This window comes from Triturus cristatus, chromosome 4_1, assembly GCF_964204655.1.
Source record: "Triturus cristatus chromosome 4_1, aTriCri1.1, whole genome shotgun sequence".
NCBI lineage: Eukaryota > Metazoa > Chordata > Amphibia > Caudata > Salamandridae > Triturus > Triturus cristatus.
The window spans coordinates 299,492,235-299,736,480 of NC_140585.1; the positions used below are offsets into that span (position 1 = coordinate 299,492,235).

At 46.3% G+C, this 244,246-nt stretch overlaps 1 protein-coding gene and 1 non-coding gene across 2 annotated transcripts; one reads left to right on the forward strand and one right to left on the reverse strand.

The window, feature by feature from the left end:
* Positions 1–41,159: 41,159 nt before the first annotated feature.
* On the forward strand, positions 41,160–181,739 carry ATP6V1E1 (ATPase H+ transporting V1 subunit E1). Its single transcript, XM_085652168.1, has 9 exons — positions 41,160–41,375; positions 60,249–60,314; positions 75,917–76,026; positions 79,159–79,225; positions 87,991–88,080; positions 111,765–111,833; positions 113,862–113,956; positions 142,772–142,859; positions 181,146–181,739. Exons 1-9 carry the CDS (start codon positions 41,343–41,345, stop codon positions 181,206–181,208), a joined length of 681 nt encoding a protein of 226 aa, XP_085508294.1. The 5' UTR covers positions 41,160–41,342; the 3' UTR covers positions 181,209–181,739.
* Positions 43,971–44,079, reverse strand: LOC146854814 (U6 spliceosomal RNA). The gene has a single exon (XR_014958930.1). It is a non-coding gene; the product is annotated as a U6 spliceosomal RNA (small nuclear RNA).
* Positions 181,740–244,246: the final 62,507 nt, after the last annotated feature.

Genomic DNA, 244,246 nt, shown 5'->3' on the forward strand with positions numbered 1-244,246 from the left:
ATACAGCAATTTTAAAACTAAATAAGTACAATTTTTAAGACAAAATGTAATCTATTCTATTTGGCCATATTTCCTAAATAATGTTTGTTTACTTTCTATATTTCACTAAATAGCTCTAGGTTTGATGAGGTTTACTCTTACAGTGAGAGAACGCCCAGCTGATGATTCATGCATAGAAGCTGGAAAGCGTGTGGTCCTTCGGCTTCGAGCACCCAAAGCTGCATCACATACACATTTAGAAAATACATGCTGCCTGCTTGCCCCAAATAAGTTATTGTGTTATGTCATCAATATCAATTTGGACATCCACCCAGAGTTTAATGCATTCAAAATATACCACTTACAAGCACCCATCACTTGATAAACACCATATTTATACCCATACACACAGCACATAAGCACACTCCCACCAGCCTCAAACTAACGCTGCACACAGAAACACCTACACCAGACAGATCATGCCACATTCATGATGCACAAAAGTACCACAGGCATGGACACACATACAACACTCACTGAAAATGCACATGTACATATGTAGATCTCATATAGTACAGATACAGAAGCACAAACTTTCACTATTCACAAACAGGGTCTCAAACACTCTATGTCCCACACGCTCTCCGTGCTTCTCCCCCTGTAGCTGAATCTACCTAGAGTATATATATCACAATGAATGATGGATGAACTCCAACTGCCTGAAATTGAACATTGAGAAGACTGAAGTTGTGATCTTTGGGGAGAGCTCTTCTCTGTACGACTCCACTGGTGGCCAACAGAGCTCGGACTTACTCCCACCCCCATCACTCATGTCAAGAACCTCGGTTTCGTCACCGACTGCAAACTCAACATGACTGCCCAGGTCAGTGCTGCCACTACCTCATGCTTCCACACCCTGAAGACACATGGCTCACTTCACTTCAAGGAGCTACAATGGAGCAGATGTTGTCACCATCCGTGAACTTGTGCACGATCATGCTGAAGCTTTTTCAGTACTTTATGAAATGTGTGTATCTGCAGTTGTCAGGGATAACAACAAGAGACTGTGAGAGCACCTTTTCAGCACTATCTCCTGTCCCCTCACCTTCCAGTCACACAATGAGGGGAAACAGAATTTGACCATTTTAGCGCATGAGATGGAGCTCACAGCAAGCTTATGCATGAATGAGTTTGTAAGAGATTTTATAAATAACAACAGGGCCTGCATTACAAATAGGTAGCACTATCCTTGCTTGCGTCACTGCACACCTTCAAACATGTGGACTGGGTACAAACAGGGACTGTGCACTCTGTTAAAATTAATGAGCTGCCCTCAGGACAACGCCGAACCCACGCCTGCCCTGGGGGCACCAAATTCAATGAAATACGGAGCGGCTGTTTATAAGTATAGAAATCACTTGTTTCATAATGCAGGCGGCATGCTGCCTGCAAATTAAAGAGGGCAGAGAGAGCCCCTTGCAGGCAGGTGCAGTGAGTGACTGCCCATGCCTGCAAGGTGATGTCTGGGGGGTCCATGCTAGCCCCTTGGTACCCTCTAGAAGTCTGGTTTAATTAGGCACACAGACTGTACACTGTGTGCATTGTCAGTGTGCATCTTAAAGGTCTATTTGTCACTGCACCCACATCCATCATAATGTCAGGCACAGAGGCAAAGTCATTCCCTCATTTGCATGGGGCCATACTCCCATGAAAATGAGGGACTGCGCTCTGAAGATAGTGCTGGCTTTATATGTGCGCCAGCGCTATCAGTATTACAGAAGAAGCTGCACAAGCTGCCCCATTCTGTAATACCATAATGCCTGCGGCGCACAAATTGGGCCATTGCGCCCCCGGGGCTCTCTGTGTTATACACCACAGAACGTTACCTTTTTACTGCAATGACCAGTTTTACAATTGCCAGGCATGGAAATTGCTCTCAGGTATCAAGAATACTGCTTTCTTTTATTCCAAATGTGTTGCTGTTTATAAACCTTATCAATGAAAGCAAAAGAATTACATGAAAATAAACAGTTATAAAGATCACAGTGTGAAAAGAAATAAGTGTTGGACAAATTGCAGTGAGCAAATATCCAGTCTTCCTTGTGCAAAGATGCAAAGGCTTGGGTGTGGTCACAGGGACCTTCTTAAACATGAGCTATTAGGACAATCTGCTTGGTATCTATGTGCTTTAAATGAAGCCTGGCCTGCTGGAAATTATGAGGGTTGGGCCTGACAAGTATAAATGTAAATCTAGCGCTTCTAGACTACCTCCAGAATTGTAAAAAATTGGGCACACATTAACCCACCCGAACGCAACCTTGCCCATCCAGATAAAAATTCCTGGAACTGGGCCTGAGGTCACCAGAGCTTCACCTATCTGCAGGTGTGCACTGTGGACGCTCTTCTCACCCACCTGCGCCAAATGAAAGACTAAAGCGTTAAAGGACTGTCGCAGTGGAGGCCAGACTGGCGAGGTAGTAAAGCTTAAGGAACCCTGGGCCTCAAAAGGCCCTAAGCGGGAAGGGAATGGACTCTCTGGGCTCTGGAAGGCCAAATGGCAGGAAAGACAAAAACGATTGGGGATACTCAAAAGGGCAAACTAGACACTTGCAGCCCACATGGCGTAAGAGCCAGCAGTAGAAAAGAAGCCGTTGTTGGTAGCAAACCGAAGCCAGGAATCTGCATTGGGGCGCAAACTCCCACCCCTGCATATGGACAATTGAGCGAGGGCTGCCAAATGAGAATAATAAGTGAATGATAAATATTAATGATATTATTATTATAACTTAGAAGTATTTCCCACCTTTGCGCGGTGAGTAACTACTTTAAAGAATATACTGCGAAACTGCTCCATACCAATAACAAAGACACATGACCCACGCCCTTCGGCAACGCGGAGTTGGTTCAACAAAGACCCTGCCCCCAAGTCTCTTGGTAAAGACACAAGGAAGAAAAGTTGAAAACCTTCTTCAGTCCTGGGGAATGGGACAAGGCCGTGGAGATAAGCGCACCTTCATTCTTGGGTAAGGCAGAGATGAGGATAAAAATCACCTGCCCTAGGGTGAGGCAGGGGAGAAGGTGACAAAGACACCCTTCCACTCATGAGGAAATCTGAGAATGGGAATAAAGATACTGCCTGCCTATGAGCAAGGCATAGGTGCCAAAAACAATGTACCTCTCTATCCTAGCTAAGACAGAGGGTTAATGCCATCAAATTCCACCCCCCTGCCTTTGGGAAAGGCAGGAGGCTAAACACCTCTCCGCCCTTGGTCAAGGCAGGAGTGCCATCAACCAGTTCCAGCTTTTCGCTAAATCGGAGTGAAGGACACAACTTACATCCTGCCCTTGGCCAAGGCCATGATGTATCAAGGACACTTGTGGATTGGAAAAGGGCCCAGGTCAACTGTCCTTACTTCCTTTACCCTCTAAAACAGGAGGGTGAGGGTGACCCACCCAGATTCTCAGTGAAACGGTCTCATACACACAATACCACGTCACTTGATGCCCTATGACACAAATGACATACATAATCAAAACAAGGCACATCCACCTTTCCCACAACAAAACGTTATAACTACACAAAATAAGACAAATATATTCCCATATGCTAACATAATGTAAGAATATAGCATTACACGTCATGGAAAGAAATAGAAACTGGCCACACAGAAAAAAAACCTGCAAAGAACCCTTCAACTTTATCACATCTCATTTTCACCTTGCACCCGTGTTGGCGGGGTGGGAGTTAAGTTAAAGTGGGAGCTAGGATGAAGGTAGTAGTATGTACCTTAACTTTTCAGTGCCCTGCTTCTTTAGATATGAGAAAGTGTGAGCTGTCTTGCCAGCCTTATATAATTATATAAAACAAAAATAAATAATACAGTCATACCTATATGTATATAGAGGGGCTTTGGATCGGCCTTCTTTTTGTTTGTCTGTTTAACTGTCAATCAAATTCTGATTCCAAGCAAAACAGCATACAGCTTCGGGCAACAGGTCATCCACCTTTAGCAGTTAGCTCTCTTCACTGTAAGTGATGACATTTTCCCTGATCATATGTGAACATCCAGGCAACAAGAAGTCTCCTGCACTTCAGGTGCACTTGTGTGCCAAGTCTGCTGGAGCAATACTTTACTTGGCCTAAGCTTTGTTTTTTTGTATTTATTTATTGCATTTGTTTTTTAGTAATTCCTGGCCTGACTCAGCTCTGGGTCCTCTTAAACCCTCAAACCTAAAACGAGCCAAGCTTGCCCCTCCCTTATGATCAAGACATAACATGAGCCTTAATTCTAGCATTTGACATGCCAAAGCCTCACACCCCTTCTTTCCTCTTCCTCTTAATTCTCTTTTTATGATTTGTGCCCTCTCCTGTCCCACTGCTTGTGACAGTGATAGGATGAGGCATCAACGTCCCATTCAGGTAGAGTATTATAGGCCACTGGAATAGCGGCAAGTGTGGAGAAAACCAATTGCTGCTGATTCCTATTGTTAAACTTACCACAGGCTTATCATGACATTGGCAGCATCACAAGTACAAAGAATAGGTACTCGGCAAATGTCAGCAGTAGAAGGAGCAGCGCAAGGGCTCCGCAGGCCAACGGGAATCAAAACTGCACTCTAAGTCAGATTTCCATATATATATATATATATATATATATATATATATATATATATATATATATATATATATATATATATATATATATATATATATATATATATATATATATATATATATATATATATATATATATATATATATATATATATATATATATATATATATATATATATATATATATATATATATATATATATATATATATATATATATATATATATATAACCACCAAACGCTGACCTTTTTGAAAAATCAGCGGGACACATGCTCTGGGCACAAGAAGGGATTTATTCAGCACGCAAACCGTATTCCTGTAGTCTGTGAAATCTTCATGGCAGACGCGTTTCTGGCCGAAATGGCCGTCATCAGTGCCGGTCCCACAGGCTGTTGATTCCTCGTGGACTCAAGAGGCCACTCCCTTTGAAGTGGACTCTAAGCTCCTCCTCCCACAGGCAGGTGTGTTCATTACGTTAAGCATCCCAAGTCCAATGCATCATATATATGTCACACTCAATTCCTTGGGATCACTTTGTTGCCAGAATGTTCCACCTCAAGGCAGCTTCAAGTTCGTTTGGTTTTATAGCACAGACTATTGAAGTGGCCAGGTGGAGGAAAGGATGTTGGGGAGGGAACTGCTGGAAGGGAGACCTGACAGGAAAAGCCACAGATTACTTTTATTGTTGCTAACATCTGTCTTATTACTTTCATATTTGTAAATTGTTCTAAAATTTACCTGAACCTCCGTTGCAGTAAAGGATGTATTGGGATATTAATGAGAGAGTAGTTATTGTTAATATCAAGTTTCTCTAGAAGAAAGATCTACAACAACACATTGTAATCACATAAGCAAATATAGTAATCCCCTAAACATAATATATTCAGATTATTATTGTGTGCTTGTTGCACCTACCAGGTCTACTTCTGTAGATGTCTTTAACCTTCAGGGGTATAACTAGGAAGATGAAATGTCACGACAGTTAACTCACTATCCAGACGTTATACTTCTTCTTTGTTCAATCTCAAAAATATTTGAAAGCATTTTCTGCAAATAAAATTACACGGAGTGCAGGACCTGCCTAGCACATACATCAACTGTGAAGTCTTTCCAGAAAATGTCTTCCTAAAGCAATAATGTACAAGTGAGCCTTTGCGCTAAAACGCTCTTACCGCTCGAGACTTGGGCCATTCTTGTCTTTATTTCTAACCGAAGTAACGATTTCCTAAATATATTAAATTTTCCTTTCAGCGCGAAGTGGAGAAACCTCTGTCAGCCAGGATGGAAGGCGGGAGTCTGTTTCCAGGGATACACGGGTGATGGATAGAAGCTGGAGCACTTCCCAGAAGGCAGACAAGCGAATAGAGAGCACGCGGGCAAGGGCGAGGCTCTGTTTTATACACTCGAGCCACGCCCAGCCGCGCCCAACATGACCGCCGCGCGCCGGTGCCTCGTGATACACTGTGTTGTATCGAGGACATTCGCATCCTCAGATTCTGGCTGAGGAAGCAAAAATAATATAAAGACACCAATGGGGACAAAATGTAAAGGCAAAAAGATTACAGGCAATAAAAGATACATAGTGAAAATGAAGTGCAACGTCACCCTTACAGTTTGTGATGCGGAACATTAGGGCAATGTCACCAGTACTTACTTAACCCATAACAGGCATGGATCCTACCACACCTTTTATGTGGACACATGTGACTAAAGGCCATGGGTGACCGTAGAGTCCTAGAATCGCTAGTGAGGACCATGACAGTACTACCCCCTTTTAAGAGAGCCCTAGATGCTGGTTTGAGAAGATGTAAGGCATGAAACCAAACTACTAGGCATGGTGCATGGACATGGTCTGCTGGTTCCCATGAGTCATTTTCCGGTCCATAGCCTTTCCATGACACCAAATACCACAGCTTAGTTCCCCTAGTTTATGAATTGAGTATTTTTGTACTTCATATTCTTTTTGACCACTAACTATCACAGGAGGTGGTTGAGAACGTCATTTTTGTGTTACAGGTTTCAGTTAGGAGGTATGAAATCCAGGATGAATACAGAGTTGGCGTAATCGAGATGCCAGCGGTTCAATCGCTATAGCGAATAGTAATGGAGATAACGGGCACCCCTGCCGGGTGCCCCTCGATATGGAAAATGCAGGGGACATGTTTCCATTTATCAACACCTTAGCAGTGGGTTGATGATACAGCAATTGTATCCAGGAAATAAATAACTTGGGGAAGCCCATCCTCTGTAACACACCGAATAAATAGTCCCACTCCACAGAATCGAAGGCCTTGATGGTATCTAAAAATACGGCAGCTAGTGGGAATTCCGGTGCCACGGTCTGTATCAGGGAAAACAAAGTGCGTAAATTGTGGGTAGTGGACCTACCAGGGACGAAACCGGACTGATCAGTGAGAATAAGCTTGTCCATCAGAAGCGACAAGCGATTAGCCAAAACCTTGGCTAAGATCTTGGTATCGCAATTTATGAGCGACAAGGGCCTGAAGGAATCACAAGAGCTGTGGGGCTTACCTGGTTTCAAGAGGGATGTTATCAGTACTTCCCTCATCGAGGGCGGGAGTATCCCGACTTCCAGGGATTCCTCGAAGACTTCTTTAAGTACCGGCGCCATAATATCTATGTAACTTTTATAAAATTCAGCAGGATACAATAGGGCATAGTCAATCTGAGCTTGCCTCAGTTTTTGTTTTACTGCAGTAAATTTACGCCGCTCCTCCTGTACATGCGTGGTGAAATCAGGGAAACTAGTAAAGGACACACCATTATAGTTCAGTTGCTTTTTCTCCCTGGCCACACGTAAGACTGCATCTCTGTCTCTGTAATTTAGTAGTCGCGCAATGATGGGCCTGGGCGCGCTCCCAGGAGGAGGTCGTGGGCCAAGGGTGCGATGAGCTCTCTCCACAATGAAGTGGGGAGACAGGGATTCCGCACCAATCACCGCAGTGAGCAGCTGTTCAACGTATGCCTCCATCATCCCCGTATTCGTACTTTCTGGTATGCCCAATAAGCGAACGTTGTTACGTCTGCTTCGCGCTTCTATGTCCTCATTCTTTACAGCTATAAGCTTCAGCAACTTATCCATCTGATTAAGCGCGCTTTGCATGTGGGCCGTAGTATCTTCGGTCTCTGAAATTCTTTGTTCCGCTTCTTTTAGACGTGTTTCGTGACCATCAATCATGCGGGCAATGGCATCCATATGGGTAGAGAGTGTGTCCATCTTCTCCGCCATAGTTGCGAATCCCTGTCTCACTTCCGATAGGATCGATTTCACTTCACTGCTGGGTCCAGCGTGTGTATCTTGTGGCATCTCTTCTACTCCGTTCTCTGCCTCTGCTACCTGTTGACGAGTGCCCTTTTTTGCTTCAAAGGTGAGTCTCTGTTGGCGCACGTCTGACTTCCCCATCCTGTAGGAGGCAGCCGGAGACAGGAACAGTAGCAGGGTTGATACAGCTAGTAAGATGGCCTTGCGACCCGCACCCAGATTCACTCTGGCTTATAATCTCCCATTGTTGGAAATCAGAGACCATGCAGTTGTCGTTAGAGCTCCGCTGTGGATCTCCCCTTTTGTCCGCCCTAATGGCATCCAGTATATATGTTTAATGCAGCGTTACAAGGTCCGTCTTGTTCCGTGCACTATATCACCACCGCTGCCAACAAGGGTTCAAAGTTAATAAGGGTAGTATGCGCCTCACTGTGTGGACGGGGCACGCCAAGCCGCTAATGCCAGTTCGCCCAAGGCACCGTACCCTCCAGGTGACTTTCGCGCCAACCGCCAACCTCTGCCCACGGCCACCACCTGCCTCTCACCTATAAGCAGGATCCGATCGCGCGTGTCTCATGCGCTTTTCTGGTGGTGTATTGGCTGGATGGAAGTTCAACCAAGGCGAGCTGGAGAGCAGAGCAATGTAGGGCCCAACAAATGAATATACCAAAGCCCGTCAGCAATAGAGCCGATGCTGCACTACCGGCCTCACATTCACCAGTCAGTTTGCTGCGCCGTCCCTCTGCACGTATCCAGTATCCTTGCGATGTTTATGCACTAAATAGCGCCGTCAATACTTTTATCCACCGAGAAGACACTCATCAATGTAGACAGCATCCGCCGCCGCTTTCCACCTATGGCCGCCGCACTCTAATTATCAATAAGCAGCCTGATGCCTCGTTTCCCCCATCCAGCGCGCCAGTAGTGCATGCCCAAAATGCTGATCGTAGCAGCGGGGGGGAGGGGGCCTTGCGAGGCCGAATACCATGTATGGAGACTCACTGTTTCAGTAGCCGCGGGCGGTGATCCTCCGGCCTGCACACCACGCGTGGTGGAAGCCGCGACACTCGCGTGCCTCCCGCAGCCCAGTCACGGCACCAGGACTCTCCGAGGGAGCTCCCGCTCAACACATCACGACGGCCGCAGCCTCACCAGTTCACATCAGTACCCGCTGCGATTAGCACCGATCGTGCTTAAAACTCTCAGCTTCCTCATCATTCATGCAGCGAGTGCACAGCAATGGCAGGATCGAGGAGAATTGAAGGATTTTGTAGCCGGTGTGCGGGAGCCTCACCAAACGGCAGCCATTACGCTCGTGCGCCACCTAGCGCCCCTTCATTAAGGAAATCTTCAGTTGAAATGACATTAATAACCCTTACAGGGGAAATGATTGATCTTGGTGTGTCTGAGGGAGTAGAATTAGTGGAATCTTGTCTGGTCAAGTCATCAGCTTTTTTATTATCACATCCAGGTTGAAAGGTCACTATAAAATCAAATTCAGAGAAGAAGATCATCCAACGCAGATGTCAAGGAGTAAGAACTCGTGCTGTTTTCATGAATTGTAAGTTGCGGTGATCTGTGTACACAGTTACTATATGTCTGGCTCCCAACAAATAGTGTCTCCATTGTTGGAAGGCACCACAAATTGCTAACAATTTCTTCTCTGCAATGATGTAATTTTTTCTCAACAGAGGAGAGTTTTTACTCATATACTTCGACCTGGTGAAGTTGTCCAGAATCAGTGTTCCTTTGGGATAGTATAGCTCCAACCGCTATGTCAGAAGTGTCTGCTTCTACAATATAAGGCAATTGGGGGTTTGGATGGGAAATAATAGGTGCTGTAGTAAAGGCTTTTTTTAACAGATCAAAGGCTGAGTCTAGTTAAATTATACCCTTTATTGTAACAATTTTATGACGGTAAAAATTGGCAAAACCCAAAAAGCAATGCACGTGCGCAACTCTCCATTGGCTTTGGGCACAAAAAAATAATGGAGAAGCTGCAGGGGATTTAGATGGTCTGATGAAACCATTTGCTAGGTATTGATCTAAATAGGCTCGTAAATGATCGTTTTCTTTTTCAGACAGAGCTTATATTCGGAAATTAGGAATTACAGATCCCGGAAGCAAATCAATTTGACAGTCATAAGAACGATGTGGAGAAAGAGTGTTCGCCTGTTATTCATTAAAGACATCACCAAATGACTGATATTGTGCTGGTAGTTGGACGTTCTTTTCTTCTGCGGTTGCCACTGAATGTTGACAATGTTCTATTTGTTTTTGAAAACAGTGTAGTTCACAATATTAAGTCATACTGACGATAGATTTTGAAACCCAGTCTATAATAGGGTTGTGTAATTTAAGCCAAGGCATCCCAAGGATAATACCATATTGTGAGGCACTAATGAGATTGAAATGAATGCGGTATGTATGGATGTTGTTCTTAATTGCAAATTTTAAAGATATGGCCTCGGTTTGCATGGTGATTGGACCAGATGTCAATACACTCCCGTCCACTGTTTGCACTAGTTCTGGTCTTTTCTTCTTCTGATACGGAAAACTCAAGGTTTGTGCTAAAGCAGCATCCACAAAATTGCCAGTGGCTCCTGAGTCAATGAGCACTGTAATGGTACGTGTGAGTTCTAGAGGCACCACTAATGTAATTTTTAAAGTAAAACGTATTCCATGTTCATGCGTGGCTGAACTGATTGAAGGGATCTGCCACCACTCAAAAGAGTCCCCTCTCGATTTTTTGAGTTATCTAGTTTTCCGTCATGGAGTCAACAGTATTGATTATTTTTGTTTGTGGACTTCAGGGTTTTGGTTTGAGGAGACAATCTTTTACAAAGTGTCCTTTTTTGCCACAGTACAAGCATTGTCCGTTTTTACGTTGTGCTTCTTTCTCTTCTTTTGATAAGTAAGATCGAACTGTACCTATTTCCACAGGTTCACTCTAAGTTTCTTGTGTTTTTGAGCATCATCAAGGAGTTCACCCAACCCACCAGCGAGTCTACTGATATTCCTCCCTCACAAGACCTCTGCAACAAACTCAGCACCTTCTTCCACCACAAAATCAAGAACATTTACGACAACTTCAATGAAGACAACCAACACACTGAACCCTCTCAGCCACCCCCGACACCCTTAAGCCAACGGTCAACAGCTGGACAGCCCTCACCATCGAAGACACACTGAAGGCAATGAAGTCAACCCACTCCGCGGACCTCTGCCCCCACCACATCTTCAACAGAGCCACCGACACCATCACGGCACACCATCAACCGCTCCCTGGTGAACGTCTCCTTCCCCGACGACTGGAAACATGCCAAGATCAACCCCCTCCTGAAGAACCCTTCGGCAGACCCCACTGACCTCAAAAACAACAGACCCTGCTCCCGCACCCAGGGAAAGTCATCGAGAAAACCATCCACAGCCAACTCGCCACCTTCATCGAAGAGCACAACATCCTCGACTCATCCCAATCTGGCTTCAGAAAAAACCACAGCACAGAAACCACCCTCCTCGCCGTGACTGACGACATCCCCTCCCTCCTGGACAGAGGAGAAACAGTAGCCCTCATCCTCCTCGCCCTCTCAGTGGCCATCGACACAGTCTCCCACCGCACCCTAACACGCAAACTCCACGAAGCGGGGATCCGGGACAAGGCCCTTGACTGGATCCACTCCTTCCTCTCCGGCAGAACGCAGCGGGTCAGACTCCCTCCTTTCCTCTCAGACCCTACACCAAACACCTGCAGAGTCCCCCAGGGGTCCTCCCTCAGCCCCACGCTCTTCAACGTCTACATGGCACCGCTCGCCCCCATCATCAGAACCTACGGACTCAACATTGTTTCATACGCAGATGACACCCAACTCATCCTCTCCCTATCCAACAAAACCAACTCAGCTAAACACAACATTCAAGAAGGCATGGAAGCCGTCGCCAAATGGATGAAAAGCAGCTGCCTACAACTCAACACTGTCAAAACAGAAGTACTCATCATGGGCCCACACCCCGACGCCTGGAATGACACCTGGTTGCCCCCCGCCCTCGGAAGCCCACCCATCACCACAGACCACACACACAACCTTGGAATCATCCTGGACTTCGAGCTCAAAATGCACCACCAAATCAACTCCTTCGCATCCTCCTGCTTCCACACCCTCCCCCTGCTACGTAAGGCCTTCAAATGAATCCCCCTCGAGCGCCTTGAGACCCTTGCAGGTGAGTAGTCGCGCTTAAACAAACACTTGATTGATTGATTGATTGTTAGTGTTCTGGAAAATCCTAGAGCGTTCAAACTGTGGATTTCCCCGCTCAGGACGACGATGATCTCCTTTCCTTTCCATTAGACGGTGGTCTAAACGAAGGGTCAGATTAATTAACTCAGTACAATCTTGGGGCTGAGGATCGATTTGAGCTAGAATGTCCTTCAGCTCATCTTTGAGGCCTTGATAATAAATAGCTGCCCTTTTTTCTTCTGGCCATGCTGTTTCAGCCACTAGACGATTGAAATGTGTCAAGTAGGTGACCAAATCACGATTACCCTGCTTTAGTTCTAATAATTCTTTGTCCGCTGAGTGTGTAGTAGCCCTCCTATTAAATACATTTTCATATTTTCTCACAAAAACCTTCCAATTATACAAAATGGGATTGTCACCACGCACTGAAGGTACAGCCCAAGAGGCAGCGTCCCCAGCTAGATACAAAATCAGGAACGCTACTCGTGATTGAGCATCAGGAAATGAAGAAGGTCTACATGTAAAATGTACTTTAATCTGTGTTAGGAAAACCTGTGTTTTTTCGGGATCCCCAGAATATCGCTCTGGAGGTGCCAAAGGAATTTACGGCGGTACTGTGACTGCGATATTTGGTGTAACTGTACTTCCTTGACCTGCTGTGTGCACCACACTAGAATATTTTCCGTAGGGGACATCAAATGGATTTTTCTCAGGTGTTCCTCTGGTATCTACCTTGTGTTGCAACTGAGCGATCTTATCTGCAAGTGCTGCTGTGGTGGCCTTAGAGTCCGCTAATTCTCGCTGAATCTGACCTAGGACTTTCAATAAATAATCTAAAGAAGCCATTCTGACACCAAAGAGATCAGTAGGAATTTAATACCATGGGCTCTCTATTCTGTCACACTTGATTCCTCGGGATCACGTTGTTGCCAGAATGTTCCACCTCCAGGCAGCTTCAAGTCCGTTTGGTTTTATAGCACAGACTATTGAAGTAGCCAGGTGAGGAAGAGGGTGTTGGGAAGGGAACTGCTGTAAGGGAGACCTAAAAAGAAAAGCCACAGATTACCTTTAACGTTACTAACATCTGTCTTATTACTTTCATATTTGTAAATTCTTCTAGAATTTACCTGAACCTTTGTTGCAGTAAAGGATGTATTGGGATATTAATGAGAGAGTAGTTATTGTTAATATTAAGTTTCCCTAGAAGAAAGATATACAACAACACATTGTAATCACATAAGCAAATATAGTAATCCCCTAAACATAATATATTCCGATTATTATTGTGTGCTTGTTGCACCTACCAGGTCTACTTCTGTAGATGTCTCTAACCTTCAGGGGTATAACTAGGAAGATGAAATGTCACGACAGTTAACTCACTATCCAGACTTTATACTTCTTTGCTCAGTCTCAAAAATATTTGAAAGTATTTTCTGCAATAAAATGACACGGAGTGCAGGACCTGCCTAGCACATACATCAACTGTGAAGTCTTTCCAGAAAATTACTTCCTAAAGCAATAATGTACAAGAGGGTCTTTGCGCTAAAACGCTCTTACCGCCCAAGACTTGGGCCAATCGCGACTTTATTTCTAACCTTTCCTAAAGATATTCCCCTTTACTTTCAGCACAAAGTGAGAATTCTATTACAGGAACGGAGGCTTCAGATTATGCTTCTCTTTCATTTACTGCAAACAAACAGCAGCCAATGAGAATCATGATAACATATAACACAACATTCCCAGAATGCTTAGTGTAAGAGAAACAATAACCATATAGACTAGCTCTATATAACAGTCCTCAAACCGGGACACCTTCTCTTTCTTTGCTGCTCCTACACAGAGATAAGTGCTCGATTTTCCTATCTTGCTTTGTCTCTTGCTTTGTGCTTCAATGTAATGTTTGCAGCCTTTATTATGTAGTTATTATGTATTTAATGCCATTTTGCGTGATGGTTTGCATATCCAGCGCATCCCTTTGATTGTGGCTTTGAACTTCGGGCGCTCGTTCGCCTCCTGGCAGCGCACTGCGCTCACGCGCTTCAGCGGCCGATCGGAAGGTGGTGGTTCAGCTTATTAAGCGCTCCTCACCTTCCGATCGCCGTCTCCTCTGTGCCCGGTCCATTTCGCCGCGTTACTGGCGGCGGGCGGTGCTCTCCCTCATTCGAGTCCGCAGTGTGGTTGAGCCTCGCGTCGCGTAGCCCAATTGGGCTCCTATTGGGCTCCTTTTGGCCTACACGGCGCCTACTTTCGTTTTTTCTCCTCGCTCCACGCGATTCCCTCTCATGCGTTGGAGCTACAGGTTGCCTCAGGACAGTACCCTTGGATTGACGCCTTCCCAGGCTGGATAATAGTGGCAGGCCCCCAGCTGTGTGAAGACTGGTAGGACAATTGAGGCTCTCTGTGCCCTAAGGGTTCTTTGATTACAGCTTTGCCGAGGAGCATACTTATTCACTCTCTTTTAAAGTTTTTGCACTGGGGTGGCTCCCCCTTGACTGATCCCCTGGGATTCATATATACCTATATATATATACCTATATATATATTTTTTTTTTGGTCTTGATGTGCCGCCTTCCCCTCGGTGGACATGGAAGACTGGGCCTACTTTGAGGAGGATGAGTATGGGTACTATGAGGAGGAGCATGCCCCCCTCCTCAAGGACAACCTTGTGCAGGCTTTAGACGCCTCTGTCCAAGACTCTGTCACTAAGGCGGTGGAAGTGGCGGTCCCTAAGACTGTAAATAAGGCATTGGCTGTGGGATTAAAGCCTATTACAGCGCAGCTGGGGACTTTTGCCAAACGTCATGGCTTGTTGCAGCAAGATTCCGCACAGGCTTCTACTTCCTCGGGGGGTAAATCTAAGTCTTCCAAAGCTTCCAATTGGCCGCATGCCCAAACGATCACCACTCTTCCCCCCTCCCTCGGCCAGGGATCACCCATATTCGGGGGCTCCTAATCCTTTGCCTGCGGCACCCAGGGTGCCCGCGGATACGGATACCGACACGGACACGGACTCCACCAGTCACACTATGTCCCCCAAAAAGAAAAAAACCAAAAAGTCGGTGGTGCGCTCTCAGTCTCCCCCAGTCTATCAGCCTTCTGCCCCCTTTGACTTCAATCCACAAGATATTGTGCATCCTAGATCTTCGGTTAGGGCTCCTCCGCCGGAGGTGGCGGACTACATCCATCAGAATTTGCGTCGTAGTTTCGACAGAGATGTCAGGAATCACCTAAGATCGGAATGCCCCCGGACAGATGTTCTGGACAAGGTCGCAGAGACCCTAACATGTTAGCTTTCTTGAAAAAGTTCCAGAAAGATCCTAAGAAGGGCATCGATCGCGCTTGGCATGGATGCCAAGATAAGTTGTTGGACACCATTGGCCCGTTGTCTAAGATCTTGGAGATGGCTCTGAAAGCCAAAGAGTCTGGAGCATTGATTGACCCTGACCTACTTGCAGGTTGGACCCAACGCGCTATCTGCTTTTTAAGCAATGCAAATTGCATCATTTCAGCCAAGCGCAGGAAATCCCTCCTTATGCGCATGGATACTAACCTGACTGAATTGGCTAGGGCTGAACCGGGTCCCCTGGTGGACGGATTGCTCTTCGGGGACCGGTTTGTGAAAGACGTCTCCAAATACGTAGGGACTTTCACTAGTTTAGACAAAGCCCAATCAAATATCAAAAGGGTTTTCACTACTGGCCTTTTTGGAAGGGCCGGGCGAGGCAGGGGCCGCTCACTAGGCTGCCAGTACCACCAGGGTCCCGCGAGAGGTGGATATGGCCGAGGCCACGGCCACTTTCAGGATTCAACCAGAGGTGGAACCTTCTACCCCACGAGACGATCCAACCGCCGTGGGTTCCACCGCGGGGGCCACAGAGGAAACTCCCGTCCTCAAATTACAGCAGGTAAGCCCAATGCCCAATGCCTTTGTCTGTTAATCCTCTGGGGGGTCGGATTTGCCATTTTCTTCACAATCGGCAGGCCCTTACTCAGGACGCTTGGGTTCTTCAAACAGTGCAAGGCTTTCACATAGACTTTTATCAAACTCCTTTTCAAGAGTCGCTTCCCACCCCTCTATTTTTTTCCCAACAAGACGTGCATTTTATAGATCAAGAATTAGACGAGCTGCTGCAGAAACGCGCGGTGACCTATTGCGAGGACGACGGTCCCGTGGGTTTCTGCAGCACCGTTTTTCTCGTACAGAAGAGGGGTGGAGGGTTTCGGCTGGTTCTCAACCTGAAGGGGTTCAATTCCTTTGTTCTTTACCGTCACTTCAAGATGGAGGGTATCCATCTTCTGGCGGATCTCTTGAGGCAGACGGACTGGCTAGTCTGCCTCGATCTCAAGGACGCCTACCTTACGGTGCCCATTTTTCCTCCCCATCACAGATTTCTACAATTTCAGTGGCGCGGCAGGCACCTGGAATATTTATTCCTACCTTTTGGTCTTTCCTCGGCTCTGTGGTGGTTCACCAAACTCCTGAAGCCGGTGGTAGCGCATCTCCGGGAGCAGGGTATACGTCTCATGATTATGGCTCCCTCAGTGCACATAGCATCCCTTCACCTGCAGCTAGCGATGTCACTATTAGAGAATCTGGGCTTTGTAGTCAACAGAGAGAAGTCGGTTCTCACTCCGACGCAATCCCTGGAATTCCTGGGATTTGTGATCAATACACAGTCAGCACAATTGCTTCTGCCCAAACAGAAGATCAGGGACCTGAAGAAGGAATCGAGAAAGACTCTGGGCAGACAGGTGATGTCACTGAGGGAGATCGCTCATCTGGTGGGCCTATTAGCATTCTCCATACAAGCGATATTCCCGGGCCCTCTATACTATCGCGCCTTGCAGCGCCTGAAGATCAGACATCTCCAGAAGGGCCTCTCTTATTCAGACCTCGTCCCACTCACGGAGGAAGCCCGAGTGGAAATCCAATGGTGGTTGACCCATGTGGAGGCTTGGAATGGTCGGGCGATCTTCGAATCTCACCCCGAGGTGATCACAGAATCGAATGCCAGCAGGTCAGGCTGGGGAGCCCGCTGCGGGGAGGTCACTACGGGGGACAGGTGGTCTCGCCAGGAGTTGGAACTTCATATCAATTGTCTCGAGCTCCTGGCGGGCTCGTTTGCGATTCGAACCCTCTTCCCCAGAAAGGTTTCATGCTGTATTCTGTTGCGAATGGACAACATTTCAGCTGTACGCTATATCAACAAGCTGGGGGGTACCAGATCCCCGATGTTGGTGGAGATCACCAAAGACTTTTGGCATTATTGCCTAGCGCATCAGATATCGGTGATTGCGGAATACCTTCTGGGGCGAGACAATGCGGTGGCGGATTGGCAATCACGCCATTTGAAGGATTACAGCGATTAGAAACTGCATCCATCTCTGTTCCATCAGATCCAATCTCTATGGGGCCCCTTCCACACGGATCTTTTTGCCTCCAGACTGAACCGTCAGTTGGAGGCGTTCTTCAGCTGGAGGCCGGATCCCTTGGCGAGAGAGACGGATGCATTCACTCAGGATTGGTCCCTGAATCTTCAGTACGCATTTCCCTCCTTTCTTCTGATACCCAAGGTGGCGAATCATGTTTCTTGGCAGGGAGCGGAGATTGTGCTGGTTACTCCAATTTGGAAATCGCAGCCGTGGTTCCCAGTTCTCCTGGAGATGGCGTGCGACTGCCTGCTTCGCCTCCCTTGCTTCCCTCGGATGCTCCAGGGCCCCCAGGGAGAACTCCACCCGCTAGTTCTAGCGGGACAGCTGTGCCTGATGGCCTGGAGGCTTTCCGGCAACAGTGGTCGTTGCCAGGAATTTCAGAGCAAGCTTCCAACTTTATTCAACAGGCTTGGGCCCCTTCTACCAGAAAGAGATACGGATCGGCCTGGAAGGCCTGGTTGGGTTGGTGCTTGGAGAAGCACCTGGATCCCGTGGAAGCAGATATCTCTCACATATTGAATTTTCTATCTCAAAAGGCCGCCAAAGGTTTATCTTACAGATCAGTGAATAATTTTCGTTCCGCCATTTCAGCAGGGCATTCGCAACTGGATGGCATGCCGGTGGGCATGCATCCGGTGGTGTGCAAGCTTTTGAAAGGAATTTGTGTCTCCAATCCACCTAAGGCTAAGTATACTTCTTTGTGGGATGTTTCAAAGGTTTTGAATCTGTTTGATGCATGGCCTAATAATGAATTATTATCTCGTAAACAATTGTCAGCTAAGCTAGCCATGCTGTTATGTTTATCCTCCTGCCGCAGGGTGTCGGATATTAAAGTGCTTGATTTGGAGGGTAGGATTTTTTCTCCTGAAGGCGTGTCCTTTGTTATCACTGCTCGTACCAAAACTTTTTCCAGGTCTATAGATTACAATGCATTTCCTTTGAATGACAAGCTTTGTGTGGTCAAATGTCTTAAGGCATATGAGGATTGTACACGATCACTTCGCCCTTCTGGTTGTTCCAGGTTACTTATTGCCTTACAGAAACCGTTTAAACCTGTGACTTCCGGTACTATTGCTAGATGGCTGAGATTTGTTATGTCAGAAGCAGGCATTGATGGTAATTTGTTTGGTGCACATTCACTGAGAGGTGCTATGGCCTCCAAGTCATTCATGCTGGGTTCCAGTATACATGATATCATGAAAGCTGCCGACTGGTCTTACAGTTCTACTTTCAAGCAGTTTTATTATAAACCTGTAGGCGATGTAGCCTCTGTGGTGTTACATAAGCGTTAAGATAGCATAATCTGAAGCCTCCGGTCCTGTAATAGAATAAAAAATTAGCTAGCAATCGCGCCAAGAATTTTTTATTCTATTAAGGACACGGAAGCGAGGATTATTCCGCCCAGGGACAACAGAATAATTGTGATGATTCGTAATGCCATGTCACCCACCCTGATTTATCAGTCGATGACAATTATAATGAGTATGATATTTCTGTTTCAGGTGCTGATCAGAAAGGAGATTAGACCAGGGTGTGGTCCTCGGAGGAGTTGGTTCCATGATCTTCACATTCCAGTTCTATGTTTCCTGTGGTTCCAGCCTCCAGGAGTGGTTTGGATGTTTTGCTGTTGTTTTTCGGACTTATGCTAATAGACTTGGACTCTGCTCGTTGGGCAAAGAAAGAGGAGGTGTTCCGGTTTGAGGACTGTTATATAGAGCTAGTCTCTATGGTTATTGTTTCTCTTACACCAAGCATTCTGGGAATGTTGTGATATATGTTATCATGATTCTCATTGGCTGATGTTTGTTTGTAGTAAATGAAAGAGAAGCATAATCCTCGCCTTCGTGTCCTTAATAGAATTGAAAATTCTTGGCGCGAATGCTAGCTAATTTTTTATCCTCTGTCAGCCAGGATGGAAGGCGGAAGTCCGTTTCTAGGGATACACGGGTGATGGATAGAAGCTGGAGCACTTCCCAGACGGCAGACAAGCGAATAGAGAGCACGCAGGCAAGGGCGAGGCTCCGTTTTATACACTCGAGCCACGCACAGCAATGCCTAACATGACCGCCGCGTGTCGGTGCCTCGTGATACACTGTGTTGTAACGAGGACATCCAATATATAAAGCGCGTGCACAGCTGGGTGTGTATTGAGGTTGTAACGAGGACATCTACATCCTCAGATCCAGGCTGAGGAAGCAAAAATAATTTAGAGATACCAATGGGGACAAAATTTAAAGGCAAAAAGATTACAGGCAATAAAAGATACATAGTGAAAATGAAGTGCAACGTTACCCTTACAGTTTGTGATGCGGAACATTAGGGCAATGTCACCAGTATTTACTTAATGCATAAAAGGCATGGATCCTGCCACACCTTTTATGGGGACACGTGATGAAAGGCCATAGGTGACATTAGAGTCCTAGAGTCGCTAGTGAGGACCATGACAATATATTATGGTGTCACTGCAGAAAAAACAGTAAAACAGACTGACTTTCCCTATGAGTGCCCACTAATATCATAAGGCCTACCCCAGGACAATAGCTAACCTTGCAGAGTTTCCTCTGCACCAGGCTACCTGTGCGCAGTTACTGCAAATGTAGCTTCTCTCGCATGTGCAGCCTGCACACGTGTGCACATACGTTCACGTGTTACCAGCCAAATTTCCCTTACCCTTTCTGCGTCGCAGTATCTTAAAATGCAGGTACTGGCGGTAGGCACTGGTAGTTCATTTACAGTGTGGGGAAAACATCTATTCCAACACAGGCATTACATTGTAGTGCCTTTACGACACAGTCAGTACCGCGACTGGGACGTTAGCATGAGTTCCATTACAACGCAAGTCATTACAACGACTTGCTTTAGGGAATGCGGTGTTGGACTGGGGATAGATTTTAAGTCCAACACCTTCCCTACTGAGACACTGACTGGAGTTGGAATAGTAATTTAAATTATTCCACGGTCCAGGGCTTCCCTAAAGCAAGTTGTTGTAATGACTTGCATTGTAATGGAACTCGTGGTAATGATACAGTCGTAGTATTGACTGCGTTGTTAAGCCACGTGTGATTTTGGCATGTGTGGTAACAGATGCTATTCCAGTGTGGTTACCATGGGTGAGACACCAGTTGTGTGTCTCACCCACAGTAAAAAGTCCAAAACCAAGTGATCCAAATGTGAACAACCCAGGCGGATTAAATGGGCAGAACCCATTTTGTTGCAGGGTTATGTGTGTAGAGGTGTTCTATCGAGTATCTTGCCAATTAATCATATTTTCCTCAAAAGCTTTGTGTATGAGGTTCAAATTAAAATCTCCTGTTTCCAGCCAATAGTCTTCAAAGAAATCTAATTTTAGTAGGTTGAAGGCGAATTGTAGCCCATCCACAAGTTTATTTTCCTTTTATGAAGGGTTAATGTAAAAATTGAGTATAAATAAGGGTTTTTACAATTTCCATGATTTCATTTTTTTTTATTAAACTAGAACAGATGTACCTCCTTTCTGTAATCTTTTTATTTGTCAATAAAAACTAAAAGAAATACAAGTCGCTAAGCCACCTCTTGCGTGCCCATTGTTGGACAACCTGTGGGTCAGTGTATGATATTCTGTAAAACGTGTTAATGATAACACCTATTTATACCAGGTTTCTTAAAGTAAACTTAAATCAAATTATTTCAAAAACAAAGGCTATTAAACAGAGGAGGTACAAAAAGCACAGCAATTGTAACAGCTTCCCTGCTTAACAGGCAGAAGACTACATCCTCAGCAGAAACGTGTGTGTCTCTCATGGGACAGATACAGATGGGTCACTTGAAAGTCAATTGTGCGCTGCCTGAAATTACATTAAAGTTTCTCAATTTGTGCCGTGCTCCTGGGTATAGCTCCCTGCTTAGGAGTGTGAGAGTAATCCAAATGGTAGCAGCCGAACTTTCATGGGGTGTCTCCCTGGGCACTGGTCAATGGCTAAATTAGCTTTTCACTTGATTATGAATAACGCAATGTGCTTCTCAATCAGTTGCTGAATATTCAAGATTGTTTTATTTTCACAATCACATCTTTGTATTCCACAAAAACTTCATTTCCCAGGATGCAATGTTTATGTATGCTTCAATGCAACATCTTATTTAGCGTTCTAATGCATTTCGGCGAATCGCATTCATCAGGGAACATCTATAAAAATCACAATTCATCTGTGTATAATACAAGGAAATTGTACCTGAATCACTATTGTTGTCGCATCATGTCATTATCTTAAGAAAAATTTAAAATGTTTTCTAGTTGTGCGATTTTGTAACAAATTATCCGTAATGAACGAAACTGAAATGTGTGATAATAACGTGCCTTTAATCAAGGTGCGTTAGTCTTTTTTTCTCATACACGGTGTGACTCTAACGTGAATAAACGTGTTGGTGATTACTAATGATGTTGTCTACCAGTTAGTGGTGTTAGCGCTAGGAGCGTGCATGGGTTTTTAGTGTGAAATTAACCTTTAATGCCCAACTGATTGATTGCCTAATCTTTCTGAATCTTACCGGTGCTGCGTGATAACGTGCCTCTCTGCTCGGGACCTGCCGTCTGTGTGATGATAATCCCTGACCACCCGTTGCGTGGTTTATAACGTGAATAGTGTGCTTGCGTGTTTTAACTAAATATGAAAAGAGGACTGATCTTGATGTGTTGGGACCATTGTATGTGTTAATAAAGTAATTCAAGAGCGAAAAAAATGCTGAAGTGTATGAGGTATCGACATTAGCATATAATTAGCACGACTATAATACAGTTATTTTCAAAGTTCATATATAGATATTTGAATAGCATATACATACGGCTATACATTCATATGTATGTGTGAATTCACAACGTATAATGTAATGATGTTAACACAACGATGTCTCGCTGGCAGTTCGATATGATACCCAAAGTAAACAAATGGGTTAATGTCTTAGTGTTGTAGCCAATTACTACAATTTATGCGAGTGTCTATACACTGTAAGTGGTTTAAAGATAACATGAAAATTCCTCTCTGTCGTTCATTCCGTGAGGCTGTAGTGTATTCAAATGGTATATCCAAAAGTTTTCTCTTTGAAGTAATAAAATGTGTTTGTCTTTCCCTTCTTGTTTTTCTACTATCTCAAGTACACAAGCTTTTAGTTGACTGATGTGATGCTGTGCTTCAATGAAATGGTTGGCTACCATTGATTTCATTTGTTTGGTTCTAATGTTACTTTTATGTTCATTCATCCGAACTTTTAGTTTCCGTTCTGTTTGACCAACGTAGGCTTTCCCACAAGGACATTTCAACAGGTATATTATGTTGGATGTATTGCATGTAGCCGTAACATGCAATTTGATTTTGTGACCTTTCATGGGGTGCGTGATGTAGGTGCCCTTAATTATGTTGTTACAGTTGCTGCAGTTCCAACACGGGATGGTGCCTTTATGTGTAACCTGAGACTTCTCCGTGTGAGGGTGTTTAATTAGTTCACCTATGTTTTTGCCACGAGTGTAAGCGAACATTGGTTCCTGGATGAAAATGTTTTTAAAATCTTGTTCTAATTGTAACAACGTCCAGTGTTTTCTAATGATTCTCTTGAAATGTTGACTCATGGTTGAATATTTGCTTACGCATGTTATTCTTTCTGCCTTAGTTTTGGGTTGCATAGATAGTAATTGTTGTCTGGTTGTGTTTTTAACACGATCTTTAGCTCGTGTTAGTATGTGTTCCGGATATCCTCTCGTTCTGAATCTTTGTAGCATTTCTTCTTGTCGTTCTGTGTCTTTCGTGGAGTCTGAGATGATCCTTTTAACCCTCAATAATTGAGAATATGGTAAATGTTGTTTAAGGGGTTGAGGATGGGCAACTGTGCCGCGCCCACGTATGCCAATATTTTCATGAACGCCTATGAGGAAGAACATATTCTAAACGTTCAACCTTGGAAGAATCAAATATTATTATACTTGAGATTTATTGATGACATTTTTTTGATATGGATAGGTTCAGAAAAAGAACTAGAGGACCAAATCCGCTTACTCAATCTAATAGACGACAGAATACAATTTACGCATGAGATAAATGAACACACCATGAATTTTTTGGATGTAAAAATCACTAAAACTCCCACAGGTTTTGAATCGAATCTTTACAGAAAAACTACAGACAGAAACAACATTTTGGCATATGACAGCTTCCATCCTCAACCCCTTAAACAACATTTACCATATTCTCAATTATTGAGGGTTAAAAAGATCGTCTCAGACTCCACGAAAGACACAGAACAACAAGAAGAAATGCTACAAAGATTCAGAACGAGAGGATATCCGGAACACATACTAACACGAGCTAAAGATCGTGTTAAAAACACAACCAGACAACAATTACTATCTATGCAACCCAAAACTAAGGCAGACAGAATAACATGCGTAAGCAAATATTCAACCATGAGTCAACATTTCAAGAGAATCATTAGAAAACACTGGACGTTGTTACAATTAGAACAAGATTTTAAAAACATTTTCATCCAGGAACCAATGTTCGCTTACACTCGTGGCAAAAACATAGGTGAACTAATTAAACACCCTCACACGGAGAAGTCTCAGGTAACACATAAAGGCACCATCCCGTGTTGGAACTGCAGCAACTGTAACAACATAATTAAGGGCACCTACATCACGCACCCCATGAAAGGTCACAAAATCAAATTGCATGTTACGGCTACATGCGATACATCCAACATAATATACCTGTTGAAATGTCCTTGTGGGAAAGCCTACGTTGGTCAAACAGAACGGAAACTAAAAGTTCGGATGAATGAACATAAAAGTAACATTAGAACCAAACAAATGAAATCAATGGTAGCCAACCATTTCATTGAAGCACAGCATCACATCAGTCAACTAAAAGCTCGTGTACTTGAAATAGTAGAAAAACAAGAAGGGAAAGACAAACACATTTCATTACTTCAAAGAGAAAACTGTTGGATATACCATTTGAATACACTACAGCCTCACGGAATGAACGACAGAGTGGAATTTTCATGTTATCTTTAAACCACTTACAGTGTATAGACACTCGCATAAATTGTAGTAATTGGCTACAACACTAAGACATTAACCCATTTGTTTACTTTGGGTATCATATCGAACTGCCAGCGAGACATCGTTGTGTTAACATCATTACATTATACGTTGTGAATTCACACATACATATGAATGTATAGCCGTATGTATATGCTATTCAAATATCTATATATGAACTTTGAAAATAACTGTATTATAGTCGTGCTAATTATATGCTAATGTCGATACCTCATACACTTCAGCATTTTTTTCGCTCTTGAATTACTTTATTAACACATACAATGGGTCCCAACACATCAAGATCAGTCCTCTTTTCATATTTAGTTAAAACACGCAAGCACGCTATTCACGTTATAAACCACGCAACGGGTAGTCAGGGATTATCATCACACAGACGGCAGGTCCGAGCAGTGAGGCACGTTATCACGCAGCACCGGTAAGATTCAGAAAGATTAGGCAATCAATCAGTTGGGCATTAAAGGTTAATTTCACACTAAAAACCCATGCACGCTCCTAGCGCTAACACCACTAACTGGTAGACAACATCATTAGTAATCACCAACACGTTTATTCACGTTAGATTCACACCGTGTATGAGAAAAAAAGACTAACGCACCTTGATTAAAGGCACGTTATTATCACACATTTCAGTTTTGTTCATTACGGATAATTTATTACAAAATCGCACAACTAGAAAACATTGTAAATTTTTCTTAAGATAATAACATGATGCGACAACAATAGTGATTCAGGTAAAATTTCCTTGTAATATACACAGATGAATTTTGATTTTTATAGATGTTCCCTGATGAAGGCGATTCGCCGAAATGCATTGGAACGCTAAATAAGATGTTGCATTGAAGCATACATAAACATTGCATCCTGGGAAATGAAGTTTTTTTGGAATACAAAGATGTGATTGTGAAAAAAAAAAAAACTTGAATATTCAGCAACTGATTGAGAAGCACATTGCGTTATTCATAATCAAGTGAAAAGCTAATTTAGCCATTGACCAGTGCCCAGGGAGACACCCCATGAAAGTGGGGCTGCTACCATACAGATACAGATGGGACAGCACCAGGGCAAGCTTTGCTTCCTTACAGAACAGATGCAATTTTGTTACAGAAGAGGTATGTCCTGGACATAAGCAATATAGGCTTCACTACATAACAGGACACTACAATGCAAGTTTTTTTTCACACAACACAGGTACTCCTTGACAGCATCAAACAAGCTTCCCTTGCTCACAGTAGGTAGCAGTAATGCAAGCTCAACATCTATTTAAAACAGACCCATGGCAGCTGTAGTGAAAACTTTTATCGCTGACAGAACACGTACTCCACAGCATGTGGCGCTCTTTGGAGAGGGTGCAAAATCCATTGAAATAGGTATATTGGTGAAATGGTGAGTGCTACTACGACTCTTACTTTGGTGGCATTCTGACAGTCTGTGTGTGTAGTCATACTCCTGTACTTAGGATACTGTTAGAGATGCTTCTAACATATCCTGAAACTTCTGATGATGTCGTATTGAGTCCTGCTGTTACCTAAAGTTCTAATTTTTCATATCCTAGAGCTTTGCTGCTGTCACTAAGTCTTGCTTCTAGTGCCTGCAGGTCTTAATGCTGCCATGCCCTGCAACTCATGCTCTTGTCATTGCAAGCGTGTGCTGTTGCTATCACATACTGCCAGGTCCTGTTGCTGTCATGCCAAATACTGCTGTCAATGGATATAACTCATGCCAGTGGCCGGCTTCTTCAGGCTATCATGCACGATGCTGTCATCCACTGGTGATCCAATTGTCAGTCCTTCTGCTATCACCTCTCGCGGCTTTATTGCAGCAGGCAAACCCGAAATTGAGTAGATGGATGTGTGAAGCATAAAGCCTGTGAGAGGAGGTAAACTTCAAGGTTACAAGAGGAGGGGTTTCCTTCAGCAGGCTCCAATCATGGTTCCCTTACAAGACAGCTATCTATTCCTTCCATCTTCCTACGAGTGATCATTAGGCATCTGTTCAGGTGGAGTAACATGAGCACCTCACTGGCTGGTAGTGCACGTGTTGTCCATCAGCTGGGGATACAGGATCCCAGTGTGAGGGGCCAGCAGGTTCATGTGCCTGCTCAAACCTTCCAACATATGTGGGTCTATGCCCAGGTTTCTAGATGTCTATCCTCATATCTTTCAATCCACTGGTGTAAAGCAAAAGGATGGGCCCTTCCTGCAGAATATGTCAGAATTTTAGACAGCTTTAATCCTTCATAAACATGGCTGACTACATTACTTAACATAATGAATTTCTGGTGCAGCATGTGCACAATACATTTTTGGCATCTGTAGCCAACCTTCTTTCATTCACACAAAAAGAAAATGTGATTGAGTGCAAGTCTGGCCAAGGTATATGTCGGTATTTTTGAAAGATATTGAACCTGTTGCTCACAAACAGAAACTGTCTTTATAGTTGTACTATGAAATATTGGCACTTTCCTGTAACAGCAGCACATTGTCACTTCAACAAAGGATTTCAGAGCTAAAGGCTGAAACAAAAGGTACATCAACCCTTAGTGTACCAGTTTAAATGATAGGAAATACCACGAAAACACCAAAAATAATAAAGGTACTCTTCATCTGGACCATGATCTCTGTCCCACCCTGAAGGGTACACTGGAAATACATCAATATTAATAAATCATTACATCATTGAAAAAAACATAAATATTTATGTCATGTATCATGTTACACTTTATCCCATAGTGCAAATGCGCATAGACAAACTTGAACCTTAAACGAGCGTCAATGTGATTAAGGGGCAACCCCTGTATAATACCTACATACCACAATAAATTGCATTCAGTCTACTCACTGGACTGCATGTGGTACACAGCATAATGCCTAAGGGAATATATCAAAAGAGTGTTCACAAGGATTGGTGAAGGTGAACGTTTGGAGACTTTTCAACTCAAACTTTTTGGGAAACTTTTTATTACATCGACTAAGGAAGACGTTGTGGTGAAGTGGCTAAGTAAACCTGGGGACCTGGTTTTGAATCCAGCTTGGCCCTTGACTGAAAATTGTGTAGTTCTGGCCAAATCACTTAATCTGCGATGATGGTGTGATTGTGTGTATCTGTGTGTAATTCAAAGATTTAGGCCCCCACTTGATGTATACAGTCTTGCTTCGTCTTACATCACTTCCCATAACAGACAACACTCCGTTGCTCCTCAGCTAAGTCTGATACTTTAATAATATAAACACATATTTTTTTTATATTGTGAAGTTATATCGCTTATTCCGCTCTATAAATGCCCTTTCCTTTTGAGGTTTTTGTGACCACCACGACCCCCATTCTGGGACATTCACATATAAGCCCCATATCATTTTCTTTATCCCAGTACACATGTCACCTAGAGCTGGGCGAGCCAACAGTATTACAGAGAAAGCCCAGCCAGAGCCATGCCAAGAGTCTGGCTTGGTTCTTAGAGCCCAGTCCTGAAAATGTTTGCTGTGTAAATCACATAACAACCACCATGTAAAATGTGATAAAGCTGCTTCAAATTCAAGAACGTGTATTTCCTTACCTTAACATGTGAAGCTTTTCCATTAACAAATCAAATTACAGCACTGCACTGAGACGTACTTATTAACAGTGAAAGTTTTTAATCATGAACAATTAGTGCACCAAGATGCAAGACAACTGTCATGTAAACACTATAGGTGACCCAGAATATTAAAAAGCAACATTACAGTCTATTAAATAAAGCACAATATGGTTTTGTACAACTGGTATTTGAACAAGGTTGATTGAGCTTTCACATGTGATAATGAAGAAAAAGTGTTTTGGTGAAATAAAATATTTGTTTAAGATCGCACAATTTAAGCAAGAAAGTTGTGATTTATCCAGGTTTCTGGTTTAACTTTATACAGATCAGCCAGGAAATGGGTATCTATTTGTCTTTCCTCATGTTAAGGCTTTAATTTTACCTCTTTATGCATTTCTGAACATTTTTATATAGTGGGAACCCGACCCAAACTTATTTGGAGCGCTTTACATGAGCCTTAGTTTTTTTATATTTTATTTTTTATCCAACCAGCATTTACATTTTTTTTTTTTTTTGTTAAAATTTTTTTATTAGGGTTTTTGCATGTATCTTACCACATTGAACTTCCACAGGTATACAGGTTAAACATTTTAGCACATCGTCATGAACCTTAGTTCAGCCTGCAGTGGGTGGGTACCTTAGTCAAGTGGCCATTAGATCCTCCTGATACGCCCAGAGGAGCATATCTCCCACAGGTGTGTTCTGGTAGACCCGCATGTGTATCATTGCAGTAGTGCCTACGTGTCCGATTTCGTCCAGGGTCAACTCTGTCTCCCCTATTTTGTCTGTGTATCGTTCCCTTCTCTCCCAATATATTTGTCTGGGTCATGCAGCTAGTACAACGGCGTTTGAACTGCCGACGGGATCAACTGCCGGCTGCGGGGTGGCTTGGGGAGATCATCGGGAGGGGGGGAAACCTGAAACTCGAAAGGAGGGGAGGTAATGGGTGAATCATGAAGGGGGGGAAAGGGTGCGGGGCTGGCGAAGAGAAAGTGTCCGTGGTGTATTGTGCATGGACTGAAGGTAAGTGCGTTTGACGTGTTCTGAGGTGAGCTAGGGAGGGAGGGGGCGGGTCTACCGGCGGGCTCGCTGTAGGAGACGGGGTCCGCACTCGCCCCTCGTGACTGGGTGTTCTAGCTGTCCATCGAGCCATCTGTGCCTACTATCGGTCCCGGGTGATTGGGGGGAGCAGGAGAAGCGCAGGGGGTGGGCTGTGTTGTGTCCTGTGTGTCTCTTTCTGCGTACTTCTGTTTAAAAAGAATGAGGAGTTGTGCCCATTCCATAGATATCGGATGTTTGCGGGCGCGCTTCGCCTCTTCCTCTCGCAGCAGCTCTTCCTCTGCCGCTCCCCATTTGAGCATTGCACCCGCCCAAGCCGGTCCCGAGGGTCCCGCTGGAGCCCTCCAATGCATCGCAATGTTCCGCTTCACGAGGAGAATGGCCAATGACATGAACTTCCATTGCACTCTTGCGGTTTTCTTTCTCGGGGATATCCCCAGTGCACATTCCTTCCAAGTGGAGGCGGTCGGGAGATCGGTTGTAGATCAAACGGTCTGATGTACCCCATCCCAGTAACGTTGTATGGATGGACAGGTCCAGAACATATGTTTGAGGTCGGCGTCTACAAATTGACAACGGGGGCATTCGAACTGCGTGTCGGGGTAGAACCGGTGGAGCTTGTCCGGAGTGAGATACGCCCGGTGCAGGATATTGAATTGAATATTTTTGAATCGCGCGTTCCTGGACACCTTTTTTGGGAATTCCAGAGCTTTGCGCCACTCTGCGTCATGGAATGCTCGGCCTGCGTCGTCTTCCCACGCTCCCCAGAGCCTGTCCAGGGACACGTCCGTTAGCTCCCGGATCGCTTTATACAGCCAGGTGATTAGGTGCCTGCCTGCTCCCATTCGCAGCACCGTGTGCAACACAGGATGCGTCTGGGGTTCTCCGTCTCGTAGTTTCCAGAAGTGACTACCACTTTCCAGTAGTTGCCTGTGTCGCAGGAACTGTCCCTGGGGGAGGTCATGCCACTCCACCAGCTGTGCGTACGTCCTCAATTGCCCCTCCTGGAACAACGCCTCCACCTCTGTGATGTTGTGGTCCGTCCATACTTGGCGGGCCCTCGCGGTGTAGTACCCGCTCCGCTGGGGGAATCCCACCAGGGGAAGCAGAGGGGAATATAGCGGCTGGCCCCTGTACATGCGGTGTATCCGCATCATACATCTGCGGGCTATGACGACCTGTAGCGGGTGTGTGCGTGCCGGTTTAGTACCCGGCAAGAGCATTCGTCGGATCGGGAAGAGGCAGTCTGCCTCTCTCGGTGGTCGTCTCCTCCACGTGCTGCTCCGCCGTCCAATGGGACAACCACTGGAGCTGCGCTGCGAGGAAGTATGATTCGAAGGACGGTGCTCCCAGGCCTCCACTCGTTGTGGGCAGATACAATGTGCGCAACGCCACTCGATGCCGGCCACCTCCCCAGATCAAGGTTGCTAACAGCGTGTCTAATTCCCGGAAGAAGGAGCGCCGCGGGATTATAGGGAGGTTTGCAAAGTAATAGGCGACACGCCCAATGGGTGCCAATGGCAGCGTTTTCCAGAATCCCACCGCCGACCGCAGACTAGTCAGCGCCCTTCTGTGATTTCCCTCGAAGAGGTCTTTGGGTTAGTGGTAGAGGCGCACTCCCAATTATCTGGGGGCCGCCTCATCCCACATCAGCGTCTGAGTGCCCAGCGTTATTGCTAGGGGCCCTGTGTGGGCACCCAAAGGAAAAATGGACGACTTCTCCCAGTTGACTTTAAGTCCCGAGGTCTCTCCGAACTCCTGCAGCGTTCTCCAGATTGACGTAAGGTCGGCCGATATGTCACGGACATATATCAGGAGATCGTCCGCGTACAGCGACACACAATGGGTGACGTCCGCAATGGGAATCCCCCACGCCTACCCCACCTGTCGCAACCGTATGGCCAGGGGCTCCATTGCTAGGGCGAAGAGGAGAGGAGAGAGGGGGCATCCTTGTCTGGTCCCTCGGGTCACCGTGAATGGAGCCGATATGAGTTTGCTGAGTCGCTTTGGGGTTTTAAGAGTGGGGTGTTCTTTTGGGTTTATAGGCTTGTTTGGAAAAGCAGATGACGGACAGCGGGTCCTCCGGGCCAGCCTCGACATCCTCCGGAGCCCCCATTGAATTTCGCCGCCCGACCCTAGGGTTGTGGGCTGAATGGCTGTGTAAGTGACTTACGGTGGGGGGACGGAGGGTTGTATCTCATTGAACGAGCTCGATATATAATGGTGGCCGATTATGTAACGATTTACTGATTCCTGCAATAAAAATATTTTAAACAAAAAAAAAAATGAGTTTGCTGAGTCGCATCCTGGAAGTGAGGCCCCCGTACAGAAGCTGGGTGTAGGCCAATAGCACGGGTCCGACACCCACGCACCGCAAGACCTCGAATAGGTAGGGCCACAACAGGGTGTTGAACGCCTTCTCCAGGTCCAAAACCAGACACGCCGCCCGAGGATATCGTTCTTTCGTCTGATCCTGGACATGAAAAAGGCGACGCAGATTATGTGAGGTGATACGTCGGGGAATGAATCCACACTGGTCGGGGTGCACCAATGTGGGGAGGATTTGGCTGTATCGTTCCGCTAAGATTTTCCCTAGGATCTTGCAGTCGGTGTTCAGGAGCGTTATCGGCCGGTAGGAAGCCGGAAGCGCGGGGTTTCTGTGTGGCTTCAAGAAAGTCACCAAAATCGATGTCCACATCGAGTCTGGGAGTATTTTGCGGGCGAACGCCTCCTCGTATATGGAGGCCAGATGTGGCGCTAATTGTGTCGCAAACGTGTGGTAGTACTCGATCGGGAATCCGTCCATACCCGGTGCCTTCCCGCGCACCGGGAAACTGACGAGGTCCCCCAATGTCCCGACCCGCGGGGACCGGTATAAGGCCGCGTAGTAGCCGTGGAAGATGTGCAGGATATCGGCCTGGGAGTGTTTGAGCTGCCCGTCTGAGGCCATGAGTTCTGTAACTGGGTGTGGTGTTGTGTCTTGTTTAGCTAGCCAAGCTATTCCCCTCCCGGTGCGCCCTCGCCGAGTATGCCATAAAATTGTATTTGCGCAGGTCTCGCAGCGTTTCTGCGTGGGAGGATTTGGCTGCCGACAATTGCGCTGGTGTGGCGTTCCCCTGATCTACACTCCTCGATATTTCCGCGAGCTGGGTCTCCGCCCTTTGCAGGGCCTTGCCCAGCACTCTCCTGACCCCCACCACCTGCTGGATGCAGTGCCCTCTGGCGCTCACCTTAAATGCGTCCCACTCTAACGATCTCGTGGTGGCCGTGTTGTCATTCTGCCGGAAGTGTCCCTGCATGTATTCCTCATGGGCTTGGCGGAATACCGGGTCTGTGAGGCACTCTCGGGGCATCCTCCATGTCGGGATCGGGGGTGCGGCGGTTTCCATCTGAGGACCACAGTGTGTGCGTCGTGATCCGACACTATTCTACCTAGGTAATCTGTGTCTTGTACTTTGGGTAAGAGCGACGTGGAGCCTAGGAACCTGTCTAAACGGACCCGCAAGTCGTGCGGGATCGAATGAAAGGAATAAATCTTTGTGGTGGGGTGGCGAGTCCTCCAGATGTCTGCCAACCCCCATCTGTCTGCCCAGCTACGGAGGCCTGCCGCTTGTTTGTACGATGATGAGTGTGCCTGCGGGGGGTGTGATCTGTCTAGGCGTGGGTCTAGGGTGCAGTTGTAATCCCCTCCCAAAAGCCATGGTACCGACGTGTGGTGTGCCAGTGTGTTTGTGAGTCTGCCCCAGTATCGCTCCTGTTCCATGTTGGGGGCGTATATGCTCCCTATCAGTAGTTGCTGGCCCTCCAGCAGCCCCGTTAGCATTGCGTAACGGCCTTCCTTGTCAATGAGTCTGCTTTGCTCTCTAAATGGTACCCCCGGTCTGATCCATACTAGCGCGCCCCTAGCAAATGCGGAGTATGTCGTGGCACATATGATGCCTCGCCACTTTCTCTGTAACCGGTCCACCTCCCCCTCTGTCAGATGCGTCTCTTGTAAGAGTGCTACTTGGGCCTTCTGTCTCTTGATGTAGGCATAAATAGAGTACCTCTTGATGGCGGTATGCATTCCCCAGACATTCAATGTCAATAATTTTATGTCTGTATTAGGATTGCCGTGGGACATGTTGTGATAAGTCAGGGGTATGCGTCCCTGTTATATTGTGGGCCCCACAGCCGCTGTGCCCGTCCCATCGTCCGCCACCTACCGTCCATCTGTGCACTGTACCGTCCATGAATGTCGCCTTGCCCATTCAGGAATATGTGGGGGAGGACGAAATAGGGTAGGGGGTAAACTGCAACAACAATGGGGAACAGTCCCAATACTGGGGGCGTATCGTGCGAGGCGATGTGCCCAAACTGGATTTCATGTTGAAACTTTAGTTCGTAACTGAGGGGGTGGCGACTCTGGTAGCTTCCATCTCTCGCTCTGGTGGCTGCCCGTGTATTGTTGATGTCGATAAAGGTCCTGCCCGTTGTCGGGCTTGTGAGAAGTTGGCCTGATGTATGATGTCACTAGTTCTAGTGTACACCTTATATCAGTCCAAACAACCCTTATGGTGATTGGTTGTAAAGTCAACCTTATAGACCAGCTATCCTAGTGGTAGCATGGACAAGAGCAGTCTTAGGCTAAACTCTGAATGGCATGTGAAGCCAGCTGTGATACCATATATAATCCCTTGAATACCAAATGAAAGGACACCACAACAGATATATATATAAAATAAAGTGTATTTATTCTAGTCAGACCCTCAGCACTCTTTATGAGATTCGAGGTAAGTACAACACAGTCTTATTCAAGCATACATTAAGTCACACAGGTAAGTAATACAGTTAGGCCCTAGGGGCCACGCAAACCATATACTAAAGAAGTGGTATAAGGACCACTGTCACGGAAATAGGATAGGCCTAGGCCTAGGGAATCGCTGGGGCTACACTACACTACCAACAGTTAGGAAGTGGGAGGCCCACGGGATTCAGGTGCAGAGTGGAAACACTCACGCGTAATGCGTATAGTCGTTAGAAATAGTACAGTTTTGAATTAAGCAGTTTAAGGACACGTCTGAAACAGCTAGAGAGTCGAGACTCAGAAACTAGACCCTAGGATAGTCACTACCCTTGTAAGCACCGAAGTACCCAAGTTACCTAGCCCACGGGCTGCGGGTGCATAGGTGTGAACTTGCGTCGGGTTTCGTCGTGGACTTGAATGGATGCCTGAAGGACAGTTGCTGACAGGCAGTCAGTGAAGAGTGTCCGGTGGATCCCAAGGCCGGGATCAAGAAGGAAGGGCACCCGCAAGCAGAAGGGACAGAGTCAAGGTCACTAGCCAGTGACCACGTGGAACCAGGAAGGAACCAGGCGATGTCGTGAAGATTGCAGGTGAAGGGTGAAGCTTGTCGCTGCAGCCACGGGTACCAGGAGACATCGAGGACGACCAGGACCAGGAGGCGAGCTGTCCCACGAAGGCTCTTGCTGTCGGCGGCGTCGAAGTCGAACTAGGACTCACCAAGCCTTGGCAAGCGGAGCCCACGAAGAACGGAGGACTTGCTTCTGGTGCAGACCAGGAAGGTCTGGGGTGCTTCTCTTTTGCAAAGAAGCGGGAGCCAGTCTGGAGGAGCCAAACCAGCGGTGAAGATTTCAAGGTGTGTCGTCACAAAGGCCGCTAGCCAACGGGCAAGCAACCGGACAGAAGCGGCAAGCAGGAAAATACAGAAGGGCCCCACGCAGGACTCGTGGAGTGTGGGGGGCTGATCTTCGGTGCAGATGGTGCTTGGGGTTGGGGCTTCTCAATCCCCGGTGCACAACTTCGAAGGTACCTCAGAAGCTGCGCTGGAAGATACTCGCCACTTTTCCCAGGTAGCCGGTCCCACGTCTCTCGTCGCCTCCACGGATCTCAGCTCGGCTGTGGATGTGGATCAGGGTCGGAGAAGTCTGGAAGTCAAGGCTCTGGTCGGGCTCTGCAGTCGGTCCCTCGTAGAACTTCAGCAAAGCAAAGGGTAGTCTCTTGATGGTGCCTGTTTGCACAGGGTAGCCACTCCTTGGCCACAAGGGAGATTCTTCAGTCTTCTTCTTTCGTCGAATGTCGAAGGTCCAGAGTTTCTGTTCAAGTTGCGGGTTCAGGATAATCTAATCTCCTGGGGCCCAGCTACCACTCTTATACTAATCTGGGGGGCTGGGTTGCCTGCTAGGAACGCCTTATGGGTGGGACCTGGGAGGGGGGTGGTTACACCCCCTTCCCTTTGTCCAGTTTCGTGCCAGGACTGGGGCTGGAGTGCCCCAGCACCGGTTTGAACTGGACTATGCATGGAGCACCTTGTGTGCCCCAGGCAGTGTCTCGTTTCATTCATCCCACCCTGCCCCAATACACCAAGGCCTGTCTGGGGTGGTGCTCGCACCTCCCAAGGCAGGAAACCTATTGTCCAAGCCTCCCTTGCCGGGATCACTCCCAGCAGCAGGAGGTCAGACTTGTGTCGTGGCAGCAGTATCCATTTTGTGATGCTGGGGCTCTGGTTAACTTTAACCGGGTAAGTAGGTTACAACATGTCTTCTCCCTCTAGAAGGGAGGGATAATATCCTCATCCCCAGAAATGGGATGGGGGTATTATTCCCAAGTGTTAGACACCTTACACGACATGTTTTGATAAAGCCAAACCATAGTTACCATAACCGTTTAAGATTATAAGGCACTTTAAGAGTATATGGTAGGCTATATCATAGAACAGCTATAAGGACATGGTTCCGAAAGCTGCAGACAGGCTCAGCTCATGCTAGAGCACCATCTCACATGTTACCAAGCACTCTGCCTCCAGGATTGTTAAGGCCTGCCATAGGAGTGGCTGATAGGTACACATGTGTCTATATATAAGTTAGGTATAGGAATACTACACCTAAGCAAGGAGTGATTACACAACCTTGCCCCAGCTGAGTGATCAGCCAGTTGTGTCATAATGGAAGGCCAGGCCAGGGGTGGCATAATACATGCTGCAGCCCCTGGTAGGCCTAGGGTACACCTATGCCCTGGGTACCTAAGGTACACTGTACAGGGGCCAATAAGGTGATCCTATCCAAATGGGTTATGCACCTAAAGTACATAGTATCAATTTAGAGAGAGAACAGCAGGGCTGTGGGTCTGATTAGCAGGCCCACAGCCACATCTAAGTCGAAAACCAGTAAAGCAAAAGCAAAAAGTGGGGGTGAACATAGAAAGCAGACCCTACTCTCCTACAGAGCTCTCAGACTGATCTGCTCATTCTTGTCCGTAGGGCCGTGTGTATCCGCTCTCCGGGTGACCTGATCTGTTGATGACTTGTCATATGAGTGTGTCCGCAGTCTGGGGGGTCACCACGGGGGGTGTCATCGAGCCCTCCCGAGACCTGGGTGTAGCGCTCCTCTCGTCATCCGAGCTGAAGAGGTGCGGACCCCGTTCCGTATCCGATCCTCTTTCTTGGGGACTCAGAGTGGCCACCGCCTGGAGAGCGTTCCGACGTTCCGCGATGATCTGCGCGAGGTCTGGGGAGCTGGCAGTGGTAGTGCCGGTCCGTACACTGTTTTGCGTGAAGGAGGCCCTCCGGGGCCTGCGTCCCGAGCGTCCGGGTGTCTTATACGGTCGTGGGCTGGGGCTGTCTCTGGGACGCCCTGCGTGCTGTTCCACCCAAGTTTCCGCTTCCTTCGGGTCCGTGAAAAAGTGCGTCTCACCGTCAGAGATGATCTTGAGGCGGGCCGGAAAGAGGTGAGCGTATTGTATGTTCTTCATACGCATGGCGCGTTTCACTGCCAGGAAGGTGGCCCGTTGCTGTTGGACCGCACGGGAGTAGTCCGGGAACAGCATGACCTGTTTGTCCTCTATCTGCAGCCGCCCCTGCTGCCTGGCTGCTCGTAGGATAGTGTCTCGATCTTGATAATGGAGGAGCTTTAGCAAGAAAGGGCAAGGAGGCATGCCAGGCTGCGGTCTACGAGTTGGTACCCTGTGGGCCCTTTCCACTGAGAAAAACGCGGTGAGAGCTTGTGCCGGCGTGAATGTTGCTATCCAGTCGGTGATGTATTTAATCGGGTTAGACCCTTCTATTCCTTCGGGCAAATTCATGATGCGGATGTTGCTCCGTCGGGAGCGTCCTTCTAAGTCGTCCGTCTTGTTTTCCAACGCCTTTATCCGTGCTTGAAGGTCCTGTGGTGTGTTGCGGTGCTGGTGTACCTGCGGTTCCAGCGTCTGGATAGTTTGTGCGCTGTGCGCGACTTTGTCCGCTAGTTTTCTGTGGTCGTCGCGAAGGAGACCCAGGTCGGACGCCAGCTCGCCGAACTTCCTCTCCAGTACCACTCTAGATTGTTCGATGGCCGCTAGGACCTGGTCTAGTTTCCTAGACGTGGGGTCTTCCTGGATGGGCTCTGATACGAGTGGGTGCCCCGCCGCCGTCGATGAGTTCGTTCTCTGCCGGTGCGATGCCGGCGGCACCCCCGCCGCTCTCTGGTGACCCATGGTGGGGGGGGAGGCACCCTCCCCACGTCGATAGTTGTTGCCGTTCACTGGTTCCCTCCCTCGGGTTGGCCGGCGATTCTTTTCCCTCGCCCAGCGGGCCCGCTGTGAGGCGTTCTCTCTCCGGCCTGGTCCTGCCTCCCCGGGGGTGAACGCGCCACCTGCGCCCCCCCCCAGACCACCGTCTCAGCGGCGCTCCAGGCCCAAAGAGCAATCCCCAGCCCCAGGTGGAGCTTTCGCGGTAGGCTGAGTCCGCTGCCACCGAGTATCGCCGGGACAGCCCTGCCCTCCGTGTGGGGGATGAGCCCTCCACTATCGCTGGTCCCAGGGAGGTGGGGTCGGTCCCATTCCGTGAAGCGTGGGGCTCTCCGGGGGCGTCCCTCGTGCCGGGCGAGTCCTCTGCGGTCCGTCTATGGTCGCGTGGTCAGCGCTGTGGGCCCCACACTCCCGTCGTTCTCCTTAATCTGACTGCCCCCGAAGCACGGTTGGGTATGTATGGCCGGGCTCCCTCTGCTTTACTCTCCACACTCCCCCGCCGTTCCTGCCGCCGGTCAGATCATGCAGTTGTGCGTGGCGCTGGGCTCACCTCATTCCTCCGCTGGTGACCTGGTTCAAAGCTCCGTTCGCTCTCCACTGGGTGTCCGTTGGCGCCCGCCTGGATCGTCACCACGGTCCCTCGACCCGGTCTGTCCTTGAAGGCAGCGAGCCTCTATCCCAGTTACTGCCGAACAGTCGGCATCCCATTTCCTCCTGGACTGCATGCAAGGCAAGGGTCCCCCGTCGCCTCCACACGTCGGTCGGCCGGGTCGGGGCTCACTTGCAGTTGGAGACGCGCTGCCTGGTTGCTTGCGCCCCTGCACGGGTCTGGCTGGGCATCTACGGGCCACCACTCGTCCGCGGGGGGGGGGAGGGGGAAGTGGCTGTCGATCTCCCACCTCTCCGCTCACCTCATCTCTCGGACCGTCCGGGTCACTTCCCCGGGTCCGACCTTGGCCCCACAGCTACGAGACTCCGGTGCGGGTTGCCACGAACTGCGGCGGGGTCGACTGTCTCCCAGAGCCGCCGCAGCCCCCTCGCCTCTCTGCCGTTCCTCAGGAGCCGATCACCAGGCCGCCATCTTGTCTGCTGCCGGCGGGCGGGCACCCGCGCGGAGCCTCCGGCGCTCTCACAGCCACAATCCCGGGGACTCGAAGCCTACCAGAGGTGCCACCTCTGTTTCTGGGCACAATCCGACTAGTCCCAGAGTCGGTGAGAGCCCGGGGCAGGTAGCACTCTCTTGTGCACGGGCAGCCGAGCGGGAGCCTCAGAAAGAGGAGTCCGCCATCTTGGCTGGCTCGGCCACGCCCCCATCCAACCAGCATTTACATGACTGAGAACCATTATATACTTATCACAGTATTTTCTCTATGCACTGGAGAGTACAATCAACATCCAATACTATACATTTGTCCCTGTACAGTTTCATTTTTCGACCAGTGACACCCTGTTTCGTTTATTAACAAAACGGTTAAATGTCCTCCTCCCTAGTTCACATGCTTTTACTCTTATGCATGTCCCCACACTTTGCCCCTTGTTTTACAACCAATCCCGTGCTGTTCTAGTGTGTACATTTAGGTCAAGTTGTGGCATCAGGTTCCGCAGTCCTCTGCAGATATTGAACAAGTGGTTCCCAAAAATCTCTAGGTCTCGAGTCTTGGGGGAGTTCATCTGCATAGGTTTCTAATGTTGATTTACAATATGTCATGTCTGTGATCCAGTCCTTAAGCCTTGGTGGCCTCTTACTCCCCCACCGCATGGCTATTCTTCTTTTAGCAAGTAATAGTGCAACCGCTAAGAACTTCCTACGTCTTGCATATTTAAGCTTCCTGACTCCCAACAAACACACCAGGGGTGTGTTGGAAATCTGCTCCACCAGCATTTCAGTGAGTACGGTGGTGACTTCTCGCCAATATGTCTGCAACTGTTGGCATGACCAGGACATATGCAAGAAATTTGCACCTTCAGCCTTGTATCTCTGACATCTATCTGTATCCCGAAGACCAAAACTATGTAATTTAGTCGGCGTGTAATATAACTGATGAAGAAACTTAAAGTGGATGATGCGCAAGTTGCAGTTTGACGTGAGTAGTGTGAGTTGCGTGCAGCTATATTGCCAATCTTGCTCATCTATCTTTTCATCTAGCGCTGCTTCCCAACATGAGCCTTAGTTACATTGCACTTATACACTTATTGATTATAGGCAGGGAAGATTACGTAATTTGCCCATCAACACAGAATTTTGAGCTGATGCCGAGACTTGAACCTGTTTGCAAGCTCTGGTCCTAACACCACATCCTGGAGAAAGGGACTGAGGCAGGCAGAAGCCACATGAAAACTCTGGCCTTTATGGGCTCAATGTTAGAACAGGAACGAGAGCTAGGCCAGAGCCCGGGTTCAGGCAAAGGGTAATGTGCGAGGCCCCTCTTATTTACATAAGTGACACCTTCAGGGCTCCGGAAGATGCTTTGTGCAGACTCCTCCTTGGCCGTAGCTTCCCTCTTTGCCACCTACAAGCACCTTTCACAGCTCATATCCGGCTGAAGGTGAGAGAATAGCTTGGGGGATGAGAGTTAAAACTGTGCAGATGGTAAAGTGCTGACAAAGGGAGTCCCACAGTGTCTCTCAATGGGCAGCAAGGCAGGAGGCCTAATTGCAGGACAAAATGCGCGTCTCCTTGCAACTGGAACAAGATGAAGTATCTCCCTCCCCTAGGCCTCCCTAAACCATAGCGATAGGCCCAGGGAGAGGGCCCCTCCTGTTAGCCCAGTTGCTAACAGACACAGACACCTTTCTTGCCAGGATCAGCAGAGGTACAAGAGGTTCGGTGGTGTGTTGCACTGGTACAGGGGCCCCATGCTGGTGGGGGAGCGAGGCCCTAGGCAGCTGCCCATGCCTAGCGCCGGCCCTGGCTATGTTTTATGCCATAGTGTTATTTGCATATTGCCTAACTTGGTTAGTCCCCCAACTTCTTTTTCTGGGACATGAGCCCAGTTTACAGGCATGCACATTGCTGAGTACATTAAAACAAGACACGTTGGAAATGTGTGCTACTTGCTCTGAGAATGTCTCTGCCCTCATTGCGCGTGAAGCGGTAGCCCCGCCACTGCCGCTTAAAGTACCGCAACACCCCGACCCCCCCAGTGTTCAGGTCTAGTTGCGTCCTTGATAACAAAGAGTTCAGCAAGTCAGAATTCAAGCTCCAGGCTCCGATGCCCTAAACGGAACTAAGACACTATCTACGTGAGTCGGGGCGGGGCGGGGGTAATTGGAGCAGTCCTTCTTCTAGCTTTAGTAGCGCATACGTCTTGGTGACTGGGGGATCACGTGACACGGTGCATACGCAAGAGAACGACGTACAGTCAGCTGACTTTTGCTCAGTCTAGTGTCAGACTGAGGAGGCAGCGAAGAGGAACCTGTCGCGAGCCCTCTGCATCCATCGGGACAAACCTACAACCGTCTCTTGTCAGCACTGCTGCACCAGTCACCCCGGCAGTGCCATTTCCAGCGGTCTCCCAGCTCTCTTTCTCACCTCAGTAATATCTCCAGCCCGAGTGCACAGCCACCATGGCCCTCAGCGATGCCGACGTCCAGAAGCAGGTACAGTATTAGTGACACTGACATCGTCACAGCCTTCCATCCGCTAGCCCAGCTTGTCATACTTTGGAAGCAGGATTAGCAGACTCCCCTCTTGCCGTGTCCCATTCCCCCTCCCTCCCGGGATGAATACCTCTTCCTGGGGAAAGCCCCGGCGTCCTATGTGTCCTATGTCTTGTTGATAGATGTATTTCTCATTCTGTGTTTCTTCTTTTTGTATAGACGCCTCCCTTTCTTTGCAAATTATTAGAACACGCCCGTTCAGCGGGATGTTATTTGTAATTTCTGAGTATGTACACCCAAAATTCCCTCTTTGCAGACCCATGACAGCGACATGCAGGACGGACGTTTTGACCATACCCCACCCTTTACGATCGCTTGTGTTTTGTAGGGTCGGGTAGATGCGAGCTGTCTTGATTTCCAAAAGAGGAACCAGAGTGTGTAGGGCGTAGACACAATTCTAGCAGTGCAATCGAAGAGTCAACCCCTGCCGGTGTTCTTATCAACCCTGAAACTCATATCCAAACGCAGTGCATGCTAAAATAATGAAGGGGTACAGTTTGATTCCTAAATCCTCCAGTTGTGCAGGTTGCAGTGATCATCCTGACCTGGCGAGGAAGCAAAGCCTACGGTTATCTTCTGAAGGACATATCGTTCCTCCGAGGGAGAATGTCAAAGAGGCATCATGTGATGCAAAAGGAATTTCCTGTGATTTGCAATGCTTACATCCTTCTACAGTTACTGCACTTGCATCTCTGATCCCCTTTAAAGTCTAAACTGATTAAGCTGTTTAACATTTCTTTTTTGATAGAAACCATTCGCTATAATTTGAGTTTTGTGATGAGAAGATTGAGTGTAAAATGTGTTCGCGATTAAAATAATCCCTAATCTGAAGTACTTTAACTACATCTATAAATAAACACTCTTGTCCAAAATATGAAATAGATCTAACAGGTTTTGAACCCTGGAGATATTCACGAAAAGTTAGTGTTACCCTTTAAATGACCTTGAGAACTAGTGCAAAAGTTCAATCATAGAAGTTCCGTGTTTTAATTCAAGCATCCATGATCGTTCAGGTTAAATACAGTGTTTTAGAATAGTTTTAATAATCTTCAATTGCAGTGCGCTTATTATGTGTTTAATAAGAATAGCTCCGTGAACAGTCGCGTTCCCCTGATTTACATGTTATGTGCGGATCTTAATTTCATAGGTTTACGAATAGGTGCCTGCTTCCTGGCACATCTGTAGCTAGAACTGGGTGGTTCCTAATTAGTTCCAGTAGTACATAGTGCACAATATACCCACCCATTGGATCAATTTAAGTGGTTCGGAGTCTAGAAAATGAAATGGGATGGTGTTTACAGTTGGTGTCTATCTGGTAGAGGAAAACGGGAAGAAAAAAAAAGGATGGTTTTAAACGAGGGGAATAAAAGTTCGAGGTATAAAACCGAGGAGGTAGCAACTAGATTTGTCTTCTCAATCACGTGTTTAGAGGTTGATAATATGCAAAGTCTGTAAATGTCATCCATTTAAAATTATGAGTACAGGTGGCATTGCTTAATCTGCCGGGGTCTTACCATCCATTGTTTTAGATGTGTGCCTCTCTTAGTTGTTTGGTATTCAGACTATATATGGTTGCAGCTCCTTTGTAACTCCTTGTACATTTGTATGCCCTTTACGACTTTTGTCCTAATGGAAACCTCCAGGGCCCCTTATCGGGCCCTTTTGCTTCTACAGTTACCAGCGTCTCTGAGTTAGAGGACACAGAGGCCTTGTTGACAGTAAATAGTAGCTTTGCAGTAGATGCGCCCCACGCTGGTTAAGGATGGAGCGCAGTGCTGCGAACCGTGAGCTTCCGGCTTAAACTGGTATTACAAGGTCCGGCATCTGCTGTGAAGCTGATGCTGCAGGTTAGAGCCAGGTGATATTGTTGGAGGCTAAACAAGATCTGCGAAACACAAATATACTCTTTACTTACTAGTTTGGCAACTCTGGAAAAACTACCAACAACTTTCATTATATGTTGGTAGAATTAATTTTCCTAAACACAAATATTGTTTTGTAGTTTGTGTTCATTTTAATTGGAAAAACTTGTAGAATATGGATAAAAGCTTGAATATTATTGTTAAGCGTTCAAAAGTAATTGCAGTATATGGTTATCTGTGTACAGCATTTATTTACTCAATAGATGAGATGCTCTTCGTCTTGCTTGTCATTACTGTATGCCGAAATATTAATTTCATAAAATATCTGCTCCTTTCTGAAGTGCTGGAAGTTTTTGATTTTTGAGACTGATGGCTTGGTTTAGCAACAGACTGATGATGATGTCTATGTATGCCCTTTCCACCCGTTAGATTCTGTGCTTGGTAGGACATTTCCCAAACCAAACTGATTTTTCTTTAGTTCCACTGTAATATAAAAGAATCTGTACCTCCGAGTACAATGCGACCAAATGTTAAATCATATGTAAACCACTTTTCACTGTTATTCTAATTTGGGTCAATTGATACGATCAGATCTATTGGCCCATTAAGTGCTACCAGGACTCACTTGCTAAAGCAGGTGTGAAACAGGGGTTAACTGAGGTTATATATAAAAAAAAAAAACTTTTTTTTTTTAAGTAAGTGCTTCATCCTTTCAAAAGGGCACTACTAATACTTTTTGTGTTGTTCTAGGGTTAGTACAAGTGCTTCTGAAACTAGAACACACCAGCAGTTGAGGACAGACGTGTAGGACTGCGGTTCAGTTTGAGAGCATTGATCCCTGTAGGATAAATTCTCACATTTAAGTTTCATACTGTACTTTTTTGTGCTCGGACAAGTGCATGTTCTTTAGTGTATTTGTCCATAGAACTTGTCATATTCATTCTGAAGGATTGGTCACTCGCTCAATTTGGCTTCCTATGTCTATTTTCATGCTTTTTTTGGTAGTTGAAAGAGCAACTGTATTTCAGTCTAAATTGTAGCAAGAACAGCACCGTGAGCCTTTAGGTCCAACCTAGCATCAACAACGTAATGTAATTAGCTCCATGTTCTCGGAAGGGCAGAGCATTTTTAGGTCTTGTCTACCAGACAGCTTTTAGATTTCTGTTTATGAAAGAAATCTTGTAGACCATATCAAAAGCTTGCATTGGGCTAAGAGCCCCCAGTTGCTTATCATTGATTAGATTTATTGACATTTTAATTTGTCTGCTGCTTAGTCCATGGCTTTCCTTCTGCTTCTGGTATTTCTGTTAGCACTCCTTGAGAATGCATATGCTTTCTAGCTCTCTCCCTCATGTGCCACTTACTCTACATCTCCTAGTCTCCCGCTCTCTCCATGTTGCCACCTCATCCTTACTTAGAGCTCGCTCATTGGTTCCCCCACACCATCCCCTGCTTCTATTTTTGTCTATTCTAGTTTTTATTTTTTATATTGGCTTTCTTGGTGCCCAGCCTTCCGTGCTTTTGTTTCTCCCTTACACCCACCCACTACTTGTTGCTCCCCCCCCCCCCCATCTTGCTCCTCCTTTGCGGTCATTTACATATTTTTTAATTGTATTGTTTTTTTAGAGGGGCCTGCAGCTGATTTGCTGGTGTGCCACTATACTGAAAGCACTTTCGCGCAACTAAAATGATTTTTTTTAATTTACTGGTCCCACTTGCGTCCCTCCCCCCTATTGGCTTTGTGAATCATTGTTATTTCAGTGCCTTTCAAAGACAAGCAATGCATATGAGCAAACGTGTCCGACTCCAGAAAAAAAAATGTCTCTTTGTATTTAAAACCTACGCTGTTTAAACTAGGTTCCCATGATGCTGTAATGCATGAGCTCTGGTTTTTGGGCATTCCCTCGACTGTCTTCGCAGAGTCATACATTGCAGCATGTATTGCAGGATATCATTGTAAGAACTGCAGAACAGTTCCTCTTCCTTTTTTTTCTCTTTATGGGATTCGATACGAAAAGCGGGACTATGACTAATAGCACTTAGTGCGTACTTATATTTTCCATGATTAAGTTTGGGCTTGAATTTTTAAGTCCCAACAGTTATTGTGTGGTGGGCACTTTCTGAAGTGGTCCAGAACACTTCCCTCAAGCTATATCTCCACTGCTCTAAGCCACGTTTTAGTGCAGTTTTTTGTAATACATCGTATATATGACACATGCAGCTGTAGCGTATACGGTTTGCTAGCATTTTAGTACTATTGAAGCAAGCGTGCTGGTAATTTGCTGTCATTTGACTGATTTGAAATCTTAGACTTTGAAGCTTAATAGTTCCATGTGTTCTATTGCCCCTGGTCACAGTAAACTGCATCTTGCTACTGTAGGCTGTTAATCATCTTTCGGCATCTACTTCTAACTATATTCTCATTGTTTTACTGTAGTATCGGAAGGGGTGGCATGGATTGCTATATATTCCGCTCTCACTGTGCCATAGAACTGTTTTCAATAGGGCTGCACTTCTGTTTTCTAGATGCCATTAAAGCTTTATATTGAGGTTAGTCCCTTCAAATCGTTTGTGTCAATTAAAGCTGCTTCCTATTACACTGGTCGTAACATATTTTTTCATATGTTGAACTCAGCTGTAGTTCCATATGTAAGTTTAAGAATACTCTGTTCCACCATCATCTGGACCGAATGTGTCAATCTTCCACCTCACTTTTAAGCTTTTTTCTTTACTTCTTTTTAAAAGCATAAATATTTTACTCCCATAAGATGCTAACTGTGTTGAAGCAAGGTTCAGAGATGGACGAATGGCCATGATTTAGGAAGCCAAAAGCATACATTTTGCAAGAAAATCCTCCATTTCAAAACTGCACTTATTAGTTATGCAGGGAGTTAGAATAACTCCAGCTTTGTTATCACCTCTTGAGATCGACCTCTTCTGATTCAAAGATCTCACAAATTTAATTCCAGCCAAACTTGTAATCACTTCACTGACATAAACATGTTTTCAGGGATACAAGTAAGCATTACAAAAAGACCTTGTCCATTTTTCCAAAGCAGATTTTTCAGAAACCTTCAAAATGAGAACAGAACATTCCCTTGAACAAGTCATAGTTCACCCATTTTAAACATGTCTCTATAAATGTGTGAGCATGCACTTTGCATGGCTTTGAACAAGAGTTGTATGGGTCTGTATGTGAAATCACGCAAGTGCTTGCTGGACTCTACAGTTGATATTTTGCACTTTGGATTACAAAGATGTTCCTTCTTTCTTACTCGTGCATGAAATATACAAGTAGATCTGAAGATTTAAAATTATGTAATATAAAAAAACACAGGGTGTAGTCGAATGGTCAAGATGGCGGACGCTAACTAACTTTGCAGCGTGCTCTCGCAGGCCTAAAAAAATCACAACAATATTACCAGATCTGAAGGTCTAGTGACTTGAATAATCTACTTGACCTTACTGTAATGCTTCTTGACTCATAAGCTGGCATCAAATTGTGTAATGCTTGGCAAATATTTTATTACACAGAGATGCTTTTTTTCTTCATGATCACATAAGAGCACCTTTAAATGTGTGTGTTCAGCATACTTGCTTTACAATAAACTATTTTTCTAGTTAATAGAATAAACCGTTGCTCTATGTATAATAAAAATCTAGCGCACATGTAGAGCACACTTAATCCCTGACCACTCACAGCATCACCATCAGCAGTGGGGCAGAAATGTTTTTCAGTTCATATTAAAACTCTAAATTTAATGCGTATATTACTAAAGCATGTTGTGGTAGCACATTGTCATTTACAGACAGCACATTTTCCATTGCAGTGGCCACAAATGTTCCCACTGACCTGCAGTTTTACTGATAAAACTATGCAGCACACACATGATAATATTTAGAAATCATGTTTTAGCAAATGTTTATCATTTGCACATCATCAAGTAAACTGTTCGATTTGTTTTGAACCTATTAAAATCTTTGTCGCCATTAGCAATTCTGAATTACAAAAAAGTGCTTTCCTAGCTGATGATTTATTTTGAAATATGTGTACTGTTTATTTAAAAGCTATTTAAATGTGTGTTAGAAAAGAAACTGACTTCCTACTGCCTTTTATTTCAAACTTCCTGTACCCCAGCAAGATTGTCAGACAGTTCACTTTATGAAATCCTCTAACTTTGCAGTCAGAGAAAGAAAAGTAAACACCAATTTCTAGGGTAAAATAAGCAACAATATTTGACCCCTGTCTTCAAACACACAGCAAATGTGACAAGATAAAAACAAGATTTAAAGGCCTCTTTATTGCTCTTTCACTTATTGAAGGAACAGAACGTCTCCTCTTTACCAGCTCAAACTGTCTCTCCAGAACAGACTATTGGGCCCTAAAAATAGCTCCCCGTGATAAAATGTAACTCGCCATAGTGAGTGGGTGTGTGTATTTTTCAAGCCTGTCTATCATAATCCATATACATTCACGCTGACTACCTCTGTTATGTTGTCAGTACAGTTGGAACAGTGTTGTAGTGGGAAACAGCACCTACTAGGTCTCTTTTTGGAGGCGAAGTGAGACTCTGAAGATTCCCCCGATCCTTGTCAGATCTGCATCTCCCAGTATGACTGTGGAGAAACACCTGAGCAGAGGGACGGCTCTGGGTCACGGTTGGAAGAAGCACAAAGCTTCAAAACAGATAAAAGACTTGGTCCTGACTTGCTCTTACTGCAGTAGACCCATTTACCATGTAATAAATGCCCCTTTGAGGCATCATATAATTTCTCTTAAGTGTGCACTGTGTGTTATGTCCAGAGATCAAGGGGTGCAACTATATTAATTCACAATCATTTGCATGACAAGATAACATTAACATGGCACGCCATATGGGGAGATATGTGTAGTCTTGAGGATACTTTATGGGGAGCATTCATCTGTTCTGAGAGTTTGTGCCCCCTCCACCTCTGACTACGACCTTATTGGAATGTATCTGCACTGTCCTAACAGATTCCATCCAGTGATTGGAATCTAGGGGCCTACGGATGGAGTTGCTGACTGGGTCTCGATTATACTGTAAGTTCTGGATCCACACAACAAGGACCCACCATACTTTCAAGGTTACCGGGCGCCTTCTGTATTACTGATGTTTGAGGTAGAGTCCACCTCAGTGAACGTGGTTTCACGTTGTTTTATTCCGATGCCCATGAAACCCATTCAAGAATAGAGTAGCTTTTTTGTACCAAATGTCAATCTAGTCAGGGTGTCCAATACTTGTATTCTGGCTCATGGCCTCTTGGATCAGACACCTGTTGAACTGCTCTTGGAGCTGGGCCCACAGGAGGAGAAAGCCAGCTGGCACCTTAACGCATGGTGGTTAACCGATTCTAGAATGTAGATTTCATGTTGTGGAGGTTGCAGATAAATGTTTTGAACTCCATCATGGCACGATGAAATAGTCTTTGTTCATTTGAAGCCAAACCACTTAGATTTCAGGGTCCATTATGTGGAGACTCCTGCCAACAGCATTCAACATATTAAAACTGTGCTCCAGCAAACCCTCATCAGTAAGGCACGCTCGTCATAGCGCACAACCCAAAGCTGTATATACCAATGTGGAAACATAGCAGTTAAAATTCTCTGTTAGCTGTGTTGGAACTCTGACAACTGAGTTCATGTTGCCCAAGCGATGGACGAGTGTGGTCTCCTGGTCACAGAAAATAGCAACATAGCAGAAAACTTGTCTTTCTATTTCACAACTTGATATGCATACACGAGAGCCCCCGCTGCTGCAGCACTAAGAGGTTTCATGAGAACTTTCGGTAAGGTGCATTATTGAAGTTGCGTGCAAGCTCTTAGAGGCAGACATTACTGGAGAAGCACTGGCGACGGTGCAGAGTCTTCTCCAGCCTGACAAGACAGTGGGCCCGCAGGGTTCTCTGCTAAACTCTTTAGACAGATCTCACATAATATAACTGAATATATCAAAAACATGCTGGAGGAAGCTGTCATTAGTGGTGCACTTCTGTCAGATCTGAGGGTGGCGGAAATCAGTGTGATCCCAAGCCTTCTAAATCCCTGAGAAATGCTCCTTCCATCACTCAATTTCTCTCTGGAAAGTGGAGGTTACAATCCAAGCCATGACCCTAGGTAACTGTCTATTGAGTGATCCACTTGCTGGTCTATCTTTTGTTTTCATGCCAGGAAGGGCTACTAGACATAATATAAGGCACCTCCAGAATGCTTACGCAATGGTGGATAGATTAGACAGTTCCCTGGTGCTTCTGGCTGATTTTGAGAAGGCCTGCAATTCAGTCAAATGGAGTTACTTATTTACTCTGTTGGAGAAGGAAAACCTTGTCCCCTGATTTCATAGACATGCACACTTGCTTTACACGAAGCCTGTGGCATGAAAGAGTGTTGGGTGTGAGTTATCTGGTCCATTTTCTATGCAACGGGGCACAAGGCAGGGATATCTGCTCTCTCTCTCCCATGCCATTCACTACTGTGATAGAATCACTTGTAAAATGGATCAGCATAGATAGTCTCTTGAGCGAATTAGAGTGAACACTAGATGTTATTGACTGAATATTCTTGTATTCAGATGTTGGTGTTTCTACAAGACCCAAACTTATAAGGGCCAAGAGCACTCTGTATCGTCCGCATATTTGGGGAATTCCCCTGTCTAACACTTAGTAAGGCTAAGTCTGCAGTATATTCAGTTTCCACTAAAGCGCAGGATCTTACCTGGGTTCAGAGTCTCTCTTGTTTTCAGGGGAGGCTTTAAATATTTAAGGGGTTTTATTACATTGGAAGAGGTAGTTGCATGGGGAAAAATATACAAACCCAAATTGATAAAACAATACAGCAATATTTATTTTGGTCTCCATTCCCTTTATTGGGAATGGATAGGTTGGCCATAATCAAAATGTCCACTTTGCCTCTTCTACTCCACTAGTTACATGATTTCCCATTTGTGATCCCATGCATCATTTTTGCAAGTCTTTAATCCCTGATATGTAGCTTGCCATTGTAGATTGCCCAAAATAGCTCTCGTGAAATGTCTCAAGACGCTGATGAAATTGCAGCAGCAGATATTACTTCTTACAGGACGAGTCACTAAATTATTAATGAAGAGCTGTACAATACACAAGATGACCCTGTCTTTACAACTGAAAAGTGAGCTTTGCAGGAGCCTCATATCCTACACCTACTGTATAGGAGTGGGCATTGCCACCCTCTTCCTCCGGCTGCTCAGATGGTGTTTGAAAATGTAAGAGGACACATTGCAGGATCTGGGTTGGGAAAACTAATTTACTAAAGATACCCATTATGGGTGGGGCACAGACTAAAGCAGGTCTCAGTGCTCCAAGGTTTTAAGGAATGGGATACTAATGGTATTTCCAGTTTGGGGGAAGGTGCTCCTCGGGACAGTAATAGCTGATTTAGGCAAGCATTCAGATTTTTCTTGTGGGGGGATTAAAAGAGTGCAAAATATTGCAAGTATTGCTCATTAGTTATTAATATTCTAGGCACCTTTATTGAGCTGTTGCAAGCCTTCGAGAAAGAGGTGTAAAAACGAGACAGGAGAACTTTTTCCATTCTGTATGACGTTTTCAAAATCAGAACTTCTTGGAAGAGAGTCCTTAACACCTTAGGCCGAGTTCAGGGAGGGAATCTGCCCGATGACCCTAAATTCACCTTGCTTCATGTTAATGTCGATCTAGACTCCCAACAGATACAAAATGGCTTCATTGTGGTATTGTGGCAGGGATTGGTAATGGAAGAATGCGACCTATCTTAATGCGGACAGGTGGAACCCCTCTCCAGATTGCTGGAAAGGGGTGGACCGCTGTATTACCCTTGAGCAATCGATTTATCAAGCCAGGGTTTCCTCAGAAAAGTATTAGAAAATATGGTGAGTTTGCTATCAATACCGATGTATCCCTTTTTTCAAGCCGGTCGAACATGGATAAGCATTGGAGAAGAGATGTATTGCCCAGTCATCCAATAGTGAACTCTACTGAACCGATGGGCCCTGTGGCGATTTATTTCTACTCTTGTCTGACCTTTTGTTGTATGATTTGTTTCATTTTCTTTCAAAAACCATATTAATGTATTCCCAAAAACAATTAAAAAAAAAAAAAAAAAAAGTGCAGCAGAGTATATAATTTATATGTCTGACTGGAAAAATCTGTGCATAATGTTAGTTTCAATTCTTGACCAAATTTTTGAAAGCGGGAGCCCTGCTTCAAGCATCACTGATTATTTCCTCCTTTTGTGCTCCTTCCATTGAAACTTGAGCCTGATACCATGCGACATTGGTATAGATAGTTATGTAATGCAAATGGGTAAGGGCGAACTGCCATTTAGCCAGACACAGATATGAGGCTTAAATGGTGAATTGTCTGAGCCAGGAGACTGTCATCAGGGTCCGGTGATGGAGATGGAAATGGCCTGTATATGTAGGACAGAAATTAAAGCGTCATTAAATTAAAATCAAAGTATTGAATTGTCACTCGCAAAAAATTGTGTCAGAAAGCAATGAAAACAAACCTTTGAACCAGTTTCTGATAATGCACAAAAGACTTGATGAATGTACCTGCTTTTTACCTTAAAATATTAGAAGTCAGTCCAGTGTCTATTCTTAATAAGGCATGTCTTCTTGCATACCTTTAGTAACATACTACAGGTGTTAAATGATATGGCACACAATAATATACGATCGCCCAAAATTAGACACTTCATTTCAATTACATAGCAATTTGACATTTTTAATTGAATTAAACTTTGGGTAATTTTCCATGAACGTGTTTCCCCCAAGGGCCCTAGATTATCCCACGATCTTGAGTGCATCTTCGATTTATTTTATATGGTTTCTTCAGGTCTAGCTCTGTAGCCTATTCCTTTAAGCAATTCTCGGAAGGGGAGCTCTACCCGATTTCCAGTGTCATTTCATGCCTCACTTAGCTATGAATGCGCCCATTGCAATCTGTATGTGAGAAAGTCAAATCCCTCAGTGATCCAGTGTTGCCACTTTAGGATCTAATTCTACGGGTCTTCTGTCATCTCTGCTAATCTCCGGTATATTTATGTCCAATGTCTTTTGATGCTGGGCATTACCATGTTGGGTGTATAGAGTAGCCTACTGTTCTACTGTATCGCAGACGGTGGGGGGGGGGGGGGGGGGGGTCTCCACTCTTGTGCATTTTCCAGAGTCTCTCTGAATTGTTGTAGACCATACTTAAAGTATTTAAATTGAACGAGTTGGAGGTGAGATGGTATTGCAAATGTCTGTGAGGCCATTTTAGCCATATTCCATCCATCTTACCGTGTACCTAAGTCTGCCTCCCATCAGGTGCGCACATCTGTTAATGGATCGAGGATTTTTTGTGTTTATGATCTGTAAACTGAGGAAATCCCTTTATTGTCCAGCCTCTCAATTGCCCATTTTGGTTTTAGTGGATTGAACTCCTGTATTGCCAGCTGGGCCTCTAGATGCTTTTCCAGTGCCTGTCTCAATTGTATGTAGCGGTAGATTTGAATCTCGTGGAGAGTAAAATCCAATGCTGTTTGTACATAGGATTTCATATGATTTCCCTTTTGAAATATCTCCCAATTTTGGAATATCCATTTAATCCCTGGGTCTGAAATGCAAGTTTTATTTCTTGATGACAAAAAGCATTTCAGTCGCAGAAGTAGTTTTATTAGAAGTGCAACGAAAAAGATGAATACATTTTGCAAAGTGCTTAATATTGCACTTCTGCTGTTTCTAATTGCAACAAACCTTTTATTACAACCATTTTGAGGATTAAAAGCGGGACCATGAGTTATTCCTTCTGGGTGGTTCTATGCTAGCATCATTGTTGCATACAGCACATACCTATGGTGTTGCACAGAGGAACCAACCTGGTAGTGCATCTGCTGGGCACAGCAAAAGCCTCCAGTGACACGCACTGGGGGCGTAACAGGGACCCGCACTGCACAGGGTTGATGCTCTCAGTGCTTGGCAGGGGTCCATGCACGAATCTTGATCTCAGGGAGGTGATCTGGCAGAGAAGAATGTTGCGGTGTTAGAGGGGGAACAAGGAGATGGTTAGAGGCAGTACCATTACAGCCAGAAACTGCAGACTGAACCACTCTAATAGGTGCAGGCAGTGACAGACTCTCCAAGACCACTGTAAGACGTATAGGCAGTGAAAACCACTTTGAGCTGGGTATCGACAGATCCATTTAGAAATGGGTACATAGAGGACCAATGAGAGATTGTGTCATATGGTGAAAATTGCTATGATGTGGTCACTATGAAATGGGTGCGGGCATTGAAAACAGCTGTGTGACAAGGTGAAAGACCTCTAATATGATATTGGTGCATGTTATGGCTTTTTGGTATCCACAAGGGCATGACATCTGAGAAATATGAGGTGACATGGGGGAAGAAAGACAACCACTTGAAAAAACAGAAATCAACCAAGCAGGAGAATCAGAAGGGATCCCTGAAATGGAAATGCAGCAGACTCCTCCTGGTACAAAAACACTCTGGCACTAAATCTGCTAGGCACAGCTAAAGCCTCCACTGACGCGCCCAAGGGCTGCAACAGCGATTCACACTGACAGTAGAGCTGGAGGAGTGGGGGACCAACACAGAGAGCACAGGGCAGGGATTTGAGTTGAAAAGCAGTACATGAGGGAGAGATCAAGAAAACACATGCATTCCTTTTGAGTACCTAAAGTTGTTCTCTAAATGTAATCAGGGGAGTGCTAAAATTCATCCAGTCAAAGTAATGATCTGCTCCAGGGGAGGGACAGATGCAAGTAAAGGAAGGAATGCCATCGAATTAGAAGGAAGCAATGAAATGGCAGTGACATGAAAGCTACTCGTTGGTACGCAATGTTCTGGTCCTCAAGAGGTCTTTTGATAAACAGCTTAAAGCTGTCTGTAGGTGAGACCTAAAACTGACCCATTTGGTGTTATAATTGATCTTTTTCAAATGAGAGCCATCAAGACCCTCTTGCAAAGTCTTTCAATCTAGAGCCAGGGGGAATTAACTGCTTAAAAGCTGTCAATACTCTGGCTCGTTGTTACCCGCAATCTGCGGCTGTCTTTGAAGAATTATTTAAATGGGTCATGAGCAGGATGGTGATCTAGGCCATGCACCCACAATTTCTGTTCAACTCCTGGGACTTGTTAACTTTCCTATATGCTACACAAAGAAGCTAACTTGTATAGGAAATTAATTGGTGGTGTTGATAGAATTCTCTGGAATGGAGATTTACTATGCTCAAAAATACTGTAAAGATAACTGTGACTACTAAAAGTTGAAAAGTACACAACCATTAAAGCACTGCTATCTTGTTAGGGCTAGTGATGGCTTACTAGGGCCCCTTGATTGTTCAGAAGTAATGAAAGTACTGAGAAATTCATAGCTACTAATTAAATTCCATGAGTTTGACCATACCTTCTTCCTGGGTATTCTCTTCCAGCTACAATAAGGAGTTTCTGAATGAATTGTTCAAAATGATACAGTAATTATCTCAAAAATACTACTGTTAGGAGGCCTGAATCTCTAGGTGTAACCAATGGGGGGATGATGAACGGAGTGCTTGAGCAAATCAAACACTCACCCCCAGTCAACTGATCTGGATTTAATCCATCATCATTCTTTAGCTCACTCCACTACCCCAGTTCAGACATGGCCACATGCAAATCAGTCTCACCCTGTGCCTCATGGGAACAGTCCAGCCTGAACTGCCAAGCCATGTCTTCCCTGGAACGGAAACAAGCATCCTGGGACCGGTTTCGGGTTCATAACCCTCATCAGCCAGGCTATCTTGAATCCAGTGGCAAAGTGAGCAAGGGACCCATGTCTGGGCATAACCTGCCAACTTGGGGCTTAGGGCGAACAAAGCGATACCAAAGGGGATGATGGACGGAGCGCAACAGCCAGGCACAATGTAAAAATTATTTTCAGTTTCTCCTCTACTGTTAAGCTCAAAGACATGAAGATCACACCTTTTTACTGGTCAGATTGAAGACATGATCATATCTTCCTTCTGGTCGGATTATTCACTGCATCTGTCAACTGTGAAACCTAGGTTGCAAACCTAAATCACTCCTGCCTCTGTTTACTGGAACACAGCATTGTAGCTCCGAAAAACAAGTCCTCAAACATTTTAGGACTTAGTCAAGCTTACCTTCCACAGAACTCAGTTAATGATACAACATTGCAAGTTCCAGACTAGCTTTCACACACCTATGTTAAGAAGCTTGAACATTGGAGCCCCTCTCCAACAGAGCAAAACCAAGTCTGAATGCAAAGCTGTGAATAAAGGGTTAAGTAAACCTATGGTAATCATAAAAATGCAATCTAAAGCGCGGGCACTCCTGTGGACAAAATTTGACGTGTGGAAAGGCAAACTGGTCTGCGGGTTCTATGTTGAGTACTGTCAGAAGGTGGTAATTTGCTCGAAAAAGAGCCTGGATAGAGTATGCCAGCATCTAAACAGACTCTTCGGATTGTCAAAGAAATCACCATCCCAAATTAAATGAAGACAATGGTTCTTCTACCATATGCGCAATGTTTGCCAATACCTTTCAAGTTTTGTGTCCTTGTCTGAAAGGCCATATACAACAACAGACCTCCTTATTCATCAGAATTGCTGACTGTCTCTGGAGGATCCAGAGGCCTAAGGTGCAAAAACAGTTGTTCTCAATTCCCAGATTTAAATGTTTGTTAGCAAGGAAGCCATCTTTTTCCATGGCAGCACTTCTGCATGGAAGTCTCTGCCCACCAGGCTCAGATAATACGCACTTCCCCATGCTTTTGAGAGAGAGCTCAAAATCTAACTGTTCAGGCAAATTATGAGCTGATGCTAATCCTACCTCACACAATATCTGCCTACCCAATACAGTGTCTAGCTTGTTACAACTTTACTGTCTAGGTTACCTAATTGATACCGGATTGATAATCATTTAATTGTCCATGAAAGTCTTTATCTTGCTGGAGTCTGTGTGATCCCTAAAGTCAAAATGTATTATTTATGTCACCTTTCTATACTTTCATGTATCTTTTGGTGCCAGTGAACTTTTTTTATGTCGGGCGCCTTGGTCCTATTTACTCTATATAAATGAATAAACTGAATTTACATTTCCCATCTTCATGATAGTGATTGCCAACTCTAACAAAAACTATGAGCAAAATCAAGGCATCATATTTTAGACATTGCCATGCTCGGCCAAGTGCTTCAAAGAGAAAATGGGCTTCTTGTTCCTGTTACTGGCCTAAATTATAGACTTGTTTTACTTCCATTTCTTGGCCCAAAAGCTTCCCAATTGCCCTTTTCCACATAAAGAAACCAATTGCAGATTTTAATAATCTATCCAGCTACCACCCAATTTCAAACCTTCAAATTGAACTAGAAGTAATGGGAAGAGAAGCAGCTTGTCAACTCCACTGCTGTTATGCGGAAAGGCACCTCTGACATGACCGCCAATCAAGCTTTTCCCCCAGTTAGCTATCCGAAACCTGTATATGGGAAGAGCCATTAAAAGCCCTAGATGACAAATATCAGGAGGGCCTACCACTTCTGGACCTGTCATTGACATATGACTCTCTATACCACAGCATCCTTTGTCAGTGTGTCCAAGAACATACAGGCATAAACGAAAGGGAACTGGCATAAATGCATTACCTCATTCATATAGGTAGGTATTCATCAAGTAAGACTATACTATACCTGTTCTTCTCTGAGACCAGAGAACCTTTTGTTGAGGTGAACTCAGGAATGACCTTATCCACTATGGTTCTGGTGCTCCATGGCTAACATTATTGAAGTCTACAAGATGCTCTTTCAAATGTATGCATGTGATTCAGAGATCTGCTCAACCGGACAATGGTCTTGCCCACCGCGCAGAATCATGTGAATGTAGAACAAAGCAAGTTTCCGACTTGCTCAAATACTGAAGTTCTGCTATTTGGCAACATTTATTTGTGTCATCTCCCATTCTAATTGCCAGTCGTTTTGGTCACTCCCTCCCCTGATCCCTTGAAGTACTATCAAAATTTCTTTAGGTCATCTTTGACACACACAGAACTTGTTCCCGTTTACTTATGAATTGCAGTAACTAAAAAGCATGCACTTTCAGTTAGCAAACTGAACCAAGTAAGTTTGTTACTACTTGGTGGGCTGGAGCCATTGTGTTTTTCCTCTTGTTTTCTTTCTCTTTTTTTCACTCCTTTTCTTTTTCTTTATTTTTCACTCATTCCTTTTCTCATTTTCTTTCGCTCCTATTTGGACTATTTAATTTTTTTTGCTTAACAAGTAAGTTGGTGAAGATCACGCAACTGGCACATAATTGTTCAGCGAGACAAGATGGTGAATCACATATCATCACTTTGATGCATATATTTTCTCATTTTGGAGGAAAGAGTGATCGTTAAAATGCTATGCTTGCCCATAATGGCTTCTATTGTACAGCTCAAAATAAAAACTGACGTTCATCCTAAGATGACTGACAACTGGCTCTCTCCATCAACGTTGTGGTGCAAAGGTCTGAGGCTTGAAGCTATCTAGGTACAATGCTAACACCAACATAAAGGCCACTTCAGGTTCAAGAGGAAACTGAAGACTGGGTCGCTGCACTGGGCTTTCACAGAGTAAGGGACCTTGCCTTCCTGGTGTTGGAGACACCTCATCAGTCCAGCAGTTGCAAATACTTTTCTGTAATGCTATTTAGAAGCAACTTATAAATGAGATCTGGAGGCTGAAGATCACCTCTTCACCTACGCTTGACCAAACTGGAATGTGACTATTTTTGCTGTAAAATATATTTTACTTTTTTTGACTATCTGTCCCTACTCACTCCTCTTCCTCGGTCTTGTGTTCCTCTTAGCTTTCTGAGGTGGCCTAAGAGCATTACAAACTACGCAGGAAATCCAAAATAAATTATCAAAGTAATAAAAATTACCCTAACTTGTTCAACATGCACTCGTACAGGAAGAGGACGACGTAATCTGAGCACGGAATGACAGGGTTTCATTTTCATATCGTCCATTGTTTCTAAGTAAAGAGAATGCGTGTAGTTGTTACTTGATGTACTTGATTGCAGTCAGCAAATGATAATGTGTTTTCTCCAAGACTCGCCACCTTCTGCACATACATATTTTGATATTTTAGTTGTACGGTATGAGTTTAAATCCTGCATGCAATATTCTCATTAGCTTTAAAATTTGTGTATTGGGACCCTCTTCAAACCAACCGTAGGGCCATTCTCCTAGTTTTTCTTAAGTGATATTTCTTATTTAACCTTATATTATGTTGTATTCTATCTATTGCATATTTCTATGTCTGTCTTTACCCACTCAATGCCTTTCTAGTGGAATGCTTCAGCACTGTGATGTACTACGGAATGTTGGGTGCTGATTGAAGATAAGCCACAGTTATGATGGGGCTGAGCTGCCTGCTGGCTGCTCCTGGTGGGGCTTATTCCAGGATACTTAACATCTTACAATAAATCCTCTTGAAATACCTCAACCTGTCTGGACTACATTACTACATCTTTTTGGCGACGAGGATGGGATAAAAAGATGTAGTAATGTAGTCTAGACAGGTTGAGGTATTTCAAGAGGATTTATTGTAAGATGTTAAGTATCCTGGAATAAGCCCCACCAGGAGCAGCCAGCAGGCAGCTCAGCCCCATCATAACTGTGGCTTATCTTCAATCAGCACCCAACATTCCGTAGTACATCACAGTGCTGAAGCATTCCACTAGAAAGGCATTGAGTGGGTAAAGACAGACATAGAAATATGCAATAGATAGAATACAACATATTGGGTATATATTTTAAAATGTGTAATACATGTAGGAAAAATAAACAAACGTGTTTCTGGCAATCCTTTCTTGCATTGTTTATCATACTACACATTGCACTGTTTATCATACTACACATTGCACTTAATAGGACAGAGCTGTGCATTTTCCTGATTGGACCCTGTAGAAAATTATCATTAAACCCACATTTTAGACTAGCATTGATTAATGTAAATGACTGATATTATGCTTGAGTGTTAAGTTGCTTTTGTCTGTCCTGGGTGGACCTCTGGACAAAAGAAATTCTCTCTGGGATACGGGAGAGCATGTAGAACTACAGCCTCAGTAGTGTTATGTGAGGGTAGTGATGTCATGGTAATATTATTGTGATATTGTCTGTGTGAAACTAGTGTAGTGTGGCAGTGGTGCCTGCTGCTGATAGGATAAATTAAGACCAGAATAACCTGTACCCATTTACGTTATAGTAGATGTTACGATGCACCCAATGTAAGCACATTAATAGCAATAATATTTAGCATCCCCTTGGCAACTGCCTTCCAAAGCTGATGGCGTACTGTGGTCCCATGCATTACAGTCGTTTTTGCTTCTAAGATGCAAATGCCCTATGAAGGCCGACCGTAAAAATTTAAGTAAATAAAGTCAAAACAACTTTTATTTAACCTTCAGGTCATAATGTTTATAAACTGGGGATTACTCCTTTATTTTTGCAGTTTTATATAGTGCAAACAAGACCAAAAAGGGTGTTGGAGGGCTCTATAAATGAACAGTTTCCGCTACCCGATAGGTAGTTTACCATAGAACAGTACACATGACGGTATAACAAAAGAATAAGGTTACGTTGTAGAATCGTTTCACCAGGTAACAAGTAAAAACGTCTGCTCTGATGTTGTAGGTTTACTTCATTTTTCTTTTTCTTTTTAAAATCTCCCATTCTCCTCCTCTGTCTTCCTTACGGGTAGTCGATAGGTGGTCCTTCACCTAACATGGCTGCCAGATCTTGACTACTGTCAATTTTCCCCGTCACCTTCGGGGAAGTGTTTATTGGGAGCATTCAATTATAAAAAGTAGAAAAGATGGCCACGCAATGAAATCTGCACTGCATTTAGTAATTGCCCATTATGTTTTCCCCACAGATCAAACATATGATGGCCTTCATCGAGCAGGAGGCTAATGAGAAGGCAGAAGAAATTGATGCCAAGGTAATATCTACAACCATTTCAGTTGTGCACTTGATTAAAGATCACAATTTTGTTGTAAAAGTTAAGTACATAATTTCATTTGAGCACTATGCAGCAATACACAAAGCAGTCAGATCTTGGAGAGTTAATTACATCACTAGTCAAGCTGGGGAATTGTATGAAAATGAATATTCACCTTTTTTGAGTAAAATGTTTGAATGTAGAGTTTGTCTAAACCTATTATTTTGACTTGCAACAGAGTTTCCACAAATAGCTGTTAGGCTATTTTACTGTGCCCCTTTTTTATAAAAAAATACAAATTTATTTGGGTGACGAGTTAAATCATGTTTTATTTGATAAATTACACAGTCTTTCAAAATATAATAAATGTTCAACCACTGGTTCTGTTTCATTCTGTGATTGCACAAGGTGAAGCTGAATCCCAACAAGTCAAGTTTTTTCTTTTTCCGCACATTCTCGAAATTGTGTACAACTGCATTATTTCTGCTGTTTCTGATTTGTTGACAATAGCTGATATAGCACTTGGAGAAAAGTATATGTTTCACTGCAGAATCTCAAACAAAACTTGCAATAAAATAATTTGGATGCAAAGTATGTGGTCCCCAATATCAAGCAAGAGCCGGCATCTTGTTCCACGATAAAGGTTTTAGAAAGTATTTTTTAAATTTTTTTTTTATTGAAATCCACTTACCTCAGACACAATGAATGTTTATGTTGTAAAGTAAATAGTGGTCGATGGAAACTCCAATTTTTTTAAACGTTGTTTACATGTGTACAGTTTTAACAAAATTATAAGAAGTTCAACCATGTCATATGTTACTGTCAGCTAACCGCATTTCATTGTGTGCATAATGCATCCTAAAACACAGTTTCCAATGCCTTGCTAGAGTTGTTATCAACAGACTTTTGAGCTTAATTTATGAAGGTCCATCTTGATATGCGTTTGCAGGAAAGTTTAACTGGATACTGGTTTTGTTGATTGGGCTGAATTGTACTAAGATGGGGTTACATTGGATAGGCAGAACTTCCATCTAACCACTGCAGATGAGTTTTGTCTCAACCAACTCCTACTCTGGGAAAACACCCCATTAGTGAAAGATAACGGTATTAGAGCCAAAATGCTTCCGGAACAACTCTTCGCCCAGGGGTCTCCAGAGAAGGGCATCATTAGCCTCTATGCAGCTTTATGTAGCCTTTCCCTGCTGCTGCAACATCCTTACCTGTTGCGATGGGAGCAGGATTTAGGGATCACCATTTCTGATGACACGTGGAAGTGGCTTGGGTCGCGTATTGCCAGGACCTCGGTCTGTCTTCAAGATAAGGCTAATGCCTACAAAATCCTCACAAGATGGTATTTCACAATGGTCTGACTTCATGCCATGGATGGAACTTCTGATCTTTGCTGGAAGGGCTGTGAAGCCAGGGGCACTTATCTACATATATGGGGGCACTGTATACATGTAAAATGCTTGTGGTCGGAGGTGCTCCTCTTGATACACCAGATTTGTTCTTTTACCCTGCCAGTATACCCTTTGATGCTCTTGTAGGAGGAGACTGGAGAGGATTTAGTTAATCCATAGTTATGTGTCTCTATGATGTGTACCTGAATATAACTGTACCAGGAGACATTGTATGTTCCTCAGGTTGCTATTGTGATACTATCTTTTTCTTTGTCCTTCCTTTTCTTTTATCTTGTGCTAATACCACCCTGGAACCTCCCCCTTACTCTTTCTTTCTAAAAACCTAATAAATATATATTTTTTTTAAAAGGTAATAGCAGATGTTTCTCTGTAGCTGGAAATGATAAATGGCCATCATCTGTCAGTTCAAAGTTGCCACCTAGGATGGCAACCATAACTCTAAGACCTACGATTGCATCCGTAACCTGGCCATAGGAGGGGTGAGAACAGGAAATGAATCCATCAGTTCTACGGAAAGTAGCAAATCAGAAAAAGAAGAATCCGACCCCACAACTAGAACCATAAAAAAAAAAAAAAGGCTAGGAGCAAAAGATGTACCCAACTGAAGTGGGACTACTCTGATTCATATGGGCCACTGCCTTTGGGGGCCTCCAATCTTCAATCTGAGGTGAGCCCGCACCTAACCACCGGAAATCGGACTGAGCCCTCTTTGACCTCTATCGTCAACTCTATTAAACAGTTCCAGGAAGAAGCAAGATCAGATAGTCTTGCCGCCAAGGGAGCGTCCAAAAAACTTCAAGGCGGTATCAGAAAATTAAATAAGATCTGCACTGATATTGGCGATCGGGTCTCAATGGTCGAAGCACGGACTGAGACCCTAGAAACAGAAGTATCTCACGTAAAGAAACCAGGAGCTTCCCACGAGGCCTGTCTCACTGACTTAATGTCTAAGCGAGAGGAGCAAGAAAATAGGCTACGGAGAAATAATTTGAGACTGTTGGGGATACCTGAAGGCGTTGAGGGTGAGAACCCCTGAGGATACATCGTCAAATTACTCCGGGCCGCCTTTCCATCACAAACTGGCTGGAACTGGGACCAGGAGGTCCAAAGGGCACATCGTTATCCTTTCAATCTGAAACAGAGTCGAGATGGTAACAACTTTGGAAATGAGAAACTTAGGGTATTTTTAATTTTTGGGGGGAATTTTCTTTTGAGGCAAATGGTATGTGACCAGGCTAGGCCTAATACCCAGAAAGAAGTTGACTGAATAACATTTTTCTCCAAACCAGACTTCTACCATGCAACAGTCAAGTGTAGATGGCGACTGCGCCAACTGATAACTGCTCTACAGCAACAAGGGGCCCAAGTATATCTAATGAACCCAGCAAAATTGAAAGTGATATTTGAAGGTTCGACCCGGACTTTCCTATCTGAAATTAAAGCTGGGGAGCACCTAAAAGATATTGCGGGGAGGAAAAAAAAATGAGGCAAGAAGATAAAAGACTTTGACATGGCTTACTTGAACCAACGTGATGGGGGACCTATTGGTTATCTTTCACTAACGACTTTTTTACTTTTATTTTTTTCCTTTCTTTTTTTCCTTTCTTTCATGATTATTTTTCACTGGGAGGTCAGACTAGCCTAATCTCGCTGACTAGCGGACAAAATACTGAATAGGATGGCGACTGTGGACTCTCACTTGTTCACCATCATTCAGGGATTCCCTGACTGCTTTTTTTTGGGGGGGGGGGGGGACAAGGGGGGTCCGCAATGAACGCAGTGGGACAAAAAGCTAAAATGTTGATTATGTCTAAAAATTACCTTAGGACACTTATAGCGATCAGCAGGGGAACGGGAGGTGAGGGGGGAGGATGTGGGGGTGGGCTGGGGGGGTGTGCGGGGAGAGATGGGGCCGGGTGCGGGAGGAGGGTGGAGAGGTAATTACGCATGGTTTAATCAGAGGGAGAAACCATTAACAAAAAGAAACAAGCATTTACAATGCAATAGGTCTCGCATTTACGCGAGTTTGAGCTATTGGCAGTGTAAATGATAATGGTTTTTATTTATGTTTTGGTTTTTAAAACAAATAAAAGGCATTGTCATTTACAATGCTAATGGCTTAAACTCTCTCAAAAGCGAGACCTATTGCCTTGCAAATGCTTGTTACATTTGTTAACGCTGTATGGGCTTTGGTTGCTCCTCATTTGTACCAGTTTAACATCAAAATATAGAAATAAGCAAGAGTAAGGTGACCAATCAACCTTTGCAAAGGGCCTTTCACTGCTTGGCAAACGCATCGCTGCATTTTGGCCACTTTTGAACCATCTGAGCTAGAAATATTCCCTGCTCCCCCACCCCCATGCAGTCATGCGAAAGAAAAAGAGAAAAGCAGCGTCCTGCAAATGAAGAGTTTGCTGTAACACCACGTGAGTATGGCTTGTATCCGAAATGCGTGTTTTTCTCCTTTAAATGAAAAATAGGTGTAGCTGTCTGTAGCAAATTAATAAAGTTGTGGTTACTACCCTATGCAATAGAGGAGCGGGCCTCTAGACTGTTTTAGTGACCTTATCCTGGGTGTTTACCTTTTGTGATCGAATCACTTGGTTTACCGATCAGTTTCTAGAAATGTTATTGTTTAAACCCACATACGTTTTCTATGTGATTTGCATACCTTGCAGCCAGGTCAACTTTGTTGAACATTTTGAACATACTGTTCTAATTTGGCTCCTGACCGACAACCATAGAAAATGCCTCATCCTTTCCTACAAATCTAGAGAGATATTTGTAGACTGTTGCCATGAATTTCGAATAAAATCCCAACTTCCTTTCAGTGTTAAACTGTGTGACCCTGAGCAAACAAACTTACATCACTGTACCTCATTGTCCTTAACTACAAAATGTCGTAGCAAATAATGACTAAACAATTCGCCCAGAGTCGGTCCTAAACCAAATGTATATATATATTTTATGCTTACATAGTTTAAATGTGGGTGATCATTTTACATGTCATCCATTGTGTGATTTACTTTACGGGTGTTTCAAATGCATGACCAGGTAAATCTACAAGGAGAGTTCCGTCTGACAGCCACAGGTTTTGGGCTCTGGGCAGTTTTCTCCCATGTCGGAAGAGAGATATTTCTAGTACTTATATTTTACTGTTTCCATTACTCAAACTGGTGACTAACAGAATGCAGTGCGATGCCAAATAAAATATTTTTATTTGATGGCATATGGAGAAGATATGTCCATCTTCAAATATTTTGGTTCAGCATAGCATGTAAGATATGGTGAAAATTCAGGCTGACGTGCTCCTTGGGCAGGGAGGGTGGGGGTCGCCACTGGTATTTCGGCCAGAGTTTGAAGAAGAATCAAAAGCAAATCTTAAAACTGCAGCTCTACTCTTTGGACCGAGGTACGGAACGGGGGCACGCGGCTTTGACGTGGCTCAGTCAAGCACGGCACAGTTGCGCAGTCACAACTTTTTAGGTAGCAGCATTTTACATAGTGTTTTTTTTTTTTGCCAATACAGCAATAATAGCGAAACCACAACTCCCAGAATGCAACTGGCGGTTGGCTAAGCATCATGAGACGCTGACTGTCACTGAGGACACGGAGATACTTGACAGATATGCCGCCAGCCCTTAAAGGGGCGCGAGCCGAAAAGGGCAAGATGTGAGCAAAGACGATACACATCTTAAAGGGCAACAAAGTAGGAGGAACCCGTTTCTCGTCTCTAAAACTCGCACATGTGCTATCCCTTTGCCCAGTGCTCCCTCTTCTGACTTACTATCTTGGGTATATTGCCCTTTAAGACAAGCATTAGCGCAGCAGCGTGGTGAACGCGCGGGGGGGGGAGGGGGTGAGCGCGGCAGCGTAGTGAACGCGCTATTTAGGCAAGATGGCGTCGGACTGTCCACAGTCCGCATGGACACGCGCATGCTGTCTGCATTGGACAGATGGCGAGAGCAGCCATCTTTATTCATGCAGACGCGTGCATGCAAGCGAGGGAGAATTGATTCCAAAAGGTCTCTCTGACGAGAGCAGCGCATGCGCTGCTTTTGCCAGGCGAGGCCTAAAAATGGGCTGCGGTCCCTGATAACCCTACGGGGGTTACATTTAAAATCTGATAATGAATACACCAAACAAACTTAGAACTGTCTCGATAAATATTTGTGGCCTGAACAATCCTTTGAAAAGACAAAAAACTGCTCAGGCTCTATGATTAATGGGGGCGGACATTGTGTGCTTCCAGGAGATTCGTATCGAAGGGGGCAAGAACTCTTTGTTGAATTCTTTAGGTTATAAAATTGTCGGGGCAACTTCGCAAGGTGCTCGGGCTAAGGGAGTTGGGATCTTGGTCCGAAAAACATTACCACTAGTAGTTAACCAGGTAAAATCTGACTCTTTAGGGAGATGGGTGATTGTAGGGTGCTCTCTCCCCTCTAATCTTGCTTTTACGATCTGCTCTATTTATGCAAGTAATTTAGATGATCCAGGGGTGATCTCAATGCCATAAATGAAGTTAGCACATTGGCCGCTGCCGTTAATATTATGTGGTGACCTAAATTTAAATGTGCCTAGTACCTGGGAGTCTGATAAATCCTGGAGCTACAGAGGAAGGAAACCTAATGTTTTCCTGGCAGTGCTCAACCTGATAAACACTCACGGGTTAAAAGCTGTTTGGGCCCACCTGAAATCTGATCAAAATGGTTTCACTTTTTTTTTTCAGCCCCTCCTTCATCGTTGGCAAGGTTTGATTATTTTTTTTTGTCTCATCTTCACAAACTCATGATTGTTGCTTTGATTCTGCCCCCCGACTTTTGTCGGACCATAACCCACTCATTTTAAATCTAGAGGGCTGGGTCGATGGGGGGCAGAACTCGGACTGGACATTTGCAAAGGCACTTTTATATGAAAGTCGTTATCGAGAACATATGACGGGCTGGATCCAAGAGTTTCTGGACATAAATATCGGGACAGCATCAACAATGGTGGTATTGGATACATTAAAGGCAGGTATAAGGGGGGAGACACTTCGATTTTCTATTAGAAGGAACAAAAAGGAGAAATTACAGGTTAATCTCTTACAAAAGCAAATGATAGAGGCGGAATAAAAAAATAAATAGAGGCGGTTCAGGCAGGTACGGGAATAGAAGAGGCACAGACAATGGTATCTGTTACTAGTCTGAGATGAGGACCATATTAGCAGAGAAAATAGCTGCTAAGTGGGAAGCGTCACGAGACAAACTTTCTGAATGGAGCTAACTTATCGGTCATCAACTAGCCATTTCCACTAGACAACCGATAACTGCGAATACAATCTCCTGAATTCAAATAGACACTGAAGGGATAACCACCGACCCTATAAAAATAGAGGAGGCTTTTAGGGGATTTTATGAGAAACTATATCTTGAAGAGACGGTAAGGTCTATTGAATGCAGAGAAGTTGAGATTAGTGATTACTTAGAGACAACACCGATAGCTGAACTTAATTGTGATAAGCATGATCTAACGGAAATTCCCCCAGCCTGATAGGAGATTGCAGCTGCATTAGCTAGTCTTCCAGATGGTAAAGCCTCTGGTATGGATAGCATTCCGGTGGAATTTCATAACGTTATCTCGTAGCAAATAAAATATCTTTTTACTGACGTAGTAGGTTCTATCTTTGACGGGGCCTCACCACCGAGCTCTTGGTCAACTGCTAAAATTTTAATATTTCCCAAGAAAGATAAATCATCCCTGGAGATGTCGTCATACAGACCTATAACTCTTATTAATACAGACTCTAAAATATTTTCCAAAGTTATTGCCTCTAGAATATCCTCAAATATCAGGCCACTAGTCTCTAGTTGGCAACATGGGTTTATTCCGAAAAAGAGCACTTCCGAGCATATCCGCCGGACCATCACTCAGGGGTGACAGGAGACCTGATCTCACTTATCCTCCTGGACGCCAAGAAAGCGCTTGATCGGGTCTCCTGGCAATTTTAATGGGCTGTCATGCGGCGGATTTGCTTTGGCCCCAGGATAGTCCAGGCACTATATCAAAACCCTACTGCTAGAATATTAATTAATGAACACCTGTCAAAACAAATGAGGATATCACAAGGGACGAGACAGGGGTGTCCCTGCTCCCCGTTACTTGTTGCCCTCTATATTGACCCTCTGATTAAAAGAATTGCATTGAACCCTGAAATATCAGCAGTGAGTAGGTTCGGTACTGATACTAAGGTCATGGCTTATGCCGATGACTTGGCCATAATAACACCTTGGAGCAAGAAGCCCAAGAATTTGGAAGGATTTCTGGATATGCCCTCAACAAAACCAAAACGCAGATTGTCATAAATGAGAAAATAACTTGGGCGGATGACAGGATCACCAAGAAAGCCAAATATTTAGGGGTCAACATAGTCTCCAATCTAGACCTAATAGTTAAAGAAAATCTGACCCCTCTGGCAGCTGACATGAAGAAGTCACTCCGAAAAATCAATAATTTACATCTTACAATAGTAGGGAGATGTAATGTTTTAAAAATGACTTATTTTCCCAAATTAATTTTTTGAATTTTTTTTTTAGGACAATCCCGCTAGATTTTAATAACCATATGCTCCGAATTATCGAACAAATTGTTTCCCAGTTCATTTGCGCCTACTCACAGCGCGAGAAGGGCTTTTAATCTACTTTCTCTACCTAGAGATAGAGGAGGGTTGGCTCTTTCCAATTTAAAACTATTATTATTGGGCTGCCGTTCTGCAATACAGCTCCGAGCTACTGCACGATGATTGTATTCTAAGCTTTTCAGTACTGCCTTCTCCTTACTTTTTGCTTTTAGGGGAAAGTGTTAGGGGCTGCCTTTGGCGTCAGCTGAAAGTTAGCTACTACAAACGAGTAATATTCAAAACATTGATTAGTGCCCACCGGGTCTTTCTTAACATTCGTAAAATCGTTTGGACTGGCTAAATTAAACTATTATACACCTATCAGAAAGAATGATAATTTACCACTAATTTTCAAAAATGCATATCTTCAACAGTGGCATCAGGCTGGCATCGCTAGACTAGGGGATTTGATCACCCCTGATGGTATTTGGCAATTTGAAGATATGAAAACCCGCTAAAAACTAAGCAACAATCAGATATTTCAGTATCGCGCTATTGCTAGATATCTAACAAATAAGACCGGGGGCTCAGCAGGGTTCGCAAGGATAGACCTAGACAAATTGCACGGGTCAAACTTGCCAAGGATAGGAAGTATATATTTTAAGTTAAATGAACGACGACCCGATGACTTAAGTAAAATAGACGTAAAATGGCAGTTGAAATTAAACCCTCCACCTAACACCTTCTGTGAAGCTCTAAGTCTTGCACAAACATATCTACTGTCACCTAAATTGCAGGCACAATTTTATAAAACTGGTTATTTTCTATACATAACTCCTAGCAGGATTGCTAAATGGGCTACGGGCTGTGGAGCAACTTGCCCGAGGTGTGCAGAATATAGCGCAGACTCCGTGCATATGTTCACTACATGCCCAAAACTAGAACCTTTATTGAAAGAAGTACAACGGCTTTTAAGCAGAGTTCTTTTACTTGACATCCAACTTACATCAACCACTATTATGTTAGGACTGTATGATACGATTGATCGCAGAAAAGGTGGTGCATTAGTGTTTGTTGCAATGACTATCCTTCGAATCTGTATTGCTACATATTGTAAAGATCTGAATCCTCCTTCCTTTGGCCAGTGGCTAACCAGACTGTTAGCTACCTATAAATTAGAGCAGGCTATTTATGCTAAAAAAGGCAGACGTGCAAAAAAGAAGGGACTAGTGATCTGGGACCCCCTGGCGAGATGGCTCCATACCCTGAATTTACAGGAATTGCAGTAATTGCACTGTGCTTCGATGATCTTACTATGACTTCCTCTTTCCGTTTCCCTGTTTCTCTCCCGCCCCCCTCCTCTCTTCGGTTCACCCTTGCCCTCTCCTCCCCTTTTTTGCCCTCTGTTCCCTGTCTCTGTTTATTTTTTTGTTAACACAGCTTTTGTATTTCTTTAAATAGGATTCTTTTTTGTTTAAAAAAAAAAAAACGCTAAATCGAATTTCTTTTTATTATTAATTGGCTGAACCCCACTGCTTGTAAATATCGTATGTAATGTTAATATGTATGGACACGGGGGGGAGGGGGGACTATGTCTGGTGAAGAATCAATTGACTTTGTAATCTTTTGGTAAAGCTTAAATAAAAAAAAGGTGAAAACATAATTTTTCTTTATTCAAAACCTGGATCATTCGGACCACAACTTCTCCAGCACTCAAAATTGCAGGCCGGTTAGACTTGGGTCGAGTGTTATTAAAGATACAGTGGCCTTCCAGGAGTTTTTGAATCTCATTTTCACACAGATCATCTTAATCATGTTAGAAAGCACCCCTTCCTGTAGGGTGAGGTTCATTAATGTGTTGATAACTGAGACAAGTGATCCTGGAAACATTTTAGCTGTAGAATATCTCCCGTAGAACAAATAAAACATTCCTATATAAATGTTGGTCATATGAGCTTGTTGCAAGTTAGTTGGCATCCACCTTCTCAGATAGTTAAACTTGTTAATTCCCGGTTAAACCCTGGCCAACCTTTGGATGTCAATGTCTTGCATAGGAAAATAATTTTAAATCTTAGATAATTCAAATGATGGAATAAGATTAGGGTCCAAGCGGTTTGGTTCTAGGAATATTTGCATGCTCTGCAAAAGGTCCTTAAGCAGAGTTAGAGGTGATTTAACCTTTTAGATAAGGGAATCTTTGTCGGTTGAAAACAAAATTACTTATCTATTGCTCACTATTTAACATTGGAAGAGGTTACAAGAGGATGTGACTTTCCTCCTTTTGTTTTCCAGCTGTCAGCAAGCCTTTTTTGGCAAGCCAGAGAGTAGCAATAAACCAAGAGGTCTCTGGCCATGACCCTGCTAGTGCTGATGGTAGAAATGTTGGCACATGCAGTTAAATTGTGTGTTTGGGAAGACTCAAACAGTCTTTCACATAAAATGTGTACCTAGATTGCTTTATGGAGGGCTATCCAATGAAAGTATTTGCTGGAGCTCAGTGACCGGTTTGTATTGTTTGTCCAAACCATCCAATCTTTTCCCTTGAAGAAGAGAACTGTAATTTCAGATCAGCAGGAGGGATAGGTGGGAGGTGGAGCTTCTGCCCGAGAATTGTCTTATCGAACGACGGGCAGAGTGCAGCCTAACTGGAGTCAGATTGAGCAATGGAAGTGTGTCAGAGTATGTCTTGAAAACTACCACAATTTTGGCAAGGGGAAGCCATGTGCAATGGAGTCCACATTTGATAGCCATCAGAGAATTACTACTCTGATCCTCGATGACGACGGCGTTTAAAATTTGGACACCATCGCTTGGGGATCTCTGTTGGGAGGGTAAGCTGATGTTAGCAATGCCACTGTGGTGTGGAGCTCTGCTTCCCCATTAGGGTTTCTGTGGTTAGGACACCCTGGGAGTCATATGACTTAAATTCTTGACTGCGCTTGCATGAAACTGTTTATCCAGTTGCAGGAGGCGTTTGTGTTGGAACATTCCCAATTTTGTAGGTACTTGCAGCAGTGAGACCATACCTACAAATATGTGCAGACTTGACAAAGTACAGTCTAATTGAGGCAAAACTGACTATGATCACCTCCCTGACAGAGGCAGGATATCTCTTATATACAAGTCCTAAGTGATTAATACCCTGGACTCCTTTTTGAAAAGCAGTACATGGGCCGTAAGTAGAGTACTTCATTTATTGTGTCCCGTCATGGCAGCTCCCCAGCAGCAATTGCTGTAACCGTACGTTCTATGTTTCTCGCAAGGAATACCACTAACAAAGAACAGCCGGGAACGGAACATTCCAGATCCCCAACACCCCTCACCCCCCCCCCTTCCTTCACTATATAACCATGAAAAGTAACTAAAACAAATGTTAACCAACAGGGCAAACAAAACATAATCAATACATAACATAGCCATGAAACGTAACAGGAACAACTCTAGTAGGAATCTTCCTGGAAGTGGTGTGATCCAGACAAACACCCTTTCCGGAATGAATTGCATTAGCGGTAGTGTAACCAGAATGAACAGGAGTTGCATTGGCAGAAATGTAACCAGAATGAACACCCATCTTCTCACCAACATACACAACCTTGGATTGGGGTACCACAGAGATAGCACATTTGTTCCACATTTTCCCGTTCTCCAGCACCACCACATGGTCTTTCACCTCCCTCACTTTTACCGGAGCTGAAAAGCGAGAAGTCCCATTGCGAACAAAACTGGGCTTCTTGGTTCTCACCGGATCCCCAACACAAACAGGAGAAACTTTCCTTGACACAGCGGAATACTTGGATTGTACTGCCGCTCTCACATCCGCTACTTTGCCTAAGTTGCTCTGATCAACCACTTTTCTAGACGTCCAGTCCTTGTTTAACTTGGAACCCGCAACTCCCTCCCTCCCCCCCCCCCCCCCCCCCAATTCCTCGTCGCCAATGAAAAGAAGTACATCGGCCGTAAGTAGAGTACTTAATTTATTGTGCCCCGTCATGGCAGCTTCCCGGCAGCAACTGCCTTAACCGTATGTTCTACTCGCAGGGAACACCACGAACCGAGAACAGCCGTGAACAGAACGTTCCAGATCCCCAACACATTCCAGTGTGTAAGACCTGTGTTGCCTAAATTGGTACTCTAATAAAGCCCATATGCTATTAGACTGTTAGGAGATGGGCTCAACAAGGACATGGGCACTTTACGGAAGGTACAAAATACTGTTCATTTTACTGTTGGATTTCAAGGCCTTGCACTGCTAGGGGACAATAAGTGTATATAAGAGTAGTCTGTGAGAGTACTGGCGACAATAGTCTTGACAGTATGCCAGTGGTACCTGTAGCAGGGAACACTGGAGCATTTCAAATGAAAAATGTCTCTGCATGTGTCTTATTGCTGCTTGCGTCTTATTGCTGCTTGCAAGGTCAGTCAGTTTCAAAAGTTCAGATGTTACATACTCACTTACAGCACCCTCACGTACCATTCCCTTCCACATCAACTCTTCAGTAGTCCTAACAGCAATAGTTTATGTATTAGTGGCAGAAATACACCTTTTCTGCGATGTCAACCTGATTTGTCACCCTTTGCTGAGGCCTTTATTTTAGCTGGTTATGGAACTTTGTGCACTTTACCCCTGCTAACCAGCGGTTAAGTTCCTGTGCTTCCCCTTTGAACATGGGCAAAGTGGTACACTCCTAATTGAATATTTAACTTGCCAACAAGACACCAGTTTATGGTACAAAATTTACCCAGGGCTTGGAAGTTAAATTCCAATAGTGGACTGCAGCTCCTATTGTGCCATCCACTATAGTTGCAGTGCACGCATGGCTTCAGGCCTAACATTGTAGCCTGACTGTAACAGTACAAAACTGAGCCCTGTCAAAGTAAACCATCTTGACAGGTAAGAACCTTCCTTTTTAAATATTAAAAAGTCAGCCCAATGTAGAATTGTAGCCTACAAGGCAGGGTGCATGGTATTTATTAGTAGGACGTGTAGACCTTTAAAGTTAACATGTCCATACAGTGATTAGAGCCCAAAAGCTATTTTCACTGTAGAAAGGCTGGCTGGTCGATAAAGAAATACTGGGAAGTAATATTAAATACTATACTTGTATCTCAGAAATAGTACCAGGTAGAAAACCCCCCCACTATTTTTAATAGTTATTAACAATACAGTTCAGTGCTGTTCTTTTATTAATTTTTTTTTTATATAAGAAATATTAAGAAAAAATTACTTTTAGAAAGTTGCCCTTTACCTGCCTAAACAGTCAGAGGGCTATTTAGCATACGTATTTGCCAACTTTCAATCTGTGCTCAGCCTTGAATACGTGTGCAATGCCTCACAGGAGCAAACAATAGGCTCACCTCAATGGGCAGAGAAGACTCATCTAAACTCCACAGAATATGCAGGGCAGGGGCTGTGAGCATCCTTTTTGATTCCACAGTGCCAAGGTGACAGTGACAGGTCTGTTGAGCCACTTGTAAAGCTTGAAAGGAATAAAATAGGACACCAACACAATTCTTATGGATCCTCTTTCTAGATGCTGAAGGTCCCTGCTTTTGTCCTTGTAGAAGTGTATCTCTGGGTTTGTTGTGAGTACTGCGCTTTAACTCAAACTGGAGTTTAGTGTTCGATATGGGAGGGACGCTAAAATTAGCATAATACACTCCGCCCACACCCCTAGCCCTCAGAGCCCAAGTTTAATGAGGCTAAAAACGTTTACCATCTTGGATTTGCCTGGACACATTGTATTGTGGGCCCGTTTGCAGTAAAGCAAACGGGAACTACAGCAAAAGTAGTTAGGTCAGGGCCTGAGAACTTTTACCCTATTGATTGAGAGTGTTAAGGACTCACTCCCCACAGTAGCTTATGCCAGGCATAAATGTGGCATTTTCAGACACGCACTTCAGAACACTTTCTGGTCCTATAGAAGATCAGAAGAGTATTGTACCTGCTACCTTTAACCTGAGAAGAACTCCCCCAAAGGACAACCTACCCAGGACAAAGAAGTGGACTTCAAGGACCACTTAGCTGACCTTCGGTGTGGCTACAGGGAGACAACAAGCTGCAAGAGGCCTTTTCCTGAAAGTACCCAGCTGTTCAGAAGCACCTGGATTTGCCAATGGCCTCTGCCTGGTACCTTGTGAGTCGCTAAGTGCCTCCCCTGTGCTCCTGGGGGCCTACTGTGCACTACTGTGGTTGGTTGGGAATTTTAAAAAACCAAACCAGATTGTAATATCTTTGAGGATGAACCTGGTTTGTGTACAAGCTCCATCAGTCAGCCTCAAATTGCATCTAGGTCCTAGCCTACCTAGGCCATTGACTATCATTAGCACTTTGTGGCTCTATATTTAATTAAATTGTAAGCATCCATATCTCCGGTCCACATATTGGATTTCTGTTATTTTGGTGTAATTGTGTTTTTATTAAATTGTACTTTTTTCCAGTTTTGCTTGGGATATTTATTGTTTGGGATTTTGACTTTATTACTGTTTTTGTACTGCATAACTACTTTACACATTATCCTACATTAATCATGTCTGCTCTGTGCCATAGCTACCAGGAAGTTGAGCTTAGGTTAATTTAGTGACTTTGAGGGTTCACCCTGACAACGGTTGTCATAATAGCATGAGGTGGGTAGTCACGCACCCCAAATATTAATGCAATTTCTTGCAATTATTATGTCTTTGTCCCATCAAGTCTCTGTGTTGGCCCCATCGATTAAATTAAAGGTTAGGTTACATACATACGTGTAGGCTGTTGGAGTCCCAGATTGAAAGTTGTTTTAGGCTAGTGAGGAAATCTTTATAAACTATTTGCAGTGAGTCCGTGTATGGAGCAAATGTGGTAAGAGACTAAGATGCCATCATTAGTGCAGTACTCCAGGTTCAATCTCTATTTACCTGCATGAGTTCAGTGTATGATTCCGGTGTAGCTACACTATCTCTGTATTGCGGGTATTGTAACTACAAACAAAGACCGGAGTTCTTAGAAAGAGACCAACTACATTTATGAGATGCATAAAAAAAAGTTAGACATTTGCATGGTGATACTTGGTCGCCAAGCGGTCTTTGGACCTAGTGATAATGCAAGTAACTATAATACCACACCTTTACTTTCACCTCCCTTCATGCCAGGACTGCCCAACCGTATTTGTTTCCTGTTGTTAAGCAATGCTTACACTTGATCGGCCCAACAAGATTCCTTCAAGGAAGGCATCTTCTTCACTACCTCATAACCCCCAACTGAGCAACTTGGTTCTAACTTGTTCTACATCCAAAAAACACTCCATGCACTGTAGCAGTCACTTGCAATTGTTTTAGAACTCCTGTTTTGAGCTCTAAAAAAGCAGCTATCCTCCACCCATTGTAAGAAGCATTTTAAAATAAGAAACTGTAAACACCTTGTTTAAGCTTTCATTTGTTGCTTAAATTTAGCATTGCTGCATTACCTTGGTTTTACTGTAATTTTCACAAACAGGCATTTTGAGATACCTTCTAGCTCTGGGTTTAGCTTCAACATGCTCTGCAAAATTCTGACAACTTTCCAGTGTGCGGTATTAGCTCTCCGTTTTCACTTGCTTTCTCTACAGGCAGAAGAAGAGTTTAACATTGAGAAAGGTCGTCTTGTGCAGACCCAGCGATTGAAGATCATGGAGTACTATGAAAAGAAGGAGAAGCAGATAGAACAGCAGAAAAAAATGTAAGTTAAGTTTACAGGGGAAAAACGGGGTCCTGTGGAGTGACATGGAGTATTCTTGGTTATTATTTTTTCTTATGTACAATTAGTTTTCGCACTCTGAAGACCTGTTACCTACAATAAAATGCAAAGTGGTTATTCTCATAAGTGGATGGCTTTCTTGTCTATCTCAGTTCGATGCTTCTGATTCAGTGGCTTTTCTCCTTATTTTTAGGTATAAGCTAACCAGACACCACAGCTGTCTGGTTGCAAAGAAATACTGGGCACATACTGAGAGCTTATCTAGAAATGCATTCCGCCCATTGCTTACCATTGCGATTGTGTTTTGTAACTCACATTTTCTTACATTCTATTCACTGGCTTTGGTTGTTTTAGACCGCCGAGCATGTCTTGGTCTCTCCTGTAGAGCATTGCTACTTTGCCACATCTCTGACTGGGCCCTTGTGTTCTTCCATGAGTACTTACTTTCCAGAACCTTTTTTTTTCTTTTTCATGAGGCACTCCTTGAGTGCTTGTGTTTTCAGCTGTCTTACTTGTATTCTAGTTCACAGAGCATTTGCTGCAGCTCAGTATGTTGTAATAAATGTATTGTGTTTCTTTGAAAAGGTTTCATACGTCATATGTGCACTGTTATACTTTTGGTGACAAGGATGGGTTACTATTCAACCCATCACTTCTGGCAACCCATTTGAAATTTCTGCCCACATTATGTTCAAGCAATTCTCTTTCCTCAGAGAATTATCTTTCTGCATTACTGATTCAACTTATTACTGGTGCTAAGCGTTCATCAATCGGGTATGCTTTTGACCATGCAGGAGTTCAGAAGACGAATCAGCAATAAAGAGCCCTTTATTTATATTTTTTAATCTTGGTACATTTGCTGTGCTTCCAGAGACTGAGGTTAAATGTCAGGCAATGTCTTCTGGCAAATTGCTGTTTGTTCTTTTAACAGGTAGGTTGGTGTTTACTCGTATTTTTGTGACTGCAAAATGAGAGGTTTTTGTAAAAATGAACTTTGCGACAATCTTGCTAGGTACAGGGTGTGTGAAAGAAAAGTCTGCAGGATGTCATTTTTATTCTAGTACACAATTTAAGCACCTGTAAAGTAACCAAACAAATATTTCAGAATATATGAGCAGTTAGGAATTTTAAAGTATTAAAAATTTCCTTCAAATTTAAAGAAAAAAAGTAACTTACTCTTAACAGTATTTACATTTGATATAAATTTATAAAAGGCTACTTTTTTTTTTTTTTAACTTTATTTATTTTGGTCTGTACAACATGTACAAGTGCTGCATAGTATGATATCACAGGGTACATTAGCATCATTCGGCATGGAATAAGTAGACAGTGCATTACAATCATAAACCTATAATGTCTGAAAGAGAGATGAGCGGAAAATCACAATCCTACAGTTTGCTAGCAATTACCAAGGAGGGCCATAACAACAGTAGGGACCATGTGCCAGCAATCGCGGGCGGCCACAGAAATCCCCAGCGGGGGGGGCAACTCAGCAAGAATGTCAAATAGTACCTAAGCGTGTTTGAACGAGTGTGATAGTACAGCAACTCCCACCCGGCCTGGGCATGACAGATGCCAAATCACGGAGTAATATCCCTAGTGCTGCCAACAGGAACTGTATTGTGAAGCCTGAACAAACATCCAAAGGGACGGTAGACTACGATGTGGGATGTGACAACAGATAATTCTTTAGAGGATTTTATAAAAGGCTACTTGACTTCTATATTAGAGAGCTGGAAAATGTAATTGATCTTGATGCAGAAGGAACTACTTTATTAACTGGGGCTTAAAATCTGCTTACTATGAGAGAGCGAGGTAACGACCATAGATGTATTGGAGGAACAATTTGCTATTCCACAAATAGTTTTTAAATAGCTAAAAGGACTGCAAATGGTAGGAAAATTATATTATTACTTAGAAATTTAGGATTCAAACAACTCGGTAGCAGATACATTTTTCCTTTCAAGTGGCAGATAATACAACTATTATAGATTATTCCCTTTCGTCCAGAAAGAGATCATTATCCTCAACACATTTCCAACTTCTTTATTACACACTGACAAAACTATTCAACAAGGCACATGGAGGGTAAACAGGAGAATTAGTTAGAATAGCAATTTCAAAGTCAGTGTAAAAACACAGTGGAAAAAACCTGTTATTGCAGACATATTAAGGCAGAAAGATGACCCTTCAACATTTACTGGACATTATATATCAATTTGAAAAAATCTACTAAGTAACATCTTTTATCTTTTCTTCTGTATCCAGCATTCAAGCAAAAAAGACTCGAAGAACCTCTGGGGACCAACAGCTATTGTTGAAAAAAGATAGTATAGGAGAGAGAGAGATTCACAAAAACTGTGAATCAGCATTGAAGAAAATGAACCAGTAATAAAAAAATATTATATTTTGCATTAGATTACAGGGACATGCTGATACCTGGTTCGAATTAAATTCTATAATCACTAAAAGCACTCCAATTTTGATCTGTTGTAGCTTTCTGCTCGCAGGGTTTCACACCTAGCATAACACATCACATCTTAGCTGGGAAAAATATTATCTCCAATTTATATGGAGGGGACACATCTAGCCATGAAACTTCATTAACTCCTACCCTGTCCTGGCATTGTGGCCATGCTGGGGCCAGATTTATGTTTTGATTATGGCGGATGCAAGATTAACAGATGGGCGTTTGACTGTTATCTAAAAGGGCATCGGAAAGTTTAAATTGGAAGAAGGATGAAATACATATAACATAGCATGTGTGACTAACCTGACATTGGTTGCTTTACAACTAGAGACAATTATTGCCACCTGTATTACTAGGGTAGGAAATCTGTTGTGATTATGCCCTTGCTTTGTCCCCAGTGCCGATCTTGTACAGAACAGTGGAATTATAGGAGCTATAACTGAACCATAATGCTTATATTCCGTTGTGGTCTTTCCAGTTACAGTTGACTGTTAGTCAGTGTACTTTTTGAATGCCTCGCTGTGTGGAAAATGTTTTACTGTTTTTGCTTTGTGTTATATTAGAAGAATCATTATAGAGAACTTGGGAAAGAGGATGTATCTTTGTTTTCTATTCTGATTATATTCTTTCCATGTGATTTACAGTCAAATGTCAAACTTGATGAATCAGGCAAGATTGAAAGTCCTGAAAGCCAGGGATGACCTTATCTCAGTGAGTATAAGCTGCATGCTGTCTCTATATGGCATCACATTTTAATTCCAGGGTTTGAAGTTGCATCTCCTGTCATTCTTAGTAGGACCTGCTATGAAGATAAAAAAAATAAACTATAATGTCTATCTATTTATTCTAATACCATTGATGCATTCTACCAGAAGAAAATGCTTTTAAATAAATACTTAAAAGTGCACTAACTTTTTGAACCTGTGCTCTTGCCTTGCTAGGTGAAATAGTTTACAACAATAAGTTCTAAACTTGATCTGTTCTAAAAATAGGAAATAGTGAACAGACTAAAAAATCTATAAATCCCAGTGGGTATGTATACTTTACCAGATGGGAGAAGCTGAAAGTTTGCAGAGCACGCTTTGTCATTAACTGTGTATCTTGTCATATTTTCAAGCACAGTGAAGGGCTTTTAATCTTCTTATTTCACAGCCGGTTTCATTTTGTACAGCAGGCAGTCGTGAGCGGATCTAAACTTAACACTGAAATTCTAGGTGCATGTTAACCTTGTTGAAAGGGTTTGTCTTTTATGCCGCGATTTCATTTTCTTTTCCAGTTTGCTTATTTTAGCATTAATAATTTCATCCTTCTTAGTCATTTTTATGCCTCTGTTCTTCACAGAAAATACAATAATTAGTGAAAGAAAATGGATGTGATGGCATTCTGTGAATTGAGAGTTTGGCGTTAATGTGAGTCTCTTTCTCTGGGTCGCGGGGTAGTCACTAGTCCCAGAGCAGTATTTATGATGGATATTGTCATTTACCACTGATGTCACAGTGCCTCTAGTGCTATTTTACTCAAGTTGGACAATCTGATTTCTCCTTTTTGCACTTAACTCTGTATTACGAAAGAGCACTTGGAACACATTTACCATTACATCCTAAAGTACACCCAATAAGTTAAATTTCCAATCAAAGTTGTAGCTTAGAAAAAGTATAGGTATTTGGTGTACAAATAGGAATGATAAAATGAAGAAACACGCAAACAAAAGTAGGCCCTAGTCCCTTCTGAGGGAAAGATATCACCATAAACCTAATTCTAGCACTTATGTAATCCGGTGTTATACAAATAACACGGGACCCAATGGCTAAACTTACATTATGAGTAACATTTGGATGTCCTGAGCTGCCTTCAGGAACTCTCTGGTCTTAAGTCTCCTTGTTATGGGATATGTTTGTAAAGGTCAGTCAGTAGGGAAGTGAGGCCAAGCAAAATGGTATTGCATATCTAGTTGTCCAACAATTTTTTTCTACCCCATTTTCTCTGAAGCTTTGGGTGAAAGGCTATGCTTAAGTTGGTTTGGAAGGTAATGGAGAATTTTTTTAATCCGTACTCCAAAATGAAGTTGCACCAAAGCCATACTATCCCACCCAGGTTTGTGGTAATGTTTTTAGGGTGCTATAAGCCGGGTTGCCTTAATCCCCGATGATGAGCCAATGGGGTTTCAATGTCCGAGGCAAGGAGCACATTTCAGGAGTGGGTGGTGTAAAAATCTACTCTGTCCCAAAGTTACGTGCAGTGAGAGTACTGGTGCTTGTATTGGATTAGCACCCAAAGTACGTCTTTTTGGTGTACTGAAACATTAAGAGCCAGTATCTCAAAACTGATTGAGTCCAAGATTTTCAGTTGGCAGGACGCATCCTCTCATTTGCTCTTTAGAATTGGGAAAGTGAACTTTAGGGCTGGGGTCCAACCCAGATTCCGAAACGTGCCCTCCAGGAATATCATTTTTTTCTTGGTTTTATTATTTTACACTTCTGTATAGCACATGGACATGAGAGAGATTTTGTGCTTTCAATCCGGGTGACTTTCTTTGAGCCAAGGCCCTGTTGGCCTGAGTCATCATTATCCAACCCGATGCCTTGTGCCAATATGGGGAAAAATGAAAGCAAACGGGTGATATGGGGGCAGTGTGAGTTTAGCCTGAACCCAGGTCCATGTGAATGGGGAGGAGTAGGCTAAAGGGCTGCCCCCAGCAAGCTTATAATAAAAACAAAGCAATAATTGTGGGATTTGAGACTTTTAAGCCTAGTCCTGAGTCCCCCACAGTTTCCTGGGGTCTCAGGATGTGCAAAATTATCACAGGTTTGCAAATCTTGAAGGGAAAACTAAAAAGTGTATGGTGCCCTGCAGCTGTGAATGGTCAAACCCCTACCCTTGCACACAGCCTTCAGTAGTGTACAGCATGGATTGGCTGCATACAGTGGTTAAACCCCTCTGCGCATGACCAAACCCAATTTTTGGTTGTGGTTGGTCGTAGGAAACGTTTGATAATATACCAGATCCATCAAACAAAATTACTGAAAAAAACCAAAGTGAAGTTATGGTTAACTTAGGTTCTAACACAGCATGCTATGTTTTAAAATATGATCTCAGAAATTCACCTAAAGATCCACAGTTAAAGTTCTGTTATGATTACAAATTGACCCATTACTTTTCGGTTTCAAAGGTAATGCTTAGAATCACAATCCATAACTCGCACAACAGTCCTGTATACCTTATTCACACAACAAATGCCGTGGTAATGACCTCACAAAATTCATCCTATTAAATAACATCTAAAAGCAAACTTTAATTGAATAACACATACTCAAACCAGTAAATAGTATGTCCATGATTTCTTCGTTCACAGCAGGTAAGGGTGATGTGATTTGTAATGTCACCTGTCACATCAAGGGTGAAATCATGATCTTTGCACCTGATGTGTGAATTTTGTTTTCCATGGTTGTTGTGTGAGTGTCTGAAAAGCTTCAGCGTTCCGTCCATCATCTCCTTATGTTTGCTTTGTTCGCCCTACGTTGGCATGGCATGCCCAGACGTGGGTCCCTTGCTCACTTTACCACTGGATTCAAGCTAGCCTGGCTGATGAGGGCTGGTAGCCCGAAACTGGTTCAACATACAAAATGAGAACTGGGGGGTCAGTAATAAGAGCACATGGAGAGATATACAGAGATTGAAGGATAGTTAGAATCCCACTCAGGCATTCAGAGCAGAGCAAGGATTACCATCAAATTGCTACTCGTGGTAGAGCTAAGGTATCAAGCTCTGATGATCAATGTTATCATTTGGTCATCCGCCAAGAGTAGAAGGTCAGTCCCTTGATCATAGGGATTGCCTCTATGGCAAGCTCTTATGCTCATGAACAATGCCTTGCCAGAGCCGTGCAGACATCAAAAGCAAAGAATGTGTTTGTGTGCATATTTAAAGAAATCTAATGTGATGCAGTGCAGCGAAAAAAGAAAGAATTAAAAAGATTGTGTGGAGAGACTAGTTGCTCTAGATAATATAACCCTCCTCACACCTAATAAAAATGATGCAGAACAAATAATGCAGTAATCCCAAGTAGCTGCTATTAAAGAATCATAGCAGTGATCCCTAGTAACTGCTAACAATGGGTTGACGTGTTTCAGCCTACCGGGGAATTCCCCACGGCTTTCTTCAGGACCTATAGTTTTCTAGCTACTGCATGTACAAGAACTCTCTATTCATGTGAACAATTTAGATGAGAGTAAAAGGGTTAATTAAAAAATACAACCTCACTTTGGTGCTAAACCTCCAATCGCAGGGTGCAATCATCACCTAAAAAGATATGTAATAATAAATCATAAATCATCTTATCATACACTGTGCTTCAAAATTAGTGCGACACAGAAACATTGTTATGTACACTCCGATAGTAAGCAAATGTGGCTTACCCTTCGTGATCAAGGATCAAACCTCACCTCCCTGGAACCTGTCTCAGGTTTAATGAGGCCCCGCTCTGCAGGGGAAGAAAAAAGGCAAGGCATAGATCACTAAAGCAGAAATGCTAACGACATTGTCCCAAGTACTGGGTCGTATCACATAACCTTTGACGAAGCATGCCTACAATAAGTGCATGCTATCGTGTCTAAAATCTCTAAAAGAGAAAACACTAGTTAGCGGTCTAGAAGGTCTATGTAAGTCAGACAGCGGTGAGAGCCCAAGTATACAGCATATATCAAGACAGGAGGAAAAAGAAATCAAATACGCTGTGAAAACGCGCTAACAAAGGCTCGTCTTCTGTATGCAAACTGAACAAAAGTGGGCGTAAAACATAAAAACTCAGCGGAAATGCTGGATGACATTCAGGTCCGCTGAGTAGGCACCATTGTGGAAAGAATTCTCTACGGCAAACTCGACATCGAGTCACAAATTGCAGCATGAAACTGCCGACAAATAACAGGGGAAAACCATATCGCCACAACTAACCTGTCCGTCGTTACCTCTTCACGGTGCTGAGTCAGGGGGAGAGGCACCGACTGGTCAGGGATACTGGCTTAAATGCTTTGAGAAAGCCTACTAGCGCTCGGTGGACTTCCGGCGCAAAGTTCTGGCGTCATGATGAAGATGCGTAGAGCATCGAGGTTGCCCGGTCTGCGTGAGAAACGTCACGGCGTAGAACTACACCGCGACGTCACACGCTCCTCAACTGTAGTTCGAACTGGCAAATGTTAACAGAGGAGTAATGCTACGGCTGTTATACCCAATTCACATAAATATCGTGAATTATGAACTAAAAAACAATGCCGCAATGTAGGTGTAGGAATGCCGATGGCCTGACACGAGGTATATATGGAGACCAGGCAGCATATGAGATATTGTAAGGTCCTGTTTTAATAGTAACAAGCCATAGGGTACAGGATTTCCTCAGTTTTTAACAAAAAATGAACTGAATGAGCAAACATGGGCAGCCACAAGTTAGCACCACAGGTTCAGGGCTGAGCCAGTGTAGTTCTGCTATCGCTCCTTCTCTTCTCTGATGGTTGCAATGACCTTCTTGCCCCCTTCTCTGGTTCTTCTCTCTCTTCGTAGGGGAAACTCCAAAACCCGGGCAGCCCCAAGGGAAAGAAAGAAACGCTCTGGTTAGGTTCTCCTCACTTCTACTATTTGTCTGTGCCACCGCCACCAAACGTCGTGGGAGGGGAAAAGGAAAAGTAGGGATCAGGAAGGGACGGTAGTGTGAGAGGGGTGAGGGGTTCCGATTCTCCTCAGAGTGTGACTGTGTTGCGCTTTACTATTTACAAACACCCTTTAAGGGGCACTTGCCTGTGGCCACGACCCGGGAACCGGGCCGTGGCAGCTGGACCCGGGGCGTCCTCTCCCTCTCTCGGGCTGCCGGGCTTGTGCGCAGTGTACGCTTCCTTCCTTGAGGGCACGGCTTCCGGGGTTCCCCCGTCTGCTTCACTGGTCGTCACAGGTCCCGTTCTTCTCCGAGTGTCGTCGCTGACGTCTCCGCTGGTCGTCCGTGGCTCCGTTGTTCTCTCTCCCTGGTTCCGCTCTTCCTCCGCGCTGTCCTGGAACAACCCCTTCCGGGTACCGCCCTCCTTATATTCTATTGGCTGAAGTGTGCTGACGGTGCGTGTTCCGAGCGCAACTAGACCGCAAGCTGTTTCCGGCATTTCCTGATCGTCGTAGTCCGTTTCGCCCACCTTCCGCCTGGCTGCGTCGTCCTCCTCACAGTAGGTATATCATCACCCATGTGCAAATTTTGACAAACTTACAAGAGTCGGTCAAACCAAATGACAAAACCAATTAGCAGTCATGTACGGTATGAAAACAGTAAGCTCCTGTTCTATAGCATTCCAAGTTGTTGTAGTGTACTCATGGCTAACAGATTGCAATCTATAAAGGCCAAAGTGAAAAATGACAAAGAGTATAAAGAATACCAAATAGTAGAGAATAAGCATACCCTCATCCTCTCCATCAAATTGATTGATCAAAATCCATGTATACTTCTCGATCTTATTGGTCTAGACCTCTAGGATGCGTAGGGCATGTTAATGCATCACAGCCATATACAGTGAGAATCCACCGAGAGGCTTAACCTCGATCTGAGTAAAACCAGTAGTGCAGTCGTATCTGAGTAGGAAGTAGTGAATCCCAGCTACAAACTCACCCAGGGTATATCGTCATTCAGGCCGAGAGTATCACTGTGGAGCTTGTGTACCCATCTTTGCTCCTTTATAAACAAGTATCTGGAAATGTCACTAACATGTGATGGTATATTGGGTTTTTCCAGGACTGTCCATTTGAAATCCTCTGGGCCATGATTCTGTTCTGAGAAGTGTCTCATAAGTCTCGTAGTTAGCTTCTTGCACCTAAAGGTGCTTTTGTGTTCTAACATGCATGCGTTGACTTTACGGGTTGTCATCCCAACATAGTTTATCTGGCACGAACATGTGATTAAATAAATCATATTGCTGCTGTTACAGTTGGTAAACTGATATTGTACCCATGGTTTAATGGTTCCTATCTCAACAGACGTGGTATGTGAGGTCTGTGGGCATATGGAACAATCGCCACAGGGATGATGACCTGTTACTGCTGGTAACCCCCAAAGCGTGCCTAACGGCCTCGTCGGTAGTGTTTTAGGGCGTGTGTGAACCAGTCTGTCTCTGATATTACTGGCTCTTTTGAATGCAAATAATGGCAATGCAATCTTTTCTTTGCAGCAATTCAGAAGACGCCAGTGGTTACGAATGCTCTTCTGAATCTGATTAGATAATGTACTAAATTTATGTACAAAAGTCAGCCTGTCCAAGGGTGATTTCTCCACCGGTGGCTCGAGTAGGGCCTCCCGGTGGTTTTTAGTGGCCCTTTTGAGAGCTCTTCTCACTAGTCTGCGAGGATAATGCCTCTCTAAAAGTTGTGTTGTCAGAGCTTTTGTATGTCTGTCAAAACACTCGGAGGTAGAACAATTTCTCCGGACACGGAGGAATTGTCCATAGGGTAAATTATCTCTCAGTGCTTTTGGATGTTGGCTGTCATATCTTAGTAGTGAGTTACGCGCCATAGGTTTGCGGTAAATCTCACTCTCAAGGCCCTGTGGTGTAACAAAGATTGACAGATCAAGAAAAGCCAGCCTCGTCTTACTGATCTCAACGGTAAACTTCAGAAAATCATTCTGTGTATTTAGCCAGTGATGGAAAGCAAGGATAGATTCATGATCGCCACGCCAAATAACTAACACATCATCGATGTAACACTTCCACAAGCGAATTGATGCAAAAAAGGGGTTAGTGGGAGCTAGAACATGTTCCTGTTTAAACGCGTGGACATACAAATTCGCCAAACTCGACGCAAAGACACTCCCCATGCTATGTCCCTGATATTTGCAAGTATAAGGATTCTTCATACTTGAAATAATTTTCCTTCATTGCCAGTCGGGCGAGCGCCATGATGAAATGTACCGGTGTGATGGATTTCAGATCATTCGCTTCCAAAATTGACATAACAGTCTCCAAGGTTTCATCTTGGGGAATAGAGGTATAAAGAGAGCCCGAAACTGGTCCCAGGATGCTTGTTTCCAGTCTATGGAAGACATGGCTTGGCACTTCGGGCTGGACTGTTCCCATGAGGCACAGGGTCGAGACTGATTTGCATATAGCTGTGTCTGAACTGGGGTGGCGAAGTGAGCTAAAGAACGATGATGGATTCAACCCAGATCTGTGACTGGGGGTGGGTGTCGGAAAAGTTTCAGTGTTCCGTCCATCATCTCCTTGTACTTGCGTTGTAATAATTTAGTCAACTGAAAAAAATGCAAAAATTATTTGCTTCCAAATTACAGCTGTCCAATTGATTATGGTCATTGTAAGGAAGTATCCTCTAATTATCTAAAACCAGGCCTTTCAGCTACCCCTATTTCAAAGCTAGAATTTCTTTCCTAATGATTGCATTGGAACAAAATTTCTGTTAAGGGAGTCTTTGTTCACGGAAGACAGAAGGTAAACTATCTTGCCATGCTGCAGGTTTAATAACCACATTCTCCAATTCTCCAGCATTAGATCGTCTATGACAAGTTTTCCTTGGAGAATACTTTTTTCGAAGCTTTATTGTTCTTTATTACTGATTGATCTTCCTTATAATGTTTAGTGCCATGCCTTTCTTGTTTAAGTGACGCGGTGGCTGCAGGCGCTGTATCAAATAAGTCCAGTTTAGGAAACTGTATAAGTTTCTTCTCCTGCGCTGCTCTGCTCTCTTTAGCTATAAGAAATAAGGCCAATCTCCTTTCTCTGTCCTTAAGAGTCTTAGTAGTGAAAGTCTTGTATTTATAAGTTCTTAATGCCTTATGACTTGGGTAAAGGCAATAAATACACACAGGATGAAAAAGGTTTGAAAAGAGTTTTCTTCTCTGTCAGTCATGACAGTTAGTGACACTTAGCGGTCTGATTTTTAAAAAAAAAAAAAAAAAGAAAAAAAAGAAAAGAGCTCCCTGAGCCAGGAAAGCCCAAATTTACCCTAAAAATAACTCATGATCCTTCCGTGCTGAACATAGGGCTGATTCAAATCCATGGCAGATCAAAAAAGTAAAAGCTTTAGGTTTACTTAAAAATTTGAGCAGAGGTCTGCCAGGGGATGCCCTCCCACGATGTGCAGTAGAAATCTGAGCTATGTGGACGTGCTACTAAATAGATGATGTTGTTTCAGACCTATAGCCGTTTTAACACTGCATACTGCTATTTTAGTGTACTGGGGATTCACAGTCTGACGAAGGGGAATGATACAGGAATGTGAATATATAAAAGATACAAACGTTCGAGAACTGGTGTTACAGGTTAGTAACTAACTAGAGGTGTGTGTTTTTTGTGTGTGTTTGGATTATAATCACTATCTGCATTGGTTTTCTCCGATAATTGCAAAGTCTTGTTTGATCTGAGTGCAAGAGGCACATGACTGAAAGGCAACCCAGATGTTTGTTTTTCATTGGTTTTTCTTTTGGTCATTTTCTGTCCCAGGATTTATTGAATGAAGCTAAACAAAGGCTAGCTAAAATAGTGAAGGATGGCGCCAGGTACCAATCACTGATGGATGGATTAGTTATGCAGGTATGTTTTAATTGAATTATTTATCACAAAATATGAGACTACATGAATGCAATTCAGACAGCCTGGCCAGTTCAAGGCTTACCCCTATGCTAATGTCTGTAAAGTCGTTATTGCATTTAGTAGACTGAAACACAGTGGCTATTGTTCATAAAGTGATTTATAAAGAAAATGTAATTAGCCGTCATTGTACTGTAATTGATTTCATATAGCTCTTTATGACCCTGACTAGGTTCTGAAGTACACTATTAGACTCTGAGCAAGCATCACCTCACAGAATGTTTAGTTAAAGGGAGGTTAGGTTACTGTGTATAAGAGAAGGCAGTCCTCCCATCGTCGAGTAACCATGCAATTAGCCAGTATGAGGGCCAAGTCGAGGTAGCGTACACTTACCCTGTCCTTGGTTGAGCATGCGTAATGCCCCAGTGCGCAAGCATCCCAGCGGTGCAAAGCGGCCAAGCCAATGGTCTGGGCCAGCTGTGTAGTAACAGCCACCCACTACTGACACAGGGATTGGCAGGTCCACAACATATGTAGAAAGTCAGCACTCTGTGCCTGGCAGCGAGGGCACAGGACTCCTGCACCAAGAAGGAGTCTTGTGTGGTGTGAAATGACTGTGGTACCCGTTCAAGCCACCAGGGAGGGCACTCGGAAGCTGTGTCTTCCAACTGCTCTGCACTAACCAGCAACTCGCCAATTGTAGCTGTGCTGCCAAATAATAATGTTCAAAACTTGGGGCTCCAAGCCCTCCCTTGTCCGTGGGCAATTTCAATTTCGCAAGAGCAGCACAGCTGCAACCAGTCTGCCAAATGAGTTTGCCCAGTAGGGTGTCCAGTGAGTGACAGAATTTTGCTAGTAACAGGAGGGGGAGAATGGTAAAGTATAAAGGGAGGCACGGAAGCTTGATCATATTGGATACGGCTATTTGGCCTGCCACCAAAAGCAGGGGCCTCTGCCATAATACCATCTTATTCCAGGGGGTTGAGACCGCCCTAGTGACATTGCCATCCAGCAGGTCAGCTGCATCATGATTAATCTGAATCCCCAAGTACCTGAAGGTCTGGGCTTGCCAGGTGAGCGCCCCTGCCTTGATATCCTGCCGCTCTATCCAGTGCTCCGGGACTCGGAGGGAAGCCTATACAGGAAGTATTTTGGTGTTGTGCCTGAACATTGGCCTGCACTTTACTTGAACTTGGCAATCCTGTACCTGCTGGTATTCTTAGACTGGAGTGCAGTGGAGTGGGAGATAGATGTGCATGAGGTTCTGCTTCCCATCCCTGATTGGACAAAGTCTGGTTCTTGAGTGTGTTTGGTCCAGAATCATCTGATGGAGGAAGGCTCTGATGACTTGGAGCAATTGATCCTTCAGCGCCTTCAGGAGTAACTGGACATGAGACGCAAGACAAAGTCTCTTTATCCATCCCCACACTGGCAAGATCTCCACAAGACTGCCTCGCCGGTAGAGACCTTGCCTCTGAAGCAAAAACCCCACCTTTGAGGAGAAACTTGCCTTGGAGCCTTCCCTGTTTCCCAAATACAAGAAACGCAAGGGCAGGGGCACAAGCCATATTCCATTTGTTCCTCAACTTCCACCTCTTGCATTCCCTCCATGAGGGCGACAATTTCCTTGTGGAGACTGTGTCTGAATCAGACCAGACTGTCCAACTTCAGGTAGTGCTCAAGGGGATGCTAAAGTCAGGTACATTGAAGAAGTCAGTCAATGCCTGGGTGGTAACACCTAGGTGGACAAAAAATAGAAGCCCTCCCCAATGACCCGCATTCATTAGTGGTCGGGTTATCTCCGATTCCTCAATGGTCCACACTGAGCATTTGTGCACTAACTCTCAGGGCACGGTTTATACTCCCCCCCCCCCCCCCCCCCCCCCCCCCCCACCTGAAAAAGAGTAAGAAGGTTGATGCCACAAGGAAGAGGGTAGCAGTAGGAGCCACCACCCACCTAAGAATTGCAAGCTTAGTCGGCATGCTCTCTAGCTACAACACAGTAAGCGGAGATGAAATGCAAGACCTCATTAATCACCTGCCTGGCGAGTTTAAGCAGAGGAGTGAGGAGTTAGTGGCAGAGAGTAAAAACATGTTCGAGGCATATGAGCTGCAGATCACACACTGAGGATAAGATCGCCATCTGGTGTTGGGCTCGGATGATTGCAGGTTGTTGTTGTCTTCGGAAGAAGCCTTTGGTCACAAGGTTGGTGACTCCTCCCCTGGACAACAGTGCGCATGGGCATCCACTCCATCGTCAGATTGTTTTTTTCCGCCATTGGGTTCGGATGAACTTTTTTCCGCTCCAGCAGAAAACTTTTAGCAATCGATTTAACTCCTTAATCTTCATTCATCGACGTCGACATCAACTCGGACCGGTTCCGGAAGCGGCTGATGGACAGGACACCCTTCAAAAAATGCCCCCAGTGTGGAGCGAAGTTCCCCCACAGTGACCACCACGAGGTTTGTAACCCCTGCCTGTCGCCGGAACACAACGAATCCACCTGTCCAGCTTGTGCCGCTTTCCGTTCGAAGAAGACCCTCCGGGACCGAAGAGCTCGACGCCATATTATGGCCAAACCAGCTCCAGAACCGGACGACATCTTTGCTCAAGATGTTCCCGAAGATGACACCGAAGATCTCGATCGTGTCCGAAGCCGACGATTCCGATGACCTCATCACTCCAGGGCAGCGTGTGAGTACCACCCCCCCTGCCCCTGTCCCATCCAAAAAAGCATTGGTCAAGACTCCGCCAGCTGGGCCCAGTCGCGACCGAAAATCCTCTTCAGAAGCCCCGCCCCCGGGCCCGGCTCCGAAGACATCTAAGCCTGTAGGTGGCTCGGGCTCGAGCAAACCTCATCTGATTGTGCCTTTAACACCCTCGGCAGCGAAAAAACCACTATCGGCACCGAAACAGGCTTCAAGACCGAAATCTCCTTCGGCTCCGAAACGTTCCTCGGCACCGAAGTCTCCACCGGTGCCGAAACTGTCTTCGACATCGATGCCTAAAAGTCCCTCGGCACCGAAACATACATCGGCACCGAAAACTCCATCGGCACCGAAAACTCCATCGGCTCCGAAAAATCCATCGGACCCGAAACATCCTTCGGCACCGAAAACATCGGCACCGAAAACTACGTCCACACCGAAAAAGGCTCATAAAGACCCGAAGCGGACATCGCCGCCACCACCTTCGGAGCCAGATGAACTTTTTCGACCAGATCCTACTCAAAAGCGGATCTACATCAATCCTGAAACTGGACATGTGACTGCCGTCCCATATAAAAAGCGGAAGCTGGACATTACACCTCCTCCAGCTCCCATACGGAAAAAGGACTGTGCCACTTCACCACTTCGTCCTTCCTCTCCTGTAATACCTTCTAACCCGTCCCCCCCCTCCTCCTCCTGCTTCTCCTTTACCTTTACCTTTACCATCTCCCTATCATTCACCTCCTCCACAGGATGATCATGATGACTTAGGGGGAGGGGCGGACCCTGATTTGTTTAATGATCCTGTTGATCCAAACGACCCGTTTACATTCCCTGACACAGCACCAGTAGATGACTGGTCTTATCCAATGCCTGACATGCCTGACCCCACTACCTACCCCTCCAAGCCCTCCCCTCCTGATGACCATTTAGGGTTTGGCCAACTAATAAATAGGGCAGCAACATTCCATGGTGTCACTAGGCACACGGACCCCCTTGAGGATTTTCTCCTCGATACCTTTGAGCAGTCACAAAAAAACTGTTCATATACTTCCCATGATTAAAGGGGTTATAAAGCATGCCACTGATGTCTTTAAAGACCCTGTTCGAGCGAGGGTTCTCAACCCCCGCATCGAAAAAAAGTACCGACCAGCCCCGCAGGACCCTGCATACATTAAAGCCCAGCTCCCTTTAGACTCCTTGGTCGTATCAAATGCCAGGAAGCGCGTTAACTCACAGACAACTGGAGAAACTCCCCCCCCCCCAGACAAGGAGTCTAAGCTTTTAGAGGCCTCAGGCAAACGAGTCGCCGCACAGGCGGCGAACCACTGGCGTATTGCCAATACCCAGGCCCTGTTAGCCCGGTATGACAGGGCACATTATGACCAACTTGAGGACCTTATGCAACATCTGCCTGAACCCTTTAAGTCCCAGGCCACTGACCTCATTCAAGAAGGCAAATTAATATCTAATGCCTCCATTAAATGCGCCTTAGATGCGGCAGACACTGCTTCTAGGGCGGTCAATACTAGCGTCTTACTCAGACGACATGCCTGGCTCCGTATTTCCGGATTTAAACCGGAGGTTCAAACCGCAATTCTAGCTCAACCTTTCAACCAAGAGCAGTTCTTTGGCCCTGCAGTTGATACTGCATTAGAAAAAATGAAGAAGGACAATGAAACTGCCAAGTCTATGGGAGCACTGCAGTCTCCTCAAAACCGGGGTTTCTTTCGTCGCTCCTTTTATAGAGGAGGCTCCAAAAACACATCAACTGAGACCACATCCACCTTTAAAAATTCTGGACAAACATCCCCTAACAGAGGTTATTTCCGGGGAGGTTATAGGGGAAACCATAACAAAGGTCGAGGGCGGGGCAACAACAACAACACCCGCACCTCCCCAGCCACCAAACAGTGACTTGCCACCACTCCCCCCAGACCATTCCACTCCGGTCGGGGGGCGGCTCCAACAATTCCTACCTGTCTGGACTTCCATCACCACAGACAGATGGGTAAGACAAATTATCCAGTCTGGCTACTGCCTAGAACTCCTACAATCCCCCCCAAACATACCACCCAAACAACGTCCAATGTCCTCACATCATCTCTCTCTCCTCAAACAAGAAGTTCAATCCCTGTTACAAAAACATGCGTTAGAACCAGTCCCCCTTCAACATCAGGGAACCGGGGTGTATTCTCTATACTTCCTCATTCCCAAAAAGGACAAAACATTACGGCCCATACTGGATCTCAGAATGCTAAACCAGTATATACATTCAGATCATTTTCATATGACCACCTTCCAACAAGTCCTCCCACTGTTACAACAGGGAGACTTCCTTGCCACATTGGACCTCAAGGACGCGTACTTTCACATCCCTATGCATCCCGCTCACAGAAAATATCTACGATTTGTGGTAGATGGGCAACACTATCAATTCACAGTTCTCCCATTCGGAGTAACAACAGCACCCAGAGTGTTCACCAAGTGCTTAGCAGTCGTGGCAGCGCACCTCAGAAGACAGCAGATCCATGTCTTCCCCTATCTGGACGATTGGCTCATAAAAGCCAATACTCACCAAAAATGCGTTCTCCACACTCATCGCACCATTCAAACTCTCCACAATTTGGGGTTCACTATCAACTACCCCAAATCCCATCTACAACCTTCCCACTTACATCAGTATCTAGGAGCAACCATAGATACATCCAAAGCCATTGCTTATCCCAGCACTGCCAGGATAGCCAGTATACAAAATCTCATCTCTCAATTTCAAACTCATCCATCTCTTCCAGCAAGAGTGTTCATGCAGCTCCTAGGCATGATGGCGTCCTGCATCTCCATAGTCCCACACGCACGACTTCAGATGCGTCCCTTACAGGAATGTCTAGCACAACAGTGGAACCAAGCTCACGGACAACTTACCGATCTGGTGTTGGAGGACAGTCGCTCGCTTCGCTCACTGAAATGGTGGAACACCATCAACCTGTCCAAAGGACGACCGTTCTTAGAGCCTCTTCCACAAGTTGTGCTAACTACCGACGCATCTCACAGGGTGGGGAGCCCATCTCCTTCACCATACCACTCAGGGCAGATGGACCAGTCAACAGAAACTGCTCCACATCAACCACCTGGAACTCTTAGCAGTGTTCCTAGCACTAAAATCCTTTCAAGTTCACCTAAAGAACAAAACTGTCCTCATACGCACAGACAACATGACGACAATGTATTACATACAGAAACAGGGAGGGACACACTCTCTCCAACTGTCCCAACTGGCACAGCAAATCTGGAGATGGGCAATTCCCCAAAACATCTACCTGTTAGCAGAACATCTCCCAGGCATCCACAATCAAGTGGCCGACCTCCTAAGTCGCCACACACAACAGATCCACGAATGGGAACTACACCCCAAGGTTCTACTCCCCTTCTTCCAAAAGTGGGGACAACCAGACATAGACCTGTTCGCCACTCCCGAAAACACAAAATGCCCAACCTTTGCCGCCAGGTTTCCACACCCACAGTCGAAGGGCAATGCCCTATGGATGAACTGGTCAGGCAGATTTGCGTACGCTTTTCCGCCTCTCCCACTAATTCCATTTGTGGTACGCAAACTGAAACAACAGTCACTAACACTAATACTAGTGGCTCCCACTTGGGCACGTCAACCGTGGTTCACCACACTTCTGGAACTATCTTTAGTTCCACATCAAAGGCTACGCCTCTCCCCGGATCTATTAACCCAGAACCATGGAGAAATCCGACACCCAGATCCTCAAACACTGAACCTAGCGATCTGGCTCCTGAGGTCTTAGAGTTCGGTTACCTCAATCTGCCTCCAGACTGTATGAATATCATAAAGGAAGCCAGACGCCCTACTACTAGAGCGTGTTATGCCGCTAAATGGAAACTATTTGCCATCTACTGCGCTAATAATGACATACATCCATTGGATGCTTCCATCCAAAACATCATTTGCTATCTACTACACTTGCAAAGATGCAATCTAGCGTATTCCTCTATACGTTTACACCCAGCAGCCTTGGCAGCCTACTTGCAAAATAGGCAACACCTGTCCCTTTTTAAGGTACCAGCCATCAAAGCGTTTATGGAAGGTCTCAAAAGAATTCTTCCCCCAAGATTGCCACCTGCCCCAGTGTGGAATCTCAATGTGGTTCTAACAAGACTCATGGGTCCCCCATTTGAACCTATGCACAAATGTGAATTGCAATTCCTAACATGGAAGGTAGCTTTCCTTATCGCAATCACTTCCCTACGCAGAGTAAGTGAAATACAAGCCCTTACACTAGAGAAACCTTTCTTACAACTACACCGTAACAAAGTGGTTCTTAGGACAAACCCTAAATTTCTTCCAAAAGTGATTTCCCCTTTCCACCTTAACCAATCAGTAGAGCTACCGGTCTTTTTCCCAAACCCAGACTCCGTAGCTGAAAGGGCCCTACATACCTTAGATGTCAAAAGAGCCTTGCTTTATTACATCGACAGGACAAAACCCTTTCGAAAGACAAAACAACTCTTTGTTGCTTTCGCACCACCACATAAAGGCAACCCGATCTCCAAATCAGGTATAGCCCGATGGATAGTTAAATGCATCCAAATATGCTACCTAAAGGCTAAACGTACACTTACAGTTCCCCCTAGGGCGCACTCCACGCGTAAAATAGGGGCTTCTATGGCCTTCTTAGGTAACATTCCCTTAGACATTTGCAAGGCAGCCACGTGGTCTACCACGCATACCTTCACTAAACACTATTGTGTTGACGTGCAGGCCAAACAACAGGCCTCCGTGGGCCAGGCTGTCCTAAAAACTTTATTTCAAGCTGCTGCAACGGATACAGGCGACCACCGCTAAGGGGAAGCACTGCTGTATAATCTATCCTCAGTGTGTGATCTGCAGCTCATATGCCTCGAACGGAATATGCTACTTACCAGTATGCATCTGTTCTTGGCATGTAGAGCTGCAGAGTCACACACGCCCGCCCGCCTCCCAGGGACCTGTATCTGTTCCAGCATCCGTCTTGCTTAGACATTACACATGGACATCCTTTCTTTCATTTCTATACACCATCTTTTCCCATCATGGCGAAAAAACAATCTGACGATGGAGTGGATGCCCATGCGCACTGTTGTCCAGGGGAGGAGTCACCAACCTTGTGACCAAAGGCTTCTTCCGAAGACAACAACAACCTGCAATCATCCGAGCCCAACACCAGATGGGGATCTTATCCTCAGTGTGTGACTCTGCAGCTCTACATGCCAAGAACAGATGCATACTGGTAAGTAGCATATTCCTTCAAATGCCACTATCTGGTGCGCCATTGATGCAGTGGACATCGCAGCTTGGGTGTCCACTCCATTGTCTTAATTGGGCGCACACGTAGCTTCTCATTTTGGGTTTTAAACCTGAAGTCTAGAAGCATCTGCCCAGCCTGCCCTTTGATGGTTTGGGTTTGCACATTGACCAGATGCTGGAAAAGATAAAGAAATACACCCAATCCATTGTGCTCTCAACCACTATAGGTTCCTTTTTAGACGAATCCGTACAGGGCCTTTTTGAAAACCACCTTCCCTGACCTTTTCCCCCTTCTATCGGAGATAGCAGCACTAACAGTAGCACACGCCACAAGGCTACCACATAGGTGCCTACCCAGGCAATAATGGCAGGGGTAAAGTGCGTTCCAGCAAGGGGCCTCCACCTCCAAATGTTGAATTCCTCCAGCACCCCTATGACCACTCTACACCTGTTTGGGAAAGACAGTGGAATTTCCTCCATGCTGGCAGAAAATCATATCCGACAAGTGGGTCTTAGCAGTGGTTCACCACGGCTACTGCCTAGAGCTTCACACACGCTCTCCCAACAACCCACCTTGCAAATACATCAGCAGCAGCAAGCATCTCAGCCTCGTGGAGGAAGATGTCTAAGCACTCCTCCTAAAAGGGGCCATAGACCCAGTCCCCTCCTACACCAGGGCAAAGAAGTTTATTCTCTCTACTTCTTGATTCCTAAGAAAGACTGGTCTCTCAAGCCCATCCTGTCTTCAGTTACTGCAGATGTTGAGGAGTGGAGTAGTAGTTCTCATATGTTGAGGAAGTTTGTCCCAGTTTTTAGCGGTGATGAAGAAGGGGCATCCTCCTGCCTTGCTTCTGCGTATATGCGGGATTCGTGCGAGGGATGGAGGGAGGAGGAGAGAGAGGTGGAGCTAAGTAGTCTGGAGGGTTGGTAGAGTTGGAGTTGGTCATTGAGGTAAGCTGATCCTGTGTTGTGGTAGGCCGTGTAGGTGTAAGTTAGCAGCTTGAACTTGCAACATTTCTGGATGGGTAGCCAGTGTGGTTCAGTGATGTAAGCGCTTCTGGGAACGTCTAGGATGAGTATGGCAGCAGTGTTTTGGATGCTCTGGAGTCTGTGTGAGTTGGTTCCTCTGCTGCAACAAGGTAAATTTATGACTGTTTGACCTTAAGGCTGCTGACTTTCACATCCCCATCTATCCCGCCCACCGATTCCACCTATACTTTATGTTAAGTGGCTGTTGCTACCATTTCAAGGTGCTACTACTCGGCGTGACCACCTCCCCAAAGGTCCTCACCAAATGCCTGGCAGTGGTCACTGCACACTTGAGGAGAGGAAGTATCCACGTCTTCCCACCTACACGATTGGCTGATCAAGAGCGCCAGCAAGCCCCAGTGCTTATTGCACACCCAGGCTTCTTCTACAGCCTCAGGTTCACCATCCATGCCACCAAATCCCACCTGTCTCTTTTGCAAATACTGCATTTCAACACTAAACTCCATTACAGGCAAGACCTATCCCAGCCCCCAAAGAGTCTTGGAATTTCAGCAGCTGTGCCTCTTTTTCAGCCAAATCTTTACATCCGTCAGTACTGCTTTGGCCTTCCTGGCATGATGTCCTGTTCTATCGCAATAGTGCCCCAAGCCCAGCCACATATACACACTTTTTACAACAGTGCCTTTCCACACAATGGTCACAAACTGTCCATCTTTCCCTCAAAGTCTTCCTTCCACTCCCCTGAGGCAAAGAGATGCTAATAAACACAGACAACATGACCGTTATATACTAACTACAAAAGCAGGGCAGCATTAACTCTCTGCCACTCTTCTTGTTAGCTCAAACTATTTGGCATTGGGTACTCTGCCATCGTATTCACCTTACAACGCTCTTCTGGTGCTTAGAACACACCAAGAAGTCTAAAAGTAGGAATTCCATCCTTAAGTCCTTCTCAACTACTTCCAACACTGGAGCTCCCGCATGTAGAGCTCTTTGCCACCCCAAACACTCAAAATGGTCAAGCTTTGCATTCAGGTACCCACGCCTACAGCCCATGTGCAACACACAATGGATGAACTGGCAAGGGATATTTGCTTACAGTTTTCTGTCTCTCCCTTGCCTTCCATTAGTGCCGGAAAGATGTGAGAGATGTCTCAGATTCTCATCCTTGTAGCCCTCACCTGGGCCAGACAACCCTGATATTCAGAACACCTCGAAATGTCAGTCAGTCTCCACGAGAAGCACCCCAACAAGATGGATCTTCTCACTGGCAACCAAGGTTAGATGAGGCATCCAGACCTCTAGCAACTCAATCTAGTGATTTGCAGCTGAGGTCCTAGAGTTTGGCTACTTACGTCTTCCGCTAGAATACATTGACATCTTGTGAGATGTCCGCAGGCCGACTACACGTGTAGGTTATGGAGCCACGTGAAGAGGTTTGTCTACTACTGAATTCCTAAACACTGGACCACCTAAAACCTGCTGTCCAGGATATCTTCCGCTATTTACTTCATCTTCAGAAGTCTGGCTTGGCCTATACTTCCATACAGCTTCACTTAGCAACTATAACAGCTGAAATGGAAAACTGGGAATACGCCTCCCTTTTTCACATACCACTGGTTAAGGCCTTCATGGAGGGCTTCAAAAGGGCCATTCCCAATTGAGGTTCCACCCTCCACAGTGTGGAATCTAATATAGTCCTCACCAGACTCATGGGGCTCCCTTCAACCATTACACTCTTGCTTTCTTCTGTACTTTTCCTGGACATTTTTTGTTGTTGTTTTTTTTTTTGAGTTGCAATAACTGATCTCAGACGCATTAATGAATTGCAAAAGGTGGTCTCCCCTTTCCACCTTAACCAGACAATTGTACTCCCAGTCTTCTTTATCCCAAACCGATTCTGTAGCAGAGAGAGCCCTACACATCCTCTAGATGTTAAGCTCGCTCTCGTGTATTATATTGAGAGGATCAAGCCCTTCTGTAAGGCAGCCCATCTTCTTGTAGTCTTCACAAAGCCCCACAAGGGTCAGCCTATTTTGAAAGTAGGTATTGCCAGATTAATTATTTAGTGCATTCAGACCTGCTATCACAAGGCCAAAAGAGCCCTCCCTGTTACACCCAGGGCACACTACACGGACGAAGGCAGCAGCTATGGCCTTCCTACGGAATATTCTTCTGGCTGATATATGTAAAGCAGACAATTGGGCAACCCCACATATATCCACCAAACACTACTGTGTGGATAGGTGCACCAGATTCATTGTTGAAAGTAGTTCATGTGAACAAGATCTGAGAGATTATGCTCTTACCTGCTGTGATGATAGGACAAGAACCAACCTAGGATGCTTTGGAAACCAAAGTCCTCTAGTTTTATTAGTAGCGTCTGGTGGTGAACAGTGTCAAAGGTGGTGGATATAACTAGTAGTTGTAGGGTATCCACACCACTTTCATTTTCAAGGAGTCCCAAATGACTTTCAGAGTGCATTTAGTGCCTCTGCAGAATCCATTTGCAAACCTCGAAAAACTGTACTTGCACGCTCTCTATGGCGAGTCATTTTTGATCAAGGCAAGAGATTCTTGGGGCCTACTGGCCCATCCTGGCGAGAGCTCGACCAGTCATTCTGAATGTGAATGAGCAATAAATATGCCTTTAAATCCTATTTTTGTCTTGTCACACTTGCTGTGCTTTCAAAGACAAAGATCAAGTGTCAGCTTATGTCTTATTAGAAATTGGTGCTTATTTTATCCTGGAAATTGGTGTTTACTTGTCTTTCTCGGACTACAAAGATGGAGGATTTCATAAAGTGAACTGTCTGACAATCGTGATGGAGTACAGGAAGTATGAAACAAAAGGCTGGCTGCGCTATACAACTTGTATTAAAGAACCCAAGACATCAACAAAGAATACTGTTTGTGGTTTCTGACTAACACGTGTACATCATGTTGAAATAATGTATGTGTGCACGGGACATAGGTTCATGTATATGTTGTAGGATTTTTTCTACACGGATAAAGGGGTTAATAGGGTTTTCCCTTCCCAGGTAGCACCATACTTCACAATTGTCACTCACAAGACACCAACGTTAATAGGCTGAGCGCGATACTTCCTACAAAGTAAAAACCACTAACCTATGAAACGAAAGGCTGTAGGATGTAATTTTATTCCTAATACATATTTAAATAGCTTGTAAATGAACAGCACAAATATTTCAGAATATATCGACAGCTAGGAAAGCACTCTTTTGTAAATCAGTGTGATGGAGACAACCATTTTATTAGGATAAAACAAATAGGAACACTTAATGGTGATGTGCAAATGATAAATACTTGCTAAAACACAATTTCCACACAATGTTGTTATACAGTTTTATCAGTAAAACATGTCACTGGGAAATTTTGTGGGCATTTCAATGGAAAATGTGCTGTGTACAGTGCACTGCCACATCATGCTTTCGTAATATATTTATTAAAAGTGAGTTTAAAAAAATTTAATGAAATATCGCCTCGCCCGATGACTATGCAATTAGTGAACCAAGAGGTGAGTCTGGGTCATATGTACCCTATTCGTGTGCTGAATTCTTATTATACAAGAAACAAAAATGTAGTCTATTAAATCGAACAAAACAGTTTTTGAATGGCAGACATCCTGAACACACATATTTGGAGGTGCTCTCATATGTGATAATGAAGAAAAAAGCGCTAGTGAAATTAAATATTTGTAAAATATGGGCATACAAATAATGGCTGTAGGAATAACAGCAAAACTCCCAAACAATGTGTGCTAATTGAGAAAAGGAACACTTGTTTCTGGGGCTCAAACACCCATAATGCGTACAAAAAGGCTTCATTATCATAGCTTTGTGGTTGAATAGTTTTTACCTGTGCATTCCTGCAAAGTGCCACGCATCAGGTGTTAGTCGAACACATTTCAGTGTGGTGGTCCATCTTACCCCACTGAAATGCATTAGTCACGCATTCTAGCGCTGCTCAGCTGTCAGTGTGCAAAGCTGGCTGACATGTGATGCAGACCGGTGAGTCCTGAGTGGCCCGCAATGGCCAGTACTGTGTGTCAGTGACTTTTGAAATAAAACAGCCTGCTGTGTGTGTGTGTGCGCTTCAGTCAGCCCTGCCTGACCCGACCCCAGCCCACCGGGCTGCGGTGCCTGCATCATAAGTAAGTGCCAGAGTGAGCTGCGGTATTTGTCCCAATAAAGAAACACTTGCTACTTGTTATGCAGTAATTTAATTGCTGATAGAGCCCTCTGTCTCAATCCGGGGGCAGTGCTCAGCTATGCTCTCCGACAGCGCAGCCACTTACCTGCACCACGCTCTGATGCCCCCGGCGGCCGAGGCTCCGAAGCACAATGAGTTGGCCCATGCCTGGACACCAGCAGGTACCCGGTGTTTGGGGATACCAAATATTACACAGCACCAACTTGTCAGCGAGCCTTGCCCTCCGCCGAGATTGAAAGACAGTTTCCTTTCGTCACTTTGTGTTCACGACCACTCCCGCTTCTAACAACCTGCTTCTCAGAGACAGGAGCCTGGTCTTAGCAGCTGATTGGGCCTTGGCAAGTCTGCAGACAACCAATCAGTGCGTGTCTGTCGAAGGGTGCCCGACCAAGCGTTCAGACCCCAATAAACTATATTAATAAATCAGACTTGTTGCGTATTTCGGTACCACCACCATCACCCTTTTGTAAATACGATGCTGCCTCCGTGATAGTTTGCTTCAATAACTAAGCGCTACTGCGATGTGAACGGGGCCACTTAAAGGAAAGTAACTAAAGGCTACTAGGGATTGGAGAAGATATTTTTCATATAAAGAGTGATACAGCGATTTAATTATACTTTACAGGAAGCAAGCCCTGTCTGGAAAGCGTGCCGGTAAGCACCGCAGGGGCAGCAGCACACGTTGCAGAGGTTCGAATAAATACTTTCAGCAGATGATGCAGAGACATTTATTTTCCTGGCACAAATGCGTCTTCATAATTTTGAGTATGAAGTTGAATTTAAAAGTACAATTCTTCCATGCAACTGGTCACATCCCAATCAGTTAAAGTTAAAGGCCGTTGCTTATAAGGTTGAGTTCTGAAAACATGCCTTTAAACTTAACCGTAGGCTACATTTTGTGTCAGTGGGAGCTGCTAAGGGTCTTTTGTTTCTGGAGATTTGCAGCAGTTGCAAGAGATGTTCTTAGAGTTTCTTGTTGCTCAAATGGATGTTATTTCTCCTATTTATAGGTTTCCCTCATCTATCTTCATTGCTTGATTTTGCTCACGAGAAAGTGTCACTCATACGCGTAAAATTGTGCTGAAATTATAAAAATGTCCCACATAGCACACTGAAACCTTGGCAGCTATGCATGTGGTGCCTTTTTAGGTCGAGTCTGCGCTGTGAGGCATGCTGTATTTGGAGGTCATACCAATGGCAACAGCACTATGCAGATATCATCCCTCCACTGCATACAAAAAAAGGTTTTAAACATTATTTCCAACACCAAGAGCTCTAGCTTTCACAAATGCCAGACCTATTGCATTACAACCGCTTGTTTACTCTTGGATCCTCTATAAGGTTGGAGTATGGTTATTTGGGAGATTGTTTCCTTCAACACAGTTTTCTCCACCCAAAGATTAGAGTAGCTTTATTAAAGGTGTGACAGAACTGTCACTGCAAATTTGCCATTAAATGACAGACGTCCAGTGTTTGTGATACCTTTGACTAATGATCATCAATCTAAAGACTCCTACCGTTTGAAGTTAATCATAGCACATTTAGGCAAAGTAGGAAATGATGACGTACTTCAACAAATGTAGAACAGTCTTTGTGGATACTGTGGGAGAAGTGATTCAAGGGGAGCACAATACTGACTCTGAGGTCAAGAAGTTGTTCTAAATGTATTTGAGGACGTCTGGAATCCATGAATTTATAGTGCCTCAAACACAAAGGCTCTTGAAGACGAAAATAGGTCATCCAATTCAACCTTAATCCTTAATATCGAAGACCTGATGTCACAAGGCAAGCATTTTAAAATCAAAGCATTGGTGTTAATCTTCGATATTTAAAGATAAGTCATTGAAGTCTCATTCTGTTCAAGTCCACTTTGGAAGACACTGGCAAAGAGAAGATACATTGTTGACTTGACTACAAAGACTGATTGACTTCTAACAGGGACAGAGGGGCCATTGACTCCTACCTATTGAGTTTCAAAAGCCATTAACTGTTTTTAAAGCTGAAAGAGGGAAAAATGCACTCTACCATGAAATTGCTTTTTCTATTAGGCAGGAACAATTTATGCATGAAACATTAGCCTCTTAAAATACCCAATAACTACATGGCACAAAAGATGAAGCCAGAATACTGAACCATTTAAACAAAGAGAAGAGTATCATGAAGAGGACTCTCAAACAAAATATTTTTGCATATGTATACCACCTATTATTGAAGACCTAAAACAACCTGCTCTTGAGTGTGACTCTATCTGGCAGGCGTAGTCCTCTATTCCAGATGGTAATATGATTCTTCATGCCTCGTTAACAGCTATAGGCACTTTTATAGTTGAAGTAGAAAAGGAATAGAAGGATTGTTTTTTTTTATTGGGAACATTAGACACATTACCTTCGTTGCCTTGTGTTCTGTAGTAAAGAGGTCTTCAGTATAGCACCATCAACTAGTTAATAACACCTTGCAATGAAAAAGCATAAACCAGCTCTGCAAGATCGCTTTATATATTAAAACCTGTCACAGTCGGCTCTTAGTATCACCTGCAAGGAAGAGGGCACAAAACTCATTTTCACTAAGGCCTTCCTCAGATAAAGACAGCAGACGTCTAGAAGCAGCTCGGAGAAAGAGGTAAAGTGCTGCAGTCATGCAGCAGTATATTGAAAATCCAAATGCATTCCTAAATAAATTTTGTCATCAACAGTGAAAGGAGACCGAAGAGCTGATTACGCATTTGCGCTGGAGTATGAAGAGGTAAAGCATTAGTAGAAGAGGGAAAGACCAGATCAAATGCGCTTAAAATCTTCAATGGATTTGGCTGGCAGAGCGAACATGGAACTCTCTGCTGGCACTGTGTCTTGAAGACGTGCATGCTTCAAACGCTTTTCGCCCTAAGTGGGATGGGTATTCCCAGACGTGGGACCCGTGCTCACTACGCCACTGGAGTCAAGCTATCCTGGCTGATGACGGCTGATAGCCAGAAACCGGTCCTAGGATGCTTGATTCCGGTCCAGGGAAGACATGGCTTGGCAGTTCGGGCTGGACTGTTCCATGAGGCACAGGGTCAAGACTGATTTGCATATGGCCATGTCTAAACTGGGGTGGCGTAGTGGGCAAAAGAACGATGGATTTAACCCAGATCTCTTGACTGAGGGAGAATGTCTGCATTGTCAGCATTCCGTCCATCATTTGTTTGTTGTAACGCTTTTCGCCCTAAGTGGGATGGGTATTCCCAGACGTGGGACCCGTGCTCACTACGCCACTGGAGTCAAGCTATCCTGGCTGATGACGGCTGATAGCCAGAAACCGGTCCTAGGATGCTTGATTCCGGTCCAGGGAAGACATGGCTTGGCAGTTCGGGCTGGACTGTTCCCATGAGGCACAGGGTCAAGACTGATTTGCATATGGCCATGTCTAAACTGGGGTGGCGTAGTGGGCAAAAGAACGATGGATTTAACCCAGATCTCTTGACTGGGGGAGAATGTCTGCATTGTCAGCATTCCGTCCATCATTTGTTTGTTGTAACGCTTTTCGCCCTAAGTGGGATGGGTATTCCCAGACGTGGGACCCGTGCTCACTACGCCACTGGAGTCAAGCTATCCTGGCTGATGACGGCTGATAGCCAGAAACCGGTCCTAGGATGCTTGATTCCGGTCCAGGGAAGACATGGCTTGGCAGTTCGGGCTGGACTGTTCCCATGAGGCACAGGGTCAAGACTGATTTGCATATGGCCATGTCTAAACTGGGGTGGCGTAGTGGGCAAAAGAACGATGGATTTAACCCAGATCTCTTGACTGGGGGAGAATGTCTGCATTGTCAGCATTCCGTCCATCATTTGTTTGTTGTAACGCTTTTCGCCCTAAGTGGGATGGGTATTCCCAGACGTGGGACCCGTGCTCACTACGCCACTGGAGTCAAGCTATCCTGGCTGATGACGGCTGATAGCCAGAAACCGGTCCTAGGATGCTTGATTCCGGTCCAGGGAAGACATGGCTTGGCAGTTCGGGCTGGACTGTTCCCATGAGGCACAGGGTCAAGACTGATTTGCATATGGCCATGTCTAAACTGGGGTGGCGTAGTGGGCAAAAGAACGATGGATTTAACCCAGATCTCTTGACTGGGGGAGAATGTCTGCATTGTCAGCATTCCGTCCATCATTTGTTTGTTGTAACGCTTTTCGCCCTAAGTGGGATGGGTATTCCCAGACGTGGGACCCGTGCTCACTACGCCACTGGAGTCAAGCTATCCTGGCTGATGACAGCTGATAGCCAGAAACCGGTCCTAGGATGCTTGATTCCGGTCCAGGGAAGACATGACTTGGCAGTTCGGGCTGGACTGTTCCCATGAGGCACAGGGTCAAGACTGATTTGCATATGGCCATGTCTAAACTGGGGTGGCGTAGTGGGCAAAAGAACGATGGATTTAACCCAGATCTCTTGACTGGGGGAGAATGTCTGCATTGTCAGCATTCCGTCCAGCATTTGTTTGTTGTAATGCTTCAAACTTATGGCAAATGTCATTGGTATGCACTTTACTGCAAAAAATTAATTTGGCCCATGTCTGGATACTTTGCTTTAGAACATGAAGGCAGCCAATTATACTGTCAGGAACATGGGAGCTCTGGAATCATGAGGGTTCATCAGTTGAGGTAGTACATTGCAAGGAAGCAAAGTTCTGCTTATTTTCAAGGACTGGTTGAAGGTGCATGGTATCAACGAAGAGCATTTTAATTCTCCACAACCCAGGTGTAATTTTCATAGCAGAAGGAAAGGACCAAGGCAGAGATCTCTGGCTCTGTAACTCCAGTGAAATGACTCTCTAGTACTGCCAATACATCATAAACATTAGAAGAGGGAAGAATAAAGGACTTTCTCCAAGAATGGTAGGCAATAAATACAGACAAGTGTGTCTTAAACTTGTAAAATATAGTTATTGCTCAGATGGCCTCCTACTCTAAAATCAAAAAGGTAGACAAACGCATAATATGAAAGGCACCTGTTATTTTAGGAAGCACAGAACACTTGAAAAAGTAATGATAAATCGCCCCAAAAGAATATAGGAATACACAACATATTCATAGTACCAAATGGGTGCTCAATACTAAGACCTACACAAGATTTGCGATTCCTGTACAAATTGGTAAGGACGCACACTTGCAAAATCATTACTCTCCACAAAGTGAAGATTGCTTAAACTATTCACCCCTAAGGGTCTCAAAGCGCTGGGGGCCGTAGGGAAGATTAAGCGAGCTATTGCCCAGAATCGCATAGTGCTGAGCTGCTGCCGCCGACGGTCGAACCTTGAGCCCCCGTGCTCCAGAGTCGGACGCCCTGGCTGCTGCGCCACACCACTTTAAAGAATCATATTTCCACATCATGATGCATCCTCCAGCACACAAAACATATCTTATAGTTGTAATACAAAGAGTATATTCTCAAAAGTACAACCCTTTTGAATCAAATGAGCACCAAGAGTGATCACCAAATGTTTGCGAGTAGTGGTGGCAATCTTGAGATGCCAATCCATCTCGATGTATGATTAAATACATGATTATCTGGTAAGAGGAGTTCTTAGCAGGAATGCCAAATAAGCATTCAGATAGCAAAGGATGTACTCAGATGCACAATCGGTAAGAAAAAAAATCATCCTATACCCAGAAAAAGAAGACCTGTTTGGGAGCGCTGGTCAACATGAAGTTAACATTAGCATTCCCTACTCCAACAGCATTTTCCCTGCCTAATCCATCTCTCCTCTACCACACATTCACTTTCTGACAGGGAGAAAGTTGACAAAGTTACTAGGTATGGCAACATCATGCTTTCAGATTATACCAAATGTAAGACTTCATATGAGATCAATTCAGCATCGGCCGAAAAGCCTGCCATATCAGGTGAGGGAGACTGGCATTGCCTAGTGGCTCTGATAGCAGAATTACAGCAAGAACTAAATTGGTGGCGCAGCAAAACATTAAGGACAGGACTTTTAAACAACCAGTATTGTCCATCTTCGTAACAGATGCATCACATATGGTATGCGATATTCACAGGGAAACATTGACAGTCAGCGGTCAATGGTTGGAGGTGTATCAACACTATACATCACTTGCTTAGAATTGAAGACTGCCTTCCTAGCCCTCAACACATTTTACAACAAGGCAATTAAGATAATGATAGCCAACACCACAGCTATATTTTTTATGAACGAGAAAGCGAAACATATTCCACCAATTATCAAAAGTGGCACAGCAGATTTGGCACTGGGCCATTAAGTTAGAGGCTCATCATGTTCTTTGAGAAGAAAGCATGTGCGCAAACACATGAACATATAAAATTCAACTAGACTCTAATCCTGATTGTTCCACAGTTGACACTAAGGTTAGAGATCAATTACCATCACAAAAGAATTTGTCAACAATGAAGATGGGACATATTTAGACATGACTTAAGTGTTTAGAACTGGCTGTGTGGCTCATGATGTTTTGTGATTTCGATACCTACAACTAGGAGGTGTTTAGCAGCCTAGTGGACTAAACATTTAGGTTGGTGTTCACAAAATGATCGCAACAATGGGTTAGATAATCAGAGTGATTATTAAATATTTTATATACCTATTTGATTGTGGATTAAGTTATGCCTTGTAACGTGTGTTCATCAGCTGTGTGTTCATCCTGCTCTTTTCTCTGTCTAGTCCCTTCTCTGTGTTCTGTACTCTGCTGCTCATCCAGTGTAAGTGATGTCATAGAATGTTCCCTGTGTGTATGTTTGAGCAGGAATGCTGCTCCCGGTGGGGGTGATTTTCCTGATACTACTACAACCATCTTATCCTCTAATGTTCCTGTCCTGACTGAACAAAATAATAAATCTACCGTTTGGATAAAACTACATCTCAGTCTACCACCTTTCTTGAATTTCACAGAAGGGTGTTAAGGTTTATAAATAAAATTACATAAAAATGTGTAATGGTGTTCACGTATTGGGGAGTTATGAATTTATTGCAGACGTCTAGAGTTGACTGAGTTATTGGTGTTTTGTTCGAAATAATTCAGGACCTGCAGCAAAAGATCGGAATCCAGAATACCTTTAAGCATCAGAGCTACTGCTAGAAATAAATAATTTGTTTCCTCCATTCTATGAAGTCCTATATCTTTGTTATGGCAACTATTTCCATTTTCCTGTGACTGAGCTATCAAAGATGGGTCATTAGTTGGCTTGATACATTGGTTCAAGGTTCTTGTCTATTGATAAGCCATCTGATGTTAAGATGCCTTGAGAGTGGAGTGGAAGGTTCCTGAAGCAAGTAATTTGTTGAGGATGTTGATTGCTATGGAAGGGGCAATGCGTTTGATGTCTTTGAAACTTTGTGCTTTGCATAGGCCTGCATTGGTTGAGCAGTTTGTTGAATTCAGAGTCAGCAGTTTGTTTGAAAGAAGCCAGAGATGGTGTGTACTGTGTTAAGTCCTGGTAGTAGTAGTCTAGTTGTTGTCCATCCTGCGCCTAACAGTATCTTTGTCTTTCTCGTCAAGACTTGAACACAAAGTAGTGAAATGGTGATGCATTCCGCCATTTTGAATTCTGAAATTTTTTTAATGTAGATTCTTAGATGTATGTTATTAATTGGAAATGTGTACAGAGCAATGCAGTCTTTTTCATTCTTAATGGATGATATATGTATTTTTTTTGGGTGGCATTGGAAGTGTGCTTTATTTTAGATTTCTTTTTTTTTCCTCCAGTGCAGTTATGAAATTCCTAATTCTTTGGCTTTCTTTTCCGTATTGTGCCTTGCGAGTACTTTATCTGTGATTAGAGCATACGGATGTACTCAACTGTATTTGTCAAAGACTTTGAGCTCTATTGTATTTTTCATATTTATAATTGTGGATTTATGGGAATGAACACTTTTGTATGCAACTTTTCAGCCCCGCTTTAGATCACATGCTGTGCTCACTCCTGAGCTCCAGTATTGGGTTCAGAATTTTACAAGTTGTTTGTCTTCAAAGGCTCTTTCGACTTTGTGGTGACACGTGAATTCTCCCCCAAAACTCACAATTTACCAGGATACCAACTCCACCTCAACTTATTTTTTTTCTACCACCCATTTTGGACTCATTTTTTAATGCATGTCAGAGCTATGCAGCAAGAGAAATTTCAACTCTGGTGGACCAAGAAACTGAGTCCTGCTTCAGCATCGAGCCAGAGGGGGATTATGCTGACGAACCAGGGGCCATGTCCTGTAAGAATTGCTAGTTTGGTGGGAGATTATCAAAATGACTCCTTCTATATTCTGCCTTAGTTGAAACAATACATTTAAACAGAGCTGAATGAGCCAAATTAGAATCCTGAGCTTGTTGTACCTAATCTTTACCAAGAGCGGAGCCACTCGGGACTTCATCCATTTTACAATAAAGGGTTTGGATTGTTTGCCGAAATTGGTGACAGAGCAGCACAGGCATTGGTCACAAAATAGTTTAGTAAGGTGAGATGACACTCTGGTCCCGCAACCACGTCTAAAAAAATGTTTGACACACCAATGATGTATTATTTGTTCATCATTCAATCTTTACTGATTTCTGTAAACCATGAATAGACTGCAAGCTTACCTTAATCCTGAGCGAGGCGTTATGGTAAGGATGAAAGAAAGAGAGTCTGGACATCATTGCTGCTAGGTTTTTTACCTGAAGAGATTGCGCTGGCAGTTCAGACAGCAGTGCTTTCCAAAGTATGGAAGGATTTTCAGTTAAATAACTCTATTTTCATCCACAAGCAAATTTACTGGCAAAAAAATGTTCCTTCAAATTTCCTGCGTCATGGCAAACTAAACCGCTGTAGCCAATCACTTTCAAAATTGCAGGTTTTTTTTTTGTGTTTTTTTTGCTGTGTTCCTACGCTTTTTATGCATTTGTCTAATTTTGTCTTTTTTCATAGAAATGGTGTATGGCAGACAGGGGTAATTGCAATCTAAATCTAAATCTCCTAAAGGCAGACAGGGATTTGTTTACTGATGTGTTTTTTTTTTTTTTTACAGATTTTTAACTGACTTTGTTTTAATGTCTAATACTTAACCAACTTTATTGGCATTTTTCTCATTTACATGGATATCATAACAGGAGTTGTACAAACAGTTTCTTTATGTCAGTGAATATGTTGACAATCTGCAATACAGCAATCTAGTATACATTTTGTGTTTGCACCCGGTCAGTATTTCACATCTTGTATACTATACCAAATACTTCAACTCCTTGTTTTTCCTCTTTTCGTTTGCTATTCATGTGATTTTACCTTGTGCTAACATTATCCCTCAACTCCCCCCCCCCCCCTCTCCCCTTTGTGAATGTCTGTTCCACGTCTAGGTGTCTTCGTCGTGTCTCCTCTCGTCTAACAGGGAATCAGCAGAGGTCTTGTGCTCTTTCCTATATACACCCATTCTCGCCTCTGTTTACCTATGCACTTATTCAAGAGGGGGGCCTTCGCTTAGTGATCATTGCCGTCCAGGTTCTGATGTCATCTTTTACTTTGTCGTCTTTGCAGACCTGTTTCATTCGAACTTTCTCTGCCGTTGCCCATTCGCATATTTCCTTTAACCACATTTCACACTTCGGAAGTGTCAGGGTTAGCCATGCTATCGCAAGATGTCTTTTTGCAAATATTAATCCTATAAATACAAATTTCCTGCTCAGCTTCCGTTTCTTGGGCGTGGGTAGAAGTCCTAATATCATCCGAATGTCCCTGGGGACTTCCCATCCCATGGCTGCCCTGAGTTTCTGTAGAACTTCTGACCAGAATGGGACTACAAGGTGGCACTTCCATACCATGTGCAGAAAGTCGGCATCCACTCCCCCACATCAACAACAAACACTGGACCTGTCTGGATATATTTTGCTTAGCACTTTGGGGGTGTGGTAAGCCTGGTGTACAAAGTTATATTGGACTAGTTTAAATCGAGCCTTGGCGCTTACCAATTTAACCCCTTCATGTAGCCTGATCCATTCCTGTGCTGACGTATGTTCTCCCACCACCTCATCCCATCCTGCCTGTATGGGTAGTATTTTCCTTGGCATATCATCTCGTAACGCTCGATATATGTGAGTAATCAGATGCCGACCGTGGGCCATATATAGCATTACTTGCAGCGTTTTTGTTATGGGTGCTCCTCAGGGAAGGACTGCCAGAGCTCCCTAGTCACCTGAGAGATTTTTACGTATTTCAAAAATTGTCCACTGCTCAAATTAAATGAAGCCTCTGCACACTCCCATGGAACAAATTGACCATTATTATCTAGTCTAATACTTTACCTTATCTGCTATTTACTCTATGCACATTAGTTAAAAATGTTTAGTCATGTTAAAACCAGCTCATCACTGTGTTTATGCTTTGTATTTTAGTGATTTCCTAGGCTGTCAGAGATACTGTGAATTTTCCACTTGTCGACCTAAGTATTGTGCTTTGTTTTCAAACAGGGCCTGTACCAGCTGCTGGAGTACAAAGTGGTGCTGCGCTGTCGCAAGCAAGACATTCCACTGGTTAAGGTACATCTACTCTCCTGATAATCTCTGCAGCATGCCAGCAGTTAGTTCCTTTGTTTATATGTGGTCTTTAGAGAGTGGATTGGACATAGGTTTCAAGGGTCTTCTTTCTGTGAAGAAGTTTAATGGAAATAGTGGCAGAAATGAAAATGTGCATGATTTGCTTTATTTTTCAATTCATTCAACAGCTGTTTACTAAATTCACATGGACCTGGAAATAATAACTGTCTGCTTCTACAACTGGGTACATGCTTGTTTCCTTTTAAAGTTTGCCTCTGGCGACCTCTGAGTGGCTCTAGACGTAGCCAGTAAAATTGCACGCCATAACGCAGTCTTAAGAATCATTGTTTTCTTAAAGCAACAGTACCCAGGAACAATGCACTTGTTGGGAGACACTGGGTTTCCATTCAGAGAATTGGGAGCTGTGGACCAGACACTGCTCCAGCATGACTATGTACATCACCATCTCTCACTGGCTTAGTTATTATATGATAACGTGAGAGTAAGGTTTATTCACAGACCTTTAATTTGTACATCTCTAGATCCTCTGCCTAGTCTGTGAAACCACCCTATACTTATTGAGAACTTCCTCAACTAATAGTCTGGTTAAGATTCAAGAACATGCACAGAAAAACCTCATAAACCTACTGCATGCCACAGATCAAAGTGCATCTACTGAGTATGATAGATCGGGCCTTTTGGGGACCACAGCCACTCATAAATTTGGCCATCTTAAATAGACGAGGAGCATGCTGAACTACTGAAGAAGTGACTTAACAAAGCCCAGAAGAAGGTAGGACTTAGTGTACAATAGGTAGACAGTGGCCTTTTGACAAATCAAACAGGCTAGATTAAATTCATGGGCTCAATACTATACAGATGTGCAGAACAAGATTAGCTCCCTGTTGTAGGGCATACAATAGGTAAACAGTGGCATGTGACAAAGCAAACAGCTTAGATTAAATCCATGGCCTCAATACTATATGGATGGTGCAGAACAAGTTGAGCTCCATGTTTTCAAGCGTACAATAGAAGCATTGGTAGAATGACCCATTTGTCACCAGTGTTCACCCTCTATTGTTCTCTAAGAATTTTGAGTGTGCTAACTGATCTTTTCAAAAGTCCATATGCATTGAGGTAGGCCTTCACATTAATTATAGTAAAAAAAAGTAAAACTCTTGTTTTGGCAGTTTTCTGCATGGAGGTGCTATTTCAGGGGCAGTGCTGCACTTCCTGGCACTGCAACTGTTGGAAGATCAAATATCCACAACTTCATGCCTGCATTGTAGAACTGTAAAGGGTTGCTTTTATTGTAATATTGTAATGTTCTTCCATTCTTACGACTGTCTTCTGTCCCCTATGCAAAATGCATTTGCCACTCAAAACCACTATAATTTTAAGGGCTTGTGGGGGGGGAAAGTGAAGTGCTTAGTACTCCTAAGGAATTTCATACAAGACTTCTAATAAACAAGGGGAACATGTCAGTCCTTAATCTCCTGTGCGAGATCATTGTAAAATACTTGGATCTATCCTACATACGTTATGGATATGATAAGAGGAAAACCGAGTTCACTTTGCAGTGCTTACTGGCCATCTTTTCTGTGAAGTGTCAGTGATGTCTGTTTACTAACTTCTAAAATTAATTTTGCTCACCCATCTCCTATGTGTAAAATTTGTCCGTCAGGGTAGGCACAAAATGAACCTTAGACGTTTGGTCCAAATGGGTTTTACTTGAGCAGCTAATACAAATTTCTTAAACTGTTTTGGTTGTACAGAGCACCACGAGATGGCTTAAACACTTGGGCAAGGAATAAAAAACTTAGCCATGCGATTGAGATTTTTTGTTTAGACAGAGTTTTTGTAAGTATATTGGGGAGGCGCCTGGAATTACCAGAAGTCTCTGGAGTTATTAATTTAAGCTTAGCTTACCCGTTCTCTGAAGTGAGGCAGTCTAAAAGTCCATTTGTTAGGAACTGTGTTGTGGCTTGCTGTGTGTTCTTCTGTACACTCCTTTTCTGTTATTTTTTTCAGGCAGCAGTGCAGAAGTGTGTCCCAGCCTACAAAGCTTCCACAAAGAGGGAGATTGAAGTTGTTCTTGACCAAGATAATCATCTGCCCCATGAAATGTAAGACAGCTTTTTAAAAGATAGCTTAATGTTATTTTCTGAAACATGCATACATCAGTTTTTCTAAATTTGGAGTGGAACCCTTTCACCTAAGGCATTCATATAAAACATTTGCATTTAGGGGTTTATTGGTTCAGGTTCTTTATGTAGTAAACTTTGCTATTCTATCATGGGAACTTCATAGATATTCCTAAACACTGAATTTTCCGACCTGTGTCATGATCCAGGGTCCCTTTTTTAAAGAGTATCTTTGGTGTGAAGAATGTTAATGTTTGCTCAAGGTTTTATGTGTGTCTAACTGAAATTCATTTTTGTTTTCGTTTTGCTTTTTAGTCTTCTGAAATGTAATCATTGCTTTTTCCTTAAATAGCGATTATACAGAATAGGAAAACCTAATGGAAATGAGGTAAACGTACCCAAATATGGAGCAGTTTTGTGAAGTTCGAGTCATCCATCCAAGGATGCCTCCTGCATCTTTGGAATTTGAATTTAGTTCTCACTAGGTTTAGGCCCTCCTTTTGACCCATTACATTCCTCCAAAATGCAGTTCTTGTCATAGGTGGCCTTTTTGGTGGTCATTACTTCTCTAAGATGGATCAGTGAGTTCCAAACCTTGACTATTAAAGAATCTTTTTTTCCAGATTCACAGAGATATGGTAGTCTTCAGAATGAACAAAAAAAATCCTCACAAAGGTTGTTTCCCCCGTTCCATGTACCCATCTTCTTCATGCATCCTCACTCTTAAGTGGAGAGGGCATTCCATGCAATAGATGTTAAGTCGGCCCGTGTACATTGGTAGAACCAAATCCATCCATAGCACAGAGCAATGGTTTGTAACGTTTGCTAGGCCACACATAGGCAATTCTTTTTCCAAGCAGATATTGCTAGATAGATTGTTAAATGTCATCAGACTTGTTATGCAAAGGCTAAGCATGCACTGCTTGTACTGCCTGAGGCACATTCCACACGTAAGGAAGGTGTCTCTGTGCTTTCTTGGGAAACATTCCTTTAGCAGACATCTGTAATGCTGCTACATGGTCAATTTCATGCATGTTCACCAAACACTACTGAGAGTACGTCCAAGCCTGCTAGCAAGCTTTAGTCTGCCAGACCGTATTAAGAGCCTTGTTTCAGACATATGCCTTGTCTGATCACTAGTCACTGCTTGATGAGGAAATGCTTTACAGTCTGGTCAATGCGTTTGTGTCCAAAGCCATCTCTTCATAGTGTATAGTGCTTTAGACTCCCATGCGCCCACCCTCCTTCCTGAATGCCAGAAATGATCAAAGATGCTCTACATACTTTTTGTTTCACAATGCACTGTACCCGCTACTCTGTCTTTAACACTACACTTCAGTTACACAACATGCACTGAGTGGAAAACAATCTGTGGTGACATTTTTATCTTGGTGCATTGTGGACTAAAGGTGGAGTGACAACAGGTTTTGTGACTTGAAAATACCTTTAAAAAAATTTGGAAACCTTGGTACCAACACTAGATGGCAGGAGTATGGCCATTATATGGCTCTCCAGCACTATGCGCTTGGAATAGATGGTTACATGGTTAGTAACATTTGCCCTTTTGTTCTATCCCTACCTAGGCGAATGGTTGATATGTTTCTGCTCCGTCTGGGGCTCCACAGAAACTTGCACAAATCCATACCATCTCCAGTGCAACCCATTACTGTATTCATAGTAGTTCCCATTCTGAATACAGTAAGTAGAAACGTTTGTGTCTGTGGGGAGAGAACGTTATCTATAGTAGATAAATGCAACACGTTGGTCTACTCATCACCCCCATTGCATGGCTAGTATGCTTTATGCATATTCATTGAACTGAATTTGAGCTTACATATGATGTCTTTTCAACAGTGCCTGGCAGATAAGCGCTCTCAAATGAAAGGGAAATGGGTGGACAAACTCCAGCTGACTCCGCAAGAAATTCATTATGTTGCGGTGGTGCTCACAAAAGAATGCACTGTTAGGTTTTTTCCATCTACTAAACCCTACTTTTTTGTGACATGCATTCTTGATTAATGGTGGGCGGACATGGGTTTCCATTGGATCCAAGACATATGGTCCTTGACGGAGACAATATATCATGCAAATCTGCTGAATTCTACTCTCTTCACTGGCAAGTCACTTCTGATTTAAACAAACAACACTACAACCATGTATCTCTGATGGATGCTGTTATCTGAGGATTCCTTATCGTGTGAATCTCTCCAGGTGCTAGACTGGATCTGGAGAACCTTTGCAGTAGCTCTCCAGCACTGATGAGTGGTGGCACACAACACACCTCAAATATCAGCTCTGGTTCCTCCCCAGACATGTTGCAGATCCATAAAATATGCCACCTCATGCGCTTATATCAATTCCTTTTTTTGTGCCCTCCAATGCAGATCCAAAGTTAGCTCTTACTCAATTTTTGCTGAATAAATTGTTCGAGGCATATGAGCTGCAGATCACACACTTGCATTAGATCGCTATCTGGTTTTGGGCTCGGATGCTTGCACCTTGTTGTTGTCTTGGAAGAAGTCTTTGTAGTCACGAGATAAGTAACTCCTCCCTTGGACGATAGTGCGCATGGGCATCAACTCCATCCTTAGATTGGTTTTTTCCGCCATTGGGTTTGGATGCACCTTTTGTGCTCCGGTTCGAAATCTCAATTTCAAACTTTTTCTACGCGCAAAACTTCCACAAACTTTTCGGATTGACTTCGAACATCTTAATCTTCGACGTGCCTTTCATCGGCTCGATTTTGGTCGTCGACGCGAGCCGCTGGGCCTATCCACGCCGTAAGGCCTACGGCTCATGGAAAGGACGCCGTTCAAGAAATGCCCCCAGTGTAGAGCAAAATTCCCGCACAGTGACCATCACAAGGTCTGCAACCTGTGCCTCTCACCTGAACACGACGAGTCCAGCTGTCCAGCCTGCGCATTCTTTCGATCGAAGAAGACTATTCGAAATCGAAGGGCTTGACGTCACATCATGGCGCAGAGACCTGCTCCGGAACCAGAGGATATCTTCGAAGGCTCGGATGTCCCAGAAGAAGATTCCGAAGCTCTCGCAATCGTGTCAGAGGTAGAGGACTCAGACGACCCCATCACTCCTGGTCAACGAGTGAGTACTACTGCCCCTACCCCAACACCAAAATTAAAGGCACTGGTCAAGACTTCGCCTGTTGGCCCCAGTCGCGACCGAAAACACACTTCAGAAGCCCCGCCTCCGAAGAGAAAAGACAAGCCTTCCGGTAGTTCGGGACCGAGCAAACCTCACATTATCGTCCCTTCGGCACCGAAGCCAAAGGAACACTCTGCTCCGAAATCGGTTCCGACGCCTTCCACCTCCAAAGGCAAATCGGCCCCGAAAAAATCAATGTCTATGGATAAGCCGGCTTCGAACACTTCCAAGCCTAAAGATCCCGCTTTGGTTCCGAAACCAAGACCCTCGGAACTAAAAGACAAGCCTAAGGACTCTACCACGCCTTCTAAGGCAAAAGACCATAGAAATCAACACCAGCCACGCTCGAAACCGAAAACATCAACACCGAAGGCGGTTCCCGAGGAAGAGGAACTTTTTCACCCAGATCCTGTCGATCCTAGGCAGAAAAAGATTTATATTAATCCTAAAACAGGACATGTCACAGCTGTGCCATTTAAAAAGAGGAAGTTAGACACGGCACCTGCCACTCCAGTGCCTGTGGAAAAGGACTCTGCTACATCACCTATGCCTCCTTCTTCTCCTGTACTTCCTTTAACCCACCTCCTCTCCCTAAATCTGTTACACCACCTCTGCCTGTAACCTCTCCACCACATACACCACCTCCAGGTGATGATGACGACCAAGGGGTGGGGGGTGACCCAAATGACCCGTACACAGATCCTGACGACCCACCACAAGATGATTGGGAGTACCCTGTCCCAACAGATCTGCTAGTCCTCCCAAGCCCCCAGCCATACCCCTCAAAACCATCTCCCCCAGACGACAATATTGGTTTTGGACAACTGCTTAATGGGGCTGCAGGTTATCACGGCGTCACAATGTACTCCAACACAGCAGAGGAAGACTTCCTTTTGGATACATTTGAACAGTCGCAAAAGTGCAAATACTTCCAATGATCAAGGGAGTAATTAAGCATGCCCCTGAAGTGTTCAAAGATCCCGTACGTGCCAGGATTCTTAACCCTAGAATCGATTTTAAAATAAATAAATTAAAAAATATATATATATATAGACCTGCCCCTGAAAACCCTGCTTACATTAAAGGATAGCTCCCTTTGGATTCTCTAGCAGTTTCCAACGCTAGAAAGCGCGCCAACTCACAAATCTCTGGGGATGCGCCACCCCCTGATAGAGAATCCAAATTGCTAGACGCTTCTGGCAAGAGGGTAGCTGCGCAGGCAGCCAATCACTGGCACATAGCCAACACGCAAGCACTGCTGGCTAGATATGATAGGGCCCACTATGACCAACTGGAAACCCTATTACAACATTTGCCTGACCAATATAAAACCCAGGCAAATGATCTTATCCAAGAGGGCAAGCTAATTTCAAACGCGTCAATTAAATGCGCACTTGACGCGGCAGACACTGCCTCTAGATCCATCAATACCAGTGTACTCCTTAGACGACATGCCTGGCTGCGCATTTCAGGCTTTAAGCAGGAGGTCCAGACTACCATCCTCAACCAGACGTTCAACCAAGAACAACTTTTTGGCCCGGCTGTGGACCCTGCCCTTGAACAGATGAAAAAATACACAGAGACTGCTATTCCATGGGAGCGTTACAGTCTCCACAAACATGTGGTTCCTTTCGTCGCTCCTTCTATAGAGGAGCCTCCAGAAACATGGTCACAGACACCTCATCTTTGCTTAAAGCCACTACACAAACATCCCCCAATATAGGATATTTAGAGGCGGATACAGAGGGAATAACATTAAAGGAAGAGGCCGAGGTAATAACACTCGTGCCTCCCCCACTACAAAACAGTGACTTCTCACCGCTTCCCCCAGACCATTCCACTCCGGTCGGGGGAAGATTATCACATTTCCTACCTGTCTGGAATTCCATCTCAACAGACAAATGGGTAAGACAGATTATCCAGTATGGTTACTGCCTGGAACATACAGCTACCCCCCCCCCCCCACACATACCACCCAAGCAGCGTCCAATGTCCACAGATCATCTCACGCTACTGAAACAAGAGGTTCTCTCACTGCTTCAAAAACACGCAATAGAGCCTGTTCCCGTACAACATCAAGGAACAGGGGTTTACTCGCTGTACTGCCTAATACCTAAAAAGGACGGGACTCTAAGACCGATACTCGACCTCAGACCCCTCAACCTATATATACACTCAGATCATTTTCATATGATCATTCTCCAACAAGTGCTCCCGCACCTGCAACAAGTCGATTTCCTTGCCACACTAGATCTCAAGGACGCTTACTTCCACATTCCCATACATTCCACTCACAGGAAGTATCTAAGGTTTGTAGTGGACGGACAACACTATCAGTTCAGTCCTTCCATTCGGAGTCACCACCGCACCCAGAGTATTCACAAAATGTCTTGCGGTAGTAGCAGCACATCTAAGAATACAACATATCCATGTCTTCCCATATCTAGACGACTGGCTAATAAAAGCCAAGTCATTCAACCAATGTGTTCAACACACTTACCAGACCATCCAAACATTACACAACTTGGGATTCACAGTCAGCTACACCAAGTCACATCTCCAGCCCTCTCATATACACCAATATCTGGGGGCCACAATAAACACCTCCACAGCTCGAGCATATCCCAGTCCAGCCAGCATACAAACCCTCATCACAAAATTTCAAGCCCAACACTCTCTCCCAGCCAGAGTGTTCATGCAACTCATAGGCATGGTGGCATCTTGCATTCTTATTGTACCTTATGCAAGACTTCAAATGCGCCCCTTACAGGAATGTCTAGCACATCAGTGGAATCGCGCTCAAGGACAACTTACAGATCTGGTGTTGGTAGACCGCCACACACATCGCTCTCTGCAGTGGTGGAACACAAAAAACTTGTCCAAATGGCGGCCATTCCTCGAACCTGTTCCACAGATAGTGCTCACCACAGACTCATTACTCACATGATGGGGAGCCCATCTCCTCGGACACACAACCCCAGGCAAGTGGACCACTCAACAAAAAATGCTCCACATCAAACACCTGGAACTACTAGCAATATTTCTAGCTTTAAAATCATTCCAAGTACATGTACAAAACAAAGGTGTCCTGATCTGGACGGACAACATGACATCCATGTACTACATACAAAAACAAGGAGGCACACGAGGCACACATTCTCTGCAGCTGTCCCAGCTCGCACAGAACATTTGGAGATGGGTCATCCCACAAAATATATATCTACTTGTTGAACACCTTCCAGAAGTTCACAATCAGATTGTGGATCTGTTAAGTCAACAGACACAACATATTCATGAATGGGAACTACATCCCCAAGTTCTTCTACCATTTTTCCAGATGTGGGGCCAACCAGACATAGATCTGTTCGCCACACACGAAAACGCAAAATGCTCAACCTTCGCCGCCAGTTTTCCACACCCATTGTCCAAGGGCAATGCGATATGGATGAACTGGTCAGGCAGATTTGCGTATGCTTTTCCGCCACTCCCACTGATTCCACTAGTGGTACGCAACCTCCGACAACAGTCTCTCAAACTAATCTTAGTAGCTCCCACATGAGCACGCCAACCGTGGTTCACAACACTGTTGGAACTCTCACTAGTTCCGCACCAACAACTACGCCTGTCCCCATCCCTGCTAACGCAGAACCATGGAGAGATCAGACGTTCACATCCAGGTCAGTTGAATCTGGCTCCTGAAGTCCTAGAGTTAGGTTACTTTAACCTGCCACCGGACTGTATGAACATCATTAAAGAAGCTAGACGCCCTACTACTAGAGCTTGCTATGTTGCAAAATGGAAAAGATTTGCCATTTACTGCACCAACAACCATATTGAGCCACTGGATGCCTCCATCCAGAATATCATTTGCTACCTACTGCACATGCAAAGATGTAATCTAGCATACTCATCCATACGTTTACATCTAGCAGCACTTGCGGCTTATCTGCAAAACAGACAACACTTGTCCCTTTTTTAGAGTCCCTGCAATTAAAGCCTTCATGGAGGGCCTGAAAGGAATCATTCCTCCTAGGTTACCACCCTCTCCAGTGTGGAATCTAAATATTGTTCTTACCAGGCTCATGGGACCCCCATTTGAACCTTTACATAAATGCGAACTGCAGTTCCTCACATGGAAAGTAGCTTTCCTTATTGCCATCACCTCTCTTAGAAGTGTAAGTGAGATCCAGGCTTTAACCATACAAGAACCATTCTTACAATTGCATCGTAACAAGGTGGTTCTCAGAACAAACCCAAAATTCCTTCCTAAAGTCATCTCTCCTTTTCATCTTAACCAATCAGTGGAGTTACCAGTGTTTTTTCCAAACCCGGACTCAGTAGCGGAGAGAGCTCTACACACTCTAGACGTAAAAAGAGCCCTGCTTTATTACATTGACAGAACCAAATCCTTTCACAAAACAAAACAACTGTTCGTAGCTTTCTCCCCACTGCATAAGGGTAATCCCATCTCCAAAGCTGGGATTGGTAGGTGGATCATTAAATGTATACAAATATGCTACCAGAACGCGAAACGCACATTGACAATTCCCCCTAGGGCGCATTCCACATGCAAACTAGGGGCCTCTATGGTATTCTTTAGGAACATTTCCCTTGAAGACATTTGTAAGGCAGCAACATGGTCTACAACACACACCTTCACTAAACACTATTTTGTTAATGTGCAAGACAAGCAGCAAGCTTCTGTGGGCCAAGCTGTTCTTAAAACTCTTTCAAACTACTGCAACCGATACAGGTGACCACCGCTAGGGGAGATACTGCTGTACAGTCTATGCAAGTGTGTGATCTGCAGCTCATATGCCTCGATAGGAAAATGCTACTTACCAGTATGCATCTGTTTTTGGCACGTAGAGCTGCAGATCCTCACACGCCCACCCACCTCCCCGGGACCTGTATCTATTCCTTTTTTTGTCCTCATCTCACCAAAGACGTTGGCAGATTTGACAAGCCGACTATTTAGGACGAGTGGGCGCCCCTCGGCTAGCTGCTTTGTCTATGCCATGGTGTAATCATTGGACCCACTATTAGCTCCTTTGCCTATCCGGGGATCATTCGAAGACCGCGACCCCAAGATCTTAATGGGGACCAGATGTTATCCGGCCTTATCACGTTGCTGTCTTGGTCCAGCAGGGCCATCCTCAAGGCAGCTTTTACCCAACTATCTCTGGTCGGAGGGGCCGGATCTTTCCACTTAATACAAATCTCCCTCCTGGCCAGGATTATAAGATATAACAACAGACCCTTGTGGGACTGTGTAGGGGACCCATTTAATTGCTCATTTTTTCCAAAGAAGACTAGATGGAGGTCGACCTCAATATTGATTTCAAAGATGGCTGATAATGAATCCCCCACATTTTCCCAAAAACAGCTTCACTCTGGGCAGTCAAAAAATATATGGATATCATCAGCTATGTCGTGTTTACATCTTGGGCACGTTGGGGTGGGTACCGGGGCAAATTTAGCTATTTTGGCCGGGGTGTAGTATAGCCTATTTAACACAAAGAAATGGTTCTTCTTAAGGTGAGCGGGTTTGATATATCTATAAAGTAACTTGAAGGAGGTTTCATATATTCCTTCAATACCTTGGACCAATGGGGTTGAGTTCCATATTGAGGTTTGCGAAGAGACTTCACTATCTTCTGCTTCTGCAAGCCTTGTGTACCACATTGAGATTTCCTTCTTTTTAGGCTGCGAGTCTTGTAGTAGCTGTTCAAGTTCCCATCTCCCTTTTATATCCCCCGCCTCACCCTCGTACCATGATTTTAACTGAAGAAATTTGAACCTTGATAGGGTAGGGCCGATCTTAGTTAGTAGGACCTCCCAAGGGAGGATCCCATCCGAATCCACCAGGTCCGACCATTTCAGGAAACCAGCTCTTTTTATCGGGGCCGCCAGGCTATCACGCATACAGGGGGGGGTCCCCGAGGAGTCCCAGATGGGGGCAAAATCGGAGTAGTAACCTATGCCCCAAATACGTCTTAGTTTATACCAGGTCGACAAAGCAGACTTCAGGACCTTCAGTCGTACACGTTTAAAAAATCTGGGAGCCCCGAATTTATATAGGAACCCAACCCCTCCTCTTCCTCCCTCTGTTAGGGCCATTTCTCCCAGTAACCTACCCCATGCAGTTTCCTCTGGGGTAGTCAACAGCATTCTAATACCCTTAAATTGAAAGGCCATTAGATACCAGGTGATGTCTGGAAGCGCCAAACCCCCTTTTAAGAGTTTTCTTCTCAATTTTTTCCATGACATCCTCGAGCTTTTTTGACCCCATAAAAAACTCCCTATTTTGCCCTGGATTTTACTTATATTTCCCTGAGGGAAAGAAAGGGGAACTGCGTTGAAAAGGTATGTCAACTTAGGGAGAACAGACATCTTTACCAGATTGACTCTCCCATCGATCGTCAAAGGGAGGTTTTTCCATCTGGCAAAGAGATAATCTATTTCCTTTTCGATTTTAGCCAGGTTTATCAAAGGGATTTTGTTCAGATCTTTAACTATTTTAACCCCTAGGTACTTAAATTCTTTACTGGAAGTGCGACCTCCATAGGCCGTATTCCAACACATAACTTCAGTTTTAGCCGTGTTGGCGAGATATCCTGAGATTAAACCAAACTCATTCAAGATGTTTTCGAGCCGCGGAATGGTAGAGTCGGGATCGCTAGTATATACAATAACGTCGTCGGCATAGAGTGCTATTTAGCACTCGTAATTCTGCGATCTGAATGGAATAACGGTACTATCTAATCTTATTGCCTGCGCTAAGGGTTCAATGTATATATTAAATAAAAGAGGAGAAAGAGGACATCCCTGTCTTGTCCCTCTCTGAATAACGAAGCTGGGGGTCAGAGAGCCATTCAGTAAGATCTTAGCCGTGGCCCCTTTATAACAGGTTTTTAAAGTCTGCACAAAAATGGGGCCAATACCCATGACCTCCAAGGTCCCCCAGAGATATCTCCAACAGACACGATCGAAGGCCTTGGCGGCGTCCAAGGGATCCAATCTCGTCTCAGCTAAATCAATATTTCCAATCAAGAGCTGAGTTTGTTCCTGGATAGTTCTCCCCAACATAAAACCCTTCTGGTCAATATTGATCAGGCCTGAAGCCAATTTTGCCAATCTCCCTGCCAGAATGCCCATAAAGATCTTATAGTCTGCATTCAGCAGGGAGATCGGACGATGGGAATCCGCCGTCGATGGATCCTTCCCTGTCTTTAATATTAAGACAATCGTAGCCTCCCTCCAGGAACTGGGGATTACCCCAGTTGATCTATAGACTGAATTAAACAATGTATGAAGTATAGGTAGTAATTCGTTGGACAATAATTTATATACTTCTTTGGGGAGGGCGTCCAGACTGGCGGCTTTTTTATTTTTGGATTTCTTGATTTGGTCCCTAATCTCCTCCTTAGATATAGGAGCATCTAGGGCGTCTTTAGAGGAATCTGTAAGGACAGACAAAGACTTCCAACTTAACCAAGACAATATCTCATCATAGGCGTGGGTTATATTTTCCTTATATAAATTTGAAAAGAGGGTCCGGAAACATTCCTGCATCTCTTCTGGTTTATTGGATTTGGTCCCCTGATGGTCTATAACAAGTTTGTTTGTGTGGTTATTAGCCCGGTCTATCCTTGCTATCCAGGCCAGTAGCGATCCAGCTCTTTCACCATATTCGAAGTTTTCCATGTTTCGAACTTTCCACTGATCCTTACATTTTGAATCCAGGAAGATCCTAAGGTCTTGCCCAGCCTCCTCCAAACTCTTCCCTATCAAGGCCAACTTCTCAATTTCCTCCAGATCTATAAGGCTCCTCTCCGCTTCTAGTTTAGAGAGTCTGTTCTCCAAAACTTGGAGTTCCATAGCCTTAGTTCTATTCTTGAAACTTATTAGGCTATGCAGTGAACCTCTTAAACTAGCTTTGTAGGCATCCCACAAAAATTCTATAGAAGCGGAGCCTAAATTAATGATGAAAAATTCAAGAGAAAAATCTCTAATTTACTGCACTATTTCTAGGTCTAACAACATTGTTCTATTCAGTGTCCATCTTGATTGAGAACTATTTTTATTTATGGAATATAGAAACTGAAGGGGAGCGTGGTCGGACAAATGAGAGGGCAATATCGATACACTTGCAATATTATCCAAGTTCTCTGTTAATCAAAACGTAGTCTATTCTAGAGGAATGTAGATATTTTTTACAATAAAAGGTAAAACCTTGGGCACTCCCCATCTTTGCTCTCCAGAGGTCAGCCAAATTTAGATTTAGGAGAAGGTTTTTCATGACCCTGCGGGAACGCTGGTTTCCTTTAACATGACTTAAATTAGACCTGTCCGCTACGGGGTCGAGTCTTATGTTGAAATCTCCACCGATTACCAAGGGGGGATTCGTCCTAATCCGTTTATCTTGTAGTTTAGCGAGGGAGGTTGGGTCATGAGTGTTGGGGCCGTAGAAAGATGAACAGGTCAATTCTTCTCCCTCAAATATCAATTGTGGAATGACCCATCTGCCCGTTTGATCTGTCTGAACAGATTTAATCGTGCATGGGGCCCCTTTTTTTACCAAGATTGCGACTCCACGGTTATTTAATGATTGTTGGGAATAGCAAAAGCATTGTACCCAAGGTAATTTAGAGAAAATTATTTGTGCCTCTATTTGGTATAGATGTGTTTCTTGCAACAGGCAAACCTGGACTGATGACAGCTCTAAATATTTAAAAATTAATCTGTCTCCTGGAGCATCTCAACCCATTCAAATTCCATGAGATAAACTGAATACTACGCCCCCCTTTCATTTCACCATTCCGAGGATCGGACATCTTCTGCTCGAGTTAAAAGGATATCTCTACCGACTAGGCAAGATGAGAAGTATTTTAAATATTTTCGCCCATTTAAACCCTTGCCCTTACCCCACCCCCTATCCTAACAGGAGCCCCCGTGACCCCCAAATCTACCTACTCCCTGAGGAACCCTCCCTTCCAATAGGCTATGCCTATTCGGGTACAACTCCCCCGCGGGCACAAATACCAATACATTTGACTTATTAAGTAACAAATTCAATACAATTTTAACGGGAGACCAGACTCTTGGGAGACTTATTTGGTCCTCCTTCAATCACTCCCCACCCTGCTTTCTAAGCTGTATCTTCAGAATCAAAGAATCCGCTTCTTCCGTTGAACGGATCATATGCATGTGGTTGTCCCACATCACTCGCAGGGTAGCGGGGAACCTCAGTTGGGCCTTTGCCCCTAAACTGTTTAGCTATGCCAGCCTCTTCCCCAACTCCCACTGTCTTTCTGCGGTTATATGCGAGATGTCCGATATGATTGAGAAGGAGAAGGGAGGTAGGTCGGACACTGGGGAGGGGATGATCCCTTCCTTTAAGGCTGCGGAGAGGATATGCTCTTTAACTGAGTATGATAAAAAATTAACCAGTATTTTCCGGGGTTTTTGCCTTCCCAAGTTTCTTTTAAAGGGGTCTCTCTGCGCCCTCTGAATTTCATGGTTAAGATCGATGTTAGGATGGCTCTTAAGGACTGTGTCTTTCATTAAGGTAATCAGGAACCCCTTTATATCTTCTCCCTCCAAGGCTTCTGGGATGTTTAAAAATGTCAGATTGTTTTTCCTCGAGTGGTTCTCCAGTCTCTCAAGATCATCTCTCAGATCCTTGTTCTGTGTAGTTCGTTTCACAAGCTGTATAGAGGTGGACTCTATCTGTTCTTTCATCTTGGGAATCTCCTCTTCGATTGCCTCAGTCCTTATAGTTACCTCGTCTAGCCTCTGAGCTAGGGCCTCGCATGAAGACCGAATAGCCACCTGGTTCTCCTCTGAGACTAGAAACCTATTCGCCAGGTCTGCTTGATTTGCCTCGGAGGTTTTAAATCTACTCGCCATCTCCTCTTTCATAGCCAGGAGGAGGTCTACAAGAGAATGTGAATCTGACGCTAGAGTGCTCCGGGTTTCGGGCGAGGAAGTACCAGAGGCACTATTACTTCGATCATCAGGGCTATTGGAGAACACCCGCTGCTCTGCACCTTGCTCCTTGACCTTCTCCATTGCGGCTTTCTGTACTGCTCCACCCTCTACCCATCCACTCTCCTCCCCAGAAATCGTTTTTCGGACCTGGTCTTGAGCTTGCTCCGTCTGCTCCAAAACTGCAAATCTGTTAGTGAGACTGATTTCAGGGTGTACCGCGGCTTCCTGGTTTGCAGTTTTACCCATTTCGCGAGAACTCAAAGTTTCAGGAGGTTTAAAAGTATCGCCGACATTAGGGGGCACAAATTCCCCTTGAACTCTTTTGTGATTGCTCATTGGACGCTCCGCTATCGTTGCTTTTGGAGTTTTGGATGGAGGAGAGGGGGCGGGGGGGAGAGCCAAGGCCCGGGTTGACGCGAGATGGGTTGAGCAAGAGGACTTTGGACTTGTTGAGCTAAGAGATATGACCTGATAGTATGTTTTGAGAGAGAGAGTAATTTTTGCCTTGGAGGCAATAGCTTTTTTAACACGGGTTTTCGTTTTACCCTTTTGATCTTTGGGTTCGCCCGAAGGCGCTAATTTTCTTAGATTCCCCCCCTGTTTACCCGAGGCTCTTACTTCAGCGACCGGTGGAGGGGCTCGCAGAAGTACAGCTAAATGAGTGATCGCTGTTTGAGGTCAGATAAGCTGCCCTCGCCCGCAATGAATATCTGCTCAATTTAGGGGGTGATGTTCCCGTCTGAGATATAATACCTCTTTCCATACATTCAGGGTGACCCTTTTCAGGTTTATCTTTTACTGCTTTCAATAGTCCAGTTTTTATATCTCTTATGCCTTTTGTTCCCCCTAAAAACTGAGTCCCACCGTCGGCTGCCTTTGTCCCATCTACCCCCACTCCGACTTTCTCCCAGGAAACCGGTTTAATTTGGACTGGTTATTATCCTGAGTCTCTGCCTGATAGGCCTGCGACAGCGGAACACCTCCTGCCTGGACCGAAGACCAGCCAGGGACTCCAGGGGCACACGTCCTCCCCCTTGCACAACACAGCAATAAGGGAAACAGCTCACCGCGCCTCCAGGCCCTCTCTGCAATTCCCCACCTCCAGCACGACTCCACAGCAGGCACTCCACCTCCCGTCTTTCCACCTGGAGCTCTGGATGCGAGCGCGTCAGGCGTCACTACGTCCCGCCCAGCGCTTCTCACTTCCGCACATCGGGTCTCCCAGACGCCGTGAAGATCAACGAAGCTCCCAGACGGCAAAAACATTGGTACAACATCGGCAGGGTCTCCCGAACCTCTAAATCATGTCCTCTTCAAATTGCCCGGGGAAGTGACCCGCGGCCGTTACGCTGCGGCCGCCATGGTCCTCATCGCTTGACTCGACCTGTATCTATTCCAATTCTATCTTACTTGGATATACACACATGGACATCTTTTTCTTTCTGCTAACTCCCTCATTTCCCATCATGGCGAAAAACAATCTAAGGATGGAGTCGCTGCCCAAGCGCACTATCGTTCAAGGGAGGAGTCCCCTATCTTGTGACTACAAAGACTTCTTCCAAGACAACAACAAGGTGCAAACATCCGAGCCCAACACCAGATGGCGATCTAATGCAAGTGTGAGGATCTGCAGCTCTACATGCAAAGAACAGATGCATACTGGTAAGTAGCATTTTCCTTCCTTTGTCAGTGTACGTCAGTGGATGCCATCCCTGAAAAGCTTGAAACTTCAAATGATGCTGTAGCTGCAACAGATAGATCTGTTTTGAATCTCCACAATGTCTGTCGCTGGTGCTTGGATCCCAAGCACAATTCCAGTTCCTTTGAGAAGTGTGGCTTTATGCCGTCCAGGGCGATCAAGGAGCGAGGTCCAAGCAATTCCTTGCATGCCCAAGACTGTCTGAAATGTTCCCACTTCATACCTCCTTCCATACGTAAGTCTTCAGAGCAGTAGTTATGCAAAGCGAAATCCTCTTGTAAAAGGAAAAGCATAGGAAACACCACAAGTGACAGTCTCCCCTTTCCTCCTCCTCCCCTCAGTGTTGTTCTTGGGAGAGGTCTGAAAGCCACTGAAGAAGAACCTCAAGGTAATCCACCTCAATATCTTCTTCAGAGCTAATTTTAGTGCTTGGAAAGTTACACTTAGAGTTTCCAGGTGGCATCTTCCACAGGTCATGCTTCAGATCTTCCTTTGTGTTCCAGTTCCCTCTGGGCTGCCTTTTGGCCTCATGTAGCTTTTGGTCCCTCTGACTGATCTTACTTCAGCAGCTCCATTCCAGATTCTGGTAGCTCTGGTGTAGGTTCGGTGTTTGCCTCTGGCACGACCACTGGTTTCAAATACACCCATTCTAAAACACTAAAGCCATTTTGACCAAAGCGAAGTAGAAAGTTAAAACCTGCTTTAATGAAGACTCTTTCTTCGAGCCCTTGCCTCATTCAAAAAGGATGGAGGAGCCTTTTGGTTCGGATTTGTTTCCTATTCAGAAACCCTTCATTGTCTTGCATGATGATGATAGCAGTGAATAAGATAATCTCCTTCCTACTTATAGTAGTAATGATGGCTGTTAATTGTCGCTACAGAATGATAATGGTTTGGACACTTCCCCAAATGAAGAGTTGTATAGGCCCTCTGCTCCTGGGGACTTTGATTCCTTCATGGCTGTCATCCATAAAGCAACTGAAGTCTTGGCACGTCCTCTTCCTGTGGAAAAGGCGAAGGCTAATTTGCTAGCGGAAATACTTCTGCCACCACTTTCCTCCTCTGATCCTTTTCTGCTTTTTAATGAGATCTTGTTGTAGCCAGTGTTTTAGCATCTTGCTGTTATTGTCGGGTGGCTACATACCATAGATAGTCGGAAATTTCTTTCCACTCACACTTCACTCAATACTTTAATAGTTCAGGCTGCCTCATCCAAACAGAACTCCTCCACATATGATCATTCTGGTCGGTAGTTCAAGTACATTCCGCAATGGGAAAGGTTTTCTTCTCTGAGAGTGTATCATTGTGCTCCTCTAGCACCACAAACTTCTTGCCACACTACCTCCTTGCAATATAGTCTTATCAGTGGACTTGTTTGCAGCTTTCTGCAAAAACCTAGGCTTAGAAATAAATCCTGAAAAGTCCAAATTTATGGGGATTAACCCCCATAGGTCCTTTAGGGCTTTACAGATGCAACTATTCTAACTATTGAGGAGAACAAATTTATCAAAGGTCTTCTCAATTTGCTCCAAAGCACCCCCATTGGTGCCGTTGCGATTTGACCTAGCCCTCAAACCCATCTACTTGGCATCCTTCCTCAAACCATTGCTATACTGGGTGAGGATATGGTCATCCCCAGAATTAACCATCTATAGAGAGGCACTTAGGAATTTGATGAATTGCGATAAAACCGTCCGTACCCCTTGGTTAAAACACATCAAAAACCAGTTTGAACTGCTTAACTTAGGGAATATATGGACAATCCCTCATGAAGTCACTAAAGGCAACAAGTCGCTACTTAACACTAACTATTGGGAACGGAATCTGACCAAAATCTGGGCCGGGCACAGGGAGGACTCAGTAACTGCAATTTTTGCTTCATAAATGTTCGCCAAGTTTTGATTTCTATATGGATAGGATACATCCTGAAGGGGCAAAATTAGTGTATATCCAGTTTAGACTGGGTACGCTACCCCTAAGATCTCTCACCTCAAGATGGTGTAAAATGGTATGCGATCTAGAGAGTTGCCTCTTCTGCCTGTTGCAAAAGGAAACAGAGGCCCACTTTCTGTTTTTTTGTCCCAATACTCTTTATCTTACAGAAAAAATTGATTATTGCACGGTGTAAACTTAAGGGTGTACGACATTATTGAAGGCCGTGCATTTATTGAAAACCGACACAAATGCGCTCTTAGTAATTGCGGCCTCATGTTTCCTATAGAGGGCTTGGTCAATACGTACCAAAAGCTTAACACCTGTGATCTTGTAATCACTATTGCTGCTATGTCTGTATAAGTTATGCGTCTTATAACCATAGTACTATTAGCTAAACTGTTCCTATGAATTGATCTTAATCTTGTTCTTTCTAATGTGTTCTTTTTAACTGTTTTATTAGTAGATTAGAGTATACTTTACCAATGGACTTTATTAACCTTGACAAGTCATTCTAGACAAGGGAGGCTGGGCTATCTAACCTGGCGGACCACGTTTTGGCATTTTACTAGGCTACCATGGAGGTTTATGTTGATAGTGGTAATTGCTTTCCCTGTGATCCTCTATAAGGTCCATCCTTTTGATTATCTTTCATCAACCTTGCTACGGCTCATTCTTTGGGCCCGGCCTCCCCATCATGCAGTTATGAACACCACTTCAGAAAGTTCAGGATGTTTTGAGGGGCCAGCCAGCAGTCTTTATCCTCATTCTCCACCTCCCTCAAAACCTTTAACTCACCCTCAAGCAAGCGTCTGTCACTTTGCAGCATGCTGGCTGACTATCACACCAGACCGTTAGGACTTGCAGATTGTGGAAGATGGTTATGCGCTTATCATCTTGTAATTGCCTACCCAGATTCCTCTGTTTTTTCTGCCACTTTGATCGACCACCCTCAGATTCTGCACAAGGAGGTGAGGGCTGTCCTGAGCAAAGGGGATTAGGGTTGTTTCCTTGGGGCAAGAGAGGAAGGTGACGGTACTTATGTTACTTTTTGGTCCCCAAGAAAGATGGGGGCCTTCACCCCATTTCCGGCCTCTGAATTCAGAATTTTGTTCTGTGCAAAGTTAAGTGCAAGATACTTTCTGTTGCACCGGTCAAGTCCCATTCACCTTGGAATTCAAGCAGTAGGTGGTGTCACTTGATTTGCAGTACAGATATTTTTATATACCAACCATGCAGTCCTACATGAATTATCTGCACTTTCTGCTGGGCTCTGCTAACTATCAATTTGCAGTACTACCAATCGTCATCACATCCGCCCTGTGGGTCTTTGAGGGTCAGGTCGGTGCTTCCCATTTGTCTTTGTAGGTGGGCGGGTGTATACCTGTTCTTGTACCAAGACAACTGTATGTTGAAGGCAGTCTTTTCACAGCTGGTATTGGGCCACCTGCCGGGCATGATATTTGATAGAGACTACTAGCCGCAGATTCCTTAACGTAGAATTATCCCCAGGCGTGAGACTGGACCCAGAAAACTTTCTTGCCCAGCATCTCTGCTTGCCGGGAATCGGTACCACGCGACTCCGCCCCAACGTCCTCCGCGGGCGTGACGTCAGCGAGGTCTCATAAGCCCCACTCTGGCGCGCTGATGTCAGTTTTCTTCTTTTCCGCGTGCAACACGGACCTGGATCGTGTTCCTGCCCTGTTTTCAGGCCTTCTTTTTACGCTTAGCATTTTCCTGGGTACAGTGTGCGAATGCCTTTGGGCTTCAAGACGTGCTCGTCTTGCACGCACCAGATGTCGGCGACGGATCCTCACCCCATCTGTATGTGGTGCTTGGGGCAGCACTCAACTCCACGGACTGTGAGGCGTGTCAGCAAATTAAGCCGAAGTCCCGGCGGGAGCGCCAGATGTAACTCCTTTCGGGCCGCCTGTCCAGGTCGGTGTCGGCGCCTCGTCTGTCCTCTGCGGAAAGCTTCAAGAACCGCCGCTTCCGTTACCGGCATCGTCTCTCTCCAGGGCCGCAAGGGCGTCGCTCACCTGTTGGTAAGTGTCGCAGTTTGTCCCCGAGGCTCGGTCCCAGTTGGGGGCGTGTGTTCTCCGCAGGTGGTGCGGCCCCGCACATCGTCACCCTATCCGCCCTCCACGCAGGCGACTGCCTCATCGGAGGTCGAGTCGATGCCGTTTTTTGTGCCGTTCCTTAGCCGCCCCGGCTCCGACCCAGCCCTGCGCGTTTTGGCGGCAGTCGTTCCGGTATCCGTCAACGTTGACCTGACGCCGGTGGCGGACTCTACGGCGCCGGTCCGACATCGGGTTGTTGATTCGTCTTCGGACGCCCCCTCTTCTCCAGAGGTTTGGCAGCTGTTTGTTTCATCTTCTCCGGAGACGGGTCGCCGCGTCATGGCTTTTTCCCCGGTGTCTTCTAAGGACGGCTCTTCGCCGTCACCGTGCCCGCAGTCTTCGCCGGAGGCGCCTCAGGTTCCCCATTCATCGGTCCACCCTCCCCCGCTTCGAGCTTGGCCTTTTCTGCCTCCAGTTAGACTGCGGGACGGCCGCCTTAGTTTGCAGCCGTCGCCCACGGAGGAACTGCTTTCCCCGCCGCGGGACCCTACGGAGGCGAGGGCTGCCTTCGCTCGGGCTGTTTCCACGGCTGCGGGCATCTTGCACATGGGCGATCCAGCTGCCCATTTCCCCACGGATCATCTGCTGGAGGTTCTCCACCAGGGCTCTCATGGACGGGAGCTGCTTCTTCCCTTCGATGCTGCGCTCCACACTTCTCTTTGAGGCTGCACTCCACACTTCTCTTTTGGGGGTCTGGGGGCGTCATGCCACAGGGGACCCGGTGCCCCAGCCTCTTCTGCACTGCCACCGTCCTGCTCCGCATGATCCTGTCTGTTTTTCCCTCCACCCTTCTACCAGGGGCCCTCTTTTACAGACTGCCTTTCCCTCCTTGCCATCGGTGTTGTCTCCCCCCGTCGCGTGAGGCCAGCTGGTTGGATTCCTGGGGGCGCAGCATCTTCACCTCCTACAGTGCTGCTTTGCAGGCCCTTGACACTCTTTGTGTGTTAGCCAGAGCCACTTCTTGCTTATGGGACTCGGCGGAGTCCCTTAGGTCTTCCGCTTGGAGTCCCTTAGGTCTTCCGCTTCTCAGGCAGGTGCCTGTGTTGATCTGCGGCACCATGTGTTGGATGGCCGAGAGCTGGCGGCGTTTATACTTCGCTCGGCTCTGGACGTTTCGGAGGTGCTTGGTCGTACCATGGCTACTTCGGTGGCCCTTCGTCGCCATGCCTGGCTAAGGGAAAGTGTTTTCCCTGAGAACGTTCGAGAACGGCTGGTTGACCTCCCCTTTGATGGTGCTCTGTTGTTCCACGTACCTGCGCATTCTGCCATTCAGAGGTTTCTTGCAGGGCATCGTCGTCGTCCTCCTCCTCCTCCTCCTCCCCCCTCCCCCTCCCCCTCAGTGACCCGACTGTCGGTCTGTGTTTTGGGAGGTGTTCTCCCGTTGTTTTCCTGGGGCCTTGTAACAGGTGGCCCAGGTTGTGTGTTCTGTCTGGTTGATGTTCTTTGGGGGCCCTTTTGTGGGGCCCTTGGTGCTTCTGGCTGGTGGTCCGGCCCTTTGTTGTCTTGTGGTTTTGGCTGTTGGTGAGCCCGGTAGGCCCTGAGATTAGGCCTTCGGTCTCTTCGTTATTGGCTGCTTCATAAGCCGTCTGCGGGTATTTTCTGCAGGTCTTTATGTTTTGTCCTCTGCTGCGGAATTGTTTTCCTAAGAGGTGTTCCCATGGTTCTTGGGACGTAACCTACCCTATGTGGGGTATTTGTAGCTATTACATAGCTCTGTCATGTGCTGGGGGGGGTGGGGTCACCCTTTCGGGTTCCTTGCTCTCCGCGGCGTCACGGTATGTCGCAGGTGTGATCTTCTTGCCGATTGTCTTGGAGCGGCTTGCGCTAGGTCTGTCCTTCTCCTTGTCACCATGCCGCTCGGCCGGTCCGGCCTGCTGTCTGCGGCATCGTGTGTGGCGGTTCCGGACTTTTGTCCTGTGTTTTGGCTGGGTCCTCTGCTGGCTGCTCCAGAGGGTTGGCTTTCCTTGGCCTCTGTGTTCGGTTGGCCGGTCAGGGAACCACGCTGGCACCTTTGGCCCACTTCAACTCTTGTTAGAGGACACTGGTACATCTGCGCTTTCCGGAGTCGAGTTTGCGGCAGTCCAGAGTCCTAACAGATCTTTTGGAGTGCCTGCAGGATGCAGGGAAGCAGCTCCACTACTCCGTGGGAGTTCCTGGGTCTTTGTTGAAGGCAGGCAGTGCTCACAGACTTTTGGAGGCACAGCAGCTGCAGGACTAGATGACTTTAGCACAATCTAGTGGGAACAGCAGACAGGCCAGCCGGGTTGGTGCCAAGTCAGTTGCTTCTTCTCAGTCCTTTCTTCTTGCGGCTCTTCGGTGTCCTTCTTCTTCTTAGGTTAGCAGGAATCGATTTCCTGGTGCCAAGGCTCCCGTAAATACTAGATTTAGGGGCATGTAGGGTAGTAGCCAAAGGGGTCACTATCCCGCCTATATGACCACTTCCTGTGGAAAGTGAGCATAACCCTGTGCCAGCGTTCCTTATTCTGCCATCACCAAGATGGCAGACTTGTGCATTTCTTATCTGGTAGCTCATTTTAGGTGTGGAACTAACTAACTAAGTCTCTCTGACTGCTAATTTACCCACCTGTCCTGGTGCCAAATTGGCCCTGGTCAGGGGGGTTGGCATCCCCTCACCTCTGAGGGAAGCTAGATTTGCATACCAAAGGTGGTGGGCTCTTAGATCTCAGCCTTGGGATGCTAATTTACTAGTCTTAACTGGAGGAGGTGTAAAACACTTCTCTCCAGAGCAGGCATTGTTCCTGACCTCCTGAGAGCATGGACTCTCCTCCCTAGGGGGTCAGAAAGTCATCTGTGCTGGCACCCCGGACTGGACCAGTCAGACAGAACACTAGAGGGCTGGTAGGTTTCAGGGGTTACCTCTAATGTACCATCTGGGTGCATGAATTAATAAATGCATCACTGGAATCAGTGTGGGTTTATTAATAAAAGGTGTTTGATACCAAACACTATGTTTCAGTGAAGCCATTATGTAGCTGGGGAACTCGTTTTGACCACTGCCCAGTACATAGCTTAAGATGGCTTCCCTGCTCACTTGCAATATCCAGGATTAGAAGTAGACATCACAGGGGCATATCTTCTCATGCAGATATGTCCTCGCTTAAAATATAATGCACCTTGCCTTTGGGCTCAAAGGCCTGCTGTAGGGGTGACTTCTATATATTAGATGCAGTGACTTTGGCATGGCACACGGGAGTGTGCCATGTCATGTTTTCACCCGTGGTTTGCACCATGTCACGCAGCCTGCAATGGCAGTCTGTGTGGAATTTGTGTGTGGGTCCCTTAGGTTGGCATAAGATATACTGCAGCCCTTTGGGACCTTTTTTAGCACTCATGCCCTAGGTACCTGGGATTGCATTTCCTAGAGTCTTAAGGGGTGGTAAAGTCCTTGGCCAGTTGTAGCACAATTAGCCAACACCTTGTTTTGGAGAAGGAGCACTGGCACAGAGGTCTGATCTGATTAGCAGGCCTCAGCAATGCACTGTGCAGAGTCGAAAGTCAGCATCTGGTAGCTAAAAAGGGGACATGAATTGGGGGGGGGGGGGAATAACTGCAACAAAAACCCAGTTTTCTACAATTTTGAGGACCTCTAGTTGAATCTCTAAACCGAAGTAATTCAGTCGATCTTCACAGCACTTGAAACAGCTTGGAAAAGAACTGTCTCCCTCTTGATAAAATCATTTATAAGGCAACTTTAAAAAACGGTCACAAATCTTTTAGAGAGGCATTAGCAAATTGTTATACTGCTAGAGTTAACGATGCCTCCAATAGCCCTAAGGAGATTTTAAAAAATTGTTAAATCATTCCTAAGCCCACTGGGGTTTAAGTGAACCATCATATGCCGCAATTGCCTCAATTTAACATCTCTGTAGAGTACTCAGACCAAGCTGTACCCAACCAAATCCCAACTGGCCCCGGGAGTGCTGAAGCTGCGATTGCAGGTTGTCAACACAAAGCTGAATATTTTGTTTATTCAATCACTTGTCACAGATAAGGTTCCGGACTGTTGCAAGCATGCTCTAGTAGTACCACTTTTAAAAATAATCTATGGCAGATCCTAAAATCTTATCAAATTTCCATCTGATATCTTTACTAGCAGTGGCTTCGAAGATGCGTGAAAAGATAGTTAATCACTTGCTTTCCAACTATCTGCAACAACACATTTTCTTCACATGTCCAGTCTGGCTTCCGCTCAAATTACAGCACAGAATCAGTACTGCTTGAAGGTGCTGATCTCACCAAAATCAGTCTGGCTCAAGGCCATTCTGCTGCTTTGGTGTTGTGGGCCCTGTTGGTAGCGTTCAACACCTTGTCGCACTCCCAAGTTGATTGAACTACTTGAATGTGTTGCCCTGTGGGTTGGTCCTGAGCTGGATAAAATCTTTCTTGTCCAAGAAGCAGTAGTCCATCACTCTCCCAACTTTTATGAAAACTTCTAAGTAATTAACTACGAAGTGCCCCAGGGCCAATCATTGAGCCCAACTCTGTGTAATGCCAAAATCGCCCCATAGCCGCAGTTATTCAGTCCTATGGCCTCAGTCTAGTTTCATATGCTAATGACATACAGTTGACGCTTTCCATTGGAAAAAATCCAGCTATTCAAGAAGGCTTCAAGCTGGGTTTCAATCAGGTTACTAAATGGATGTAAACCAGCGGCCTGAAATTAAACTAGGATAAAACCGAGATTGTGATCTTTTGTGGCTGACAGTTTAATTTGGTCATCTTATTAGTGGCCCAGGAAATTAGGAGATTCCCTTTCCCCAGCCGAGATGGCTAGAAACCTTGGAATCAAATTTGACTCAGATTTTTCTTTCCTTCCCAAGATATTGGCCATCACTGGTGCCTGTTTCCCATTGCTTCGATCTTTGAAAATGTTTCTGGATATTCTGCCCATATCAGTGCGAAAGATAGTTGTGCATTCTCTTGTGGCAGCTAGATTGGATGATGCCAGTTTACTCTACTTTGGACTCCTTCAGTATATGGTCTGGCAGATTCAAGTGGTGCAAAATGCAGCAGCCAGGCTTAGTCTAAATATTCCACAACACCGCATATAAGCTCTCACCACAGGTCTCTACACTGGCTGCTGCTGCACAGACCAATTCAGTTTAAGCCTTAGTTCTTACTTTTTATGCTTTCCAGAAAATGGGACCCAAGTATTCTGACCTAATGTTTCAATCACTATTGCTCCTTTAGAGATCTGAGATTGTTGAATGTGTGATTACAAAAAATTCCCAGGATTAAGCTGATGAGGAAAAGTGGTCGCTCCGTTGCCTTTTTTGTTGGTTACGTTTTAGAATGACCTTCCTGTCACTTTGGGGTGCTTTAACAACTAGGTTTATTGATGTATACAAAAAAATATATATATATAGGTGTTTTAAAAGATGAAAAGTTATTTTATACTTTGTTTTGGGGCAAAGAGCTTTTCGTATTTGATGGGACTGCACATATATTGTCGCCTTTATGATTATGATATAATTTTGAGAGGCTACATAGTGCTACTATATGAATAGAGTTATGCGCACAGGTTGCAATTTACTTTTATGCATTAGTTGATGTTTGTTATTTACTTATTGAAACATGAGGTATGTTTACTATGTCTATAAATGTGATACTATAAATAATATGAGAATAATGGCGCTTACCAGATTGATAAAGGCTGGTTACTTATGTGTGTGTGTATGTATGTATGTATGTGTATATATATATATATATATATATATATATATATTCACTGAAAAAACCATAGGTTTCACACATGTTATAGTTAGCGGAAATTTTACTGATAAAAAAACCAATGAAATTCCCCCGTTATAGTTAGTGCAGGCAACTATAACTCACGCGACCGCAATCTTCTGCTGATGCTAATACTGTATTTAGACACTTATTTGCCCATGTCTTCTTCCATACATTTTTAGCTATACATATATTACAAATATTTTTTTTTCATAAAGACACATATGTCATCAGCAGAAGATTGCGGTCGCGTGAGTTATAGTTGCCTGCACTAACTATAACGGGGGAATTTCATTGGTTTTTTATCAGTGAAATTTCCGCTAACTATAACATGTGTGAAACCTATGGTTTTTTCAGTGAATTTGTACGGTTTTTTAAATGCTAAGTTACTTTACGCCATTCGTGGCGTGCGCACCCACTTAACGCAGTTCGTTCCGTGCGCGCACGGTGCGCTTCGCGCTCCGCGCGCCCACTTTACGCAGTTAGTGCCGTGCACGCACGGTGGGCACGTTACGCTAGATGGGCCATGTACGCACGATGCGCTTCGCGCACCGTGCGCACATGGAGGACATATGATGCACTTCGTTTTGAAAGGTAATATTTTAATTTTTCGTATATGTTATAAGCCATGCACAAATGGTGCCCTTCGGGCACCATTTGCACACTGGGTGGAGAGAGTGTGGATAATTTTTTTTTTTAATTATTATTTTTAAAAATATTTTAGTTTAACTCATCTTTAATAAGCCATGCACAATTGGTGCACCTCGGGCACCAATTGCACACGGGGTGGGGAGAGTGTGGATAACTTTTTTTTTAAAATAATTTTATACCGTACGCGTACGGTAAGCGTAATCGGCGAAATTAGCGAAAAAATAAAAAGTCTGTTTTTGCCCTTGGGGGATCTTTGGGGACTCCCTCAACATTGCTATGTGTGTGGGAGCTGTCTAAACAGCCCCTTTACATGTTTTTGGGCTTATCCGGAGGGCAAGCGTAGAGGACTATGTTCAGGCGGTCGCCCAACCGCCGAGGAGCACCACCCCATGAAGCAGGGGGCCACGGAGACCTGATATGCAATGGGGTCTCACTAAGTGGAACATGAGCGGGGGATGAGCGCACATCCTCATGTCAAGGCCCATTGAGGGCTTAGATTTTTGCCAGCGTAAATTTTAAACCTGGGGAAAAATGGTGACACTACAACACCCACAATTCTCAGTGTGAAGGAGTAACTGAGAAGTCCAATCAGGACGTGCAATTAGGCATTTGAATATAAGGGAGTGTCACACCACATCCAGGAAACTGCCTATAAGGAAGACCACACTGAAACGTTCACAAAAAACGGCCCCTTGGTATACGAACTCTCTTAGGGACAAGAAACGTCTATGTAGAAGACTGGAAAGACGTTGGCGCTTGGACTATGCGGCGGACAATAAATCCCACTACCGTAAATCCCTCAGTGAATACAAAATGCAAGTAAAAACAGCCCAAGCCACATATTTCTCCAATAGTATAGTGATGGCCAAATCGAAACCAAAGGAGATTTTTCACATTATAAAACAACTAACGAAGCCTCCCCCCGCCGTGCAGGTCGATAAGTCCACCACCCACTGCAACAACGTTGCTGAATTCTTTTACCAAAAAGTAAATACCATCTACTCAGCCTTTCCCCCCCCCTATCAAAAACAGTACCTTTCCGACCTATCCCGATAAAGCCATAGCATCTTACCCCCCCCACTTCCCCAATCCACTTTGACTCACTTCCCCCTACTGGACCTCACAACTCTTGAATCCTTAGCAAAGAGAGTCAAATCCGGGTCCCCGGATGACCCAGCCCCCCCTGATATAATTTTGGCCGCCTCCCAGGTGACCCTACCTATAATTAGGGAGGTACTAAATGCTTCAATCATCTCTGGCATGGTCCCGGCCGTCTGGAAGCAGGCCATGGTCAGAGCTCTACTAAAAAAAAAACACTTTAGACCCTTCTGACCTGGCCAATTATCGTCCCATCTCCCTATTACCCTGGGTGAGTAAAATCTTAGAGACTCATGTAAACCATCAATTAGTAAATTTTTTGGAGAGTTTTCACCTGCTAGACCCCACACAGACGGGCTTCAGACCAAAACATGGGACTGAGACCGCTCTCCTCATGGTCACCGAGGAAGCAAGAACAATCCTGGATCAAGGAGAATCAGTGGCAGTGATCCTCCTTGACCTAAGCGCAGCGTTCGATACGGTCAGCCATGACACTCTGCTGTACCGTATGTCCTGTGCTGGGATTAAGGACAAAGCCTGGTCATGGTTTAAGTCCTTTCTAGAGGACAGATCCTTTAGAGTCTTCGAGGGTGAGTCCATGTCTTCTAGTAGACCACTGAAGTGTGGAGTCCCCCAGGGTTCCTCTCTGAGCCCCGCACTTTTCAATCTATACATGAGGCCACTGGCTGAGGTCGTCCGCCCTTTCGGGATTAAGATCATCTCGTATGCGGACAACACGCAGCTGGTGGTCTCACTGACGCAGGATGATAACCTTCCTGCGTCAGGCGGGCTCAGAGAGTGCCTTGAAGAGGTGAAGACTTGGATGTCCTCCTCATCCCTCAAGTTGAACGGGGACAAGTCGGAGCTGATGCTCCTAGGTCCCCCGGATCTTCGTCTCCCCGATGCCCTATGGCCCCCGTGTCTGGGTCCTCTACCATCTCCCAAAGAAAACATCAAGAGCCTCGGAGTTTGGCTGGACAGCTCCCTATCATTCAATATACAGGCCACGAAGCTGTCAGCTACCTGTTTTGGCATCATGAGGATGTTAAAGAAAATCCTCCCCCTCCTCCCCATGGAAGCCAAACAGGTGGCTATACAAGGGCTTATACAATCCCGTCTTGATTTTAATAATGTGCTCTATCTCGGCGCCCCAGACTACGTTTTGCGCAGGCTGCAGACAGTGCAGAATTGCGCAGCCCGTTTATTGCTGGAGATTCCTCGTAGACACTCTGTAAGGGCCGGACTGGTTAGCCTTCACTGGCTACCAGTTCGCCAAAGAGTTCTTTTTAAGGCAATGTGCATTGCCCATCAAGCCTTCTGGGACACTGGTCCAATTATTACTCGTAACCTAGTCACTCACTACACGCCCAATAGAAGTCTCCGCTCCAGCCAGACCTTTCTAGCTGTGACCCCTAGAATAAAACGATCCAGGTGTGGCGGCAGGACCTTTGCCCACAATGCCTCCAGGACATGGAATGCCCTTCCACTTCACCTCAGAGCTGATTCTAACCTTACCTCATTCCGTAAACAGCTTAAAACCTTCCTTTTTAATTCACCCCTCTAACCTCGTTCCCCCCCCCCCCCCCCCCCCTGTGTTTTCCGGCTGGTTCTGGCTATCATCAGCGCTTGGACGCCTCAGGGCAGCAATTTGCGCTCTACAAATATAAATACAATACAATACAATACAATACAACTCCGCTAGCCTTGTTCAACTGTACTTTTGTGATGTGTTCTCTGAAGGGTTTGACCCATATGTTTCCCCCTTTATTTATAATGCCACAGTGGGAACTTCACTTTATTGGTGCATTCATATATGCACTTCTGTTCATTGAGACTTTTACACTGAAGACTGTATTTAATATGGACGTCACATGTGCTTGCTGTGTCAGTGAGTTGCAGGCTGTCTGTTCATCCTCACTTTACTTCCTTCTCCACAAGCAAGCTGCTCCTTTTAACTAGTGCCTTTTGCCTGTCGTGGCTGGAGAGCTCTTCCAAGAGTTTTCTTGCTACAGTTTGGTTGCGGGAGGGGCTCAACAGTGAAATTTACAGTGTACAATAATCTGTTTTGGATTGGGAGACCCGAGGGTCGCAGTTGGTGACTTTTGTGAAACCATGTGTTTAGTTGCCTGACCACTCCATATGGTTAGTAGTTTTTTTTTGAATGACGTTTTGAAGGACCAGCCTCCCTTCATTCTAGAATTGTGAAATAACCAGAATTATAAAATTAATTTCTATACAGAAAACGGATTATCTCTCTTCCTGAGGCAGATCATCTTTTGCTTACTACAGAAGAATAATAGGGGTCTTCTTGTGGCCAGGTGCTTTTCTGGGATGCACAGGATGGCTGTTCAGATGCAATGACTATAGCGTGTTATTCTTTATTTCCAGTGCCGGAGGAATAGAAATGTTCAGCGGAGATGGAAAAATCAAGGTCTCTAATACACTGGAAAGCAGACTTGACCTCATAGCTCAACAGGTGAGATTTAACAAGACTCTTTTCTCCATAATCCAACTTATTTTTCGTAGCTGCCTGATTTTTTTCATTCTTTTCATTGTCGGCCATGCAGGTTATAGCCCTTACTAGATATTAAGCGTTCCATTCATTCTGGAAATTGTGTGACACATATTTTTCTTTCAACTATGTGCAAAGTCATCAAAAGTCAAGTGTGTTTCAAATGCCACATTAATATTTCCTCCTCAGCTATGACTTTGCATCTACCTAATTTTTTGCTTTTGTTTTTTTTAAATCGGTGTGCTTTTTCCTTTTATGATTACAGTTACAAAAAGAAAAGGATTCCAGGAACACAGTGTACTTTCATGACGTCCGTTAACAATTGCATATTACCTTGCAATAGCAACATGATAAACTACATTATTGCCAATATTTAATGAAAGCTGAAAGGACATTGACACTTCGAGTACCTGTGATGTTAATGGAAGGCAGTCTTACAGGAGACGCATATGCAAATCATAAGAAGTGGTATTGCAACCCATTGCACCTTACATCAAATGAGCATTTACTGTTTGCAGCAAGCAATAATGCACAATGACAGAAATAAACAGTTGAGGGCCTCAATCAAATAACAATAGGAACTGGTGTGGAGAAAGTAACTGTCATGTCATCCATGCCCCCACCCCTCTCCCCACTAACGAACCCCACTCCGTCGAGTTGCTAAGTGAATTACTCATGTCTGTCTCCAGATACCCCATTAGTGAGGCCGTTATCTGGCAAGGGGCACATGTCGTCCACGTCGATCCCGCCAAAGGAAGCAACTACAGGGGGCAGCAACTCGCATGCGTCCTCTCCTGATTCATCTCCACGGGGTACTTGGGCGTGTGGCGATGGGGGAGCATCTGAGATATCCGTGTAGAGATCAGCCATTATACTGCATATCCGCTATCGTCCAATGGATATTTACGGAGCCCCATGGCATCTTCCCTGTGTAATGTGACGCTCTCTGCATTGGCCCAGTTCGTAAGTTACAACATCCAGGCTGCGAGCTGTGGAGGGTCAGGTGACTCGTCTGCATGTGATCAGCCACTTAGCTACGATTAGACCCAGATCTATGAAGCGAGACGTGACTTTGTGCTTTTTACCTCGCTGGTATAGGCCAAGTATGCACACCTCCCATGCATGAGAGAGCTCTTCGTACAGTGCACCAAATGGGCATGGACCCCATGCTGTTCAGTCAAAGAGCCAGGTCTTGAGGTTCTTCCTGAATTGCGGCAGCGGTGGTGATTGCCAGAGGTGCAATGTGTTGGGTTGCCAAATAAAGGGGGTAGTGAACAGGTCAGTGTTTGGGTGGTTGAAGCAAGTGGAAAAAGACCAGATTTATACCAGTTGACTTTTAGGCCGGAAAGCAGAGCAAATTGTCTGAGAATGCAAGTGATCCTTCAGGGATAGAAGGGATGTCTTTCAAATAGATAAGAAGATCATCTGTATAGAGGGAGATCGAGTGCACTCCGTCGCCTAGGGGTACACCCACCACACGCCCTGTCCGCGCAGGTGAGCTGTCAGCAGCTCCACCGCTAGGTAGAAGATCAGTAGGCAGGCAGGAACCCATGCAGCAGCAGAGTGCCCCCTCATTCAGATGCAGTGGCAGGAGCACCAGCAGTTAAGGGGCAGTAGGCCAAATCTGGCTGGCTCAGGTTCATAATCCGCAGCGCTGGGGGGGGAGGTAGCAGGTGAAGTCAGGGCAGAGACGCAGCAGGAAGACTACCACTTTTCACTCTCCCCAACCCCCGTGCCTAGGCTAGGCCTGATCCGGCCTCCGTGCTCATCGCCACTACCGCAGCCAGCAGGGGGGAGTTGAGAAGAAGAGGGCGAGGGCATGCAGGAGATCAGCAGTTCTACAGCTACCAGGCTCACTCTCTCCACAAAGATCCCCCAGGCGGCAGCTCTCTTCTCCGTACTCACCGTGGCCCTCTCATCCACCAGATAGGCTCTTCCACCTTTAGGCTCAAACTACCTACACACTGCTCCAGGCCAGCCAGCCTCGGCGACCAGCCGCACAGCCACCCAATCGCCACCATAGGCCCGCAGTCAGGTCAGCAGGAGGGAAGAAAGTTGCGGCAGCACCAGGAGCACCCGACCGCACAGCACTCACTGTCTCGCCACCATGCAGGTTTAGGCTGCAGCCAAACTCCGCTGCAGACAGACGGTTCACAGAAAGTGATCTGCGTGATGGCGGGATGTGCTGGTAGGGGACCAACCGAGGGACCAGGCAAGACAAGTCGGAGCATTGAATTGCAGCTGTAGGCTAGAGTAATGGCCAGAGAATGGGGAAGAGATGCGGAGCCTCCTCAGAACACATCCATCTTGGCTCAGCTATCTGCATATACCTCATACCAACCTTTGGGATGTAGTTTAAAAGACCAAGTAAATATAATTGTCTAAGAGCCCTACAGTCACATGCTCGATAAAGGCTCTTCAAAGACATTTGGGTCCAGTTGCCCCACTCCAGAGATTTCAGAGCAGGCAATGGGTCTGATTCACAAAAGTAAATTTACACTTTTGTCTAAGTTTACTTTTTTTGGGTTGGTATTTTCAAACTACGGGGTTATACTAAGTTAACGACTGTGGAGACTCCTATCTTTTTATGCACTGAGTTCTCCGCCCCAACTGCGGAGCGTCCACACTCGTAAACTTACAAATAACTTGTAGTTTGTGAAGAAGAAAAAAAAAAGTAAACTTACTCAAAAGTGTACGTTTACCTTTGTGAATCAGGCCTAGCATTTTTTTCACCAGCAAAAAAGTTCAATTAAAAATGTTACAAGAACAAGTGCACTTCTGTATGCATAGACGTTTGCACATTGGAGTGCTCCTGGATATTTCTGACTTGTCGTAGTATAGACTTTTGGTGATTCGGAAAGATCCCCAGGAGTAGCTGTGAACTTTAATGACTTGTGTAGGTATCACCGAATGCTATGGAGTCTTTCTGAATTCCAAACAGATTGGAAATGTACCGCCAACGTACAAGATAACATTTCTGACTTTTGTTCTGGGGCAGTTTTAAAACAAATGTATTCAGACTATTTTGGTGAAATCGCAAGTGCATTTTCCAGACCCAATCCATGAGCTCCCTCTTACTTTTTCTTTTTCTGCCTTCGCCTACAAAGGTCTGTAATAGAAAACAGTTTTTCACTGCCTATGCCCTTTGTTTAAAAAATCTTTGGATTTTTTCAAGCTTACCGTCTATATTGACTGCGACCATTTTTATGTCTTGCTTGAGGAAGCGCATGCACTGTCGCTTGCAAGAGCATGGCCAAAGTACTGCTTGCTTTCTCAGTATCCTTTCACTGCTTGCAATGTAAGAGTAACTTTTTTCCATTTTATTGAAGCATTGAGTGCATGTGTTTGTCAGCTGTTTAATTCATGTGGTTCTTCTCAGCGCTTCTTGTCATCTTTGCCCCATCTGTGGCTTTATCACCATAAACTATGTGGTCATTTGGAGCGTTTCATCCTCCTGATGTGTGTGTGCATTCGATCTAGTGCGTTTATTTGCACTCCGATTTGATGGCGCAACATTACTTTTAATTCGGAGTGTGTATAATTTGCTTGGAAACCACATGCTTAAACAAATGCTTTAAATTGCTGTATTTTCTTTGTAAACACGCACTAACTAAACTTTATATCGTAGTGATAGAAGTGTGTTTTAATGGTGCATTTTGTAAATAGATAAAGACATCACAATTAAAACTAATGTTACACCGACAAATCAAAAATCAAGTGAGAGGATGTGGCATTATGGCCAAAGCTGACGACTTTATAACTGGTGAACCGGGTTCTCGTCTCTGCACCTGCTCAATATCCTGTGATTATGGGAAAATCACTAAATATCCCTGTGTAATTTAACTGGTGTTCGTGCCACTGCGTGCTCTGGACTACGTTTTGGAGATGCTCCCGAGGTAATGGAATGGACACCCTCCAAGAGATGACTCTAGTGCCTCTCTAAGTATCCCGATGCTGAGCTTCACTCTGTCTGCAACTTGTGCCTTTCGCTGGAGTATGACAAGAGTTTCTCTGTCTGTGCTCTGGGTTTCACAGCAAGAAGACTTTATGCCAGCATAAAGTCTGACAGTGGGCACACAGCAGGAAGACCCAGTCATCTGCAGAGATGCTTGACATCTTCGACGAGGCTTACCCCTGGGGAGCCAAAAAGAAAAGGAGAAGGCGTTGGGTGAGTATCCAGAGCTCCTTGCTCACCAGGCCAGCCCCAAGTGCATTGGCTCCAACATCTGAGTCTGGTGAGCAGGCTTTCCTGGAAGAAAAAGAAGAGGCTACCCATGACGCCTCATCCACGTCGGTCAGCTCTGCTCCATAAGAGGCTGCACGTCGGGGGTGAGCACTGTCCCTCAGGGGAGCAGCATCAAGCTCAGTGCCGAAACCACTGCCATCCTTGGATGTGCTATCTCACCTCGAAGTGCTGGTCAACACTGAGCTGAGGCCTAGGAGCTGGCGATTGACTCAGCCAAGGCCCTCAATCCTCTACCTGCCTCGAGCCTGAGAATGCCCTTCGGGGAGGCTTCACCATTGAAGCCGAAGGCACAGAAGCAACAACTAACCTTTGCACCAAAGCCTCCGTCTGCACCGAAGCCCGTCTCCCTCTACATCAAGGGACACCCCATCCTCGAGAGGTCTCAGCAGGAGTTGGACAAGAGACAAAGGAGGATCACGATCTATCCATGCATAGTCAAGATTGTGTTCTCGGGCCACGCCCTGCCCAAGAGACACAAACTTGGGGGCGTGGTCTCGCGGCAAGACAATATGGCCGCTAACTAGAGTCTCTCCGAGGCCCCCTTTCCCCCATGTATATCCGCATCGCAGATCTGATCTTCCTGGTGCCTGAAATCTAAACTGGAGGTGCAGCGGAGCTCGCGGCTGCAATTCCGGTGAAAATCTGCCGACCGGAGAAAAGCGCACCGGCGGCCTGCAACCCTTGGAAGCCGGGGCCTCGCCTAGTGGAGCTGGCCGACTTGGACGTCGAGTAGGTGGGCGGCCCCTCCCCCCTCCAGCCCGGTGAAACGGAGAACATCGGGAGTGGAGCTTGCCTCCACCCTCCACCACTACTACTTCTAAGCGCCTTTTGCCCAGCGCCCTAGTCTGACATTTGATACCTGCGCGCCGACTCGGGGGCGCCGGGGCTGGGCCCCTTCCACTGAGCTGGGGCCTCGGGCGGACCTCGTATGGTGGAGCTGACCGGCGGAGAGGTGAGCGGGGCTTGTGCTTGCTGAGGGGCGCCCCCCGCCTGATCCAAGTAGCGGCTGCGAGGAGACTTACTGTGTGACTGGGGAGGTGAGCGGAGTCCCGAGGTGGCCGAGCCTGCCGCGAGACGATCCCTAGACTGCGGCGGGCTCCACCGGGTTGCGTCAGGGGAAGGGATAGCGCCGACTGGCTGGAGGCGCGCTCTGAGGTCCCTGCGCCATGCTTGCACAGACCTGCAATTCCCTTTGACATACAGTATAGCGGAGTACCGCCCTGAGAAGGGCTGAGGAGTGCCCAGGGGTGAGTTGGAGGGAACCGACTGCCTGTTAGCATGTCGGATACATCTTCACTTCCAGCTGCTGACGCTGTCGATTGTTGGTGCCTTGGAGTGTGTGCCCCCATCCCTTCCCCACCCCACCCCCTTGCCCTGGGGTTTCATTGACTCTCTGCACACCGGATGGGGCATATGATAGACGCTTGAGGGGGCCCCCGCAGCATTCACAGTGCGCAATAATCACTGCATGGCTTGTAGACTATGCTCTAATAACCACCAGCCTGTTGAGCGCTCCCTCTGATTTGGTGATTGCCTGCTGACTCTCGTTGGTGCACGAGTGGGGGGGGGGGGGGGGGGATTGGGTTTCTGGCGCCCCCGATCTGCGCATAGCCCGAGTTACTTTCCTGCAAAACGAGCAGTCTTGTCATGTCCAATGTAGAGGGTACCCGTACGTCCCAGCAAAGCAGACTTGACCGCTATACCTGCCCGAAGGCGGACTTGACTGAACGAAAGGGGGCAAGTGATAAGCCACAAAGCGGTGCTGAGCAGGAGCCTACTGAGCCCACAATGAAGGACTTGATGGCAGCTATCATAGGGGTCCGCACATCTATTGATACCCTCTCCTCGGAAGTAACATTGATCAGGGCTGACCTAACAAAGTATAGAGAAACGGTCAAACAGTTAGAGGCTACCACCGCCAGCCTTGTGGAGGACACTTCGCAACTACAAATGGACATGGGGGAGCTACAGAAATTCTGGAGGCTGACGGAGGACAAGCTGGACGACAATGAAGGGCGCCTGAGACGCAATAACATCCGCGTTCTCGGCGTTCCGGAGAAATCGGAGGGTCCCGCTGTTGATCTATTCATTGAAGGCCTTATCACAACAAAGCTGCAGCCAAAGGGCCTTTCTAAATTGTTTGTAATTGAGAGGACCCACAGGGTACCTGGGGGTCGGCCGAAGCCGGGGGTCCCTTCTCGTCTGATATTGGCCCGGCTGCTTAACTATAGAGATAGGGACACAATCCTACAAGCCGCGAGGGTCGCTCCTCCGATCCACCTAGACAACGCGGAGATCACCTTTTTCCCCTACTTCACCCGAACAGTACAGATAAGGCGACGCTCCTTCCTTGATGTCAAGCGCAGATTGAGTGAAAGGTGTCTCAAATACGCCATGCTCTTCCCAGCGCGTCTGAGAGTTGAAGTTGAGGGGAGGACCCGCTTCTTTGACTTTCCGGAGATGGTGTCGGACTGGCTGGACGGCCTTACAGCTTCGCCGGAAAAGATCTCCACCGACCATTAAGTTGAGCTGTGGACTCTCGTTGATGGGCCCGGGTAGCAATGACTTGGCTGTTTTTTACGGAACACGAGCCGCCAATGTTTGACCCAGGCTGGAGTCGTGATCTATGCCTGCATATTGGATGTTCGCTTTCTTGATGGCCTGTGTATCCATCATATATTGCACCAGTAATTTGTAATTGTGGGAAAGGGGGCTACAGGGCTCTAAGGCCTCCCCCCGCATTTTTCTTCTTTTCAGTAGAATAGTTGGGGGACATGCACTCTGCATTTAATTTTCATGAGCAGATCTGAGCCCGGAGTGCAGGGAAGCAGGGTGGGGGGATGTTGGGTGGGATTGTTGTTTATTTGTTTGTTGTTTTTTTGCTTTATCTCGACAGTGCAATGTGTACACATAAACCCGCTAGCGGGGACCTGTCTATTTACCAATGGGAGTACAATGTAATAAGGAAATTACAATTTTAAGTTAGAATGTTAACGGATTGGGGGACAAGATCAAGAGAAGTGTTGTACTGCAATACATTAAGAGATTGTCACCGAACATTGTGTTGCTCCAGGAAACCCACCTCATTGGCAACACGTGCAAAGCAATGCACAGATGGGGTTACTCGATGGTAGCACACGCGAGCTTTACTTCCAGCTCCAGGGGCGTAGGCATTATGCAAAAAGTCAATTCTTCTCTCACTCACCTCCACCTATGCAGATGATCGGGGCAGATACGTCGGAATTACGGGCTCTTGGGAGGGTTGAACTGTTACCTTTATGTCTGTATATGCACTCCCGGGGTTACAGGGCATAACGTTCACTGATCTCCGCGCTGTTCTGTTAACTTTGCCTGAGGGACAATTGGTGCTTGGAGGCGATTTCAATTCAATAATATCGGGGACACTAGACAGACATCCCCCCGCACAACCTCTCCCGCAGCACATACCTTCTCCGGTTTCCTAGAGGCGATGGAGCTGATAGATAGTTGGAGAGCATGCAACCCAGACAAGATCCAACACCTTTCATTCAGGGGCACACAATAGCTTATCCCGCCTTGACTACATAATAGTTCCGGCTCCACAAATCACTCCCCTCTGTGGGTCCACATAGTACTAGACCACACGCAGGTGGGACGAATTGCCCCAATAAACCCTTGGTACCTCAAGAATCCCAAAATTAGAAAAGACCTCAATAAAGCCATGGACAATTACTTTCTTGAGAACGAACCCACAGGTAAGTCCCCTCAAATATTATGGGAAGCGTTCAAAACGGTAATCCGAGGGCAGGCCCTTTGTCTGATTGCGGGCTCCAAGAAGGATAGGATGAAAGACATCTCCAACATAGAACAGGAGATTTATCGAATAGAGCAGGATATCAGCTCAGACACCACACCAGAAACCCTTCACTTCCTCCGGCTGCGACAGGAGGAGTACCGGCAATTGGCCACTGATCGAGCCAAACAAATGGGACAGGAAAGGCTGGGCCGCATATATGACTGGGGTGACAAGGCTGGCAAATTGCTCGCCTGGCTGGACAAGAAAGAGAAAGCCAGTAAGCTTGTGCCAGAACTTAAAGGTGGTGACGGGTCCCCTGTAACTGACCTCAAGTCATAGCTAACCACTTTGCAGCTCACTTCCAAACAGTGAATAGATCAGTGGCACCTTGCCCTGAGACGGATTTTTCGGATCTTATCAATGATATTTCTCTTCCTACACTGTCTGAATCAGACCAAACATTTATGGATAGTGCCCTCTCTGCGGATGAAATAGCGGCAGCTATAAGAGCATTACATCCGGGAAAGGCCCTAGGCCCAAACGGCATTCCAATCGAACTTTACAAACTCCGTCCGGATAAATTGTCCCCCTACCTAAAATCCATGTTTGAAGATGAATATTGGTGCAATATACATACAATCATGAGTGAAGTGTTGGGTGTAGAAATCAAGCCGGAAGCGCCCAGGTGTCTTCTCAATATCTGGGAACCTACCGACCTAAACACTTATGCAGAGAAATGGGTCACACTTGGTTGCATGATCGCCAAGAGAAATATTGCGCAACTCTGTGGAGCCCTGAAACCGCCCTCGATCACTGATTGGGAGCGGGATCTTGACTGGAGTATGTTAAGAGAAAAAACTGTTTATATGGCCCGTGGCTGCCCCCGCAAATGGTCCAAGATGTGGGCACCCTGGAATGCATACCGGGGCAATATATGTACCCCTCCTCGTGATGTAGATGATATTGATCCCCCATCCCCGTGATTTTCAATGCTTTATGCTGCTTTATTTGTATTTACCTTGATTTCACTGTGGCCCAAGTATTGATTTTGTGCATATGTGCATGTATGTCGAAATTGTTCAATAAAAAGATTTATAAAAAAAAAAAAACACAAACTTGATGTCGGAAGTCAAGCCATCAAACACTTCTGTTCCCCTCTTGTCCCCCAGGAGGCCAAAGGACAAACTTTCTTTTCCTCCTACATCTGCACCCCCACCATCACCTCCTATGCCTTCTCAGAGGTCTCTGGAGTCTTTCTCCAACACTGGCAACCCAAGCCCTTCTTCTCTGTCTGAGGACTTTGGCCTGGTTTATGCTTAAGGAGATCCATAGAAGGACTACTAGGAGGACTCCTGACAGATTGGGATTTAGAACACATCCCTGTAAGAGCCTCCCCTTTGCAGATCGTTACAACAAACAAATGATGGACGGAATGCTGACAATGCATACATTCTCCCCCAGTCAAGAGATCTGGGTTAAATCCATCGTTCTTTTGCCCACTACGCCACCCCAGTTTAGACATGGCCATATGCAAATCAGTCTTGACCCTGTGCCTCATGGGAACAGTCCAGCCCGAACTGCCAAGCCATGTCTTCCCTGGACCGGAATCAAGCATCCTAGGACCGGTTTCTGGCTATCAGCCATCATCAGCCAGGATAGCTTGACTCCAGTGGCGCAGTGAGCACGGGTCCCACGTCTGGGAATACCCATCCCACTTGGGGCGAAAAGCGTTACAACAAACATGAGGCACAGGGTCAAGACTGATTTGCATATGGCCATGTCTGAACTGGGGTGGCGTAGTGGGCAAAAGAACGATGGATTTAACCCAGATCTCTTGACTGGGGGAGAATGTCTGCATTGTCAGCATTCCGTCCATCAATTGTTTGTTGTAACGCTTTTCGCCCTAAGTGGGATGGGTATGCCCAGACGTGGGTCCCATGCTCACTACGCCACTGGAGTCAAGCTATCCTGGCTGATGACGGCTGATAGCCAGAAACCGGTCCTAGGATGCTTGATTCCGGTCCAGGGAAGACATGGCTTGGCAGTTCGGGCTGGACTGTTCCCATGAGGCACAGGGTCAAAACTGATTTGCATATGGCCATGTCTGAACTGGGGTGGCGTAGTGGGCAAAAGAACGATGGATTTAACCCAGATCTCTTGACTGGGGGAGAATGTCTGCATTGTCAGCATTCCGTCCATCAATTGTTTGTTGTAACGTAAAATCCCCTTTGCAGATGACACTACGGTGTACCACAGTGTTACCCAGAGAAGTGCTGCCTACCATAACATAGACATGCCTGCCACCCCTGAAGAAGATGTCTTCCTGGTGGAGATGTTCTCCAAAACTGAACGTTCTATATAGTACCTCCCAATGCTCAAGGGGAGGATTAAATCTGCCCCATAGATATTCAAGAAGCAGGTCAAGTCTCTTGTGGTGACGTCACACATCGAGAAAGTTCCAACCAGCCCCCGCTGACCCGTTCTGCATTAGGGTCATGTCCTACCTTACACATTATTGGTCACCAGTACTAGGAAAAGATCAGCAGCCTGGAACACTTTAGGGATTTCTTCTCCCTTGGAAAGAAATCTCCTCAGACCAGTGATCTTGTCCATCATCGAGCACGGCTACTGCCTAGAACTCTTCGCCACCCCACCAAACATTCCCACTCAGCTACACACACCTTAGGCTGCTACACAAGGAGGCTCAGGTGCTCCTGTCCAAAGGAGCCATAGAGCCAGTGCTCCGCCAACACCAGGACAAAGGAGTCTACTCACTATGCTTCCTCTTTCACAATAAGGACTGGTCACTCAGGCCAATCTTCGACCTCTGTCCTTTTACAGATGCATCCTATCAGAACACTTCTACATGGTCACCCTACAGGATATCATCCCCCTGCTGCAGCACGGTGACTTCATGGCCAACCTTGACCTGAAGGACACCTTCTTTCGCTTCCTGATCCATCCAGCTCATTGGCACTATCTCGGCTTCATAGTAAGTGGTCAACACTACCATTTTAAAGTGCTGCCTTTCAGAGTAACCACTACCCTGAGGTTCCTCACCAAGTGCTTAGTGATGGTAGCTGCTCCCCTCAGAGTTGGGGGAGGGGAGGGTTGTGGAAGTGGGTGAGGTGGAAGGTGGGGAGATATGCTTCTTCCCCTACCTAGATGACTGGCGGATCAAGAGCACAAGCTGACAGGAATGCCTGGCTCACACCCAGCCATGGTTTTTGAGTGGTAGGGGCCGGTTTTGTTACTGGAGGCTGGTTTTGCAGCAGTGCTGCAATATTGGCTCCCTGTAACAAAAGGGGCGGCAGTGGTCCTAAAGTGGCCAGACGCGGTGCTAAAGCAGCAGCACTGCTTCTCACTAGCCCCCCTTGCCCACAAGTCCTGCTTCCATACTTTTGCAGGTGGGGCACCCCAGAAACAGAGCTTTTTCAAAGCGGAAAACGCAAAACTGTTTAAACTTCGCCGCCAGGTTTCCAAGCTGGCAGTTCATCTACAGTGCTCTGTGGATGAACCGGTCCTGTATCTTTACCTACGCTTTTCCTCCTCTCCCGCTCATTCCGTACATGGTCAGGAAGCGGAGGCAAACATCCCATACCATCATCCTTGTGGCTCCAATATGGGCCAGACAACCATGGTTCTCAACCCTGCTCGAGATGTCCATTGCCCCTCAAGAGAAGCTCCCCAGCAGGCTGGACATTCTCACTCAAGATCCCTGCGAGGTAGACACCTAGACCCCAGGCAGCTCAACCTAGCGATTTGGCTCCTGTGGTCCTAAAGTTTGGTTTTGAGAAGCCCGTAGTCCCAATAAATGCACTTGCTATGATGGTCTTTGGAAGGGTTTTATTCACTAGTGTACCCCAAACAACGTAACTCCGCTCACCCCCACAGTGCAGGACATCCCACCAAAGGTGCTCCCTGCCCCATGTCTGGAACCCCAACATTGTCCTCACTAGGCTGATGGGGGTCACCTTTCCAGCCACTGCCTACATGTCATCTGTAGTTCCTTTCAGGTTGCCTTGCTCATAGTAATCGCGTCACTCAAGCGCATCAGTATATTACAGGCCCTCACCCTTCATGAACCTTTTATCTAACCTATCATACGTTTTTGCTCAAGGTGTTAACACCTTAACCAATCTACTGAGTGTAGGAAAGTAGTATCTGCTTCTTATGGTTACCCCCACTTTTTGCTGATGTCGCACTGTTTTTGGAGTAGTCTGACTGGGATCCTGCTATTTAGGACCCCAGTCTATCTGCTTTCTCCCTTAAATTGTCATGCATGTACTTTAATTACTCTCCAGATTGGATACTGGGGTACCCTTATCAGTCCATAGTATATGGTACACCATGTACCCAGGGCATAATTACCCAAGAGGCCTCCCATGGGCTGAAGCATGTATTATGCCACCCATGAGGTCATTCAAAATGACATCACAGGTTTTCTACAGCAACCGGAGTAAGCTGGTGCTTGCAACACTTACTTAGATATAGGTTCACTATATCTATCTAAATCCCTACTCTTAAAAACCTATCAATCCCCTTATGGCAGGCCTTATCAATCCTGAAGGCAGAGTGCTGGGTTTTACGTGAGAGGGTACCCCTGCATGAGTAGGGCCCCTCTGCAGCCTTCGGAGAACCTTCTCCGGGGTTGTCTGTGATGCAGCCAGACATATAGGTCTAAGTGCATTATAACCTCACTGTAAATACTAACTTTAAAATGGCTGCTTAAAAACATGTTGTGTTTGGTGTCAAACACCTTGGAATCATACCTCCACACCAGTAACTGGTTGGAAGGTATGATTCCACCCTTCAAAAAGGGACATGTGTGGGTCACCGGTCGACCCGGTACCCGCTTTCTCGACCCGGGCAGCCACAGACACGATTCTGCTCTCCTGCTGCTGTGCCAAGCTTGAGCCGAAGAAGGCATGACAATAGGCATCCTGTTACACCTCCCAGACTAGGTTTAGTGTATTGGGGCTGGGTGGGTGCCCTCTGAGAGTGCCAGAAAGTCTGCACTGGGGGCACATTTGGTGTCCCTGTGCATAGTTCAGCTCAAACCAGTTCTGGGAGCCATTGGCTCCTGCTCTGGCGTGAAACTGGACAAAGGACATGGGTTTTGCCACCCCACTTTCCTGCCCCTCCTCTAGGAGGGTCCCTAGAATCTTTCCAACCCCTTCCCATGGGTATAAAGTGGGTTACCTGGCTTCAGGACTTTAGATTTTACCTGGACAAGATTCTGCTAAGAAGAAACCAAGTACTTTGACTGCCTGCAAAACGTTGGACGATGAAGAATCGTCCTTGGAGTAAAGAAGTTACTCCCCTGCAAAAGCAGGCACCTTAAGTGCATCTTACCGGTTTGCTTATCCTGAGCTCCTGAGGACTTCGAAGATTTCAGCAACACAGGAGGTGGGTTCCCGAAAGTCCCTGAGGTAGATCTGACATCTGAGTGATTCTGAGACCAGTATCCCTCGTGGGGGCCGTGCAACCCAAACCCCTGTGCACCGCGTACATTTGCAAGTGCATATGCTTGTTGGCAATTCCCGAGCTTGTGAATTGGACTACGTATAGTCCTGACCCAGAGCAGTAATTGCACCAAAGATATCCGGCCTCCACTCACCGAGTGACCTGTGGGCTGGTACTTTACAATCTTGCTTGAGGTCTCCTGGCGATCCCTGGTCCGTTGGCCTGTAGGCCCTGGCCAGGGTCACCTTGTTTGTTCTTCGGCTTCCTTGGTTGCTCCAGATGTGCCCTGACTCCGCATTGCTTGGAAGTCCCCTGGACCTTGCTGGTCCACACCGTAACTTGTTTGCTCTGCCCTGCGTGGGTTGCATTTGCCAAGGCTTGTTGGTGCTCCAGCTGGGCATCGACCCCTCAGCACTCTACATCCTTCGTGGGACAGCTCGCCTCCGGATCCTGGTCATCCTCGATGTCTCCTGGTCCCCGTGGCTGCAGAGTCAAGCAACTCTTCTTTGCAACTGAAGCATCCGACATCGGTGGGCATTCGACAACCGAGCCCCTGGTCACCTGAAGTGAACCAGACTCTGTCCCCTCTGCTTTCAGGTTCTTCTCACCTAGAATCAAGGCTTGGATTGCACCAGACACTCTTCGCCTTCCCGGCAGCACTACTTCTTTGCAACTCTCCATTGAAAATGACAAAGGTTTCCAACACCACTTGACCCCAATGCACCCGGCTCCTCTGGGATAGGTAATATGGGTACCTCGGTACTAACTGGTGTGTTGGCCTTAGAACCTCATATGTTCCAAAGGGTTTGCTCGAAGTCCTCGTAGAAGTGTACTTAAACTGTAAATTTGCAACCACGACTTGCCCATAGAGGTGTACGGAGCACGCGGTCGTGTTTTCTCACTGCACCCGTCCTCCGTGGGCTCCCTGTGTAACTCCTCTGGGTGGTTCCTTGGGGTCCCAGCGATTCTACGTGCTCTAGGCACTGTGTCTGGTCAAGTTGTGATTGTTATACCATTTTTTTAGCATATGGTTCGGTTTCCCCCCTGAAGCCCGCTGTTTTTTTTTTTGTACTTACGAATGTTCTATTGATTTAGTATTGTGTGCTTTGTGCCCTAATTTCGTAGAGAGACTAGTAGAGAGTGTTATATTAATAAATACATATTTTTAAACAACTACTGTATGGTTCTCCTTTCATTTAGTCATTCAGGAGGTGATATTCTGGTAAAACAAGCTGCTTTACATTCCTTCAAGATGAAGCCTGCTCTCCACAGCTACCACTAGGATAGGTTTCTAAAGGTTCTCTTTGACCTCATACATCATAAGGGTCGTGTGGACTGGTACAGAGTGCCCACTTTAATTAGTGGACAACATATACCAGGCCACCTTCTCACACTGAGTCTCTAGTCTTTTTGTCTTCGACCTGTCTCGGTAGCTGAGAGAAAACCCCACATGCTTGACAGTAACAAACTCTTATGTGCTGCACAGACAGGACCAAATTCTTTTGCAAAACTCAACCGCTTTTTAAAAAAAAAAAAAAAAATTTTTAACCTCATAAAGGACACACCATTTCAAAGGCAGGGATTGCCAGGTGGATTGTCAAATGAATCCAGCCCTGCTATGCTGCAGGCTAAAAGAGCCCTACTTTCCTGCCCCAAGCCACATTCCACCTGCAAACAGGCCGTTACTATGTCTTTCCTGGTGAAAATACCCATAGCAGATTTTTGTAGAGTTGGCACGTGTTCCACTCCACACACATTTACAAAACACTACTTTGGAAGTCCTGGCAAGATAGCAGGCCAGAGTTGGTCAAGCTGTCCTCAGGACGATGTTTCAGACCTCTGCACCATCCGCATGCAGACCTCTGCACCATCCAGCACTTGGGAGTACTGATTTAAAGCCTATGCAGAGCGTATGTATATACAGCCCCACATGCTACGAACAGAAGCATCTGTTGGTTGCATGTAGTGCTGTAGATTCACATGCACACACCTTCCTCCCTTGAAGCCAGTGACTGTTACAGATATACTTCAGTTTAAAATGATTCTTTTCTACTTGCACGGTCACTTTCTTTTGTACACATTATACCTACTCTCACCCACTGGGTGAAAAACTATCTAATGATGGAGTCGATAACTATGCACATCTACGACCAGAGGAGGAGTCACAGACCTTATGACTCGAAAGATTTGTTCGAAGAAAAACGGATTGCATCCTCAGAGCGCAACACTAGATGGTAGGAGTATGCACCGCATGTGAATCTACAGCAATGCATGCAATGAACAAATGCTTACATGATAAGTAACCTATTCCAATTTCATTTGGAAGTAATTCATTCTGTTAAAGTAACAGTACATGTGGCTTATCATATTTCACACTCGTAACCATTTTAGGCAAAGAGATGTGGCCTAATGGCCAGAGCTATCAAATTTGAAACTGGTGAACGAGGTTTGCATCCTGGTGTGTTGCCTTGTGATCCCGGACAAATCCATATGTAGTAAGCATTTTTGCTGTCACAAACGGCCCGATTCACAAAATCGGGCTGTTTGCTACAGCAAAAAATGATTTTCCATCTGTACAAACATCCAAACTGCGATTCTCCAGAATCAGTTTTGGGTGTAGAAATCCCTGTTTGGAAGGGGCGTGTTTAGGTTGTCCCTTCCAGATAGCGATTTCCATATTGTGTATCAAACATCCGAAACCTTGATATTTTAACAATAACTCAAAGTTGGTGGTAATTCATTCGCAAATCGAAAAGGGTTCCTATGGGACCCCCTTTCCTTTGTGAATGTTGGAGAATTTTCTTTTTAAGAGCAGGCAATGGTCCACAGGACCACTGCCTGCTCTTAAAAAATGAAAGCAAAGCTTTTTATTTTTTATTGTTGAAACGCATCCCGTTTTCCTTTTTGAGAAAAACGGGTTGCATTTCAACTCCAAAAAACCTTTATTCTAAACCAATCACAAATATCATTGACTGTTGAGCTCAGCAGCCCACCATCCCTGTGATGACAGGCATTCATATTGGGTCGCAAACTGCGACCTGCCTCGTTAATTTTCATGAGGTAGGTCGATTTGCGACCTACTAGGTATCGTAAGTATGAAACAAAAAGTTTCATACACAAGGAATGGTGATTTCCAAATAGCGATTTTCATAAAATCGCTATTTGGAAATCGCTATTCCTACTCTTTGTACATCTGGCCCAAAATCTTCTGTGCTGGCAGGGACATCAAATTTCCGGTAGTGCTGGTCAAAAACCAGTCAGGTGGCAACCCTAGGAATGTCTGAAACGGAGGAACTAGTTGTCCAGGCTTCCAGTCAGCTGCTGAGAATGATGGAGCACAGATCACTGTCCTCCCAAAGCATATTCCAGAATAAAACAATACAATCACAAGGGTGTCCATGGTCTATGCGAACTCCAGTCCATAAAGCAAGCATTTGAAGACCATGGTGTCCTGTAGCATTTTATGTGTATAATTCACAGCAAAATCATAACCATGTCCCCCGCTTCTTTACCCAAACCTTGAACTCTATGCTTAAGCCCTCACTACCTACATTTTTAGTATATTTAAATCCTTTTCATTTACAATCTTCCACAATCAACAGCAAAAAAGGATGATGCTGCCATTTGGCATCCTAATTTAAATCAGCAGGTTCAAAAAAAAAAAAACACAAAAAAAACCAACAAAGAAACCTCTACGTTCAAAATACAATACCACTCTCACCACACCACCAAAGAGTTGCTGTCTGGGGATAAAAGCACTAAATCAATGCCAGACACCTATAAGACTGGCCTAGGAGAGTTCAAGTGCATTAGTGGACTGGAGGCTTTCGAGAGAAAATGGAGAAGCTTCGATTGGGGGAGTTTCCCCTGCCTTATACTTCACTTCCGGGCACAGTTTTTGTTCTCCATTATCCCATCATCCTTTTATCAACTCTCTCTCTAGAATGGAGTTGAATTTGAGACCTAGAATTCACTGCATGTTTCATTTGCAAGTGTTCAAATCATTTAGCCAGCCAGCCTTCAGCCTATCATATGCACATCTTTATAAGATGTTTTATAGTGCTCGACAAGGCCGTTCGGGGTCCTCAGACCACAATTATGTAATATTTATCTACTGATTACTTTTAAAAGGCACCATGTTGACATTTATCGAATGGCTGCTGGGCATCAAGACAAACAACATTCAAGACCTATTGGCTTTGCCAGTGATTTTTCATATTTCTTTTTTTTCTCATATATTGCTCCTACTTTTTCAATGTATTTCTTCTTCTCAACAATGAACGTTTCCCCAATATGAACACTTGTCCATATTCATGCTTTCTTCCCTCTTTATCCCATTAATATCTTTAAACATGGTCATTTTTACATTTTGAAATTCAAAAGGGTAAAGTCAACTCTTCATCTGTCAAAGAAGCAGCTCCAGGATAAGAGTCTGATTTGCTATTGTGCACAATGTGAAAGGGGATTTCCTTATAGTGCCGCATGGTACAAGGGAGTGGTTGGCGCAAACGGTGGAACCATTGGGCTTGTGGACATTGGGGAGGTAAGGTTTGGATCCAGAGCATGGGATTAGAGGATGTATGGTGAACCCAATACCCAAACTTGAGTATGCATACTTCTTAGTGGCACACAGCACTTGTGCTAGATTAGACCGTTTTTTGGCCTCAACTTTGACACAGTTTCTCACTAGGATATTGTTCACATAGTTTATTTGACCACTTCCTGATCTCCCTTATGTGAGCATTGATTGTTGGCTCCATGACTATAAAACACTGGAAAAATACGGATGGACTGTCGTACATCAAAAATAAAGTCCAAGACTGCATAAGCATTGCCAACTGCTTGTTGGGTTGCCCTGAAAGCAGTCATTTGAGGCATCTTTATATTGGCCCATTTTAAGATGAATAGAGCTAGGAAAGAAAACCTAGAAACGCTAGAGCTAGAAATTTGCTTGTCAGAGCTAGATATTGTTCACAAAGGACAAGTTACTAACCTTTTAGTTACTCCTTATCTGGTAGAGACTTGATCTAGCTGCAGATTCATTACCTTTGAACTTTCCAGGCATCAGACTGGATCCAGGGGATTTTTCTTGAACAGTACCCCTGCACGCCAGTAGGTGGCACCGGTTGACTCCGTGTGACATAGATGGTATTGTTCTCCTCGTACTGACGTCCGCGTCCTCTATATTTTTTTGCCACCTCGGCACGCTGATGTCAGTATTTTTCACGCCAGAAGCGCACAGACTCAGTGGGTGGGTCGGTAAGCAATCTGCATCTAGATCATGTCTCTACCATGTAATGTTTTACTGAAGGCAAGTAACTTGTCCATCTTATAGAGACATTTAGCAGCAGATTCCTTGCCTTTGAACAGATGTCCAAGCAATACCATCCCCGGAGGAGTGACTGCAGAAAAGTTTAAACCAGAAAGTCCTGAATTACCGAGCAGCCAAAGAGGCCAACCCTCTGGACTGGAGTGTCCAGGCATTAATGCTTGTCAGGCGTGTACAAGGAGGACCACGTAGCTGCTTGGCAGATGTCAAGTACCGGGACAGGGACATCACGTTGGAGAGCCGTGGTGGCTGTTTTAGCTCTAGTGGAATGAGCTCTAAGGCCTTCAGGATATTTCTTCTTAGCTAGAGCGTAACCGATTGGGGAAAAAAAAATGTAATGCAAAGGATTACCCATCTGGAGATGGTTCTCTTTTGCACAACATGTCCCTTCTTTGCTCCAGTGTAACCCACAAAAAGTTGGTCATCCGTCCGGAACTCTTTAGTGCGCTAAAGGTAGAACGATCACTGTCTTGTTGATTCCAGACAGTGAAGAGGTTCTTCCTCCTTAGAAGGATGCGGAGTAGCATAGAAGGTGGACAAGGTGACAGATTACCCTAGGCGGAAAGGTGTCACAACTTTAGGCAAAAAATAAGCCCTAGTGCGGATTACTACCTTATCGTGGAAGATGGTCGGATAAGGAGGCAGAGAAGAGAGCCTGCAGCTCGCTTACCCTCCTGGACAAAGTTATTTCCACTAAAAAGACTGTCTTGATCGTGAGCAGGTAGAGAGGGAAATTGTGCAGCGGCTCCAATGTGGCACACATCAGATAAGTGAGGACCAAATTAAGGTCCCATTGGGACATGTTGAAAGGAGAAGGGGGAAACAAATGCGTAAGCCTCTTTAGGAATCTATGTACAATATGTGATTTGAAAAGTGACGGTTGATATGGCAACCATAGAAAAGTAGAAAGGCCCAAAAGGTAATCCTTCAGAGTGCCAAGAGGAGAGACCTGCTGGGCAAGAGACCATATGAAAAGGAGAATGTCTGACAGAGAGGCAGACAAAGGGTCGATAGACCGTTCTGTACAATATTTACAACATTTTTGCAATCTGCAGATGTATATTGACTTAGTGGAGGGACGCCTGTCTGCCAGAATAGCCTCACATACTTGAGGAGTAAAGGCAAATGCTGTGATTTGGCGCCGCTCCGTCTCTACGCAAGGATGCAGAGTGTGACCGGTTCAGGTGGAGGACCCTCCCCTGCAGCTGCAACAGAAGTTCCTCCCGAAGGGGCAGCCTGACCAGAGGATCGATGCTCATTTGCTCGGGATACCAAACTCTCCGTGCCCAGTCTGGTGCCAGAAGAATGACTTGTGCCCGGTTGTTCCTGATCTTCTTGAGCACTCTGGACAGGAGTGGTATGGGCGAAAGGCGTATAGGAGGGCGATTTCCACTCAAGATGATAAGCGTTGCCGAGTGAGAGCCACCTTGGACACTCCAAAGTGCAAAACAGCTGACATTGCGCGTTCTCGACGGAGGCAAACAGATCTAACCAAGGGCCTCCCCACTGCTGAAAGAGTCCTTGGCCCACTTCCGGATGGAGACACCACTTGTGATCCGCTAAGCACAGTCGGCTGAGTTTGTCCACCCTGGTGTTCAGGGAACCGGCCAGGTGTTGAACCACCAGAGGATATGCCTTGTTCCAGCCAAGTCCAGAGGCGCAGGGCCTCTTGACAGAGTATCCATAAGACCTGATTTTTTGCATTAGCCCATGGCAGTGATGTTGCCTGTGAACACTTGAACCACCCTTCCCTTGATGGACAGTAGGAAGGCTTTCAGTGTCAGTCGGATCGCACAAAGCTCCAAACAGGTTGATGTGGAGCACGGTTTCCGCCGGAGACCAGAGGCCTGTGATCTCCACCATCCCCAGATGGCCACCCTGACCCAGGAGTGACGCATCTGTCACCACTGTGAGATCCGGGTGGGGAAATGAAGAGGGTTCTGCCTGTAACCCATTCGCGGTTCGTTAGTCACCCATGCAAATCTCACGCAGTTCCCTCCGAGGTGTAGACCAGGTCGGTGAAAATTACCTGAAAGTTCAGGTCCCACTGCAGAGTCTGCATGTGCCATCTTGCATAAATCACAAGCAGGAGGCCATCAACCCAGCAGCCTCAGAGTCCATCTCACTGAAATCCAGGGCAGACGCTGAAACATCAGTATCATAGCCTGAATATCCTGGACTCTCCATTCGGGAGGATATGCCTGAAACTGCACCATGTCCAGAACAGCTCCGATGAAAGGGGGCATCTGGGAAGGAGTCAGATGTGACTTTGGCATGTTGATTGTGAACCCCAACGAATGCAGGAGGGTTGCCATAGACTGGAGGTGGGAGATGACCTTCTGGAGTGGGCCTGCCTTCAACAGCCAGTCATTGAGCTAAGGGAAGACTGGAACCCCTGATCTCCACAGATGAGCTGCGACCACCGCTATCACTTTGGTGAACACCAGAGGGGCACTGGTGAGGCCGAAGGGGAGAATGGCAAACTGAAAATGCTCATGGCCCACCATAAACCACAGGTAGCGACGATGGGCAGACAGGACGGGGATATGGAAGTTCGCGTCCTGCAAGTCCAGCGCTACCATCCAGTCTCCTGGGTCCAGGGCAAACAAAACCTGAGCCAGAGTGAGCATCTTTAACTTCTCTTTTTTGAGGAAGAAGTTGAGGGCTCTGAGGTCGAGGATAGGACGAAGGTCTCTGTCCTTTTTGGGGACCAGAAAGTAGCGGGAATAACAACCACAGCCTACTTCTGCCACTGGATCCCTCTCAGTGGCTGCCTTGGCCAAGGCAGCCACGACTTTCTCTTGAATTAAAGCAAGGTGATCCTCTATCAGCCAACTGTATGTTGGAGGCAGGGAGGGATGGGTAGACTTGAAGGGGAGGGAGTGTAACTTCAGACTATCTGGAAAACCCACCTGTCCGAGGTGATGTCCCGCCAGTGGTTGAGGTGATGGCGTATCCTGCCACCAACTGGGCGCCAATGATCCTGGAAAATCTGACTAGGAGGGTTTGGCGCAAGAGGGGGGAGAGGGGTTTGTGGCCTGACCTTTCTTCTGGCCGCCCAACACACAGTGTCGGGGAGAGCCACGGCCATGCAGAGATGGAACTTGCGTGGTCCTCTGGCTAGGATAGGGCTGGCACAGCTGGAAACCCCTTCCGTATTGACAAAAGGAGTGAAAGGTAGACGCAGGCTGGAATGACATAAAGAGGCCCAAGGACTTGGCCGTAGCCCGCGACTTCTTGAAGATCTCTTAACGCTGTGCCCGCCCTATCTCCGAAGAGATGCGAGACATCAAATGGCATGTCCATCAGGTTAGCATGGACATCCGCAAAGAAGCCAGGCATAACACCTAACGGCCACCATCGAGGCAGTCGCTCTGCCTAGAGTCTGTTGTGTTGAGGCCTCAGCGAATAGTAAACTTTGCTGTGTCTCCTCTGTCAGCAACAGCTTGGGAGAGGGTAGCCCAGGACTCCTCTGGGACTTGTGGCAGCACTTGCGCAACCGTCTCCCATAGGGAATGGGAGTAACTGACCAATAGCCACGCAGTATTTACTGACCACAGTGCTAGGCTGGTGGAAGAAAAATGTTCTTCCAAAAGCTATCCAGCCTCTTGGATTCCCTTGGATTCCCTCTTCGGGGTGTGGAAGGGAATGCGCCACTGGTGTAGAGGCTTGGACCACCAAGCTATCGGGGGGTTGGATGTGATGAGAGGAAGGTTGTGCCACCTGGAGAAGGGGGGTGGCGGTGGGTAATCGTTCTATTCACATGAGCTCTTATCTTGGGTTTGGACCAAGTGCAGAGTAGAACGTTTGTTAAGGCCTCATTGAAAGGCAACAAGGGTTCCGAGGTGGAGACGCCAGGCTGAAAGACCTCTGTCAAGACATTGGTCATGACTGTCACAGTAGAAAGCTGCAAGTCCAAGAGCCTTGCAGCCCTATGCACCACCATGGCAAAGGCAGTTCCCTTCTCCGGTGCCAGTCCGGTTCTGGGAACAGATCGTAGAAGAGCCATGGGTGCTGGTGCCACCAGCGTGGAACCCAATGATTCTCCCTCTACTAAGCCAACGGGGCGGGGTCACTCACCCCCGGAAAGGGAGGGAAACGCAGAGTCAACCCCAGCACTCGCTCCACGGAATGAGGCCTCGCACACCAAGACTCCTCCGTCGGGTCAGGTGCCGCACAGTTTGAATCCCAGGTCCTCTTAGACATAAGGAAACTCTACACACCATGAAAAAAGTTTGACAAAAAGTCAAAATATGACATGGGGTAGCTCTGTTCGGATCTGTGCTGGCTGGCGTGGAAAGAAAAGAACAGAACTGCCATCAGTGCGCCGAGGTGGTGCCTATATAGACGACGCAGCCATTATAATGAGGAACACAATGCCATTGACATTACGCGGAGTCTACTTATGCCACCTACTAGCATGCAGGGTTACTGTTCAAGAAAAATCTTCTGGATCCAGTCTGACGCCTGAGAAGTTCAAAGGTAAGGAATCTGCCGATAGATTTCTCTTATCAGATAAATTTAGTCTGGTCAAATTGTAGTGGAAATTGTATGCTCTAAGGGCACAGGCAAATATGATAGACAGACAAGGATAACTATGATTTACTCAGCATAGGCAGAAATACAGTGGAAGTGAGGGGAAACTGAACTAGGAAGCTACTAGCCTGTAAATTATGAGCTAAATCAGTTAGAGCGCAAAATGAGTTGGAGATCAGTCGGGGACCTCATGGGCGTATGATTCTGATATAACACAAGCTTTTGTGAGTTTATATGGGAATAAAGCGGAACATTTCCCTCGCCCAAAGTCATAGTTGACACCTGCAGACTCTCCTTATTTTTATTTTTTTATTTTTTTTATTATAGCTGAATAGGCTTCAGCCCCAGACTAAATCCTAAGGCCGGGAACAGTCGCAGTCGCGGGCGGGGGCACGGGTGGCGGGGAGGGAGGGAGGGGAGATAGGGGGATAGGGATGGGGGAGGGGCAGTGTTGAAGTGGGGGACGGGGGGGAGGAAAACTCTAAAGCGGAACGCAGACACCCTACTATGTTAGCGCCAAAAGTACTGTTCACAATATAGTTCAGTATTATGGTACCCTGAATGTCGCTGCCCGGCTTCCGGGATGTGGGCTCATGAGCTGTGTACGGCTGTCTAAATGACCACGAGAAATAGGGCGCTGGCAAAAGCGATGCAGGAAAAGTAAGAATGTACGCTGCTGATAATACTGTTCTGCAATAAAAACGGTTTTATAAAAAAACAATAGCTGAATAGGCTTCAGGACTTGATCAACCCAATAAATTTGGTCAGGTTATATCAGATATGCCAGACTTTAGCTTGGTAAGTTGCTAGGTCTAGGTATATTCACCCCTTTGTTCTTTAAAACATTTAGTCACAGCCTTCAACATTCAACGCTCATAATTCCATCTCTGAGACAGAGACCTTGTTGAACTCTGTTGGAGGCACAAATTTTCGTAACCTCTAACATGGGCCAAGACCAGACACTGCGATTCATGTGGACCGATATCCCTTTTAAACGTAGACACAAAGGACCTTAGAATCCCACTTGAAAACCGTTCTCTGGACCTAGATCATGCTGACTTTGTCCCGAGAAGATCGATGGAGACAATACAAAAAGGATATTTCATATACTTGACACTGTTAGAATAACCCATAAGAACGCTCTGCTACTGGCATTGGATGCACAAAAAGCATTTGATCAATTGAATTGCAGATTCCCACTGAGGTCAGTGGAGGAGTTCAGGATTGGGAAGAGGTTTATGACCGGAGTATAGTGTGGATATACACAACCAACTTCTTGAGTCAGAATAAACAGAGTTTTGGCTCTTCCGATTAAGAGTCAGCAGAATCCTGTGTGGTCACAAAGTATGAGGACAAGAGCCTCTGACAGAGGCCGTGACAATGTCTTGACAGAGGAGATGGGAGGCAGAGTTGGGCTATCGCTCTCAGACATAGAATGGGAGGAGATCCAAAACAAAGAACAAATTATCTCTAACTGGAATGGCAACCAGTATTTCTGTTTCTTAATTGCAGTTATGGTATGGTCCCAAGTGAGGTAGTGTGCCAAGAGCATTGCCTTGCAGTGCATCCATGGTGCTGTGTGAAAATGTACTCTAGTTTTGGTCCAAATGTGGGCTTACACATCAGCACAAAGATTTCCAAAATATACTTAGCTGGGGTAGCTAACACACAAACTTCTCTACTTCTCTCCAGGACAGATATTCTAGTGTCATTGGTGCTATGTTTGGCAAAGCAAACAATTATCAGTCTTGTGGGTTAAGCACACCAACCAGACTTAAGGAAGTGCTACACAGGCTCTGCAACAATGGGGATTGAGAACATTTGACACAAAGAGGTGAGGACTTTGAAGAGATATGGGCACCTTTCATGACTTTGCTGTGTGAGAAGTTGGCCTGGTATATACTGTCCACTAATTAAAGTGGGCACCTTGTACCAGTCCAAACAACCCTCATTGATGATTAGGTTAAAGACAACCTTTATTGAAAGCTATCCTAGTGGTAGGTATGGAGAGCGGTCTTCAGGCTAAGTCTCGAAGGAATGTAAAGCAGCTTGGTTTACCAGAGTATAACCTCTTGAATGACCAAATGAAAGGAGAAGCACACAAGGTGGGGGGGGGGGGGGGGGGGGGGGGGGGGGGGGGGGGGGGGGGGGGTGTGTGTGTGTGTGTGTGTGTGTGTGTGTGTGTGTGTGTGTGTGTGTGTGTGTGTGTGTGTGTGTGTGTGTGTGTGTGTGTGTGTGTGTGTGTGTGTGTGTGTGTGTGTGTGTGTGTGTGTGTGTGTGTGTGTGTGTGTGTGTGTGTGTGTGTGTGTGTGTGTGTGTGTGTGTGTGTGTGTGTGTGTGTGTGTGTGTGTGTGTGTGTGTATCTTTATGAGATTAGAGAACAAGATGCACAATATTAAAGCACCAAAACTACAGTAAATAGCACAATACACAGTGGGCCCCAGGAGGAGACCAAACCATATATTAAGGAAGTGGTATAACAACACGACTTGACTAGACACAGTGCCTAGAATCGCTGGGACCCCAAGGAACCACCCAAGGTAGTGACACAGGGGACCCACGGGGGACACATGCAGTGTGAGAAGACAGCCGCGAGCTCAGTACAATCCTATGGGAAAGTCGCGGTTGGAATTTTAAAGCTTAAGGAAACTTAGGAGAGGACTTTGAGCAAACCGTTTCAAACTTAGAGTCTAAGACCAGCACCCATGTGTGCACCAGAGTACTCGTGTTACCTAACCCAGGGAAGCCGGGTGCATAGGTGTCAAATGGTGTTGGGAATTTTCGTCGTTTTTTATGGCGAGATGCTGCAAAGTGCTGCTGCCGTGAAGAGGAAAAGTGTCCGGTGTGATCCAAGCCTGTATCGGAGATGTGAAGAACCTGGAAGCAGAAGAGACAGAGTCTGGGTCACTTGCCAGTGACCAGGGGCTCGGTAGACGAATGCCGACCGATGTCGGGTGCCTCCGGTGCGAAGAGGTGAAGCTTGACTCTGCAGCCACGGGGTCCAGGAGACGTCGACGATGACCAAAGTCTGCAGGCGAGCTGTCCCACGAAGGATGTCGAGTGCTGGGGGGTCGGTGTCTGGATTGGAGACCAACAAGCCTTGGCAACTGCAGCCCACGCAGTAAGAGTAAAGATGCTTCGGTGTGGACCAGCAAGGTCCTGTGAACTCCCCCAAGCAATGGAGAGTCAGGGCACATCTGGAGCAACTAGGTTAAAGTTCCCTTCTCAGGGACCCACAGGTCGACGGACCAGGGATCGCGAAGGGACCTCGAGAGGAAACCCAAAACAGGCCACGGAACACTCGTAGAGTGTAGGCCATTGATCTTCGGTGGAATCACTGCTCGGGGTTGGAACTACACGTAATCCAAAGCACAGCCTCAGGGATTGCCAAAACGCATATGCTTCTGCAAATGTGCACGGTGTCCAGGGGGTTCGGGTTGCACGGTCCCCACGAGGGCTTTGTGTCTCAGGTTTGTTGAGAGCACTGATCGGCCTCTGGAAAGCTTGGGAGCCCACCTCCTGTGTTGCAAAATCTTTGGAGTCCATCGGGAGCTGCGTAGATGCAAACCGGTCAGATGCGTTGAGGTGCCTGCCTTGCAGAGAAGTAACTCCTTTACTCCAAGGGGAAATTCTTCAGTTGTCCAGCAAAGGGTAGATCATCGAAGGATACTTGGTTTCTGTAGCAGAGTTTAGTCCAGGTAATATCTAAAGTGCTGTAGTCAGGGGTTTCTACTTTATACCCAAGGAAGGGGTGGGACAAACTCTGGGGACCCACCTATGGGAGGGTCAGGCCAGAGGGGTGGCTACACCCATGTCCTTTGTCCAGTTTCACGGCAGAGCAGAGGCTAATAGCCCCTGCAACCGGTTTGAGCTGGACTATGCACAGGGACACCAAATGTGCCCCCAGTGCAGACATCAAAGCACTCTGAGTGCACCCACTCAGCCCCAATACACTAAAGCCTGTTTGGGAGGTGGTCACACCTCCCTGTGACAGGAAACCTATTGTCCAGCAGTCCCCTGCCGGAGTTTCGTCCAGCAGCAGGAGGGCAGACTCGTGTCTGTGGCTGGCAGCATCTATTTTGTGATGTCAGGGCTTGTAATGCTGGTACCGGGTGTACCGGTGCTGTCATATTTCTCCCTCTAGTAGGGTGGAATCATACCTCCCACACCAGTTACTGGTGTGGAGGTATGATTCCAAGGTGTTTGACACCAAACACGACATGTTTCCATGCAGCCGTTTTAAAGTTAGCATTTAACGCGAGGTTATAATGCACTTAAGAGTATGTGGTAGGCTGCATCACAAACAACCCCGGAATAGAGGTTCCGAAGGCTGCAGGGGGGCTCTGCTCATGCAGTTGCACCCTCGCACATAACACCCCGGACCCTGCCTTCAGGATTGATAGGGCCTGCCATAGCGGTGACTGATAGGTTTATATGCGCAGTGATATGGATAGATATAGTGAACCTCTATCTAATTAAGGGGTGCATGCACCACCTTACACAGGCTGCTGTAGCAGACCTGTTGTGTAATGTTGAATTGTCTCCCAGGGGTGGCATAATACATGCTGCAGCCCCTGAGAGGCCTCTGGGGTACCTATGCCCTGGGTATATAGTATACCATATACTAGGGACTTACAAGGGTACCCCAGAATCCAATCTGAAGTGTAACTAAAGTACACGAACAACCAATTTAGAGAATTTATAGATTGGGCTCCTGATTAGCAGGATCCCAGTCAAACTAAGTTGAAAACCAGCAAAACACCAGGTAAAAAGCGGGGGTAACCATGCAGTCAGATTCCACCTTCCTACTTCCTGTATGCAAAATATAGGGAACTTACTTGCCCCTGAAATACCTAAAAGTGTTGCAAATACTTCCCAACATTGAACATGGTCATGCTGACGGGAGGCAAGGGTATGAGCTCAAGTATCAATCTGGAATGCTGCCCCAAGAAAGAGATGTGATATTTAAGTGGAGTCTTATCTGAGTAGACATGGCTGGTGTTGTCAGCTTTGTTGTAAGTGGTGTTGGGGAGGGTGGAACTGGGGTGGCCGATGGTTGTAGGCGGGAGTATGTTACATAACAGATTTGATCCACAAAAATCCATCCATTATTGTCTGGTAATCTGAAAAACCAAACAAAGCACACAGCTCCCTCTTTTTTTAATTGTAATGTAGCACTGCATAAAGTTCATATTGCATACATAGCACATATATGCATTTAATGTTTAAAGGTTCGGCTGACTCAAAAAGGTGATGTTAACTAGAGAATTACAAAAGTTATTTCCTTGTGTTTCTCTCAACCATCTTCATTATTCCTGCCAGTATAGTTTTTAAGTCTTTTTTACCAGACAGCGCAGGATGTCTGGATGAGGAAGACCTATTGTGAATTTATAGTGGGCTACCAACCTGCCCATTGATTACTGTTGATTGGCCCTATTGTCACTCATGTGCTTGCTTCTTATTCAATGACTTCTATTCCTCTTCTTGTGTTCAGCCTTTTCCTGGAGCACAGCATCATTACCTTCCTTTTGATTGTCTGACTTTTAGCCGTCCACGGCTCATTTTCAGGGAGTTACTTTTTTTCTGTTAGGATAAGCACTCCATGAAAGCGCTGGTTTCTCGGCTCTCTCCCTTGTGTGCTTCTCCCCCTCCAAATACTTGTACCGCCTAGTGCTCCATATTGCGCCCTCTCTCCCTCCAAACTCCCCTGTGTTCCTCTCTCCCTTGTGAGCTGCTATATCTCGTACTTTTCCCCGCAAACCCCCCCCCCCCACTTTGTGGTGTGTGCTTCTCCTATCCCCCTACCCCCCCCCCCCCCCCACCTGCTCCTCTGTCCCCGCACACCGGGTAGTCCTTTTAAAAAAAAATTAAACTCAAATTTTTTTATTTATTAATCCAAATGGCCTCTGCCATCTTGGAGCTATCAAGAATAGAAGAAAAGAAAACAATGCACATGTAATTGGGTAGGGCATCAAAAACAAAGTGATGGATGGAATACTTGAATTATTTTCAGTCACTGACAACTGCTTGGATCACATCCCAATTCATCTTTTTGTGCCCACCATACGACCTCAGTTTGGACCCAGCCATATGCAAATCAGTCTTGAACCGGCTCCACTGGGAACTACCCAGCCCAGACTGCCAGGCCTGGTCATCCCTGAACCGGAACCCAAGCAACCCACGTCCTGTTTGGCTCTTATTAGGGCTCATCAGCCAGGTATAGCTTACTTCTAGTGACCCAGTGATAACATGACCCACACCTGGGCATCCCCGCCACACTTGGGCATCAAAAACAAAGTAATAGATGGAATGCTTGAATTAATCTCAGCCACTGGGAATAGCTTGGGTTGCATACTAATCTATCACCCGCCCTCCGTGTGACGGAGTGTGGAGCACCTGGCCTGGAAGTTCGAGCTGGACTGTTCTAATCAGAGTAGGGTCAAAGTTGATTTGCATATGGCTGGGGCCAAACTGAGGTGGCATGGATGAAAAATGATGGATTGGGAAGTGTCCTGGGCAATTGCGAGTGGCTGAGATTAATTCAAGCATTCCATCGAGTACTTTGTTTTTGATGCCCCATGTCATTCTTTAGGCATGTACATGGATGGTCACAAGTGCTGCCTACAGAATTATGTGACAGGCAACTGCAGTCATGTCATCGTGCTTTTTTGAAGGTCCAGCGCAGGCTGCAAAATATCTATTGTCTGCTTACTGAGATATTACAGTGGACTTAAAACCCATACATTGCTTACTATTGATTGGCTTTATTGGCACTCTTATTTGCTTGCATCTTATTTAATGGCGTGACTTGTCCATCTTGTTTTTTTCCTCTCTCCGAGCAAATCATCGGTCATTCCACTGCTTACTGTTAGGGAACTACTTTTTAGGTCGAGCCTAGCATTGCAGCGCATGTGCTGCTCGCTTTGCGAGGCATGCAATATTCAGTATAGCGTGGAAGCTCCACCCAATCTCCGCCCATCTTTTTCATTGGCTTAGGTCCTAAATGCTGCCTTCAGATTGATTTTAGGCTTGTTAGTCCCTCCTTATGATGAGCATGTTGTCATTTGTATCCTTCCATGGTTACTGGCCCCTTTACTCCGAACACTATTTACTTCCCTGTCTCCCCACCCCCTCCCGCAGTCCGTGACTTCTCGGACTGGCACCACTCCCCCTCCACCCCCCCCGCACTCCCATTCGTGCCTTTTTGCACGCCCGCAGCCCGTTACCAATGCAATAGGTCTCACGTAAATGTGAGTCCTATTGTATTGCAAATGCTTGTTAATTACTGCAAGCATACAGAGCAGTTTTAGAAACATTCACTTCAGATCGGAACTCTGAGCGCGTTTTTGTCATCGGGCCGGCACAGTCGGATCTGGCGGGCTATGTCTTTCCTCAACGAAAGTTCGCAACATCGTGGAGCAGTAGCTGACATCTGTAACGGGCACATGCTGTACTCTCACACTGGTACCCAATTGCTCTTTGTTGCTTTAAGCCTTCCCAAATGTTATTTAACAGCCATGTTTGGTGAAACGGGGGGTTACGTTGAAGCTTCTCGTTGCAACAAAGGAGCCGAGACAGCTGCATATTCTTGTTACATTTAGGATGATGGGCTTTCGTAGACAAAAATGACGCCATAATCGGTCGCTGAAGGGGGCCAAAAGCAGTTTTTAGCTCCTTAAAACGTAGTCAAGTTTTCATCTTTTTCTTAGCCAAGGCTCTGTGGAACACACTCCTTATTCAGTTTAGTATAACGTAATACGCCTCATGAAGAAACCAATGTATTCTTACAATGTACACCCAGTTCTTAAAAACAAACTGCACGTTTATTTTTCCATGGCCGTTCTACAGCTGTCCCTTTTTTCGGCATGTCCCAAAAACCTGCTTGCATTTAATGATGTATTTTAAAAAGAATCGTGCCTCCTCGACGCCATGTACTTATTGTAGAGACTCTGGGTTGTTGCTACCTATAATCGATTCAGAATAACAAGGGTGTGTTCTAATCACATGTGTCATGGGAAACATTTTTTGCTGCAATCCGTTGACGTTTGTTCTGTAAGCGTTTGTAGCCTAATATGATTTTTTTTTCCGGTCTGTACCAGAGATTGTACCAACAGCTCTTCTTCCTGTCTATAATTGCAGGTCACTGGGTTTTCTTACCCTCACTAAGATGGCGCTTTTATCATAGCAGACCTATAGAATGCCCCTCAAAACATGTCTGCCAAGAAAAACGCGGTGCTCGAGAGACTTGTGATGTTTAACACCCTAAACCCTCAGCAGTGAACGGTTGCTACATTTAATAGCTATAACAAAGCAATCCGCCTTTTCTCTTGAATGGTTTTCATTCTTGCCCGCTCTAGCACGTGTAACATAGGAATAACTTTTAGGGTTAGTTCAAGTAACCGTAGAACGGAGTGAGCGATGTACATTTGAATTGTGCCTAGCAGATGCTATATGCTAATATTGCTGGAAATTGTCCGGTTCGTTGACTTTATTATTCCTGGAACATACGCCACAAGACTGACTTCGTTTAATCATCTCCACGTAGGGTTGCCACCTTTTCCGGAGAATAATATCGACCATTTGTTCATGTTTTTAAAGACATACCTAAATAAAAATGTATGTAAACTCCTCTGTATTTTTTATGTCTTTTCTGTATATTTATTTATTGGGCAGGGTTCATTTAGGCAGCTCTGGAACACTTTAAAGTGATTTCTAATTGGATTTGCTCCTTTAAATGTGCACTGACAAGGGGAACGTTTTGGTGATTTCTTTTGTTTTTTGCCATCCTGAGCATGAAATGCCAGTAATTTCAGTAATAAGCATTTGTAATGCAATAGGTCTCGCATTTACGCAAGTTTGAGCTATTAACATTGCAAATGACATTGCCTTTTATTTTTGATTTGTTTTTAAAACATAAAAACAAGGCATTGTCATTTACAAGGCCAATAGCTTAAACTCTCGTAAATGCGAGACCTGTTGCATTCCAAATACTTGTTTCTTTTATTCTTAAGCACATCATGAGTGCATGTTTTTCAGCTGTTTTGCCTCCTGTGCCTCTCTTCCCCCACTCCATGTTGCTCTCTCACCTTTCTACTTCCCGCCCGCGCAGCTGTCGTTTCTTTTTGATGCAGCACTCCACAAGTGCATATGTTTACAGCAGTCTCAGTGCTCCTTTATTATGTTATATTGATTTCTATAGTGCACTAATCACCAAAGAGGGTACCCATGCGCTTGGGTAAGTTTGTAGGTGTGAGGTTCCCAAGGTGTTTAAATGAAGAGTTAGGTCTTCAGCTTCTTGCAGAACTCAAGAAGTGAGGAGGAGACTGATGTGTTGAGTGAGGTTGTTCCATGTTTTGGGTGCGATTTAGGAGAATGAGGGACCTCCAGTTTCGCTTTTGTGCATACAGGAAATGGGTGCAAGTGAGTGATGTCAGGTGGTTTGGTGAAAGTATATGCGGCTGTTCAGGAATTCTGGTCCTGTGTTGTGTAGGGCTTTGTATGTGTGCGTGAGAAGTATGAATTGGCTACGCTTGTGAATGGGAAGTCAGTGAAGCTTTTTGAGGTGCTGTGTGATGTGGCTGCGGCGTGGGAGGTCGAGTATTAGTCTTGCAGCTATGTTTTGGAGTCTGTGTAGGAGTTGTTTGAAGATTCCGGCGTAGAGTGTGTTGCTGTAGTCCAGTCTACTGATTACGAGTACTTGTGTGACTGTCCGTCTTGTGTTCTGAGGCAATCATTTGAGGATCTTGTGTATCTTGAAGCATGTGTAAGATGTTGATGCAGAAGGTGCACACCATGTTCACTTGAGCTGTCATGTTGAGCTTGTCTTCTAGGATGATCCCTAGATTTCTTGCATGGTCTGTGGGTGTTATCCTAGCCCTGATGGCCACCAAGAGGAGTCTCATGGGAAGGTCTTTTTGCCAAAGACCAGTACTTCTATCTTGTCGGAGTTGAGCTGCAGGCAGTTGGTTAGCATCCAGTCTGCTACCATGGTCATGCAGTTGGTGAAGTTGTTCCTGGTAGTGGTTGTCTTGTCTGTCAGGGAGAGGATGAGTTGGGTGTCATCGACTTAGGAGATGACGGTACTCTCTTGTGATCAGGTGATGTCGGTGAGTGGTGTCATGTATATGTTGTAATGGGTGGGGCTGAGGGATGATCCCTATGGGACTCTGCACATCAATCTCTTAGTCTCTGATGTGAAGGGTGACATCTTGACCCTTTGGGTTTTTCCAGTGAGGCAGGAACAGATCCATTTTAGAGCAGATCCTAGTATGCCAATCTTGTGGAGTCTTCTGATAAAGCTGTTATGGGAGATAGTGTCGAAGGCCGTGGAGAGGTCGAGCAGGATGAGGTCGGGTGTTTTTCCTCGGTCCAGGATGATTCGAATGCGTCGGTGACCGCAAAGAGTGCTGTTTCGGTGCGGTGTCTCTTTCTGAATCCTGATTGAGTGTTGTCTAGAAAATGGTGATGTTCGAGGTGGGCAGAGAGCTGCTTGTTGATGGCCTTCTCAATCACTTCTGCTGGATAGGGGAGCAGGGAAATAGGTCGGAAGTTGCTTTCTTGATTTGGGCTGGCTGTTGGCATCTTGAGGATGGTTATTTCTGCAAGTTTCCATTCATCCGGAAAAGAGGCAGACATGATGGAGGTGTTGATAATGTGGGTCAGTGTGGTGCTGGTTGGTGATGTTTCCAGGTTGTAGATGTAGTGGGGGCATGGGTCCATTTGCGCCCCCGAGTGGATGGTCCGAGACCTGCTGCATTCACTCTGTGGGCTTACAGTCCACCCATTGCCTTTTTATTTGTCACTTCGATTGTCCAACAAAAAGGTTTGCTTGCTAGTGGCTAATGCTTCTTCGTTGTCCCTACGTATCGCCATTTGTGTCCTTCCAAAAAGCAGTGCCTAACTATTGTATCTTTACAAATTTGTCTTCATCTGTTGTTTTTCATGGATCTCTTTTTTTTTATTTCACACATTCCGTTCCGAGCTCCGTTGCGGTCTACAGCTGCGCCGGGCTCTGTTTACTGGTATGGTGGCCAATTAGATTTACAGTGTTTCCCTTAATCAGGTGTCAGCATGCTGGCCCCTTCAGGAGGCCCTCACCTTTCTTTTATAAACACGGTGCCCACTTCACGGCTTCCGCGCAGTGCAATATAGTCTAACAGTGGGTGCAAAATGTGAATGGCAGTTGAATAGAATAACGGATAAAGAGAGCTGCCCCATCTTCCCTCTTGGTATGTAAATATATGCACGTATTTTAATTAGACTAGATTGTTACTGGCATGCCTTTCACGTCTTTCCTGAAGCTTTATTGACAAAGTTCACACTGTGTAAAGCAAGTATGCAGAAAGGTGTCTCCTCTGGTGCACTCGGCGACGGCACAATCTTTTTTCTTGCCCCGCCCCTTTCTGCGCTCAATACCTCACTTTTGTTCAGGGCTCCCTTGTTGGACCTGTAAACTGGTGCTGTCTTTGCCTCCTGGACTGCTGGTGCCTTCGTGACCAGTTAGCAAGATGTCGTCCTCTGTAACTACAACGGAGGAGCAAGTGAAAATCCACCGCAGGAAGCTTGTGTGGGCAGTGAAAGTCATCAGGGATGCAAATTCTAGCCACCTGCATCGGAGCAAGGCCATGCAGGTTAGGCGCTGCAGCCGAGGCTGGGAGAATTCTAGCTGCTGCACCAGTGCACCACTGACGGGCGCGTTATAATCCGAATTCTGTACAGTCTATTGAAGGACGGTGTAGTGTGAGCAATGTCTTACTGAGGCGCCAGTCCACCTGACCGTTTTCCTAACTGCCATGGGGCCTCAAGCCTTGCAGGGCTCATCTCAGTGGCACCCATTGCCTTCAGATTTACAAACGAGAAGAGCCAAGCATTTGCACCAGAACAGGGCATTAATGCAGGAGGGGAAAGACCCATTTGTTGTCAACACTGAGATTGTATCGAGACCTTCACCTCACAGGACATTTCACTCTATTAGCTTTATATTTTATAGGCGCAGCAAGTACACTTCTTTTCACCACATGAGGTATCACCCCTGAATATCTTCATTCAGGTCATTCGGGGGCTGGGGGGGGTGGAGATGAGGGGTTATACCAATCGTCCATCTCATTGAGGGGGGGGGGGGGGGTAGAACCTATCCATTTGAACCACAAATGGAACGTAGGCCATCAGTTTACAGCACATGAGGAAAAAGACATCCATTCACAGGGTTATCCTTAACTGTTTCTCAGGTTCCAAAGGCAAGACCTATTGGCTATGCCAATGTGTGTTTCTTGATATTATCTCATTTTCTGGTGATAGTCTGAGTGCAGCCTTGTATTTAGTTCAGACTGTGGTGTCATGGCTGGCTTTCAATTTTCTTTGTAGCTGTTTACAGTGTCATATGTCTCAGGTTTCTGTGTACCAGGTGGCCTGCTTGTTTCATCTACTATGCTTGTTGGGTTTGATGGGTGCGAGGGAATCCGTGCAGTTCTTGATCTAGTTGTTGATGTCCTTGTCGAGGTTGTCTGTGGGGCTTGGCTGATCCGTGCTAAAGACGCTAAGCCAGTCTGCTTCTGTGATTTTGCCACAGCAGTGGCATGGAATGCTGATCCTGGGCAGGGTGTCGACGTTGAGGTGTGTTGATTTGGAAGTGAATGATGGAGTGGTCGGTCCATATGAGTTGTGCTCTTGAGTTGTATTTGATATAGTCTCTTGTGATGGAGATGGGGTACAGTGTGTGTGTTGGTTCTGGGGCGAGCTGGGTGAGTCTGATGTTGCTTAAGCTTTCGAGGAGTGCTATGGAGCAGTGGTCATTTCGGTCTTCCAGGTGAAAGTTGAAGTCCCAGAGGAGAATGTAGGCTCTGGAGTCAAAGCTGAGTGGAATGAAGACTTTGGTAATGAGGATGGTAAAAGTGGCTCATAGTCCGTGTGGTCTGTAGGCAAGGGTTCTGTTCAGGGTGAAGTTTTAATGGGGAGTTATCTGTGGATGTTGTGCATTTGATGGATTCCTTGTAGATAATAGCGAGTCCTCTTCCTGGATTGTGAAGGCAGTCCTGTCGAGTGATCTTGTAGGTAGCTGGGATTTCTGTGGTGAAGTCGGTAGCCAAGGAGAGGTTGAGTCAGGTCTTCGTGATGAAGAGGGTGTTGAATGCATTGCTACTCAGCAGGTCCCATATTTCGGTTGTGTGCTTATTGAGTGATTGTGTGTTGAGAAGCATGCATTTGAGTGGGCGTTGATGTGCGAGTTTGTTGTGGCATGTGTTGTGGTAAGAGGTGTATGCGTTGTTGGCGCTTGTGTATTAGGAGGGGGTGTTGAGGGCGTTTTTAGTATTTGTGTGGGGCTGTGGATGGGTGGCTGCTGGAGTACTGGCTGTAGGTGCAGGTGAAAGCTCCTACCACGGTGGGAGGCGCAGCACAACAGCAGTTAGGGGAACAATGCCCTGGGTTTAGTGTCCTAAGGAGTGCTGCACAATATCGCTGGGTGGTGAACGGACCAGGGTTCCTGGCGCTGGGCGCAGTCCAGCTGCAGAGTGGCGCAGATGGGCTTGCCTTCGGGTCATCTGTTGCGCATCCATGTTGCAGCTGCCATTGGGGGGGAGGGAGGGAGTGCAAGATGCCGTGATGGCATTTGATGGGTGATGGGAAACTCTCCATTCCCTTATGTTCTTCTTTTTATGTTCTCATTCTCACTCGTGCTTCCCTGGTGGTCTCTCCGGCTTGTGCTTCTCCCCTCACACCCTCCATGTTCTGCTTTTCCTCTTCCTTCCTCTCCCCCATCCTCTCCTCTGTTATTACCCCCTCTCACCTGCAGGATTTTTTTTTAATTGTCACGTTCTCGCTAACAAAACTTAATTTTAACTTACCAATCCAAGTGGCATGTGCCATCTGAGATAGGCAAATATAAAAAAAAACTTCAAGCAAATGCCACCCACGTCATGTGCATGGTTTCTGATACATTCGCATGTCAGTGAAATGACATTGCGCTTTTTTATTACTTTTTATTTTGACAATGCCGCCTAGTATCCAGATGCCGTACAGTCCCACCAAAAGCAATTGGCACAACCAACAGGTCCCAAAAGCAAGACCTATTGGCTTTGTCAATGCTTGCTTGGCATCGGCTGCCCTATTCCATTAGATCAACTGCTGATGGTAAACCACTATGCTGCAGTGAGTACCCTTGGTCGCTGGAGTTTGGCATTATATATCACTGTTGACCTTATAGCATTATTTCGTAGTGGAAAAAACAGTAGAAACGCATTGTTTTATTTCATGATATTTCACAGCTTAAGGGGGTAAAGGTTTATAACCAGCATTAAAACTTGTAAGTGGGCACTGACAAACGCGTGTCAAAACTAAATTACTGCCCTTAACGGAGTGTGTGATGCCCACACCCAGTAAATACCTGATTCGGGTAGTTGCAGATGGTTTTAGTTTTGTTATTCTTTAAAACGCTTCCGGCTTGCTTTGGACCTGCAATCAAGAAATTAAATAGTCACTCTTAGTACGTGGCAGGACCATACCCACAGTGGGTAGGGCATTGGACAATTAACTTTCATATAACCGGAGGCCAAAGTCAAAGTGATTCTCTTCTTCCAACATGTTTCCTATCTTTTCTCTTTTCTTCCACTAAACCAATGTCCTGTTAAATGGAGATAAAAACCATTAAGTACTGCAGCTCTGTAGTTTCTAGCAATTTGGACTGCTACAGTTTGGTATCCTGGGCATATAGCTTTTCTATCAGCCACTGACAACACATGACTGATGACTCCATATGGTAAATTGTAGGTGTTTAAAAGATTCGCATGCTGCCCACTGGTGACTGTTGAACTTATGGCGTTAGGAAGTGTTTTCTACTGGGATCGGTTTGTCCTATTATTAATTATTTCTTCCCAACCAACTTTGTTCTTCTATTCTAAACAGATGATGCCAGACATCAGGAGCGCTTTGTTTGGTACCAATGCTAACAGAAAGTTCTTGGACTAAGGTTCTTGGATAGATGGCAGCTGGCTGGACCTGTACTACGACTGTATGGGACATGAACATCGGAGAGTGAAAGAAGCGATAAAGAGAGTGGTTTGTTAAAGGCCATCAAATGTTTATGTACTGTATCCTGCTGGCTCAAGTATGATTAAATCGGTCAAGATATTTGTACAGTGTCAGGTGACACATCCATGGTGTTCATGTGTGTACTGCATTAGATGGAAATTGCCTAGCACCTCCTGAAGGATCTTCCTTTGTTATCGTCTCCTGGAAACAGTCATCCATGATGTATGACGTGGGAAAGCAACATCCAATTCACAGAATATTGTATTTTATTTAGCTTACTGTGGTCTCTTATGTTAAAGGCTGTATAATTACACGCAGTTGTCACTGCCTTTTCTCTTGTCATTAAACCCTGATATGCATTCCAGGCCAGGTTTTGCTAATATGTATATGTGGAGAGAAACTTGCCAGCTCTTAATTGTCCCAAGAAGAGTTCAGTTATTTATTGAAATAAAAATTGTGTGACCTGTGTGTTTGCTTTTCCTTTCGGAACAACGAGGTTTTAGAATACAAACTTAGCTTTGTTGTAGTCACGTTTCTGGCGCTGAATAGACTGTTAATGCCTGCGGGTCTAGTACATTTTCTTCACAGTAGTTCAGAAGTGCCGAAAAAAAACCTTTTAAAACTATCCTGTCACTTTAAATGATTTGAGGCCCAAACTCAAGTGTTCCCTTCCTGCCTACAGTTTTTTTTCCCCAGTAGCACTTTATTCGTTTTCATCTTTGAGCCAAGTCTACATATTGTATTAATGCACAAATATACTGAAAAATAGAGATCCCATCGAGTCGTCTCTCGCTTTCACCCGAATGTGATAAATGTACATTTAACATATCTTTTCCCTCTATAAGCTTTTTAGGAGGTTTTTCTTTCAACAGAATTATTATTAAACATTAAAACCAAAGCCTGTCAGTGAGCTTGTACACAGTTATCAGCGTTTCACCCAAAAACATGGATATTACCGCCCTTCCTGCTCACTGCCTTGTTCCTATTTTTCTGCCTCTCAACAGAATACAGGTGGGTGCTTCTCACTATATCTTGTCGCTGTGACATAGAGACTCTGTCACCACCTCATTGATATGGCCAAAATGGTATTGGATCGATTTTGTTCCCTTTCAAAGATAAGGCCTAGCAGTTTATGCCAGATGTTCATACCGGAACAGGACCGAGAAGAATTTGCACATGATTGATCCTCTTATGTCATGGCAGATGAACTAAAAAATCTGAGTGGTTTCTAAGCAAGAGTGTAGTAGACTTAGGGGCATATTTACAAAGAAGTGACGGAGCACGGCGTTAAACTTATTGGCTTAACGCCGCGCTCCACCCTTTCTGAAACGCAGGGCTGCACCGTATTTACAACAATACGGTGCAGCCCTGCGTTTCCCCCTGCGCTGGCGCTATTTTCAGCTGCCTAGAGCCAACGCAGGCACCCTTACCCCCTAATGCAAGTGTGTTTGTGTTGGGGGAAACAATTGTTTATGTGCAGGAAGGTGTTACTTCCTGCACATAAACAATCGCAAATGGCGATTTGTAACTCCTATGAACTCCATAGAAGCTGCAACTCATCATTTTTTAAATGCAGGGACAACTTCCTTCATATAAACAATCATTCATGGAGTTTTGCTGTTTCTCTGTGTGCTGCACAATACAGCACACAGAGAAACAGCAAAAACAAGGAGAAATAAAACATTTCTCCTCGTTGCGCCATGTTAACACCAGGTTTTCCCTGGTCTTAATTGTGACACTGCCCCATATTTACGCCACTCTTGTAAATATGGGCAGCATCAAAAATCAATGGGTGTTGCGGTAGAACGCTCACCGTAACAACCATTGCCCACCGCTTTCACTCTAAGTATCAATCAGGTGGTTTATAAAGCCCACTAGTCACCTGTGAGGGTCTCAAGGCGCTGGAGCGGGTGGGGTGGGGTGGGAGGGCAGCTCCGGATCAGTCAAAGAGCCAGGTCTTGGCTGCGAGGTAGGCGAAGTATAGCGTGAAAGGGTGCCTTATTTACCAGTCAGTGTTATGTGGCTTTACGCCGCTTTGTAATAAGGCAAAGTCCCTATCGCCACAGGAACGTCAATAAAAGTGACCTTCCTGTGGCAATAGGGGCTTGTAAATATGCCTTTTTGTTGTGTATCAAAGCTGTGTGTGCCCCCAAAGAGACGCCTGTCTGTTTTGGTCAAATTTAAGGCCTGTCACCTTTGAGGCCCAGATAACTTAGGCTAGTGAGCCGCTTCACTGACTTGGAGCTACACAGGAAATTTCTGCACCACACTAGAATACACTCCTTTCATACTACTTTTAAGTTTGGGGCGATTATAATTTTAGATCCGATATAGTTGCTTAGTTGTTTCCTTTTCCTTGATTGGTCTTTTGACAAAGGCTAAAATGAACTAGAATAAAGCAGCCACTCTGTGCCATTGCTGCATGCATGGCTCCCCCGAATAAAAACAAAATGTTTTTTTCAATTGCTCATGTAGTGGAGCTGAACTTGGAACAATATGTAGAGGGTGGGGAACAACCAGAGTAACAGTGGTCAGTGCTGGTACTGGGTCATTTATGAACATATTGAACAAGACAGTAGGTGGCAAACATACGCCCTTGTTATACCCCTCTTTTGTACCTTCATATATGGAGTTCATTTCTGTGCATTGGATCCAAACAGAGACAAAGTTGTACTACAAGCAGTTATGGCATTATCAGATCCCGAGGCACTTTACAGGTCTCCACCGCTTCCTCTAGGAGCAAATGGTCTATATTTTTTCAAAGTATCTTTAAGATATAAAAATACCATCTGCAGTTGTCCTGTTAATGTGACCATGCTTTGCAATGCTTAACGTTGGGTACAGTCCTTTCCTAATGTCCCACCTTTTCTAACTTCAGTTTGGTAAGGAGTCCTTTCCCCATTCAAGTCCAATTATTCTTCAATCATGTTGCAAAGTGCTTTTACATGTAGTTTTCCTATCTCAACTAGGAGACAGAATAATCTATAGTTGTGAGGATTAGATGGAAATGGCATAGAGCCATTAGAACAGAATATGGGCAGTTGAATCGATGCATTTAAACAGTGACCAACAAAAGATCCCACAGCAGACTAATGTTGAGCACATCAATTTCAAAGTCCCATAAATCAGTAACTCCTGTGCCAGACGTCTCCAAGACCTGCTGCAGATAGATCTCACTGGGAAACCAGAGAGAAAACTTTTTGAAGAAAAGTGGAGGCGGCACCAGGAATGAAGTCACAAATCCGTAAATGTGATCTTATTCAAAACAATCCTTTATTCATCTTCATATAAAAATAGGAACACACAGGACAACAGCCAACGCGTTAAGTTCCTTTTAATGGAACTTCATCAGGGCATAATAATGTAAAAATTTCACCAGAGTTTTACTAATAATATCCCAAGTAGAGATCATCCAATTCTGAACAAAAATATGGGTATGATATCATTTACATATAGTATCCCTACTGTTTTTCCGTTTATTTTATGTGTAACTACGAATTAGGTTATGATAAACCCCAAGTTTCAGAACTTCGAATCGCGTTACGATTGACGCTTTAGTCGTAGAAAACCATGCCCACAATCCGAGAGGCATTCCTCCTGGATTGTGGGCATGGTTTTCTACAACTACACATAAAATAAATGGAAAAACAGTAGGGATAATATATGTAAATGATATCATACCCATATTTTTGTTCAGAATTTGATGATCTCTACTTGGGATATTATTATTAAAACTGTTGAAATTAAAAGGAACAAAACGCGTTGGCTGTTGTCCTGTGTGTTCCTATTTTTATATGAAGATGAATAAAGGATTGTTTTGAATAAGATCACATTTACGGAATTGTGACTTCATTCCTGGTGCCGCCTCCACTTTTCTTCAGATGCATTTAAACAGGTAAGAAGGACTGTTTAAAGACCTAAATCTTGGCACAAAAAAATCAGTGGGCAGAAAATTGGGTCCACAGACCTTACTTCTCTTTTGGTCTCTCAGAGCAATTTGGATTTCTTCAGTAGTAATAGTCATTAGGATACTAATATTTTACGATAGATTCTTGATGTATGTGATGAACAGACTACTGTTATCTAGATTTGATAAACGAGAAACCACCCTTGCTTTGTTATATTGCTCTCAAGTGCCCGGCTTTTACCTTTCAGGCTAAATGCTGTCAAGTACCAGAATTCTGTAAACTCACCTCTCTTGGTTGTTTACCTACGACCATCACATCGCTTTTGAATGAGAACATTCTTTTTTTTTTTAAATTGGGGAATTTGTTTTCTCCACCTTGTCAGTTGCTTTGCCTCCTTCTGCAGACCACTCTTGGTCTGCTAGCACTGCTCCAAGTGTTGGGAGGCCTTCTGTTCTCGTGTCAGTTGCTTTGCCTCCTTCTGCAGACCACTCTTGGTCTGCTAGCATTGCTCCAAGTGATGGGAGGCCCTCAGTTCTCATGTCAGTTGCTTCGCCTCCTTCTGCAGACCACTCTTGGTCTGCTAGCATTGCTCCAAGTGTTGGGAGGCCCTCTGTTCTCATGTCAGTGGCTTTGCCTCCTTCTGCAGACCACTCTTGGTCTGCTTGCACTGCTCCCAAGTGTTGGGAGGCCCTCTGTTCTCATGTCAGTTGCTTCGCCTCCTTCTGCAGACCACTCTTGGTCTGCTAGCACTGCTCCAAGTGATGGGAGGCCCTCTGTTCTCATGTCAGTGGCTTTGCCTCCTTCTGCAGACCACTCTTGGTCTGCTAGCACTCAAGGTCAAGCCTACCTTTACATTTTTAGTTACCTGTGTTTGTATTCGGCCTCGTAAAATATTATGCTACAGTCTTAATTTGATACATTTCAATTTATACTTCTGAGGGTCTTTGCTTGACAGCTGAACAGCTAATTGTGAGATTATTTTACTCACTATTACCGATTTTTTTTGGGGGGGGGGGGGATCTTTTATTGAGATTTTATGCATTACCATTACAGTGGCAGGACACAATAAATCAGAGAGTAATTACAATCCCGTTAGGTGATGAAATTGGATAGTGTTATGATGTAATATGACATAATGATGAGTACACATCTTACAAAGAAATGACGGTGCGCGGAGGTCATTTTAAACTGTGGCTCTGCTTTTGAAGTGCAATGATACAGCCAATGTGTCTTCATGGTACCTTACAATCCTGCCCACGGTACACTATGGTAAAAGCATCAAACTGATTTATAACCTCTGAACCTTCTGTAACGATCAACCACAAGATAATAAAAAGGTGAGAGGAAAAAGAAATAAGGGATGTGCTGGAACTCCAGATAGTTCCAGTTCACCCTGTATTTTCCTCCATTGTCACAAGGAATGACAAACAACTCAGACAGAATACAGTACGCAATATTTAAGATTACAGTGCTGGTCGCAGCTTCAAGTGTTATACAGGTGTGCCTATTCAGATGTAAGCAGTGTGCCAACTGGTGCATGCGTCTCCTCATCAGCTCACAAGGAAGCCTGAAGGTCACTCATGATGGGACTCCAGTTAGAGGAAATGGGGTATTTGTGGAGACCTAGGCATACTTCCTTCAGAGGGCGACGCGCTCTGCCCTAGCCCAAATAATAACGTGACCAAGCCTCCACCAACTGTGGTTCGTGGGCTTTCCAACACCTGGCAATCAGGTGATTGGCCACCAGTAAGCAGCAATCTAGAAAACGTGTGGTGGCTCTATGCTTCATAGCTCTAGGGTAAAGGCACACCAGGCAGACCTCCCATGTAAGTTGTCTACCTGTGCTTGTGAACAGATGGCGCGTCAACTCGCACCAGTAATGTTGCAGTGTGGGAAATGACTACAACATGTGTAGAATGTCTGCATCCAGCTGAGCACAACATGGCAGGCCGCATCCGTTCTGTGAAAATAACGATTTTTTTCAGGTCTGAGGTATGCCCTATCTATGATAAAAGCAAAAGACACACAATTGATGGACGGATGTGGGTCCTAGGCTGACTGTACCACTGGAATCAAGCTTTCCAGGCTGAAGAGGGGTGAAACCCTGAAACCGGTCCTAGGATGCTTTTTTCCGGTCCAGGGAGGATCTGGCTTGGCAGTTCGGGCTGGACTGTTCCCATGAGGCACAGGGTCAAGACTAATTTGCATATGGCCAGTTCTAAACTGGGGTGGCATGGTGAGCAAAAGAATGATGGATTTAACCCGATCTCTTGACTGGGGGTGAATGTTTTGATTTGTTCTGCATTCTGTCCATCAATTGTGTCTTTTGCGATCTATGATATAAAGCTGTATCAATCTAAACTTGGCAATTTGGGGGATGTAGGTAGGGCTAGCTAGGATCGTGTTCCACTCCTTTGTGGTGCATGGTTGAACTCAGTCATTCTCCCAGCGCTGTCGCTATGGTGTCGGTGCTATAGCGGCCTTCACCCGAAGTGAGTCCGCAAACTACTGGGTGAGATGCTGTCCTGTGCTAATAACATAAATATATTGAATTGTAAGGTGTAATTGAGGCTCATGAGAGATGTCTCCCCAATGTTGTCACAATGTATCGACCCCCTGAAGCGTGACTAATAAAATGCCCTGGGGGTAGCCACTCTTCCTGCATTTGTGTCTTGTATGGGAGGAGCGCACCTTCACAGTATTAATCACCAAGTGTGTGGTGGTCCGCCACATGCCAAGACGTCAGTTCGAGGCATGTGGGCTGCTGAATTCATATCTGTGCATAGATCGCCGCCTAGTGTTGGGTCCGGATGTTTGCACGTTGTTGTCCTGGAAGAGTCTTCGAAGTATCACGAGATAGGTGACTCCTCCCCTGGACCACAGTGCGCATGGGCATCCTCTCCATCCTTAGATTGTTTTTTTCCGCCATTGGGTTCGGATGTGCTTATCTTAGCTCAAGTTAGGAAAATTTAGTTTAAGGCTAAAAGGCCTTTAGTTTTCGTCGGTACTGTTCCCGTTCGGTATCGACTGCTTTCTTGCTTAGTTTAGAAACTTCTTCCAGTTTTTCGGATCCGTTTAATCCGAACATCGACCTTACATCGACGATAGAATCGAGGACCCCATTCAAACGGTGTCCTGTATGCAACGCCAAATATCCACACATCAACGTCCACCCGGTGTGCAACAAATGTCTCTCGCCGGATCACGACGAATCGAAATGTATGGCCTGTGCCCGATTCCGATCCAAGAAGACTCTCCGAAATCGACGGGCAGCGAGATTAGAAGCGCAGCAATCGGCACCGGCCCCGGCCAACATCTTCAGCACCGAGGACGAAGATGTTGAAAGCGTGGAAGAAGTACACTCCAGCCCCGCTTCCGAACACGATTCCCGATCGGAAGACGCCGATGAAGCGCTTTTTCACAGGGAAGAAGCCGTCGATGAGGTAGGAGACTACGATGAGGCCTTTGGGGCCGAAGAAGATAGCTCTGGTGAAGAGCCGGGCCTACCCGTCGAAACGGAGGCTATCAAAGTGCGTCATTCTACGGCTCCGGTCAAGGGATCGCCTCCGGGCCTTACCCGAGATCAATCCCAAAGTTCTTCGACCCCGCCCTCGAACATCCAGCACGAGCCATTATTACCGAAAAAGACTGGTTTCCCTTCAACGAAACCGAAACCAATCGTCGCACCGGTTCCACAGAAACCGAAAGTGAAAGTAGCAGTGGTCGGCTCGAAGCCCTCCACTCCTTCGACGCCAGCACAGACCATCGGCTCCGAATGCGCTAAAAGGGATTTCGGCGCCGAACTCGCTGCAGCGGATGTCGGTACCGACCCGAAAAAGAAGGCTGTCGGTCCCACAAAAGCGCCTCGGCCCCCGGCACCGAAGCAGTCGGCCCCGACCACCAAAGTCAAGATGGCCGCTCCATCGGAGTCCACTTCGAAGGCAGCGACACGCGTGAAGTCATCCACGCCGTCGACCGCTAATACCTCTCCTCGGATCGATGACCCTGTGGCTCCGAAGCAGTCGACGCCTACCTCTACAGAACCACTCGGCACCAAAGAACCTTCGGCGTTCTCGGTGCGGCAAGTTGCGGCGTCATTGCAACGCATCAGGGAACGGGCAGCCCTCCGGTCCACGTCAGGCCCCGAGCCGAACAAGGCTCCAAAGGCACCCTCGGCACCAACCAACATCACTTTTGGTTTGCCGCCATCCACGGCGCCGAAGATGTTCGAGATCCGAACGCGTGTCCGACAGACAAGGTCCCCATCTACTGGACACTCTCCTACTGAGCCTTCCCCCGTCACAATTCATCGACGCCGACACCGGCAGACTCATGCTCTGAAAACGGAAGGTCACCCCAGAGCAAGCCTTGGACTCTTACAAAATCCCTCTAAAGCAGAAACTGCCAGCAGAGTCGGAACCGGTTCTATACGAACGCTTGCACACGTCCTATCCGGATCCCCAGTCCTTTTCTCCGACGCCCTCCGACACAGACGCAATGGAGGATTACATAGGGGATGATGCCACCTACCCTGCGGATATAGATCCTGAGGAGCAGCAGGACCCAGATCAAGCTTGGGATGACCCTGCAGACCTGGGTGCCGCAACAGATACCCAGGACATGCAACTTTACGGCGCAAAAACATCTCCCACAGAGGACACTGCTGCCTTCAATGCCCTCATAGAACGTGCTGCAGCCAATCATGGAGTGCAACTCCACTCTGACACAGTTGAGGACGACTTCTTGGTGGACACTTTCGCCTCCTCCGAGAAAAGTGTCAAGACTTTGCCCATGTTGAAAGGTGTTCTCAAGCCAGCAAAGGACATTTTCAAGGAAACAACCAGGGCACGGGTGCTAAACCCCAGGATTGAAAAAAAATACAAACCTGCACCCGGGGACCCTATGTACATTAGAGGTCAGTTACCTCTGGACTCCATGGTGGTTGCTAACGCTCGCAAAAGAGCCCACTCGCAAACAACAGGTGATGCTCCTCCCCCAGACAAGGAGTCCAAAGTGCAGGAAACCTCAGGCAAGAGAATTGCAGCTCAAGCAGCAAACATCTGGCGCATTGCCAATACACAGGCCCTCCTGGCTCGCTATGATCGTTCACACTACGACACGCTAGAGTCACTACTCCAGCATCTGCCAGACGAATACAAAGAGGCGGCGGAGCTCCTCCTCAGAGAGGGACAACTTCTTACCAACGCATCCATTAAGTGCGCACTAGATGCTGCAGACACTGCTGCGAGGGCGATGAACACCAGCGTCATGTTACGACGACACGCTTGGTTAAGAATCTCCGGATTCAAAACAGAGATTCAAAACAACATCCTAAATCAGCCAGTCAACCCCGACTACTTATTCGGACCAGAAGTTGACACCACCTTAGAAAAAATAAAAAAGGACACTGACACTGCAAAGTCAATGGGGGCTCTGCAAACGCAGCCATTTCGTAGTGGCTCCTTTCGACGCCCCGGGAATAGGGGAGCAGCTAGAGGACAGGGGTCACAGCAGCAATACACTAAAGGGGGCACACAGAGTACCTACGATAAAAACAACAGAGGTGGATATCGTGGCTCCAGCAGCAAGGGCAGAGGACGCGGTTACGGCAACACCAGGTCCTCACCCAAGAACAAACAGTGACGCCCTCTCCCTTCCCCCCGACCAAATAACACCTGTCGGGGGGGAGACTCCAGCGGTTCCTGTCCACGTGGAAAACCATCACCACGGACAGGTGGGTCAGGGATATTATCCAGCACGGTTACTGTCTCGAATTAACCTCCACTCCACCCACAATACCGCCAAAGCACCGTCCTATGTCCGCAGAGCACTTAGCATTATTGCAGCAGGAAGTGCTAAGTATGCTGAAAAAAGGTGCAATAGAGGTCGTGCCCGTCAACCAGCAGGGGACAGGGGTGTACTCCCTGTATTTCCTGATCCCAAAAAAGGACGGGTCGCTCAGACCTATACTAGACCTGAGACCCCTCAACCACTACATTCTGTCAGAGCATTTTCATATGCTCACCCTACAGCAGGTTCTCCCGCTGCTCAGCCAGGGAGACTTCCTAGCCACACTAGACCTCAAAGATGCGTACTTCCACATACCCATCCACCCGTCACACAGGAAATATCTCAGGTTCACTATTCAGGGACAGCACTATCAATTCAAAGTCCTCCCCTTCGGCGTGACAACAGCACCCAGGGTTTTTACCAAGTGCCTAGCTACCGTGGCTGCACATCTACGGCGACGACACATTCACGTCTACCCTTACCTGGACGACTGGCTTGTTCAGGCAAAATCAGCCCAGCAATGTGCCAGCCACATATCCCTCACCATTCACCTTCTTCACAGTCTGGGATTCTCACTAAATTACCCGAAATCACATCTACAACCCGCATACGTACAACAGTACCTGGGCGCGACCATAAACACTCTGGCAGCCACAGCTCAGCCAAATTTAGTGAGGATCAACAGCATGCAACTGCTGATCTCAAAGTTCAAACCACAACACTCCCTTCCTGTGAGGGTGTTCATGCAGTTGATAGGCATGATGGCTTCCTGCATTTTCATAGTCCCGCACGCGAGACTACATATGCGCCCGCTTCAGGAGTGCTTGGCACGTCAATGGAATCAGACTCAAGGACAGTTGAAAGACCTAGTGTTGGTGAGCGGTCGGGCATACAACTCTCTGCATTGGTGGAATCCACAAAACCTTTGCAAGGGCCGACCATTCCAAGAGCCTATTCCACAAATAATACTGACAGCGGACGCCTCTCTCCAGGGATGGGGAGCTCATGTACTCAGTTACACAGTGCAGGGACTATGGACGACACAACAAAAGAAGATGCACATCAACGTTCTGGAACTGATGGCAATCTTCCTCGCCATGAAGGCATTCAAAGTACACTTGTGCAACAAAGTCGTGTTGATCCGGACGGACAACATGACTGCCATGTACTACATACAAAAGCAGGGAGGAACACACTCTCCACAGTTGTCTCATCTGGCTCAGAGCATGTGGAAGTGGGCCATTCAGAGGAACATATTCCTCATGGCGGAACACCTCCCCGGCAAGGACAACCAGATGGCGGATCTGCTCAGCAGACACAGCCACCAGATGCACGAGTGGGAGCTACACCCATCAGTACTCCAACCGTACTTCCAACAGTGGGGTCATCCAGAGATAGACCTATTTGCCACAAACGAAAACGCAAAATGCCAAAGCTTTGCCGCCAGGTTCCCACATCCACAGTCGCAGGGCAATGCGATATGGATGAAGTGGTCCGGCAGATTTGCGTACGCTTTTCCCCCAGCGCCATTAATACCGCTGGTGGCACGCAAACTGCGACAGCACTCACTGACACTCATCCTAGTTGCTCCAACGTGGGCGCGCCAGCCATGGTACACCACCTTTCTGGAACTTTCCGTGGTGCCGCATCAAAGGCTGCGGATAAAACCTGCACTCTTAACGCAGAGCCATGGCGAAATTCAGCACCCAGATCCGCAACAGCTGAACCTGGCAATCTGGCTCCTGAAGTCTTAGAGTTTGGCTACCTAAACCTGCCACCTGACTGTATGGAGATCATCAAGGAGGCCAGGAGACCCACTACCAGAGCTTGCTATGCAGCTAAATGGAAGAGGTTTGTCATTTACTGCACCAACAATGACATTAACCCGCTAGACGCATCCATTCAAAACATAATTGGTTACCTCTTACACCTATACCGATGCAATCTGGCATACACCTCAATCCGTATCCATTTAACCGCAATAGCGGCCTATCTCCAAAACAGGCAGCACCTCTCTTTATTCAGAGTGCCTGCCATCAAAGCCTTCTTGGAGGGACTCAAACGAGTGATTCCCCCAAGGCACCCACCAGCACCGGTGTGGAACCTCAACTTGGTCCTCACCAGACTGATGGGTCCACCCTTCGAACCTCTCCACTCATGTGAGATTCAATTCCTCGCCTGGAAAGTAGCTTTCCTAGTAGCAATCACTTCGTTAAGAAGAGTTAGTGAACTCCAGGCACTAACCATTCAAGAGCCATTCATGCAGGTTCACGCAAACAGGGTCGTACTACGTACCAACCCCAAATTCATGCCTAAAGTAATATCGCAGGTCCACATGAATCAAACTATTGAACTGCCTTTTTTCTTTCAAAATCCCCGATATGTCGCAGAGAGAATGCTCCATACACTAGATGTAAAGAGGGCCCTCATGTACTATATAGACAGAACTAAGGACTTTAGGAAGACAAAACAACTTTTCGTTGCCTTTTCTCCACAACACAAGGGCAACGCCATTTCCAAAGCAGGTATAGCCAGATGGATCGTTAAATGTATTCAAATTTGCTATCAAAAAGCTAAACGCACACTAACGATTCCCCCACGAGCCCACTCAACACGAAAGTTAGGGGCGTCCATGGCTTTCCTGGCAAACATTCCTTTACAGGAAATATGTAGAGCAGCCACATGGTCCACTATACATACATTTACCAAACACTACTGTGTAGATGTACACTCAAAACAGCAGGCAGCTTTAGGACAGGCTGTTCTCAAAACTCTTTTTCAGACTGCTGCAGCTGGCACTGGTAGCCGCCGCTAATAGGAGGTACTGCTATGTTTTCTATGCACAGATATGAATTCAGCAGCCCACATGCCTCGAACTGAATATGCTACTTACCAGTATGCATCTGTTCTTGGCATGTAGGGCTGCTGACATTCATATCGCCCACCCTCCTCCCCGACGCCTGTAGCAGCTGCAGCTCTCAGAATTACTGTATAGCATGGTCATCACTTACTGTATCTACTCCATCACTGCCACAATGGCGAAAAACAATCTAAGGATGGAGAGGATGCCCATGCGCACTGTGATCCAGGGGAGGAGTCACCCATCTCGTGATACTTCGAAGACTCTTCCAGGACAACAACGTGCAAACATCCGGACCCAACACTAGGCGGCGATCTATGCACAGATATGAATGTCAGCAGCCCTACATGCCAAGAACAGATGCATACTGGTAAGTAGCATATTCAATTCCGCCATTGGAGTAATCATTTGACCCCTGGACATGCCCAGCAATGGGATTGCAGGGACATAAGGCGTGACCTTTTTAATGAGCTATAGACTGCGGCAAAAGCATCGGTGCACCACTTGTAGCAATATGGGATGAGGCAGAGCCTTCTTGGTGCATGGGTTGAACAGATGGGGGAGGGTTTCCAATCTCCAAGCAGAAGTATCTGTTGCCATGCTGTTAAGGTGTAGGCCTGTAATCCAGCGAGCCACCCATTGAAGTTGGGACGCTAGGTAATAGTGCTCGTAATAAGGCACAACCATCCCTCCCATATCAGTTAGTAAATACCATTTTGAGAGTGCCACTCTACATCAAGACTTATTCCAGATTAAGTCACGAGTCAATCTTTCATTGGAGCAAAAGAAGGATGGAGGAATATGCAGTGGCAAACTAGTAAAAGAGTATAGGAGGCGAGGAAACGCCACCATTTTTAAAAGAGTGACGAGTCTTGCAACCGATAATGCAAGCGTCTTCCAGAAGGAGATGTGGGTTGTTAGAGAAGCCATTGTCAGCATTAGGTTACCATCAAACAGGTCTTGGTCTGCATGATAGATCCAGACGCCTAAATAGCGGAACATGGTTGGTTGCCAGGTCACAGATGCTCCACCGAATAAAGAGGACTGGGTCAGACAGTGTAGAAACAAATAGAAATAAACAGGATTTCCCCCCAGTTCAGATGTAATCCAGACAGGTGTGCAAAATTTTGTCAGGCAGTTCATCCGGGACAGAATAGACATCTCTGTCCTATAATAAGTTACCTGTGTACTGTGATATAAGCCATCACTAATTGGTATACCCCAGCTTCCCGCCAGTGATCGCATAGTTGGGGCCAGGGGCCCTCCTGCCAGGGAGAAAAGTAAGGGGAAGAGGGGACAGCCCTGCCTAGTGCCCCTGTATCGGCTCAGATATAAGGCTCACCATTTTAACCCTCAAGGAGTTTCACCAATCTGAGGTATCGGGGTCCAATACCGTATTGCGGGAGGACCTCTAATAAATAGGCCCATTCAAGAGTGTTGAATGCCTTTTCGAGATCTAATACCAGGCATCCGGAATGTGGCCAGGTTGAGGGGGGCAAAGCGTAAAAGTTGAAAAAAGCAAAGTATATTAAATGAGGTGATGCATCCTGGGACAAACCTGTTTTGGTCTGCATGTATCAGAGAGGGCCCTAAAGGTGCCAGACTCTCCGCCAATATCTTATAATTTGTATTTACCAGCGCAAGCAGTCGATAGGAGCCTAGCAACATGAGATCCCTGACGTGCTTTGGAAGGGCGACAAGTGTATATCTCATAAAGGGAGTCAGGAAGGTGGGAGGACAAGAGCGCATCATCGTATCCATGTTGAAGACAGGTAACCAAAAGATCCACGTAAGCCTTATAACATTCGGCCAGGAGGCTGTCTGGGTCCGGTGATTTTACGGTAGCAAGAGGCCATATCGCGTCCCGAAATTACACTGTGGTAATGGGACCATCTAGGTCTGACTGTTGCTCCACGGTCAATCTAGGGAGGGGTAGCGTAGACAAGAAGTCGCCTGTCTCTGATGCGGACGCAGACAGCATCGACCGGTACAGTGAGGTTTAGTGGTGGGCCATCTCAGTGTGAATTTCAGACTGGGGATAGAGTATAGTGACTCCGGTCGACCGTGATTCAACCCTTGGTTGTATCTGCCGCTCCTGCCGAATCAATCGTGGCGCTGGGTTTTTATTCACCCTTGCCTACTCAAGATCAAGCACACACAATGGTTAAGTAATGGTGCGTGTCTCCAGCATCAGGAGTTCACATTCTATCGGAGATAGTTCGCCCTCTATCTGTCTCTGCATTGCGCAACCCAGTCCCAGATAGCAACATCTCAGTGTTACCATCAGCGCATCCCATTCTAATTAATCTGAAGAGGCGTGCCTGTGTTCAGGTCAACATATTCTTCTATACTGGTACCTAGGGAGGCACCGAAAGGGGATTCTTCTAACATAGCAGGTTGTCGGCGCCAAGTAGGGAACATGGAAAGTTCAGTGCCCCATGTAAGATGTACATATTGTGGGTTATGATAGTAGTCGGTGCGTCATATATAATCTGTATGTGTAATAGAGGGTGATAAATTGAGTGTGCATAGTATCCGATCTATTCTAATATGTAGTTTGTGTGGGTGGGAGTAGAAGGAATACACTCGGGTAGTGGGGCTGCGTGACCTCCAGACACCTGCAAACTTCAAGTGGCGCAGCTAATCTTGTACTGCTGGTGCATTGGCGGAGGCTACCATATGCTGTACGGGAGAGAAGGAGCGGTCCCGACTAGTGTCTAAGACACTGTTGAAGGTGCCTCATATTAGCCATCATAGATCACACCATTTGTAGAGTGTTTGTGAAAGTGACCACAAGTAGGAGCCCTGGTCAATGTTGGGTGCATAAATGTTGCCTAACAGTAGAAAGGCGCCCATTGAGTTTACCCTTAATGAAGATGTAGTGACCCTCGTCATCTATCGCAACCTCCTATGTTTGAAAAGCAGTTCCCGGTCAGACCCAAATCAATACTCCCCGGGCATAGGAGAAGTTTGTGGTGAAAACCCACCCTCTCCATCTACGTTGCAACTTAGTCACTTCAGATAATGTTAAATGGTATTCTTGTAGTAATGCTCTATTGGCAGCGCGACTTTTGAGGTATGAATATACTGCGTATCGGTGACATGGTGTGTGCATACCCCGCACATTCCTCGTAACAATGTTAGGGTGGGTCATAGTGTATCTGAATGTGTTTGTGGTAATTACATCCAGGAAAGCATGCAAATCCATGTGCAGGGGCAGGACTGGGAACCTACCGTGGGAAGGTGGAGCAGAATTAAAACAACAGAAAATGTGAACCAGAAGCCAACATGGCTGTTTGTCAATACCAAAAAATCTGACACCTGCCTGGAGAAGGCTGTCCAAACTCAGACATAACCTATATCAGAGGTTATAAACCTAAAAGGCACAGGAGGGGAGGGATGAAACTTCAAAAAGCAAAAAAATAACACACACCCTATATTAAGGATGATAGTCCCAGGAGTACCAGTTGGCATCCAGCCCTTCCGAAGGCATACCGCAGCAAAGAGAGGAAGTGTGCCCCACCAATACCACCAAACCTAGCCCCACTGGGTTGGACTGTCGCCTGTAACATGGGAGTTCCATACAAGAGTGTGTGCGGGTTCACAATGAGGATATAATGTATATACAATTGAACACCTATTCGCAGCAGCAAAATACATCATTAATGCATAATTAAAGGGAAGGTGATAGGATAGTGTCTGCCGTCTGTGGGGTGAGATCGGGCAGCGTGATCGAGTTAGTGTCAGATAGACACGCTGTAGAGGATTCCTAATCTCCAGAGGACAGCACAGATGCCTCTTGGTCAGTTCCTGTTGCTGTATTACTAATAAGAGCCGCCTCCTGGACTGCCTGTCTCTTCTACAAAATGATCTGCTCCAGGTTGTGGACGGCCTCAGGGCCAGGGGGTGGCGTTTCCTACACCAGCAACATGGTATCATCCAAATCTCCATGGCATGGCGCACCCACTACCTTCCCCTTTGGCTGGGGGCCAGAGATCAAGCCAGAGGCCTCAGGCCAGTCCCAGGCACCCTGTGGTGTGATCTAAGAATCTTGTATTTTCTGCCCTGTGGGAAACAGTAGGGGGTACTTCATATCCAATTCCCAAAGGTGTTGCTTCACATCCATGAAAAAGCTGCGCTCCCGCTGCACCCCAAGGGTGTAGTGTGGGAAAAACATCACTTGTGCTTTCTCCAGCCTAATATCTTGCAGTTTCCGGGTCTCGTGCAGTATTGAGTCCCTATCACGATAGTGTATGAACTTAAATATGAATGGTTTGAGGCCCGCTCCAGGGGCAGGCCTATGGGTGGAATACAGTGTGCTCTCTCCAATGTGAATTAGTGTGAGAGGGAGGATCCCGGTAGTAGTTCCTTGGGCCATCGCTCAATCAATTAAACCCTGTAGAATAGCTTATGGGTCCATTGTCGACATTTGCAAAATTAGCATGAGCTTCGCTGCCATGAGGCTACTTTTGCGCACGACACTGCAAGCATATATTTTGCAAGACTCTGTGCACCTTTCACATGAGAACTGTCAGCTTTTCGCATTCTCTGCTGTGCTCTGAGGTTTAGTCTGCACACGATGTACAAGGTCGATCAACAATGCCCCATGTTATTCTGTTCTGGTCAATCCCTCACACCTAGACATAACATGCTACACACAGCTGCACTACTGGAAATCGTGTGCTTTAAGATGGCAAGCTAAACATGTCTTGACACACTTGGAGAGATACCTTTCCAGAGAGAAGAGCTTTGCTTGTCCTGCGATGTGAACCTTTCATCTAGGCCTTGAGGTATGGGGTCTGCTGACAAAGCCCAGAGGTCTTCTTTTTTATAATAAACTATTTCTTACAACGGGGAGGTTGGCTAGGTCTTTTAGTCCTTTTCCCACTGTCTTTATAAAATGATATCCCCGTTTGTATTCTAAGTAATTGTGACAATGCTGACTATATTGTGTTTATGCATTTTGCTGCTAGTAACGGTACGTGTACTGTACCATAGAGCGGGTTAGTTGAAATAAACATTTTAAACTATACCGCGTCTCTGGTTACTCGCATTGTGGACAAGTATGAGTGAGTGAGCGAAAGAGTTGTCTGGCTCCCGCAATTCCCAAGAGCGGGTGATATGTTCTGGGTTGTCTAATCATTGGTAGCTTCGCTGTAGACGGAGAACGAATGAGACACAATAGCTAGTCGGTTTGGGATTTTGGATACTAATGTGGTAGGTTGGTACACCCCTATTCACTGAGGTCCTGTTTTCCTGTGCATAGTTCTGTATATGTGCAGAATCCCTGCAACAACCCGATCCTGCCCTTCTGCTCTCTTGGGAAGGTTAATGAGGCGCACATTGTTTTGCCATGAGGGGCACTCCATGTCCTCCACCCTCAATTCCAGGGTCTGGATCCTAGTGCCATACTCCCACAAGTGTTTCTCCAGTTGAAGGGTAATTGGGTGGATCTCCAAGAGAGATTACTCTGTAGTTGCGACGTGGTCAACTAGTTTCCGAAGATCGGTGTTTAGCAGTGTGAGGTTTGCCACTACATTGTCAAATTTTGACTCCAGTAAGACACAGGACTTCTCAGTAGCCGCCAATACCGCATCAAATCTGTCTTCAGGAGGGGCGGACGTTCTGGAAGGTCTACTGAGTTGGCACCTGTAGCCAAGGAGGAGAGCAAAGAGGGTCTGGAATTGCCATTTCGTAGGTGACCCATCTCAGCAACCCTTGACCTCAGAGGGGGCTTATGTATCGTGGGCCGTCAATGTCAGGCGAGGGCCCGCTTGCTGATGTGGCAGTCAGCAACTCAACACCTCAGGCGAGGGCCCGCTTGCTGATGTGGCAGTCAGCAACTCAACACCGCAGGACGAGCAGCCCAAGAATCAGGTCCGGATACCAAGTGCACACTGTTCCCCCTTGTTATTCAATAATGAGACAATGCAATGGCTGCATAGCGTTGGTGTGAGTAAAGATGATCCGTCATCCGGATTCTCGGGCCCGCCTGCAGATGCTACATGCAAATCTTGGGCAATGCAGCACGTGCAGTCCAGGGTGCACCGGCCCACAGCGATGAAGGATACTTTAATACTTGGAGGTGGAAAAATCTGTAGCGTTGGGGTCTAACAGTGCGCCACAGTCATGCCCCTAGAAGTAAGAGCCAGGTCTTCGTGCCATTGCATGCATCAGTAGTCCATCTCAAGAAAATGATCCCTGGGGATCCTCCTGTGTCGCAACGAGTATGATCCACCTTTTTCCAGTGAGCCAATCGGATTGGGAGGGCGCGCAGTCACTGTTCTGTCCCCAAGCCACCATGAGAGGTCTCAAAAAGCGATGTCTGCCCGGAAGACACAATTCACAGGGCCTCATCTACTGCAGCCGATGGTAAAGGTGAGAGCCCCAGTGAGGGGGGAGAGCTACAGATAAATGATAGGGGGAGAACAGCGTCTCAAGGGCAGGAGGGGGCAACAAGCAGATCAGTTCCATGTATGCTTCCCTCTTAAAAGAATGCACGTTGTTCAAAGGAGTATAGCCATGCAACAATGTCCCGACCTATTATGTAGCAGTCTTACAATGGAACCGCCAACAGGTCAGCAGTCCTGTGCCTGCATGCCCCTGGTCGGAGGGGAAATGCAAACCAGCCGTGCAGAAGGAGGGAGGCCTCCCGTGGCAGAAGGCGAGGCCTACCCGCACTGTCCCAGCCCACTCGTCAGGCCCCACTTTCGTGTCCTCTGCCTCCCGCAGTCAGCACCCGGGTGTCAGAGACGCTCGTAGCCACAGTTCCCTGTAAACTGCGCGCCCGCGCATCTGTCTCACCACGAGCGCGCAGTGTGGCGTTTGAGGCGCGCACAGCGGCAGATAAATTCAGCAGCAAGTGCCTCCTGCACTTGCTGCATTTCTTTTGTTAAAAGGGCGAGGCTGTGGGGGAGATTGTCTGCCTTTGTAAAAGTATTCATGTTAATCGCAGCCCCCGGGTGTCAGAGACGCTCGTAGCCACAGTTCCCTGTAAACTGCGCGCCCGCGCACCTGTCTCACCTTGAGCGCGCAGTGTGGCGTTTGAAGCACGCACAGCGGCAGATAAATTCAGCAGCAAGTGCCTCCTGCACTTGCTGCATTTCTTTTGTTAAAAGGGCGAGGCTGTGGGGGAGATTGTCTGCTTTTGTAAAAGTATTCATGTTAATCGCAGCGCCCGATAAGGCGTTGTAATTAACATGATTACTTTCATAAAGACGCACAATCTGCCCCCCAGCTGTGCCCTATAAACAGATGAAAGGCAGCAAGTGTACAAGCTTGTAGATTTCCTGCCTTTCTTTTGTTAATAGAGCGGGGTAAATTGTGTGTGAAAAGAATGCCTGGGGCAAGATCTTAGCGCAGCACGGCTGGACAACGCAACAACAGCAACCTCTGGATTGGACGTTTTTTGTACCTCGGCAGCGACACTACTTTCGGGAAACTTTGACATTATAAAACATAAACAGAAGGCTACATTTTCAAACTGTGCTTTGCAGGATAGGTTGTTAGTCAATCCTTCATCAAGCCTCCTGGGGTGGAATTGATATGTGAATGTCAACACATTTCACTTGATTCAGTGTATGAAGAACTGTGTTTTATACATACGCCACTACCTGCTTCCTTCCCTTACAGCTGGTTCCCTCCTGCCACTTCTATCTGAGCTCTACGCTTCTCTGTTTCATAAAAACTAATGTGTATCTCACTGCGTCTCATATAAAGCACTTCACCTGTGGTGACGGGAGGGCTTTAAGCGGGCCTGGTGCGGACGGTTTTTGCCATCAGCCTCAGAATGGAAAAGAATCGTAGTTCTGCAGCAGTGCCACCCTTCACTGCCTTTGATGTAACTAAAAACATACTTGTTATAATTTTTTCAGTCTCATCATGTCAGACCTGAAGCATTTTCAATGTTATAAACAATGAAGCGATAGTTGTTGCCTATTTATCTTATGCAAGTCACAACCATTGACAAAGCCAATATTCCTGGCTTGTTGTAGGTGTAATTTTACTTGTTATATTATATATCTTGATGCAATGACTAAAGCAGCAAAAATACCTGTTGGGTATCACACTATGCTAAGCACAGATTTTAAGCTTACTGTGCCTTTAAGCCACACCCTTAATTACATCGCCACGCCCGTTTGAGAGACCCCCCGGTTTTTTCATCCCTCTTAAAGCCCTGGGTGACGGCGTGTGATACTAGGTTCCTTGAGAAACCCACTGATTGAGCAGCATACTACCAGTGGGGCAGCACACTATGTTAAGTACAGATTTTTAACTTAAGTGTTTTAAGCCACTCCCTTAATTACATTGGCCAAGTCACTATGAGAGCCCCCAGTTTTTTCATCCCACTTAAAGCTCTGACTACAAGCATGAGGTGTTTTGATGTGCCATCCGATGGTGTCAACGGACTTGAAGGAAAGATTTAACAACAAGATAGGTTGGACTATTTACAACCTACCAACTTCTCGTGAGTTCTCTGTGACTTGTGGTGTAATGGTGACACCTAACACACAAGAGAAGAAAAAACAAACTGACAACAACAAGAGGGTATTCTCAAAACGTTAATGTCAAAGCATATTTAGCATCTTGTTATCACCCTATTCCACTAGATATTCATGTCTGTTTTTTTGTCAAAGTTTTTTGTAAACCTTTTGAAACATTTCTAAACTATTCAGGTGTTTTGAACAAGCAGTTATATCGTTGCTTGTTTTCTGCCTGTAATATTCTTTTTTCACTCTTCTGTTTTGTTTTGCTCTCTCCAAACTTGCTTTAGAGCGGGCCTCATTTCCTGAATTTGTTACCAGGGGAGGCGAGGCTGTTCTCTTGTGCATTATAGGTAAGCATGAGATTTTTCATATATGCATGAGCATTGGCACTATGTTAAATGGGAATATAGATCGCATTGACCTCCCATTGAGCGATTGGTATTGTAAATGTACCCTCTTGTTGTCTGTTTTTTCTTCTCTTGTGGTTAGGTATCACCATTACACCACAAGTCACAGAGAACTCACGAGAAGTTGGTAGGTTGTAAATAGTCCAACCTATCTTGTTGTTTAATCTTTCATTCAAGTTTATGCAGTAGCAATACCTGTTATAGGTCCTGAAGAAAGCCAAGATCCCCTTCAATCATAATGGCTGAAACATGTTGACCTTGTTTCAAACTCAGGCAGTTATTTTTTCAAACTGCCCTTTGCACTGATTTTAATCTGGTGATCAATAGTTGATGAATAAAAGGTGTTCTCTATTGTTAACCATTTTAGCTTGCGCTACACTTCCCACACATTAGCACTGCACCCATCACTCTACATACAAGCCTTTTGGTCTTCACATCTGGTGGATCTTAGCTGATCCAAGGGATATTCTGACTGAAAACATCCGCGAGCTCCTCCTTCGTAGAGAGGGAGTTGTAGCCCTTATCTGCACCAGGTTGCAGATAAGAGGAGATCCCAAATGATGAAGCATGTCTCCACGGTGAGGGATAGGATTCCGTCCTTTCAAAAGGACTTTCCACGGCCTACACAAGAGGGTTTCGTTTCTTTTCTTCTCTTTTCTTTTCTTCTTGTTTAGTAGTTAATGCCAGTTGACCTGCGAGCATTACTATATCATGCCCTGGCTAGCCATATATCAGCCCTCCTTATTTTAGCTGCATATTGGAAATAGTAGATTGATTGGACTGTTTCATGTCTGTGAGCTGTAAACTGCAGATTCTCATTGATGCACAGAAGTGTGCTACAGACTAAAAACTGTATACACTGCTGAGGCATAATTGTGGGGCAGAAGGAGGCACTGTCTTTTACATACAGAACATTTTCTATTGAAATGGAAGCAAAATGTCATCATGCAGTTTTACTGATAAATCTATATAGCGCACACATACTAATGTGTGGATATGTGGTTTCAGCAAATACGTATCATTTGAACATCACCAAGTAAAGTGTCTTTATGTTTTGATCCTATTAAAACTCTGTTTCCAGCACACTTCTGATTTACAAACAAGTGATCCACTTATGGTTTCCTAACTGCAGATATGTTTTGAAACATTTGTATAGTTTATTTACAGATATTTAAAAGTTGTGTGTTAGACTCACACTGACAGCTTTCAGCCTTTGTTTTCGCACCCCCAAGAAAATTTGGGAATCATGGTGCATTCTACAACACATTTGTCATTATATATCAATTGTATTAGCTTCTAGAGCAAAGTAAATGATGACCTTACTGTGCACCAGGATACGACAATCTTTGATGGGGCTCTTCATTATTTCCCTCACTATCACCCTCCAACAGTGCCTCTCATCTCTTCCCAACCCCTCTCTCACATGTATTTCATTTGTTTATAGCCCTTCTCATACCAGTATAAGATGTCAGAGCACTTTACAACACATACAGAAACAAAAATCATACGTGTTTAAATCAGTGTATAGAACATGTTACATAAGGCGAAGAGTGCTTGGTCTGAAGAAGCACAAACTCAGGATTCAGAACATGACACCATGGTTAGGGTTAACTTGCATCATAAGAATGTATTCCTACCGTAACAAAGGTTTTTGGCAACATCAGGCTATTGAAAGACTGGGAAGGAAACATAACTTTGTAACCTGTATCATGCAGCTTGCATGCAGCTCTTTGATGGCAGTACATAGCTCACTGTGCTAGATTACGTATCTAACTTATGAACTGCACAGTAACAAAATAACCTCAGTGACAAAAGCAGTAACCCACTGAACTCTGCACGTAAAATACTGTTCTTTGATATGCATGGTACACATTCTTTGCAGCAGGCATGTTAACCCTCTATGTGTAAGGATCTTACCCGTAATAGATTCTGCAGGAGCGCCACGGAGTTCGAGAAGACGTAGCTGGCCCCTGCCTTCCACCAGCACCTAATGCCTCTATCAGAACCTAGAGAGCACAGGTACTAGGGGAAAACAGGGAAACAAAACAAGGTAAGAGGGGAAGAGATCTCCGCAGCTATCGTCCACTGCTCTTTCTGGATGTAACACCACTGTTGATGTCTGGTCTCGGTAGGGCTCCCTGGATACTGTGTCTAGAAGGGAATGCCAGAATTAGGAAAGAAGAAGGGGAGAAAGCAGTGGAATGGTGTTCAACAGTAATACAGAAAGGGAAATAAATGAATACCTAAAATCTGCTGTCAGGGGCAGTATGCTTGCGGTGAGTAGTCTGAGGAGAAGCCTTCTATATGTCTACCTAAACTTAGAACATAAGAGACAATATATGAGTTCCACTATTCTCCCAATGCCTCCCCTATCCCTCCTACATGCTTTTCCCCGTTACCAGATATGCAAGCAGGGCGATGATCTGACGTAACGCTGCTTCCCGATGGTTCAAGTCGTAGACAGCAAGGCTCAGGAAGCAGTGTGAGTAGGTGGTGTTTTCGTAGCTAACTAGCCTGTGGAGATAGCGTCGACAGCAGCAGCGCGGTGTCTGAGGAAATTAGAGACGCTTTTGTGCCGAGCTCAGTGAGAGCGCAGGAATTACCCCTCTCCCCCCCCCTCCCCCTTCCCCCCCAATAGAAACCCATCTGCCTGGGAAAGGCCCCCCACTGGGCCATTGGCGGCATCTGAGACAGCCCAAATCGGCCACCACACTGGCCAAAAGGCAATTTAGGGCTGCATCTCCGATACACGCCCATTGCCCGAGTGCCCGCCTTAACAATCGCTCCTGTTTTGCAAGTGAGCTGTGGGCCAATTTTTTTTTTTTTTTTACAACCGGTGGTGCTTTTTGACCAAAATGGCAATAAAGAAATGTAAACAAAGTATGCGCTTTACAAGGCATGGGAGACGGCATTGTGCAGGCAATGTTTGTTGTAAAATTCGGGGAATCCACAGTAAAACCCGGCCCACTCGCCCACAAACAGTCAGACAAGCATTTGCAATGCAATAGGTTTCGCATTTATACGAGTTTGAGCTATTGGCATTGTAAATGACAATGCTTTTTATTTAAGTTTGGTTTTTTTAAAACATAAATAAAAGGCACTGTCATTTACAATGCCAATAGCTCAAACTCGTATAAATGCGAGACCTATTGCATTGCAAATGCTTGTTGTACATTTCTTCCATCTGACAGAATGTAGTGCCCTAGACCAAGGCAGGAGGGGGGCCCACCACATGCTGTAGCAGCCCAGACCGGCCCATTGTCATTCTGTATGTGGAAATCAGCTGCATACAGAATGAGAATGGGCGGGGTTGCTCTTGTGCTCAGAGGCGAAGTGCGAGGCAGCCCCATTAAGGAGCTGAGCCTTCCTGCAGGGGAACAGGGCTGCTCCCTGCAATGCCCAAAATGAAGGACAAAAGGAGTCCGTAAAAGGAATTGTCACAGACAACGGACGTGAGGTCCAAATTACGGACGGTCTGTGAAATTTACGGATGTTTGGTCACCTTAGGTATCAGGCGACTTCACAGGCCGGTGTTATCTGGCCCCCACATCGCCCAGCCACCACCACCTCTCCCGTTTCGCGCCAGCCATGCATCTGCTCTGGTTGCGCAATGATCCCTCCCGACTGCAGGATCCGGGAGTGGGGCACTGGGGTAGCACAGCAAGACCCCACAGAGGTGTAGATGCTACCCCTGGAGCCCAGTAAGTGTCAGATAAAGGTGATGGGTGGTAGAGCAGCGTAAAGGTGCGCCCTCCATCTTGGTCCTGCAAGCCCCGCCCCCCCTTCTGTTTACTTCATGCCAGTATGTGTAATGGTTGGTGTTGAGGAATCTCTAGTTCAGTATTATTTTTAAAGGCTATAGTTTAAAGGTGGCAGGGACAGGTTCATGATTACTTCAGACCCTATCTAAATTACATACATCTCTAAATAAGCCTCTTTTCCTGTATGTATCTGTTCTTGGTACCTGTAGGAATAGTGTTCTTCAGCAGCCCACTCAATTGAAAGCAACCATTTAAAGCTCTCAGTCAACGTATCGATGGCAGAGTTTATCTGCAACCTTTGAACTTATTTTCTGTAATATAGTGGGTTTATTCCCTCTATTTAATTTGAGGCATAAATATAATCCACTAGAGAGTACGCCTCTCCACATAAGGCACTCAGGTAACTCTTCACAAGCAACATTTCCTCACCTTACTATATGGTGAGTATATTGTGCAGTTTTGGAAGAGCTGGAATAGCACTGCCAGATAGATTAACCAGCCAACATATTATACATTTTAAATGTTTCATCACCTGTGGTTGTTACTCATATTATCTGAATATCTTTATTTCCATTATCTAGAGCGGAAAAAGATACAACTGAAGAATTGTATTTTAAGCCCAACAGTTACTCCTTTTAAATGTCTTCACTCCTGTTTGTTTGGTGTAAAAATCATTTCTATACACCATATTTCCTCTTAACCATATTAAACGCCAAGTGAGGTCGCCCCAAACCCCGTCTCTCATTTTTCTTCCAAAAGCAGCAATATTTTGTCATAAACCTTGGGTTATTACTATTTGAAGGAAGTGGATTTAATATCATATTATTACTTCTGGGACATTGCCCAGTCAGTCAGTTGCATCCAGGCTGGGCTTGCCAATTTCACATTGTGTTCAGTTTTCCATATTTACCGTTTGGGAAGATGGAACATTCGGTCTAATAGGAGGAGGCACACCTGCCCGGGCTAATTGCTGTACTGTACGTAAAAAGAAAAAAATTGATTATGATTTTGTCATACATAATAACAGTACAACGTATCAAACATGTAGTAAGCTTCAGTTGTCTCATAGTGGTCTCTCGTATACATCGTCGTATAGGCAATACATCCAATAATTGCATTTTGTATAGCATACATTCATTCCGTAACAGAGAAATATAGATGGTGCTACCATAACATATTTGGAGTTCCAGAGGCAGATGACTATCGTTATGCAATATTATCGCAGGCAAACCCCCCAAAGGGCACAGTCCATCCCCTTCCAGGCACAACTAATATTTACCGTGCACCTGAGTGAGAGCGATAGGAAACCCAATATAAATTATCACAAAGCAATCACTCAGGATCACGGGGACTGGAGTCTGTCTCCCCCCAAGTTTTGTGAAAGAAGATACCGTTGCAATGGGCCCCATATATCCTTTGGTTTGGATGTTCTCGGGAGTGTCTCAGCATTTGTAGTCGTTTGCTCCTGACAGTACATCAAATCCGTTAACCAAACCTTAAATTTCGGGCCACGACCCCTTCCCCATCTGCAAGCCACCCTTCGTTTGGACAATAGTAATGAAATGGCAAGGAATTTCCGGTATGATTTAGGTACCTGTGCTACATACCCCAGAAGCGCCACCATGGGATCCCTCACCAGTATGCTATCTATCATTGTCTCGAGTGCTCCAAAGACCCACTCCCAAAACTCCTGCACCCCAGGACATTCCCACGCCAGATGCAAGAAACCTGCCCCAGGCCTCCCGCACCTCTCGCACCTATCGTTATCCGCTAGATTAAACCTGTATTTTTTGACAGGCGTGTAATAGAGCCGCTGCAGAAATTTATAATGGATAACCCGCAGCCTACAACTGGCAGAGATTTGTCCGGTTTGGATGCAACAATACCGCCATTGTTCATCTGTTATCGCTTGTCTCAATTCTTCCCCCACTGTGTACGGGCCGAGCTAGTAACTTCCACTTGTTGTGTGCGTATGCAACTGTATAGACCCGACACCAGGTGTTTCCCGTTCGTGGATCCCAGCAATTGGTGTAATGGGGTGAGACTTGGTGGTTCCTTTGGAAAGTCCGGGACCACCGACCTCATCCCCTGTCACAGGCGCACGTATAAGAACACATCCAGAGGCGTAGGCTGTATCCCCTGGAAGACATGATCCATGGAACGGAATAGTCCTTCATGAAAGAGGTCTCCCCATGTGCTAATATGAGTGCGCTTACATAGATTGAGAAATCCTTTTTCTTGCAGTAGTGATATACTGGGGTGATAAGATAGTGGGAGTCTAGAGGAGTACAGGAAGGGCGAAGCGACAAGCTCGTTTATCCGGTGCCACGCATCGACGGTGCCAGTAATCGTGGTGGGTGGTGTCGCCCGGGTACGAGTAGGGCCATGTATCATGCAATTCCATGGTATAGGGTCTGCGAACCAATCTTCTACTGCCACCTGCGGCATATATCTAGGGGGATATATCCAATAATAGGCATAATGCGCCTGTGCGCTCAGAAAATAGACCTCAAAATCTGGGCTTTCAAAGCCACCTTGATCGTATGGCTTCATGAGTGTAGACCATTTGAGTCGTGGCTGTTTGCCTCCCCAGAGCAATCTGAGTAATTCCGCACGTAGAGTTTTAAAAAAATAAGACCCAGGGTGATAAGGTATATTTAGAAATAAATAGTGGAACTGCGGCAGTATGATCATTTTTATGAGGGATGCTCGACCTGCAAGTGACATTACTAGACAGACGCGTATTGAGCCGTATCGTGTCCTGTCTGTCTCTAGCCACCTGTATACCAAGATATTGGATATCCGTGTCACACCACTCCAGTGGAAAGTCAAGCTGAAACGGAGGGACCACTGGCGTGAGAGGGAAACCTGAGATTTGCCCCAATTAATTGTGATGCCAGACAATCTGCCAAACACAATGAATTCCCGTAATTGGGGATTCATGTTCTGCTGGGGGTCCCTAATGTATAATGTCACGTCATCCGCATACAGCGAAATCAGGAGCTGACGCAGACAACAGCGGAAAGCCTTATCTTGGTGGCATTGACGAAGCCTGGAGGCCAGTGGCTCAATCGCTATGGCGAATAGAAGTAGGGATAGCGGGCATCCCTGCCGGGTACCCCTAGAGATGGTAAACGGAGGAGAGGAATGGCCATTTATCAATATCTTGGCAGTGGGTTGATGGTACAAAAATCTGATCCAAGATATATAAAGGAGCGGGATGCCCATACGCTACAGCACTCCAAATAGATAGTCCGACTCCACAGAATCGAATGCCTTGGTGGCGTCCAGGAACACTGCAGCTAGTGGAAACTTGGGTGCCACCGTCTGAATCAACGAGAATACAGTGCGTAGATTATGAGTAGTAGCTCTACCCGGAACAAAACCTGATTGGTAAGGGAGTATGAGTTTGTCCATCAAAAGAGTCAGGCGATTGGCTAGCACTTTAGTCAGGATCTTGGTGTCGCAATTTATCAATGACAGGGGCCGGAAGGAGTCGCACGATCTAGAGGGTTTTCCTGGCTTCAGAAGAGACATGACCATCGCTTCCCTCATCGAGGGGGGAGTATCCCAACTTCAAGAGACTCCTCATACACCTCTCGGAGCACCGCTGCCATGATATCAATATATTGTTTATAAAATTCGGCAGGGAGCCCGTCTGATCCCGGTGCCTTCCCATTCTTCAATTGCATGATTGCTTCCCTGATTTCGTCTAACTCAAAAGGGAGGCTCAGAAATCCCCTCTGCGTGTCGCTGAGCCATCCTAGTGCCACATCCCCCATGAAACCATCAAGATCCACCAACCCCTGCCTCTGCGACGTATAGAGCTGTTTATAGTGGGCAGTAAACGCCTCAAGTATATTAAGTGAATCGCGCTGTATCTCCCCTCCAGGCCCTTAAATCTCTAATATATGTGTTGTGAAGCGTGGACATCTGGTCACTTCAACCAACGCTTTACCCAGTCGCTCCCCCTCGCCATACCTGCGGGCTACCCAGTAACGCCCCTTAAATTTCACCTCCCTCAGTGCAGTGTCTGTATACTCTGATAGCTTTTTGCGGAAAGCTTGCTGCACCTGACCTGTTTCCCCCCGTCCCATCCGTCCCTCCAACTCCTGTTCCAGTTTCCTGATTGTCCTCTGTATATCCCGAAGCACCCCAAAGCTCTATGAGATACAGTACCCCCTTATGGTAACTTTAAACGCTTCCCATATAACCTGAACGCTGTCCACTGACCCCTTATTTCTGGAGAAAAAATCTTTTATTTCATCACCTAATTCAGCTTGGAAAACTGCGTCTAACAGTGCAGTAGGTTGCAACCTCCAGTGAGGTCTAGGTTTGTCATATCCTGGTGGGGTGAGTGAAACTTTGACGGGGCAGTGATCCGAGAACGTCCTAGCTGGATGTGTAACATTACAAATGGAGGATCCCAGCCCCCTTGAAAGCAGACAATAATCAATATGTGCCCATGTTCCAGTATGTGACGTGAAGTGTGTTCCTTCCTGCGCCCCTGGGTGTGTGTATCGCCAACTGTTGATCAGACCCCCCATCTCTAATATTCTCTGCAATACCCCTTGTGAATTGCAATGATGCTTAGCAGCATTAGACCTGTCCTGAGCTGGATTAAGGGCTACGTTAAAATCACCACCCCAGATTATATGGATGAATCCTACATTCAGTATTTTGCCCCATATAGTAGTAAAAAACTCAGGGGTGTCCACATTAGGTCCAAAGCAATTCGCTATTGTGATCGAGTCCCTTCCAAGTCGCCCCCATACAATGACATATCTTCCCTGTTTGTCCTCTATTGTGCCGGCCAGCTGAAATGTGGTCTGCTTTTTGATTAGTATGGCTGTACCTCTCGCATATGTGGAATAAGAGGAAAAAATCCTATAGCTTGCCCATTTACTGGTGAACGTCACTGGGGCCCTTGGGTTAAGGTGCGTCTCTTATAGCAAAGCCACTTGTATCTGTTGTCTGTCAAGGTAGGCCACAAGGTAGGCCAAAATTTGCCTGTGTTTCCTCAGATCACCAAGGCCCCTGATATTCCAAGATAGCACCCTCAGAATGGGTTTATCATCCAGCACCATCACCACAACCTATTAAGCCATAACAAATGTATTGCGAGATCACATGGCACCATATGCATGCAATGTAAGAGTCATTATACTGAAAAGCATACCACATGTTATTCTTGCTGTAACATTCATCTACCCATCTCCCCACCTCCCCCTCCCACTGAAGCATCCCAATTATGCCAGTTGTCCACAACCCTCCCCCTCCCTAGACCCCCAAAACTTAACTGCAACAAACATTGACCCTGCTCCTTCCCAGAGAAGCAATAAATAAAAATAAAAAAGAAACAGATACAATAAAAGAAAAACAGTGGGGTACACCCATTTGGGGGAACTCAGCTGGGTGGCCCACGGGTACCTCTCGCCAGTCCAGGTATCTTGCATCGTTGAACAAGTCCCTGAATAGGTTGCGAGGGCGATCGGCTGCCTGACAATTTAGTGTTCCATTCTTTATCAGCATCATCTTCCGGGTCGTACTTCTCAAAGGCACGGTGGATTGTTCCGTGAACGTCTAGTGCATTGTAGCCAGTACTACATTCATGGTGCATAAGAAAAAACTACAATCAGAAAGTTGCGCTCCAGAACTCCTGTCACCCAACGTCAGATGTTGTTGCTTGAAGTGAATCTTCTACTACAGGCAACGTCTTCCTTTGTTTCTTAAGTTGCTTGAGGAATTCCTCGGCTTGTTGAGGCTTCGTGCAGAACGTTTGAGTCCCCTGATGCGTGATCCAGAGTCGGGCGGGATAAAGTAGAGCATAGTCAATTTGGGCTTGTCTCAACTTTTGTTTGACTGCAAGAAATTTGCGGCGTTCCTCTTGGACCTGTATTGTGAAATCCGGTTACATTATGACGGGCACCCCATTGTAATGCAACTCTTTTTTCTCCCTGGCCTCCCGCAAAGCCACATCCCTATCTCTATAATTCAATAGACACGCAATATTAGGCCTGGGAGCGCTGCCAGGGGGAGGTCGCGGTCCAAGCGAGCGGTGAGCCCTTTCCACGATGAAGTGAAGAGACAGTAATTCAGTGCCCACCACCGCTACCAATAGCTTTTCAATGTACTCCTCCATTTTGCCGGTGTTGGTACTCTCTGGAATATCTAATACGGGACTATTGTTCCTTCTACTTCTCGCCTTTATGTCCTCAATTTTGGCCGCTATGACCTTTAACCCGTTCCCCGCTCATGACGGAACCACTCCGTCATGAGCCACGGGTGCGCTGTGCTCATGACGGAGTGGTTCCGTCATGCTGCGGCCGTTGGCGGCCGCTCCTCTCACGCGGCGCTAATTCCCCGCCTGTGCGGGCGATTAGCGCAGTGGGTGGAGTCATGACGGAACCACGCCGTCATGAGCACAGCTCACCCGTGACTCATGACGGCGTGGTTCCGTCATGAGCACAGCGGCGCCGTCAACCCCCCCAAACCCCCCAGCGCTGCGGCAGAATTCGCGCCGCAGCGAAGGGGTTAAGAGGTTTTCTATTTGTGTTGTTGCACCCTGCACCTGGTTTGTGACATCTTCAACCTCTGAGAATCGGTGTTCAGCATCTTTTATGCGCGTCTCATGACCCTCAATTTTCCGTGCTATGGCATCCATTCGTGATGCCATCGTGTCCATCTTGTCCGCGATGGTCGCGAAGCCCTGCCGCACCTGTGAGTGGATCGACGTCACATCATCTCTTTATGCTACTTGTGATCCCAGTTGTGGCCCTTCAACCTCAGCGTCAGCCTCCACCTGCTGCTGCCACGTGAATTTTTTGGCGTCGAAAGTGAGCTGCGGCTGGCGCACATCCACCTTCCCCATCGCAGCGCCTGCGTCCGCAGTAGCGGATATGTTGCGACCTGGTGTGATGACAGTAGTTGTTTGCCGAACTGGCTGGAGATCCTGGACTGATCCCCTTTTAGTGCGATAAGCAGATCTGGACCTTGTGCCCCTCCAGCTGTATGAAGCATGGTCACAGTAGAACTTGCGGCAAAATGTGGTGCCCTGCTTGCTAGGTTGCGCTCAGTAGTCGCCTCTGTTGTGCTAGGGCAGGCGGCGTAGACTAAACATCTTCTCTGGCCTCACGTTATTATCCAAACGTCCCCCTTTGGCCCCCTCTCCGCCTTCCGCCCTGCGATGTAGTCAGCGCTGTAGCAATTCACCTTATGGCTTCACTGAAGCGTGTTATACAGGAGTCTTGGGCAGGCACTAGCCCCCGAATATATCACTGTGCCATTCACGTTTCACTGAAGTTAATTAGCAGTGGAAGTATAGCAGACCCCCATATACCTCCTAAGAGGGGCCTGCCAGGTAGCGCCTCTCTGCCACTTGCCTGCTTTGCAGAGTTGCCGCAGCCCCAGGCGCCAGTACCCGTCAATTCCGTCCAAGCGTGGTGTTGGCCGGCAGTCACCCGGCCCGACAACACCTCCGCCTCCAGCCAGCGGTTATGTCAGGGCGTCTCTCACCAAGGGGGGCATTCAGCGCTCCTCGTCTGCCGCCATTACGCTGCCTGGGCCTGCGTGCCTCGTGGACGTTGCGTAGTCGCCTCAGCCCAGCAGCAGCTCCAGGGTCACTTCCAGCACAATCCGGCTGCAGCCTCGCAGCAGCGATAGACGCCTCAAATCACAGTTAATTAGCAGTGGAAGCAGAGCAGCCCCCCAGGTACCTCCTAAGAGGAGCCCGCCAGGTAGCACCGCTCCACCACTTGCCTGCCTTGCAGAGTTGCCGCAGCCCGGGGCGCTAGTACCCGCCAACTCTGTCTAAGCGCGGTGTCAGCCGACAGTCACCCGGCCCGACAACACCTCCGCCTCCTGCCAGCGGTTATGTCAGGGTGTCTCTCACCAGTGGGGATATTCAGCGCTCCTCGTCCGCCGCCGTTACCCTGCATGGGCCTGCACACCTCGTTGATGCCATGGTGGTTGCGTACTCGCCTCAGCCCAGCAGCAGCTCCAGGGTCACTTCCAGCACGATCCGGCTGCAGCCTCGCAGCAGCGATAGACGCCTCAAATCGCCTCGGATATTTGCGAGACTTGCACCGAGTGCTCCGTACTTGCTGAGCTGCACAATCCCGTAGTACACGGCAGATCCCTCCTATAGAACCAGGATAATTGTCGGATTTAAGCGCCGAACTGCGGGAGCCTTACACAATGGCGGCCATTCCGCTCGTGCGCCACCTAGAGCCCCAATTACTGTACTTGACTCTACAGTAACAGTCAGTTTTTCTGGCTGAGTTCTCTGTTTATTAGAATTAGGGCACTTGTCTTTTCGTTGGTTTGACCCTAATTGTTTATAGGTTGGATAATAAAATTCAACTTAGAATGGTCACAGATGGCATATTTATCGACTGATTATATTCCACGTTGTGCTGCAATCAGGAGATTAGTTGGATTGGAAGATTCTGATGGATACTTCTAACTGCAGATTCCTCACTTTGTGAACTTTACCTCAGGTGTCCCACTGGTTCCATAAAATTCAAAAACAGTACTCCTGCATGAGGGTAGGTGGTATTGTGCCGCTCTGCACCAACGCCGTTCTGCTGCGAACATGACGAGTGAAGTCGCATATAAATGCCACTCAGGCGTGCTGACATCAGAGCCTTTCTTTCCGCACCTTCAGATGGGGTACCGGAGCTCAACTCCTCGTCTTTGACGAGTCTTTTTTCCAAATGCCATTTTTTTTTTTTGCCATTGTGCATGGGAAATATGTCACCTCCTAAAACAACAAGGTTTAAATGTTGTAGGGACTGGCTCAAACAAATGTCAATGACGTTATCTCAGTAAATTGTGGAATTTTAATGTTTTCATTTGGTTTTGAAACTAGTTTTTACCTTATTTCTACCCCTAACTATAATGTCATATTAAACGTTTTTTAAAGTGAATTTTATAGGGTGTTTTTTACCATAAACTAAAATCTTATCACCATACTTAACTACGTTACTTTGATCTATCCATGAATTTGTGGAGTTTTTTTTTAACCATTTTCACCCAAATCCCCTCCTGAGCACAGCTGGGTCTAGGGGTCAGGCCTGGCTTACAGCCGGGCCTTGTGCCCAACCCCCTTGCAGACAGCCAAAGACCGTTTGTAGCAGGAGGATGGCTGCAAGGCTTGACCAGCGACCAGGCCTGGCACCCTACTCCTAGGACTGTGGCAGTCTTAGTTGATCTATGTACAAAACCTGAGTACAGATTAAAATCCTAAAACTATGTCTCAGCAATGGGACTACCTACAGAAATATAACTATTTTTAATAGTTATTAACATCCAATTTAATGGTCAAGTCAGACTTTTAAGAAGTATTAAGGAAAAGTAACTTTCAGAAAGTTACCTCTTCCATGCCTGAAGTTCCTGGCTGCTAATTCTTATTGACTCTCCAACTTCTCTAACCCACTGCTTAGCATTTAAATAGGTGAGAAATGCCTCGCAGGAGCAAACAGTAGGGGCTGACCTAAATGGGCAGAAATGAATCATCTGAACCTCCCAGATTATGCAGGGTGGGGATGGGAGCATACTTTTTACATTGACGTTTCAAATTCTGCTTGACAGGTCTGCTGGTTTTACATATAACACTTTGGTTACTGAAAGACCTTATTTGTCCCACCAGATTTCTGTCTTTGGGTTTTTACTTATAAAACTCATGGCACATTTGAAAAGAAGGAAACTGGATGCTGGGATAGTTCTTTTGTATCCAATGTCTGGTTGCTTCTAAACCGCAGTGTTGTTCTACCAGACTTCTGTCTCTGGATTTAGCGTGGGAACCGTGGTTGCCCCAAACCTAATTTTACTGTTAGATGTACGAGGAGACTAAGATTACCATGGTATACTCCCTACACACACCCAGAGCCCACGTTTAGTGTGGCTAAAGACATGTCACCTTGAAAATGTCCAAAGTGGGAAGGGTTGGCCCCAGAAACTTTTACCCCATTGGTTAGAGCTTGCCCAGCAGTCATTCCTACTCACTAGCTTGTGCTAAGAATAAATGTGGCACTTCTAGGTACACACTTCAGAACACTTGTGGACCTGGGCTAGAACAGAAAAGACATTGACCTGCTACCTGTGACCTGATAGGACCTCTGAAGGACTGGACCTGCTAACTCTTGTACCCAGGACAAAGAAGTGGACTCAAAGGGTCATAAAACCAAACTCCTGTTCAAGCTACAGGGATACACCACGCTACAAGAGGCCCTCCCTGCAACAGCCCAGCTGACCACTCTGCGATTGGACCTGGACGGTACCCTGCTGTTGGCCTTTGCCTGAGTGTGTCTCTAAGTGCCTCCCCAGAGGGCCTGGGGGCTATAGAAATATACTCCTGTGGTGGATTAGGACTGAAAAGACTAAGGGGGATATTCACAAGGACTTATCTCCGATTTATCTCCATCTTAACACATCAAAAGTGGAGATAGATTTAACACCCCATTCACAAGCTGGTTCAAACTGCAGACAACGCCAGTATTCCCACGATAACTGCCCCAAAATGTATCTCCACAGTGGACACCACCAACTAACCGTAATGAAATTCAGAGTAGGCGTTCCCGTGCAAAAACACACGAAAAAACCTCAACACCACTTTCACAACGAACTGCCAGATCTGCGAAGCGAACCAAAAACAGGAGATAAGCTGCGGTAGCACCAGGGATTTAACACCTGCCTTTTGGTGGTGCTAAGCAGCACGACTATCCACAGCATGAAAGGGAGCCCAGCCAGGAGCCACACCTGAAGACCCACAGATGCCACAGAGACAATGATCATGCAGCTCCGATATCCATGAGGGCCACAACACCCACCGCCATCACCCCGCCCCCCCTGACATACACATACAGTGCACGACACAAGAGCCACAAAAAGCGCATGATGAGGCACATTGCCAAAATAAAACACATGTGTGACCAGAAGAACGAGAACCAGTCACACAGCACTGAAGTAACAACCAAAAACTTTATTGAAATACAACACAAAACACCAATGCGAAAGACTCCTGTCGGGTCTGTCAGGGACAATCTTGACGTCAGAGCCTGGAAAATAAAGCACAAAATCAGGACGTGTGTCATGCGCACATCAAAGAAGCGAGACACAGAGAAACAGAGAAGTCAAGAAAGCTAGAGAGAGAAAGAGAGGGAAGGAAAGGAAGGGAGAGAGAGATAGAGAGAGAGTGAGAGAGAGAGAAGGAAAGGAAGGGAGACAGAGGGACACCGCTGCCCCTGCGCACCCAGGCCCCACTGTCCACCTGCTGCCATCGGTGTGTCCACCAGTGGGCACACCACGTGCCCGTGCAAGCTCCAGGCCCCTGTCCTGCCACCATGGCATGGTCCACATCATGCGGACCTGCCCCCAGCCCAGCAGTTCCCACACATGATGCGGAGTTCGGAGTCATCCATGGCGGAGACCACATCAGTGCACACGTCATCATCGCGGGCTGCACACCCGCTCAGCTATTTCGGTGCCACTAACCCTGTGCAACCCCAGTCAGCGCCACGTGGTGGTAGGCCCGTTACAGCCGCAAGGCTTCGGGTGCCACTGACCCTGTGCGCAACAACTCATGGGTCCTTAATGATTGAGAACCGTGGAGCGTCCGTCATCCAGTCACCACCGGCAGTGGGGAATGTGAAGTTGTCGGCCCCTTATATTTGCGGGGTCACATGGCCTGCGATGCCTGTGCCGAATGGGTGTGGTGTGTGTGCAAACCTGCACTCAGGGAGTGGCCGTGACATGCTGACAACTAGACCAGTGCCCTGCACACCACCAGCGAGTACGCCTACGACAGGTAGCTATGTGGGCCCCCCCTAGGAGCGTAAGCAGAGTGGTCTGGCCTGGCATACTCTGGACCAGCACAGGGCTTGCAACAATGCCTCGGGTTGCTCTGGGCGTGTTTCAGTCCATGTCCGGACAAGGAAGTGACTAATGCGTGTGTCCCTGTTGTAGTGTCCACGGCACCCGGAACACAATAGGCAATGTAGCATACTGTAACTGGAATCTCACTAGATGAGCATCATTGACGTAAGGGGAATCACTGTCCCTACATTCATCCACACATTCATACATGAATGATGAAAGACATGACACAGCAGTGCGTTACTGGATGTTTATTGCACATCTATTGGAGTTTTGCAGCTGGAGCGGTACAGGGACATGCCAAGCACACCACACAATATCGGCCCGTGGAGGGCCAGCCAGAGTCCATCCGGGGATGACAAGTCCTAAAGAAGAGGAAGAGTACAGTCCGTAGTCTGGTCGCCGTGTCATTGGTCATCAAACAGGATATGGCAGCAGTCCATGTCGCGGTCCAAGGTGAGTGCAGCGGAATGTATCGGGGGTCAGTGGAAGGTCATAGGGCCATGTGCGGCACCAAGCAGAAACAGGCCAGGTGGCGGAAATGAATGCTAGTGCCTCCTTCTGAACTCAAACCCATCCACGTCCTCGTATGTGTGCTCTGCCCCACCTGTGGGTGTTACAGTACCGTCTGTGGCACTGTGTGCCACTGACATATCAGGGGCCGTAGGAGGATTGTCGGCCGCACTGTGTGGTAGTGACACATCAGGTGCCGGAGTGGATTCGCCTGCCGCACTATGAGGCACTGACACACCAGGGGGCGGAGATGTCGATGGTGTGGGGGCAGCAGCATTCATCAGCGCCATGCCTTGCGGCAGCAATGTCATGATGAGGATCTGCAGGGTATGGTAGATCCCAACTACATTTTGCTGATGTGCAGTGGTAGCTGCCATCCTTTCTGCCTCCATCCGCACCATGTCCTCCATGAGCCTCCGCATGTGTGCCAGCTCACGGCTGGGATCGCTGCAGCCACTCTGAGCAGACAGGTGTTCTTCTCTCTGCGTCATGACTCCAGCAATGTCAGTCAGGGCTCGTTGGAGACCATGGAGTGGGCCGTGGGTGTTTGTTAGGGACTGGAGCTGGTCCCTGATGGGACCTAGACACCCATGGATGGCGTCCAGTTTGGTAGCCATGATGTCGAACCCCACCCGCACCTACTCAGCCGTCTCCCTCTGGCCCTCCAGCACACAGCGTTGGAAAGTCATGTGTTGTTCCTGGGGGTCTTGGGAGACTGCCAGGGCAGTGAGATCCCACCCACTACCTGGGTGGTTTGGGTAGTGGGTGGGATCTCCTCGATGCAGCTGAGCTGCCCTGATCCTGGAGGTGAGTTGCGGATGATGTTAATGATGTCTTGGAGGGCTTGGGTGTCGATGCTGCGGGTGTCCTCCTCGTCATCAGTGAAGAGTGGCTGGGACTGCTCTGCAGGAGGTGTTGACAGTGCCCCTGCAATGTGAAGGGGAGATGGGAAGAGGTGTGGCGCCGCGACCAGGGTGACTGCCTCTGGAATCTGGGGATCGCGGTTCGATCCCCGGCGCCGGATTAGCCCAGCTCCATGTGACTCTGGACAATAGCTTGCTTAATCTTCCCGACGGCCCCAAGCGCCTAGAGACCCTTACGGGTGATTGTTCGCGCTTTACAAATGTGGATTATTATTATTATAGATGGTGTATTACAATGTGTCCACATGTACGTAGCCGCATGGTACATGTTGACATTCAGACAGCATGGCATTGTACATTGTGACAGTCTGTAGATCAGGGCCATGATTGTGCATGTGTGCCATTGTGGTCATCTCCACCCATCCCCCCAGTAGCTGGTGGTCACTCACCCTGTTGCGGTTGTGTTGTGTCCTGTCGAGCAGTGTCCGGTCCCCCGACTCCGGCCACAGTCTCCACACTGATGACTGTTGACACCAGCTCCTCCATGTCATCCAGCACGAGCTGTGGTGCTGGGCTCTCACCTCCAGTCTGCATTGCTGACTTCTGTTTGGCTGCGAGTTTATCCTTGGTCTTGCGCTTGATGTCAATTCATCGCCTCTTGGCCTCGTCCATTGACCTCTAGTGCTCTCTGACGGCATTCACCTTGTCCACAATGTCCCACCATATTCCATTATTGGTGCTCAATGACACGTTGGAGGTGACGAACAGTTGTTGATGGTGTTCCATCACCTCTGTGACTAGGATCCTGTTTTCCTGCGGACTGAACTTCGTCTTCCTCTTCTTTTTGTCCTTGCCCTTCCCTGTCCTCGAGGTCCCAGGCTGGTTGTCCGGGGTGCTTGTGTGGTTGTGCTAATCCTCTGCGCCTGCTCCAGCTGCCTCCATGGTGCGTTGGTGTTGGTCAGTTTGTGTTTGTGTGTTTTTTTCTACCTTTATAGTGACTTTTCCCACCTGCCATGTGTGTATTGCAGGCCTAGCGCTGCTTATCGCTGATTTCCTCATCACGCTTTGGCCCATCGCATGTTTTTTCACGTTGAGGTTTGTGTTTTTATCAGTTGAGGTGGTTGTATCGCGGACATTGGATGCGGTTTCGGCAGACTATCGCATGGTACCGCCTTGTTGTGAATTCCACGTTGACACGGGGTTATTTTACCGTGATGGGCTGCGATGTGTAAAGTTGCGTTAGCATTTTTTGGTGATGTTTAGCACACGTTCTTGTGAATATCCCCCTAAGTCAGAAGGTAAACTATTTGGCCTGGATGAACCTATTTAGTGTATCTGATCCACACTCCATTGCAGTCAATGTCAACTTGCACCTAGGCCTCATCTGCCATTGTCACTTACGCTATTCCAACTTAAAAGTTTAAAAATTCATATCTTCAGTTTCGCTTATTGGATTTTTGTCATTTGGGTGTCACCTTGTTTATTAGTGTGTTGTTTGGTTTGGGATGTTTTTATTATTTGGTATTTTGACTTTATTACTGTTTTGGTACTGCATAAATCCTTCACACATTGCCCTAAGTTAAGCTTGTCTGTGCCATAGCTACTAAGGGGTCTATTAGGATGGAGGGCGGTGGCACCACTGCAGTGCTGGCGGTGCAGAAAAATGCATTTTTCCACCCGTGAGCCGCGGTCCTCACGCCCGCCATATTAGTATGGCCAAACATAGCCCATTTCCCATCCGCCGCAGTGCGGCACGAACCGCCATCAAACTGCGCCTGCCACCGCGGCGGTGTGAGGCAATGGAGACTCACCACCGCGCGGAATGACGTCCGCCCCGCTCCACAAATTAGGATGCCCCAAACAAGCAGACGCACCGCAGCGGAGAAACCGTCCAACCAGAGACGGCGAAAGCTCGACAGCGGAGCGCAAAACCAGAGTCCTGGTCCCTTCCACCTGGTCCAGACTGCCATGGATCCAGCTCTAAACGTTTTTCCGGTGCTGTACCTGCTACATCACCAGCAACTCATGGACCGCCACAGACGCCGCCGCAGGTACGCAATAACACAAACACAACACACAACACATGGGCTGACACAGGGTCCAAATCCACATCAGACACCCTGGTGGGGACAGGAACACATCCACAAGTACACCCACACATGACCCACCTGCCACCAAGTCACCCCTCCGCATCCTGGACACACACATTCCGCGATCATGCAGCAATGTCCTGGTCACGTCACCGCAGTGGTGAACACAAGGGAATACATGCGCACAATGCAGAAGGCAGGGCCAGCGCCAAGCATGGGCAGGGCACAAAGAGCACAGGGCCACACCTCAAACCTCCACACACTAGCCCACCCCCTGAAGGCACATGCCATGTGCCCCTCCTGTGCACCCCCATGCACAACAAGCCAGGTGAATACACACCCTGCACCACACAACACACAACCAGGGAGACAGCCACTGCAGGAGTGGCTGCTCAGGAACAAACAGCACAGTAGCACAGGGCTAGGAAAACACACACACCACAACAACACCACAACCAGGGCAAGACAAATGAGAACAAGCACCAAATGAACTCACACACATACAAGGAACACACATCCTACTGGACACACAGCCTGCCAAGTCACACAGACATACCCCATACTGACACACATACACACACCACATGCCAACAGCAATGGAGCACTACAAATAGGAAAGCCAAAGTGGGGTGCACACAAATAGAAGGCCATGGACAGGGCGGGACTGGGAACTGAAAGCAGCCCTGGCAAATTTTGGCAGACCAGCCCCCGTCCGGCGTGTAGCAAGCGAGCGCAGCTTGCGAGCCCGACCGCTACTAGGGGGGTTTGGGGGCATTCTCCCCCCTAGAAATTTGTGGAAAAGACAAAAGTGGTGAATTTTGCAGCACATTTTTCATTACATATTCAATTGTATCAACTTTCAAAGCACAGTAAATAGTAGATGATGACCTTAAAGAGCAGCAGGTTACCCACCCAGTCATATGTACCCATAGACATTCTTTCAGAGAGCACCAAAAATAGACACGAGCACACAGGCCACTGAGGCCAGAAACTGTTGAAATGTCACACATAAGCACCTAGGCACTGAGGGCAGAAACTGTGAAAATGTCACACATAAGCATCTGATAACTAGCACCTAGGGCACAGAGGCCAGAAACTATGGAAACGTCACACCCAGGATTGTTCACACCAGGCCAGAAAGCATGGAAACGTCACACATAAGCACCCAGGCCAGTAAGCATGGAAATGTCACACATGATCCTCCAGGTTACTGAGGACAGAAACTATGGAAATAGCACACATAAGCACCCAGGCCAGAAAGCATGGAAATGTCACACCTAAGCACCCAGGCTGCCAGAAGGCATGGAAATGTCTGGGAACTGAAAGCAGCCCTGGCAAATTTTGGCAGACCAGCCCCCGTCCGGCGTGTAGCAAGCGAGCGCAGCTTGCGAGCCCGACCGCTACTAGGGGGGTTTGGGGGCATTCTCCCCCCTAGAAATTTGTGGAAAAGACAAAAGTGGTGAATTTTGCAGCACATTTTTCATTACATATTCAATTGTATCAACTTTCAAAGCACAGTAAATAGTAGATGATGACCTTAAAGAGCAGCAGGTTACCCACCCAGTCATATGTACCCATAGACATTCTTTCAGAGAGCACCAAAAATAGACACGAGCACACAGGCCACTGAGGCCAGAAACTGTTGAAATGTCACACATAAGCACCTAGGCACTGAGGGCAGAAACTGTGAAAATGTCACACATAAGCATCTGATAACTAGCACCTAGGGCACAGAGGCCAGAAACTATGGAAACGTCACACCCAGGATTGTTCACACCAGGCCAGAAAGCATGGAAACGTCACACATAAGCACCCAGGCCAGTAAGCATGGAAATGTCACACATGATCCTCCAGGTTACTGAGGACAGAAACTATGGAAATAGCACACATAAGCACCCAGGCCAGAAAGCATGGAAATGTCACACCTAAGCACCCAGGCTGCCAGAAGGCATGGAAATGTCTCACATGGCACCCTAGCCAGAAAGCATGAAAACTTCACACAAAGGCACCCAGGCCCGTGGCACTGGAACACTTTTCAGAGTGTGGGTGCTGCCATCAATGTTGCCTGTACATCACTGTAGTCATGGGATTGTGAAAAATTCAAGAATTACACAAAGAACAAGGAAAGCAATTCAGCCTTGCCTATTCCGGGACATATAACACTTACAATTATATGCCAAACTATTTAAATACAATGCATGCAGCACTCTGCCTTACGGAAAGGGCTTGCGCTAGTGGTGACATCCTGGTGACATATGTAGTAAAAGGGAACATTTTTAGGCCTGGCAAAAGGAACCTTTTGCCAGGTCAAAATGGCAATTTTACAACTGCGCAGGCAGACTGGAATGACAGGCCCTGGCCTTGACGCATGTTTAAATAGGCTACTTACGCGGGTGGTACAATAAGTGTTGGAGGCCCACTAGCAGCATTTAATTTACAGTCCCTGGGTACATGTAGAACCACATTTCTAGGGACTTACAAGTAAATTAAATTTGCCAATTCAGTGTAAGCCAATTTTACCATGTTTAAAGGAAAGAACGCAAACACTGTAGCACTGGTTAGCGGTGGTAAAGTTCACTGCGCCCTAAGAGCCAACAAAAATGGCCTTTTTTGATGTAATAAAGCAGATCAAACCTGAATTTAATTTCACACACACCAGGCTGCATGGGACTTTGCACATCGATCCATCCATGGTAATTGGTAAATCAGTTGTGAAGTGACTTCACGACTGATTTACCAATTACCATGGATCGATGTGTTATGTACACCCTATATGAGTCGCGCCAATTTGATGCCCTATTTAGCAGGGGCTCTGACTGCTTACATTGTGCACCACTTGCCTGCTCTGAAAATTAGCCGCAATGTCATGGTGTACATTTGAGGCGGGTCCCCCCTCACAGAGGAGCTGCCGCGACAGCCTGGGCTTTCCCACAGTCCGTGCGCTCCACCAGTGATGCCCGACAAAGCCTTCAGCACCGTGACCAATGGACCAGCTCCCGGCGAGCCGGCCATCACCCACAGACCGGGCCGGCCGCACTGTGGCTGGCAGACACTGAGACACCTACCAGCCAGCGGCTAATTCCACGTCAGGGGTCACACCCACGGCAAGTGAGAGGGATCACAAGACCACATGGGGAGGCCATTGTCTGCCCACCAATGTGGCCTACAGAGGAGGGGATAGATGGAAGAGTGGGAGCAAAGATGCAAGTGATGGATGGATGTATTGAGGTATGGATGGATGGGTGGGTGGCTTGATGGATTAGGTAGGTAGTCATGTAGGTAGATAGACAGATGAAGAGACTCTGGCACCACAAATAAAATGTAACTTTAAGTGTGGATAGACACTAGACAGACAGCCTGACTGACTCCGGTAACACCCATAACATTTACATTTAAATGTGGATAGACAGACAGAAAGACAAGCTGACTGACTCCGCAGAATCCATAGCATGGAAATGACCTAATATGCGTACAACAGAATATATCGAAGAAAGAACGTGTGAAGTCAATATTAAGGTAGAAACAAAAAAAGAGGGAGTAAACAAAGTTAAACGGAGTAAAATCAGGTCTCGACAAATCAATGCATAGAAGTGTTACTAGAGAGACACAACACAGATCACACAAACAGGCCAGCTTCTAAGTACACAGAGAGGGAGGCACGAGGACGTCTTTATGGAGGTAACTGAGAAAAGATGCGCTCCTGGTGTTTACCCTGAGCACATCTTCATAGCCGTGAGTGTGACTCAAGCAAGACACATCATGATATTTAATTAAGGTCATTAAACATATACCCTTAAAACTAGTCGTCCTTGTGGCCTGCTTGGCGTGAACGCGCACGCCTTGAGCGCCCACACAACCCCCAGGGTTTTAAAGCGCTATGTTTTGGTAAAGCGAAAATAAATGGTGTTATTGGCATTTTGCTCCGTTTCATCCCTTTTTGTTCTCACTTCTCAGGCCCCATTCAATGTGCGGATAATGGACTCTGCTTCCTTTGCCCTCACAAAACAACTTCAGCTGTATCTGCCTTGCGTGCCGCTCGCCTGCTCCGAGTCCGACCTCATAGCCTAGAGCCAGGACAGGGGCCAGCCCTGGGCCCCCTGTTTGTTAGGTGTTGATGGGACAGTGGGCACTGACTCTGCAGAGCCAACAGCCTTCTCTCTTTTTCTACCTGTTAAATGTTCTTTTTTGTGATTACAAAAAAGAGATGACAGAGTGCACACCGGTTATATCCATTCTTGGGTTGGTAATTTGTTTGTTTGTATTTTGTAGGCGTGCATGCCCGATTTCGTGGACTGCCCAGTACACGTGTGCACAGTAATCTTTGAAAATAAGTGGGGCGACGTTACACCCCACATCGGACGCACAGCCATCATTCATGCATAAAAATGCAACGTTTGTTCCAATTTCAACCAAGGAAGTTTTCATTTTCATTTCTTCATTATTTATTTGTTTGATGAACATCTTTTAAACCAGTCACTCAATGGACACATATGTTTCCACAATCCTTAATGCTGAAGACATGCCTACTGTCTTCAGCATTAAGGATTGTGGAAACATATGTGTCCATTGAGTGACTGGTTTAAAAGATGTTCATCAAACAAATAAATAATGAAGAAATGAAAATGAAAACTTCCTTGGTTGAAATTGGAACAAACGTTGCATTTTTATGCATGAATGATGGCTGTGCGTCCGATGTGGGGTGTAACGTCGCCCCACTTATTTTCAAAAATGTTCTTTTTTAACATGTAGAAGCAAACGCCACTTGAGAAGTAAAGTGTGTGTTTTATGCATAATTAGCTCTGCTCAGGTCTTGCAGGACTCGAGGGTTTGACGTGGTGTCATAGCGACAGTGAGGTCCTAATGGTGGATTCTGATGCCCTTTGACACACCTGGGTTTTCCTTTCCGTCATTGCTGAATCCCTCATCATGTGGCCTCTAGTACAAGTCTTACTTGCTGCTCAGAACGCTTGGTCAGAGCACATCCGACCCCGACTGTCTGCAAGGAAGTCAGTGATGTGCAATTGTAACATTCTCTCTTCTTCCGGTAGCTTATATTTTGTTAGTTCGTGTGTCATCATGTCATGGTTGAGAGTGGGGCAGCACAACTACTAGTAGGCTGAGCTGCAATTGTCTCAGCGCCGGGTTCGACACACCCCCTTCCAGGACATTACTCAACGCCACAGCCCAGCCACCACCTCACTCCGAGCCGCCCTCTGCCCGAAGCCTGGTTACTAGTTAGGCCCCGGCCCGCCCAGTCCCGCGGGAGCAGTGGATTTATTTTGCGAGCACTGCTCAGGAAATCCACTGCGCTGCGGTCGCGGAACAGGGCCGGGCCTTAACCAACCAGGCTTTTTTTACTTTTCATTCTCGCCCGGGAAAGGCGCAACGGCCCCAGTCCCAGACAGTGCCTGCCTGGCCATTATTGATCAGGGATTCAATCAGGGTGGCATGCATTGCAAATGCAAACAAACAAAACGAAACGATCACTCACCTGCGGGTGCCGCCGGCTAGAAATAATTAAATTATGAGGGCTCCAGGCTCTGCTCACAGCCTCTGCGTAGGGGCCTCCCTTCTCTGCCTCGCAGTCACGCGCACTTATTGCACAAGCGCAACCCCCAATGCGCTTGCTCATGATCCACCACCAGACTACAGACCAGCAGGCGCCATGGCGGAGACAGAGAGAGGGATTAGACATCACTGCGTGCGCGTGGCGCATAATGCGCATCAAGTGGACTGTGCCGGTGGACTTTTAATAAATAATAAAAAGGCTAATTAATCAAATTTGGGTGACACTGACATCACAGACAAGCAGCAGCTGCATTTTATGTGCAGATAGAGATAGTTGTTGTGCTTGTTTGCTCGGACGGTCACGCCGCCCTCAGAGCCCAAATTGGCCCCAGCAACAAAACCGACGCCCTGTCACAAAAGCAGCACCCACCCCATCCAGCCTACCAGGGGATTGCCCGGTGCCCGGCATTACCAGTCCGGCCCTGGCCATGGAGACACACAACAAGCATGTGTACATCACATCAAGACAAGGAACATAGATCAACACCCTCAGACCATCAAAGCACACATGGCTGGTACAGTTAGTGAATTTAAACCACAGACAGCTCAATGCAACAACACAGGGAGCTAGCAAGGCAAACCATGTATAGACACAAGGATGAAAGGAAGGCCCTGAAGTCAAACTGTGAACAGCCACACATGTATACAACTACTTCACAGGAGTACACCAGCAGCACAACACACAGGGCCCATTGACACACTCCATGACTGCCAAACACCAGTAGGAATCTACACACATAACCCCCCTCACACCAGCAGCACACAACACCAGTGTCAAACACACTGAAGGCTGGCAATACTTGCCAGTCACACACCCTGGGGGTAGCCACAAACATCACAGACACAGACACAGGGATACCAGAACAAATGTCTGCACAAAAACAACACACAAACACATAACCCAACAGAACCACACACAGAACCACAACAAGAACAGACATGCCCTGTGCAGCTAAACTGTGGAAAGGCAATGGGAGCTCAGACACAACAAGAGTGCACAACCCCATCACTCAGGAACAATGCACAGACAACATACCACAACACAGACAAGAAGTGCACCATTACAGAACAACACATCCACATCAAACAAACAACAGATGCACAGGCAAATAAATCACATAGCAAACACAGCAGGATATCAGGGGATGCACACCAGGCAATGACAAAGCAACATACACACACAGCAATACATGCACAACAAGCAGTGTGTGCACACCAAGCATACCAACCACACACAGACATGAGTGACATAACATCAACACACACAACACCAATCAGCACAGCACAAAGACAACAGCACACCCTGGAAGTGGAGCAATACCACAGCCAATACACATACATCCAACACAACACCAACAGAAGCACAAGTCCGGGACACAAAGGTGGAAACAACTTGACCAGAGGACAGGGCAGCACACACAGTTGAACAGCGTATGAGCAACCATGACTGCCAAACAGTACAAGAACATCACGTACAACACATTGATCCTGGCCAAAGAACTGCACCACAAAGCACAGTGTCACAAATGAAGTGATGGGGAGCCACACACACATGTAAACCAAGGGAAATCTGACATCAAAGTGAAGTGTAGTGCATGTCAGTAGGGGACATGGCAGAAGTGTACCATACACAAATAGAGGGTGTACAGACTCACAATGGGTAGGCATCTGAAGCACAGATAATATGACAACACACACAATATGCCATACTGGAGGAAAAAAGGCACCATGTTACAGCAATGCATGCGAAAACACAACCACAATGGCAGTGTGGAGCAGTAGGTCTGCACAGTACAAACAGTATCAAGACACACTGGGGAGCAACAAAACACAACACTGACTTGCCAGTTGCACACTCTGCATACTCACAAGTGACAAAAACAACAAGTAGGAGTCAGCCAGAACTGCAAGGACACACTAACACACTGCACATTGCACAACATACAACTCACACATGTGCATACAACCACATCCACAGGGCTGAACAATCAAAACAACAGGCATACAACCCCTGGGTGACATGTGTGTAGTTGACAATGCAGGGGCATGCACAGATCAACACTCCGAACAAACTCACCCCCTTCACACTGCACACTTCCTGACCATCCAAGAGCACACATTGAAAGTAAGCCTTGGGGCTAGGATGACTGGCCATCACAAGATGACCACATACATACACCACTGGGCACACATAAAGGAAGAATACACATACATGATGACCCTGGCCAGCCTGCCTGCAATACTGTGGATAGAATACCACTCTGTGCTGGCAGTGTCCCCCAACCTGACATGTGTACAATATAGCCAACGTGAACAAATTAAGAAACTGACAACTGCTTTCCTTTTAAAATTGACACCATTGCCCCCACAAGTATCTGGGTCAGGAAGAACTGAAGTCCCCGTCACCCCTGTAAAAAATAGAGTAAGTGAGCCAAGACGTTGACTATGTTAAACTGGCACACAGACCATGCAGCACAGTAAACCATATACACACAGCAAAAGAACTTTATTCAGTAAGGACACTGACAAAACAGACAACAGGAGCAACTGTCTTTATCCACATATTGCACAGATAGGCACCATGAGAAGAGAAGAGCAAGGCACAAAATACAGAGTATGTCCATGAGAAGCTGCACAGGCAAGGGCAAAACAGCAGTGAACAACAAGGCCAGTGGGCAGGACAAAGTACAGAGTATGTCCATGAGAAGCTGCACAGGCAAGGGCAGAACAGCAGTGAACAACAAGGCCAGTGGGCAGGACAAAGTGCAGAGTATGTCCATGAGAAGCTGCACAGGCAAGGGCACAACAGCAAGGCCAGAGACCAGTTTAGGGTGCAGAGTATGTCCATGAGAAGCTGCACAGGCAAGGGGCACTGAGCAGTGAATGACAAGGCCAGTGGGCAGGGCAAAGTGCAGAGTATGTCCATGAGAAGCTGCACAGGCAAGGGCAAAACAGCAAGGCCAGTGGCCAGTCCGGGGTGCAGAGTATGTCCATGAGACGCTGCACAGGCAAGGGCAAGACAGCAAGTCCAGTGGCCGGTTCAGGGTGCAGAGTATGTCCATGAGAAGCTGCACAGGCAAGGGGCACTGAGCAGTGAACGACAAGGCCAGTGGGCAGGGCAAAGTGCAGAGTATGTCCATGAGAAGCTGCAAGGGCAAAACAGCAAGGCCAGTGGCCAGTTCAGGGTGCAGAGTATGTCCAGGAGAGGCTGCACAGGGAATACTTGAACACAGCAAAGAGCAACAAGGCCAGTGGCAAAAACGAAGTGCAGAGTATGTCCAGGAGAGGCTGCACAGGGAATACTTGAACACAGCAAAGAGAAACAAGGCCAGTGGCAAAAACGAAGTGCAGAGTATGTCCAGGAGAGGCTGCACAGGGAATACTTGAACACAGCAAAGAGAAACAAGGCCAGTGGCAAAAACGAAGTGCAGAGTATATCCAGAAGAAGCTGCACAGGGAATGTGTGCGACTGTACCTTTCCATGGTCAGCAACACAGTCAGGGGGTAACAATGTGCAGTACAGGCCCACCTGTGTGAGAGACAGGTGTGTGAGGGTGACCACCACTCAGACTTGGCTGTCAGGCGGACTGGGAGCTAGCTGTGTCTCGGGGACTGTCGGGGTACTTGACCGGGGAGAGAGCGGCCCAGCTGAGGTAGAGCTATCAGTGGCCTGGCAAACTGGAGGGCTGTTTGGACCAGGTGGTGTAGTGGCACGTGGAGGCGGAGTCATGCAGACGGGAGACACGGTGTGGCAGGGAGATTGTGGAGGGGGGCCTTTCCACTTCTTGGGGATCCTAACTGGCTTGCCTGACTTTGGATCAATGGGAAGTGGTGTGGACACAACAGGCACACTCACCACCAAAGCTGCGTCAGGTGCAGACGCTGGCACTCCCTCTGGTGATGTGCTGGATCCAGCGGAATGCTTTGCCTTTGCCCCTCCTTCCCCTGTTTACTAGGTGTTACCCCCTACAGTGCACTCCTTCCCCTGCTTCACTGGGCTTGGAATGGGAGTCGAGGTGGTGGGTGAATCTGCCTTGGAGCCCTTCCTAGGTGTACCCTTGGCATGCACCACCTTTTCAGTGGGCACAGAAATTGTATGCTTCTCTTTGCGAGATGCCTTAGGGACAGGAGAGTCCTTGGATGGGGATGCCTCTGAGGCATGTGAGCCTGAGGTCTGCGCCTTTGCATTTTGGCCCCTGGTGTTGCCCGACGGGATCTTTTCTCTGCGCTCCGGTGTGGCTTTGGTCTTCTGTGGGGATGGTGTCTGCACCCGGGACCGCTTGGGTTGCTGCTGCTGTGTGCTTCGTGTGCTGTATCGTGACTTTGATGTATGTGGACCATGGTCACTATCGTCAGATGTGGCCAATGCCAGGGGGGTGGAAAAACGGACCGGAGCTGGACTGTGAGTATGTGCCTGTTGAATGGCTGACGTCACTGTGGAGGACAAAGCCTGGACAGTCAGGTGCAGCCCACTCACGTCTGAATGTAAGCCCTCTATGAAAGCAACCACCTGTACCAATTTTTTGTCGTGGTAAATGAAGGCATTGAGGAGAGCTGTATGGCCTACACACAGCTGGCGCAAAAGGTCCACAGACTCAGCACTGATGGCAGCAGGGGGGACAGGGGCAGCGGTGCCAGGGGTGAAGGACACACTTCCCCGGAAACTGAGGCGGACACGGCCAGCACCAGAGGAAGTGGCTGGGAGGGTGGGCACTGGCCACTGTGTGGTGGAAGATGATGCAGAGTCCCCGTTCCCTGTGCCCGCCAACATGGATGCATCCCCGCTGGCATCAGATGATGTGGTACTTTTCGTCTCAGGCTGGGATTCCTCCAGCAGACTCCTGTCCCCCTCTGAGGCGCTAGGTGACATCTGTTTCACTGGGATCCTGTGCAGCTGTCGTGCTTGTTTCAACCGCACTGGTGTCTGTCTCCTGTCCCTCCATGACCACAGGAGATGCTGCATGAGAAAGAGAGATGGAGGGTCAGTTCAGTGCCAGAAACAGAACAAACATATGCAAGCAATGCATAACAAGAGATGACCAAATCTACATATTGCACACCACCCTGTGCAATCACATTGTGCCAACTCACTATATTGACTCAAACAGTGTGTGGAAACTGAAAAATTCAGGCATACGTGAGCCATGTGATGACCACACAGCACAACACCCTGCTATTGGCTCCGTTCAACCAGACACACAACTAGCTCTGAGCACACCTAGGGACATGATGGGGACACACTACTTGCTGCCACTGACAGATCTTGATGGAACAGGAGTGGACAACACAGACACAGACTACAATATGACATTCCACAATGGCCATGAGCCCATGCCACCCACCATGTTGTACTTTGAGGCACAAAAACTGGTGCACATTGTTGTCAGATGTCTCGGCCTCCCAAATCTGAGTGCATGAATGGACACATTGATGAAGGCACACTCAGATCGGACTCACTGCCGTTCCTTCCCATGGGATTCCCCAGACTACCCAAATGCAGACGATACCTGAAGACACGACTCAGAATGCAATGGGAATGCACAGCATCCCAATTACCTTTGTAAGTACAGGTAAGTACAGGTAGGGCAAATGCGTAACACCGGCACCCAGCCCAGCAGCCACTTACATACCACTACATCACACTACCAACATCACATAGGCCAGCGCTGGCACAGGCTCTGTACACCTGCAGCCACTCCCAGCCAAAGTCACCCTCCCCGAATGCTCACCCCTGGCTTGCTGCTGATGCTCCTACAAATGTGCATCCAGCTCAGGCTGTGTCACTGCCAAGATGCGGCCCATCAGTGGTGTTACGCTGCGCCAAACGCCCATTGCGAGGAAGCAGCCCCACGGTCATCTCCGCCACGTTCTTTGCCAGCCGGCTGATGCCGTCACACCTCTTGTGGCAGTGGGTGCGCCATCGGTTTGAGACACCCAGAGCTCGCACCTTGGCCGCAATGGCCCTCCACACGACCCAACGCTGGTGTACCTTGAGCTGCAGGCATGGGAGACAAGAGGGGTAAATGATCAGTGTTATGTACCTACATCTCTCAGTACAGCAGCAAGATACAAACTCAAATTCAAAGATATGTCTAACAGAGACAAGAATACATCTCACATGGTACATCTGCATGGGAAAAGCTGATGTCAATGCATGCAGGTGTGAGGGGGAACACAGTCCCTGCACATCTCACACACATGCAGGATGCCAGCACTGAAACCCCTATGTAGCCTGCCCACATCTCCAGTCCATTTTTAGGTTGAGCAACACATACATCACATATCAACCTGTGCTTGGGGGTAGACTCACTGTGTCCAAGACTGCACAGCCCTCAGTGTCCCTGCCCTGTAAATAGATAACTGTGTCATGGATGTCACATTGAGGGACATGATCTCACAAATCAAAAATCCGCATCACAAGGCCGGTCATGTGCAATCTACAGTGCAGAGATGGCTCATAGCTGGAGAGCAATGAGAAAAGACTGATGTAATACTCTATAAGTGAAGTGATGTGTCCTTGTCTTTGTGGGCGGGGACTGTGCAGGCCAGCTGGGCTCACACTGAGATGGACAACAGGCGCACACACAGCCATTCAGCCAAGCAATCACTGTCCTGACTCCTGCATGAACAACTTTCTGCGTCACTGTATGGCTGACAACACAACACAGGTCACTCATACATACATACATGTGCAGGCAGGGAAACCTGTGGCATTGGGTACACACACCTTCCCCCTGGAGACAGCGTGTTATGCAGTGCATGACACAACCCCACACTCTCAGACACATACTGCTTCAGTCTAACTACATGTTTGCCCCCCCTGCCCTCCCCCCCATTGTTGAAGACTTACCACAACATTTGGGGCACCATATAGCCTTGGGTACTATGTGAGCACCTCGTCCACCAGGATATCCAGCTCCTCACTCGTGAAGGGACTGGCGCGGATCTTCTCTGTCCTTGCCATCACTGTGGACATGAGACAACAGCGGCGGAATTGGGTGGTGAGGGGTCTCTGGCAGCAGTTCCTGGAGGCAGCAGCAGGTGAGGGGTCTCTGGCAGCAGTCCCTGGAGCCAGCAGCAGGTTAGGGGTCTCAGGCAGCAGTCCCTGGAGGCAGCAACAGGTCAGGGGTCTCTGGCAGCAGTCCCTAGGGAGGCAGCTGCAGGTGAGGGGTCTCTGGCAGCAGTCCATGGAGGCAGCAGCAGGTGAGGTGTCTCTGGCAGCAGTTCATGGAGGCAGCAGCAGGTGAGGGGTCTCTGGCAACAGTCCCTGGAGGCAGCAGCAGGTGAGGGGTCTCTGGCAGCAGTCCCTGGAGCCAGCAGCAGGTTAGGGGTTTCAGGTAGCAGTCCCTGGAGGCAGCAGCAGGTTAGGGGTCTCTGGCAGCAGTCCCTAGGGAGGCAGCAGCAGGTGAGGGGTCTCTGGCAGCAGTCCCTGGAGGCAGCAGCAGGTGAGGTGTTTCTGGCAACAGTCCCTGGAGGCAGCAGCAGGTGAGGGGTCTCTGGCAGCAGTCCCTGGAGGAAGCAGCAGGTTGGGGGTCTCTGGCAGCAGTCCCTGGAGGCAGCAGCAGGTGAGGGGTCTCTGGCAGCAGGCTCTGGGAGCAGTGGAAATGTGAGGCTCCCTCCCACACATATATAGCCCCCTGGGGTCATTTCAAAAGTGCCAAGCTGCAGCAATTGGTGGTCCAGGTCTGCCTCTTTCAAATGCATAAAATGACCGCCTCCGCGGTGGCGGAGCACGCCTACTGCGAATTTCAAAATTGCATCTTGCCACCGTAATCAAGGTTCCCATTGGCTGTAAGGAAATGCTTCATGGCGGTGACACACCGCTAGGGCCCGGGGTGCGCTATCGCGATGGTGCATCTTTCAAATGCATCCAATGACCTCCTATGCGGTGGCGGAGCACGCCTACCGCAATTTTCCAAATTGCATCATGCCACCGCAATCAAGGTTCCCATTGGCTGTAAGGGCATCCTCCATGGCGGTGACACACCGCAGGGACCCGGTGTGCGCTACCGCGATTTTGGCGGTGGAGCATGCCAACCGCCATTTGGGCATGTCTCCATGCCTATCACAACCGCACTTGTGTGAATGAGGGGTGCTGGTGACACACCGCTGGGGCCAGGTGGTAGCTACTACGAAATGGGTGCCATACATTGACATGAGGTACCGCGATTTGGGCGGTGGAGCATGCCAACCGCCATTTGGGCAGGTCTCCATGCCTATCCCTGCCGCACTTGTGTGAATGGGGGGTGCTGGTGACACACCGCTGGGGCCAGGCGGTAGCTACCCCGATATGGGTGCCATACATTGACATGAGGTACCGCGATTTTGGCGGCAGAGCATGCCAACCGCCATTTGGGCATGTCTCCATGCCTATCACTACCGCACTTGTGTGAATGGGGGTGCTGGTGACACACCGCTGGGGCCAGGCGGTAGCTACCGCGATATGGGTGCCATACATTGACATGAGGCACTGCGATTTGGGCGGCGGAGCATGCCAACCGCCATTTGGGCATGTCTCCATGCCTATCACTACCGCACTTGTGTGAATGGGGGGTGCTGGTGACACACCGCTGGGGCCAGGTAGTAGCTACCACGATATGGGTGCCATACATTGACATGAGGCACCGCGATTTGGGCGGCGGAGCATGCCAACTGCCATTTGTGCATGTCTCCATGCCAATCACTACCGCACATGTGTGAATGGGGGGTGCTGGTGACACACTGCTGGGGCCAGGTGGTAGCTACCGTGATATGGGGCCATACATTGACATGAGGCACCGCGATTTGGGCAGCGGAGCATGCCAACCGCCATTTGGGCACGTCTCCATGCCTATCACTACCGCACTTGTGTGAATGGGGGTGCTGGTGACACACCGCTGGGGCCAGGTGGTAGCTACCACGATATGGGTGCCATACATTGACATGAGGCACCGCGATTTGGGTGGCAGAGCATGCCAACCGCCATTTGGGCATGTCTCCATGCCTATCACTACCGCACTTGTGTGAATGGGGGGTGCTGGTGACACACCGCTGGGCCCAGTTGGTAGCTACCACGATATGGGTGCCATACATTGACATGAGGCACCGCGATTTGGGCAGCGGAGCATGCCAACCACCATTTGGGCATGTCTCCATGCCTATCACTACCGCACTTGTGTGAATGGGGGTTCTGGTGACACACCGCTGGGGCCAGGTGGTAGCTACCACGATATGGGTGCCATACATTGACATGCGGCACCGCGATTTGGGCGGCAGAGCATGCCAACCGCCATTTGGACATGTCTCCATGCCTATCACTATCGCACTTGTGTGAATGGGGGGCGCTGGTGACACACCGCTGGGGCCAGTTGGTAGCTACCACGATATGGGTGCCATACATTGACATGAGGCACCGCGATTTGGGCAGCGGAGCATTCCAACTGCCATATATGGGCATGTCTCCATGCCTATCACTACCATACTAGTGTGAAGGGGGGTGCTGTTGACACACTGCTGGGGCCAGGTGGTAGCTACCGCGATTTGGGTGCCATACAATGGCAATGGCCATCTGGCAAAAATCAACAGTGCACAGTGCCCACATGGTCAATGGTACATCATTGTGCACACGATGCCAATGTTCCATTTTGCGGTTACCTTTTGCGGTTTCAGAGGTGGGTTGCCAGGGCGGGTTGGTGCACTTGCGGGCTTCTAAGCAGCAACAGGCGCCATCTTAGATCGGGCTGCCTTCCTTCCTAGCCCTGCCCCTCCTCCACCGCTCCGCCCCTACTTAATCGTGCAGCATGTGTCAGCGCAGCGGACGAGCGCAGCGGGCGCGACGTAGGCGCGCCGGAGTTGCACCAGAGTTAAGCCCGTCTGCGCCCGTCCGCGGCCGACCGGGGCTAGGGGCACGAAAGGCTGCCCGCTTACTTACGTACTCACCTGCATTACTACTCTCATATTGGGTCCCTGGAACGGTTGACCCTTCGATCAGTACCCACCTGAGACAGCTTGATTTATGTTCTTCCCCACCTTACCGTCCTCCTAGTATCAGCCCACCTTTATTTCCTTTATCCAATACACCATCCTGCACCATCTTGCCCCCCCCAGCCCCCCCAGCACCAATTTGTAACACTTCAGCAATACTCTTAAACACCAGGTCTGCGGTTAGTCATCAATACGAGCTATTTGACTACATTGATACCCATAATCCAAACCTCATATTCTTAACGGAGACCTGGTTTAAGGCAGACTCCCTACCCAATGTATTAGCCGCATTGCCTCCATCATACTCTGCCATTCGAGCAGATCGGCCTGAGGGCAAGCGGGGTGGCGGAGTAGCCTTAATAGCCCGGACAGACTTCTGCTTCCAGATTCTCCCCTCCTTACCCATTCCTGAGGTAGATTACCTAGTAGCTCGTTCAACTCTCCATCAGGTACCATTCACCTTTGTCTTAATTTATCGTCCTCCCCAGCTAACCCCATCCTTTCTCCCTAGCATTCAGGCTCTCTTAGCCACCTTGGTGGTTAACAATTCATCGGTACTAGTGCTAGGGGACCTAAACTTTTGGCCCAATGAACCTGCTGAGAGCCCTCAATCCAAAGATTTTACAGACTTCATGATTTCCTTGAACTTCTCTCTGCTCACTCATGGCCCCACACATACCCACGGTCATATGTTGGATCAAATCTGGGCGCTAAATATTCCATCCACACCCCCCATAATTTCCCCGTGCTCCTGGTCCGACCATTCTATTATTTCCTTTTCCCTTGCACTGACCATACTGGTCAAACCTCCTCTTCCTAAAAACATTTGGGTCAGGAAATGGGGTAAAACGGACATGCCCTCCTTCTGTTCAACTTTGGCCAAAACCGCTCCCGACCTTACAGATCTCACTGCTACGTCGCAACTGGCCGCCATTGATAATTGGCTGACTTTGGCAGGCGACGAATTCGCCCCCATGAGGCGACTCACTGTCAAGCGGGCCCATGCAGCCAATCGATGGTTCACCTTAGAGCTAAAAGAACAGAAACTAGCAGCTAGAAGAGCCGAGCGAGCCTGGAGGAAAGACTACAGCCCAGAGCTAAAGACTATATATCTGTCTGTTTTAAAAACTTATAAAGCGGGCATTCTAGCGGCTAAAACTGCATTCTATACCAGCAGGATTATGGCAGCTGAGTCTCGCTCAAAGGAAATCTTTACCGCGGTCCATGAATTAGCATTATCCAGTCGAACCAGGACTACCATTCCCCCCTCTCAGTCCTTCTGTAACTCGCTCAATGAGTTCTTTATTGATAAAATACTCAAAATCAAACTTAACATTCCACCACCCTCCCTTGCATTTGTCAATTCTTCCCCTCCCCCCACTGTCCCCAAACTTAACCTTATTCCACCTTTAACTGAGGACACCTTCTTCTCATTACTTCACCGAGTCAAATCCGGTTCTCCCTTAGATTTTGCCCCCGCCCATATCCTCAGGGAAATCTATTTATCTTCCCCCACTCCCCCTTTGACCCTCCTCAATGACTCGCTAAAGAAGGGAAACGTTCCTGATATACATAAATCAGCGGTTGTCATACCTATTATTAAAAAACCTGACGCTGATTCTTCCTCCCCCTCCAACTACCGTCCCATTTCCCTACTGCCTTACCTAGCAAAAATTTTGGAAATTCACGTCACAACCACCTTAAGCACTCATGTTGAAATCAATCACTGTCTTTCCCCCCGTCAAGCCGGCTTTCGCCCATTGCACTCCACCGAGAAAGTGGTGATCTCGGTAATGGACGTGCTACGTGAAGGCATTGACACCAACCTTCCGCAAGCCTTGATTTTATTAGATCTGTCCGCCGCCTTTGACACGGTGGATCATTCCATTCTTCTCAGCCGTGTCAGGGCGGCGGGCATAGAAGGTTCTGCCTTCTCGTGGATTGAGTCCTTCCTCACAGGGAGGGCCCAAGCCGTCCATTTGGCCAATTTCACCGCTGACTTTCGCAAAGTGGAGTGCGGAGTCCCTCAAGGCTCATCACTTTCCCCACTTTTATTTAATTTGTACATCTATCCCCTCATTTTTTCGTTACAGCAGATGGAGGTCACGGTGTTTAACTACGCTGATGATCTCCAGCTAATCTTTAATCTCTCCAACTCCCCCTCATCTGCTTCCAATGTTCAGACCGTAATGACATTCATTCAGGACTGGATGAACTGCAACCACCTCAAACTCAATCCGGACAAGACTGAGTTAGTCCTGACCGGAGGTGGTTGCAGTCCATGGACCTCTGCCCACTGGCCCTTGTCACTTGGTGCTCCCCCTCTTCCTGTCTCTAAGGTCAAAACTCTTGGGATTTTTCTTAACACACAACTCTCTATTCACTCACATGTAGGTTCAGTGGTCTCTGCTTGTTTCTTTTCTTTAAGACTAATTAGGAAAGTATCCCGCTTTTTTTCCCTTCCTGCTTTAAAAATCATTGTGCTGGCCATGGTACTGTCGAGAGTTGACTATGGTAACATCATTTACAATGGAGCTCCAGCATATGCGTTCCATCGTTTGCAGCTCATTCAGAATCAAGCGGCTCGTTTGATCTATGGCTTACCCAAATACCATCGTGCCACTCCCCTGCTTAAAGCTTTGCATTGGCTCCCGGTGAGGGAGCGTGCCCTTTTTAAACTGGGTTGCCTTACCTTTCAGGCTAGATCAGGTACAGCCCCCGAGTTCATTTGCGCCGCCATAAAACCGTACCTCCCAGGTCGTGAACTCCGCTCTGCCCATAGGGCTTTCCTCATCATTCCTCGTTTCAAGAAAAAGAAATCTGGCGGAGCGAAATTTGCTGTTCTCGCCCCACTTTTCTGGAATTCTCTCCCTCCTGCTCTCCGATCTTCTCCGTCATACACACAGTTTCGGAAAGACCTTAAAACCCTGTTATTTGAGCAAGCTTATACTGTCTAGCCCTTCTGCCGACCGCTACTGCATCACTTAAAGCGCCATGAAACCGCATGGTATACGTGCGCTTAACAAATGCTTTTAAATTCAAATTCAAATTCCATTTACTCAACTGGTGACTACACATGCCGTGTTTGTTTATATGATTCTGTTGATTGGCCTGTACTCCCTCACATGTCACTTATGATATTGATGGTCGTGTAGGCAGGACAGTGTTGTTCTGGACTCTACAAAGTGTACACATGTCAATGTGTTGAGGTGCAGTGACAATCACAGCAATGTTCGTCTCAATGAATGATGATATTTTTTGCATGTCCTCTTATGTATGATCATGCACACAATCATCATTTCTGCTCCAACTGTGGTCATTGTGTTGTGGATGTGTGCCAGGTTCAAATGACGAATGAAGGTGTGTCAGGTACAGCAGCTAGGTATGAGACAGTGGGGTTGATTTGTTACACATATGCTGGATGCTATACTCCCAGGCGTGCCCATGGTAAATGTGGTCCTATCCCTATGTGCATTCACATTGACCAAGGTGGTGGTTGAGGTACTTGTTTTGTGTAAGTTGACAGGTGTGCCATTTGTGTAACTGAAGGTGTCCCTACATGTAAGCTGGTCTGTAACTCAATTTTGATGACAGTCATTGTTGGCGTTGTGTCATACAGAACGTGAGATGCTGTGCCCATCTCATGATGTATTGCATTGACATGTGTCCACTTTCATCTCAACTAGGAGACCAAATCTGATTCGTCACTTGACAGTGCTGGATGACATGGAGGCTGTGGCGATCATCCGGAAATGCCGTCTGGATAGAGCCACCCTAAAAACCCTTTGTGATATGTTGGAGCTCCAGCTGCAGCCTCGCAGGACATATCCAACACCTTTCACCCCAACTTATAAGGTGATGGCGGCCCTGCATTTTTTTAACCACAGGATCGTTCCAGCACACGGTGGCCAGCGCAGGTGGGATGTCACAACCGATGATCAGCATGGTGCTGCGTGATGTTCTGTCCGCCATGATGATATACAAGGACAGATATATCCATTTCCCCAGGGGTCCTGAACTGGCAGCTGTGAAGGGAGATTTCTATCCCCTGGGACCAATCCCCCATGTTGTTGGTGCCATTGATTGCACCCATGTCGGGCTTGTGCCACCACAGGCAAGTGAGCACATTTACAGGAATCATAAACATTACCACTCCATAAATGTGCAAGTGGTGTGCCTGGCAGATATGATCATCTCCCATGTGTGTGCCAAATTCCCAGGCTCAGCCCATGACTCCTACATCCTGCGGAACAGCATTGTGCCCCAGCTGATGGCTAATCTGCTTCCCGAGCGTGCATGGATTGTGGATGAGTATGCCTAGTCGTATGGCGTGCTGGGGGTGTGACCTGCTGCCCTCTGCCTCAGCAACATTGCAATGGCTATTTGTGTTTGTCATATCTAGGTGACTCTGCATATCCCAACCATCCCTGGTTGCTGAGCCCACTGTGGAATCCCAGGACCCCGGCTGAACTCCGCTACAATGATGCCCATGGGAGGACATGTCGTGTGGTGGAGCGTACTTTTGGTCTGCTCAAGTTACGTTTCCGCTGCCTGGACAAGATCGGAGGTGCACTGGCATACTCGCCCGGGAAGGTGTGTCAGATTGTAGTGGCATGCTGCATGCTCCACAACCTAGCCATTCGCAAGGAAATTAACCTGCTCCTGGATGATGATGAGGATCCAAGGCCCCCGCCTGCAAACTAACCCGTGTTCAGTGATGAGGACAGTGGAGAGGAGGAAGGTGTTGAACTGCGTCAACAGCTCATCACCCGCTACTTCACTGGTAGGTGGGTGACAATGTACAACATACCCATTGTCTGATGATGTTGCTGCTGTCGTGAAGGGGTATGTGAGAATTGTAACAGCAGCCAGTTGTAGTCTCAGTGGTGGTTGGCAATATTTCTGGGACAGGTCATTTTGGATCATCTACAGGATGTGTATGTTTACACTTGTTACCCGTTGTGACGTGTGCATGTTGGCTTATCTTGATGGTAGGTGTTGTGTGATGTCTGTGATGCCACTCCCAGACCAGTGAATGTTGTCCTGTTGTGTTTCCCTGGGTGTCTTCAACTTTTCCTTGCCTACATACAGTTCATACCCCTGGTACATTGTGATCATGTTGAAGACTGTACATCCTGCAATAAAGACGGAGCAGACACGACAACATGTGTGTAATAATTTTTTATTTACAATGGTGACATGTGAGGGGGGTGTACATTTACATTGAGGTGGTGGTGGAGCAGTGAGTTGACAGATATGGTAAATGAGATAATCGAGTAGTCACCACATTGATGTGGTGACCCAGTCCAACAGACAGATGCCATTCACAAGGCAGTGTGGGGAAGGACGGTCCAAAAAGTCAATGCAGTGGTGAGGAAGGTTGCCATCAGGGCTGGCTCCGTGACTGGCGTTTGGCAGGTGCTTTGCCTCCAGATACTCTCAGGGTTTTCTTAGGACGGCCCCTTCATCGCTTGGAAGGGTGGGGCCTTGCTGCAGGCCAAGTGGGGTCTGAGGACTCAACCCTCTCTGTGGGCGCTGGGGAGGATGGTGAACTGTCATCCTGTGGCCCACCAGAGGGAGGTGGAGGTGTTGTTTGTGGCGCAGGACTGTCCCTCAGTCCCGCCACTTGCTGGCCCAAGAGGTCCACAATTTGACCCATGCGGGTGTCAATGGACCTCATCAGCAGGATGAGCTCGCATAACAGTTCGTCCGACCGGCCCGTTCGTCCCTGGGCCCGTTCATATGCCCCAAGGACTTTGGTGATGTGATCCAGGGATTGGGTCCCAGCCTCTTGGTGTCTGTGGGTGACCCTGCCCCTCCCACCTACCCTGCTGCCATGGACCTGTTGCCTCACCACTGTGGGCACCCGCATCCTCTCCCTGTCCTCCTCAGTCGGTGGTGTGGGGTGGTCATCCTCTGAGACAGGGAGGGTGTTGCAGGCAGCACTGGTGGTGGTGGTGGATGCACAGGCCGTAACAGCAGGGGTCTGCAGTGACGTTGTTATTGCAGCAGATGTGGTAGGGGGACGATGGGGTCCTGGGACCTGTTGCTCCCTGGCACACCAGATGGGCCGGCTTCGAGCTCATCGTCCAGAGAATCCCGGGAGTAAACATCCGAGAGTCCATGTGCCGGGGGGTGGGGAGACTGGCTCAGCAGGTTGCTGGTGTTGTCCTCTCTAGTGAGTTCTTGGTCACCTGTGGGTCAGATGGGAAATGGTCATTGTAGTGCACCCCGCAAGCTTTGTGTTAGCTGCGTGTCATTCACTGTACACTACACAATTGACTGATCATCACATTGTTTCCTCTGGGCACTACTGTGCCTCCTGACATAAGGCAGTGGTACATGCATTACTTGTCCATGGTGTGAGGTGTCAATACATACCATGCGCCACGTGCATAATTTATGATTACAGGGATCTGTTGACATCTAGGGACTGGCACAACATGTTATTTCATTGAGGACTCTTTGTTGATTTGTCTGACCTGACAGACGTCACATCTGGCCATGGACTGGCCATTGTCATCTCCTGCATACCTTTGTCCTGTCATGTGCATATCTTGATTTGTACCACCAAACATGCTTTCTTATTTTTCGAATGGTCCTTGTTGCTCTGGCCCCATGGCACTGCACATGTCAATAGGTGCTGTGCATGATTGTGCCCAGACTTTCTTCTACATGTGCATTGGTGTGTCACACTTTGGTAGCTGTGAGAGTTTCCTTTGCTCACCTGTGTGCACACTGTGCGTGGCAATGGGATTGGTGTGCATACTTGTGCAATGAGAGGGCTGGTGTTGTCATATGGCACTATTTTTTTTTTAGACTAATGGGTGGGTGCACATACTGGCTACTTACCTGCTATGTGCTCACATTTGGCTTTGTTATGTGACACATC

Bases quoted from the DNA above. Each gene is read 5' to 3' on its own strand.
- ATP6V1E1 (XM_085652168.1), top strand. From the start codon at position 41,343: ATGGCCCTCAGCGATGCCGACGTCCAGAAGCAG. The intron at 76,027-79,158 runs GTAAGTTAAGTT...TGTGATTTACAG, and splicing joins ATAGAACAGCAGAAAAAAAT to TCAAATGTCAAACTTGATGA. The intron at 113,957-142,771 runs GTAAGACAGCTT...CTTTATTTCCAG, and splicing joins AATCATCTGCCCCATGAAAT to TGCCGGAGGAATAGAAATGT.